At 42.4% G+C, this 274,674-nt stretch overlaps 12 protein-coding genes and 1 non-coding gene across 25 annotated transcripts; 8 read left to right on the forward strand and 5 right to left on the reverse strand.

Annotated features, from left to right (window-relative positions):
• Positions 1-17,970: 17,970 nt before the first annotated feature.
• On the forward strand, positions 17,971-33,417 carry LOC112220158 (urea transporter 2). Of its 4 annotated transcripts, XM_024381834.1 has the most exons (11): positions 17,971-18,142; positions 19,058-19,111; positions 20,077-20,226; positions 20,536-20,725; positions 21,207-21,335; positions 27,199-27,328; positions 29,779-29,844; positions 30,246-30,393; positions 30,943-31,077; positions 31,183-31,232; positions 31,731-33,417. In XM_024381834.1, exons 3-11 carry the CDS (start codon positions 20,103-20,105, stop codon positions 31,977-31,979), a joined length of 1,221 nt encoding a protein of 406 aa, XP_024237602.1. In that variant the 5' UTR covers positions 17,971-18,142; positions 19,058-19,111; positions 20,077-20,102; the 3' UTR covers positions 31,980-33,417. The 4 variants fall into 4 exon arrangements, with proteins under 4 accessions (XP_024237602.1, XP_024237601.1, XP_024237604.1 ...); XM_024381833.1 differs by lacking the exon at positions 17,971-18,142 and having other exon boundaries at positions 19,012-19,111; XM_024381836.1 differs by lacking the exon at positions 17,971-18,142 and having other exon boundaries at positions 19,012-19,111; positions 21,207-21,290.
• Positions 33,418-38,819: 5,402 nt separating this feature from the next.
• LOC112220157 (dnaJ homolog subfamily B member 5) lies at positions 38,820-43,045 on the forward strand. Its single transcript, XM_024381832.2, has 4 exons — positions 38,820-39,062; positions 40,024-40,279; positions 40,728-41,296; positions 42,153-43,045. The coding sequence occupies exons 1-4, from the start codon at positions 38,964-38,966 to the stop codon at positions 42,384-42,386; spliced, it is 1,158 nt and encodes a 385-aa protein (XP_024237600.1). The 5' UTR covers positions 38,820-38,963; the 3' UTR covers positions 42,387-43,045.
• Positions 43,046-47,232: 4,187 nt separating this feature from the next.
• hwa (huluwa) lies at positions 47,233-49,668 on the forward strand. The gene is made up of 3 exons (XM_024381830.2): positions 47,233-48,134; positions 48,226-48,421; positions 48,844-49,668. Exons 1-3 carry the CDS (start codon positions 47,529-47,531, stop codon positions 49,008-49,010), a joined length of 969 nt encoding a protein of 322 aa, XP_024237598.1. The 5' UTR covers positions 47,233-47,528; the 3' UTR covers positions 49,011-49,668.
• On the reverse strand, positions 49,433-68,047 carry LOC112220152 (transitional endoplasmic reticulum ATPase). The gene is made up of 18 exons (XM_024381823.2): positions 67,884-68,047; positions 64,428-64,539; positions 64,050-64,222; positions 63,787-63,929; positions 63,122-63,252; positions 62,729-62,860; positions 62,435-62,537; positions 62,037-62,170; positions 55,377-55,512; positions 55,024-55,136; positions 54,053-54,217; positions 53,697-53,819; positions 51,951-52,163; positions 51,539-51,717; positions 51,171-51,300; positions 50,736-50,891; positions 50,208-50,362; positions 49,433-49,945 (listed from the first exon to the last, which is right to left on the reverse strand). Exons 1-18 carry the CDS (start codon positions 67,898-67,900, stop codon positions 49,840-49,842), a joined length of 2,421 nt encoding a protein of 806 aa, XP_024237591.2. The 5' UTR covers positions 67,901-68,047; the 3' UTR covers positions 49,433-49,839.
• Positions 68,048-68,678: 631 nt separating this feature from the next.
• Positions 68,679-74,719, reverse strand: atp5fa1 (ATP synthase subunit alpha, mitochondrial). Of its 3 annotated transcripts, none has more exons than XM_024381825.2 (11): positions 74,576-74,719; positions 73,267-73,345; positions 72,854-73,023; positions 72,372-72,545; positions 71,510-71,676; positions 70,654-70,954; positions 70,212-70,436; positions 69,889-69,996; positions 69,405-69,549; positions 69,029-69,179; positions 68,679-68,897 (listed from the first exon to the last, which is right to left on the reverse strand). In XM_024381825.2, exons 1-11 carry the CDS (start codon positions 74,633-74,635, stop codon positions 68,819-68,821), a joined length of 1,659 nt encoding a protein of 552 aa, XP_024237593.1. In that variant the 5' UTR covers positions 74,636-74,719; the 3' UTR covers positions 68,679-68,818. The 3 variants fall into 3 exon arrangements, with proteins under 3 accessions (XP_024237593.1, XP_024237595.1, XP_024237597.1); XM_024381827.2 differs by lacking the exon at positions 74,576-74,719 and adding an exon at positions 73,489-73,969; XM_024381829.2 differs by lacking the exons at positions 73,267-73,345; positions 74,576-74,719 and adding an exon at positions 73,172-73,191.
• Positions 74,720-74,969: 250 nt separating this feature from the next.
• Positions 74,970-77,290, forward strand: haus1 (HAUS augmin-like complex, subunit 1). The gene is made up of 9 exons (XM_024381831.2): positions 74,970-75,120; positions 75,253-75,427; positions 75,791-75,926; positions 76,057-76,191; positions 76,290-76,413; positions 76,668-76,733; positions 76,819-76,890; positions 76,979-77,026; positions 77,119-77,290. Exons 1-9 carry the CDS (start codon positions 75,100-75,102, stop codon positions 77,194-77,196), a joined length of 855 nt encoding a protein of 284 aa, XP_024237599.1. The 5' UTR covers positions 74,970-75,099; the 3' UTR covers positions 77,197-77,290.
• A 2,230-nt stretch (positions 77,291-79,520) lies between these two features.
• lg20h18orf25 (linkage group 20 C18orf25 homolog) lies at positions 79,521-108,383 on the forward strand. Of its 5 annotated transcripts, none has more exons than XM_042302519.1 (5): positions 79,538-79,628; positions 93,124-93,999; positions 104,541-104,732; positions 105,297-105,408; positions 105,758-108,383. In XM_042302519.1, the coding sequence occupies exons 1-5, from the start codon at positions 79,604-79,606 to the stop codon at positions 105,954-105,956; spliced, it is 1,404 nt and encodes a 467-aa protein (XP_042158453.1). In that variant the 5' UTR covers positions 79,538-79,603; the 3' UTR covers positions 105,957-108,383. The 5 variants fall into 5 exon arrangements, with proteins under 5 accessions (XP_042158454.1, XP_042158455.1, XP_042158453.1 ...); XM_024381816.2 differs by lacking the exon at positions 79,538-79,628 and adding an exon at positions 91,033-91,306; XM_024381817.2 differs by lacking the exon at positions 79,538-79,628 and adding an exon at positions 91,357-92,382.
• A 2,471-nt stretch (positions 108,384-110,854) lies between these two features.
• rnf165a (ring finger protein 165a) lies at positions 110,855-129,349 on the forward strand. Of its 2 annotated transcripts, none has more exons than XM_024381822.2 (8): positions 110,855-111,026; positions 122,102-122,399; positions 122,566-122,691; positions 122,877-123,009; positions 123,231-123,335; positions 124,174-124,266; positions 124,994-125,097; positions 125,258-129,349. In XM_024381822.2, exons 1-8 carry the CDS (start codon positions 110,966-110,968, stop codon positions 125,373-125,375), a joined length of 1,038 nt encoding a protein of 345 aa, XP_024237590.2. In that variant the 5' UTR covers positions 110,855-110,965; the 3' UTR covers positions 125,376-129,349. The 2 variants fall into 2 exon arrangements, with proteins under 2 accessions (XP_024237590.2, XP_024237589.2); XM_024381821.2 differs by having other exon boundaries at positions 110,856-111,026; positions 124,171-124,266.
• Positions 129,350-129,535: 186 nt separating this feature from the next.
• LOC112219906 (lipoxygenase homology domain-containing protein 1-like) lies at positions 129,536-176,049 on the reverse strand. Its single transcript, XM_042302038.1, has 41 exons — positions 175,287-176,049; positions 171,658-171,772; positions 169,319-169,399; positions 163,271-163,458; positions 160,250-160,348; positions 159,957-160,105; positions 159,743-159,866; positions 159,238-159,488; positions 158,550-158,685; positions 157,781-157,941; positions 157,228-157,314; positions 156,491-156,626; positions 156,140-156,294; positions 155,502-155,662; positions 153,929-154,005; positions 153,243-153,439; positions 152,786-152,978; positions 152,215-152,375; positions 150,321-150,660; positions 149,207-149,358; positions 148,829-148,962; positions 148,528-148,691; positions 147,925-148,029; positions 147,685-147,813; positions 147,369-147,533; positions 145,115-145,296; positions 144,857-144,973; positions 144,435-144,597; positions 143,793-143,947; positions 141,405-141,614; positions 141,119-141,245; positions 140,657-140,865; positions 138,147-138,332; positions 137,558-137,685; positions 137,095-137,212; positions 133,864-134,041; positions 132,203-132,388; positions 131,781-131,951; positions 131,222-131,360; positions 130,716-130,871; positions 129,536-130,565 (listed from the first exon to the last, which is right to left on the reverse strand). The coding sequence occupies exons 1-41, from the start codon at positions 176,047-176,049 to the stop codon at positions 130,085-130,087; spliced, it is 7,329 nt and encodes a 2,442-aa protein (XP_042157972.1). The 3' UTR covers positions 129,536-130,084.
• A 7,169-nt stretch (positions 176,050-183,218) lies between these two features.
• Positions 183,219-199,587, reverse strand: st8sia5 (ST8 alpha-N-acetyl-neuraminide alpha-2,8-sialyltransferase 5). 3 transcript variants are annotated; one of them, XM_024381813.2, is made up of 9 exons: positions 198,951-199,587; positions 194,649-194,756; positions 194,203-194,298; positions 190,850-190,942; positions 189,173-189,259; positions 186,511-186,655; positions 186,272-186,384; positions 186,005-186,097; positions 183,219-185,739 (listed from the first exon to the last, which is right to left on the reverse strand). In XM_024381813.2, exons 1-9 carry the CDS (start codon positions 199,094-199,096, stop codon positions 185,277-185,279), a joined length of 1,344 nt encoding a protein of 447 aa, XP_024237581.1. In that variant the 5' UTR covers positions 199,097-199,587; the 3' UTR covers positions 183,219-185,276. The 3 variants fall into 3 exon arrangements, with proteins under 3 accessions (XP_024237581.1, XP_024237582.1, XP_024237583.1); XM_024381814.2 differs by lacking the exon at positions 194,203-194,298 and having other exon boundaries at positions 198,951-199,584; XM_024381815.2 differs by lacking the exons at positions 194,203-194,298; positions 194,649-194,756 and having other exon boundaries at positions 198,951-199,581.
• A 12,141-nt stretch (positions 199,588-211,728) lies between these two features.
• Positions 211,729-214,273, forward strand: LOC112220146 (60S ribosomal protein L37). Its single transcript, XM_024381812.2, is given in 5 exon segments — positions 211,729-211,864; positions 212,546-212,681; positions 213,118-213,202; positions 214,162-214,178; positions 214,181-214,273. Coding segments are annotated over 5 exon segments (291 nt in total). The 5' UTR covers positions 211,729-211,861; the 3' UTR covers positions 214,231-214,273.
• Positions 212,884-212,962, forward strand: LOC112220441. The gene has a single exon (XR_002948875.1). It is a non-coding gene; the product is annotated as a small nucleolar RNA SNORD72 (small nucleolar RNA).
• A 35,346-nt stretch (positions 214,274-249,619) lies between the features above and the next one.
• Positions 249,620-268,743, reverse strand: LOC112220144 (myosin heavy chain, fast skeletal muscle-like). The gene is made up of 40 exons (XM_024381811.2): positions 268,702-268,743; positions 267,913-268,131; positions 267,421-267,564; positions 267,004-267,160; positions 266,738-266,765; positions 266,449-266,563; positions 265,186-265,278; positions 264,892-264,955; positions 264,676-264,774; positions 263,619-263,722; positions 263,287-263,425; positions 263,059-263,177; positions 262,784-262,933; positions 262,518-262,688; positions 262,068-262,371; positions 261,846-261,913; positions 261,628-261,715; positions 261,275-261,392; positions 260,918-261,041; positions 260,536-260,672; positions 260,015-260,270; positions 259,657-259,899; positions 259,372-259,548; positions 259,104-259,249; positions 258,917-259,007; positions 258,276-258,665; positions 257,851-257,977; positions 257,595-257,713; positions 257,273-257,469; positions 256,923-257,106; positions 256,294-256,459; positions 255,980-256,104; positions 254,102-254,410; positions 253,761-253,964; positions 251,792-251,917; positions 251,385-251,555; positions 251,001-251,105; positions 250,822-250,917; positions 250,547-250,678; positions 249,620-249,932 (listed from the first exon to the last, which is right to left on the reverse strand). Exons 2-40 carry the CDS (start codon positions 268,117-268,119, stop codon positions 249,918-249,920), a joined length of 5,808 nt encoding a protein of 1,935 aa, XP_024237579.1. The 5' UTR covers positions 268,120-268,131; positions 268,702-268,743; the 3' UTR covers positions 249,620-249,917.
• Positions 268,744-274,674: the final 5,931 nt, after the last annotated feature.

The following is a 274,674-nucleotide window of genomic DNA, read 5'->3' on the forward strand; positions in this document are numbered from 1 at the left end:
GACAACCCCAAATGAAAATAGTTTAGGTCAGCTTGTGTTATATGCGAGAGAAGAAAAAAAAACATTAAAAAGTGCTGTTTGAATAGAAATAGTGCTACATAACATAGAACCATATTGCTCAAAACTTCTAACTTTTTTTTGTTTTTCCACAACACTCTAGGATTTGTTGTTGTTGTTGCAACCATATGGATAGCAAAGAACCCTCCCCAAGAAAAGGGTTATTTGTTTGAGTAGAACTAATGCTATATACCAGGAATGGGGTCAATTCCATTTACATTCCAGTCAATTCAGGACGTAGGCCTACACTGAAATAAATATCCTAATTTTCTTCAAAGCTTTTCATTTAGGTAGATTTGGAATAGGTATTTGTTTACTTCCTGAATTTAAATGGAATTGACCCCAACCCTGCTATAGAACACAGGTGGTTGGTGGTACCTTAATTGGGGAGGACGGGCTCGTGGTAATGACTGTAGAGGAAGCGGTGGAATGGTATCAAATACATCAAACACATGTGTTTGATGCCATTCCATTTGCTACGTTCCAACCATTATTATGAGCCATCCTCCCCTCAGCAGCCTCCATTGCTATAGAACCATTAATCACTTCAAAGAACCTCTCAAGAACCATTTTTTTTAAGTGTATCCCAATCTCCAAGTCCAACAGCCAAAGTTGCTTCATTACCTTCACAATTTCTATATTTACACTCTTATAGGATAATGTGGAGCACTTTATTGAAATAATATCAGGCTACCTTCATTAATAAAGTGGACAAATGTAGGCCAATAGCGAAACACAAAGGCAATAAATATCACTACCACACAAAAGTTAAAGGCAAAGGTAACTAAATGGCAGCGATTGTAGATTTCAGCACCATGTACAGAGGCAACTTGGATACCGAGATCTGACCTTCCATACCACATGGCAGTGGACAGTGCCGCTGCAGTCACAGGTGAAGCTGGGACTGGGGAAGACGCCTAGGAAGCAAAAATACAGAAGGGTTTTTATTGGATATATCCACAGATTATCCATTATACTGACCAGATACTCTAGTGGCCACTAACAATGAAAATAAATGTCTTCAAAAATGGAAGGCAATCGGGAGGAGGCAACCACCACATTCAAGCAACCACCATGACATCCTCTCCATAGATACTGTATATAATTACGAGATGGTCTTGTCTCTGCCCTAACAATGGGAGACGTTGTCCCAAAGGCTTGAAGGCAGGCGATCCGCTTATTGGTCTGCTTATCTCTGTATTCCCGTGTGGACAGATTTTGACAGGAGTGGACCCTCTTCTTCTCTGCCTTCTCCCTCACTGTCATTACCAATTAATACTTTTTACCCAGACTTATACACATCTTGGACATTTACTTTTGCTTTGTGAACATAAGGAATTGGAATTGCTTTTTGTGTCAGTGTCAAGAGTGAACCTTGTATTTGCATTCTCAAAGGGGAGAAAGCTTGCTAGCTAGCTACGTAGCTAGATTCAAAATCGACCTGCTGAAAAGGTGAAATAGCTATGTCTTGCTAGATATGAAGTGATATGTTGTGTTTGCTATTTAGTTGTAAATATGTATGCAAGTGTTATAGCTACTACTGTATGTAATACTTGTTTTGATTAATTTGTTTTTAAGCCACGTTAGCATCTAGCTAGCTACTGGTAGTGTAGCTGGCTGACTGCGCCATGCTTTGGTTTGTTTCATTTGAATATAAATAAAATGTTTCTTAAAAATGTATAGCTAACTATATGTATCCTTGACGTTGTTATATTGTGTTATATTTCTGATGTCTGATCTGAAAGCCACGTATCCGAATTATTCAGATGAAATGTGTCCATATATTGGTCTTTTAGTGCCACCTAGTATCAGTTGAAACTGTGAATGCTGCATCAGCCTATGGCTGAGCTCAGTTGAGAAGTGTGTCATTTTGTCGGATGATAGCTCTGAAGTATGCCGCCATCAGAGGCTATCGCTTGTGTATCTTGGCTACATTGGGATTTACATTTGGTGAAAATTGTTAGTCAATTTCGGTTAATAACCTATGTCACTGGTTGTTGGAGTTATCTCTGTTGTATGTTGAACTTGGGCTTCATCAAGGTTTATTTGTGAGTAAATCTGGCTTTGATAATAGCCGGTGCTTACCCAGCCACCAACCTCATTGTACCTGAATGTCTCAGAGGGATTCTGTGCAGGTTTGTGGAGAGGATGTATCCCGTCACCACAGCAGACATCCAGTTCCTCCCTCGCCCTGGCCGACCAGCTCAAGATCTTGGTCAAGAGCTGGAGATCTTGTCTGCGCCCACGTAGGAGGCCACTAACGGTTGGGATACATGCTCTGTGGGGAGTATGAGGTCACTGACCGGTTGGGATACATGCTCTGTAGGGAGTATGAGGTCACTGACCGGTTGGGATACATGCTCTGTAGGGAGTATGAGGTCACTGACCGGTTGGGATACATGCTCTTTAGGGAGTATGAGGTCACTGACCAGTTGGGATACATGCTCTGTAGGGAGTATGAGGTCACTGACCGGTTGGGATACATGCTCTGTAGGGAGTATGAGGCCTCTGACCGGTTGGGATACATGCTCTGTAGGGAGTATGAGGTCACTGACCGGTTGGGATACATGCTCTGTAGGGAGTATGAGGTCACTGACCGGTTGGGATACATGCTCTGTAGGGAGTATGAGGTCACTGACCGGTTGGGATACATGCTCTTTAGGGAGTATGAGGTCACTGACCGGTTGGGATACATGCTCTGTAGGGAGTATGAGGTCACTGACCGGTTGGGATACATGCTCTGTAGGGAGTATGAGGTCACTGGCCGGTTGGGATACATGCTCTGTAGGGAGTATGAGGCCTCTGACTGGTTGGGATACATGCTCTGTAGGGAGTATGAGGCCTCTGACTGGTTGGGATACATGCTCTGTAGGGAGTATGAGGCCTCTGACTGGTTGAGATACATGCTCTGTAGGGAGTATGAGGCCTCTGACCGGTTGGGATACATGCTCTGTTGGGAGTATGAGGCCAATGACCGGTTGGGATACATTTTCTGTGGGGAGTATCAGCGGATGTTCTCTTTGGACCGTAGCTTGCCCCTCCAATTCTTCACTGAGAACCGGGAGAGGTATCTCCGTGTGGCAGACATGATCCTCGGGATGTTGCTGGGTCAGTTTAACCTTGGGCTAACCTGCCCCGCCAAACACCAACGTCAAGCTCCATAACGTCACCCTGGGCACTGAGTCTGATGAGTAACTCTGACATAGAGCACTCTGACAGATGCCTTCATCTGTTATATCTTGGTACCTTGTAGTAGAGGCATTCAACTGGCCAGTGTTTAGAACCTAAGCTTTGCATTTGTTTACCTTCTGTGAGACTGTGTCCCTCTCCATAGTCTTTCCAGAGACTGTTGCTGTGGTTGCTGTCGCCACCCACCTAAAGTATCAGGAAGTCACCTCAGTGGTTACCCAGCAGGTCACCGCAGACTTCACCTCCCCAACATCCTTCCGGATGCAGAGGCTGGTGCTGTAATTGTGGTGCCCGTCATCTCTGTTGACAAGGGCTGCTGAGTTATACTGCCATGTCTTTTGTCAGGATATATTGGTGTCTTTCAACTGGCTTGTGTTTAGAACCTAACTTTAGAATTTCTTTACATTCTGTGAGACTGTCTCTCTCCTTGGTCTTTCCGGAAGATCCTCCAAGCCAAGCAAAGAAAGGGGCAGTCCGACGATTTTTAAGCAGACTTTGGAGGGCTGTTTGCTCCTGCGCCCGGCAGGAAGAGAATGAGTAGCTTAAATGCCTACTCATCACACTCACCTGCTCCACCCATTCAGTATTCAATTTAACGTTTGGACAACAATTTAATTAAATTCATTCTTTGCATATGGTTGCCTTCAATCTTCTTTTTTTCTGCTCACTTTGCCAAAGTGCCATACAATACCAGAAATAGTCCAGAACATCCACGGCATAGGCTATTGAAATTTAAAGCCAGTTTTCCCGTGTTTGTGGAGACTGCATTCACGGTAAGCACTGCATATTTTGACTCCTGGTGTCCATGTATCTGATACCATTCCAGCCATTACAATGAGTAGTCCTCCCATCACGAGCCTCATGTGGCCAGGTGCTACCATACAGTTTGAGATGAATACATGTAACAGTAACCACATTTCCTTTCCACAGTTTTATGTGAGTAAAGTCATACCGTATTTTTAAAAAACATGCTGTGATGGAAACGGGGTTTTGTTGCAATTTTATAAATGCCGACAGATAATTTGTTCGTTAGACATGGTTGTAGTGTTTGAGAGATAAGCAGAATGTTATTATGCACACCAGAGCTGTGTTCGAATACTCGTACTAACCATACTATTTGTGACGTGAATTGAGTACATAGTATGCTTATTGGTCATAGTATGGATATAAACTCAGCAAAAAAAAGAAATGTCCCTTTTTCAGGACCCTGTCTTTCAAAGATAATTTGTAAAAATCCAAATAACTTCGCAGATCTTCATTGTAAAGGGTTTAAACACTGTTTTCCATGTTTGTTCAATGAACCATAAACAATTAATGAACATGCACCTGTGGAACGGTCTCTAAAACACTAACAGCTTACAGACAGTAGGCAATTAAGGTCAGTTATGAAAACTTATGAAAACCGTTATGGACACTAAAGAGGGCTTTCTACTGACTCTGAATAACACCAAAAGAAAGATGCCCAGGGTCCCTGCTCATCTGCGTGAACGTGCCTTAGGCATGCTGCAAAGAGGCATGAGGACTGGAGATGTGGCCAGGGCAATAAATTGCAATGTCCGTACTGTGAGACGCCTAAGACGGCACTACAGGGAGACAGGACGGACAGCTGATCGTTCTCCCAGTGGACGACCACGTGTAACAACACCTGCACAGGATCGGTACATCCGAATATCACACCTGCGGGACAGGTACAGGATGGCAACAACAACTACCTGAGTTACACCAGGAACACACAATCAAACAGTGCTCAGACTGTCCACAATAGGCTGAGAGAAGCTGGACTGAGGGCTTGTAGGCCTGTTGTAAGGCAGGTCTTCACCTGGGGCGGCAGGGTAGCCTAGTGGTTAGAGCGTTGGACTAGTAACCGGAGGGTTGCAAGTTCAAACCCCCGAGCTGATAAGGTACAAATCTGTCGTTCTGCCCTGAACAGGCAGTTAACCCACTGTTCCTAGGCCGTCATTGAAAATAAGAATTTGTTCTTAACTGACTTGCCTAGTTAAATAAAGATTAAAAAATTAAAAATAAAATATCACCGGCCTATGGCTACAAGCCCACCGTTGCTGGACCAGACAGGACTCTGACGAGTTGCGGTTTTGTCTCACCAGGGGTGATGGTCAGATTCACGTTTATCCTTCAAGGAATGAGCGTTACACCGAGGCCTGTACTCTGGAGCGGGATCGATTTGGAGGTGGAGGGTCTGGGGCGGTGTGTTACAGCATCATCGGGAAGACATCCTCCTCCCTCATGTGGTACCCTTCTTGCAGGCTCATCCTGACATGACACTCAAATCAAATCAAATTTTATGACAATGCCACCAGCCATACTGCTCGTTCTGTGCGTGATTTCCTGCAAGACAGGAATCGGACTGAGCTTGTTGTCATTGCAGGCAATCTCAACGCTGTACGTTTCAGGGAAGACATCCTCCTCCCTCATGTGGTACCCTTCGTGCAGGCTCATCCTGACATGACACTCCAGCATAACAATGTCACCAGCCATACTGCTCGTTCTGTGCGATATTTCCTACAAGACAGGAATGTCAGTGTTCTGCCATGGCCAGAAAAGAGCCCGGATCTCAATCTCATTGAGCACGTGTGGGATCTGTTGGATCGGAGGGTGAGGGCTAGGGCCATTCCCCTCAGAAATGTCTGGGAATTGCAGGTGCCTTGGTGGAAGAGTGGGGTAACATCTCACAGCAAGAACTGGCAAATCTGGTGCGGTCCATGAGGACGAGATGCACTGCAGTACTTAATGCAGCTGGTGGCCACACCAGATACTGACTGTTACTTTTGATTTTGACCCCCCTTTGTTCAGGGATACATATTCCATTTATATTAGTCACATGTCTGTGGAACTTGTTCAGTTTATGTCTCAGTTGTTGAATCTTGTTATGTTCATACAAACATTTGCACATGGTTGCCATCCTGTACCTGTCCCGCAGGTGTGATATTCGGATGTACCGATCCTGTGCAGGTGTTGTTACACGTGGTCGTCCACTGGGAGAACGATCAGCTGTCTGTCCTGTCTCCCTGTAGTGCCGTCTTAGGCGTCTCACAGCAAACATAAGTTTGCTGAAAATAAACGCAGTTGACATTGAGAGAATGTTTTATTTTTTTACTTTAGCTAGTATGCCAAAGGTTCCTGGATGTCATACTAAATTTGCCAAAATACGAAATATACATGCAGTGGACACTATTTCCGTGCTTTTATGGCCCATAATGCCTTTCTTCAGAAAATGGGCGTGCCTTCACAACATTTTCAGATTTGAAGAAAATGGCGGAAAGTAGGCAGCCAAAGTCTGACGAAAGCGGATATAAATTCTTTGCTTTAACGAATTATGAAAAATGATGAAGAAAATGTTGAGCAATGTAATAAAGGGTTAGGGTTTCAAGTAAGATACGTTACACGTTATGTTGGCTGACAATTTGTTAGCTACGCTATCCTTACGAATCGCATAGCATTACAGCAGTAGCTTTCTACCTAACGTTAGTTGGCTACTAATACATTGAATTTGCCAGGCAGTATTATTAACTATCTGCTATCTAACTAACTACCCAAAGTTTATTGACTTGATTATTCACATAATTCTTAGCTAAGTGGTGTAGTTGTTGTGCATTTCAATGGACATTGTTCATTCTGGCTATCTACTCCAATTTCAGAGCGCTCTCGCGCAGAACAACTGATGAATTTACGAATGCTCAACACCTGTTGAATATGGCCTGTGTAAGTAAATGTAAAATGTAATTCAATTGTTGCAAGCAGCACATTTACAGTCACCAACGCTCTGGATAACATGAAAACAGCCTAACAAGCTCTGCTAGGGCGAGTAAAATGGTGAGGTATCTGTCATTTGTGTCTGGAAGTAGCTAGCCAATGTTAGCCAGTTAGTTCTTCAGTTGAAGGCTCCGATCAACCCTACTCCTCAGGCAAGTGTCCAGTGTGCTCTCTGAATGCTCCGAATTTATGAATGGACAATCTGACAATGCTCTAGATTTGCGATTGCCCAGAGCGCATTCTGGCACTCCAGATTGAATTTACGAACACAACCGAAATCCTAAAATGTTTAGCTAGTAATTTGTTATGCTAACAAAATAGCAAAAGGTTGCATAGCAACATCATCAACTTCCGGTAGACAGGCTAAGCTCTAGTACGATACAGTTTGTTTACAGTATACTAAAATGAACTAATAGTATGTAGTATACAGTATGTTAGTATGGGTATTCGAACACAGCGGTGGTTAAAATGGTATGCACATGTTTAGTGCGTGATATTGGAAGTATGTATCTGATTGGATACGCATAGCTTTATTGGTAGGCCCTCATTGGTTGTTGGCAAGGGTATTGAAGTGTGCTACCTTTGAGCGTGTGCAGATGGAGTTAGCTTGGAACCAGCGAGGTTGTATCCGCTGTCATGTTGGAAATAAACCGTCTTCATGATGTTAATGCTTTATTCTGTCGAGTTTCTCTTTGCAATAACTAAAAAGAACCCGCTTCCTTTAACCCTTGATACAACAATGGTGGGATCTTTTTGTGTCTGTAAAATGTATTATGCGAGAAAAGGCGCTGGAAATACATTTATGTGCAAATATATTGATATAATAACCATCATATTAAAGTAAACTTGGAGTCATGAGAAGATATGGTGTTGGTGTGTGGTCGTCCCACTACAACTCGGGAAACCATGCAGTTTATTAGGCTACAGATGAAATAAATTATGATCAATATCACATGGTGGTGAAAGTGCACAGTGATGAGCTTGATGCTCCTTTCCAGTAAGTATTGTGGGTCATGGTGACATGACGATTGACACTTGACTGCCATTTGACATATACAAATATTCTTGCTCTTATCCTAAATAATCTCATAATGTAGATTAGCCTACCCGCACTGTATTTGGGCTCCGGAGTGACGCAGCGGTCTAAGGCACTGCATCTCAGTGCTAGAGGCATCACTACAGACCCTGGTTCAATTCCAGGCTGTGTCACATCCTGCCGTGATTGGGAGTCCCATAGGGCGGCACACAATTGGCCCAGTGTCGTTAGGGTTTGGCCGGGGTAGGCTGTCATTGTAATTAATAATTTGTCCTTAACTGACTTGCCTACTTAAATAAAGGTTAAAAAATATATATGTAACTGTGAACTGTTGGCTAGAGTGCATGTGACAAGACCAGAGTAGGCACATTTAATGAAATAGTTTTTGTAACAAATCTATCCATATGCTTTAAAATGCAATGGAAACACATTGGACTTTATATTTATAGTACATGTGCACTGTAATCATGCAATGATTTCTGAGAGAACCAATCAAAGCTCAAGACAATTGTTGCTGGATTATAGCACCAACATTAGTGTGTCACAACTCTCCCTCAAGGTGTACCACGTGAGTTGCATCAGCCCGGCTACCAGTCTTGGCCTAGGGACCTCAGTCCTCACCTGAGGCCAATGGAGATGCTTGACTTCATAAATTATTCCCAAATAAACTCTACTCCTCTGCCTAGTTTCAGTCTTAGACATACAGTAGGTGTTTACAGTGAATTCAGAAACTATTCAGACCCCTTTACTTTTTCCAAATTTTGTTACATTAGTCTTATTCTAAAATGTATTTTAAAAATAAAAATGCTCATCAATGTACGCACATTTTTGCAAATGTATTAAAAATAAAATAAACTGAAATGTAAAAAAAAAAATGCCTTTATTTAACCAGGTAGGCCAGTTGAGAACAAGTTCTCATTTACAACTGCGACCTGGCCAAGATAAAGCAAAGCAGTGCGACAAAAACAACAACACAGAGTTGCAGATAAATAAACGTACAGTCATTAACACAAAATAAAAAATCTATGTACCGTGTGTGCAAATCTAAAAGAATATGGAGGTAGGCAATAAATAGACCCTAGAGGTGAAAATAATTACAATTTAGCATTAATACTGGAGTGATAGATGTGCAGATGATGATGATGTGCAAGTAGAGATACTGTGACGCAATAGTGTAAGTAGTAATATGGGGATGAGGTAGTCAGGTGTGCTATTTACAGATTGGCTGTGTACAGGTACAGTAATCGGTAAGCTGCTCAGACAGCTGATACTTAAAGTTAGAGAGGGAGATATAAGACTTCAGCTTCAGAGATTTTTGCAATTCGTTCCAGTCATTGGCAGCCAAGAACTGGAAGGAAAGGCGGACAAAGGAAGTGTTGGCTTTGGGGATGACCCGTGCAATATACCTGCTGGAGCGCGTGCTATGGGTGGGTGTTGCTATGGTGACCAGTGAGCTGAGATAAGGTGGGGCTTTACCTAGCAAAGACTTATAGATGACCTGGAGCCAGTGGGTTTGGCGACGGATATGTAGTGAGGGCCAGCCAACGAGAGCATACAGGTCGCAGTGGAGGGTAGTATATGGGGCTTTGGTGACTAAACGGATGGCACTGTGATAAACTACATCCAGTTTTCTGAGTAGAGTGTTGGGGGCTATTTTTTAAATGACATCGCCTAAGTCAAGGATCGGTAGGATAGTCAGTTTTACGAGGGTATGTTTGGTGGCATGAGTGAAGGAGACTTTGTTGCAAAATAGGAAGCCGATTCTAGATGTAATTTTGGATTGGAGATGCTTAATGTGAGTCTGGAAGGAGAGTTTAGTCTAACCAGACACCTAGGTATTTGTAGTTGATCACATATTCTAGGTCAAAACCGTCCAGTGTAGTGATGCTAGTCGGGCAGGAGGGTGCGGGCAGCAATCGGTTGAAGAGCATGCACTTAGTTTTACTAGAATTTATAAGCAGTTGGAGGCCACGAAAGGAGTGTTTTGTATGTTGTTGAAGCTCGTTTAGAGGTTTGTTAGCACGGTGTCCAAAGAAGGGCCAGATGTATACAGAATGGTGTCGTCTGCGTAGAGGTGGATCTGAGAATCACCAGCAGCAAGAGCGACATCATTGATATCTACAGAGAAAAGAGTCGGCCCGAGAATTTAACCCTGTGGTACCCCCATAGAGACTGCCAGAGGTCCGGACAACAGGCTCTCCGATTTGACACACTGAACTCTATCTGAGAAGTAGTTGGTGAACCAGGCGAGGCAGTCATTTGAGAAACCAAGGCTATTGAGTCTGCCAATAAGAATGCAGTGATTGATAGAGTTGAAATCCTTGGCCAGGTCGGTGAAGACTGCTGCACAGTACTCTCTTTTATCGATGGCGGTTATGATATCTTTTATGACCTTGAGCGTGGCTGAGGTGCACCCATGACCAGCTCTGAAACCAGATTGCATAGTGGAGAAGGTACGGTGGGATTCAAAATGGTCGGTGATCTGTTAATAACTTAGCTTTCGAATATTTTAGAAAGACAGGGCAGGATGGATATAGGTCTATAACAGTTTGGGTCTAGAGTGTCTCCCCCTTTGAAGAGGGGGATGACCACACCAGCCTTCCAATCTTTGGGGATCTCAGACGATATGAAAAAGAGGTTGAATAGGCTAGTAATAGGGGTTGCAACAATTTTGGTGGATAATTTGAAAAAGAGTGGGTCCAGATTGTCTAGTCCAGCTGATTTGTAGGGATCCAGATTTTGCAGCTCTTTCAGAACATCAGCTGTCTGGATTTGGGTAAAGGAGAAGCGGGGGGGTTTGGACAAGTTGCTGCAGTGGGTGCTGAGATGTTGACCGGAGTAGGGGTAGCCAGGTGGAAAGCATGGCCAGCTGTGGAAGAATGCTTATTGAAATGATTGATTATCGTATATTTATTGGTGGTGACAGTGTTTCCTATCCTCAGTGCAGCTGGGAGGAGGTGTTCTTATCCTCCATTGACTTTACAGTGTAATTTATTAAGTATTCAGACCCTTTACTCTACTTTGAAGAAACACCTTTGGCAGCGATTACAGCCTTGAGTCTTCTTGGGTATGAAGCTGGGTTCTAGCTGGGCCACTCAAGGACATTCATAAGCCACTGCGTTGTCTTGGCTCTGTGCTTAGGCTAGTTTTCCTGTTGGAATGAGAACCTTCGCCCCAGTCTGAGGTCCTGAGCACTCTGGAGCAGGTTTTCATCAAGGATCTCTCTGTACTTTGCTCCGATCATCTTTCCCTCAATCCTGACTAGACTCCCTGCAGCAGAAAAATATCCCCACAGTATGATGCTGCCACCACTATGCTTCACCGTATGGTGGTGCCAGGTTTCCTCCAGACATGACGCTTGGAATTCAGGCCAAAGAGTTCAATCTTGGTTTCATCAGACCAGAGAATCTTGTTTCTCATGGCTTAAGCCTGATGAATTTACTGTGTTAAATGAGGCCTCCCCTCCTGGTTACACTGTTCACCACGCAAAGGTGGAGGTGTTGCTAACATTTACGATAGCAAATTTCAATTTACCAAAGAAAAACAATGTTTTCGTCTTTTGAGCTTCTAGCCATGAAATCTATGCAGCCTACTCAATCACTACTCAATCACTTTTTATAGCTACTGTTTACAGGCCTCCTGGGCCATATACAGCATTCCTCACTGAGTTCCCTGAATATTTATCAGACCTAGCAGATAAGATTCAAATATTTGGTCACTTTAATATTCACATGGAAAATGTCCACAGACCCACTCCAAAAGGCTTTCGGAGCCATCATCGACTCAGTGGGTTTTGTCCAACATGTCTCCGGACCTACTCACTGCCACAGTCATACTCTGGATCTAGTTTTGTCCTATGGAATAAATGTTGTGGATCTTAATGTTTTCCCTCATAATCCTGGACTATCGGACCACCATTTTATTATGTTTGCAATCGCAACAAATAATCTGCTCAGACGCCAACCAAGGATCATCCAAAGTCGTGCTATAGATTTTCAGACAACCCAAAGATTCCTTGATGCCCTTCCAGACTCCTTCTGCCTACCCAAGGATGTCAGAGGACAAAATCAGTTAACCACCTAACTGAGGAACTCAATTTAACCTTGCGCAATACCCTAGATGCAGTCGCACCCCTAAAAACTAAAAACATTTGTCATTGGAACGGAAATGGCGCCACACCAAACTGGAAGTCTTCCAACTAGCTTGGAAAGACAGTTACGTGCAGTATCGAAGAACCCTCACTGCTGCTCGATCATCCTATTTTTCCAACTTAATTGAGGAAAATAAGAACAATGCTGTCGCAAAGCTAACTAAAAAGCAGCATTCCCCAAGAGAGGATGGCTTTCACTTCAGCAATGATAAATTCATGAACTTCTTTGAGGAAAAGATCATGATCATTAGAAAGCAAATTACGGACTCCTTAAATCTGCGTATTCCTTCATAGCTCAGTTGTCCTGAGTCTGCACAACTCTACCAGGACCTAGGATCAAGAGAGACACTCAAGTGTTTAAGTACTATATCTCTTGACACAATGATGAAAATAATCATGGCCTCCAAACCTTCAAGCTGCATACTGGACCCTATTCCAACTAAACTACTGAAAGAGCTGCTTCCTGTGCTTGGCCCTCCTATGTTGAACATAATAAACGACTCTCTATCCACCGGATGTGTACTAAACTCACTAAAAGTGGCAGTAATAAAGCCTCTCCTGAAAAAGCCAAACCTTGACCCAGGAAATACAAAAAAACTATTGGCCTATATCGAATCTCCCATTCCTCTCAAAAAAAAAAAAAAAAAAAAGCTGTTGCTCAGCAACTCACCGCCTTCCTGAAGACAAACAATGTATACGAAATTCTTTAGTCTGGTTTTAGACCCCATCATAACATTGAGACTGCACTTGTGAAGGTGGTAAATTACCTTTTAATGGCGTCAGACCGAGGCTCTTTATCTGTCCTTATGCTCCTAGACCTTAGTGCTGCTTTTGATACCATCAATCACCACATTCTTTTGGAGAGATTGTAAACCCAAATTGGTCTACACAGACCAGTTCTGGCCTGGTTTAGATTCTATCTGTCGGAAAGATATCAGTTTGTCTCTGTCTCAGTTTGTCTCTTGTCCTCTGACAAATCAACTGTAAATTTCGGTGTTCCTCAAGGTTCCGTTTTAGGACCACTATTGTTTTCACTATATATTTTACCTCTTGGGGATGTCATTTGAAAACATAATGTTAACTTTCACTGCTATGCGGATGAAACACATCTGTACATTTCAATGAAACATGGTGAAGCCCCAAAATTGCCCTCGCTCGATACCTGTGTACAGACATAAGGAAGTGGATGGCAGCAAATGTTCTACTTTTAAACTCGGACAAAACAGAGATGCTAGTTCTAGGTCCCATGCAACAAAGAGATCTTCTGTTGAATCTGACAATTAATCTTGATGGTTGTACAGTCGTCTCGAATAAAACTGTTAAGGACCTCGGCGTTACTCTGGACCCTGATCTTGCTTTTGACGAACATCTCAAGAATGTTTCAAGGACAGATTTTTTTCCATCTACGTAACATTGCAAAAATCAGAAATTTTCTGTCCAAAAATGATGCAGAAAAATTAATCCATGCTTTTGTCACTTCTAGGTTAGACTACTGCAATGCTCTACTTTCCGGCTACCCGGATAAAGCACTAAATACATGTCAGTTAGTACTAAATACGCCTGCTAGAATCCTGACTAGAACCAAAAAAATGTATCATATTACTCCAGTGCTAGCCTCCCTCCACTGGCTTCCTGTTAAGGCATGGGCTGATTTCAAGGTTTTACTGCTAACCTACAAAGCATTACATGGGCTTGCTCCTACCTATCTTTCCGATTTGGTCCTGCCGTACAAACCTACACGTATGCTACAGTCACAAGACGCAGGCCTCCTAATTGTCCCTAGAATTTCTAAGCAAACAGCTGGAGGCAGGGCTTTCTCCTATAGAGCTCCATTTTTATGGAATGGTCTGCTTACCCATGTGAGAGACGCAGCCTCGGTCTCAACCTTTAAGTCTCTATTGAAGGCTCATCTCTTCGGTAGGTCCTATGATTGAGTGTAGTCTGGTCCAGGAGTTTGAAGGTGAACGGAAAGGCACTGGAGCAACGGACCGCCCTTGCTGTCTCTGCCTGGCCGGTTCCCCTCTCTCCACTGGGATTCTCTGCCTCTAACCCTATTACAGGGGCTGAGTCACTGGTTTACTGGTGCTCTTCCATGCCGTCCCTAGGAGCCCCCTGTTTCTTGGGTTGTGCCGTGGCGGAGATCTTTGTGGACTATACTCGGCCTTGTCTCAGGATGGTAAATTGGTGGTTGAAGATATCTCTCTACTGGTGTGGGGGCTGTGCTTTGGCAAAGTGGGTGGGGTTATATCCTGCCTGTTTGGCCCTGTCCAGGGTATCATCGGATGGGGCCACAGTGTCTCCTGACCCCTCCTGTCTCAGCCTCCAGTATTTATGCTGCAGTAGTTTATGTGTCGGGGGCTAGGGTCAGTCTGTTATATCTAGAGTACTTATCCGGTGTCCTGTGTTAATTTAAGTATGCTCTAATTCCCTTTTTCTTTCTCTCTCTCTCTCTCTTCTCTCTCTTCTCTCTCTTCTCTCTCTCTCTCAGGACCTGAGCCCTAGGACCATGCCTCAGGACAACCTGGCATGATGACTCCTTGCTGTCCACCTGGCTGGACTGCTGCTCCAGTTTCAACTGTTCTTCCTGCGGCTATGGAACCCTGACCTGTTCACCAGACTTGCTGTTTTCAACTCTCTAGAGACAGCAGGAGCGGTAGAGATACTCACAATGATCGGCTATGAAAAGCCAACTGACATTTACTCCTGAGATGCTGACCTGTTGCACCCCCGACAACCACTGTGATTATTATTATTTGACCATGCTGGTCATTTATGAACATCTTGGCCATGTTCTATTATAATCTCCACCCGGCACAGACAGAAGAGGGCTAGCCACCCCTCATAGCCTGGTTCCTCTCTAGGTTTCTTCCTAGGTTCTGGCCTTTCTAGGGAGTTTTTCCTAGCCACCATGCTTCTACTCCTGCATTGCTTGCTGTTTGGGGTTTTAGGCTGGGTTTCTGTACAGCACTTTGAGATATCAGCTGATGTCAGAAGGGCTATATAAATATTTTTGATTTGAGAATTTTTAGGTGCCTTTTGGCAAACTCCAAGCGGGCTGGTATGTGCATTTTACTGAGAAGTGGCTTCCGTCTAGCCACTCTACCATAAAGGCCTGATTGGTTGTGTGCTGCAGAGATGGTTGTCCATGTGGATGACCCTCACATCTCCACAGAGGAACTCTAGAGCTATGTCAGAATGACCATTGGGTTGTTGGTCACCTCCCTGACCAAGGCCCTTCTCCCCTGATTGCCCAGTGTGGCCGGGTAGCCAGCTCTAGGAAGAGTCTTGGTGGTTCCAGACTTCTTCCATTTAAGAATGATTGAGGCCACCGTCACCTTCAATGCTGAAGAAGTGTTTAGGTACCCTTCCCCAGATCTGTGCCTCAACACAATCCTCTCGGAACTGTACGGACAATTCCTTCAACCTTATGGCTTAGTTTTTGCTCTGAAATGCACTGTCAACTGTGGGACCTTATATAGACAGGTGTGTGCCTTTCCAAATCATGTACAATCAATTGAATTTACCACAGGTGGACTCCAATCAATTTGTAGAAGCAAGGATGATCAATGAAAACAGGATACATCTGATCTCAATTTCGAGTCTCATAGCATAGGGTCTGAATACTTATGTAAATAAGCTATTTCTGTTTTAGTTTTTTTTAAATTTGCTAAAAAAATCTAAAAACATGTTTTCACTTTGTTATTATGGGTTATTGTGTGTAGATTAGTGAAGATTTTGTTTTATTTAATCCATTTTAGATTAATGGAAAAAAAATGGAAAAAGTCAAGGGGTCTGAATACTTTCCGAATACACTGTATATATTTGAAATTCATGTTGATTCTTTAATGTTATCGACTAGAGAATTTGATATTACAAATGTAACAAGTTTTTTATTGCTTATCAGCCTTACTGTAAGAACAGAGGCCATGTGTTTCTCAAGAATTTCATCGACCAGTCTCTCAGTTCATGTGGCCAAATGTGTTTTTATTTGACCACGTTGTTGTATATTTAGAGAAGTAAGGAAACAAGGATTTTGACCTGTTAACCTAGTATTATTGACCATGTGGCACAAGCATGCGGTAGCCACACTACAGCATGGCAAGCGGTACCGGAGTGCCAAGTCTAGGACAAAAAGGCTTCTCAACAGTTTTTACCCCCAAGCCATAAGACTCCTGAACAGGTAACCAAATGGCTACCCGGACTATTTGCATTGTGTGGCCCACCCCAACCCCTCTTTTTATGCTGCTGCTACTCTCTGTTTATCATATATGCATCGTCACTTTAACTATACATTCATGTACATGCTACCTCAATTGGGCCGACCAACCAGTGCTCCCGCACATTGGCTAACCGGGATATCTGCATTGTGTCGCACCACCCGCCAACCCCTCTTTTACGCTACTGCTACTCTCTGCTCATCATATGCATAGTCACTTTACCATATCTACATGTACATACTTCCTCAATCAGCCTGACTAACCGGTGTCTGTATGTAGCCTCACTATTTTATAGCCTCGCAACTGTATATAGCCTGTCTTTTTACTGTTGTTTTATTTCTTTACTTACCTATTGTTCACCTAATACCTTTTTTGCACTATCGGTTAGAGCCTGTAAGTCAGCATTTCACTGTAAGGTCTACTACACCTGTTGTATTCAGCGCACGTGACAAATAAACTTTGATTTGATTTATAAAGTCTGCTAATACATAAAATAAACAACAAATGTTTAAAGGTCTAATGCAGCTGTTTTTATCACAATATCAAATCATTTATGGGTAATAATTAAGTACCTTACTGTGATTGTTTTCAATTAAAATGGTCAAAAATAAACATAAATCAATTCTTCGCAAAGAAAAATTTCTCCAGCAAAAATGTTGCTAGGACTGTCTGGGAGTGGTCTGAATGGGGAGGGGAAACTGAAAACTAGGATGTAATTGGCAGACTATTTCTTATTGGTCTGTTAACACACTACCTAACAGGTCTAGACGTCACAAGGCAGACCAAAACTCCATCCTACCAAAACAGGCTGAAATTCCAGGCAGTGTTTTCAAACAGTTCCTACACTAAAACGGCATTATCATCATTTTCACAATTTCACAGTATTTTTCCAACCTCATAGTGTGGAAATATATATAATAATAAATAAAAATCACATTTTTGACTGCAGAAAGCAAAAACATCATAGTATTAGGAATTTCATAGTAAGTCATGTCAATGAGTCAGCGAAATTTGTTTTGTTTAATAAGTCAATCAGAAATTATAATCACGACCTAAAAAAATCCATTCACCGTTCTGTTTATACCGGAGTCCAGAGATGTTATTGTTCAGGTCACATGTACAGGAAAAAACCTGACCGGCCTTAACCAAAGATGGTGGTAAATTCCTCATCTCTATACTGTAATTATGTTAAACTCTTTGGGAATCTGCTATTGAAAGTGTTAAGAAGGAAAGCCCACCACACTGGGGTAGTAATAAACCGGAGGTGATTTAGAATAATTCTGGATTCTGATCCCTGATTAGCTGCTTGGAAGGAAAGTCTCCCAAATGCAGGGTAAAGGTAAGGAGAGAAGGTGGTGAGAGACAGGGGAGAGAATGTAGCCAAACAAGGGACAGGGAGAGGGGAGAGGACAGGGAGAGGGGAAAGGGGAGAGGACAGGGAGAGGGGAGAGGACAGCGTGAGGGGAGAGGACAGCGAGAGGGGAGAGGACAGTGAGAGGGGAGAGGACAGGGAGAGGGGAGTGGACAGCGAGAGGGGGAAAGAGAATGGCATGAGAGTGGAGAGAGAGGGAAAGCAGGGCATATAATTAAATAAGATTCCTAGATGATCTGAACGGGAGAGTAGGCTACTAGTCCCTGAGCTGCTGATTTAAACAGGACACTCAGAAGAGTAGTGGGACTCTGAGTTAAAATGGATCTTTCTTGAGGCGTTGAATACTTACGGTAATTGGATTTATTTTGTTCAAAGAGTCTCTGAGTTGATTGTAAGAATAATTAGATTGCATGTTATTTTCCTATATGCAGGGTATCGCAAATAAAAACAAATCCAACCAAATTGCTGGATTTCTAGGTTTTCTGTATTCACTCATGGATTGGCTTTAAAGATGATTTTTGTCAGATCCTTGACTAACTCAGAGTTGGTGAGAATGCATGTTACAGTATGAACCGATAATATAATAATTATATCATAATTGGGCTGTTTTATGTGTTTTACCTCTAGATTATCGTGCAGGGTGTGAGTTGGGGAGAACTATTTCCATTTCCTATTGTTGTGTAATGAATTAATAAGTTAGTTAAACTATGTCTGTTTATGTGCTGAATAAACTTACTGTACCTTACATACTGGAACAGGAGGGGTTGGTTTCCTTGAGGAGGGGTTAACATAAAGATTCTTTCAATTTGGCTTTGAGTTCAGTAATACTGGCTAAGTAATAATTGCTAAGTCATGCCCCCCTTTTAAAACTTTGCCACACTAGGATATATTTCTTGTGGAAAGTGTTTTTCACTGTACATGTGTTTTTATGTGCAAAGCATTTGATAATGCAACTTATAGTAAATTGGGCAGTATTAGTTATGGGCACCAGACGGAGTGGGAACGGGGTCAAACCTCTGATTTAACCTAAAAATAATTATGCTAATTTAAGATCCAGCAGGAATAAAACTGACCTCGACATGGAATAACAGGACATAGCTGTGTGTGTGTGTGTGTGTGTGTGTGCGTGTGTGTGTGTGTGTGTGTGTGTGTGTTAGGTGGTGTGTTTTTTTATTTTTAAATTGTGAATAGCACGTGTGAGGGAGGGTAGAGGGGAGGAGTTGTTGACACACGACTGTCTCTAAAGTAAACTACGGGTATTACAGGCATCGCTTTTCATGGAGATCTGGACACTTCTATTCCTGGCTCATATATCACAGGTAACAACTGATTTATAATTAAAAACAACATACCCATAACTATTATGTATGTCAGAGTTTTCCAAACTCAATCCTGGGAACCCCAAGTGGTGCACATTTTTGTTTTTGCCCTAGAACTACACAGCTGATGCAAATGGTCAACTCATCATTAAGCTTTGATTTGTTTGAATCACCTGTGTCGTGCTAGGACAAAAACATTAGAGAGTTTGGGAAACGCTGCTGTATGTGTTTACTATTTTCTGTCTAACTAGCTAATCTAGTTTATGGAGTTCATGGAACTTTTCAAAACGTAATTTGCTTTTACGTATATGGAATGCTGATTCTAAGTCTTTTGACGGTAATAGAGTTGAGAGAGATATTTTGTGTAACTTGTGTCATGAACAATGCATCTGGTAAATGCTATGTTAAAAGGTTTGCCCATCTAGATCAAAGACTCCTCATCTTATGGAAACATAGAACACGGTTGGCCAACTCTTGACTAGATTGTACCATGATTCGTTGCTTATTTGACTTGGGTGTGTTAGTTCAGGGTTTCACATTCCTGACCCTGAATGTAGTTTATGGACCCACAGAGCCAATGACCCAAACTGTGGATTTGAAGTATCTATTGAATAGCATTCGCTAGCATTGTTGAAGTCAGGCAGTGGGAGTGGTAGGTAGGACCCCTGTTAGCATGCTCCAGATATCCAGCCAAATCCAAATAATTTACTGCAAACCAGATGGCATAGCAGCACAGTATCTTAAAAACATTTCTGTCCAAAGGTATCACATTGCAATTGTTTGGAGCTTAGCTTTTATCACTCCACTGTGGAGATAGTAAATCAACAATATGGTAATGACAGCATATCCAGAGAACTTCAAACATTGTTTTGGAACATTCTGAACCTCAGTCTGGGCCTAGGCCAGATACTGTAATGATATGATACATTTAATTATTGAATGTTATCTACTGTGTATTATTATAGCTGCCCTGCAGGAATTGAAGCCACTAATGATGACCCCAGCGATGGAGGAGGCGAGGTCTGTGGAGAAAGGGGCTACTCTTACATCCCATCTCTCCAGAGCACTCAATCTGCTTACTGGGGACATGCGTGTGTATGGAGAATGGATCAAAGGTAAGACATGTTCAATATATGATAAAGTAAATATATAAAAATCCGGGCCTTAAAGTCCCCTGCACTGCTGGGTCATGTTAAGTAAGGCACACTGTAGCAAAAACTTTTTCTGGGGGAAATGTAAATCTGTGTTCTTATTAGACACGTTTAGGTAGTCCCTCCCTGTTTTACGCTGTTTCCAACATTTACTCCTCACTGAACGTGAGCCAGGTTTTCATCCTTACCCTCTAATCTGAGACTGATTCAGAGAGTGGATATAATGGTCAATCAATGACTGCCTGTCTGTTTTTCTCTGTTGCTCTGCTGCAGGGCAGATTGTGGTGGTCCAGGTGGTGGACTGGGTCCTACGTGGGGTGGCCCAGGTCATGTTTGTCAACAACCCCCTCAGTGGGCTGCTCATCACGTTTGGCCTGGTGCTGCAGAACCCCTGGTGGGGCCTGAATGGACTGCTAGGATCCCTCGCTTCCACACTGTCTGCACTCCTGATTAGACAAAACATGTAAGTCTATGGCAAGACCAGTAATCTACTTCCAATTAGGCCAAATATAAATATCCCTGGTAAAAGTCTCACACAGCCAGAGGGGTATGCTGCAAAGCAGGATCAATTAGTTAGTATTTTGCTTTTTTTAGAAGCATAAGCTTGAAATGGGCATGGTCTAATTAACACAACAACCAAAAAAATATCTAAGTATAGATTTCTTAATGAACCAGATGTTTATCAAAGTTAGCTTGCTAACTCAGAGATCCTGGTTTGTAGTATACCCCTCAGGAGTTGTAATCTTGAATATGCTCTGCAAACTGAGGTTGGCGTGGGGAAGTCTGCTTGTCTCAGTCTGAAACTCACACCAGATGTATCATTTCTCGCAATACCTTGCTTTCCCTCCCACTCACTTGGTCTTTTTTGCACATAACATTTCTCAATATCATTGTATTTCTTTGTAGCTGTGTCTTTTCTGATTTGTTTGTTGTCTGTGCTTCAGGGGTGCCATATCTGCTGGTTTATATGGCTACAATGGGACCCTGGTTGGAATGCTGATGTGTGTATTCTCGGCCAAAGGGGACTGGTACTGGTGGCTTCTGCTCCCTAATATGTTCATGTCCATGTTATGGTATGTTACAGTAAGAATGTTCTCAGTATTTTGAGCAATGTAGGGGAGAGTGGGGTAAGTTGAGACATTTAAAAATATATATTAAAAAAATATTCAGCATCACTCCGTCAAGGGAAATATAGTATTCAAACAAAGATATCTACATATATTTCCGGTGTTGTTTATCCCTGGAAATAATCCGAATTCATGTAAACATTCCAGTTTTGAAAATGCAGCTTGTGCCAGGAGCCCACTTTTTTTTGGACAACTTACCCTGGGTATGGGACAGGGTACTGTAAGTCAAGCCGCCTACACATACCTGTACTGAATTAAATATTACCACTACTTTTTTTTTTTAACCATGTCTATCTTTATTTACCAAACACAATATAGAAATATATAGATAGATAAAACATCACAAATCACCTCCACAAATAAATATGGAATCAATACTTTAAATTTCCTGAATGACACCAGAAAATCAAGATGAAATGTATGTAGAATTTTGTTCCAGCAATATGGTGCATTTTAAAATTACATGCAGGGCCTCCCAAGTGGCACAGTGGTCTAAGATACTGCATCACAGTGCTAGCTGTGCCACTAGAGATCCTGGTTCGAGTCCAGGCTCTGTCAGGTTAGGGGAGGGTATGGCCCTGCCGGGATGTCCTTGTCCCATCACGCTCTAGCGACTCCTGTGGCTGGCCGGGCGCATGCATGCATGCTGACATGGTTGCCAGGTGTACGGTGTTTCCTCCGACACGTGCAGCTGGCTTCCGGGTTAAGCGGGCATTGTGTCAAGAAGCAGTGCAGCTTCGCTGGGTTGTGTTTTGGAGGATGCACGGCTCCCGACCTTCGCCTCTCCCGAGTCCGTATGGGAGTTGCAGCGTTGGGACAAGACTAACTACCAACTGAGGAGGAGAAAGGGGTAAAAATAAATAACAAAAAAACGAAATGCAGATTTACTTAGCTCGGTGGAGACCCTAGAGTTAACCAATCCTGTGAACGGGTTAGGCAACTCGGGTGTCTACACTTCAACAGCAAAGTTAGATAAGACGGAAGTTAATGAAGTAGTGCCAAAAAGGGAGTAAGGTCTTGAGCAAAGTTTTGATACAGTGATGAGTATAAAAACTGTCACCTGTAACAAAATGAAGGGAACTATGTTTAGATGGCATCCAAAGGTTTAAGAGTAGTAGCAGCATAAATAATATCAAAATAATCAAGAACAAAGGTTGGCTGAATCATTTACTTCCCACTGTTTAGAGAAAGGCACAATCTGTGCCTGTAGATTTTTTTTTTTTAAATCTTAGCTTCTTAACCAGTTCATCTGTGTTTTTTAAAAGTCACATTTTTAACAGATTGACCAATTGACTAAATTGATCCCTGTGGTACACCTTCATGTACTTAAAAAAATTCAGACAACCCCATCGATCACCATGGCCTGAGTTCTGGCACTAATATAATCATGAAACCATGAACAGTCAGAGTTCAGGCCTTTCGTAGACGACTTATTCAATACAATAACATGAGCAACAGTATCAAACGCTTTAGACAGGTCCACAAACAAAGCTGCACATTTAATTTGAGTGTCTAAAGCATTGACAAGATCATTAACAACTAAAGTTGTAGCTCTTAATAGCACTATGCCCAGGCCTAAACCCAGATTGGTTAACATTCTAAATATATTTCTCAGATAAATAAAGAGTAAATGTATACATTTACCAAGGATTCAGAAATCTTAGCTAGAAAAGGAAGCCTTGAAATGGTGTGAAAATGATTAAGATCATGTTTAATAAATGTGGGTTATTGAGCCAACAATGATGGGCGCTGCACAGTTAAGTAGGCAGGATCCAATTGGTCAGCCCCTGTTGATTTCTTGTCTATTGCTAGCAAAGCATCCATGACTTATTTTTCTGTAAATAGCCTAAAAGAAAAGCTTTGACTGTCATTTCTCTGATCATTCAGCAAGTTTCCCCAATCAGCATCCTGACCAATAGCATTGTGAATAGGCTTATAGAAGTTATTTCAAAGAGCCTGCTGAAATAAAATGGTGATTAAATGCATCAATGATGTAATTTGTTTCCTGTAATGAGGCCAGTGTCTGAAGTAATTTGTTGTGGCAGAGAGGAGGAAGTAGTGGCGCAGTGGTCTAAGACACTGCATCTCAGGCAAGATGCTGGTACAAGACACTGAAAGCCTGTGTTCCTGGCCTTGACCCAAGCATCATCTCTTTCATGAATGACTTCTGATAATTCCGGAGTGTACCAGGCATTCAATCTACCTTTAACCCTTAATGTTTTGAAGGGAGCATGGTTATTGAAGACATCTGCTAAATGTCTCATAGCTAATTCAGGTTCAAAGATAGCTGAAATACAAATCAAGGTCACTAAAATAGAGATGTAAAAAAAATATTTTTAAAAAGAGCCTGTTCACTAAAGTTTTTCAAGTTCCTCTTTGTGATGAAATGAGGTTTGAGATTTTTGTATTCTCACATCTTTAACACAAACAACTGGGCAATGGTCACTAATGTCTTGGGCAAAGACACCCAGGATAATAACTTCTGATTTAATCAAATAAGACTAAAGACGGTAGACCCCTATAACAGTTACATGTTTCCCCACTCAAAGCCTTAAAGATGGTAGCTAACATTTTTGGGCAAGGAAAATGGTTCAGTTAGGAGACAAAGAAATCATTTTTAATGAGAATGGCCACTCCACCGACTCTACCCTGTCTGTCATCTCTGAACACAAACTCCCCATAGATCAAAGTTTCAGCCAATACCAGAATGTCTGGATTTGTCTGCATAGCCCAGATCATGATGTTGTCCAGTTTATGAAGTAAGCTGCTAAAAAAATGTGTCTCTCTATCAGGTCGTAGGCAGCTATGCTATCGTAAATACAGAATCTTATGCATTCTAAATAAACGGCCATTTTAAAAAGGAAAATGCAATAAATATTTACTCTGAGCTGCGCTTTGGTAGATTGGTCATAGATAGAAGTTGTCCAGCATGGATCTCTTGTCCTCTGACGAATGTCTAGTAGTTAACTGGAGCGTGGTAGAATGGATACTCTGTCTGTCCTCTCCTAGCCCACGTTTAGAGCTGCGGTTGCTAACGCATTGGCTTGGAGGTATCACTTCTTTTGTGAATAAGAGTTCAAAGTTCATACCAAGTTGCCATACTTTAAGCTCATGCTATATTCTGGCTGGTATAATTGAAATTCATCCTTTCAGTGTGTTGATCGTCATCTTCACGTTGAAATTCAATGCTAATTTTGTTAGGTTCTTGTCGTTCAACCAGAGCTCACGCTGAGGTTGGCTTGGTTCTGTTGGTGATCTTGTCCTCACTTCCTTCGAACAGAAAGTTACATTTTTGTAAAGGGGCTTATATAGGGTTGGGAGAGAGGGCCGTGTTTCATAGTTTACAACCAATGTCTGTTCACATGGGCGGGGCCACTGAATTGAGCATAGTTCACTCATGAAAACCAATTCTCTCATTTAGAAGCTAAAATTACATTTCATCTTTTCACTTTTCAACAATTCCATGTGAATATGATGATAACTAGAATGTGTAGACGTTCCAAGATACAGTTTGTCGTCCTATCATCAGTAATAATGTCTCAGACACCAACTGATCTGACATCATATTCATTAAGTACCAACACATATTTTCAACTGGTTGGATTACCGAAATACGGTTCCGTTTCCCACCTTTTGATGTTCCCAGACTCTCTATGTTAACAAAGCGATTTTCAATAGTCACATCGGTAGAGTAGAGAGAGGAAAAAGGGGAAAGGTATTACCTTCAGAAGTCACATAATTAGTTAAATAAAGTCCACCTGTGTGCAATCTAAATGCCACATGATCTCAGTATATATACACACCTGTTCTGAAAGGTCCCAGAGTCTACAACACCACTAGGCAAGGGGCCCCACCAAGACCAAGGAACTCTCCAAACAGGTCAGGGACAAAGTTGTGGAGAAGAACAGATCAAGGTTGGGTTATAAAAAAAATATCTGAAACTTTGAACATCGCACGGAGCACCATTAAATACATCAATTAAAAAATGGAAAGAATATGGCACCACAACAAACCTGCCAAGAGAGGGCCGTCCACAAACTCATAGACCAGGCAAGGAAGGCTTTAATCAGAGAGGCAACAAAGAGACCAAAGATAACCCTGAAGGCGCTGCAAAGCTCCACAGCGGAGATTGGAGTATCTGTCCATAGGACCACTTTAAGCTGTACACTCCACAGAGCTGGGCTTTATGAAAGAGTGGCCAGAAAAAAGCCATTGCTTAAAGAAAAAAATAAGCAAACACGTTTGGTGTTCGCCAAAAGGCATGTGAGAGACTCCCCAAACATATGGAAGAATGTACACTGGTCAGACGAAACAAAAATGTTGCTTTTTGGCAATCAAGGAAAATGCTATGTCTGGGGCAAACCCAACACCTCTCCTCACCCGAGAACACCATATCCACAGTGAAGCATGGTGGTGGCAGCATCATGCTGTGGGGATGTTTTTCATTGGCAGGGACTGAGAAACTGTTCAGAATTGAAGGAATGATGGATGGCGCTAAATACAGGGACATTTCTGAGGGAAACCTGTTTCAGGCTTCCAGAGATTTTAGACTGGGACGGAGGTTCACCTTCCAGCAGGACAAGGACCCTAAGCATACTGCTAAAGCAGGATTGACCACAAGTTCTCAATGGGATTAAGGTCTGGGGAGTTTCCTGGCCATGGAACCAAAATATCAATGTTTTGTTCCTCGAGCCACTTAGTTATCACTTTTGCCTTATGGCAAGGTGCTCCATCATGCTGGAAAAGGCATTGTTCATCAGCAAACTGTTCCTGGATGGTTGGGAGAAGTTGCTCTCGGAGGATGTGTTTATACCATTCTTTATTCATGGCTGTGTTCTTAGGCAAAATTGTGAGTGAGCCCACTCTCTTAGCTGAGAAGCAACCCCACACATGAATGGTCTCAGGATGCTTTACTGTTGGCATGACACAGGACTGATGGTAGCGCTCACCTTGTCTTCTCCGGACAAGCTTTTTTCCGGATGCCCCAAACAATCGGAAAGGGGATTCATCAGGGAAAATGACTTGACCCCAGTCCTCAGCAGTCCAATCCCTGTACCTTTTGCAGAATATCAGTCTGTCCCTGATGTTTTTCCTGGAGTGAAGGGGCTTATTTGCTGCCCTTCTTGACACCAGGCCATCCTCCAAAAGTCTTCGCCTCACTGTGCGTGCAGATGCACTCACTCCTGCCTGCTGCCATTCCTGAGCAAGCTCTGTATTGGTGGTGCCCCGTTCCCGCAGCTGAATCATTTTTAGGAGACGTCCTGGCGCTTGCTGGACTTTCTAATACTTTCTAAAATGTATATTTGTGTCATTCTCAACTTTTGGCCACGACTGTAGTTTCCAGTACAGGCCGGTGGAAGATGGGAGGGAGGCAAGCGCTTACACCGGGCCACTGGAGAGTCAAAGAGAGTTAATCCAAGTAGGCTAAACCAAGTGGAGTTAAAGTTTGGCAGTAGTCTAAAAACATCCAAGACACAATGTCAAGTGGAAGTATGAAAACTGCACTAGGCAGGTGTCTGCTCAGATAATGCCCCAGTGCAGGCTCCAGTGCAGAGTATGGTAGCCAGGTATATCCATGTAGGCCTCAAGTGTTTCAGCAGACCTGTTTTGGATGTCTCCTTAAAAACACTGTATGCACTATTGTCCAATGTGTTCACAGCCAGCTGAAACAATGCTAAAATTGAATTAAACTAAAACACCCTAACTTCTAAATAATGATCCAACCCTCCATTTCCTTTTTTCCTCTACCTGATTATGATCATATTTGAAGCTTCTTGTTGTGTGTTCTTCACTTCCTGTTCCTGTGCAGTCCCATAGTCTCCAGTGCCCTGGGCTCAGTGTTCAGCAAATGGGACCTCCCTGTGTTCACTCTACCATTCAACATCCTTGTGTGTTTGCACATGGCTGCCATGGGGTCTAACCACCCCTACTTTCCAGAGGTAGGCCCAAAATATACTCACGTACACACAGTGGTACACTACCGTTCAAAAGTTTGGGGTCACTTACAAATGTCCTTGCTTTGAAAGAAAATCAAAAAAGAATTGTCCATTACAATAACATAAAATTGATCAGAAATACAGTGTAGACATTTTCATGTTGTAAATTACTATTGTAGCTGAAAACGGCAGATTTATAAAATAAAAAAATTGAATATCTACATGGGCGTTAGCTAATCCAAGTTTATCATTTAAAAAGGCTAATTGATCATCTGAAACTCGTCAGTCTATTCTTGTTCTGAGAAATGAAGGCTATTCCATGCGAGAAATTGCCAAGAAACTGAAGATCTCGTACGTACACATCACAGACAAACTGAATTGGTCCACCCACACAGACAGCATCGTGAAGAAGGCGCAGCAGCGCCTCTTCAACCTCAGGAGGCTGAAGAAATTCGGCTTGTCACCAAAAGCACTCACAAACTTCTACAGATGCACAATCGAGAGCATCCTGTCGGGCTGTATCACCGCCTGGTACGGCAACTGCTCCGCCCACAACCGTAAGGCTCTCCAGAGGGTAGTGAGGTCTGCACAACGCATCACCGGGGGCAAACTACCTGCCCTCCAGGACACCTACACCACCCGATGTCACAGGAAGGCCATAAAGATCATCAAGGACAACAACCACCCGAGCCACAGCCTGTTCACCCCGCTATCATCCAGAAGGCGAGGTCAGTACAGGTGCATCAAAGCTGGGACCGAGAGACTGAAAAACAGCTTCTATCTCAAGGCCATCAGACTGTTAAACAGCCACCACTAACATTGAGTGGCTGCTGCCAACACACTGACTCAACTCCAGCCACTTTAATAATGGGAATTGATGGGAAATGATGTAAAATATATCAGTAGCCACTTTAAACAATGCTACCTAATATAATGTTTACATACCCTACATTATTCGTCTCATGTATATGTATATACTGTACTCTATATCATCTACTGCATCTTTATGTAATACATGTATCACTAGCCACTTTAACTATGCCACTTTGTTTACATACTCATCTCATATGTATATACTGCACTCAATACCATATACTGTATCTTGCCTATGCCGCTCTGTACCATCACTCATTCATATATCTTTATGTACATATTCTTTATCCCCTTACAGTTGTGTTTATAAGGTAGTAGTTTTGGAATTGTTAGCTAGATTACTTGTTGGTTATTACTGCATTGTCGGAACTAGAAGCACAAGCATTTCGCTACACTCGCATTAACATCTGCTAACCATGCGTATGTGACAAATAAAATTTGATTTGATTTGAAAAGCACAAACTGTCTCTAACCAGAATAGAAAGAGTGGGAGGCCCCGGTGCACCACTGAGCAAGAGGACAAGTACATTAGAGCGTCTAGTTTGAGAAACAGATGCCTCACATCCTCAACTGGCACTTTTATTAAATAGTATCCGCAAAACACCAGTCTCAACGTCAACAGTGAAGAGGCGACTCCAGGATGTTGGCTTTCTAGGCAGAGTTGCAAAAAAGCCATATCTCAGACTGGCCAATAAAAAGAAAAGATTAAGATGGGCAGAAGAACACAGACACTGGACAGAGGAACTCTGCCTTGAAGGCCAGCATCCTGGAGTCGCCTCTTCACTGTTGACGTTGAATCGGGTGTTTTGCGGGTACTATTTAATGAAGCTGCCAGTTGAGGACTTGTGAGGCGTCTGTTTCTCAAACTAGACACTCCAATGTACTCTTGCTCAGTTCTGTACCGGGGCCTCCCACTCTTTCTATTCTGGTTAGAGACAGTTTGCGCAGTTCTGTGAAGGGAGTAGTACACAGCGTTGTACAAGATCTTCAGTTTCTTGACAATTTCTCGCATGGAATAGCCTTCATTTCTCAGAACAAGAATAGACTGACGAGTTTCAGAAGAAAGGACTTTGTTTCTAGCCATTTTGAGTCTGTAATCGAACCCACAAATGCTGATGTTCCAGATATTCAAGTCTAAAGAAGGCCAGTTTTATTGCTTCTTTAATCAGGACAACAGTTTTCAGCTGTGCTAACATAATTGCAAAAGGATTTTCTATGATCAATTAGCCTTTATAAATTTATAAACTTGGATTAGCTAACACAATGTGCCATTGGAACACAGGAGTGATGGTTGCTGATAATGGGCCTCTGTACGCCTGTGTAGATATTCCATTTAAACAAAAAAATATCTGCCGTTTCCAGCTACAATAGTCATTTACAACATTTCTGATCAATTTTGTTATTTTAATGGACAATTCTTTTTGATTTTCTTTCAAAAACAAGGACATTTGTAAATGAGCCCACACTTTTGAACGGTAGTGTACATATGCACTCACACACTCTTACACACACACACACACACACACACACACACACACACCTCCCAATATCCTAATACCCTCAGTTTCTGCTTTCCCCAGGTGCTAGTGCAGCCAAAGTCCTCCCTCCATCTGAACACCACCTTGGCAGAACGAAGCATACCTCAGGTAGGACAGTACCCTGTACGGTGTCCATATTAGGACAGCCTCCGAGTCACAACACTGTAACCTTGTGTGTTTCTAAACAACCTCTCCAACATATTCTGGATGATTCTGTCACTTCAACAACTAAGAAACAAAAATAGGTCAAACACATAATCCTATATATAGTCCAAAGAAACAATTTCACTGAACTTTCCAAGAGCAGGAAATTAGATTTCTAACAAAAGTGTATTGAGTGGATGTAGGATTATGGTAGCTTGTGGTGTTAGCTACCATGAGGTAGAAGTGACAGATCTAGGATCAGATTACCTTACTCCCAATCCTAACCCAAAGTGAGGAAGGGAAATAGATCTTACCCAGGATCAGTGGTTGGTGATAGCCTGCTTGTTGGTTACTTCCTGGTGCAGCTCTTGATGGCGGTGCCAGTTGGCGTGGGTCAGGTGTACGGCTGTGACTGCCCCTGGACAGGAGGAATCTTCATCATAGCCCTGCTGCTTTCCTCCCCAACCATCTGCATGCACGCTGTACTGGGCTCTATTGTTGGTGTAGTGTCCGGTAAGAGACTTCCTCTCAGAGAATTGTGTACACCTGACCTCTAATCCCAGCACATACTGTGGAAATACTGATTGTCATACAAAACACGTTTGGTTTTAATGGCTATACTCATTAACAATACCAATGGACATGCTCTTTAGAGATATAACCGAGAGTGGTATAAATTGCATCACAGAACACAACAGGAGCTGTACTTCTCTAAAAAAACTGTCTTAAGAGTGCGTCTCAAAAAATAACTGGGGAGCATAACAGTTGTGAACATGACTTTTCTTTATGTACACCGAATTAGAAACATCGGAAGTATGCTATTGTTTTCGTGTTCATTAGTCAATTTTGAAGTTAAATTCAACATATCCCAAGCTGATTTGTTGTGCATCATCGTGAAGCAAAATAATGTAGATGTAAGCCATATATTGGCAATTCTTTATTCACAGGCTATAATTGGGGCCAGGAGTTGAACTAGGTACTAGGGCCCAGAGCTTTTCATGGTCAAATCACATGGGCAGGGAAATCTGGACCTAGCTCTATTGTATGTCCTGTTCGATGTAGGTCTTGTTCTGGCTGCTCCTCATGAGGACATCTACTCAGGACTGTGGGGCTACAACAGTTGTCTGTCCTGCATCGCTATTGGAGGGGTGTTCTATGCACTGACATGGCAGAGTCATCTACTGGCTATTACCTGTGGTAGGTTCAGAAACAACACCTTCACCTTACTCAATGCTGTCAGACAAGCAGTCTACTTCATGAACACCCATTCAATGAAGCCAGTTGTTGTTTTTCTACTTTCAGCCTTTTTCTGTGCGTACATGGGTTTGGCCATTTCTAATCTGATGTCCATAGTAAGTACTTACATTTTTATTTCATTCTTGGTCAACATCTAATGTACTGCTGCCACTAATTTGAATGCGCTGTACTTGTCCAATAAGTCAAACAAAAATTAATTTCAGCCTATAAAGAGTGAATGTTTTTGATTGGTTAGTCTTCCGGTTCCTGTTATGTTGAGAGCTTTTGGTTACATAATGCAGTACAAGCAGCCGACCCTATACCATAATTAGCTGCAGTACTTCTGAATTCATGTATGAAACATTCTTACCTAACCAGGGCAATTTTCTGAAGTGTCAGTGAGTCTGTGAGTCTGAAGTGTCAGTGAGTCTGTTACATCACCCAGTAGACAACAATACCTAGGGTCGTACGTACCTAGGGTCGTACGTATCAAGCATCTCAGAGTAGGAGTGCCAGGTAAAAAACAGAAATGATAGGTAAATAATAATTATTATTCTGAGATGCTTGATATAATCTCTTAACTCTACTTCTACCATATCACCTGTTGTTTTCAGTTTGGGCTACCAGCATGCACCTGGCCTTTCTGCCTGTCTGCCCTCACCTTCCTCCTCATCACCACTGAATCCAGAGCCATACACAGACTGCCTCTGTCGGCCGTGACGTACCCTGAGGAGAACAGGCGCTACAACAAAGAGGGGTCACCAGAAAATCACCAGGAGGTTCAGCAGAACATCAGTAAAGAGGTGAAACTGCTGGAGAAAAGAGAAGAGATAAAGCCTCATATCAGCCTGTCAGTAGAGTAGTGTGTGTTCTGAGGACACGAAGTGAATAGCCCATCTCTCCATGAATGCTGGTAGCCCATGGGAAAATTATAGGAAAATGTTAGCAAATTATAGTATAGTCAACGCTGGAGTTCGAGACATTGAAAACATATTGGCCTGGATATCAATAGCTATTGTCTTACAGTCAAAGAAACCTCTGACTTAATTTCATCTTCCTCTACTGTTTTGAAAAGCACAGTTTTTCTATCCTGGAATCCACACTGAATATGATTCCGGATTGGAGTTTCACTATATTCTACAAATACTTTTGCAATGAGCCTAATAGTCTCTGGACTACAACAAGTTTAGCATCCTTACATTGGACTCAATATTTTATTGTAGAATTTATAGTTGTGTTTTGCTAGTAAACCTTTTTACGTATGGGCTTTGATTCAGGCTGTACCACTAATGTGTAATAACTTTATTGCTCAGTAGAGGGCAGCACTCACCAAAGGAAGCCGATGCTACTGCTGTGTCTGAAGGAGTCATTTTTGGAATCTCAAAATAACCACTGTTTATATGAAACACTTTCTCTTACAAGTTTACTTATTCTATTTATTAGATTAGTAGAGAGGTGAGGGGGGATACAACCGAACAGAAATACATTTATTTTCTTTGGATATAGAGAGGAATTTACAGTGCAGTAGATCATCACAGCAGTTCAGCCAGTGAGTTGTTAAAGGGCGCTCTAAGTTCTCTTCCAGAAAAAACAGGCTATTTTCAGACCGGTACTGTACATCACGACCTCGCCTCGTCTGCACTCGGAGGTAGAATCATATTATTGGAGAGGACAGTCATGGATGTGAAGAAGACACATTTGTGAGAGATATTCTCTGAAACGTGTCCACGATCCTCTTTGTTTCACCAGTCCCCTCCCAACATCAGGTGGGAAGTAACTACATAAATTATACTGTGTGTGTGTTTGCGTGGGTACGTATGTATATCTGTATATATTTTCTCGTGTGTCTGTGTTAAACCGTGACACACGTTCAGTGACAGTCACACTCCCAGACACGTGAGAGTAAAAGCAGACAGGAGAGAGGGAGGGGAATAGAGCAGAAACAAGATGAGGGGTTGGGCGAGGAGATTGAAAAAATAGGATTACTCAACTAAAAATGAACTGAATCACGTTCTTGATAGTCCACTTCCTCACATCCTCCACTCTCATTAAAACAGCTCTGGGAACTGGTCGTCACTAGTTACCACAGCCACATAGTCATAATCATGGCTAAACTCGCCTATTTCTACAATTTCTCTTCTTAAAATCTGATTTTAAATCTAACCTTAACCACACTGCTAACCTTATGCCTAACCTTAAATTAAGACCAAAAAACTAGGCCATTTTTTCTCATGAATTTCTACTACAGTGCCTTTGGAAAGTATTCAGACCCCATGACTGTTTCCACATTTTGTTAAGTTACAGACATTCTAAAATGGATAAAATATCTATTTTTTCCTCAGCAATCTACACACAATACCCCATAATGACAAAGCCAAAAAGGTTTTTAGAAAAAAACAGAAATACATTATTTACATAAGTATTCAGACCCTTTGTGATGAGACTTGATATTGAGCTCAGGTGCATCCTGGTTCCATTGATCATCCTTGTGATGTTTCTACAACTTGATTGGAGTCCAACAATTTAGAATTTGAGGCTGTGGTAACTAGTGACAACCCTGGGGACTATTCCAAACACACCATCACTCTAGCGATGGGTGGTTCTGATCGAATTCCTCAGGGATTCCTGCTTTAACTTCTCACACGTGTGCCAACCTCAGCGACTGATTTAGACTCAGAAAACCAGACAAACTCTCTGCACTCAATCTACAAATCAAATGTATTTTAAAAAGCCCTTTTATTTATATGTTTTACAGGAGCAGTTGTCACAAAGTGCTTTACATATTTCAGGCTAGGATAAATAAACCCAGTGACATTAACTGATGCACAGGTACTTCAGGATTAGAGTTGTCTAACTCTGCTCTATTCAGATCAACACACTACTGATCTACACTAAATTACACTGGGCTCTGTAACCTTTCAGTGACTGAATAGACTGTGACAGACAGTGTGTGAGTGGGACGAAGAGGGATGAGGTGGGTTAGTGTCACTTACTTTGGGAATGCACTGTCCTTTGTGAATGCTGAGAGCACAATGTGACTCAGCAGCACCTACTACTCCCACATAGGGGAAGGTGGTGGACTGGACTGTGAAGGATCGCACTTACCTCACACACTGCCACACACCATAATCTGTTCATCTGTCATAGGTCAAACACTTTGATCAGAGGAAGAAAGATTAACTCATGGGATATTGTCATTCATATTCATGCTTTCAGTTTCTCATTAGCCATGGGCCATGATATACAGTGCCTTCAGAAAGTATTCAGACCCCTTGACTTTTTCCACATTGTTACATTACAGCCATATTCTAAAATGTATTTTAAAAATGTTATCCTCAGCTATCTATACCACATAATGACAAAGCGAAAACAGTTTATTTTTTATTTTTAGAAAATGTATTTAAAATTTAAAAAACAGGTGGTTAAAAATAAACACCTGTGGTGAATTCAAATGATTGGACATGATTTGGAAAGGCACACACCTGTCTATATAATGTCCCACAGTTGACAGGAATTGAGCGCTACAGGAGTTGTCCATAGCGCTCCGAGACAGGATTGTGTCGAGGCACAGGTCTGGGGAAGGGTACCAAAAAATGTGTGCAGCATTGAAGATGCTGAGCAATCAGGTGAGAAGGGCCTTGGTCAGGGAGGTGACCAAGAACCTGATGGTCACTCTGACAGAGCTCTAGAGTTCCTCTGTGGAGATGGGAGAAGCTTCCAGAAGAACAAGCAACTCTGCAGCACTCCACCAATCAGGCCTTTATGGTAGAGTGGTCTGCAAAATTGTAATTATTCGCCTACCTCCTCATGCCTTTTGCACACAATGTATATAGACTCTTTTTTTTTTACTGTGTTATTGACTTGTTAATTGTTTACTCCATGTGTAACTCTGTGTTGTTGTCTGTTCACACTACTATGCTTTATCTTGGCCAGGTCGCAGTTGCAAATGAGAACTTGTTCTCAACTAGCCTACCTGGTTAAATAAAGGTGGGGGAAAAAAAAAAAAACAGAAGCCACTCCTCAGTAAAAGACACATGACAGCCCGCTTGGAGTTTGCCAAAGGAACCTAAACACTCTCAGACAATGAGAAACAAGATTCTCTGGTCTGATGAAACCAAGATTGAACACTTTTGCCTGAATGCCAAGCCTCACGTCTGGAGGAAACCTGGCACCATCCCTGCGGTGAAGCATGATGGTGGCAGCATCATACTGTGGGGATGTTTTTCAGCGGGAGGGACTGGGAGACTAGTCAGGATCAGGGCAAATATGAACAGAGCAAAGTACAGAGAGATACTTGATGAAAGCCTGCTCCAGAGCGCTCATGGCCTCAGACTGGGGCGAAGGTTCACCTTCCGGCAGGACAACATCCCTAAGCACACAGCCAAGTTTTAACACTTATGTAAATGTAATAAATCAGTTGTTTTTATATATATACATTTTTTATTTAAATTTTCAAAATGTTTAAAAATAAAACTGTTTTTGCTTTATCATTATGGGGTATTTTGTGTAGATTGATGAGAAAAAATCGATTTAATCAATTTTAGAATAAGGCTGTAATGTAACAAAATGTGGAAAAGGTGAAGGGGTCTGAGTACTTTCTGAAGGCACTGTATAAGTTAGACATTTTAGAAAAATGTAATAGGAGTGATACATATAATTTTGGGGGCCACAGCAAAGAGTGCTGTAGTGACTCAGTCCACAACAACTCTGATGTAAACAACAGGCAAATAGCAGCAATCTGAGATTTTAGCACCACAGTGGTCATGTCAAGTGAAGCTGAAATCACTGGGAAAAAACATTTATGCAAGAGGAGGCCTGCACAGGAAGCAAAAACCCTGAAGAGCATCAACCCAATGCTTGACTATTTAGTCATATTGATTACAATTGTTAAACATTTTGAACTGTAAATATAAGACTAAATCTGAAAATAGTGATTCTTTGAAACTGCTCACAGGTGCCTTGCCTCAGTAGTATTTGAACACAATCAAATACTACTGAGGCAAGGCAGTAGTAAAGTATGTGGACAGCTGCTTGTCGAACATCTCATTCCAAACTCATTGGCATTAATAGGGAGTTGGTCCCCACTTTCCTGCTATAACAGCCTCCACTCTTCTGGGAAGGCTTTCCACTAGATGTTGGAACATTGCTGCCGGGGACTTACTTCCATTCAAACAAGAACATTAGTGAGGTCGGGCACTGATGTTGGGAGATTAGGCCAGGCTCACAGTCTGTGTTCCAATTCATCCCAAATGTTTCGATGGGATTGAGGTGGGGGCTCTGTGCAGGCCACTCAAGTTCTTCCACACCGATCTCAACAAACCATTTCTTTATGGACCTCGCTTTGTGCACAGGGGCATTGTCATGCTGAAACAGGAAAGGGCCTTCCCCAAACTGTTGCCACAAAGTTGGAAGCACAGAATTGTCTAGAATGTCATTGTATGCTGTAGCGTTAAGATTTCCCTTCACTGGAACTAAGGGGCCCAAACCATGAAAAACAGCCCCAGACTATTATTCCTCCTCCACTAAACTTTACAGTTGGCGCATTGGGGCAGGTAGCGTTCTCCTGGCATCCTCCAAACTCAGATTCGTCTGTCTGACTGCCAGAGAACGCGTTTCCACTGCTCCAGAGTCCAAAGGAGAGCTTTACACCACTCCAGCCAATGCTTGGCATTGCGCTTGGTGATCTTAGGCTTGTGTACGACTACTCGGCCATGAAAACCCATTTCATGAAGCTTCCAACAAACAGTTATTGTGCTGATGTTGCTTCCAGAGGCAGTTTGGAACTCGATAGTGTTGCAACTGAGGAGAGACAATTTTTAGGATCTTCAGCACTCAGCGGTCCCATTCTCTGAGCTTGTGTGGCCTACCACTTCGCGACTGAGCCGTTGTTGCTCCTAGACGTTTACACTTGACAATAACAGCACTTACAGTTGACCGTGGCAACTCTAGCATGGCAGAAATGTGACTAACTGACTTGTTGGAAAGGTAGCATTCCTATGTCTGTGCCAAGTTGAAAGTCACTGAGCTCTTCAGTAAGGCTATTCTACAGCCAAAGTTTGTTTATGGAGATTGTATAGCTGTGTGCTCAATTTTCTACTGCTGTCAGCAACGGGTGTGGCTGAAATAGCAGAATCCACTAATTTGAATGGTTGTCCACATACTTTTGGACATGTAGTGTATCAGCCCTCAGGCAAATCACATAGACAAGAATAAAGGTGTACAACAATTCTGTATTGTACAACAATGTATTTTTGTGTGTGATAGCTTTTGTAGTCGGCTCCATAGTCCATAAATAGACCAGTGACAATACAGCCCCTAGCATGTGACAATGACAATGCTTAATTAGATTCAAATAAAGTACTGAAGTGTGACCGACCGCATGCGACTGCGCCCATTCTGCATGCTTGTCTGTGTATTATTGGTACACTTTGGCACGTGAGCCGTCCCCCCTGCCGCCCCCTCCAGCCATAGTCTCAGTGTGACACGACACATTAATAACTGTGATTTTCTATTCGAGGAGAGAAAAAAAGGCGAGAGAGACAGTGAGCTCTGATTTCCACCAGTCCCAATGTTCCCGTGGGCGGATGGGAGAGTGAGAATACTGTGAATAGAACAGAATGTCCTAATTCGTTGCATTCTAGAACCATCCCTCTCTCTGCTGTAGAAGAGCCCCACTCCAGCCAGAGCCAGTGACGCTCCTGACTCCCCATGTTCAGACCAAATTTGTCTCCATTTCCTGTTGGAGTGAATGGGAGACTCCACTGAAAGATGGAGAATCCATCTCTCCCATTGGCTGTGGTGAGCATCATAGAAGAGGAAACATGGCCATGTATGTCCACTTTTTGTTCCATAACCATAAACTGCTGTACACAACAACACAGGTCCTTACTTCAACTGTACTGGATGTCCACTTATACAATTCATACTGCTAGACAAAACAACACCAAATAAGTCTTGCAGGATACTCAAATGGTTTCTTTGAATCTATCATCAGTCCATTTCTATTCTATACTTTGTTCATATGAAGCACATCTAATCTAACCAGATATCTAACAACCAGATGAGCATCCTACAGAACCTAAAATAAACACTTTGTTGTTATGAAGTAGATTGAGAATGCATGATGTCACCATACTGGGATCGTATGTCCTTATCTGTTCCCCTATTAAATATGATAATATAAACCAGTAAGCAGACACTTTTATCTTAATGGATTTACAGTCATGCATGCACACATTTTAAATAAGGGGGGTCCTGGGAATCGAACCCACTATCCTGGCGTTGCAAGCGCAATCCTCTACCAACTGAGCTTCAGAGTATATATAGTCATATAAATTAGTACTTGACTAGAAAACAATAACGATTAATTTCTCTGATCACATAGCTTCAAGGGATTGTTCAATCCAATGGTCCATGTCAGGGGGATTAAATAGCCTCTAGGGATGTCTATCTGTCAGTCAGTCTTCAGTCGACAACCCTCGACAGCTCTGAGGATTCACCTCACTGGTCGTGACTGTTCCATGAGCTTCTGCTCAGAATTCCGGAAACGAGCCTCAAGAAGGAGAAGGAGGCTGTTACATCCGCGTGATAATGCTGCGAACACCAATGGTCTCTAGGAGAAATCGGTAGGCACGGTATTCCCTCTTGTGCGTATAAAAATGGGCGGGTTTTGGGAAAGCTCAGTCACGCTGCGTGGGTGGTGAGTGTATAGTAAAGGGCTGCGGCGGCGGTATATAGCACAGTCTGCAGTCAGCGGTTCAGTCAACCAACAGCTCAAGCACAGCTAAAACAGCTAAGAAACGTTCAGCACCACAGAACAGCGGACAGCTCCTCAATAAGAGAACACTATGGTTCTGATCTGGACACAGTTTGGAGTGAAAACCAAAAATGTCAAGTGCAAGGTCCGCGTTATGAACAGGAATGACAGCTCGGGCTCTTCGTCAGGGGTAAGTTATATTTTTACAATTGTATTAATTTCAGTAATTTACTGATTGTAATGAATTATATCAATGCTCATTTTACGCATATAGTCATTAATTGTGCCTTATGGTTGTGTCGTTAAAAAGACTGAGTTCAAAGATGTTGCTAATTGCTGAGAATAGTCTTTGAGATTAAGCATAGTGATTTATGTCAAATATTGAATGTTCTTTTCGAACTATAGCCTGTTCAACTTGTATGGGAGCAATGGGTTCCCCAGTATTCTGCAGACAGTGTAGCCTAGTTGAGACAATCAGGGTGCATCCAGGATCTGTGGTAGGAGCTGCAGTCTGCTTCACCATGCTCATACACACGAGCTCCCCCCATATTCACATTGTCTGTATTATAGGTGAGCAGATAAATATCTGAATTTTAGTTGGTAAGACTGAAATGGACATAATTGCATTTGCCATGGGCTAGTTTTAACATAACACTGTTTTCATTGGCTGAATGCAATATTTAATAATAAATTGATATTGTGGTCATTTGTATTCACAACACTGACATTTCCAAGTATGTATCTTCTGATATTGGTACAAACTAGCACAGTAGGCTTTCCTGATAATCATTGGTGACTCTGTGCTATTTGTCTTGGTCATTCTCAATCAACTGTTGAATGTCACACCTGCTGGGTGTCATAAAGGTGACAGATGCTTAGCAATGCATTATCATGGGCATGGCAACAAGAGCACTATCAGGACGGTTTAGAACCCACAGGCCAGGGAATTAGTTATCTTTCTACCACATCTTATCCAACTCTGGGTTCATATCTTTTCATTGAGGCACAGTTCGAATCTGACTTTTAGACAAAGGACAAAATGAATCTATTGGTGGGCGTAATTCAGTCAGGCATTTGTCCTTTTATAAGGGGGTTGACATCTGTAGGCTATAGAGATCTAACGTGTTTCTTCTCTCATCCTGTTTCTCCAGGAGAACCAAAAGGACCAAGAGGTGCCTGTTATGTCCATCAAGCCTATGGGGAAGGATTTCTACAAGGTCCTGGGCGTGGAGACAGACTCCAACGAAGATGAGATCAAGAAGGGATACAGGAAGATGGCCCTAAAGTTTCACCCCGACAAGAATAGCGCCGCTGACGCCGCAGACAAGTTCAAGGAGATCGCAGAAGCTTACGAGATTCTGACCGACCCCAAGAAGAGAGTCATCTATGATCAGTTTGGAGAAGAAGGTGAGAGCCTTTCCTTCCTTCCTTGTAATTTCACCAGCAGTAGCCTAGTAGGGCTCTTTGCCTTTGTCAGTTGAGTAGAAGTAGTTACTATAGCACAGGCAGATGCATTGTTGAATGGTTGATGGTAAGCAGCAGTACCTTTGCCAATTGCTGTTGCATCTAGCAAAAAATCTGCAGAACCTTGTCCACCAGAGAGCCAGCCCAACATGTGTGGTGGAGACAACCGCAGGCTGATAAATTATTCAGCCATCCACCAAGAAAATGTTTCTGCAAACTTAAAAAATTGCCAAATGTAAATTTTGTAAGCCCTCCAGAAGTGTTAAACCAAATATACATGAGTAAGAACTTTGTCTCCGAGTGAAGAATAGAAGATTGGACCAGATGGAAGATCACACATCTTCTGCCTGAGTAAACTGTACTAACTGTCTTTTTTCCTTTTGTGTCTCAGGTCTTAAGAACGGAGGCGGAGTGTCCATGGCAGGCAAGGAGAACAACACCCATCAGTACAGTTACCACGGTGACGCCCATGCCACTTTCTCCTCCTTCTTCCAAGGCTCCGACCACTTCGACATCTTCTTCGGGCCCGACGGCGAGGAGGAGCTCTTCAACCCCTTCAGCCGCTTCACCTTCAGCCACGTCGGTGGTTACCACAGTAACTATGGCCCCACTGGCGAGAAGCTTCGGCGCGGACGTCGGCGTCTGCAAGGCATGGTGGTGGTGCACGACCTCCTGGTGACCCTGGAAGAGGTGTTCCATGGCTGCACCAAGCACATGAAGATCACTCGGCGCCGTCTCAACCCGGACGGCCGCAGCCTGCGCACCGAGGACAAGGTCCTGAACGTGGTGGTAAAGAAGGGGTGGAAGGAAGGTACCAAGATCACCTTCCCCAGAGAGGGCGACGAGACGCCCAACAACATACCCGCCGACGTGGCCTTCGTTCTCAAGGACAAGAAACACCCCCACTACAAGAGGGATGGGTCCCACATTGTGTATACAGCCAAGATCACCCTCAAAGAAGTAAGTTTGTGTTTGTGTGTCAACCCTACATTTATTTGGGTGTATAACACAGTAAGTCTTAGCAGAATTACAGCACTGCCATACTTTTAGTTTAGGTAGGATTACATGAAGATTTAAGGCACGGCTGAAGTGTGCCACTTCCATACTTTGGACAATGGCTCAAATTGGTGGCTGTAGAATAGATAAAACACTGTTCTATTCAGAGCCCCCCCTCAGCTAACCCACCACTGCTCCAACCTTGTCCTTAGCTCAGCTCACAGACCCCCACGAACACACAGTGCAGTGCACCCTGCAGAGAGCAGCAGCTGTAGCTAAATATAGCCTCTGTCAGCCGCCCCCTCACACTTCTTTCACTTCGCTCCCTCACTGACTCCTCTGCCAGCCTTTAGCTTCCTCTCGCCCTCTCTCTCTGGCTTGCAGTCACTCACTCCCACGTCCTACGCTCCTCAGATTAGTATGAGAGTGTTCACAGACATGGCAGCCTCTTCAAAGAGCTCCTCTCCATCTTCCCATGGCCCCACTCAGTCACTCTGTTGAGTACCGACACCCACACGCACAGCCAGAATACAGAGAAGATTACCGGTATGATATTTGTAACACTTATCATTGCATAACAGAGCAAAGCATTGTCTTTAGGGGGTAAATGCTCTACATTCAATTCTGTGATATAACACATTCACTTGGAAAATTGCCATGGTTAGGTAAGAGTTTCATACATTCATTCAGAAGTTCCAACTGCAGCTAATTTTGGCATGGCGTCTGCTGCATGTACTGTATTATGTAACCAAAGGCTCTCAACATAAAACAAGGAACCGGAAAACTAACAAATTCGATCTTCCTCTCTGTTTCCTTCCAGGCTCTATGTGGATGCACAGTCAACGTCCCCACCCTGGACAACAGGACGATGCCGCTGCCGTGCAGTGATGTCATCAAGCCCGGCGGCATCCGGCGGCTGAGGGGCGAGGGCCTGCCCCACGCCAAGACCCCCTCCACACGTGGCGACCTGGTGGTGGAATTCCAGGTGGCCTTCCCTGACAGGATCCCTCCCCAGTCCAAAGAGATCATCAAACATAGCCTCGCTGGGTGCTAATGGGCTAACGTCCTAGCATGCTATTGTGCTAACGACCTACTGTTTGAGCCAATAAAATCACAGCCTTGCCAGGTGCTGTGACAATCCAGCACAGCTTCTCCCTGTGCTCGGTTTAGAGACAATGGCAGAGGGCACCGGAGGTCAGATGGAAGCTTTTTTGATTATAGGCACTTTTCATAAGCATATTTAACAGATACAATGCCACAAGTAGAAAGGTTTACAGTTACATGTACTGACTTTCTCTTGAATGAAAAGGGAATAGGTACTGTTACTGTGTATACTGCTTGCCTATATCAGGAACTTGGTATTCCAATCGAGTCATTTGACTTATTACAGAAACCTGAGGTAGTTGATAGTCACGTGACAAAATGATTCTACCACTTGTAGGCTATGGTTGTATGGTTTTCATATGACTGCACCTTTACATTGATTTATTACAATAACAAATATGTACTTGTGTACAAGAGTGTACTTGTGTACAAAAATATTTATAACTTTGTCTCTAAAAGAGATTCCTCTGTCAAATGTTCAACTGAATCATTTGAAATGTTTGTGTATATATGTGCTTTAACTTATACCAGATGTTAATGTATTATTCGAAATTGACAAATGGACACAAAGAAAAGCATGTTAAATAAATGAAAATAGCAGAATTTTAACTCATGGTGTTGGTGTTTGATTATCGTATAAAATGTGCAGCAGCGGTCATGAATGACAATTCATGCAGAGCATGTCCATATTGCCACAGGCAATGCTGAACACAAACAATCTGAATATGGATGCAGAAGTTGGAGCAAGACAAAGTCTCCTCCCACAAAATCATGGAAGACCAATGAGGCCTGAGAGCTATCTGACTACATCCAAGTGCAGATCAAGCGGTTGACCCAAAAATAAAAAGTGAATGAATTAATGAAATTTCATTTTCGTGTTAAATCACCAATTGGCAATCCATCCCTTATGGGATTAACTGACACAAACAAACATTACAATAATTCACTGTGGTGATTAAATGACAATTCTTCATCCAGTGTTCTCTGCATTGCGCATTGCATAAAGAGTGAAGAAATGTAAGTTAAAAATCTATACATAATAGTAAATAAAGGTTATCCAAACAATAATTATATCCCTAGAGCAGTAAAAGGAAATACATACATACAGATAAAAACAGAAAAAAAGAAACAGAAGGCATTTGAACCCAGTCTGGAACAAAGAGAAGATTCATATGGGAGACAAGCCTCTACACCATCTATATACACACGTGCCATTTACCACATAGAAGATTCATATGGGAGACAAGCCTCTACACCATCTATATACACACGTGCCATTTACCACATAGAAGATTCATATGGGAGACAAGCCTCTACACCATCTATATACACACGTGCCATTTACCACATAGAAGATTCATATGGGAGACAAGCCTCTACACCATCTATATACACACGTGCCATTTACCACATAGAAGATTCATATGGGAGACAAGCCTCTACACCATCTATATACACACGTGCCATTTACCACATAGAAGATTCATATGGGAGACAAGCCTCTACACCATCTATATACACACGTGCCATTTACCACATAGAAGATTCATATGGGAGACAAGCCTCTACACCATCTATATACACACGTGCCATTTACCACATAGAAGATTCATATGGGAGACAAGCCTCTACACCATCTATATACACACGTGCCATTTACCACATAGAAGATTCATATGGGAGACAAGCCTCTACACCATCTATATACACACGTGCCATTTACCACATAGAAGATTCATATGGGAGACAAGCCTCTACACCATCTATATACACACGTGCCATTTACCACATAGAAGATTCATATGGGAGACAAGCCTCTACACCATCTATATACACACGTGCCATTTACCACATAGAAGATTCATATGGGAGACAAGCCTCTACACCATCTATATACACACGTGCCATTTACCACATAGAAGATTCATATGGGAGACAAGCCTCTACACCATCTATATACACACGTGCCATTTACCACATAGAAGATTCATATGGGAGACAAGCCTCTACACCATCTATATACACACGTGCCATTTACCACATAGAAGATTCATATGGGAGACAAGCCTCTACACCATCTATATACACACGTGCCATTTACCACATAGAAGATTCATATGGGAGACAAGCCTCTACACCATCTATATACACACGTGCCATTTACCACATAGAAGCTAAATATTTGTACAATTTAATTATAGGTAGCCCTTTTTCTTTTATTCCAGGCTTTATCTAAATATTCTGCAAAAAACATTTGTTTCTCCTCATCGCTCAGCCACATAATGCCAGGGTATATCTGGTGTGCTTTCTGGAATAAGTGTATATCGTGCTAGAAAGGATTACTGTGGTAAACTGTTGCAGATCCTCAGTGGTTGCAGTAGGTTTTGAGCAGTACTGTACTGCAAAACATCACAATGTTTATCGATAAAATTGAATCAAATGTATTTTTTAGGAACTCAGTCGGGGTCTCAACTTACTGAGAGTAAGAATAGTCAAATACAACCGGTGTGATTTTAGAAATGTGGATGTGCATCAGCAGTTCCTCTCTTGTCAGGGAGGTCACTCAATTAGCTAACAATTAACCATATATATATATTTTAATGGTAGTTAGTCTAGCCAGCTATCATGGCTGAATTACCGACCAGTTGGCCCAGCATCGTCAGGGTTAGGCCGGCAGGAATGCCTTTGTCCCATTAAAAATGTGAAATAAACTATTGTACACACCTAGTAAGTCAAGGGTTTTTATTTATTTTTAGTATTTTCTACATTGTAGAATAGTGAAGACATGAAAACGAATAAATAACACGTGGAATCATGTAATAACCAAAAGTGTTAAACAAATCAAAATATATTTTAGATTCTTCAAAGTAGCCACCCTTTGCCTTGATGGCAGCTTTGCACACACTTGGCATTCACTCAACCAGCTTCACCTGGAATCAATCAATTTATTTATAAAGCCCTTTTTACATCAGCCAATGTCATAAAGTGCTGTACGGAAATCAGGCCTAAAACCCCAAACAGCACAGTGGCTAGGAAAAACTCCCTAGAAAGTCTGGAACCTAGGAAGAAACCTAGAGAGGAACCAGGCTCTGAGGGGTGGCCAGTCCTCTTCTGGCTGTGCCAGGTGGAGATAATAACAGTACATGGCCAAGATGTTCAAACGTTCATAGACGACCAGCAGGGTCAGATAATAATAAGTTGAAACTGGAGCAGCAGCACGACCAGGTGGACTTGAGGACAGCAATGGGACTGAGGACAGCAATGAGTCATCAGGCCAGGTAGTTTTGAGGCATGGTCCTAGGGCTTAGGTCCTCCGAGAGAAAGAGAAAAAAATTGAAAATTAGAGGGAGCATACTTAAAATTCACACAGGACACTGGATAAGACAGGATAAATACTCCATATAACAGACTGACCCTAGCCCCCCAACACAAACTATTGCAGCATAAATACTGGAGGCTGAGACATGATGGGTTGGGAGACACTGTGGCCCCATCCGACGATACCCCCGGACAGGGCCAAACAGGCAGGATATAACCCCACCCACTTTGCCAAAGCACATCCCCCACACCACTAGAGGGATATCTTCAACTACCAACTTACTACCCTGAGACAAGGCTGAGTATAGCCCATGAAGATCTCCCCCATGGCATGAACCATAGGTGGGCGCCAACCCGGACAGGAAGATCACATCAGTGACTCAACCCACTCATGTGACACCCCCCTCCTAGGGATGGCATGGAAGAGCACCAGTAAGCCAGCGACTCAGCCCCCGTAATAGGGTTTCCAAAAGTCTTGGAGGAGTTCTCACATATGCTGAGCACTTGTTGGCTGCTTTTCCTTCACTCTAATGTCCAACTCATCCCAACTCATCTCAAATGGGTTGAGGTCAGGTGATTGTGGAGGCCAGGTCATCTGATGCAGCACCATCACTCTCCTTGGTCAAATAGCCCCTACACAGCCTGGAGGTGTGATGGGTCATTGTCCTGTTGAAAAACAAATGATAGTCTCACTAAGCGCAAACCAGATGGGATGGCGTATTGCTGCAGAATGCTGTGGCAGTCATGCTGGTTAAGTATGCCTTGAATTTTAAATAAATCACTGACAGTGTTACCACACCTCCTCCCCCATGCTTCACAGTGCAAACCACACGTGAATATCACTCTACATCTCAGAAAGACACGTCGGTTGGAACCAAAAATCTCAAATTTGGACTCATCAGGCCAAAGGACAGATTTCCACTGGTCTAATGTCCATTGTTCATATTTCTTGGCCCAAGCAAGTCCCTTCTTATTGGTGTCCTTAAGTAGTGGTTTCTTTGCAGCAATTCAACCATGAAGGACTGATTTGCACAGTCTCCTCTGAACAGTTGATGGTGAGATGTGTCTGTTACTTGAACTCTGAAGCATTTATTTGGGCTGTAATTTCTCAGGCTGGTAACTAATGAATTTATCCTCTGCAGCAGAGTTAACTCTGGGTCTTCTTTTCCTGTGGCGGTCCTCATGAGAGCCAGTTTCATCATAGTGCTTGGTTTCTGAAACTGCACTTGAAGAAACTTTAAAAGTTCTTTCAATTTTCAAAAGACTGACCTTCATGTCTTAAAGTAATGATGGACTGTTGTTTCTCTTTGCTTATTTGAGCTGTTCTTTCCATAATATGAACTTGGTCTTTTGCCAAATGGGCTATCTTCTGTATAACACCTTGTCACTACACAACTGATTGTCTCAAACATTTTCGAGTAGGCCCCCCGTTTGGTTGTCTATATATTGTCTATATGTCTATATATTCGACTGTGGGCAAATGGTTAATTTTGGGAGTAAAATATGCTCATTTAAATGCAGAGATGTATTGTGGTGACACAAACAAATTGGATAGATCTTGAAGCAGAAAATCTAAGAGACCATGGACACAGGGTTCGCCAAGCACAAAATCCAAGCACTCATTGTGCAGCGTTCAAACGCAGGATAGTGAAATTGATTGGTGCCACAAAACACCTGCGTGCTCACAGAAAATAACCAATTAGGATAAGTAATTTTGAACAAACTCACAAATCTTGTGTTCTGGAATTGGATCCTATAAACTATTTGTTATGAAATGTCGCAAATAGGCCCATCAACACCACCCTCAAATCGGAGTGATGGTTTGCCAATTACCAGTTTAACGCTACTTATTATTCTACTCTTACCGTGTGTGGTTCTTCTGTTGTTGTTGAACTGTTTGTTTCTGGGTTACAAGTTACACATTTGTTCAAAGAAGAACAGAAAAAGACAACGAGAGGACTACGAGAGTATGTTACAGTCTACTCTGTCGATGCGCCAGAGAATGACCAGAATATCCGAGACGCCATTGTTGCCAAATCAAGATGGGAAAGGGGCTTACATCTCGGTTGCAGAGACAATTCGGGCACAGCCCTCGAACGCTTCAAGAACTTCGTCAAAGGAGAGGGCAGCAGTGGACCAGAGAATCCGATTCATCCGGCCGGACGGGGCCACAGGCGGTGGCTTGGAGTCTCTGAGGACGCAGAGCACCATATTGGCCACCTCCAGGGTCGACCAGACGCGTAGGTCACGAATGTACAGCAGGAACAAAATGAACTGGCGCAGAAGCGCCCCTGTCCTACCGCAGTCAAGTGATTCAGAGGTAGAACGGCCTAACCTTGTACCACCCAACTCGCCTGCGCTAAATAATCCACACTCAACGGTTAGTTCGTGGTTTCTAGCCTAAAATGAGTTTGTAACCCTTGAAGTCTGTCTTGGATACATGTGATGAATGACTGTTTTTACGCACGCAGGTAACATCTGCCCAGAGGCCCATGCGTCGGTGCAGCACCATGGAGCTATTGAACAACATAGAACACCAGTTTGATATGGTTGACTTCGAATGTGAATATACCAGTAACATACCTCCAGAGATGTCATGCTTTGTTGTATCTGACAACTATTCCACCATGGGCCCTGGATTGGACAGCGACTTTGGAGCAAGCGCCGGTGAGCTATCATTAGGCCTACTAGAACATAGCATTTTACATTTATATGAAGTATGAATATCAAATGTTCTCCATTAGAAAGCGATGGCCTATCACAGCCTACCTACAGTGGTGTACAAATACTTTAAAGTGCTACTTAAGTCGTTTTTTGGGCTATTTGACTTTTACTTCACTACATTTCTAAATAAGTGTACTTTTTACTCCATACATTTTCCGGTTTGCATAATTTTAAAGCATTTTAAATTATTTATACTTTTACTTTTAACGCTTAAGTATATTTAAAACCAAATACTTTTACTAAAGTATTTTACTTGGTGTCTTTTACTAGTCATTTTCTATTAAGGTATCATTACTTTTACTCATGTATGACAATTGGATACTTTTTCCATCACTGCCAAGCTAATTACGCAAACGCTTCTCCAGGTGTCTCGCTCCGGATTTTATCCGCGGACAGCGACGGTCTCAACAACGGTGTGTGGGACTCCGGAATGGAATGGGACTATTACGACCCGTGCTATGTGAGGGAGAAAAACATACCCAAACAGAAACATCACATGCCTGCATTGCATACCAAGCATTATTGGGTATGATGCCAGAGAACATGAACTATTTTAATATTTATTCATTATTAGGCTACATTTTTCTCCAAATATTTAATTCTAAAAAGCGCACTCACACAGATTATCACTTTTTCCATTTAGCCAAAAGTAACTGCCCCCCCCCCCCACACACCAGTTTTGTAAAGAACTGCACTCACTTTTGTAAATCACACATTTATTCTCATTAAACTATGTATATTCATTGTCCAAGACACTTCTACTATTCACATTGATTGTTGCACATTTATTATATGCACTAAAATTGCTTGAACATTTGATTTCATCCACTACTAAAGTTGTCAATAAAGATTGTATTGCAAGCAATACACATTTCCCAAAAATAATTGCTTGGTTTCATGGTTGAAGTTTATTCCCTTTTCAAAGATCTTTACAAATTGCAAACTGACACCTACTATTCACCAGTTAATTTATTGTTTTAATTTCGTACAATTCAATTTAAATGTTTTAAACCCTATATATTCATACATTACAAGTCATAAGCAATTATCCTCCCTTTCCTCTATAACAGGCTAGTTTTATATCCTTCATTAGTTGCACATATGAAGTCAGAAGTACTCACACAGGCTTCTGCCCCCCCCCTCCTTAAATCCATACAAGGTTTGAAAAAGTCCTGCAGTGCCAGAACACAGACAAGCTGCAACATGCTGTCTAACTATTAAAGAGGGATGAAAGGTTTGTAAATAATGGGATTTTTTTTGTGTATATTGTGCGGCATTGTACAGATTTGCCAGAATGTATATGAGGAAACTTTGGTCCACAGAGTGGTTGTGTTTTGGTCCACTGTGGGTCATGGTGTGGTTTAACCATAGAGGTCGTCGTCATTGTCCTCGTTGAAGACTGTGCCACCGCTGCCACCAGCAGAGCCCTGGCTGGGCCCGGCCCCTGGCGCAGAGTTAGTGGGGAACCTGAGACGAGGACAGGAATTGTTTTGCTCATTACAGTAAATATCAGGGGGAGCCAGCTTGCCATTGTCAGTACATTCCTTATGTAAAACACATGGCTTGTTAGCTGTACATGGAATAGATGTATTTTGTAAGAAAAGTTTAATGAAAATCACCAGTGGTGGTGTATATAGGCTATAAATTATCTAGGATATATGGGAGCGGAGATAGGTAACAGTATTATTCAACACCACCATCCGCTATGTATTATGTGCGTTTTGCTTACCGGAAACTTCCGAAGCCTCTGCTCTGCTGTAACGTCTGGGCGAACATCTCGTATTTGCGGATGTCGTTGTCGCTGACGGAGCGGCGGGCGAAACGCATGGCCTCCTCAAAGTGGTCCTTACGGATCTCTGGGACAGGGTCGTCCTCCTCCACCTCCTGTGGGGGGGGGGGCAAGAGGGATAGAAAGAGGTGAAGGGGGGGGGTTAAAGAACATATCTATAAAATACAATCACGCCTTCTCTTCCTCCGGTATGTGTGTAAATCAGTTTAAGGTTAAATGCATCATCCTTTCTCCCTTGTAAAATAAATACTTTCTGTGTATACATAATGAATAGAAATCAAAGAAATGTGCCAGTTGATTTACTCAGTCATTTAATATTGAATACAGAAATGTTTTGTGTCTTCCTGAAATTAAATCTGCTGGTGATTTGCCCAGATCCTACATTATCCAGGCTTCACATGCACAAAGTTAGCTATAGTCTAGACTGTGTCATTGAACAAATACAGATTCATTAGTGACTAAACTCACCATGGCTGAGGGGTTGGTCTGCCTCTCCCTTTCCCTCCTGATCTCGTTCTCGATGGACTCCCTGATGGCCATCTTACAGGCCCTCTGGCAGATCTCTGTCAGGTCAGCTCCAGAGAAACCATTGGTCATCTTGGCCAAGAAATCCAGGTCCACATCCTTTAATCATACAGGGGTAGAGGGAGTACTTCCAGACAAAGATCAAACAGTAAATGGGATTATAAAATACATTTGTTTCACAAACACAGCAATTTCCATATGAACAACTTTTCCCACAAATCCATTTTCTACCCATTACATGTAGCCCAGCAGGAATGAAGACATTTAATGAGCCCCAACCCCTCAAATCAGAACATGCTGACCGAGGTGGGAAAAACAGTTCAGTCAGCACAATGTCAGCGCATGGTCAGATACACATATAAATAGATAGAGGCTTGCCTTGGCGATGGGTGACTTCCTGAGGTTGGCTCCGAGGATGTTGATGCGGGACTTCTCATCTGGCAGGGGGATGTAGATGAGCTGGTCCAGTCTGCCGGGCCTCAGGATGGCCGGGTCGATGATATCAGGCCTAGTACGGCACACAGTTTAGTCATTTAGCTTAACCTACATTTCTATCTCATTGTACAGTACCTTATTGTCCACCTAAGAACAAAGTGCAATCAACTGAGGTCGGGAAGACTACCACATATCATCATTGCAAGTAAAACCATAAAATACTGCGTAGAGCAGCAAGCCTAGTGCTAGAAATGTTAAACTCAAATTAACAGTGAAGCAGAGTGCTCTTCTTTGGGGTGATGATGGCCAACCTGTTGGTGGCGCCGATGATGAAGACGTTCTTCTTGCTGGACATGCCGTCCATCTCCGTCAGGATCTGGTTGATGACACGGTCGGCTGCTCCGCCACCATCACCCGCGTTGCCGCCACGCGCCTTGGCGATAGAGTCCAGCTCGTCAAAGAAGAGCACGCAGGGGGCGGCCTGGCGAGCCTGGAAGATCGAGGGTTTAGGAGGGTACGATATAGGTTCATTGGGCACACAACAGAAAATGTTTTGCAATGGAAAAGGAGAATAAGTGTCTCACATTTATTAACCATCTTTTGTGCATGTGTAACACACAAATTAGATGTCATACAATTGATTTAAAAAAAAAATACAACTACAACATAAAATACAGGTAAATATGAAGTTAGAGGGATCTCGATAAATCGGTTTAGCCTTACCTTGTCGAAGATCTCTCGGACATTGGCCTCAGACTCGCCGAACCACATGGTGAGCAACTCGGGCCCTTTGATGGAGATGAAGTTGGCCTGGCACTCGTTGGCGATGGCCTTGGCCAGCAGGGTCTTACCGCAACCTGGGGGTCCGTAGAACAGCACGCCCTTGGATGGGGTCATGCCGAACTTCAAGAACTTGTCTGGGTGCTCCACTGGGTACTGAAGAGAAGAAGATCGTGAAGGTTAGACAAACCATTAATTAAACTTTTCACGTGAGTTCCAAATATCTCTAACAGTCTCCTCGGCAGCAGTTGTTTTATGCACGTGATGTCAGAATGCACTCACTGTTCCAAAATGGGATTGTTTGGTAACAGGACAGTTAACACGCGCTGCCTGCTAATTATCTGTAGGCTATTTTTCCACTTGACAATTTAAAATTATTTCTAACAAGTAATATTTTTTTAATAACAGTTTGAATTGAGGTCTGTTCCACCTCCTCATTAATTCACATAGAAGTAACACATTTCAGTGTTGAGGACAATTTATGTCTGAGGCTTTACTGACCAAGACAAACTTCTCTCTTCGAGGAGAGCCCAAGCACTTCACCAATGTTTCTGCAGATCAAGTATGCAGACATTTGTGCAGACTTGCACAAATTGGGAAATTCTGTTTGGTGCTTGCAATGCCTTGCTTGTTGTTTTCCTTACAAATAATAACTTTAGACATGTGTGCGTTCCTATCAAAGTTAGTGCCTTATATCCTGTATATCGTGTTGTCGTTTCTACTGTAGCATACAGTAGGTATGTATGGAGCATAATGTATTTTCAGTTTTATTCACGTTTTCAAGTACTGGTGATAAATAATGCATTCTGATTATTGCATAGATTGCAATGGATACCTATGATGTGTGTAAAATACTTTTTGAATGTTCTACTGATTATAATGAGCTAATGCTAAGCTATTTGCCAGCTATGTGTGGAGCCATGTTTGTTAACATCATACAATGCATTCTGGGTGTCAAGTAAATGTTTGTCAGACAAAAGATGTTATGAAGTGAAGGGTAAACTTCCAGAAGTGAATGAAGGGAAGTGAATTATCGTAGACGACACACCCTCTTCATGATGCATACTTGCAAACAGACCAAACTCCTCGTATCTTTGGTTGACGAGAAAAAACAAAACATGGCAGCGCACACAAACTACCCATGGTCTGATTACTTACGATTTCTAGAAAGTGATTTACTCAATTATTTAGATCAATCGTGAGCTCACCCATGATGTGATGAATTATGAATAGTAATTGCTATTAGCTAATTCATATTGTGGTTTCCTCAGTCTTTCCTCAGTTAACACTAGGACTAATGTAGGCTACATTTTCCAGTTTGGATTATTGTGTATGCTATCGCTACTTCTGTGAATGTCTGAAAATTACAATAAACTGGTCACGTTCAGGACATAACTTTTTAAGGACTCTTTGTGAGAAATGTTTCTGTGAGGGAAAAAAAGTGTGGCTAGCTCAAATGCTGACTGTTGCGTCATCAAAACTGGACGTTCTAAATAAGCGTTCTAATCACAGGTTTGAACGTACGCTGCAGGGGACCACTGTAGAATGAATACACCTGTAAAGGGATTCATCATTCAGACTCCTCACTCTTTCAATGAATGATACAAAATCAACAAATTACATTAGATTTTGTGGTATATAAATCTGCATCTCATCAGTAACATACCCCACGACTAGAACATGGCCTACCTGTACAAGCTCCTGGAGTTCCCTCTTGACATCCTCCAGACCACCGATGTCCTCCCAGCTGATGTTGGGCACCTCCACCACAGTCTCTCTCAGAGCAGATGGGTTGCTCTGGCTCAGAGCCCACTGAAACACAACCCACATACAACTGGTTAGTGCAGCTGGCTTAACGATTCTGTGCTACGACTGGTTCTAATGCTCAATAGTTACGGCTGTCCTCAGATCATTAGCAAAAAGACAAATACTGGATGCTGCAGATTTGCATAGTGATGAAAAACCGAAGGGTGAATAAAGTTCTCAGTGCAGTAGAAGCTACTTTGAGTGCTGTGTGTGTTGGAGAAAATAATCCAGTTCATTACTCTGAAGTCGTCCATGGTGACGGCAAGGGAGTTCATGACCTCTGCGTCGATGGTCTCGTCCTCAAGGTCGATGAGATCCATCTTCTTCCTGATGGCCTGCAGAGCGGCTTCAGAGCACAGAGCAGCCAGGTCAGCACCCACGTGGCCGTGAGTCTGATTGGCAACCTGGAGGACACAGACAGACATGGTCACACATACAGTATCAACACGGCGGGGACTTCACTTAAACCCACTCTCAACTTTTCATTCTACCTTACATACACAAAATGTTTAATTGACAACTGATATAATAGAAATTCATGTGATTTATATGTTTAAGGTAATGGTAAGATAATAACTAAATGATGTATATGTTTAAGGTAATGTTAAGATAATGACTAAAAGTATTCTACCCTGTCACTGTATAATGGAGTGAAATGTATTTGAATCATAAGACTATAATTATTTAATGTGTGTGTATAGGACAAGTTAAGACATTACCATTTAGAAGTATAGGCGAGACAGTGTGTGCCTAAGAAATTACCGAGAACAATTCAGCTGTGTTTGACCCGACCTGGCTAGAACTCTGAGAAACTTATGATAGGACAGGGAGTCCTTCTCAAGGTTCCTCGAATCTCGGGGGAATGGAACTGTCGGCTGGGTAGTGATAAACAGTGGTGAGAGAAGGATACAACTCACCTACTGTTCGTGTGTATGTATGTGCGTAGGATATCTACTGTTTGTGTGGAAGTATGTGCGTAAGTTATAAAATGGATGTCTTTGTGTATAATGGACTTCAGAGCGCTCTCGTGAGTAAACATTCTGACTATTGCAAGCTGGGACTGTCTATTTCATTCAACCAGAATCTTACAAACTCTGGGTTGCAGACTGAGTAGTTTAATTGAAGTTCAGTTGAAGAACATTGAGAACAAAATTCTCATAACAACAACCTCACTCTGTAAATTACAGTAGTGTTATATACACACACACACCTGCTCGAGGTCGACATCGTCGGACAGTTTCATGTTCTTGGTATGGATCTGGAGGATCTCCAGTCTGCCTGTTGCGTCAGGAATGCCAATGTCCACCTCCCTGTCAAAACGCCCTGAGGAGAAACATCACACAGTTAAGGTCAGCCTCACTAACCAGCATATAAATAGATTCAATTCCAATTTATTTCTATGTTACCACCAACCCTGCTGATTCACAAGCAGTAATGACAAATAATTTTTTTAAAGGATGAAGATATTAGTCAAATACAAGAGACCTCTGGCAAAACTAAGAACTTGATTTAAGAAGTGAACCTGTTACATTCTAGGTCTACAAGTGCACTGAGGGATCTTACCAAATCGCCTGAGGGCGGCGTCAATGCTGTTGGGTCTGTTGGTGGCTGCCATGACGATGACGTGAGCACGCTGCTTAAGGCCGTCCATGAGTGTGAGGAGCTGGGACACGATACGCCTCTCCACCTCACCGTGTGTCTACACAGGACAATATAGAGGGTTAATTACTTTTTCTGTTGACCCCAAGGAGGTCAAGTTTATGGTAGAGGGTATAAGAGTTTCATCTTATAGATAATTTACTGTAGTGTCATTCAACCCTGGTCGTAGAGACCCACGTTTTAAGTTGTATTAGTTGCATGTACAGGACACACATGATGTACACCGTCCAACAAAATACTTACTTGCAGGTAGGGCTGGGAATTGATAGGGACCTTATGATACAATATCACGATACTTAGGTGCCGATACAATATGTACTGCGATTCCCATGATTCTATATGTAGTACAATTCGATGTTAAAAAACAACCAATGCATTCAGAAAGTATTCAGACCCCTTCGTTACGTTACAGCCATATTCCAAAATAGATTAAACAGTTTTCCCTTCAATCGACACACAATACCCCATAATGACAAAGCAAAAACAGGTTCATTTAAATGTTTTACTAAAAAATGAAGTAAACTGATCACATTTACCTAAGTATTACAACCTAAAGTCTTCTTGGGTATGATGCTACCAGCTTGGCACACCTGTATTTGGGGGATTTCCTCCCATTCTTCTCTGCAGATCCTCTCAAGCTCTGTCAGACTGGCTGGGGAGTGTCGCTGCACAGCTATTTTCAGGTCTCCTCAGAGATGTTCAAGTCCGGGCTTTGGCTGGGCCACTCAAGGACATTCAGACTCCTGCGTTGTCTTGGCTGTGTGCTTAGGGTCGTTATCCTGTTGGAAGGTGAACCTTCATCCCAGTCTGAGGACTTGAGCACCCTGGAGCAGGTTTTCATCAAGGATCTCTGTACTTTACTCCGTTCATCTTTGCCTCGATCCTGACTAGTCTCCCAATCCCTGTCGCTGAAAAACATCCTCACAACATGATGCTGCCACCACCATGCTTCAACCGTAGGGATGGTGTCAGGTTTCCTCTAGACGTGACGTTTGGCATTCAGGCCAAATAGTTCAATCTTGGTTTCATCAGATGAGAGAATCTTGTTTCTCATGGTCAGAGTCCTTTAGGTGCTTTTTGGAAAACTCCAAGCGGGCTCTCATGTGCCTTTTGCTGAGGAGTGTCTTCCCGTCTGGCCACTCTACCATAAAGGCCTGATGGTTGTCTTTCTGGAAGGTTCTCCCATCCCCATAGAGGAACTCTGGCGCTCTGTCAGAGTGCCCATCGTGTTCCTGACCAAGGGCCTTCTCCCCCAATTGCTAAGTTTTGCCAGGTGGCCAGCTCTTGGAAGTCTTGGTGGTTCCTAACTTCTTCCATGTAAGAATTATGGAGGCCACTGTGTTCTTGGGGACCTTGCTGCTGTAGACATTTTTTTGCTACCCTTCCCCAGATCTGTACCTCGACACAATCCTGTCTCGGAGCGATACGGACAACTCTTTCGATCTCATGGCTTGGTTTTTGCTCTGACATACACTGTCAACTGTGGGACCTTATTTAGACAGGTGTGCGCCGTTCCAAATCATGTCCAATCAATTGAATTTACCACAGGTGGATTCCAATCCAGTTGTAGAAACATCAAGGATGACCAATGGAAACAGGATGCACCGGAGTTCAATTTCGAGTCTCATAGCAAAGAGTCTCAATATTAGAATGTGTTGAAACTTAAGCATCCTACGTTTAATATTTTTTTGTGGTCCACCAGTTATTTTTCCTATTGCCTTTTCCATTTTTTTCCCACGTAAATTTTATATCCTGAGATCTTAGAATATTCATGGAATATTTTTAACAAGGAGGCATTGAGTTTAATATTATTCAGGTCTAACAGGAGATTGTCATCAAATAAGTTTAGTTTATGCTCATGTTTACTAATACCTGTTATGTTTAGGTCCTGTTTATTTTTGCAAGCGGTTCCATTGCCAGTCCAAAACAGGAGGGTGGAGACAGTACTGTCTCGTACCCCTTTCTAAAGCAATTTCATCAGATAATGTATCATTTGTATATATTTTTGCGAAATGTACTATCAGCTGGAAAGTTGAATGCTTCAAAAAGTTAATAGAAAAGGCCATTCGAGACAGTCGAAAGCCTTTTCGGCATCAATAGTCATTATTGATGAATCGACATCTTGTTTCTTAGCACATTGTATTATACTAAAACATGTTTTTGTATTTGTTTGTAAGTGTCTATTTTTAACAAACCCTGTTTGTGTGTCAAGTCTGCTAATACTTCTGCCATACCGTTGTTTAAGAATTTTGTTATTTTACAGACTCAATATTTTCCTGGTTTTAATATAACTGAAATAACAGTTTGATACATGGAACTCAGAAGCACTGAATTTAGTGATGAATGTTGTCATTTGAATAAACAGGTGTGCTACTTTGTCCCAGAATATCAAATAAAATGTTATAGGAAAGCCATCCATCCCTGGTGCTTTTCTCCGTGAATGTTTTAATTGTCTAATATATTTATTGCTGGGTGATTTTTTTAGTCATTTTTTCTGCTGATAGTTGTGTGAAGGTTGTTGAGTCTAAGGCGGCTATAGGATCAGTCCAAAGGTTATTTTAATAAAGCTTTTAAAATTATTAATAGCATTGTTTCTGATTTTAAAACGTTTGTATCCTTATCCTTTTTTAAACTAACTGGTTTTGCGTATTCATTTTGTGAGGGCTGCGAGGTGTTTACCAGGTTTGTTTCCCATTAAATAGTATGCTTTGAGTTTAACCTGTAGTTTTTGGCTCTCTTCAAGGAGTAAATTCCTGCTTAAAATTCTGAAATTGTATTTCCTTCTTTACCTTGTAAAAAAAAAAAAAAGGGCTTTTTCAAAGATTTATTTCTTTCATTTACATTTCTAACTCAAGATTTTACTTTTGCAGAGTATGAGATTAGGAGATTGATAATGTACGCCTTAAAAACATCCCAAATGATGTTGGGGGTGGTTAAGGGAATTTTTATCAATGATGACTAATTATGTATACATTACAATCAGGACTGACTAATCAGAATACTATTATGTTACTGTATATGTATGACTTTTCTTTCTTGATCTCAGTACTGAATATAATGTGTGTGAATGAATCAAGGATTAGAACAATGACTGTTGGAACCTTGGTACAAATGAATGAACGATATCTTCAGACTGGCTAGAATGCTTATCTACACGAGAAAACCTTGGCTCGTAAATTATATTAAATTGGTAGGGAGACGGATGTGGGAAGGCTTGAGATACAGCCTTTGTACTGGGCCGGAGATGGCACGGGTTGGTGTTGAAACTAATGACGTCATTTTCAGTTTATAACCTGTGGTAAACTGTATCGTATTCAGTACTCTCGTGAATAAACTCTGCTGTTTGACTTTAAGACTGGGCTCTGTCCATTATTATAGAATAAGGATCTTACAAATCCTTATGAATTGACAGAGTTTAATTTTAATTGGGTATTAAAACATAGAGCAATTTAATTCCTTTAACAGGGGTCTGCTTTTCTTTGTCCACATTTGTAAAGGTCTTTATTTTTTGTTCACATATATAATAAAATGTAGGGTCTTGAAGATGCGCTGTTCATTCTCCATATTCTGTCACTAAGTGTATTTTCTGTTGGTGTAAAAGCATGATACAGGAGAATGATCCGATATCGCTATATTATCGATTTTAGCTCCCAGTATAATGTTGAGTGCATTTCTAGAAAAAGCTATTCGAGCTTTTGTTATTTTTTTAGTCTTTCGTAGTTGGGAATAATAACCTCCAGGTGTCCTGTAGAGATTGTTTTTCAGCCTCTTTGGAGGTTCCTTGAATCCCTTTTTATTTATTTTATTTACATGTCTGTCTCACTTGCTGAATGCATGATTTAGGTTACCTGCTAAAATAGTTCCTGTGAGTTTGATTATTACTGAACAAAAAATAAATGCAACATGCAATAATTTCAAAGATTTTACTGAGTTACAGTTCATGTTAAGGAAATCAGTCAACTGAAATTCATTGGGCCCCAATCTATGGATTTCACATGACTGGTAATATAGACATGCATCTGTTGGTCACAGATACCTCAAAAAACAGGTAGGGGCGTGGACCAGAAAACCAGTCCGTATCTGGTGTGAGCACCATTTGCTTCATGCAGCGTGACGCATCTCCTTCGCATAGAGTTGATCAGGCTTTTGATTGTGACCTGTGGAATGTTGTCCCACTCCTCTTCAATGGCTGTGCAAAGTTGCTGGATATTGGCGGGTTCTGGAACACGCTGTCGTGCACATCGATCCAGAGCATCCCACGCGTGCTTAATGGGTGACATGTCTGGTGAGTATGCAGGCCATGGGAGAACTGGGACAATTTCAGCTTCCAGGAATTGTGTACAGATCCTTGTGACATGGGTGTGTATTATCATGCTGAAGCGGGTGAATGGCACAACAGTGGGCCTCAGAATCTCATCCTTGTATCTCTGGGCATTCAAATTACCATCGATAAAAGACAATTCTGTTCGTTGCTTGTAGCTTATGCCTGCCCATACCATAACACCACGCAGTGCACTCTTCACAACATTGACATCAGCAAACCGCTTCCCCACACGACACCATACTGCGGTTGTGAAGCCGGTTGGACATACTGCCAAATTCTCTAAATTAATGTTTGGAGACGGCTTATGGTAAAGAAATGAACATTAAATTCTCTGGCAACCGCTCTGGAGGTCATACCTGCAGTCAGCATGCCAATTGCACGCTCCCTCAAAACTTGAGGTATCTGTGGCATTGTGTTGTGTGAAAACTTCACATTTTAGTGGGATTTTATTGTCCCCATTACAAGGTGCACCTGTGTAAAAATCATGGTTTAACTTGGCAAAGAAGAAATGCTCACTAACATGGATGTAAAACAAATTTGTGGACCAAATTTGAGAAGCTTTTTGTGCGTATGGAACATGAGACCAACACTTTACATGTTGCGTTGATGTTTTAGTTTATATGCACAGGCAAACATCCACCCACCTACAGAATAGTTATTGACATACATGCTATATTTCTTTTTTTGTATTTTCTTTTCAGTGTCCATGTAACCCATTGGCATCAGCTATCGTTACTTCCTAGAGAACAGCAGTTACTTGAGCAAAGTATAATATGGTATTGGGGGAGGGGGAAAGAATATTGTATGTGACGCCCAAGACCAGGTTATTGTATGTAGCCTAGTGTGCTTATCACTTTCTCCCGATCCTTCTTCTCCTCAGGGCAGGTGGCTCTCCTTCAACGGGAAAGGTTTCTTGTAGCTTGTTTAGGACTTAATCAGTGCTTGCGAATTCCATCCTTTGCGTTCTCTTCCATACCCATAGCACTGCCGGGAAGCTAAATTGAGATTTGATTCCAATTTCTTCCAGTGATTGATGGGAATGTAATCCGTGCGGGTTTTTTCTCAGCCTAGCAGACAGGTCCTGGATGAATCGAATGGACTGGCCATGGATTTTGATCTCCTTTCACCCCTGTGCAGTCAGCATGTTGACTTTGGTCTGATAGTTCCACAGCTTGACGATTATCATGCGAGGGTATTTAGCGTTCTTCTGTTTCACGCCATCCTATGCTATCGTTCCAGATCCTCTGGTGATATATTCACGTCAAGTTCCTTTTATCAATTTGACCAGGTAGCTGGAAACGTCTCCCTTTTCCTCGTCTTCCGGCAGGACAATATTCTCCTGTTGTTTGGTCTCATTCTGATTTCTTGCTGATCCAATTAATCTAAAGTTTGTTACCAGAAGGCTAATTTTGTGGTCTTGTTCATTCATGCACACGCCTTGTATGTGCATGTATGACACGATACACTACTTTTTTAACAACAGCTTGTAGCAGTTTGTTTGGGCATTTTGATGGGCATTGAGAGCATTTTAGCTATGTTTTCCTGGATATCCTTTAGCTTTTTATTACCATTGTTTGCATCTCCAAGTTGCTCCTTGTCTTTTCCTCTGGGGGAAGCCATGGCTTGTTTAATTAGTGCCGTCGCGTTCGCTTAACCAACTGATTGGGTCGCTGTTGTACATAACTGACCTCTCACTCTCTCCCAGTTGCTTGGGGATATATTGATCTATCGATTTTTAGAGGCTTGATTTAAAAACTTTGTTGTCTGGCTTCTACATATAACCAGTTTTATCGGTACAAAACGGAGCTACTCACACCCCATGCATCCTATCGGTACGCACATGCTACTCTCCACTACTACTTGCAGGTTGCAACATGCAACATTACGAAATAATAAAAGATACGAATACAGTAAATAGCTCAGGAGAATAAACATTTTTAGCATAACTATCACAAACGTTCAACTGGGCGTGCAGGCTTTTGTTCTAGCCCTGTGCTACCACACCTGATTCAACTAAAAAAAAAGTGTTTGAGCTGGGCTTGAAAAAAAGCCTGCACACCCTGTGAGCCTCCAGGGTTGTGTTCAGTTGGACACATTGTAGCAAAACTTGAGTTCAGGTAGTACCTTCCCATTTCACTCAGTTTCAAAACTTTCTCCCTAACGAACATGACTTGGGACAGGATTGAAGAACATTGGTCTATTGGATGAGAAGGAATCTGTATCAGAAGATGTGAACCCACCTTTTCTCTTTTTGGTGCAATGGCATCCAGCTCATCAATGAAGATGATGGCAGGGGCATTCTTCTCAGCCTCCTCGAAGGCCTTCCTCAGGTTACTCTCAGACTCTCCGGCCAGTTTACTCATGATCTCAGGCCCTGAAACATTTAGCAGGCACAAGTTCAACTACTAGGAAACGTCCTGACAACAAACACACTGAATGTGTAATTCTGACCATCAATGAACAACAGATTTAGGGTCAATCAATTAAAAATTCAGTCAGTTGCATTGAAATTCCAACTAAAAACATTTAAGTATTTTTAATGGAATTTCAATCCACTTCATGCATTGACTGAATTGAAATGGAATTTAACGAAATGCTGATGAAAAATAACAAAAGCTTTTGTCCTTCAGTCTCTCACCATTGATAAGGAAAAAGAAGGCTCCAGTCTCATTCGCCACAGCACGGGCGATCAGAGTCTTTCCTGTTCCAGGGGGTCCGTACAGCAGGATTCCCCTTGGAGGCTGAATGAAAATTAGAAGTGATAAAAAATGTTTTACATGAAAATGTAATTCAACAGCAATTCATTCACCTGCATAAACAAACCAAATCAAAATGTATGGTTAAAACAAGAAACCAGTTTTAGGCATGTATCTAATAATTGTACACAAGGTTTGACGTGAAGGATGAGAGGTGAGAGGTGTATTTAGCTCACCTTGACGCCAATGGCCTTGAACAGTGCTGGGTGTCTCAGGGGCAGCTCCACCATCTCCTTAATCTGGGCCAGCTGCTTCCTCACACCACCAATGTCATCATAGCCAACCTCATTCAGAGACTCCTCTTCATCCTGAACACAGAAATAGATGTGGTTAGTAAAGCATAAGAAACTAGGGCAAAAGGCTACAGATAGCATACAAATGTAAGAAATTGTTTTTTACGATCAGAAAAATCAGGAATTCCTGAATAAATCAAGAAAAATGCCATCTCTGAAAACTCCAGCTTTGATGTTAACTTGCTCTCATGCACAAGATCCAACTGAAGATGTAGTAATAGAGACTTGCTGCTCTATAGAAAACTGCAGCAGTGCTGGTACTGAATATAGCCGTACCTCTCGTTTGATGGGCTCCCCCTCACAGTGGATGACTGTGTCTGGGGCCACAATGCAGTAGGGGTTGGGGTCCGTCTCCACTACCTTGAACTCCACAGCTCGCATGCCTCCCCTCACCAGGAAGATGTCCCCTACAAACAGAGATTAAGCATTGACCCACATGCCTAATCCTCTGGCCTTGGCGTTTTTCATAATCATATTGTGAGACACACTGGCTGTGCCAGCAAACAAGGGTTGTTTGTACACACAAATCGAAAGAACACTCTGAATCGAAGTGAAACAGGGAGGGACCATCTGTACTTATCAAATAAAAAAATACTTGTTTTCCATTAAGAAATCATGCCTTAATGAACATGACCCTGAACATATTCTGGAGTACAGGGTCATGTTCGAGTGGAGGAAGTACCTCCTCAGTTTCAAAACGTTTAATCCCATATGGTGCCTGCCTTAACATACCCCAGGTTGTCCTTTGGATCACAGTTTCCCAAACTCGGTCCTGGGCCCATCCTGGTTGTATGTTTTGGTTTTTGCCCTAGCACTACATAGCTGATTAAAATACCCAACTGATCATCAAGCTTTGATTATTTCAATTAGCTGTGTGGTGCTAGGACAAAAACCAAAACATGCAGGGGGGGGCCACAGGACCGAGTTTGGATCACTGTTACCTTTCCTGATGGGCCTGTAGGCCTCCAGGAAGTAGGGCTTGAGGTAGACCTCAAACAGGTTCCCTGTGATCCCCTCCACAGTGTCATCAATGGGCAGAACGTGGATCCGCTTCCCGTACTTCACGTCTGGGCATGGCTGAATACTGTGGGACCACCAAAATAATGAATTATGTCAGGGCTTTACTGTACATTGAAGGAGGAGCAGAGGTCTGGTTTTACACATGATGCTGCATTGATGCCAAAGTTATCCAGTTCCATCTCACCTGATAACATCTCCCAGGCGGACTCTTAGGTTGTTGCGGACCACTCTGTTCATGCGGACCTTCTCGTCGGAGCAGGTGTCATCAGAGAGCACGATGCAGACCGTCTCCCGTCTCTTCTTTCCTTTCATCAGCACTGTGTCTCCCCTGAACAGCTGTAACTCGTCCATCTTGGCCTAGGGCGGGACGGAGGAATCAGTCAGACACTAAATCCTATTGATTTAACATAGAACCTCCCACAGTGAAGATGTAACAGTCTAACACAGCCCGCAAAACTGGAATGAGTGAGTTACTGGTGAAACAAATATGTATCACTCAAGTGCAGACTGGGGGTTCACTAAAATGTCCCAGCCCCATTCATTCACCCCACCAATGCCTCACCTGAGACAGCGAGACCACACTGTTGTCCTCATTGAGAGATTCATCCACAACCAACCGGTTAGGCCTGGTCTTTTGCTTTAAAATCGCTGTGGATAGATCATCATTTTTCGATCTGAGGGAAAATCAAAGAGATGCTAAATATATCAGCTGGCAAGATGTAACATACTTGAACATTAAACCTGGGAGTACATACTGACAAGCTAGTTGACTGTAGGAAAGTTTTGCTAAGCGATAAAAGGGTTTCCTTTAACCCTTAGTGTGATGTAATGAGCTTATTATATCAAATCAACTGTAGTCTCTTTGGGTGAAAAGTAAAGTGTCCCTACTGACTAGAGATAGAAACTTAGAATAACTATTGGCCAGTTGCTTTCAGTTTCTAATTATACAGTAGTGAAACTAACTACTAGAATGGGCATTCTATTTTGATGGGTTTTGAAATGTAATCTGCCACACTGTTAGCTAAATCAAATCAAATCAAATTTTATTTGTCACATACACATGGTTAGCAGATGTTAATGCGAGTGTAACGAAATGCTTGTGCTTCTAGTTCCGACAATGCAGTAATAAAAAGCAAGTAATCTAACTAACAATTCCAAAAAAAAACGACTGTCTTATACACAGTGTAAGGGGATAAAGAATATGTACATAAGGATATATGAATGAGTGATGGTACAGAGCAGCATAGGCAAGATACAGTAGATGATATCGAGTACAGTATATACATATGAGATAAGTATGTAAACCAAGTGGCATAGTTAAAGTGGCTAGTGATACATGTATTACATAAGGATGCAGTCGATGATATAGAGTACAGTATCAACGTATGCATATGAGATGAACAATGTAGGGTAAGTAACATTATATAAGGTAGCATTGTTTAAAGTGGCTAGTGATATATTTACATCATAGTTAGCAGAATTAACAGGAAAGTAGAGTATTATTATTTTTATGAACAATAAAACAAATAGAAAAACATAAATATACAAACAGTAAACAAACAGACAGGGGTATTAAATGTCGAGATACATTTTCAATTTGTCAAAAAGTATTATGGTAGGTATTGCTTTTTTGATTTTAAACTTACTGATCATTTCAAACTAATGTTTCAATTCTATCTTAAACAATGTGAAGATGGGTTTATTGTCCACCCACTTCATTTTATGGATAAAGAATCTTCCATGAAAAATAAACATTAATAATGAAAGTTCAAATCGGGGTCCATATAATTTGGATCAAAATAAAAGTCTTTCAAATTTACATTAATAGTAGTTTATTTTTAAATTATGAATTCTGGATAATCATATGGTTGTCCATCATTATTTGATAACTGTTTAACCCAGGATAATACGGTTGTCAAACTAGTTCTGGAAAAAGAAAGACTTGCTTTTGTATGTCTTTATTATCACAGCTTGTATATCTACTATGTGGGGAAAAGTTGTTTGTACATAAGGTTTCAAGTTAGAAGTACTTATTTATGAAAGTTAGCAAGCTTAATAGGGATCTTAGCCACATCAAAGCTGCATTTGAGTAAGAACTCTAGACCACCAATCTGTTGGAATATTAAATTAGGGATTATATTCCAAATGCAATCCTTATTTCTTAAATTGTTTTGTATGCATTTGATCTTAAAGATTATATTTGAGGTTTTAAAATCCTGAGCAGTCAACCCTCCCTCACTTTGGGTACTACATATTACAGCTTTTCTTAATAAGGTTAATTCCTCCATATGAAGTTGAAGAATTTATGATCAACCATTTTAGTTACTGACAGATGAACATCCAAGGCAAGGGAGGTATAAACTAATCTGGACAGACCTTCAGATTTTGACGAAAGTAAACATCTAGATAAAGATCACTTAACCAGAAGTTAAATATTTTTCCAATTTTCTCTACAATAGGAGAGACATTTAAATTGGCCATTTCTGATCTTTGCAAACTTTAATACCAAGATATGTGATCACATCTTTTACATGGATATTACAGAGTTTAAGTCACATGTTTTCAACGCAAATAATTCACATTTCCTAATATTCAGAGATAAACCAGATACGTGTGAGAAGGCATTAATACACTCAATCGCTGTCCTGACTTCATTATGATCTTATCTGAGATAAAAAGTGGTGTCCTGAAACAATTGTTAACATTTTCTCTTTATCTTGTATCTGAATACCCCTAAAACTATCCTTATTGATATTAAGTGCAATAACTTGTGACCAATACAAATCAGGAGAAAATGGGCATCCTTATTTAATTCTGCTTCTAATATCAAATCGCAGAGGTTCCATGGGATAATTTAATTAAGAGCTGTTACTATTACTATAAAGTGTCACATTGAAAATATTGACCAAAACCCCCAAAAATAGTCTCAAAAATAAGTGTTCAACTGTATCAAAAGCCTTGTAAATTCTACAAATAAAATAAAGCCATAAGGTGCTCATTGTAATCTATCAAGTCCAAAACTAGTCAGATATTATTACATATGTCTGCCCTTCATAAAACCAGACTGAGTATCATCAATGATTTGATCAATACCATTTTTAAGTCTTTCTGCAAAGATGGATGCAAGTAGTTTTCCATCATTGTTCATTAATGTGATTGGTCTCCAATTTTCTATAATCATAGGATCTTTGTTTGGTTTGTGGATTACAGAAATTAGGCCTGGTCATAGAAATGGGCAGGACCCCTAAATCAATTGCCTCCTTAAAGACATTCCATATAAATTCAGCAATATCCTACAGGAGAGGAGTAGTAGCTATTAGGTACCATATAACTAACTACATAAGATGTATATTTACTCTTGAACGGAGAAAAAAAAGGGAGCATCACTGATGTTTACTGTACAAAATGCTAATGTTTTGCTAAACGTTTACATCATTCAGCTGTGCATCTAGCTAGCTAACAGTGTTGTGTAGGCCCCACATGACACAGCAAGAAAAACTGCGAGAGCTAGTGGACAGTCATTAGCACGAGTTTGCTCATTTAGGTAGCTAGTTGACTACCCAATTGTAGCAAATTCACTGTCAAAGTAGCTAGATACATACACATCACTTAGCAAATGTTGGCACAACATGACAAACACAAATTCATGTCGCTGTCAGTTAGCTACGTAGCTAGCTAACGTTATCTACCTAAGCTGCTAGCTAACGGTTTGGTAGATGGCTGGCTTTTATCTTTGACATGGCTAGCTAAGGTTAGCTTGCTAACCGGCCCTGGTATAATCTTGCGGCCATATAACTCTGTGGAAAAATATTATTTGCATGTATTCTCTGTTCTCTTCTATTAGTTATATGCCTAGCTACATCCATAGAAAACACATACCGATATTAGCTAAAAGGTAGCTAGCTAGCCAGTTATTTGTACTAGAACCCGAGAGCTAGCTAACAAAGCGAACATTACTGGTTACCGGATTCTATCGAGGTAAAGTTAAAACCAACATTAGTTAGCAACGCCAACTTACTCTCCTCCTGAAGCCATGGTGCTCCGCTTGGTATGTCCAACAAATAAAACCTGATTTCTTGTGTGTTTCTCTTCAGTGAGTGCAACACCAACAGCTAACTCTAGGTGCGTTCGTAAATTCACTCTGGAGAGCCAGCGAGCGCTAAGTGTGTTCGTAAATTCATCAGTTATTCTGCGCTCTGGCACACAGACGAGAGCGCTCTGAAATCGGAGTAGATAGCCAGAGTGAATTTACGAACGCACGCTCCGATCGGCGCTGCGGTTGACATTATGCCATAGGTGACATAGTTCCAAATTCAGATGAGACTTCAAAGTTATTGTTGATAATGCTTTGTGATTGTGAAGCATAACCTAGATAGAGATTCTTATTAAAAACACTAGTATATGACTATCCATCATTGATGTCTGGGAAACAAACATTTGCTTTTTCTGGCCAAAGGTTGTTTTTTTAAATAATGCTTTTGAGGGCCTTTCAGTGAGTAGGCCAACTTGGGAAAAAGTGAGTCAGTGCGATATCCAGCATTTTGCAGTAAAAAGTGAAAGTTAACACTTAATTTGTGCTCAACTCATTTGAAGAAGTGTTTACTGGATTATCTTGGTACATGACCCTCATCTCGTCTGGCTAACACCAGCTCTGTGTAGTCACGTGGGCCACATCAGCCAGGCTACTCTTCATCACCTTTCCAGGTTGAATGCACTGATTGTAAGTCACTTTGGACACGGTAAGTCTGCTAAATGGCCAAAATGTACTTTTGGAAGAGAGAGGACGAGAACCAGTCAAAAAAAGATCCATGGGTCCTGGAGTAGAAAGACTTTATTCTCTGTTAGGAGACATCTGTACAGTAATATCAAATGCCACTTTATTTTCAGATTTGTTTTTAAAGTTTGACATCCGCACTATGCAAACATTGACAAAATAGTTGACCAAAAATAAGACTACTCAAAGCTTGCCAGGAAGGTCAAGACGATCTGCTTAAGCTGGGCATCTGCGGTTTCTGAGATTTTGCCATCAGCTCTGCAAGCAGAAACAAAAGGTGTTAAAATATGTTCACGCCATGGTACGATAACGTACAAAAGGAGTCCAATAACAATACTGAACATAAAGCTAAAGCTGGCAAAAACGTGGTGGTAGTGGATTTGATTTACCTAATTTGTGCTAGGAGGTCCTGGTGCTGGCTGAGAACATGTTGAAGAAAAGCCTTCTCAAACTTTGTGATCTTGGTTGGGTCCATTTTGTCCAAGTGTCCCCTCACACCAGCATAGATGACTGTAACCTGCTCCTCAATGGCCATGGGGCCTGCAGGTCAAAAAGAATGCAGTCAGTCATATAGGCAAGGGACTAAATGACGCACAGCAGTAAACAGGGCAAACTTTACCAAGGACGACCAGCTGGAAATACAGAGCTCAGTTTCATCTACACAAGCAATTTATTTAACAGGGACCGTGCACACATGAATCAACATTTCAGTTGAGTAAAATCATACAAATGTGACTAGAACATCACATCCTAGGAGATACTCACAGTACTGCCCCTGCTTGAGGAGCTCAGTAAGGCGAACACCACGGTTCAGAAGCTGCTGGGTGGCAGCGTCCAAGTCGGAACCAAACTGTGCGAAGGCAGCCACCTCACGGTACTGGGCCAGCTCCAGCTTCATGGTACCAGCCACCTTACCAGGGAGGAAACAGGATCAGTCATTTTTTTATTTAACTCGGCAATTCAGTAAAGAACAAGTTCTTATTTACAATGATGGCCTACCCCGGCCAAACCTGGACGACACTGGGCCAATTGTGCACCGCACTATGGGACTCCCAATCACAGCCGGATATGATACAGCCTGGATTCGAACCAATGACTGTATTGAAGCCTCTTGCACTGAGATGCAGTGCCTTAGACTGCTGCGGCACTCGGAAGTCAAAAGTGGGACGCTTTCCCCTTCGTGTGAGTTTCTAAGGCAGGTGCCTAAAGCCAAATGACAAATACTGGGGAAAGAAATGAGTGGCCCCACCTGCTTCATGGCTTTGGTCTGGGCGGCAGAGCCGACACGTGACACAGACAGACCTACGTTGATAGCTGGTCGAATACCTTTGTAGAACAACTCAGTCTCCAAGAATATCTGAGAGAGGAAAGAAGCATGAGTCATGGGTTCAGTGTTTCAATAGAGTAAACACCGAAACAGTCAATCAATCCTAAAATGACAAAGTTCCATTACCAAAAATGGCAAATCAGGAATAAATGCGAGGATAGGTTTGAGGTAGCTCCATTTAAATCAGATCGTTAGAGTTATATTTTCAGCTCCTGATTAATTATGAAATCCATCTTTTAACACACCTGTCCATCTGTGATGGAGATGACATTGGTTGGAATGTAGGCGGAAACATCACCGGCCTGGGTCTCAATGACGGGCAGGGCGGTGAGGGAGCCGCCTCCGAAGTTTTCGTTCATCTTGGCTGCTCTCTCTAGCAAACGAGAATGGAGGTAGAACACATCCCCAGGGTAGGCCTCACGACCGGGGGGACGACGTAGCAGCAGGGACATCTGACGGTAAGCCACAGCCTGTGACAGGTGGGAAGCAAGGTTTGCGTCACATGAAGGTTGAGCATAGAATAAGTGCCAAATCAAATTTTATTTGCCACCCTATACCCCATCGTGTTTTACTGCATTGTCAGAGCCACATAGGGCTGCTGGAAGTAGTGTATTAACTGAGGAATAGAGTTATTTAAGATCAACCTTAATCACATTTCGACCTCCGAGCCCCATCGCTTGAACTGACCTGCTTGGACAAATCGTCGTAGATGATGAGCGCGTGCTTGCCATTGTCTCTGAAGAACTCTCCCATGGAGCAGCCAGAGTAAGGGGCCAGGTACTGCAGGGGAGCGGCATCGGAGGCTGTGGCGGACACCACAATGGTGTACCTCATGGCGTCGGCGTCAGTCAGCCTCTTCACTAGCTGGGCCACGGTGGATCTCTTCTGACCAATGGCGACGTAGATGCAGTACAGCTTCTTCTTCTCATCAGTGCCATCGTTGAAGCGCTTCTGGTTGATAATTGTGTCGATGGCAATGGCGGTTTTGCTACGAAGGAAAGACACTGGAATGAAGATTGTATAATTTATAAAAACTCAAGTGAATGACAAAACATGCATGTGTAACAGTGCATTCTGTTCTGCTCCAAGTGGGGAACGAACAAGCAACCTTCTGCACAACACACACAACTCAAAGCCAACCGTCTTAGCCAACACACCAAGTGACAAGTCTGTCACTCTGAGCGACACTTGCCTTTAGATCTTAGGGAAGGTGTGAGGTCACCGATGTACTCCAGCCAATTTGCTACAGGTGATTTCCGCATCCACTACACATGTATGACCATAAGTCGACATAAGACATGTCTACCATGAAAAACACAAGGAGCTGATTAACAGGTCTTTACTTGACCATTGTTCTCAATAACAAGATGAACTGCTGGTTTTAGGAATAAGATATAAGTGGATAAGACAGACATTCCTTAATTTTCCCCCTCCAATTTTTTCCATTAGCAAATACTACAACTCAAGTTCACATGGTCTAGGAATTGAATACCGAGCCTAGCCAGTCACTAAACTATTCACACCTGTAGGGCTATAGACTTACCCAGTCTGCCGGTCACCGATGATCAGCTCACGCTGACCTCGGCCAATGGGCACCAGGCTGTCCACGGCCTTGATGCCAGTCTGCATGGGCTCTCTCACAGAAATACGGGGGATAATGCCAGGGGCCTTAAGACCCACACGCCTACGGATGCTGGACCCAAGGGGACCCTACAAAGAAGCAGTAGTCAAGAAAATATTACTTTACACCCATCACTATCAGTTATCTAGGCCAGCGGTACCGTTTCCTTTCCGGGTACCACCAAATCACTGTAAAAAGTTTGAGGACCACCATTCGCGGAGTTGCAGATATCTTTTTTTACTTAAAATATCTTAGCGGTCAGATTTGGAATACATTTAATCAGCAACTAACAGATTAAAGGCCTATTATTACATATGGATTTTTGCTAAACATATGCATTGTGATAAGTAATATAAACATTTTAACATTATAGTCCCAACTTATTTATAAAAATAAATAAAACATTTGAACTGCAGTACCCCCGCGGGCCACCAGATGTCAGCAGACAATAGGTTGAAAAACACTGATCTAGGCCCAGAATATTCTCAAAAGTAGATGCAGTAATTCACAACAAACTGCAGTATAGTGCTGACATCAACAAAGAGCAAGAGAAGCGAGAGGCTAATCTTCTCTGCAGTCATCACACAGCATAGCAGGAGTGAGAAGCATACGCGTGCACATGTGCTGATCCTATGCGAGTGCATCATCATGCATTGCACTCATCTGCAATGCCTTTGGTTCACCCTGCTGGTCATGGCAACCTCATAACACTGAGGCTCAGTTTAACACTGTAAATCCTATTGCTTATCATAACCTACGAGTAAACCTCAGGGCAAATCCTGACCTTGCCGTCGATGGCATTTCCCAGAGCGTCCACCACACGACCCAGCAGCTGTTCACCGACGGGCACGTCCACGATGGCTCCGGTTCTCTTGACGATATCGCCCTCCTTGATGAGCTTGTCATTACCGAACACCACAACACCGACATTGTCAGGCTCCAAGTTCAGAGACATGCCCTGGATGAGATTAGAAAACACTGTTACTCAAGAGTTCAGAGTTTCGGTAGAATAGACCAGCAGACAACAACACGTTGCTGGATAGCGTTATGCGAGAATAGTAGAAATAAATAAACAGAATGGCAAACTCTCAGCTGTCCACCTCAGGGATTTACTTTTCATTCAATAATCTACTAGGCATGTTGACAGACATCACCGTTGAGCATGGCACTTGCTCAATGGTACAACTGCAGTATATAGCACCCCCCGCAAAGACTTGTTATGTCATCATCAGCTTACAAGTCATCACACCCCACTGACGGCCTCACCTTAAGCCCAGAGGAGAACTCCACCATCTCCTCAGCCTGCACGTTCCTGAGACCATACACTCTGGCAATACCATCACCGATGGACAGCACGCGACCAGTCTCCTCCAGGTCAGCGCTAGTGTCAGCCCCCAGGATCTTCTCCTCCAGAATGGATGAGACCTCTGCTGTTCCTGCAGTACACATGCATGACATTTGAGAGTTAACCAAGTAATCAGACTTCGGGGAAACTGAGAAGATGCCATGAAGATAAAGATGCTACTTTTACCGAGAATACATTTTGAATGGCAACATGGGCTGCTCAATAACGGTTGTTCCTACCCCCAAGCTATAAGAAATGTCTTAGTACAATCCACTTTCTCAAGGGACTTTGCTACTACAAAGTTTGGCAACATGTATCAGTCAAGAACGCTGACCCGTCTTGGCCATCCATGGCTTTGTGGTGTGCAGGTGCCTGGCTCCTACACATGCAGCAGCATAAACATTTTTGGAAACCTGCAAGGACAGTGGTTGAGATCATGTTACAATTGAAATCCTTTAAATGCAAAATAGTGACCCTCAAATCTGCATCATATATTCATATTTTGAATAGAGTAATGAGACAGTGTTACTAGTTTACCATACATGTTTAAAATTACCCTGCCATTAAACTGTGCCTCCTATTTCTCTTGCTTCTTCTCACTGTCAACTGTCAGTGGATGAGTTGCGATGTTGATAGGCATCATTAATTTGCAAACGATCAACAAAATGCACTGAGCATGTATAACAAACAATTAAGTTGTGCCACTTGGCTGACAAGATACATAACATTACAACATTAACTATAGTGTAACGCCTTTGGGTGAACTACTGTCATTTTGATCTGGTCATCGGAGGTAAAAAAAAATGTTTTAAAAAAAATACAATTGGTGCTTTAAAGAAAAGTGGGGACTCCGGAAAAGGGTGAAAACATGACATCAGTGATCTTAAGGCCAGGGCTCTAGAAAGATTCCGACTTGGAATTCCGAGTTGGATGACTGTTCAAAAATATTTGTCACAGTTAGAGCTCGTTTACTAACCCCACCTCCCCTCCCTCGTCATAAGGAATGACGTGTGTAACCTTTATTTAATTTGGCAAGTCAGTTAAAAACAAATGATTATTTACAATTAACGTTACGGCCAAACGCGGACGACGCTGGGACAAATGTGCGCAGCCCTATGAGACATTCATACATCCATACAGTCACTTGACTGGTTGATTGATCACACAGCTATATCAATGTGTCAAAACTACAAATACCACTACCGGTACTTTTACAATTATATTTATCTAACGTTAGGTGGAGATAGCTTGTGTAAACAGTCCAAGATGGCCGTCTGCATGCACGGACTCGTAATTTCCCAATATTTGAACACATATATGACGTGTTCACTTGCTAATCGGAACTAGGAAACTCGGAAATGTCTGACTTGTTCATTTGTCCATGCAATTCAGGGTCCTTGGGACGTCCATACCCCATTGAAGTTACCATTTAAAAAAAGGGTAAGGTTTACGATTAGGGTTAAGGTAGGACCCGGGATAGCACTAACCCTTGCTGATTCGTTGAACGCCGCATGTGTATAACTACATCCGGTTATTTCGTCTGACATTTCAGAGTTTCCCAGTTTCCGAATAGAACATGAACGCGGGAATAACTGTTTCAAAAAGTATAAAAACACAACTCAGACGACACAAAAAAATCTTACAAATCCAGCCCGTCGGGGAAGGGTGCGGACAAGGGCCGCGGCAACGCGAACTGACAGCATAGCTATTAATGTTTCTACGCGGATTTGTCAAACTACACCTACTGGTTAAATCACGTAAAGAAGATGGGAGGACAGGGTAAAAAATGATACTGTGAACCGGAAATATTTGCAAAATCATATGAAATAATTGTTTAATTAATGCTATCAACTGCATTTATTATTATATTAGATTATTGGATATGAATATTGTCATTATAAACTCGGATACAATCTTGTTTATGTAAATATATTTGAACACTCATGGGCAGACCAAACCCTACTTCCGTTTTAAATCAAGAGTTTTTTTTTCTCATTGGCTGGTCTATTTCAAACATCCAATCAAATACATCTCAAACCGGAAGCTGTTGAATGAACGGTGCGCGGGAAACGTTTCGGTTCAGTCAGGATTCCCATTACTTTCAGAAAGCTACTCTCAGCCGGCAGTCAGTCTTTTACTGTATTGTTTGTCTGGGCTGCCCGTTGATATGTGTGAAAAGAACAAGAAGGTAGTGTTAATAGCAGAGATGTTGATTGTGCTCTTATTTTGATAAATTTCTGTTTTTTTAAACCATCTCTCAGGGCTGTAAATCTATGCTAGTGAGTTAGCTGTAAACTTGGTGTTTGTTTACACTTTTCAGGTAAGCAAGTGGCTCAGCACAGTCTTTGGAGATCAAACTATTCCAGAATATGAAGTTAACACACGGACTGTCGACATACTGTACCAGCTTGCAGAAGCAAGTGAAGTTCGATGCAATGAGACTTCCCTGCTCATTGAGGATCAGAAACAGAAAACTTCTGAGTATCAGGCTGATGGTAAAGTGAACATTGCATGTACTGTTAAATGAATCTTAAGTGGTAACCTGAATGATTGAGACACTTGGGGAATATTATGTGTCACTGTTTCAACTTCAAGCCCCACTCTGGCTGACACTGTGTATAAGACAGTAGTTTTGGAATTGTTAGTTAGATTACTTGTTGGTTATTACTGCATTGTCGGAACTAGAAGCACAAGCATTTCGCTACACTCGCATTAACATCTGCTAACCATGTGTATGTGACAAATAAAATTTGATTTGATGTCAATACAGTAATGTTGTCTAGACACACCGCTGTGCACAGGGTCTTTCTTTTTCGCACTGTAATGTTGTTCCTTTGATTTTAAATCAATCTTTCTAGGTGTTCATCTCCAGAATGTTGTTTTACAAGGAGTGGGCTTATCCTCTGGAAGCTTGTCAAAACCTGCATCAGACTACCTGTCAGCATTGGTGGCAAACGCTAAGGTACTTGGTGTCCGAGACACCTCTCTGAGCAGGTAATGCACTGATGTACAATGCTGCCTATTGAAAGAAGTACACACAACGGCACTCACAGAAAGCCATACAAGATGGATTCTCATGATGAACTTGCAAGAACATAATCTTACATCCATGCTGTTTGTTTAGCTTTGTGCCAGCGGTGAATAACTTGACCAATGAGCTTCTGGAATCTGAAAAGACGGACAGGAGACTTGATAGGGAGCTTAATGCCCTCAGAAATAAACTTGGGTCCGTTCTTGTTCTACGGAAAACCTTCCAAGAGTAAGAGGATCACACAGTCATGAAATGTTAAATTATTTTAAATGCTCACATCTGTAAAGCTCTAGAGTTCATTAATCTACGTAATCATCTGATTACAGGGACATCAAGAAAACAATGAAAGCTCAAGAGGTGGAGAGTGCCAAAGCAGAAGAAAGACTGCTGAATATGGACTTTGTCAAAGCAAAATCCAAAGACCTCTCATACCGAAACAAGAAGGCAGAGGTCAGTGCCTTTGACTTCTGTCATCTTATGTGCTGTTAATGTTTACTCTCTTTATCTTCACAGGTCAAGATATCCTTTCTGGTTTGCTTCTGGTTTTGAGATGTTGGATTGGGGTAGCTTTTGATTTATTGAGCTGGGAAGTCAAAAGTCAACCTTGGAAACATTGTCAGGTGGTTAGGGCTTTTTGACTGGTAGAAATGCATTTATGTTAATCTTTTGTCATAAGCAATGCATTTTCATTCTCTCATCCTCAGGACCAGCTAACATCCAGACACATGGAGAATCGAATCTCCCACCAAGCTCTGATGGAGCTATGTGAGGTATCCACATGTTATGATGGAAGTGTTGGCTGTTCTGCTTTGCTATGAAATGTATTGCAATGAGTTTCTGATCTTCCCTTTGCAGCAAGTCTACACGTTGAAACAAGAAATTCTACCTTTGTCAAAGAAACTCGAACCCTACAGAGATTTGAGCCCAGTTAAGAAATGTTTTATTTTTTAACTGACATTTAATTTTCCTTTTATTTTGGTGATATGCTCTGCTTAATGATATCGTTGTTCCCTAGAGTCCATCTCTTGCTCAAGTGAAAATTGAAGAGGCAAAGCGAGAATTGGTGAGTTTTGCCATTCTACAATACAACAGGAATATTGTGATGTTACTGTACATTGTCAATTATATTTGAATTGAACTGTTTTCTCCTTTAAGGCTGCAGTTGATGCTGAACTGGAGATGAAGGTGGACTTCATGAATTCCTCCTTGCCTAAAGGGCGGCCTTTAAAATGACATGAATTTGGGGGATTGTAATTGTAGAAAGTATATGTAATGATAATAAATGTCAATGAAAATCGTAATGTTTTTCATCCAACTTGTCATGGGCTGCTTGGGCTATATATATTTTTTAAATGTGTTAACTAAACAGGGAACTTATTTGTCTTACGAGATCAAAAATGTGGTTGGAGGCTCCGTTTTGGAGGGTGTGATGCACAGAACTTCCGGAGGCATGCAGGGTCCACATTGTGCTCTGTATCACTGCGCATCCCAAATGTTGTAACAATGCGGAGAGCTCCATATATCTCTGCATTTACATGCTTGTTTGACAGTAGGTGGGGGCAGGAGGTCCTGTATAAATGCAAACTCAATTCTTTGACAACAGCTCTACACCACTGCTCTGTGAAGTGCAAGTTGTATGAATGCCATGACGTCTGCAAAGGCCGTATCACCGTAAATGCTGCACGGCAAATGCAGATGACGGATTGACCATACTGTGCCTTTTCCACTGTACAAAACATTAGGTGCACAGTGCCTTTTTACATTGAGTTTGCTAAACATTAGGAGCACCCATTTTTGCCTTCAGTTAGTCAGGGCATGGACTCTACAAAGTGTCAAAAGTGTTCCACAGGGATGCTGACCCATGTTGACTCCATTGCTTCCCACAGTTGTTTCAAGTTGGCTGGATGACCTTTGGGCGATGGACCATTCCTGATACACACAGGAAACTAATAAGTGTGAAAAACTCAGCAGTGTTGCAGTTCGTGACACCTAAACAGGTGCGCCTGGCACCTACTACCATACCCAGCTGTTTATTTAACCTTTAACTGCAAGTCATTTAGGAACACATTCTTATTTACAATGCCCATTCACCCTCTGAATGGCATACACATTTCGCAAGCATTACATTTTTTTATTTACCCTTTCATCTACACCGAATGACGTGGATTTAACAGAGTTACCTTAAGGGATCATAGCTTTCACCTGCATTTACCTGGTCAGTTTGTTATGGAAAGAGCAGGTATTCTTAATGTTTTGTACACTCAGTGTAGTTTTCTTAAATTAGTGATATGTTTAAACCAAAATACAGTGTGCTTCATAGATGGTGTTAGCTATACGCTAAAACGGAAATAGTGAATTCTTCCATTGTAGCCGTTATACCTTCAGTTGCAGATTGTTCTCCAAAAAAAACAAAATATTCATAGTGAGAAATGCCTCTTGGATGTGTGTAAATCTTTGTTTTGGTCGCACTGTGTGACGCGCTGGCCTGGTAGCACATCACACAGTCCGACCAAAACAAAGACCTACCACAGGAGGTTGTTGGCACCTTAATTGGGGATGATGGGGTTCGTCGTAATGGCTGGAGCAGAGTTGGTGGAATGGTATCAAATACACACACATGGTGTTTAATGCAATGCCATTTGCTCACTTCTAGCCATTATGTGCTGTCCTCACCTCAGCAGCTTTCTGTGAGATCGACCCGCAATGCAAAAGGCATATTCTCTGGTTTTTGGAGAACCATATGAAACTGAACACAGACATAAGATACTTTTTTGCCCCTCCATTCGGAAGAAAACGTGTATTTGCAAGAACAGCTTAGTTTAACAATTACTTTAGACCCTTTCTACTAACCAAGGTATAACGGCTACTATGGTAGAATTCACATATCGCCGTTTTAATGTAAAGTCACGATTGTGTGCACCTACAAGTAGTACTGATTATGTTACGTTTCACTATATTGGATCACTCCAATATTTCCGGTCACAACTTGCAGACTTGTTTACGTGTTGCTGTGCGTTTTGTTGCCAACCTTACTTTGCTACCTGACAACTTTACGGTTTTTACTTTTTAATTACCGTTTATATTTTTAGTTTTTCCCTCACTCAACTTTTTTTCATTCAACTTTTTCACTCCGGACGCTTTATCTGGACGTGGTTCGTCAGGACCTCCAACAGCCGAAGCTAAGTAGTAACATTAACATGATGCCTTCTAATTGCAGTCGCTGTACTCATAATATACAGGAGAACGATCGCCTGCTGCAAGCCCAGCTTCAGACGCAATCATTAGGCGACGGTCATTTCAGTGTAGGAAAGGATGAAACAGCGTCTGTGCCACCAGTAAGTACAGATGGTAACGTTAGTAGAAATCCCCTCGCACGGTCCCCGCAGCTGGACAACTTTCTCATGGTTTCTGGAGGGAAATGCTGTAGGAATGCTCATTCAGCCGACAAACTTTCAACTAGTTTTCCCCATTAAGCAGCGAGTCGGAGACGCCAAAGCTTCCCACCATTAGCTCTGACAAATTGAAAACCCTAATCATTGGCAACTCCATTACCCGCAGTATTAGACTTAAAACTAATCATCCAGCGTTCATACACTGTTTATCTGGGGGCAGGGCTACCGACGTTAAGGCTAATCTGAAGATGGTGCTGGCTAAAGCTAAAACTGGTGAGTATAGAGATATTGTTATCCACGTCGGCACCAACGATGTTAGGACGAAACAGTCAGAAGTCACCAAGAGCAACATAGCTTCAGCGTGTAAATCAGCTAGAAAGATGTGTCGGCATCAAGTAATTGTCACTGGCCCCCTCCCAGTTAGGGGGAGTTATGAGCTCTACAACAGTCTCACAACTCAATCGCTGGTTCAACTGTTTTCTGCCCCTCCCCAAAGATAGAATTTGTCAATAATTAGTGGCAGACTCCACTAAGCTGGCAGGCTGGCTAACAGCCTGCTGCCTGGCCTGCACCTTATTTCATTGTGGAACTAGAGGAGTTAGAGCCCTGTCTATGTTGGTAGATAAGATGAGAGCACCCCTCCAGCTAGGATGGAGTACGTCACTCCTCAGCAGGCCAGGCTTGGTCCTGTTTGTGGGTGAGGAGTGACGTACTCCATCCTAGCTGGAGGGGTGCTCTCATCTTATCTACCAACATAGACAGGGCTCTAACTCCTCTAGTTCCACAATGAAATAAGGTGCAGGCCAGGCAGCAGGCTGTTAGCCAGCCTGCCAGCTTAGTGGAGTCTGCCACTAGCACAGTCAGTGTAGTCAGCTCAGCTATCCCCATTGAGACCGTGTCTGTGCCTCGACCTAGGTTGGGCAAAACTAAACATGGCGGTGTTCGCCTTAGCAATCTCCTTAGGATAAAGACCTCCATTCCTGCCATTATTGAAAGAGATCGTGATACCTCACATCTCAAAATAGGGCTACGTAATGTTAGATCCCTTACTTCAAAGGCAGTTATAGTCAATGATCTAATCACTGATCATAATCACCATTTTATTATGTTTGCAATTGCAACAAATAATCTGCTCAGACCCCAACCAAGGAGCATCAAAAGCCGTGCTATAAATTCACAGACAACACAAAGATTCCTTGATGCCCTTCCAGACTCCCTCTGCCTACCCAAGGATGTCAGAGGACAAAAATCAGTTAACCACCTAACTGAGGAACTCAATTTAACCTTGCGCAATACCCTAGGGATGCAGTTGCACCCCTAAAAACTAAAAACATTTCTCATAAGAAACTAGCTCCCTGGTATACAGAAAATACCCGAGCTCTGAAGCAAGCTTCCAGAAAATTGGAACGGAAATGGCGCCACACCAAACTGGAAGTCTTCCGACTAGCTTAGAAAGACAGTACTGTGCAGTATCGAAGAGCCCTTACTGCTGCTCGATCATCCTATTTTTTCCAACTTAATTGAGGAAAATAAGAACAATCTGAAATTTATTTTTGATACTGTCGCAAAGCTAACTAAAAAGCAGCATTCCCCAAGTGAGGAGGGCTTTCAGCTCAGCAGTAATAAATTCATGAACTTCTTTGAGGAAAAGATCATGATTATTAGAAAGCAAATTACGGACTCCTTAAATCTGCGTATTCCTTCAAAGCTCAGTTGTCCTGAGTCTGCACAACTCTGCCAGGACCTAGGATCAAGAGAGATACTCAAGTGTTTTAGTACTATATCTCTTGACATATTGATGAAAATAATCATGGCCTCTAAACCTTCAAGCTGCATACTGGACCCTATTCCAACTAAACCACTGAAAGAGCTGCTTCCTGTGCTTGACCCTCCTATGTTGAACATAATAAACGGCTCTCTATCCACCGGATGTGTACCAAATTCACCAGAAGTGGCAGTAATATAGCCTCTCTTGAAAAAGCCAAACCTTGATCCAGAAAATATAAAAAACTATCGGCCTATATTGAATCTCCCATTCCTCTCAAAAATGTTAGAAAAGGCTGTTGCGCAGCAACTCTCTGCCTTCCTGAAGACAAACAATGTATACAAAATGCTTCAGTCTGGTTTTAGATCCCATCATAGCACTGAGACTGCACTTGTGAAGGTGGTAAGTGACCTTTTAATGGCATCAGACCGAGGCTCTGCATCTGTCCTCGTGCTCCTAGACCTTAGTGCTGCTTTTGATACCATCCGTCACAACATTCTTTTGGAGAGATTGGAAACCCAAATTGGTCTACACAGACATGTTCTGGCCTGTTTTAGATCTTATCTGTCGGAAAGATATCAGTTTGTCTCTGTGAATGGTTTGCCCTCTGAGAAATCAACTGTAAATGTTGGTGTTCCTTAAGGTTCTGTTTTAGGACCACTATTGTTTTCACTATATATTTTACCTCTTGGGGATGTCATTTGAAAACATGTTAACTTTCACTGCTATGCGGATGACACACAGCTGTACATTTCAATGAAACATGGTGAAGCCCCAAAATTGCCCTCGCTAGAAGCATGTGTTCCAGGCATAAGGAAGTGGATGGCTGCAAACTTTCTACTTTTAAACTCGGACAAAACAGAGATGCTTGTTCTTGGTCCCAAGAAACAGAGATCTTCTGTTAAATCTGACAATTAATCTTAATGGTTGCACAGTCGTCTCAAATAAAACTGCGAAGGACCTCTGCGTTACTCCAGGCCCTGATCTCTCTTTTGACGAACATATCAAGACTGTTTCAAGGACAGCTTTTTTCCATCTACGTAACATTGCAAAAATCAGAAACTTTCTGTCCAAAAATGATGCAGAAAAATTTATCCATGCGTTTGTTACTTCTAGGTTCGACTACTGCAATGCTCTACTTTCTGGCTACCCGAATAAAGCACTAAATAAACTTCAGTTAGTGCTAAATACGGCTGCTAGAACCAAAAAAATGGATCATATTACTCCAGTGCTAGCCTTCCTACACTGGCTTCCTGTTAAGGCAAGGGCTGATTTCAAGGTTTTACTGCTAACCAACAAAGCATTACATGGGCTTGCTCCTACCTATCTCTCTGATTTGGTCCTGCCGTACATACCTACACATACGCTACGGTCACAAGACGAAGGCCTCCTAATTGTCCCTAGAATTTCTAAGCAAACAGCTGGAGGCAGGGCTTTCTCCTATAGAGCTCCATTTTTATGGAATGGTCTGCCTACCCATGTGAGAAACGCAGACTCGGTCTCAACCTTTAAGTCTTTACTGAAGACTCATCTCTTCAGTGGGTCATATGATTGAGTGTAGTCTGGCCCAGGAGTGTGAAGGTGAGCGGAAAGGCTCTGAAGCAACGAACCGCCCTTGCTGTCTCTGCCTGGCCGTTTCCCCTCTTTCCACTGGGATTCTCTGCCTCTAACCCTATTACAGGGTCTGAGTCACTTACTGGTGCTCTTTCATGCCGTCCCTAGGAGGGGTGCGTCACTTGAGTCACTGATGTGATCTTCCTGTCTGGGTTCCTGTCTGGGTTCACCTCCCCCCCTTGGGTTGTGCCGTGGCGGAGATCTTTGTGGGCTATACTCGGCCTTGTTTCAGGATGGCAAGTTGGTGGTTGAAGATATCCCTCTAGTGGTGTGGGGGCTGTGCTTTGGCAAAGTGGGTGGGGTTATATCCTTCCTGTGGCCTTGTCCAGGGGTATCATTGGATGGGGCCACAGTGTCTCCTGACCCCTCCTGTCTCAGCCTCCAGTATTTATGCTGCAGTAGTTTGTGTCGGGGGGTCAGTTTGTTATATCGGGAGTACTTCTCCTGTCTTATCCGGTGTCCTGTGTGAATTTAAGTATGCTCTTTCTAGTTTTCTCTTTCTCTCTTTCTTTCTTTCTCTCTCTCGGAGGACCTGAGCCCTAGGACCATGCCCCAGGACTACCTGGCATGAGGACTCCTTGCTGTCCCCAGTCCACCTGGCTGTGCTGCTGCTACAGTTTCAACTGTTCAGCACCTGAGGTGCTGACTTTCTGCACCCTCGACAACTACTGTGATTATTATTATTTGACCACGATGGTCATTTATGAACATTTGAACATCCTGGCCATGTTCTGTTATAATCTCCACCCAGCACAGCCAGAAGAGGACTGGCCACCCCTCATAGCCTGGTTCCTCTCTAGGTTTCTTCCTGGGTTTTTGCCTTTCTAGGGAGTTTTTCCTAGCCACCGTGCTTCTACACCTGCATTGCTTGCTGTTTAGGGTTTCTGCTGGGTTTCTGTACAGCACTTTGAGATATCAGCTGATGTACGAAGGGCTATATAAATAAATTTGATTTGATCAGGTACAGACTTTCTGAAGTTCGCTTGGTAAGTGTTGGAGGAATTTCTAAATTCCTATATGTTTTATAGCCAAAATCAAATTTGCACTCTCTATTCATTAATGAGTTGTAAATTCATTAATTATGCATGAAGTAGATCGAGACCAGTCTTAAAAGCCAGGTAACAGCGTTTATTGCAAGAGAGTACTGAAGCAAAATACAAAGAACCTTACATTTTAAAGAGAGGACATGAAATGACATCATCAGTTTCTCACACTCTCTCCGATCCACACAATGGCACAGTGTTTTCAGGTCTGGAGATGTCTGCTACTCCCCTCATAAACCAGACATTCCAATCTGTCTAAAAGATATCTTCTCCTCCACTAATTAAATATCAAGGACCATTCTTATCTGTCAGAAAATATATATCATCCCTCTCCCTTAAACTTCCCGCAAGGTACAGACAATTAATTCGTTTTACTTACATTTTCAGTAACAGCTTAACCAAGAACCCATACATTTCATACCATAACATAATTGTATTAGAATAAATGGTTCTTAAATAAATGTATACATAATTAATCATTTCAACTATAATTTCCTCCAACAGTAAGTCACTGGCTGTTTGCAGCCTGGAGCAGTTGGCCACATGGCCAGCCCCTCTTGAGTGCTCCACCTGCTGCGAGTGGTTGATCTGTATCTTCCGCCGTGGTTTGTCATACTTGTGTTTCGTTAGCTTTACACTACAACTCCGTGTGCATCCATTACTATGGCTCTTGCTGCCACAAACTGTAATTTACCTTACACAACTTGCCGACTGGCTTGTTCTATATGTGTGTTGTGAATTGCTTTAACATGCTGCCCTGTGGGGTTTTTTTCTTGTTCTTTCCCCTGCAGAGTGTAAGAGTATCGTGGTGGGCTTTCCACTACGTTGAGACAATAACTTTGGAGTTCCTTAACGGAGTTAGTCCATCATATGGTGCTGTTTTTACTGCTTGGATATTAAACCGGTTATGTAATATTGCAGTTGGTGTAAAACAAATAAATCATATCCATTAGCTGGTTGCTGTTTTTTTGTCTGCCTGCTTTTCCCACACGGGTCTTCCCCATATTTTTGCAGAGGTGTTGGGTAATTCTTCCCTCACCAGGATCCTATTCCTCCAATCGGGTCACAACATAAGCTCCCCCAGGGCTTCGGCACCTGCTCCGTGGCATTGTTGGCTTGGCTGAGCTTATGGCTTCCCTTTGTGACAGGTGTGAGGGAGGCTTCCCCCCCTGGGGATCCGCATACCTTGTGTATGCACTGCCTGGGTTTGAGCCACCATAGAGGGCGGTGGAGCGCCCTACTGGATGCCTGTTTGTGTGGTGTTCTCAGAACACCTGCGCCTGACTCGATTGGAGGCCATGTGCGAGTGGGTCGGCCAGGCTCGGGCTCAGGCTGGGGACGAGCTCCACTCACACAGGAGTGGTGCGCCAGCAAGCTGCTAGTCCCTCTACTGGGCCCAGTACCCCTCCCAAGCCACATATAGTTCCCTCTGCTCTCTTGGCCGCCTTACCAACGCGACCATGCTGCTGCAGGCCTACCTGCAGACTCTGTTGCCCCGGCTGCAGGAGGGCACAGAGGAGCTCCTCCAGGAAGCGATGGAGGTGTCTCGCCTGCTTTCACTGCTCCAGAGGGATGTGACCCGCGCCAACGGACGGGCCATGGCACAGGTGGTTACCTCCCAGCACCATCTCTGTCTGGCCCAATCCCGTCTGCCAGCTGCTGTCCAGAGCACATTTGCCACTCTCCCCATCATCCCAGGGCTGATGTTTGGCCCAGGGGTTGATGACTTTCTGCAGCAGACCGATAAGGTTCGTAGGGACAGTTAGACCCTGAGACCGTTCATGCCCTCTCCTCAGGCCCCGGGTCCGAGGCAGACGGACCGTTGCCACCCACCTGCACCCGAATAACAGTGGGGTCCCTCTCCTGCCCCATCGCCTTGTGCTGAGGGACGACAGCGGGGAGGTGCACAGTGTGTGCGGTGGAGCAACAACCTGTCAACCGTCACCGCCTTAGGGACGCGCTTGGGGCACCAGAGGAGAGGAGGGCCCCGGCAGGATCCCTGACACACTCTTCACTGGCCTCAGCCGCTTCTCAAAGGGCAAAGTGGGAGGAGGGTGTGGAGTCCCCCTGGGTGTTGTCCACAATGCTCGAGTGGTACCGACTCCAATTCCGGTGCCGGCCCCCATCCTTCAGGGGTTTTACGGTCACCACGGTGCCCTTCCCCCCCCTGAAGAAAACCCTGCGGGTGGAGATCTCCTCACTCCTGGACAAGGGTGCCCTCTGCAGGATCGAGACATCAGAAAGGCTAGATGGGTTCTACTCTACTTATTTTGTGGTCCCAAAAAGAGACAGAGGGTTTTGACCAATTCTGGACCTCAGCAACCTCAATGGGTACTAGAAGGTACTGAGGTTCCACGTGCTGTCCCCAGCCCACGTATTGCAAGCCATGTCCAGGAACCAGTGGTTTGTGACGCTGGACCTGAGGGATGCGTACTTCCATGTTCCTGTTCACCCAGCTCATTGCCAGTACCTTCGATTCGCTTCCCTTTGGCCTCTCCTTGGCACCCCACACTTTCACAAAGTGCATGGACGCTGTCCTGGCACCTCTCACACCTCGAGGATTGTTGATCCTCAATTACCTGGACAATTGGCTGATTTGTGCCCCGACCAGGACCCAGGTCCTGTCAGACAGAGACATGTTCCTGACCCACATTGGCGGACTGGGCATTACTGTAATGACAAGAAAGTCATCTGACACCCACCCAGAGGGTGGCCTTTATTGGCATGGAACTGGACTTAGTCCTCATGTGAGCTCACCAGAAGGGTTTAGGTGATCTTATCTTGCCTCGACCACTTTCGGCAGGGGTGGGTTGTATCTGCCCTGACCTGCCAACGCCTGTTGGGTTTGCTGACGGCGGCCTCGTTGCTGATTCCCCTGGGCCTGCTCCATCTCCAGCCTCTTCAACGGTGGTTCAACTCCCTCCGGTTGCACCCGAAGCACCACCGTCATCCTGCCACATTCACATACCTGGCATCCTGAATGTGGCAGCGGATATGCTCTCGAGGGACGGCCCGCCACCTTGGAACTGGAGCTTACATACCCAGGTGGTGCAGCACCTGTGGGACAAGTTCGGGAGGGCGCAGCTGGACCTGTTTGCTTGGACAATGCACACTGCCCACTGTGGTACTCCATGTCGGAGACACTAGGGCCTCTGGGCTTGGATGTTCTGGCTCATGATTGGCCAGGGATGGAGCTTTACGCATTCCCCCTTTTCTACTGATCCAGACTGTGCTGGACAGGACGAGGATGGCGGAACATCGTCTGCTGCTGGTGGCCCCATACTAGCCCAGGCGACCCTGGTTCAGCCTTCTCTTGTCTCTGTTGTTTGGGACACCTTGGCAACTGCCCCTGAGACCTGACCTGCTGTGTCAGGCCAGGGAAACTCTGTGGCATCTGAGACTGTACCGCCTCAGCCTATGGGCTTGGCTGCTGAACTGCACCAATGGTCCATGTTAGGACTACAGGAGGGCGTAATGTACACCATGCAGAGCGCAAGAGCACTGGTTACAACTGTGGCATACCAGTTGCACTGGTGGTTGTTCTGCTCTTGTTGCACTGTTATTGAGGTTGTGCCCGAGTCATGCGGGGTGCAGTATGTCCTCCAATACCTGCAGTCTCGCTTGGGTGAGGGCTTGGCAGCAACTACTCTGAGAGGGTTTTTGGCCACTATATCTGCCTGCCATGTGTGGTGGATGAACAGGCCAGTGGGGTGACATCCCTTGGTTTCCAGGTTTATGAAGGGGGTTTGTCCCCTGCGTCCACCTAGGACTCGCTCAATGGTGATCTGGATGTGGTCTTGGCAGCTTTGGCAAAGCCGCTTTTCAAACCGTTGGGAGTCTGCCTCCCTGAAACACCTCTCTATGAAGGTGGCTTTCTTGGTAGCAATTACTTCCATGAAGAGGATGGGTGAGCTCCATACTCTTTCGGGTATGTTCTGGGTGCCGCCCCAACCCCATCTCGCCACCCCAACCCTTCATTCCTCCCGAAGGTTCTGTCAGACAGGCATGTGAACATTCCTTTTATCCTGTCTGCTTACGACCCCCCCCCAGCAGTGTTGGGGGAGTCTGGGCCTTCCTCCGGCATGCTGTGCCCTGTGCGGGCACTGGCTGCCTATGTGGAGCGGACACGGTCAGTGAGAACAACAGACCAGCTCTTTGTCTGCTATGGTGAGAGAGTCCTGGTGGCTAGGATATCAAAGCAGAGGCTCTCTCACTGGACCATGGACACAATTACGACAGCACACTGCCTGGCTGGCAGGTCACTGCTGGGCTCTCCGGTGGCACATTCAACATGAGGTGTGGCTGCATCCCGGGCTCTACTGAGAGGAGTGCCCCTCGCTGATATCTGTACTGCGGCCAGCTGGGCATCCTCTTGCTCCTTTGCTAGGTACTATCTGGTAAATGTGGCACCTCCCTCTGCGGTTGGTCACCTCCTCTTCCGGGAATTGTGCCGGGACCCCCCTTTCCACATTGACGGCCCCTGCGTCTCTGTCCCGCACTGGGATTTTGCCGCTGGCTGGCCAGGTCCCTCTAGCACCAACTAAATCTGGTATGGGTATACCAATAGGTTACGTACTGTAACCACGGTTATGTGCGCTATGTGGATCACTCCAATCCTCTACGGTGCTAGAGGCGCCTCAAAAATGATGTAGAGAACATTTGTAGCGGACATGGATTCTATATATAGAGGCAGACTCCAGCCGTGACACAGGTCTACACTGGAGTAAATCTGTAAATCCTCACCTCGGATGTATCCCTCCCCGCGAAGTGATACCAATATATTGGAGCGATCCATATAGCTCACATAACCATGGTTACATACTTAACCTTCGTTTATTTATTTCACCTTTTATTTAATCAGGTAGGCCAGTTGAGAACAAGTTCTCATTTACAATTGCGACTTGGCCAAGATAAAGCAAAGCAGTGCGACAAAAACAACATTACAGAGTTACACAAACAAATGTACAGTCAATAACACAGTAGAAAAATCTATGTACAGTGTGTGATAATGTAGAAGAGTAGGTCGGTAAGGCAATAAATAGGCCATAGAGGCAAAATAATTACAATTTAGCATTAACACTGGAGTGATAAATGTGCAGATAATGATGTGCAAGTAGAGATACTGGGGTGCAAAAGAGCAAGAGGATAAATAACGATATGGGGATGAGGTAGTTGGGTGTGCTATTTACAGATTGGCTGTGTACAGGTACAGTAAGCTGCTCTGACAGCTGATGCTTAAAGTTAGAGAGGGAGATATAAGACTCCAGCTTCAGTGATTTGTGCAATTCGTTCCAGTCATTGGCAGCAGAGAACTGGAAGGAAAGTGGCCAAAGGAAGTGTTGACTTTGGGGATGACCAGTGAAATATACCTGCTGGAGCGTGTGCTACGGGTGGGTGTTGCTATGGTGACCGATGAACTGAGATAAGGTGGGGCTTACCCAGCAAAGACTTATATATATATGACCTGGGGCCTGTGGGTTTGGCAACGAATATGTAGTGAGGGCCAGCCAACAAGAGCATACAGGTCACAGTGGTGGGTAGTATATGGGGCTTTGGTGACAAAACGGATGGCACTGTGAGACTACATCCAGTTTGCTGAGTGGAGTGTTGGGGGCTATTTTGTAAATGACATCACCAAAGTCAAGGATCGGTAGGATAGTCAGTTTTACGAGGGTATGTTTGGAAGCATGAGTGAAGGAGGCTTTGTTGCGAAATAGGAAGCTGATTCTAGATTTAATTTTGGATTGGAGATGCTTAATGTGAGTCTGGAAGGAGGGTTTACAGTCTAACCAGACACCTAGGTATTTGTAGTCCATATATTCCAGAGTCCAGAGTAGTGATGCTAGTCGGCGGGCAGATGCGGGCAGCAATCGGTTGAAGAGCATGCACTTAGTTTTACTAGCATTTAAAATAAGTTGGAGTCCATGGAAGGAGTGTTGTAGGGCATTGAAGCTCATTTTGGCGGTTTGTTAGCACAGTGTCCAAAGAAGGGCCATATGTATACAGAATGGTGTCGTCTGCCTAGAGGTGGATCAGAGAATCACCAGCAGCAAGAGCAACATCATTGATATATATACAGAGAAAGTCGCTGCAAGGGGTCGCTGCAAGGGGTGCTGAGATGTTGGCCGGGGTAGGGGTAGTCAGGTGGAAAGCATGGCCAGCCGTAGAAAAATGCTTCTTGAAATTATCGACTATTGTAGATTTATCGGTGGTGACAATGTTTCCTATCCTCAGTGCAGTGGGCAGCTGGGAGGAGGGGCACTTATTCTCTTTTTGAAATTAGTGCCACAGGATGCAAATTTCTGTTTGAAAAAGCTAGCCTTAGCTTTCCTAACTGACTTGAGTGTATTGGTTCCTAACTTCCCTGAAAAGTTGCATATCGCGGGGGCTATTCGATGCTATTGCAGAACGCCACAAGATGTTTTTGTGCTGGTCAAGGGCAGTCAAGTTTGGGGTGAACCAAGGGCTATATCTGTTCTTAGCTCTCCATTTTTTGAATGGGGCATGCTTATTTAAGATGGTGAGGAAAGCACTTTTAAAGCGCAACCAGGCATCCTCTACTGACGAGATGAGGTCAATATCCTCCAGGATACCTGGACCAGGTCGATTAGAAAGGCCTGCTCGCTGAAGTGTTTTAGGGAGCGTTTAACAGTGATGAGGGGTGGTCGTTTGACCGCGAACCCATTAAGCACACAGGCAATGAGGCAGTGATCGCTGAGATCCTGGTTGAAGACAGCAGAGGTGTATTTAGAGGTTACAGATTTAGGGTTGTACCTGGTAAATTCCTTGATAATTTGTGTTAGATTGAGGGCATGTAGCTTAGATTGTAGGATGGCCGGGGTGTTAAGCATGTCCCAGTTTAGGTCACCTAACAGTACGAACTCTGAAGATAGATGGGGGCAATCAATTCACATATTGTGTCCAGGGCACAGCTGGGGGCTGAAGGGGGTCTATAAACAAGCTGCAACTGTAAGAGACTTGTTTCTGGAAAGGTGGATTTTTAAAAGTAGAACTATAATTTTGGGTCACAGACCTGGATAGTATGACTACACGCTATCTCTGCAGTAGATTGCAACTGCATCCCCTTTGGCAGTTCTATCTTGTCGGAAAATGTTATAAAAACTAGTTCTAATAATGTCACACGTGATTTTCAAGTTGGCGCTTTAGAAAGATGCCTGAGTTTGAATTCGGAGTGACCGTTAAACGATTTTTACCAGTGAAGTACGTTTATTTTCCGAGTTCCCAGTTGTCCTAAACGCGGCATACCTCTCCCAAGACTCACGGAGGCGCTAATTATATTTTTATGTCACTCACGCATGGAAGTGACGCACACATTTGTATGTGAACAACGGCTGATGGGGACATTTTGAAATAAGTAGCTAGCTGGTATCCGTTAGTGGACCAAGGTTCACTTTACAAGCCACATTTACTTTATTAGTTGTATGTCTCGCTTGCGTGATACGTTCAAATTAATGAGGATGTCACAGAAGTCGGACACTGAAGAAACAAGCGTATAACGTAATACACAAGTAAGTTGCTAGTTTAGCTAGCAAATTAGCTACGCCGTCAGTGCGAACTGGCTGGCTAGCTGCTGGGCTGGGTTAAAATGGAATCGTCGTTAGCATATGTCGCTTCCATTTTAGGTAGCTAACTAGCTGCCTATCGAGTTCGTGCTAGCGGTATCACAAATGCATGCATGGGTGGTGGACTATGTTTAGAAATCCCTCTAGCAACGTTTTATGGGAAACTTGCTTAGGAAACTAGCTAACGTCGTTAGTCAGCTCGATAGCCAACGAAGCCCTCACCATAGATTGCCTAAATAATTTCCCTGTTAGCTAGCTACCTAGCCAGACGGGTAAGCTACCATCAAGCTAGATAGCTAACACTAGTAAAGGATGAAGGAAGCCAGCTTCCGCGATACTGGTTTATGTTTAGCGTAGTTGACGTTAGCTTCATATGTTTTGCTTGCTAGCCAGCCAGTTGATAGTGGCGTTTAATTGTTTGTTAGTTATGTTGTCGAGCTAGCAATCCAGGTAGCTACGTAGGTCAACGTTTCGTTTTTTTGTATTAAATCGGTCAGTGATGTTATTCATACTTGATAGATGAGGCTCTGTCTGAGCTTGCTCTTTTCCTGGGCTACTGGAAGGTGTGGCGCAAAGAACCCCGGACTTGAGTTTCGTTGTTGCCCACACAGTGGTGTTATGACACCATTATATATAGCCACATAACTACTGTTATAATGCTGCGTTCATAACAACTTGGGTACTCTGAAATATCCTACGTCAGTGCATTGAAATGAACTGGGAATTTTTTGAACGGTCATCCAACTCGGAATTCCAAGTCGTAAACTCTGGCATCTTTCTAGAGCTCCGACCTGAATATCTCTGACGTCATGATAAGACTGTTTCCCCCCAAGTTCCCAGTTTTCTTGAAAGCACCATAGCACAACTTTGGGTAATATATTAAACGACAGTCTACCAGCTGGGCCACTTCTATCTTAAGTTTAGGTGTATTTTGGTGGAATGCTGTGAATATGAGCAATGAAGAGTTCATTATACAGTTTGAAAGAAGAGGCTCACTATTTGTAGGTGTCTTCTCCCTACAGGTATGTGACCAACATTCCACACAATGGTAACATGTGTTTGGTACCAGCTGATATTTGTAAGCTGACCACATGTGGGGGTTCAAAGCTAAACCAGTAGAATAGATGTTGCCAGCATCTAGGTGATAACCTTCCTTATGTGAGAATGCTACCAAAAACTCATGTTACCCTTTTGATTCATTATTGGTTTTTGAGCGGCAGATAACCTGGCGGTTAAGAGCTTTGGTCCAGTAAGTCACTCTGCACAAGAATGTATGCCAAATGACTCAAATGTAAACACATCCCACTACAGCTGTAAATGCAGCCAGATTAATTAGTGCTAAATTTCCTTTTGCTACTGTTGTAGGCTACTGGTACTTCATTGAAATGTTTTCAGTGGTTCCCATCTCCTGTCCTCATCTACCTCCAAAAGGTACACATTTTTATTGTTGACCCTGTCAAACATACCTGATTCAACTTGTCAACTAATCATCAGGCCCTCAATAAGTTGAATCAGGTATGTTTGTTTAGGGCTACAAGACAATGTGTGTTGTTGGAGGTACTTGAGGTCCAGAGTTGGGAAACACTGAGTTACACCTTTCATAAATCGGTCTGTTGTGCTGCGTCATTTTAAACATCCTGCAAGAGGATGATTAATTTCTAATGTGTTTAGTCTTAAACATATATCAATATTACAGTGGGTGCAAGAGTAGGTCTTTTTGAACCAAAGTTAAATCTCTGTGATATTGTATATTGTTGTTCCAGGTGAGTTCCTGTCCTGGCCCACCTGTTTAAAACAGTCAGACCACGGGGCCCTACGCTCAACTAGCAGGAAGATGGCAGACACTGAGAAGACAGAGGAGTTTGTCAATGCTGAGATCTTTCCAGAGCATCCCGTGCAGGGGGGGTCAGCTGCTGCTGTCAGGGGGGAGCAGGAGGAGCCCCTTAAAACAGAGACCACCAGCTCTCCTCCAGGAGAAAAGGAGGGGGACAGCCCCCTGCAGACTGAGGGTGAGCCTAGCCTTCTCTCCATGCCCTGCCTCATGATGGAGCTGAGAAGGAACTCCCCTGAGTCTCCGCACGCCTCCACCGGCAGCGACAAGCCCACCTCGGGCCGTGCCTACGAGAGTGACTCCTCCAACCCCTGCATGCTCTCGCCCTCCTCCAGCGGCCACCTGGCCGACTCGGACACACTCTCCTCTGGTGAGGAGGGATCCGCCTCACGTGTGACAGTGGAGGGGGGCTCCACAGAGCCCGGGGCCGACACCAGACTTGCAGCAGGGGGTCAAACATCTGCATCAAGTGGGCGAAAGTCCCGTCGTTCACGTTCTGAAAGCGAGATGTCAACCAACACAATGGCAGCCAAGAAAAACCGCTGCCAGCCCGCTGTGGTGGGAGGAGCAGGCGTCGAGAAGCAGACCAACGGCCGGCTGGCTAAAGTCAAAGGTCACCGGAGCCAAAAGCACAAGGAGCGTATTCGGCTACTTAGGCAGAAGCGTGAGGCGGCGGCAAGGAAGAAATACAACCTGCTGCAGGACAGTAGTACGAGCGACAGCGACCTCACCTGTGACTCCAGCACCAGCTCCTCTGAAGATGACGACGAGACATCAGGCGGCAAGACAATCACCACAGACATCCCAGGTAACAATCACCACAGACATCCCAGGTAACAATCACCACAGACATCCCAGGTAACAATCACCACAGACATCCCAGGTAACAATCACCACAGACATCCCAGGTAACAATCACCACAGACATCCCAGGTAACAATCACCACAGACATCCCAGGTAACAATCACCACAGACATCCCAGGTAACAATCACCACAGACATCCCAGGTAACAATCACCACAGACATCCCAGGTAACAATCACCACAGACATCCCAGGTAACAATCACCACAGACATCCCAAGGTAACAATCACCACAGGCATCCCAAGGTAACAATCGCCACAGGCATCCCAGGTAACAATCACCACAGGCATCCCAGGTAACAATCACCACAGGCATCCCAGGTAACAATCACCACAGACATCCCAGGTAACAATCACCACAGACATCCCATGTAACAATCACCACCAGACATATTTAACCAAACCCAACCCCCCCACGGGGTAATATTCACCACACATACGGTGCATTCAGAATGTATTCAGACCCCTTCCCTTTTTCCACATTTTGTTACGTTACAGCCTTGTTCTAAAATGGATTAAAACCATGTATATATCCTCATCTATCTACACACAGTACCCCATAATGACAAAGCAAAAGCAGGTTTTTTGAAGTGTTTGCAAATGTATTAAAAAATAATCAACGACGTTATGTGCATAAGTATTCAGACCATTTGCTGTGAGACTCGAGATTGCGCTCAGGTGCATCCTGTTTCCATTGATCATCCTTAAGATGTTTCTGCAACTTGATTGGAGTCCACCTGTGGTCAATTCAATTGATTGGACATGATTTGAAAAGGCACACACCTGTCTATATAAGGTCCCACAGTTGACAGTGCATGTCAGAGCAAAAACCAAGCCTAAAGGTCAAAGGAATTGTTTGTTAAGCTCGAAGACAGGATTGTGTCGAGGCACAGATTTGGGGAAGTGTACCAAAAAATGTCTGCAGCATTGAAGGTCTTCAACAACACAGTGGCCTCCGTCATTCTTAAATGTAAGAAGTTTGAAACCACTAAAACCTCAAAGATCAGGCCAAGCTGAACAATCGGGGGAGAAGGGCTTTGGTCAGGGAGGTGACGAAGAACCCAATGGTCACTGACAGAGCTCGAGTCCCTGTGTGGGTGAACCTTCCAGAAGGACAACCACCTCTGCAGCACTCCACCAATTAGGCCTTTATGGTAGAGTGGCCAGACGGAAGCCATGAACAACAAGATTATCTGGTCTGATGAAACCAATATTGAACTCTTTGGTCTCAATGCCAAGCGTTACGTCTGGAGGAAACCTAGCACCATCCCTATGGTGAAGCGTGGTGGCAGCATCATGCTGTGGGAATGTTTGTTTTTTTCAGCGGCAGAGACTTGGAGACTAGTCAGGATCGAGGGAAAGATGAACGGCTCAAAGTACAGAGAGATCCTTGAAGAAAACCTGTTCCAGAGTGCTCAGGACCCCAGACTGGGGCAAAGGTTTACCACCTTCCAACAGGACAACAACCCTACACACACAGCCAAGACAACACAGGAGTGGCTTCGGGACAAGTCTCTGAATGTCCTTGAGTGGCCCAACCAGGGCCCGGACTTGAACCAGATCGAACATCTCTAGAGAGACCTGAAAATAGCTGTGCAACAACTTTCCCCATCCAACTTCAGAGCTTGAGAGGATCTGCAGAGAAGAATTGGAGAAATTCCCAAAATACAGGTGTGCCAAGCTTGGTAGCATCATACCCAAGAACACTCAATGCTATAATCACTGCCAAAGGTGCTTCAACAAAGCACTGAGTAAAGGGTCTGAATACTTGTGAGATTTCACTTTTTATTCTTAATGCATTTTCAATCATAAAAAAATGTACTCTTTGCTTTGTCATTATGGGATATTGTGTGTAGATTGAGGGGGGGTGGCAAGTTTAACCAATTTTCTAATAAGGCTTTAACATAAGAAAATGTCAAAAGTAAAGGGGTCCAACTACTTTCCGGAGACACTGTATCCCATGTTTAATGCATTTGGGTCTTTCTATAAATAATGGGGCCAATGTGTGACGTTGGGATAAACACTTCAAGATGGGTTGAAATAAAAATACGTTTTATGCAGTTCCACGTGTACTTGGATGAATATGCCAATTGCCCCATAACCCTACATATATACTACAACAGGACTATACATTCTTAAAGCAGGGTTTATACAGACATTGGCAAGTCATATTCAAGGTCTTTCAGAGATGTTTTCGAGCCCTTTTTTGTACTTTTCAAGGATCTCAGTGTTACACAATTGTTTAATTTATATAATTGAACATATAGGGCATTATATAGAACTGTCAAACTAGGCCATTACCACTAAGAATTTGGCATTGATATTAAAATGACATTCTAAAATGTGAGAATACTGTGGACTTGTCTGACTTATTTAAAAAAAAAAAAAAAAAATAGTGAAGTAAATAAAATAAATTAACCTTGATTTAACTAGGCAAATGAAGTGGATGAATGTATGGTTTTTCTCTGTCCTATGTGGCCCAATGCAGACACACATCATTTTTTAAAATTATTTTTTTTACCTTTATTTAACTAGGCAAGTCAAATTCTTATTTTCAATGACGGCCAAGGAACAGTGGGTTAACTGCCTGTTCAGGGGCAGAACGACAGATTTGTACCTTGTCAGCTCGGATTTAAACTTGCAACCCTCCGGTTACGAGTCCAACGCTCTAACCACTGGGCTCTATAGCCAGGCTGATTTTGTCATGAGTGGCTAAAACCCCAGTTCCTTTTATAATGGAAGGATTTGTATGGAAAGCCAAGTTGATGCCAGCATTCGATCTTGTTGTCTTCATAATCACTTTACGTGGTTTTACCGCAACAGAGTAGCGCAACACCCATCAATTGAAGTGGTTGGAAAGAAATGGAAGTGGCCACATCTCTCACAAAATGGATCCAAAAGGAAATCGCACATTATCAGGGAGCAGGAGAACTTATAAACTGGCTACAATCATTTACAAGGACTTTTCAAGCACCAAATTCTAGGAGATTTTTCAAGGTAGGCATATTCTAGTACTTGAATATCTGTTCTTTAAGTTTAGGTAGGCTGCTTCAAGTGCATTGTATTGCTTAAAATTGCAGGTGTATCATGGAAACTAACATGTATTTGTCATGTTATTTCATTACCAGATCATATTGTGAAGATGCCTATTAGGCCTTATCATTTGTCATTATATCCAGAATAATGAACAGAGTTGGGTGTTGCACAATTGTCTATCCTACACAATTGCAAACAGTAGACTCGTCCAATCCAAGGCACAAAAACATACTCATTACTCTGACGCTTTCTGTTAAATCTAATGAGACCCTTCTCTAACTCTAGCAGACAGATTATCAACATCAATTCTCCATGGATATTAGATCCAATGTAGATCCAGGCACAACGGTCTTCACCAGCATAAGGAATGAGAGACCCTAAATATTTTGGGAATTTCTTTTGCGGACACCTTTTTCCAGCACCTGCGCTGTTTCATCACGTGCTTTCACAACAGCTGTTCGTCATTCAGAAAATTCCTTCCTGAATCAGATGTGTGAAAATATCACAGTATAATTAAACAGCTGGACACCAAATACGCATCCAACATGTATTATGCATAATTATTGAAGAACCACGTTAAATGACTCAAGCTTTAGATTTTCAGTATCACGGTACGGTGACTCTTTCTGTTAGAAGCATTCAATTCTGCAATCACATACATTTTTGGGAGATTTGTGTGCCCATAAACTTTTCACCCCATTACATAAGGAGAGACAACATTTTTAAGTAGTTACATTGCAGTTCTGGAATCTCGAAATGGAACAACTACAGGGTTCAATGTCTAATTGAACTAATTCATGAAAAATGTATGATATCAGGACAACTTACACTGCCACAAATGCAAGGACAGAAAAGTAATGTTTTGTCACATGATTTTTGGACATCCGTCAAGATGCCAATCATGAGAAAGGGATAAACAGGTTTTAAATCAACTCGTGAATTTTATGTTAAATGGCTACTGTATTTTCCCCCCTTAATGTAATGACATGAAAAAAATGGCTTATCAATTACTTAACAGCTGGAACAAGTTTTCCAGCATAGGAAAGCCTGGTACCCTAGTCTATAGAAAGACCCATGTACTACAGGGATTCCAAGTAACCCGCATTTAGTGCACCGTAAGGTAATAATCACAATTTACTACAGACATCACAGGTCATTTTGACCATTTCTCATAAACAGTTGCAACAGACATCTCACATGAATCATTTCACATACGTTTACCAGAGATGTCGAGTAACAATAGCATCCCCGGCCAATGCAAACACACTGACGCTTCTGTTTATGAATGTTTGCTAATCTTCAATGGCTTCTAGCACAGGCATCACTGAATGTTAATTGTTTTAATAACTGTTTATTTGTTTGTCTCCATTCACCATGCATTTTGAAGGTTACAACCCATCACGTCTTCACGTAATCCACCCGTAGGAAGTGTTCTTTTTAAACTCTGTCATTGTTTGCATGTTGTGTGGAATGTAGATACCATTTACTGAGTGCTACAATTGGGTCATTGTTTTATTTCTACTTTTCCAGTCTGTGCTGCCATAGCGAGCTGTTTTTTACAACAGTATATGACCTCACTGTGTGGTAGTAACCTTGTGATAAACATACAGGAGTATCTCAAAGCTGTGACATAAACATAGTAGTAAATCTGTGATTCACATCGAAGGCTCCACTGTCCATTGTAATGTGATTGACTTCTTCCTGTCCTTGGTCAAAATAGAGGTTGAGGATTAATGGAATGAGATGTCTCCATCCCCAGAGCCTTCCATTAATTCACCATACCTTTGCCACGTAGCACCTTATCGTGCTGGTTCGGTTGAGAACTTCTGTTGAATTATTTGAATGTGGCCCTTTGAGATTCCCCTAGGCTCCAGTGCCTGTTTTCAGCGCAGTAGGTCTTGATGTAGTTGTTAGTCAAGGCTCTGGATTACTGTTAAACAGATGCTTCAAGTGTAATAGGCACCTGATTCACCTGCTGTGTTTGGGAATGCGGTGTCCATTTTAGGATGTCCTCATTTTAAAATGCATTAGTTAACCACAGCATCTTGTCGAAGTTAGCAAAAAATCAATCATAGGCTAGGATATATTTGACAACTCTTAAGATGAATTATCTTGTGGTTTTTGTGTTAATTGTACATTGTTTTATTGATGGCCCTTGTTTTTGACTTCCTGTGACTTGATTTCCTGATAATTGGAGGAAAAGATTTTTATTCACATTAAGGATGTGTTGCTCAACTTCAATGAGTACAATGGCTCAAATACACTAAGACTAGTACTGTAGATCAAATGAAGATCTATATTGCTTTAAACTCATGACTTTATATTGAGTCATTTCCTCTTTCTAAGACTTGGTATTTCAATGATGTTGCTATCTGGTTTGATAAAGTGAGTTTTGACATTGCATCTTGGCTTTGGGGTGACAACATTGATATTAGTTTGAGGTAGCGTTGTTCTAATTTAGACTGGGTTAAATCACTGCCATAACATGGAGTTGGTGGTGCATTGCTCTGCCTGCACTCAAACAGGGATATTGTAGTTTAAGAGAATTTGTAGCGAACATGGCAATAGTCAGCTGTAACTGACATTTTCCCCCTTCACGCTTTCCTTGATTACCACAACAACATAACTCTTCTAGATCTGCGTCGGTAGACATCTTTTATGTGAATTGCATTTTGAAATTGTTGCTAGTTCAAATAAGTCATGTCTAGCTGTACATTTGATGTCCAAGGAGAAATGTCAAAACCATTGTGCTTGGTTCTGTGTCTGTATGGGTTATTTCTTACGCTGTATTTGCGTACAAAGTTAGACAACCACAAAGTTAATCTTATCACAAACTATGCACGGTAAATCTTCAGTACACTTGCTACAATGAGTTACAGCAACTAAATCTCTTAACACCCATTTCTGTCTATAGTGGATCTATAGGACTCCATTTTATCAACCATTACTGCATTCCGTACACAGACCTGACTGCTACAACTGCATGAACGTAGTCCATCAGCATGAAAAAGTCGATCTGCACGTCAACGAAACTTGTCATTTTTCTATTTTTTTAAAATAACTAAATAAAACAAACAGTCCACCAGCGAACATGAAGTGCTACTGTGTTTCTTATGGCTTGGCCTCAATGTCTTTAAAGCTGCGGAGGGATCCGGAGTGAGCGCTCAGATGCAGGGCCTGCTGGACGGCGGTGGCTCGTGGGACAGGAACAGCATTGGCAGCGTGCTGGAGGAGGCCATGACTCGCTTCGCTGTGATGCAGCGGCAGACAGAAGAGCGCTTCCGCGTCTGGATGGAGAAGCTGACGCGCCTCGACTCGGACGACAGCGTCGACTCGTCCATCCACTCGAGCGACGCCCCCGGGCGGCACCATCGGCACCGCCACAGGGCGCAGCGTCCGTCCAGCTCCTTCCTGCCCTCATCGGAGTCGCAGGAGACAATGGCGGCGTACATGTTGGCCCGGGAGAACGCCAACGTCACCATGAGCAGCATGGCCCCCGACCCCCTCAACAACAACATCCTGCCTGATGTAGTGCCTGTGGCTACCCAAAATGGAAATCTGGACGTTCCAGACCCCGGCCTCTTGAACGTTTAGATTCCCTTGTTGGACTTGTGGAGTGGTTTAGTGCTGTATTTTCCAAATGGATAAAGTTTCACACATACGGTGATGATGGCAAATGTGCTTATCTGATTTCCACTTTTTGGGGGGGGGTTAATCACCAACTCTCCAATTTTACTGGAAGTTCCTAATATGTGTGTTATTACATAATTAACATGGTAAGCATGGCCTTGACTGTGACACTCAAGTCCTCCGTGAGCTTTGTGGCTCATGGCAGCTGTGGGTGCTGAATCACTGTGAGATCTAAGTCTTTTGAATGCATTTTTTAATATCCAATTGGTTCCTGGAGCCAATTTACTTTAACTGCAACTTGTAGAAAAAATTGCATCATTGACACGGACAATGCATATTTTATCGACCGACTGTCAAGTCAGGGCTCTCATTGTATTGCTTTCAGTATGCCTATTCCAAGAGTATACATGTTTACCAGCTAACATACTGTGTCAGTTCATACAATAACGTGCGTTACAGAACCCCAGACAGTCACTTGTGCAGGGGGCTGCTTCATGGCATGTGCCTTGTCATACAGAATGCTAGGAATAAGAACGTTGTCATAGTGCCATTTTACTTAAAGCCACATCCGCTGGGCACTGGGTTAGTAATTGATTTAAATACTTGTCGATGTTTTCACAGCCTTTTATTTTAGTGGCATAGCTTTACTAACAGTAAACATTCTAGAGAGCATTACATTCTTAACACAATATATTCTGCCCCATACGATTCCTTGAAATTGGATGTCCCAAATCAGAACATTGTTGAACTTTTTTATATGTAGGTAGAGAAGTATACTTTTTTAATTTGACCTGAACTTCTGTTGTGGTAGCACTGACTGTGAAAGGTTAGGCCTAATACTATGATGGCAGTGGAGAGACTTTTTTTTTTTTTGTGATATCGTGGGTGTGGGATCTTTTGTGCTGAATAGGAGTTAACACATCAAGAGCTTCATGTCTGTCCATATCCTTAAAATAGTTTCTGCCAATCTGGCCTGTGCTTAAAGCAAATTCTGCCTTTTTTTTTTTTTTTTTTTTTTTTGAATAGTAGTTGTATTTATATGACTTATCAAACTGAAACCAGGTTTCACGCTCCAGAAAAGTATAGCGCATGTTAATGATTACTGGTTTCTACATAGGCCTACATAACATACAGGTGACAATGCAGCCTTTTTGAGTCTGAATAACCTTCTCCAGCTACTTATGAAAACAAGAATGACTTCAAACACTACCTGCACATCCAGGACATAGCTAAAGGAACATAGCTGGAAGCATATTCAATAGGGCTGTGGTCTTTTGGAGGATTGTAATTTGCACATGAAAATGTACTGCATATACAATATAGCTACACCGTTCTCAATTCCACACTTTAATCTGCATAAAATGTTACTGTTTGCATGTGAACTTCCCTTCATGTATATGTCAAAGAATAATTTTGATTAGCCTGTGTGTGCAAGGTAAACCTTTGCTCGTATGCTCATGAATTGTAGTGAGTGACAACTTCCTTTTGGTTTTATGTTAACAGGACTTGGTCCAGCTCTCGTCTCCTGCCTTCAAATTCATGATGCACAGTTCATCTGACATATTTAGTTTGCCGCCTTGTCCTGTTTGGATCCCAGTACTGTAAATGGTCTTCCATTTGTTTACCACAGTATTGTATCATGTCAGCAGCTCGCTGAAAAGAGCCTGATTTTTACAAGTGCATCAAATACCTTCATGGTCATTTTCCATTGGGGACCGGTATTAAAATCATATTGTATTTGTCACATGGGCCGAGTACAACAGGTGTAGTAGCCCTTATAGTGAAATGTTTACTTGCAAGCTCTTTTCCAATGATGCAGAGTTAAATAAAGCTATATAACACACAAGATTGTTTACCAAAGAGAGAATCTTGGTTTACAGTGAGCTCCAAAAGTATTGGGACAGTGACTCTTTTGGGGGGGGGTGCTCTGTATTTGGATTTACAATGATACAATGACTGAGGTTAAACTGCACTGTCAGCTATAATTTGTGTATTTTCATCCGTATTGGCTGAACTGTCTAGAAATTACAGCACTTTTTTGTCATTAATGTAGACATGTTTAGAAACGTCTTATTTCCAATAAAAGTGACTCCAAAATAACACAATACATTATTTACCATTTCTATTGGGCACAAAGTCATTTGAAACCCAAACAATCAGCAAATGCATCCATTTTGTATTGTCACAAGCTTCATGTAATTGTGTGCTAGGAATATGTGACCAAATACTAAACCTTTGACTACTTTAATACAATTGAATTGTCCCAATTCATTTAGTCCCCCAACTTTAGTGGACCATGTACAAGAAGGTAATGTGATTTTGTAAACGGTTCACCCGATTTAAGATATATGCCCTCAAATTAAAGCTGACAGTCTGTACTTTAACATGCATAGGCATCATTTCAAATCCAAAGTGCTGGAGTACAGAAGAAAAAACATGTCACTGTCCCAATACTTTTGGAGCTCCTTTTATCTTCACTAGTTATGAGGAACAGGAGTTGTTCCTAATCCTGACCAGCCTGGAAAAGGTTAGCAGTGTGGTTAAAGTTGGGGTTAAGGTTAGGTTTAAAATCAGATTTTTAAGATCAATTTTAAAAATGGGTGTTTGGTCATGACTTTGTGGCTGTATTAGACTTGAGTGCCTGGCATCCACTGTAACACTGGTGCCCATTTTGCTCTTGACTTGACTCCCATACTGCACTGTCTGCGCTCTCAAAGTATGCTGTCTAGATCAGAGTTTCCCCAACCTGGTCCTGGGGCTCCCTCTGGGTGCAGGTTTTTGCACTTAGCACTACACAGCAAGGTGCCCAGGACCGAGGTTGGGAAACCCTGGTCTAGATGACCCTCGGTCATGTGGCTTAGGCTATGTGTAACTGACTTGTCTTACAGGGTAGAACAGAGCAGACACTCAACCAACGCATGTCCCCCAATACTCTACCAGGGTTTTTCTACAACATAACTAAGTTAACCCTTTGTTACATTTTGTCATATTTTTTTGGAGCAGCTTTTTTGTTTTTGATAACTGGTCAAACTGCTGCTAAATTGTTTACTTGCGTTATTGCATACACATGATAATTAATCCTTTTGAACTGTATAAAGAACATTTCAGTTTTTTAGTTGTTTGTAATGATTGCATCCGTTGGTAGTTTTTTTTTTGTTTTTTTTTTTGTGAATGGCTGTTATTTGAAAAGCATTAAAAATGATACCCAAAATAAATTATGTAATCTGTTTATGAGTTAATTGCAGACTATATATCAGTAGGTCATGCATAGAACACACAGAATAGGCTATAGTTGTACATCAGATGTGCCAATTACACATTCAACTCTGTGCACAGATTATACACATTCTATGAATTATGAACATCTTCAGTCATCTTGACATTTTGAATAAGGCTCATAGCCTAGATGTTGTATTCAAACATTTACAGTTGAGCAAAACAAAGCAGTTATATAGGCATATTTGCTATATGCTAATGCTTTATGGGGCAATTAGTTAAATGATTACTATTCAACCTAACTTGTTAATTGTCTGGCAACAAATATATTTACAGCTGAAATGTTTTTTTTTTCATTCATCATAAATGGCAGGTGGCATTTAGCAGTCGGGAATATCAATTAAGATATTGGAAGTTGTAGGGTGAGGGTATGTATGTCTCCGATCCACTCAGATACCAAGGCTGAAATCCTATCATGAGCTGCTATACTAGCAATGCAATTATTGTGCTAATGGAGGTAGCTACTTTCTACTGTGAGCACTGAAGTTCGCTAACCTGAGAGACGACGTGGTTTGAATAATGAAGTGTTTTCTGTTTCTACAGACGGGACTCCCGTAGTGTGCCACTATGATATTTCAGACACTGATTCTAACCAGGAGAACTTAAGTGTGACTGCAGAGCGAGTGCGCCGGACCACCGTGATAACACATGAAAGGCTAAAAACACACAGGGACCAGGCTATGGCAGCAAACTCTGGGGCAGTAAGAGTACAGCATCTGTGCTCTCTCTCAGCAGGTCAGTTACAAACCCGGTGTATCACACTGAAAATGTCTACTCTCTGGGAAGACTTACTGTATAATCCGCTAACAGTTTGACAGGCGCAAGGAGATTGTTTAACAGGGATAATGTTAGTGCAACCAGTAGCCTAGGTACTAGGAACCAACATCTGAGATGAAAACATGGTGGAAGATCAGTTGAATAAAACATACGTTTTGTACTGTGCTCCACGGTTGAAAAGGGGGATCTTAGGAGTTTGAAGCAGAAATTATACAGGCCGTCTACAGTACAGGTGTTTTCCTTTCAGGTGCTGCAAATGTGTTTTTTCTGTTTGCCTTTTATTTTTTGTCTTGCCGTACACGTATTTCATAGAAATTCATTTGGTCAATTGACATAGATGTAAATTTACATAGATATCTGCTGCAATGAAGAGTAAACCAGATATTTGTGTCCATCAAACTTCCAGAAAAGGTGTGGATTGCATCATTTTTCAATTACTTTTGTTTTTGTTAATGTCTGTGTCCGTGAGGTGTACTGCTATTCTACATGTCCCTGTACGTTCTAAAATGTCTTGTGTTGCAGGTCACATGGAGGCAGAGCTTGCCCACAGAGAACCCCCCCAGCACAAGGGCCACATCAACATCCCCTCCTCAGACAGTGAGGTAGAAATAGTAGGAGTGCAAGAAAACACAAGGTGAGTTCAGAAAGCATAACTTGGAACACACGTCGAGGGCAGATTTACCTGCACTACAAAACTGTAATCCTTATATGGTGTTGTTCTACAACATGTTACTTTAAGAGTTATAGTCTTGCAGTCATGTTTTATTGCTGCAACAAAACGGTCAATATAGTTTTACTGTGTAACACCAACACGGTCAACAGCTCATAAAGGCAATGGCTGCTTGGGACTGTCATGGAACTGGTGCACTGCAATGAACAAACTGTTTTCGTTACTAAGTCGTCAGTATAATGTTGTTACCCTAATGTTTCTCTAACATTGCTCTAATGTCCTTGTTGTGTTATTGTGCCCTTTCTCTTAACAGATGTGCCCATCCTCGGGGCGGGGTAATTCAGAGCCTGTCCTCTGCCTGGAAGCCCAACTCACTGGAGCAGCTCAACAACAGCACGAGGCAATCATCCCAGCTCTGGACTACCGTGTCCCCCCAGCCCAACTGGGTGTCCCCTCCGGAGGTAGTGGACCTCACTTTAGACGAGGACACCAGACACAGATACCTACTCTGAGCAACTCGTGCACTGAAGACTTCCTTACTCCCCTCTCCTCCCCCTCCAGCCTCTCCCTACCACGGCATAGGCCCTTCCTGAGTGGTACAGCCACCACCTGTGACTCATGGGTTGCGTCTCAAATGACACCCTATTCCCTATAAAGCGCACTATTCTCTATACCTCATAGGGCTCTGGTCAAATGGAGTGAGCTATATAGGGAGTATAGGAGTATAGTGTAATTAGAGACGCAGCCTCATGGACTTCCTCTGATGTTATTAACCTACTGTAGAACCTTATATCAAAGCCATTTTAACAAAGATGATTCCCTGATCATGGATTTAAAATACATAATCAAGAGGGCAAGACACTAGTGCAGATTGAACCATACAGAGGTGTTACAGTAAAACACATAGCAATATTCTCCCTGTCCTGGACCTCATTGATCCTGAGGACTGTTGTCCGTACGTAGGTAGGCACTGTGTTCTGTCTGTCCGCTAGCTGTAACATAAGACTTGAAGCTGCTGCATGAGGGTAGGGCAGTATCAGTAGCTCAAATCTGCTGCACTACAAACTGGTGTCCTATTCTCCAACTGACTGGATTGGGCTTACAGTCGATACTTAACGGCAGCTGGTACACTGTCTGCAGCATGATACGCCGGCATGTGACAGAGCTTTGGTGGCTTGACCTGACCTGCTCCGTACTCCAATAGAGATGTCACTTAGGTATATGTTAAGATTTTAACACTGGCTCTACCCTCACTGGTCAAACTACATTGATTATGTTGTTTACCCTATTGTGCTTAAAGAAGGTGATTAGTATAAAAATATATATATAATATATATAATTTGACTATTGATAATTTTCCTTTCAATGATTGGAGCATATGTGTTTAAGATAGTAACTGAATCAAGTTCTAAGCTAGCTAGATCAACTATTTATTTTTGTCTTATTCAAGGAAACAAACCACAACACTGGTCTGTTCAGTTCTCTTCTTTCTCCTCTCTGGGTAGCAAGTGGTCAGACACACAGTACTCAGGCAGTTGCTGCAGTCCTCTGGCAGTGCAGGCTATGTACGGTACTATTACTGTAAGACAGGTCCACTGTCTGTTGAGCCAAGCTGTTGCTATAGAGAACAGTCTGATAGTGTCCCAGTTGTCGTTCTGGTAGTCAGTGAATGTATGACCATGCAGGGCTGACTGGTTGCATTTATATGGATTGTGTGTATATCAGTGTGAATGAGATATCTCTCCTCCTAACCTCTCGGGACCCCCTTTTTACAACTGAGGAAATGTATCTTCCATTGAACATTGCAAAGCAAAGGTGGCCTGAATGCCTTGGAATGTGCACTATTTTCTTTCAGATTCATGTATATTCTTTTATCTTAAAGCATGGCAGATTTTTGCTGTCTCTACAAAAAATGATATTTTAATAATAGATGTGAATTTACTACATAGATATTAAGAAGCAAAGTGCAGGTGACTTTGTGTCCATTTGGGGGCTTTATAGAGAGACCTATTTAATGTATGAATGGTTTTAACCCTGATTCCTCAGGACTCCCTGTGGTTCTTGTGTTTATTGTACTCATGCAGTACTGCAGGCCTGGTTAGTTTTTACCAATGGTCCAATATGACACATCAGATCCATTTGAACTGCATGAACCTCCCTGGTCTCCCTCATGAGAGGGTTATATTGAAGCATTTAATTCACTCCTGCTGGTCACAGAAAGGGGAAAAGTCCTACTCGACACCAGGAACTGAACCAAAGTCTAATGGAACGTTTGTCAACGAAATACTTAACCTTAGAGACTTGTGATATTTAAGCTTTTGGCAACTTATTTTCCTTAGCACCTATAAAATTATTTTGAGCTCTGAATTTATTCTTGATGAGTTGAGTTCAACTTGAATACATCACTCTCCTCCCAGAGCAAAACGCCGTAGAAATTAGATGAAGATGTCATAATTATATCAACATTTCAGTATCACCTTGAATCTTAACTGGCCAGTTTTCTCCACTGTATGCAGATAGCACTGAAAAATACGCTTTTATTCCAAACCTCTTGCATGCAGCACTTCTAAGCCCATTCTTGTCGTGTAGCTAGCTCTTCGTTATGATTTCTGTTAAATGTCAGTAAAGTAAGACATTGCTCATGCCTTTAGGCTTAGTGGATTGCTTTCTGTATGAAACTAGGGCAGCGATGCTCAAGTAGGGTTGCACATACCATTTATTTTTTTGTCAAGTAAAACATTGTTTCAACCCGTTCTCAGTAATTTAACTATTTTATTCTGTTTATTTTTGTTTATTTTACTGTCAGTATTTTAAATTAACAAGAAATTTGTGTTCATATTTTCTTTCGTCTGCAAGTCCCTGACTTCCTTGAAATGATATGTCTGTAGAACTAAAAGGAAACAATTTTAAAACTAAATAAATGGAGTATTATTTAAATACTTTGATTGATTTTTTTTACCCAATTGGTTTGCTCCCTTATCACGTTCTCTTAACCCAGTTTGACTAGATGATTTGTTTGTTGGGGGAAAATTGATTGTCTTATTAGTGACTACCGATATTCATCCTAAAATGCTTGTGTGCTGACCAATCTCTCTCTTTGACACTCATTTGTGCCGTACATGACCGGTGCCTGTGCCTGTGAGGACATTGGCATGGGCTTGTGTGCATGTCAATACCAACTTTGTGCAAATGGAAAAGGTGTTAATCTATCAATGTGCAACACGTGTGTAGAAGGGTATGCATGATAATGTGTGTGCGTGTCTGTTACCACGAGAAGTTATGGGGGTTGAGGTTCCGCTGATCACTCATTGTTCCTTTCTGGCCTTCGGCCAGGCTGTCTAGACAAATCCCTCTCTCCATGAACAATACGACCCCTCACCCACAAAGGGACAGGGTCAAAGGTAAGACAAAGAGGCACCGGCTGCTAGGAGGACATGTGGAGAGACCGGAGCTGTGCAATCTGCGTGTCGTAACCTCAACCCTGGAGCCCTTCTGCTCATCCTTAGGGCACCACCACAACTGTATGCTAATTTCCACGGCTAGTCCTCTTGTCATTGGTGAGCAGAAGAAGAATTGATAATATTTTACTAGCCTACAAAATAAATTAAATTGTTCTGTGCTGGTATTTTATGCGGCTCTGAAGGAGGTGTTTGCATATTTGAGTAGCCTTTAGTTTGTGCAGTTGAAATCATATCTGTGATTGTAGAGTACACACCTGACCACCAGAGGGCCCTCTCCCAGCAGAAATCACAAAGGAATGTGCATGGAAGTAAGGACCAATAAGTAAGTCCTTGAAATGAATGGTAAAATACTAGGTTATTCCATGTTGTTTACTGTTGGTAAAATACTAGGTTATTCAATGTTGTTTACTGTCCACAAGTCTATAAGGTTCTGTCACATCTTTTCTATGCCATTCAGGAACATGTAAGTTTTCACTTTGTTAGACTATTGAAAGGGACGTGTGTGTGTGTGTGTGTGTGTGTGTGTACCGCAATCAATGTAAAGCCATACAGTATATAACATAGGTATGGAAATAGTGTTGAGTTCACTTCTGGTAGCTGCTGCCTGCTGGAGGACTACTGAGATGTCACTTTGCATAACATCGTAGCCTACACACAGTATTCTACGAATATGTCATGGCTTGACTCAGAAAATTCTGTGTGCAGGTCTACCTTTTTATATATAGATGATAGCTATGTGATGGGGATTTTATTCCAATTAAAATTTGGAGATCAGTGTAGTGCTATTTGTGTGTCTGAATATTCATATTTTGTACCAAGAATACACAATCAACCAAACCTCTCATTGGGGAACAATACATAGGAAGGGTTATCAATTTTTTTGCCGATTTGATCCATATGACCTGTGTGACTACTGGTGTCACACTAAATGAAGGGTCAGTTTGATAGCGGGGATGTGAAAATGTTGTTCAGTCAAAATGATATGAATTTTACGTGTAAATGGGATCCAACGGCTGGAGCATGACCTCCATAAAGGCCTAGAGAGAATGTACAGCTGGGGGTGCAGTAGCAGAGCTTAGGGTCCTTTGTGTAAGACCAGAGGTGATTATATAGGGATCGTGGTAGGCTAGGCACCCTAAGGGTTACCACTGGGTAGAAAGTGACATATGGGGCTGAGTTTAATAACCCCTCCACCTCCCTTCTCCATCTGTTCCCATGTCAGACCTGAGGGGTATACTACAAAGCAGGATCATGCCTAAGTATTCTGATATAGGTTACCTGGTTAAATAAAGGTGAAATAAAGTGTATTAAAAAAATACATATCTAAATGTAAATGTAGCTCTTTTTTTTATGTACAATAAAATATATTGTTATTTCTGGTTGCTTAATCAAAGTTAGCTCGCTAAATTTGATTTAACTAGGCAAGTCCGTTAAGAACAAATTCTTATTTTCAATGACGGCCTAGGAACAGTGGGTTAAACTGCCTGTTCAGGGGTAGAACGACAGATTCGTACCTTGTCAGCTCGGGGGTTTGAACTTGAAACCTTCCGGTTACTAGTCCAACACTCTAACCACTAGGCTACCCTACCGCCCACTGATCCTCGCTGATCCTGCATTGTAGTATGCACCTCTGCTCAGCCTTGCCAGGATGCCATGGCATGACAATTTATCATTCTGTCATAGCCTTGCTTACAATATACCTACAACAAACAAGTTCTGGGGTATAGGAACATAGCAAAATCGGTACATTTTTCACAGTAATGTGTATTGGTATGAAATAAATGCAATGATATTCAACACTGGATCTGAGCTTGATAGACTAGACTGGGCGTCGATAAGACGTTCCGTTTATTTGCGAAAGACTGGTCGCTAATCTGATTGGCTGTCCCGGGTGCCACATGAAAAGGCTTCCGAACAGAGGTGTTCATTGATTGGTTCATTCGGTCTTTGTCTGAGATGCAGCTGAGAAGGCTGTCCCGTTTGAATGTGCAGGGATTGGAAGGGACCATTTCCATGGACCATCTGTCTCACAGGCTAGTGATACAACAAAGGGAGCCAGGATGGTGTTAGTACATGTCGGATATTTGGTTCTTCCCGTATTTGGCTCTGTGAGAAATAGAGGTAAAGTTATTTCTTTATTCTATCCATTTTTGTCTTTTCTCGTTCCTATATATGTATTATTAAAGCTAACTAGTTGTCATCTGCAATGGCCAAGCTAATAATGCTAGCTGTCCAGAAAGCTAGCTGCTGAGCTAACCAGGCAGCCAGTCAGCTGCGCTCGAGCGAATAAAATCCGGGTTTGCAGTAAAGGTTGTAATCGAACCATGTCAAACGACATGCAAAATAGTTAGCTATGTAGCTAATACAGCTATAACGAATTAGTAACGTTAATGTTTTGTCATCCGTTCTACCTTGCACGTATTATTGTCAAACGTTATCCTCTCAAGGCAACTAAACAAAATGGTAACTAGCTGAACAAGACAGCTAGCTAGTTTATCTGGACAGGCTAATATTTTGGTTATAGACGCGCGCGTAGTCCGTAGAATACCGTCATTTTGGATGTAACGTTAGCTAACTAGCTAGTGGCTTCGTTTGTCCCACTAACGGTTAATTATATGTTTCACCCTCTACTAATACCGTAACAACTGTGTGTTTTTAATCTGACCAAACAGCTGGTTAGCGAACATGACATCAGTGATATCAATTGTTTATCCATTTTGGTGTTGGCGAGCCTCGAGTCTTGACAACATGGTGTGTGGGGTGGGTTAGTTGTTGCCTTCAGCGAATCTGTTGTGTAGCTAGATGTGTTATTGGTTGAGGCTGTACTTTTTTTTAAATATCGGCTAAATCCATCATTTATATTTATATACATTTTTAATTATGCGATGAACGCCCTAAAATTACTAATTGAACGTGGCAATAGGAGCTGGTCAGGTTGGTTAAAATGTGATGCAGCCTACGACGCGTTTTCTTATTAGGAACATATAGTACGGTCAAGAACACTATCCCGTAGGTTTGGAAAATTGTTTTTCTTGTCTCAAACCCGAAACCAAACCCCATCTCTATTTTGAGACTATCTAGCAATATGTTCAAGGGAAAACATGAGCACAACTGACCGCCTTTTGTTTTGCTCGATTGCAAACACAATACTACCCAAATTGACCAAAATAACATCCTCCATATGCAGCAAAAGGCTATATGTGCTGATTATATAATTCTACTAATATGAACGTGCATTTTAAAATACATGCAGTAGCACCAATGATTTCATTGTGCTTTTATTTGTGTTCTTTTTTCCTGTTCCATAGTATCGAGGCTGGCGCTACATTCCGCATTTCTCAGACCTTTGTCCCCTTCATTGTGTAGCTAACGATCATCTGCTGCTGTCTGCCGTAGCCTCTGCCTGTTCTCTGCATCTAGCTGTATTGTGAACCCCTTCCTCATTTCCTCTTTCCATCTGAAGACGACATTGGCATTAAAACCCGAGTTCTCCCACTCATACCGTATCCTTCTGTGTAACAGACTAAAGAATAACACCTTCTCTAGAAAACAGTTTGTCTTTATTTAAACTGTCATGTTGCTCTTTAGTACATAATCCATTGTAGCATTAGGCCTATTACTATAAAATGTCGTTGTGATTTTCCCATTCAGTGTGGATAGACTACATTCTGCTGTAAATTTCTGTAAAGTGGATACATTTTGACCCCTTGGCCCCCGATTCGATTATAGCCAGGCTTGATAGAACTTGTGGATTGCTGTCTCCAGTCATCCCCCTTCAATCAAAGGTGCATTGTACCACTTCCATATCTGATGGCCTGTTTGAAACATAAATCACATTCATTCCCCCTCCCAAATGCTATCATCCTAATCACATTTAAACCAATTGGACAGTAACTGGCTGCAATATATCTGCATTCTAATTTGCGTGTCTTTATTTCTCAAACGATCTGAAATTGCCACCTTTGATGGTCCATTGCACCTGTTCTAGTGGCTAAACGGCCAGTCGTAATCCTAACCATGTGTACGAGCCATTGTTTCTTCTAATTTAATTAACCCATTTAGTTTGTCACTGCGAATCTACGAGTCTTAACTCAACTCGCCGTTTAAAATTCGTTTTGTGATCCACTATCATGCCAAACTCCCCAGTATCTTACACACCTCCACATAATGGTATCCATTTTACAGGGATGTGTATATCACGCACTGCTGTAGAACTCCTTTTAGAATCAAAGTGTCTTTATTCTTTGGTTGTGCTTTCTCTCTACCTTATGTTCTTGTATTAGAACCTAATGCATGATCATTTTTAAAATTCTGTTTATGTTTTCACATTGAACAGCAGATTACAATGTAATCTTTGTGTAGAGATGTCCCTGCTGTACTGAAATGTGCTGTAGCATACACATCTACTCATTGGATGCTGCTTCTGTTCTGTTAATCCTACAGAGCATGGTCAGGCCTTGCCTTTGGTCATTATTTGCATGTAGTTGCATTATTACTATTATCACACAGTGCCACACATACTAATATTTTCCAATAAAGACTTCTAGTATTTTTCCTAACCTTCAGTGTGCTTTTTGCTGATTTCCATGTGTGTTTCCACCCCACTGTGCTGTCACTGAGGCAGTCCCCCCTCTACCTCTCAGTGCACTCATCTCTCTTTGCAGAGGCACTTTAAGGTGCTTCTCTCTCCCGAGTCCCAATCATAGGATTAGGGACAGCCAAATCTATTGTCCTGCTGTGAAAATTAATTTTGACTGAGACATGGGAGGCAGTGATTAATGTAGGAACCATACAGTCACCCCCAATCAATACACATTCCATCTGTATTTAATGGTCTCTTGTCAACATTGCTTCTATACTATAGCAGTAGTGACCAAAACTTGCTCCTCTTTTCATCCTTTCCGCCTGTCTTGGTTTTAGTAAAGTTAACATTGTCGCTGTCGGGTTACGAAAGTATTATTCCGTATTATGCACAGTGTCACACGCAACTGACGAATTTGGCTTTACGTTTTTTTGTGAAATATTATTCTTGAATTGGCGTCTTTCAGATACTGACCAGGATTGGAGATCTGGGGTTTTGTTGTGAGGCTGAATGCGCACCTTGAAGTCCCTCGACATAACACACAACATTAAACACTGATATAAATGCTATGTCGGTTCTGTTTACTATGTTGTTCTTGAAGTGTCTTGACAGAAGTGGCACCAGCCATTCAATAGCTATACAGAGTGGGTAAACACAGGGCATTTGAATGTTACATATAAAACAAACTTATAGGCTAGCCTATATCTCAAAACTAGCAAGTAAAAGGTTTATATTGACAGCAATACTTCGCCACTTCTTTACCTTGACATATACAGTGGGGCAAAAAAGTAGTTAGTCAGCCACCAATTGTGGAAAATAAGTATTTGGTCAATAACAAAAGTTTATCTTAATACTTTGTCATTGCCAACAAAGGGTATATAACAGAGGTCAAATGTTTTCTGTAAGTCATCACAATGTTTTCACACACTATTGCTGGTATTTTGGCCCATTCCTCCATGCAGATCTCCTCTAGAGCAGTGATGTTTTGGGACTGTTGCTGGGCAACACGGACTTTCAACTCCTTCCATAAATGTTCTATGGGGTTGAGATCTGGAGACTGGCTAGGCCACTCCAGGACCTTGAAATGCTTCTTACGAAGCCACTCCTTCGTTCCCCGGCCAGTGTGTTTGGGATCATTGTCATGCTGAAAGACCCAGCCACGTTTCATCTTCAATGCCCTTGCTGATGGAAGGAGGTTTTCACTCAAAATCTCACAATACATGGCCCCATTCAGTCGTCCTGGTCCCTTTGCAGAAAAACAGCCCCAGAGCATGACGTTTCCACCCCCATGCTTCACAGTAGGTATGGTGTTCTTTGGATGCAACTCAGCATTCTTTGTCCTCCAAACACGACGAGTTGAGTTTTTACCAAAAAGTTATATTTTGGTTTCATCTGACCATATGACATTCTCCCAATCTTCTTCTGGATCATCCAAATGCTCTCTAGCAAACTTCAGACGGGCCTGGACATGTACTGGCTTAAGCAGGGGGACACGTCTGGCACTGCAGGATTTGAGTCCCTGTCGGCGTAGTGTGTTACTGATGGTAGGCTTTGTTACTTTGGTCCCAGCTCTCTGCAGGTCATTCACTAGGTCCCACCGTGTGGTTCTGGGATTTTTGCTCACCGTTCTTGTGATCATTTTGACCCCACTGGGTGAGATCTTGCGTGGAGCCCCAGATCGAGGGAGGTTATCAGTGGTCTTGTATGTCTTCCATTTCCTAATAATTGCTGCCACAGTTGATTTCTTCAAACCAAGCTGCTTACCTATCAATCACCTTCAATCTTCCCAGCCTGGTGCATGTCTACACTTTTGTTTCTGGTGTCCTTTGACAGCTCTTTGGTCTTGGCCATAGTGGAGTTTGGAGTGTGACTGTTTGAGGTTGTGGACAGGTGTATTTTATACTGATAACAAGTTCAAACGGGTGCCATTAATACAGGTAACGAGTGGAGGACAGAGGAGTCTCTTAAAGAAGATTTGTGAGAGCCAGAAATCTTGCTTGTTTGTAGGTGACCAAATACTTATTTTCCACCATCATTTGCAAATAAATTCATTAAAAATCCTACAATGTCATTTTCTGGATTTTTCTTCTCATTTTGTCTGTCATAGTTGAAGTGTACCTATGATGAAAATTACAGGCCTCTCATCTTTTTATGTGGAAGAACTTGCACAATTGGTGGCTGACTAAATACTTTTTTGCCCCACTGTATGCACTTAGATGCATATTCTCCTTTGGTTCATTATGGAATGGCACTTAGCTGTTTAGATGACCTAGATCAATCAGCAGCAAACAGAACTCAATTAGCAAAACAACTTTCTCTGCCTGTATTTTGAATCAAACTGTATTCCAAGTGGATTTGAACATATCAATACAATTTACAGTAAAATACATTGCATAAACCCTACTAAGGTAGATTAAGTCTGTGACCAGCATTACACCTTAGTGAGTGTCGTTGGTACCTCTTTTCTATGTCTTTGGCAGACTTCTTTGTGGGTGTATCACTTTAACACACTGATGTAATTAGCCTAAATAAGTGTGATTTAGAATATGGCAAAACATTTGTACGGGGAGAAAGTTTGTGGGCTAGGCCTATTTGTTTATTGATAATAGAAAAGTATGCTAGATTGTGTTCAATTTGGTCTTCACGTGACCAATTCAATAAGACTCCATTTATTGTACAGAGCATGCATACTCAAGACTGCCTTCATTACATTTACATTTTAGTCACTCAGCTGATGATCTTATCCAGAGCAGCTTACAATTAGTGCATTCATCTTAAGATAGTTGTGATGTGTAGTCCCAACTAGCGATCTCATGTTCTTGTGAGGAGAGACTTTCTATGACAGTTGCTTGTACTAAGAGGTCCGGCTAAGGTTCATAGCCTTCCTACCTAGAGCACGCAGGTAAAGGCTATTGTCAGCGCCTTATTCTTCAAATATTTACAAGGTCATATTAGGCAGTCAATGGCATACATTATTCAACACTGCTGTAGTGTTCCATGCAAGCAGCTGCTTTATATTTCGTTTTACATTTGCGTTCTAATCATGAGATGAAATGGTACACATACCATTAATACGAGTGCCTTATTTTACTATATTAAGCACGGGACACCTATCCATAATGACCTATGCATATAAATAACCCAAAAGATTCATAAGGTTTTTTCTTAGCTACCCCCTCAAACCAATTTCATACTGCCGGGGTAGGCCGACCATATTAAATCCTTCAGGATTGGTTGATAGCTACTGCACTGCTTAGCCTACACATTACCTCGTCCCCTCCCCTATTCGTGCATTGTAAAGTAATGGGATGCTCATGCTTCCGATGGAATGGGGTGTGTAGTGTAGATGAGGATTATGTTGGGGAGAATAGTAGCAGTGATTATAAAACTGCAGAGACAGCCGGGTCAGACTGCTGCAGTCATGGGTGGGCAGGGCTACATGCCTGTCAGTCAAACGGGGGAGACATGCCGCACTGTGGGGAGGGGCTGGCTGTATGTGTGCACATGCTTCTCTGGAGGGGCTGAAAGCTCAGATATGCACCAGTCAGGAGATTTTACAGCCCAAGCTCAGCGCTGAGAGAGTTATGTGCAGAGAGAGACTATGCTGCAGATGCTGTGAGAGGTACAATGTGTGCAAAATAAGGCCTATTTGATATGCTATTTTATATTCCTTCTATGGTCCATTTATGATTATAATCATCATAGCACTGATAGTTTCCACCTTGTTATTATTTTTATTTTATTTAACTAGGTAAGTCAGTTAAGAACAATTTTTATTTTATTTACAATGATGGCCTTCTGAGGCACAGTGGGATAACTGCCTATATGAATGGGGAAAAAATATATAATTGATTCTTCTTTTTTAGTAGGGTCTGTTTAACCCATTTGTTATTGGGGTCCCTGTATCTTTGCACAACAGTGACGTAAAACATTGCGACAGAACGGAGTGAAACGGCATCCTGTGGTCCACCAAAACCAGAAGCCAATGATTTTTTTTTTCAGCCAGCAAACACAATTTCTCCTCTTATGGATCTGAGGTCCACTAGGGTTCTTATGTCTCAAGGCAATATCTACTGTAGCAAAAGGATAACCAAGCAGAATCTGTCTCCTCGGGTTTGTGACTTGAACAGTCGCACTGCTTTGAATTACGTAGGCTATGATGTACAAAGGGGGAAAAAAGGAATGATGACCAAATTTAGAGTTGATCTGAAGTACCCTCCGGATTGTAATTGAATAACCACTATCAAAGAAATGTATTTAAATGTGTAATTTCTTACAAAATATCTAATCATCAGCTAAAAATGAACCCATAGAGCGTTTAGAACCTCTGCTTATCGTAATCATTACGTAGACATGTAATGCAGGTAGCCTAGTGGTTAGTGGTGGGCCAGTAACCAAAAGGTTGCTGGATCGAATCCCTGAGCTGACATAAAAATCTGTCGTTCTGCCCCTGAACAAGGCAGTCAACCCATTGTAGCCGTCATTGTAAATAAGAATTTGTTCTTAACTGACTTGCCTAGTTAAATAAAGGTTACATAATATTTTTTAAACATTACAAAGGCAGTGTTACTGGAAATTCCCTTCCAAACAGTAAAGATGATGACTACGCTCTTGTCTCTGCATCAAATTGGAACAACATTGCATAGCTGTTTTACAAGCCACTTATCATTATGGATTTTAGTAGTAGCATTTTATCCCAGTGATACAGTTAAAAAAAACACAGTTTACTTTAACTAGGATGGCACTAAAGATGTCTATACATGGAGCCTGGCCATTCATAGTCACTGTCTGTGGGGTTGTGCTTTTCACATGAGGCCTGCCTGCATGTCTTAAAGATGAGAGCCATCCCAGCCCCCCCAGACCTTGGTGTCTGTCCCCCCGCGCGGACAGCTGGTAGACTATAACTGGAGTTAAAGGAGCAGCTGCAGTGCCTCCCCCTCCCCACACTTCCCTCCTCTGGGCGTAATGGATATTGATTGTTTGGCTGCGACCCAGCACCATGCTGATTCAGCAGGTTGGCCAGAGCTTCACTCACTACTCCTCCTTCCATAGACCGAGAGGCAGCCCTATAACCCAGGGTTGGTACTTGAGGAATATACAGTGCCTTTAGAAAGTTCATACACCTTGACTTATTCCATCTTTTGTTACAGCCTGAATTCTAAATGGATTAAATAGATTTTTCTTTGCAACCATCTACACACAATACACCATAATGACAAAGTGAAAACATGTTTTTGAAAAATGTTAGCAAATTTATTGAAAATGAAATACAGAAACATTTAATTTACCAAACTATTCACACCACTGAGTCAATATTTGTAGAAGCACCTTGTGTGGCGGTTACAGCTTTGAGTCGTCTTGGGTATGTCAGCTTTACACATCTGGATTTGGGGATTTTCTCTTCCTAGCAGAATTTCTCAATCTCTGTAAAGTTAGATGGGGTGTGGTAGTGAACAGCAATCTTCAAGTCTTTCCACAGATTTTCAATAGGATTCAAGTCTGGGATTTTCCTGGGCCACTCAAGGACTTTCACGTTCTTGTTCTGAATCCATTACAGCGTTGCTTTGACTGTATGCTTGAATTCATTGTCCTGTTGGAACGTAAATCTTCGCCCCAGTCTGTTTGCCCTCTGATAACAGAACTCAGCAGATTTGGCTCCATTCATTGTTCCCTCTAACTTTACTAGTCTCCCAGTCCCTGCCACTGAAAAGCATCCCCATAGCATGATGCTGCCATCACCATGCTTCACAGTAGGGATGGTGTTAGAAGGATGAAGAGCTGTGCTTGGTTTTCTCCAGACATAGTAGGGCTGGACGACATGACCAAAATATCATATCACTGTATTGTAATTTTTTTTTAAATAATATTGACTATTTGAAATGTTTATTTATTTACCTTTTGCTTTATGAGTGGTGCGTGACCCTAGGTTGGCAACACATACATTGTAAGTGATTTCAATAGGTTTTTCTCTATTCTGATTTGTTTTATACTGATCAATTAAACTTAAACCTAAAATAATTTTCAGCATTTTCATACATTTCTGAATTCCCTGCAATCATTTGAGATCATTTCCACACTGCCACGTAGGGCTGCACGATGTTGCAATTGTGATTTGACTTGCGATTTAGAGCACAACACTTGGGTGAACTTTTAGAATCATGGAAATATAATGAATATTCTATAGTTAGAATTTAATAGTATGTATTTTGAATACAGTGTTTGACATGCCAACTAATTCAAATGCCAGGGAGGAGTTATTGTCACAGGTTAGGAACCAAAGTGTTTGTTTCCTAGGGGACCCTATAATCTTTGGCTATGTTTTGTTTTCTCTTAGCTACTTCATGTTGCTAACATTTTAATGCTTTGTTATTTTCCTCTTTAATTTAGTAGATACTGTTGCACAAACGACATGCTTATTTAGGTCTACACCATCACTGGTATTATCAGGCTGTATAGCTTATTACGTTTGCGCTGACACACAGCTGGCTAGCGAGCTAATAAATGTAGTAACTTCGATTAGCATTAGCGGCTAAAAAGATTTAGGTCCAACTTGCTAGGAAAAGACAAACTAGCTGTTTGCAGATGTAATAAATACAAACTAATAGTGTAAATATAGAACTCTAGTGGATTTAAATTAAGAAGCTAAGTGAAGCGGCATCCTTGTCGCATGTGCTGCATTGACCATGCAGTCAACGCAAGTGTGCTCCTCAAGTGACGGGACGGGGCTTGGTCTGTGTGGAAGCGGCATGGAGAAAGAGTGCTGAGAGAGAACTCAAGTAGTTAAGTAATCTATAGAAATGGATTTACCCACGGCATATCACATTTAAAAAATATATATATACATTCAAAAAGTTGTACGGTAAAGTAAAAATCCAAAACGGTCCATACATCAATACCGGTATATTGTAAAATACGGTATACCGCCCAGCACTAAGACATGGTGCGTTGCATTCAGGCCAAAGAGTTAGGTTTTTGTCTCAACAGACCACAGAATCTTTTGCCTTGTGATCTGTCTTTCATGTGCCTTTTTGCAAACTTCAGGTGTGCTGTCATGTGCCTTTCTCAGGAGTGTCTTCCGTCTGGCCACATGACCAACTACAGCGCAAATGAAGGAAAGGAGACAAGGAGAGGAAACCACTTTAGATTATTGAACCGCACCCCACAGACTTTAAACGGCTGGTGGTTTTAGCAGTTGATTCTATAATGCCAGGCTCCATAATGAGAGGCCTGTAGGACTAGTGCACGTAGGTCTAATGATAGTGCAACAGTTACATCGCTCAGCAGGAAGCCTAGCGGTTAGAGAGTTCGGCGAGTAAACGAAACGTCAATGTTTTGAATACCTGAGCCGACAAGGTGAAAAATCTGCCTGTGCCCCTGAGCAAGGCATTTAACCCTAATTTGCTCCAGGGGTGCTGTACTACTATAGATGACCCTGCAAAACAAAGCCTTTCACTGCACCTATCCAGTTTGTGACAATAAAATATATTATTTTAACATGGAGGCAGGTAGTTTTAATGATGTTCAACAGTGGCTCTGAATAAGTAGCATGCTAAAGAATATTTTAAAATATGTGCTGCCACAATTCACGGGAACTCGGCACGAGAATCTTCAGGTACAATTTAAAAACCAGGGTACTTATTCATAATTCATTATACAAACCCACTTAAAACAAAGACCGCATCAAACCTTGAAATCTAACCTAGCATATATTATCAGAAGCAGAGATTCAATCCACAAAACAAAACGGCAGTCATCGTGCCCAGTGTACCCCTTCGCTCCCAGCTGACCCTGTAGAACAACAGGAAATGAGCAGGACAGTTGGGCTCTCTCTGGAGCTTAGAGGTCGCTCTATGGTCTTTCATCTCTTTTGTGTTCCGTCTTCCTGGGTGAGGTCGCTTTCTGTTTTCTCGCTGTGTGTGTTTGATATGTATGACGGTGTGTGAGCTGTATTTTTATTTATTTTATTTAACCAGGTAGGCCAGAACAAGTTCTCATTTACAACTGCGGCCTGGCCAAGATAAAGCAAAGCAGTGCGACAAAATCAAACAACACAGAGTTATACATGATTACGGTGTGTGAGTGATCTGTATGACGGTGTGTGAGTGATCTGTATGACGGTGTGTCGGTGATCTATATGGCGGTGGGTGATTTGATCTGCATGACAGAGATCTCTGTTGTGTGTCTGTTTCTGACTGCGTTTCCGATTTTGATGTCTGTCTCTGTTCTGACTGTTTGATGTCTGTCTGTGTGGTGGCTTCTGTCTGAATATGATCTGTCTGCCTGTCTCTTTGTCTGACTGTAATTGCTCTCTGTTATTCTATTTTGTTATTTTACCTTGTGTGATTGTGCTGCCTGTTAGAGCTGTCTGTGTAACGTTTGATTGAGTGTGACGGATGACTCCCTCTACTATCTGACTGATTTGGTGTGATCACTCTGTCTACTCTCTCTGGTGTCTTGTCTGATTGGGTGAGTGTGTTCTCTTGGCTGATTGGTTGTTCTCTCTGTGGATATGATTGGTGTCTCTGTATCGTCTGATGGCAGAGTGTCTTCTCTGTCTTCATTGGTTGTGGTCAACTTCCTCTGAATCCTGATTGGGTGTACTTATCTCCTGCAGGGGCACAATTCACCAGGCATCAGCACAGCCATGCTACCTCATGCCGACACTTCCACCTAGGGGCCCCTCAGGCGCCCATCTCAGCTGAGTTCCCCTTGGGTCACACCAGCCAACCCCCCCAGACTGGCCTGGCCCCTCACCAGCCCCCGGCCCCCCACCACCCACCGCCCCTGCCGGCCCCCCCTCAGTTCCAGGACGTTACTGGGCCTCCGTTCCTACCTCAGGCCTTACACCAGCAATACCTCATCCAGCAGCAGCTTCTAGAGGCGCAGCACCGCAGGATCCTCCCACACTCCAGGTACTACCACACACACTTGCATGTTCTGTTTCACTCACATTTACAGACATGTTTTGTCTGTTTCTTTCACTCACCCCCTCTAAGGCACTGAGTTGGCCAGACACTAGAACACTACACCCCCTCCAATTTCCATATGCTAATATATGGAAATGCCTCCTCTGTGCAGACGAACTCTGGAGCGTGCTCCTCTGAACCCTCACAGACTCCGCTCAGGGTACGACTACTCCCCTCCCCTCCATATCCCCCAGCCAATCAGCCAGCAGCCACGCTACCTGGCCGAGGGCACAGACTGGTGAGTCAAAAAAATAAAAATAAACGGGGAGCCTTGGAGACGATAAGTCATTGTTTCATCCTTCCATCTGTCTGGCATTAGTGGTGTTGGTTTATGTCTCTCCCCCTGCCTGTAGGGGTGATCATTTTACTCTGTGTTGATGTTAATATAGGTTTTTGTCCTCTCTCCTCTGTGTCTGTTCGTAGGGACCTTAGTGTGGACGCTGGCCTCTCTCACCAACAGTACCAGCTCCAGCAGCTTCCACAGCACTATCAGCATTACCTGGCGGCATCCCCCAGAATGCACCACTTTCCCAGGAACACCTCGTCTGCACAAGTGGTACTTTCATGACTGTTGGCTGTTGTGGTTGGTCTCTGCTTTGTTCTTTTGTTGTTCTGCTTCTCTATGTTGACTGTTTAGTTGCTGTGTTGTTCACATTCTCTGTGTGATGTATGCCTTTGTCTGTTCATCCATCAATGATTCGGTGCTTGGTCCTGTGTTGTCCAACAGAGTTCTGTTAACTGTTGATGACCGCGTGTCTTCTTTTTTATGTTTGACAGGTTGTGCATGAGATTAGAAACTACCCGTACCCCCAGCTTCACCTGTTGGCTCTGCAGGGCCTCAACCCCTCACGTCACGCTTCCGCTGTACGAGAGAGCTATGAGGTAAATGTCCATTTCTATATCAATTTGACCAATATCTACAGTATACTGAACAAAAATATAAATGCAACCATTTCAAAGATTTTACAGAGTTACAGTTCATATAAGGAAATCAATCAATTTAAATAATTATAATTCATGTAGGCCCTAATCTATGGATTTCACATGACTGGGCAGCCATGGGTGGGCCTGGCACGGCATAGGCTCACCGACTTGGGAGCCAAGCCCACTGCCCAGTCATGTGAGGCCAGTTGGGCCTAATGCCATATTCACTAAAACAACATTGGAGGCAGCTTATGGTAGAGAAATGAATGTTCAATTATCTACCATCAGCTCTGGTGGACATTCATGCAGTCAGCATGACAATTGCGTGCTCCTTCAACATGAGATGTCTGTGGCATTGTTGTGTGACAAAACTGCACATTTTAGAGTGGCCTTTTATTGTCCCCAGCACTAGGGGCTCCTGTGTAATGTTCATGCTGTTTAATCAGATGTTTGATATGCCACACCTGTCAGGTGGTTGGATTATCTTAGCGAGGGAGAAATGCTCACTAACAGGTTTGTAAACAAATTTTGTCCATATGGAACATTTCTGGGATCTTTTATTTCAGCTCATGAAACATGGGACCAACACTTTTTACATGTTGTGTTTATATTTTTGTTCAGTATATATTAATGCTATTGCTTGTGTTACACATGGATACTATACTTGTTTTTATGGTTAAGCTTTAATGGCATGATTTAATTCTGTTACCCTAGTCATACCAGTGCTGACCGGTTGCTTTTGCAGAGGTGAAGTGACGTTATCTGTCTAAAGCCTTGCTCTCCTGTGCCCTAGGAGCTGTTGCAGCTTGAAGACAGGTTGGGAAGTGTCAGTAGGGGAGCGGTTCAGACCACCATAGAGAGATTCACCTTCCCACACAAATACAAGAAGGTGAGAAGGCAGCTCTCTGAGTTAGAAATATACACGCACAAGTGGAGCTACAGGAAACTGCCAAAATAACAGAAACACTTGAGTAAATGAGTGATACAAAGTATATTGAAAGCAGGTACTTCCACACAGGTGTGGTTCCCGAGTTAATTAAGCAATTAACATTCCATCATGCTTAGGGTCTTGTATAAAAATGCTGGGCAGGTCACGGAATGGTTTGATGAGCATGAAAACGAAGTAAACCATATGCCATGGCCATCTGTCACCCGATCTCAACCCTGAGACGGTGTTTTCCACCACCATCAACAAAACATGATGGAATTGATGGAATTTCTCATCAACGAATGGTGTCGCATCCCCCAGACACTTATAGAATCTATACCAAGGTGCATTGAAGCTGTTGTGGCTCGTGTGACCCAACTTCCTATTAAGACACTTTATGTTGGCGTTTCCTTTATTTTTACAGCTACCTGTATATTGTAAATGTAACCAGTGGGAATTGAATATATTAACCATTAGACCGAGAGGACATCTTCAAGGTCTGAGGACTTACAAGTCTCACAGTGCTACTGCTGCATGAGTGCATGATTCCAAATCACCTCCGGTACTGTATACAAACTCAAAAGTTTTAAAAAGCAAAGTCGCTTACTTCTGAAGCCTTAGTGGTCTCTTTAAAAACTCTTGACCCTGTCTGATTCTAATCTGGATATGTAATTTGATTGGTCCACAGAGGAAGCCTCTGGATATGAAGATTGGCGAGGAGGGCGAGGAGACTGATGTGGATGAGAAATGTACCATCTGCCTGTCGATGCTGGAGGAGGCAGAGGACGTCAGGTAATGAATGTTTGCAACACTTAACCTATTGGAGCCTATGGAATTCAAAGAACCCACTGAACAAGTGTGATGTGCATACTGTATATTTTCTCTTTCAGTGTGTGAGTTGACGACCAGACGATTGACCTTCTTCCTTTTCTCTCCCGTCTCACCTGTCCAGGCGTTTACCCTGCATGCACCTCTTCCACCAGGGCTGTGTGGATCAGTGGCTGGCGACAAGCAGGAAGTGTCCAATCTGCCGCGTGGACATCGAGACGCAGCTCCACCCAGACAGCTGATGTCACAGGGGTGGAGCCTGACGGTCTGGCTGCTGTCAATCACCCTGGCGTGGATCCTGCTCCCTTCCACCCGGCCCTGCCTCTCCCAACATGGGTGCTTTGCCAAATGTCTCCAGTCGTCACGTGACATCATAGCCCTCTCTGACTCACGCTTTACTGAGCCAATCCAGGATTACTTACTGCACGAGAGACCGGAGACTGACTCTCTCTCTCTCTCTCTCTCTCTCTCTCTCTCTCAATAAAAGCACATCCCCAGCAAAAAGACATGCAAACACTCACTCACACATACATTACATACTATATACACATGTGCACACAGGGTTTACTAGTTGCTTGCTGGTGGTTGGGTGTCGTTGCTGTTGTGTTGTAGTTAGGGGAGGCAGGTGTGTTTCCTGTGTCTTTGTAGCATGTTCTTAAAGCCATGACATTAATGTACAGAGTGAAAAGCACACAACCCCACTTGCCAGCCAGCCTGCCACATACACACACACACACACACACACACACACACACTGCTTATTCTGCCACAACAGGAAGCTAATCAACCACTTAAAAGCCCTGTCGCCATGTTTGCCTACAGATCATTTGTGGTAGTACAGTAGCAGCATCAGACACAGTGGTATTTTGATCCCTCACTTTGTTATAAGAGGGGGACTGAGTGTTCAGATCTCACCCAGCTTCTAATTTTTGCAATACAGTAGTTGTACATTTGCTTGGGACTGATGCTGCCATCAGTGTTCGGACAAAATACAACTATTTCACTGCTGTCATGTCGGCCTGCCCCAATGCATGGGGTGGCGTGTGTTTTTGAGTAAATACAGAGGTTAGTGAGTGTTTTTAACCAAATGTGTTATGGTATTGCTTGACCTGCCGCAATGTGTGTGTTCTGCCCCAGTGTGTGGGTTTCAGTGTATGTTTAACCAATGCTTGCGCGTGAGTGACAAACTTAAAGTGCAGGTTCAAGTGTGTGTTAAGGGTAATATAGAAGTTAGCTTAACAGTGATTTGATTGGAGTGCTTGTAGAATACAAAGCCAAATAAGGAATACAATTATTATTATTTTTAAATGTAGTAGGACTTATCATGCACTGCAGTGACTGAGTGAGATGTGGGGCCTTCTGGTTAAGCAGAAGTGTTAGCTGCCCTGAAAACAGTGACTCTGTGCCATCCACTCCTGTCGCAGGTGTTAAGGCTGAGCAGTGTAGTGAAATGCATGTTTCAATGTTGGCTTGGGCTGTCGTTAGCGTTCAACAAAAAAAAATGGAGGGCAGAGGAGGGTGTTGTCTGTGCATGACTTAGTTAATCTGAGCTGTGATTATCAACTCAACACAAACAAACAAATGAAGAAAAAGGGAGCACGATGTCAGTGGTTTTCCCTGACCTGTAGCGTGTGTTCATACTGTCCCTTTTTGGTGGCAAACAAAATGGAATCCTATTGTTTACCTTATTGCCTAAAGAACAAGCACATGTGATAGATATAGCAACAACCTCTTTTTGTTATTGCATTTGTGTTGGTTTCCGTATATTTAGGTATAAACGCGCACTGTTTTGGACCGAGTGAGGAGCTTGTGTGTTGAACTTGTTTTTATGTGTCAGATCTCCCCTCGTGGTTGCTATGCTGGTTGCTATGCTGTATTGCTAGAACAACTATGTAGAATGTTGTGTGATGGGGGCAGTATCCTCCCCACAGTGCATATGGACAGGACTGGGCTGGGGTCAAAATGAGGACCAAAATAACGGTCATAGAACACTTTTTGTTGTCAAAAAAACAACTCTTTAAATGTTGATATTGTGTGTGCTTTCCTTTTGTTTTGTTGCTATGTTATGTCTGAGTCAATGTGCATGAACACTACATAGGTTTTTAAGGATTGGCACAGGTCCTGTACTATGCATTGAGGACTCGATGTGAAGTATTAGGACAGACCCTAAATGCCCTGTAGACTGAAGGATGAGTTGTGACGGATTGGGACTGACCCTAACTGTCCTGTGCACTGCCAGTGTTGATACTGACTCCTCCTTTAGTCTAGTTTTTTATGGGAAGTTTTGATAGTTTACACAGGGTGTTGTCAGTTGAGATGCCTTAAGTATTTAACAATCATTATTTATTACTAACTGTAGATATCGGGTGTACGTATTTAATTTTATATAGTTTTTTCTGCAATTGAATCATTTATTTATTTAGATATAACACAATGGTTTTAAAAAAAAATGAACGATTACCTCTTTTTTGCATTTTTGCATTGTTTTAATTCAATGGGAATGCTTCGCATGCAGTTGTATTTTTCCTGAAGAAACTAAACTAAAAAGACCTGCTGTTTGATCTCTCTCCCCGAGCCGGCTGTGTTATGTTTACTGTCCCGGGCTGAGCTGTCGAGCCTGCTCTTCTCATGTGGTGCTGTGGATAGTGGTGCTGTGGATATCTTGGTTACATTCCATTCAATGCAATTTTCTCTGATCCCTATGCTGTGATGTAGTGGACAAACTGCAATGGAGTGAAATGTTTTTAAGTTTGTAATTTGTCTTGTTTTGCACTCATAGTTTTAACATGGGAACCCTCTCACTGGCATAAAGCAGTTACGATCGTAGATGTATTGTTATTATTACTGTATACTTTGTCATTTCCAGTTCTCTGCCTCCATCCCTCTCTCCTTTCTTTAAAAAAAAAGCATGTTCCTTTTCTGTGTTGGGATATTTCTCCTTCCCTCTTTTCCAAATATCTTGTAGTTTTGAGCCCAACAAGTGCCTCGCTTCTAGTGTTGAGATATTCCCTTATGATTGTAGCTATTTTTGTTACCAAGCCACACAAACTCCTACGCTCAGTTACTCGAAAGCCATCATGCCTGAACTAGGTACATATTTATCTGGAGGTCTTACTCCTGCATTACACGGGCACCATGATGAACTGTAGGCTATGTTCAAATGCTGTATAATGTTGTCCTTCCTTTCTTATTCCCTCCTCTCTCACTTCTCTCATTGTCACCACTGACCAACCTGCAAGGTGAAGGAAATATGACGTTAGCCTCCATAAGTGGAGTGTGGGAACTTTAAGGTGGTGTGGTCAGCGTCGTATTGCTTTCACTAACCAAATAGATCTGTGGATACCTTTATGAGAATAAAGAAAGCAGCATTTTAGGAGTACTCGGAAATTGACATTTCTCTCCATCTTTTTAGTTTAACCTTGACCTAATCTAATAATACCTTTGAAATATTTTACTTTATCGATTATACAAATTAAGGAAATATTTGACAAATCTTTGTGAAAATGTTTCACTGTGTTCATCTGCGCTACACTAATTCTTATTATTCCCTCTTTTCCTGCCTTTCCGTTCCCTCTTTTCTTTTCCTTTCCTTTATTATTTTGTCTTACCGTCCATCCTTCCCTCCACTCAGAACCCATCCAGTGTTTCCTATCACAATCCTCTCTATGTAAAACAAGAACAGACAGAGGATCTCTTAAAGCACAACCTTACTAAAAATGCATGTTTTTCTCAGGTTTGAATATATTCTTAATGGTATGTAAGTATATGGTGAAAATATTTGTAGATATACAAAGAATATTACAGAATTAATTTTGCTGCTGCTTGCATCTGAAAAACTGAAGGAAAGAGAAAATATCTCAGTGCCAGTGATAGGGCTGCCGCCATCTTTGTATAAGGTCTGCTGTTTAGCCGTGACTGCGCAATGTTTTTCAATATAGGAGATTTTATCGGAGAATATAACTATTTATCATTAATATTAAAGCAATAGCTCATTAATGATGAGTGTGTTGATGAACTGGATGAGCATATTGTGTAAATGTTAGATTCACATTTGGTGGAATTTTGTACTTTATTTATTACTACTACTAATAATGATTTTAAAAGTTGCATCGCTAAACCCAAACTGTTCTGTTTTTTTATTTACATTTTATTTCAAGGCTGGTATATTATCCTTTTTTGTATGTGCTCTTTTTGTAATAAATTGGATCAAATGGAAGGTGTATAAATCTGGTGTTTGTGGAATGAGTAGAAGTTACCTTGTGTCCCTAAAATTAAGGCCAGTTATGACTCTTTGAAGTTAGAGGAGAAGGATGAAAAAAAAAAAGAATCCCTACAAAATGCTTTCATTGAGAATGAGACACATGATCTCCATCCTGATGAGGTTGACAATCCTCTTTTTTGATTTGTTTTCTGAGTCTGTCTTCACAAGGTAATCGAAATCTCACCGGGAGATGAACACATCAGTCAAACCACAATCTTAAAAAGCAGTTTAGAAAAACAAAAAGTGTTTTGGAATAAGCAGTACAAAATAGTATACTCTCTTATAAAACCTAATTTACAACCAAGCAGCTGAGCAACATGCCATTCCTGATAATGGGTACTTTTAAAATGGTGGCACAATCATGTTACCTGGCCTTATGACCCTATTGTGTTTTAGCCATAAACGCCAGGCCACTTGCCTTCAGTAGTAATGCAATAAAGCTCAACTATAAGATATTCTAGAAATGTAGTAATAAATATATAAACATTTTCCTTTCCTGAGATCATGACCATATAGAGGCAATAACATTTTTAAAATGAAACCTTTGCCCACATCCAAACTCCATTCAGAGTTTGTATCTCTTCATTACGGAGTTGCTTGGGTAGAGTCCAACACACGGCGAGGCCTCTATCCTCTGCTGTGCAAAGGACATACGTTTTCATATAGCGGAGAAGTCTCAATATGAGGTCTTTAGTACTTTGGGTAGAGGACCCTGAAGATCTGTCCGTCCGCCTTCTTGGTGTTCAGCCACTTTCCACACAGGAAGATGGTGGTGACACCATTGGCTGTGTTGGTGACCTCCACGCGGTCCAGCAGCCAGCCGGGGCTGAGGCGGGTATTGTCATGCTCCACACACACTCTCAGCAGCTCACCCATGTCCAACATCTCTAGCAGGAAGCGGTCCGTCTGGCCACGCTCAAACAGGTTGCGGAACTTCTGACGTAGCGACCGGCGGCCCGAGTCGCCGTTGGAACCGTAGATGGTGATGAAGACATTGGCATCGGTGCCTGCCCCCTTCTCGTCGCCCGTGATGAGGATGATCTCGTACTTGACAGGCACCAGGCTGCGGGCTTTGCTGGCGAAGCTCTCGATGGCCTTGGTGCACTCGATGGTCACAAACTCGTCCCTCTTCGGGGAGAGGGGGATCAGGGCATTGCAGATGAATATGAACCTGGGATAGAGAAGGAGAATGATTGTCTCTTCCACAAGACACACAACTCCTGGGTTTCCACACAGTATATTGTGAGCTGCAGGGCTTTGCACCCTACCGAATAAGCCCCAGGTGGTTTATATACCTGGGGTCAGGCTAGGGGTCACTCACCTGTTGCCCAGCACTTTCTCTATGACAACGACCTCCTTCACGTGCCAGAACGCCTCACCTTTCACCTTCTTCCCATCCTTGGGGGTGTGGCCCAGGCAGATGCCAGCAATGTCCCCAAGCTGTTTGGAGGAGAACTCAAACTTGTCCTTGTTTCCCCTGAATGAAAATAACAAAGCCACATAACCTTAAACCATTAAAGAATATGACAACTGACTAGAATTGAATCATTTAGCAAAAATGTTATTCTAGAAAAATAGATTGTCGGATTAGATTTCATGAGCTCTTCTTTACATTCCTGGAAACGTATAATGAGTTTATTACTAGTGATTGAATTCCTTGAGAGTAGAGTATACTGTTGAGTCTGTAAAAACGTTCCTTGTGCCAAGGGAGATCATTCCAATGAGCCTGGCTGTCGTAATAAAAAAGGGAGAAAACCCCAATCATTTCTGCTCATTCTTTACACAAACAAAACTCCCGTTTTTAAACTAATCTGAAGAGCAGCGTACCGCAGGAACCTCTTTTTCTTTGATGAGTTCTCCATCATAAATTCTTTTGAACGCCCCTTCTTCCCCTCCAGTGCGATCCAGACGTTCTCTTTGGTCTCTGCGTCGTCTGTGTCCGCCGTGGTGGTAATAATTTCATATTCTTTCAATCAAAAGTAGACAGTGTGTTAGCTTGGCCCTGGGAAGACTGTATTCTCTTCATATGAACAGTCCATTAGGCAAACATTGACATTAGTATGGTCAGTGTCCAGTCCTGGCGTAACCCCAATGTTGAAAATGTTTGTTCTTGCCCATTACAAGCAGACCTGATTCAGCTAATAAAGAGCTTAGCAGGCTAGGACAAACATTTGCAACCTTGGGGTTACGTGATGACTGCATTTGAGAAACACTGCAATAGAATAGGACTCAAAGTAGATTACGTAATACAGTACACTGTAGTGATTTCATTATGATCTGATTGGAGTAATCTAAAGCTAGGAGATTTTCCTGACTGGATGACCAGACCAGGAGAAACACTGGACCCTACTAAAGAGAGATAAGGCTTGTGTGCGGCTGATCTTACTGGTCTTCTCGTTGAGGTCTAAAATGTCGTTGTTGGCGCAGGACAACTCCCTCATGATCTGACCATCGTCCTCGTTCTGAGCCAACCAGCGGTCGCAGGGGAAGCGAAATGTCCTGTCCAAGGCCTCATCCTTCACATCGATGTATTCTATGTGCCATCCTGGAGCAGGCCCTGATCATGACATAACAATAGAGTATGAAACAAGTGACGGGAAAGACAAGCGTGAAACATATATTGTTGTGTTTTGAGTCAAAGTATTGCTGAGAAACCTGAAGAATTGATCTAGTAGTTCACCATCAGTTGGTGCATACACACAGTGCAAGGTTAGTTACAGTCAATAGGCGTGCAGGTTTCATATTTTGACTGGTTCACTGTGATCGTAATTGTCATGTCATCATATTCCTGATGACTGATTGGCTCACCTGAGTTGTCGTGCCACACCCGAACCTTAGAGAGCTCCCCGAGGCTGAGCACATCAGGGAAACGGAACACATCTGTCTGCTTGCGCTCAAACTTGTTGGATTTCTGGCACTCTTTCAGCGCCAGGGTCCCAGTGTCACCGCACTCTCCAAACACAATGATCCACACGTTAGCGTCAGTGCCTGCCCCTGTGCAGAGAGGGAGGAGAGTTACCAACTTTAATGAAAAACTGCGGTGAGCTAAAGGCCATGAAAACATGGTTCACTGAACCACATTTGTTACACCTTCATGAATCTTAACTCATCCTTAGCAGGTATAGCCTACAGCCTTAAGAATTAACCACTAATTGCCTGCCTTTTCATTGCTCAACTCGCCACCAGTCGACACTACAGCCTTCATAAAAATCCATTCACCAATAACCGTACAGTCACCAGACTGCCTTTTCAGACAGTCCTGACATTCCTGAAAAATAATCAAATCACCAATACAATTTACTTTCGTAGACTGATTTTACAAACAGGTCCCTGCAAACATTCCCCATCAGTTACTAACCTTTTGCCTTTTCAAACATCACTTCACCATCAGCAGTCCGACATTCTTGAAAAATAATCACATCACCAATACAATTTACTTCCATAGACTACCTTTCCAATAGTCCCCCATTAACCACTAACCAACTACCTTATCAAACCTCAATTGAGAAACCAGAGAAGTGTGTGTGTGTGTGTAATGTTCACAGAGCAGTCAGTGCTTCACTGATGTCTTGTGTGTGACAGCTCTGCTCATTATCATTATTACCCTCACACACACACACACACAGGTTTGGTGAGAAGACATGTCTTCAGTAACACAGGCAGCCAAGGGCAGAATGACGAGCTCTTTGAAGTTAGCTTAGACACCTAGCCCCTCTATCGTGTCAAACAGCAGTCTTCCTCTCTCTCCTCTGCGGTGGAAAACTGCACGGCTAAAGAACCAAAGCCGAGTGAGAGGTTTCAGAGAAGTTTCTCTTTCATTAGCCTCTATGAAATGGATTGTCGTATTCCACCTCTGCTGCTGCTTCGCGTCTCTCCGAGCAGCAAAGACTTCGCTGCACCACAGAGATAAAGTAAAACAGGAGAATATAGTGTAACAGGCACATCCCAGCTAGTTAGGAACAGGACTGAAGCTGAATCTGGTGCAGTGTAGGATAAATAGCATGGATTTGGAAGAAAGGGAGGAATAGTGTGATTACAAGCAAATGTAGTAAATGTGGTTCAGGAACTACAGTAATTACTCAGCTTTAATTCAGTGGGATAATATAGTCGAGTTTGATACATGGGCCTGTATTCATAAAGCGTCTCAGAGTAGTAATTCTGATCTAGGATCAGGTTCTCCTATCCATTTATTATAATCTAAAAGACAAAACAGATCCTAGCACTTTTTACTCAGACGCTTTATGAATAGGGAACCCTGGTCAGTCACACAAACATGATGGACAAACATGAAGACTGTAGAATGTGGTTTGTCTTTGCATTGCCACTGACTGACTGACTGGCTGGCTGACTGACCGGCTGACCGACTGACTGACCGGCTGGCTGGCTGACTGAATTACTGACTGGCTACCTGGCTAACCGACTAACTGACTGACTGACTGACTGACTGGCAGGCTGACTGACTGACCCACCTCCAATGTCGCTGGTCTTGACCTGGATAATGTAGGTGGTGATCTCCACCATCTCCTCCTCATCCACCACAGCAGCCATCTCACAGATCATGGTCCTCTTGGGTCCTTTGGTCTTAGACAGCCACTCCTCATAGGTGAACACTGACACCTCCTCTGTGGTCAGGTTACGCATGATGATCTGAGGGAAATCATCATTAATTATCATTTTTTAATTTGTATTAATTAACCATTATTTTACGAGGTAAGGTGACTGACACAATGACAAATTCTTACCTACAGTAGCAACCTTTTTACACATTTAGACTGTATTGCGCATATTAAAGGGTGAGGATGGGAGTCCATGCCTTTACATAACTGCTGTAATTCTATTGGGAGAAACCATCAATCAACACTATGCATGTACAGTATGTAGGACAATCTGAAGGACAATGCCATTATCTGTAAGACAAAGCATTATCTTTAGGATAATGCCATTATCTGTAGGACAACTTCATTATCTTTAGGACAATGTCATTATCTGCAGGACAATGCCATTATCTGTATACCTTTGTCATTATCTTTAGGGCAATGACATTATCTGTATGACAATGCCATTATCTTTAGGACAATGCCATTATCTGTATGACAATGCCATTATCTGTAAGACAATGCATTATCTTTAGGACAATGACATTATCTGTAGGACAACTTCATTATCTTTAGGACAATGTCATTATCTGTAGGACAATGCCATTATCTGTATACCTTTGTCATTATCTTTAGGACAATGCCATTATCTGTATGACAATGCCATTATCTGTATACCTTTGTCATTATCTGTAGGTCAATGCCATTAGCTGTATACCTTTGTCATTATCTGTAGGACAATGCCATTATCTGTATACCTTTGTCATTATCTTTAGGACAATGCCATTATCTGTATACCTTTGTCATTATCTTTAGGACAATGCCATTATCTGTATACCTTTGTCATTATCTTTAGGACAATGCCATTATCTGTATGACAATGCCATTATCTGTAGGACAATCAAATCAAATGTATTTATATAGCCCTTTGTACATCAGCTGATATCTCAAAGTGCTGTACAGAAATTATCCGTAGGACAATGGCATTATCCGTAGGACAGGGCCAGACAAATACCAACAAAGATGAGCCACAATCCATAGTGATAAAATGCAGAAGTATACATATACTGTATATATAAATACTGTAACATGATGAGCATATCTCTATTCCACTTTAATCTCCCAGTGTATTTGATCCTTTGTCATGGACAGGGTGTAAACTGAAGAAATTAGCCCATTATAAAAACCCAAGGATTTGGCTCAGGCAGCCCAACCTGCATTAACTTCCATCAATATATTAATTTGAGTGGGATTAGCAAACTGGCAGTGCGCCCAGTTCACTGCAGTGGCCATTTGAAATAAACATGCTCTGTGTGTGTAATCCATAACGTTGGCAGTACACATCTGTTTTGGGATGCTGTACAGCTACTGGGTCATTTCAAGGACACGGCCCAGCCACTGACAGACACGGCTGGGTATGAGCCCTGACTGCATAGCTACTGTTCGGCTAGTCTAGAGGCAGACTGGGTGATTTGGAGAGACATGGAGGGGTTGTTCCTGCATAGGAAATGCCTTTTTTCCCATCTGAGTGGTAAGGTCTTGGCATCGTAGTGAATCTTGTACTGAAAGGAAAAGCCAGCTGCCAATTCAATGTTGACCATCAAACAGAACTGGAACAGAGTTATTGAAATTCGTACAATGTGTTACAAATTTGCAAAATGTATGATATGTTACAAATTCCGATTTGTTGTGGCTAACGTTAGCTAAGTGGGTAGGTGGCTAAAGCTAAGGTTAGCTAGGCTAGGGGTTAAGGTTAGGAGTTAGGTTAAAGGTTAGCTAACATACTTCATTGTTGCAAAGTTGCTAAAATGCTCAAGTTGTCTGTGATGAGATTCAAACACGCAACCTTTGGGTTGCTAGATGTTCCCGTTCTATGCACACTCATCCACTCTGACCAAACAATCCCCACCCTACTTTCATTTTTTTAACTTTCATTTTCAGCTGTTAGCTAGGAAAGTTGTATTTTGAGGCTCAAAATGAAAGCTAAGACATTTTTGCTCACAACGTGAGATAGCACTCTAAAGGTGAGAGTTGCAATATTTGCATAACCTTTGTGGTTGGAGGATAACTGTGAGGGTTATCAAATCAGGATCAATTCATCTGATCTCCTCGAGCTCATTAATGATAGAATGTTCATATTTTTAGAGTGAAGAAAGACCAGTCTCTATGGCAAATGTACACGGAGTGGAATGTAATAACTGAACAGACAAGGCAACCAGGCTAGCTCCAACCCCACACTGACTGAAATGGGTCAATACAATTACATGCCATTCACTGAAGCTCACCCCAGATGCACTCTGACTCCTACTGTGCAGCATTGCATGAGTTTGTCTGTGGCTGAATTATCCAGTGACCTATCGCCTGCAGGCAAGGATCAGCGTGTGTGTGTGTGTGTGAGTTTTATCGAACGTATGCATCCGACTCTTTGAGTAGACAGCTTGACAGAAATGGTAGCAGAAGGTGAATGTTGAACTTTTGTTACACACATATCCAGATGATGCTGCGTACCATTTTGCTCAATGATGCTGTCGGTGTGACCGAGGCAAGAGAGGGAAGTTGTGAATTGAGCAACACTGTGACCTAAGACTTACAGACAGCAAAGCCTCACCCATGTCTGTCTCACACACACACACACACACACACACACACACACACACACACACACACACACACACACACACACACACACACACACACACACACACACACACACACTTAGTTAATGTAGCAATCCCTGCAGAAATCCCTACACCTGTTATCATTGTATTTTATTGTACTGTTACAGTAAACATGAAGTAATCTACATCTGCATTGCTTGCTGTTTGGGGTTTTAGGCTGGGTTTCTGTATAGCACTTTGTGACATCGGATAATTTTAAAAGGGCTTTATAAATATATTTGATTGATTGACTAATCAAAGACCCTACAACTGTGGTGTGTGGACTCATTGTTGAATTAAGTCGGTACACTCTTAGAAGAAAAGGTGTTATCTAGAACCTAAAAGGGTTCTACCCAGAATCAAAATGGTTCTCCTATGGGGACAGGTGAAGAACCCTTTTGGTACCTTTTTCTAAGAGTGTAGACTGTGACATCTTTCCAGTACTGACCTTAGCCAGGAACCAGTCAGGTCGGCTACCAGAGCCGTCAACACGGACCCTCATCTTCCTCAGGGGAGCAATATCATCGACCTCCAGGCTGAACGTGTCCTCCTGACCCCGCTCAAACCTAAAGACAGCCAGAGTGTGTGTGAGCATAATGCATGGAGGGAGAGTATTTTATACTGTAAACTCCACTAGTTCACATCACATACACAGTAGATAAGACAATTCTATGCTATTTGGAGATTGTTTTTATGTGGTTTTTATTTACAATGACGGCCTACCCCGGCCAAACCTGGACGACGCTGGGCCAATTGTGTGCCGAATGTTGAATAAAATTGTAGTTTGGTAATTTCAATACCACTTGATGTCTTTGGGCTGTGTTTATTTGAGTGTGTTCAATCTTTGCATTTGTTCAAGTGTGAACATTTGGTCAGGTGAGTGAACTTTGGGCCAGGTGTGTGTTTGTTACCTGTCCTCGTTCTTCTGCAGTAGGACTTCCTCTGTGGTGCCGTTGGTCCCAAACACGGACACGTAGATCTGGGTGTCTGTCCCAGCGTTCTGAACATCTCCCGTCACCACCGTCACCTCATAGATGATCTGACAATAACACGCAATCAATCAATTCATTAATCATTCAACTAATAAATTAACCAATCAAATAAATCAATGAACACATTAAATGAACATACTTTGCCAGTTAAACTGATCAGTGTGACAAAAAGGCTGTGTTTAACAGTATATTTGTATCACAGGAGGTTGGTGGCACCTTAATTGTGGAGGACAGGCACGTGGTAATGGCTGGAGCAGAGTAAGTGAAAAGTTATCAACATTTACCACATGGTTTCCATGTGTTTGATTCTACTCCATTCGCTCCGTTACAGACATTATTATGAGCTGTCCTCCCCTCAGCAACCTCCCTGCTTTATACATAAAACAGACATGGCAATGTACTGTAGGTGTTCAGTATTGTATTAGCAGGTAATGGATGTTTAACTAGGAGGTAGTGTAAGTACAGCTGAATACTGTACCAGTAAGGGAACTAATGTAATGATACTTGCCTTTTGGGAGATGGTGATGCTATCTGCATCCAACACGTTGAACACCCTGGCAGTCAGTCCATCGCCCCGATCTTTGGCCAACCAGCACTTACACTGGAAAATGTATTTAACCCCTTTGGTTGGCACGGCAACAGCTAGCTCATCAACCAACCAGCAGCTCTCCGGAGTGGCGCCGTCATGTCCGAGCTACAAGGAGGGCATAGAGCAATCATATCAAACAGTGTGTGTGTGTCTGTGTGTGTGTGTAGTGTGTGTCTGTGTGTGTGTGTGTGTGTGTGTGTGTGTGTAGTGTGTGTGTGTGTATGTAATGTGACCGGTGCTCGAGTTGGGCCGGTGCTCAACTCAATGTTCTACAGCTTGAGTACCAGCACCCCTTATAAAATATTGGCACTAAAATATGATAAGTACTGGCATCTACATTTTAAGCCTATCGGCACCCAAAATTAGTTTTGGCACCCAGAGCCATATATTTAGGCCAACTTTTAGAATGTAGGTCTAATTCCAGACATTCAGTTACATAGCACTGTTTAAATATTCCCCATGTATTAGTTAATGGCTGGCAAAGAATGTTGCAGCGTCATGTAAATCAAATCAAATCAAATCCAATTGTATTTATCACATGCGCTGAATACAACAGGTGTAGCATAACACTGAATACCTTACCGTGAAATGCCTACTTACAAGCCCTTAACCAACAATGCAGTTTTAAGAAAAATAAGACTTAAGAAAATATTTACTAAATAAAATAAAGTAAAAAATAAAAGAGCAACAATAAAATAACAATAACAAGGCTATATACAGGGGGTACCGGTACCGAGTCAATGTGGTTAGTCGAGGTAATTGAAGTAATATGTACATAGCGTAGCCATTTGATTAGCTGTTGAGCAGTCTTATGGCTTGGGGGTAGAAGCTCTTAAGAAGCTTCTTGGACCTAGACTTGGTGCTCCGGTACCGCTTGATGTCCGGTAGCAGAGAGAACAGTCTATGACTAGGGTAGCTGGAGTCTTTGGCAATAATAATAATCACAGTGGTTGTAGAGGGTGCAACAGGTCAGCACCTCAGGAGTAAATGTCAGTTGGCTTTTCATAGCCGATCATTCAGAGTATCTCTACCGCTCTTGCTGTCTCTAGAGAGTTGAAAACAGTGATGAGCTTTGAGGGCACTATGGTGTTGAACGCTGAGCTGTAGTCAATGAACAGCATTCTCACATAGGTGTTCCTTTTGTCCAGGTGGGAAAGGGCAGTGTGGAGTGCAATAGAGATTGTGTGATCTGTGGATCTGTTGGGGCGGTGTGCAAATTGGAGTGAGTCTAAGGTTTCTGGGATGATAGTGTTGATGTGAGCCATGACCAGCTTTTCAAAGCACTTCATGGCTACAGACGTGAGTGCTATGGGTAGTCATTTAGGCAGGTTACCTTGGTGTTTTTCGGCACAGAGACTATGGGGGTCTGCTTGAAACATGTAGGTATTACAGACTCGGCCAGGGACGGGTTGAAAATGTCAGTGAAGACATCTGCCAGTTGGTCAATGCCTGCTCGGAGTACACGTCCTGGTAATCTGTCTGCGGCCTTGTGAATGTTGTCCTGTTTAAAGGTCTTACTCACATCGGCTACGGAGAGCGTGATCACACAGTCGTCTGGAACAGCTGGTGCGCTCATGCATGCTTCAGTGTTGCTTGCCTCGAAGCGTGCACAGAAGTAATTTAGCTCGTCTGGTAGGCTCGTGTCACAGGCAGCTCGCGGCTGGGCTTCCCTTTGTAGTCCGTAATAGTTTGCAAGCCATGCCATATCTGACGAGCGTTGGAGCCAGTGTAGTACGATTCAATCATAGTCCTGTATTTACGCTTTGCATGTTTGATGGTTCGTCGGAGGGCATAGCGGGATTCCAGGGTTAGAGTCCCGCTCCTTGAAAGCGGCAGCTCTACCCTTTAGCTCAGTACGGATGTTGCCTGTAATCCATGGCTACTGGTTGGGGTATGTACGTACGGTCACTGTGGGGACAATGTCATCGATGCATTTATTGACGAAGCCGGTGACTGATGTGGTATACTTCTAAATGCCATCGGATGAGTCCCGGAACATACTCCAGTGCGTGCTAGCAAAACAGTCCTGTAGTTTAGCATCTGCGTCATTTGACCACTTCCGTATTGAGCGAGTCAGTGGTACCCCCTTTTTTTCGTTTTTGCTTGTAAGCAGGAATCAGGAGGATAGAATTACAGTCAGATTTACCAAATTGAGGGCGAGGGAGATCTTTGTACACGTTTCTGTGTGTGGAGTAAAGGTGGTCTAAAGTTTTTTTCCTCTGGTTGCACATTTAACATGCTGATAGAAATGAGGTAAAACCGATTTAAGTTGCCCTGCATTAAAGTCCTCAGCCACTAAGAGCGCCACCTCTGGATGGCGTTCCTAGAATGTGTCATGTAAATGCATCATAATGCAGAAACTGCATTGGCCCAACTCTTTAAATACATGGCTCTGCTGGCGTCTATTTCAGTCCATTTTAACTACTTACCTCCACTTTTTTAATCTCACCAACGTCAGCTCCATGAGCCTCGAAGGACTCCAGAGACCCAGACTCAAAGCACTTCTTCCCCCCAGGCAGGTCCAGCCACAGCCTCTGTGTCTGGGTGTGGTTTGGCCCCATGATGATCACATAGACCCTGCTGCAGGTACTGGCATCGTTTTCTTCCCCCGTGGAAATGGTGAAGTGGTATGGAATGACTGCAGAGACACAAGGTAATGTGTTTGATTGTATGTGTAAGGGTGAGCAGCTGTTTCTCCAAACTCTGCCTCTACAAAGCAGAATGCAAATAAAGACTTTTGTCTGGAGTTATCAATCAGCTCATTGCAATGTATGAAAATGGTGAAATTCAGTCTTTTTTCATAACTCTTTTTTGTCAATGTGTGTGTGCTGGAGGAGGGGGTTGTGAATGGAAGTGTGTGTTTATATTGACAGCAGTGTGTGTTTACTGACTGGTGCTCTCCTTTTGGACGTCCTCCCCCTTCTTCTTCTTCTTGTTCACGTTGCTGTCCACACTCTTCATGATCAGGGCTGAGCTCTTCTTACTGCCCTGGATAGTCTCCCTCTCCCCTTCGTAACCCTGAGAGAATACTCACAGATTTACACACACAAACATGTGTATACACTCATACATGCACACACAAACTGACTGCAGAAGTATAGTTCACATATAAATTGGTGTACACACTGTGGCACACACACACACACACACACACACAAAAGGCCTCTATAACAGTACCTTGACATAGAACATCCTTTCGATGCGTCTGTCCTCTCTCTTTCTGGACAGCCAGCGCTCACACAGGAACAGGAAGACCTCCTCCGTATCCTCGTCAACCACCTCCACCTGGTCCAGGTACCAATCAGCACTCATCATGCTGTTGTCATGGCGAATCTTCATTCTAAACACCTGACCCAGGTCCACCGCCTCAATGGTGAACTTATCCACCTGGAATAGAAGGCAGGGGCTCATACACTGAGTATACAAAATGTTATGGAGACCTGCTCTTTCCATGACAGTCTGAATCAAGGTGAAAGCTATGATCCCTTATTGATGTCACCTGTTAAATCCACTTCAATCAGTGTAGATGAAGGGGAGGTTAAAGAAGGATTTTTAAGCATTGAGACAATTTTGACATGGATTGTATGTGTGTTCCATTCAGAGGGTGAACAGGCAAGTCAAAATATTTAAGTGCCTTTGAACAGGGTAAGGTTGTAGGTGCCAGGTGCACCGGTTTGTGTCAAGAACTGCAACACTGCTGGGTTTTTCACCCTCAACAGATTCCTGTATGTATCAAGAATGGTCCACCACCCAAAAGACATCCATCCAACTTGGCACAACTGTGGAAAGCATAGGAGTCAAGGGCAAAAGGAGGGGGGTGTTCTTAATGTTTTATACACAGTGTATACTGCCTCAATTATTGTCCAATTTTATGCTGTGATGCAAAAGCCAATAAACATTCACATGAATGACAGAAAGGCCTAGTCAGGGATATGTAGTCAGGGATATGTAGTCAGGGATACGTAGTCGGATACATAGTCAGGGATATGTAGTCAGGGATACGTAGTCGGATACATAGTCAGGGATACGTAGTCAGGGATATGTAGTCAGGGATACCTAGTCAGGGATACGTAGTCAGGGATATGTAGTCAGGGATACCTAGTCAGGGATATGTAGTCAGGGATACCTAGTCAGGGATATGTAGTCAGGGATACCTAGTCAGGGATACCTAGTCAGGGATATGTAGTCAGGGATACCTAGTCAGGGATATGTAGTCAGGGATACGTAGTCAGGGATACCTAGTCAGGGATACATAGTCAGGGATACCTAGTCAGGGATATGTAGTCAGGGATATGTAGTCAGGGATACCTAGTCAGGGATATGTAGTCAGGGATACCTAGTCAGGGATATGTAGTCAGGGATACCTAGTCAGGGATACCTAGTCAGGGATACATAGTCAGGGATACCTAGTCAGGGATATGTAGTCAGGGATACGTAGTCAGGGATACGTAGTCGGATACATAGTCAGGGATACCTAGTCAGGGATACCAAAGCCCCATATACTACCCACCATTGCGACCTGTACGCTCTCGTTGGCTGGCCCTCGCTTCATACTCGTCGCCAAACCCACTGGCTCCATGTCATCTACAAGACCCTGCTAGGTAAAGTCCCCCCTTATCTCAGCTCGCTGGTCACCATAGCATCTCCCACCTGTAGCACACGCTCCAGCAGGTATATCTCTCTAGTCACCCCCAAAACCAATTCTTTCTTTGGCCGCCTCTCCTTCCAGTTCTCTGCTGCCAATGACTGGAACGAACTACAAAAATCTCTGAAACTGGAAACACTTATCTCCCTCACTAGCTTTAAGCACCAACTGTCAGAGCAGCTCACAGATTACTGCACCTGTACATAGCCCACCTATAATTTAGCCCAAACAACTACCTCTTTCCCAACTGTATTTAATTTTTATTTATTTATTTATTTTGCTCCTTTGCACCCCATTATTTTTATTTCTACTTTGCACATTCTTCCATTGCAAAACTACAATTCCAGTGTTTTACTTGCTATATTGTATTTACTTTGCCACCATGGCCTTTTTTGCCTTTACCTCCCTTCTCACCTCATTTGCTCACATTGTATATAGACTTGTTTATACTGTATTATTGACTGTATGTTTGTTTTACTCCATGTGTAACTCTGTGTCGTTGTATCTGTCGAACTGCTTTGCTTTATCTTTATCAATTTATCAATTGCCAGGTCGCAATTGTAAATGAGAACTTGTTCTCAACTTGCCTACCTGGTTAAATAAAGGAGAAATAAATAAATAAATAAAAAAAGTCAGGGATACCTAGTCAGGGATATGTAGTCAGGGATACGTAGTCAGGGATACCTAGTCAGGGACACGTAGTCAGGGACACGTAGTCAGGGATATGTAGTCAGGGATACGTAGTCTGGGATACCTAGTCAGGGATACCTAGTCAGGGATACGTAGTCTGGGATACCTAGTCAGGGATACCTAGTCAGGGATACGTAGTCAGGGATACCTAGTCAGGGATACGTAGTCAGGGATACCTAGTCAGGGATACCTAGTTAGGGATACGGTAAGGTCTGTATTCTGTCACTTACCGCTCCTCTCTCAAACTTGTTGCCGTTGGTCTCAGACTTGCTGAGTTTGCGCTCGCCAGTGTCTCCCAGGTCTCCGTAGATGGTCAGGAAGACGTTGGCATCGGTGCCTGCGTCGTAAACATCGCCCGTCATCACAGACACTTTGTAAGTGTGAGCTACGGGCAGAGATGGGCACAGATAATAGATAAGAAAACACAGATAGACAACCCACAGACGGAAGGCATAACAATGTACTGAAGTGTTCAAATGGGAACAAATTGCCGACACTCTGCGTGACTGCAAAGGAGAAAGAGACCAATTTAAGCAGAAAACTGCCTCATTATTTACTTGGCAGACAAAGAGTCTGACAAACAAAGAGGTGCATTCTGCTGTAATGGCCAGCCTCCAGTGTGTGTGTGTGTGTGTGTACTCGCCACTGAATCTTCCATCTCAGTGTGAGTGTGAGTGTGTGTGTGTGTGTGTGTGTGTGTGTGTACTCGCCACTGAATCTTCTATCTCAGTGTGTGAGTGTGTGTGTGTATTTGTTGCGTGTTTGCACCAGCTGGTGTGTTTATGTGAGGGCGTGTGTGCTTAGGCCTAAATGTGTGTGTGTGTGTGCGTGCGTGTGTTAGCGTGTGTTTGCATGTGTCTGTGTGTACGTACTCTCCAGTGCATCTTCCACCTCAACCTCGCTGACTTTCAGGGTACCATCTCGTAGTAGTTTCTCCGTTATGATGTCAGAAGGTACTAACTCTCTCACTGTTTCTCCATCATCCTCTGACTTGGCCAGCCAGCGCTCACATGGGAAGATAATAGTCTCCGACCCCTAGAGAAAGACAGAGCAGCAGTGTGTGACTGAATACACTCCAGGTCTCTCCAAGAGGAGAAAAGCACCACCTTGTGACTAAAAATGGTATTATTTTGATATATAATAGTGAAGACCGGTGTAGTTTACCCTGCCCCTAGACACTGGTCTTAGATCAGTTATTTAGAAAATGTACCTAATGGTTGAGGTTAGGATTTGGGGAGGGTAAGCTGATTATAGATCTGTAACTGAGTAACAGAGTAGCCTTTCTCCTGTGTACCTTCCCCTTCCTCAGCAGTCGTCTGATCTCCACTCTGTCCAGGTGCCAGCCTCCGTTTAGCCCTCTGTTGTCATGACCAATACGGATCTTCTCTATGACATCACCCACGTCCTCCAACTCCACAATGTTACAGAAACATCACCCTCATCATCATCCAAATCATCCACATCCTGATCATCCTCATTCCAGAATAATATTTTCCCTACACAGCTGTCTGCTCTTTACATTGTCTTATGGGCGACTACTGTCTGGTCATACCTCAACGATGAACATGTCCTCAGCTCCCCTCTCAAAGTACATGGTCCTCTCCCTCTTGTTGACACAGAGAGACCTCTGCTGGGTGCACACCCCGTCTCGGCCGTAGAGCACGATGAACACATCTGCGTCTGTACCCGCTGCAAACAGGTCACTGGTGAACGTCTTGATCTCATAGGGCACAACTGTGACAGTGGGAAAACAAGACTTAGGGTATGATATACCATTAGTGATTGGGTAAAAATATTGATACAGTTACATATCGCAATATCAATTTGTAAAAGAATATATACTGTATATACACAGGGTACCAGCACCAGTCAAAAGTTTGGACACACCTACTCATTTAAGGGTTTTTCTTTATTTTTACTATTTTCTACATTGTGGAATAATTGTGAAGACATCAGAACTATGAAATAACACATATGGAATCATGTAGTAACCAAAAAAGTGTTAAACAAATCCAAATATATTTTACATTTGAGAATTTTCAATGTAACCACCCTTTGCCTTGATAACAGCGTTGCACACTCTTGGCATTCTCTCAACCAGCTTCATGAGGTAGTCATCTGGAATGCATTTCAATTAACAGGTGTGTCTTGTAAAAAGTACATTTGTGGAATTTCTTTCCTTCTTAATGCGTTTGAGCCAATCAGTTGAGTTGTGACAAGATAGGAATGGTAAAAGACCAAGTCCATATTATGTCAAGATCACCTCAAATAAGCAAAGAGAAATGACAGTCCAACATTACTTTAAGACATGAAGGTCAGTCAATTCAGAAAATGTCAAGAACTTTGAAAGTTTCTTAAAGTGCAGTTGCAAAAAAACATCAAACGCTATGATGAAACTGGCTCTCATGAGGACCACCACAGGAAAGGAAGACCCAGAGTTACCTCTGCTGCAGAGGATAAGTTCATTAGAGTTAACTGCACCTTAGATTTCAGCCCAAATAAATGCTTCACAGACACATCTCAACATCAACTGTTCAGAGAAGACTGCATGAATCAGGCCTTCATGGTTGAATTGCTGCAAAGAAACCACTACTAAAGAACACCTATAAGAAAGGACTTGCTTGGGCGAAGAAACACGAGCAATGGACATTAAACCAGTGGAAATCTGTCCTTTGGTCTGATGAATCCAAATTTGAGATTTTTGGTTCCAACCTCTGTGTCTTTGTGAGACACAGAGTAGGTGAACGGATGATCTCCGCATGTGTGGTTCCCACCGTGAAGTATGGAGGAGGAGGTGTGATGGTGTGGGGGTGCTTTGCTGGTGAGACTGCCAGTGATTTATTTAGAATTCAAGGCACACTTAACCAGCATGGCTACCACAGCATTCTGCAGCGATACGCAATCCCATCTGGTTTGCTTAGCTCATTTGTTTTTCAACAGGACAATGACCCAATACATCTCCAGGCTGTGTAAGGGCTATTTGACCAAGAAGGAGAGTGATGGAGTGCGGCATCAGATGACCTGGCCTCCACAATCACCGTACCTAAACCCAATTGAGATGGTTTGGGATGAGTTGGACCGCAGAGTGAAGGGAAAGCAGCCAACAAGTCCTCAGCATATGTGGGAACTCCTTCAAGACTGTTGGAAAAGCATTCCAGGTGAAGCTGGTTGAGAGAATGCCAAGAGTTTCCAAAGCTGTCATCAAGGCAAAGGGTGGATACTTTTGATGTCTTCACTATTGTTGTACAATGTAGAAAATAGTCAAAATAAAGAAAAACCCTTGAATGAGTAGGTGTGTCCAAACTTTTGAACGGTAATGTACATATATTATATTATTTTGAATTGTTTTGGTTTCTGTAGGTAGCTTGTTCTCCATCTTCTTTTTAAATGCTGAGCCAACATGTTTTCAGCACTTTTATTTCCCTGACTGATCAAAACTCATTTTGTCATGCTCTCTCTTGTCTCTCTATAGCAGACAATCACAATAAATCGCAGTATTGAATCACAATACATATAGAATCGTGAGAATGGCATACATATTCTATTGGCATCTAAGTATCGGTATAATATTGTATTGTGAGGTCCCTGGCAATTCCCAGGCCTATATGGCATGGTATGGTAGTATAAGGTCCTGTACGATATGGGTTATCTACAATAAGTACAGGGTGCATTAGGCTGGCTCTTGGTATGCCAGGTATGGCCTTATATGGTTTGATATAGGATAGTAACACTGTGTAGAGTAGTGGTATGCTAGTCGGCTATAACGTGGGTTGTCTAAGTACAGTATGCTGCAGGTTGGTTCTTACATGGTGTGTAGAGCTCAGTCTGGAGGTTTGCAGGGAAGAGGTCCCTGACGATGGCCCCGTCGTCCTCTCCCTTATCCAGCCAGCGACCACAGGGGAACCTCAGCTTCTGGCCCAGGGAGGGGGCATCCACCTCTACCCAGTCCAGGAACCAGCCTGATGCTGCCCCTGTATAGGCATAACACATTATCACTGGAAGTGTGTGTGTGTGTGTGTGTGTGTGTGTGTGTGTGTGTGTGTGTGTGTGTGTGTGTGTGTGTGTGTGTGTGTACATAATATGTGTAATCACATATCATATATATGTATGAGCTTGTTTAACCTGAGTTGTCATGCCCTATGCGTATTTTCTTCAGTGTTCCAATATCCACAGCTTCCACTGTAAACTCATCGATCATGGCCTGCTCAAACTTATTCTTATGTAACTTGGATGCTTTCAGCATTATGATGCCTGTGAAAACACACAGCAGTAAATATCATCGTTAGTAGGATATAGAAATACACACGCTCTAGGACACAAACATGTATATCACCTATCTCAGTGTCTGTAAAGCATCGTTACCTGTATCATCCTTCATGCCGTACAGGATGGCGAACAGGTTGGCATCAGTGCCCGCATACTTCTTGTCTCCAGTCTTTACCCTCATTGTGAAGGTGGTGGACATGGCTGACAGACACATCAACCAAATCAGATGACAATGTATTCATGATAATGCATTGTTATTATTCAGTCAAATCTAATGTTATATTGTATAACTGGTGATCAACAACACCTAGAAGTTAGCATGTGTTGTTTTCCAGAGGGAATAGAACATTAATACTTTGTATTTATTAAGGATCCCCATTAACTGCTGACTTGGTGGCAGCTACTCTTCCTGGGATCCAGCAACATTAAGGCAGTTATATACAATTTAAAATAATACATGAGATTACATTACATAACACTTTTCACAACACATTAAGTGTGTGCTCTCTGGCTACTACTCTACTACCACATATCTACAATACAACATCCATGTATACGTGTGTGTAGAGTACATGTCTTATCATGTGTGTGTAAGCGTACAGCACAACACACAAAAATAACTGTTCTGAAAATAACGGGTGCAAACTCAACACAAGAGCAAACAATTAGCAATTAGCCTCCAGTGTGTCTGTGTCTCACCCTTCTGTTCCAGGCCGAGTGTTGCACTGGAGTTTTCCTCGTCATCATCATCATCATCATCCTCACCCTTCTTCATAAAGGCTTCGTCCACAGGGACCAGCTCCCTGGCAATCTGTCCATCATCTTCATCGATGGCCAGCCACCGTTTACATGGGAAGTAGTACCTAGAACACGACCGGGTCAGGTTTCTAGACTCTGTCTGTCTGTCTGTCTGTCTGGCTGGCTGGCTGGCTGGCTGTCTGTGACATGATAATAACTGATGTATGCTAATATTATTGTGTAATCATATGCCCCCCCTTACGTGGTGTCGTCTTTGTTGTCTACTATCTCCACCCTGTCCAGGAACCAGGCAGCATGAGGCTGGCTGTTGTCGTGACGAATCCTCAGCTTCTTCAGAATGCCCAGATCGATGGCCTGCATGGAGAACACGTCCTCCTGAACCCCGCAGTAAAACCATGGGGAAAGTCAGAGGTCAAAGACATGATTCAAAGGTTAATAAAAGGTTACTGTAGCCTGGAACATCTTTTTCAATGATCAATATTTGTTCAATGCTTTAATTTATTGAATCAGGCACAAAGGTCAGAGGTCCAACAGCTAGGTCAATGGGAGAGAGGTCGTAGTTCAAGAGCCACCCGGATATTATTGACATCATCATCATATTGGTAGATTGCTTCCTAACCTGCCCCTTCTCAAATTTGTTGAGGTTGTTGGACTTTCTTAGTTTCCGCTCGCCCGTGTCACCGATCTCTCCGTAGATGTTGATGTAAACGTTGGCATCGGTTCCGGCTCCCCACATGGGGCCAGTAAACACATGGACCTCATAGGAGTTCTCTGTGGATCATCCAGATTCACAGAGTCACTCATTACATAATCCATGACCATACAATAACTACAACTATTCACTCCCCTCCAGCCTCCTATCAATGATGGGCTTCGTCCTTAACACACCAGATATAACTGATCTTGGTTAATATTGAAGTCAACGATTACTTGATGAATCAGGTGTGTTAAGTGCTGTGCGGAACAAAATCATGAACACACTGCGACACCTGCGACCCCCCTTCCCCAATACAGGAATTGTGCATTCCTGTAATATAATATTTTTAACGTTTTTTAAATTTAATTTTACCCCTTTTTCTCCCCAATTTCGTGGTGTCCAATTGTTTTAGTAGCTACAATCGTGTCTCATCGCTACAACTCCCGTACGGCCTCGGGAGAGACGAAGGTTGAAAGTCATGCATCCTCCGATACACAACCCAACCAAGCCGCACTGCTTCTTAACACAGCGCCATCCAACCCAGAAGCCAGCTGCACCAATGTGTCAGAGGAAACACCGTGCACCTGGCAACCTTGGTTAGCGCGCACTGCGCCCGGCCCGCGACAGGAGTCGCTGGTGGCGATGAGACAAGGATTTCCCTACCGGCCAAACCCTACCGGCCAAACCCTACCGGCCAAACCCTCCCTAACCCTAGACTAGGCCAATTGTGCGTCGCCCCACAGACCTCCCAGTTGCAGACGGTTACGACAGAGCCTGGGCGCGAACCCAGAGTCACTGGTGGCGCAGCTGACGCTGCAGTACAGTGCCCTTAACCACTGCACCACCAGGGAGGCCTCCTGTATTATAATTATGCTCAAATGTTTATTCTATTCCACTGAGCCATTTACTATGTGTTCATATTCATATATTTCATTCATTATTGTTGTTGCATTTTTGAGAAGGAACCTGAAAGTAAGAATTTGGTTGGACAATGTAGACCATGTGTATCCCGTACATAGGACTAATAAAAGCCTACCCTCCAGGTCTCCGGGGTCCTCGGGTAGGAGCTCCACCACGATCTCCCCGTCCTCCTCGTCGCGGGCCAGCCAGCGATGACAGGGGAACGTCACGCTCTCTGTCACCTCCTGGAGCTCCGTCACGTACTCCTCCTCCTCATCCTCTTCTTTCTTCTTCTTTTTATTCTTCTTCTTGTCCTTCTTGTCATCCTTTGGTTTCTCCTTCACCACTTCCCTCTGTACCATGGCCATAGTGAGCCGCTTGATGTCCACCGTCTCAAGGAACCACCCATCGCCCACGCCCGAACCATCGTGCCCGATGCGGATTTTGAATAATTTGCCCACGTTCAGCGCCTCGATCTGGGGGTTGAGAGACAGGAAGATAGGTGGTTATTTTTTTTATTTATTAGGATCCCCATTAGCCAACACCAATGGCGACAGCTAGTCTTACTGGGGTCTGATATATAACGAAAAAGACATTAGAGACAAAATCATTTACAATTTCAACACATTTAAAAATATTAACATGTAGTGTGTGTGTACATCTATCAGCACTTTGCAGGACTTAACCATATGACTGGACAATAATCAAGATAAGATCAAACTAGAGCCTGCAGGACTTGATCATATGACAGGACAATAATCAAGATAAGATCAAACTAGAGCCTGCAGGACTTGATCATATGACAGGACAATAATCAAGATAAGATTAAACTAGAGCCTGCAGGACTTGATCATATGACAGGACAATAATCAAGATAAGATCAAACTAGAGCCTGCAGGACTTGATCATATGACTGGACAATAATCAAGATAAGATCAAACTAGAGCCTGCAGGACTTAACCATATGACTGGACAATAATCAAGATAAGATCAAACTAGAGCCTGCAGGACTTGATCATATGACTGGACAATAATCAAGATAAGATCAAACTAGAGCCTGCAGGACTTGATCATATGACTGGACAATAATCAAGATAAGATCAAACTAGAGCCTGCAGGACTTGATCATATGACAGGACAATAATCAAGATAAGATTAAACTAGAGCCTGCAGGACTTGATCATATGACAGGACAATAATCAAGATAAGATCAAACTAGAGCCTGCAGGACTTGATCATATGACAGGACAATAATCAAGATAAGATCAAACTAGAGCCTGCAGGACTTGATCATATGACAGGACAATAATCAAGATAAGATCAAACTAGAGCCTGCAGGACTGGCTTTGTGAAGTGTGATGTAAAACAACAACACCTAGAAGTTAGCATGTGTTGTTTTCCAGAGGGAATAGAACATTAATACTTTGTATTTATTAAGGATCCCCATTAACTGCTGACTTGGTGGCAGCTACTCTTCCTGGGGTCCAGCAACATTAAGGCAGTTATATACAATTTAAAATAATACATGAGATTACATTACATAACACTTTTCACAACACATTAAGTGTGTGCTCTCTGGCTACTACTCTACTACCACATATCTACAATACAACATCCATGTATACGTGTGTGTAGAGTACATGTCTTATCATGTGTGTGTAAGCGTACAGCACAACACACAAAAATAACTGTTCTGAAAATAACGGGCGCAAACTCAACACAAGAGCAAACAATTAGCAATTAGCCTCCAGTGTGTCTGTGTCTCACCCTTCTGAGAGCCTGCAGAGCAGAGCATCTCCCCATCTTTACAATTTTGAGATTTGTCATCATCAACTCCACTCCACAACATGGCAGAATTACTGATTTCATGCTAAGTCTTCTCAAAACCAATGACAGCTGTACTCTTCAAGAATCCATCCAATTCACAAAGGGAAAATCATTTCCTTCCCACAATTTGAACCCAATCAATGTGTAGTCAGTAGACTACTATTACTGGTTCACTGACTGTGTCTGAACAAGGTGATCCAGACCTTATAGATCTCTGTGGTCCCGCGCTCAAAGTTGTTGGAGCGGCTCTTGAGGCTGATGAGCTCGGTCTTGCCCTCCTCTCCGTAGATCTGGCAGAACACATTGGCGTTGGTGCCGCCATTGCGCATGTTCCCCGTGACCACTGTGACCTCGTAGTTAATCACTGCAAACCAAAGGGCAGAGCAACATGTCACTAACCAATTAAACCATGGCAGGATGATGGAGAGTGGGGACTAATGCACCACAATCCATCATAATCCCTAAGTAGGCCATCAGCGCTTATTACTGGACAGAACTGTATTAATCTAGTCACGTCATCTGATTACAGGTTGTTTCAGTGATAATATACGTATTCTACCATTTTGACTGTTCCTGTACTTTTCATTGGGTTTTCTTGTGACAACTCTGTTGTCAATTGTGTGTACAAATGCCCCAGAGTGTATTTGAAATCTCTGGTATATTGCACAGTGTGTATAAATATTACACTGTAAATATATGTATTCTCTGGCACAGTATGTACTGTATAATACATGCATTGTCTCAGAGTATCCAATCTAGTAAATTGTCTGTTACGTTTCTCGATGTCCAGGGTCTCGCTGGGATAGATCTCCACCTCCACCTTGCCGTCAGCCTCATCCTTACACAGCCAGCGATGGCTGGGGAACTGGTACTGCTTCCCATGGACCGGAACAATGATCCGGACACTGTCCAGGAACCAACCAGCACGCAGACCCTCGTTAGTGTGGCCTATCAGAAGACGGTGGATCTACAGAGATAGAAACCAGGAAGTAAGAATTAGGATGGATGGTCATTTAGCAGATGTTTTTATCCAGTTAACATGGTCCGTATGAGACCCATGTAGGAATCAAAACCACAACTGATGTTTAATAAAGCACCATACAACTCCAAGAAACTGAGACATACACTATAATGACCTACTGTTGGGATGAGTTGGTTTAAATTAGACAACTATAATCTATGTTTCTAGGTTTCTGATCATGTATTCTATAAAACATAAAAAATGACACACTTGTCCGATGTCATAGGTCTCGACGGTGAAGATATCAGTTTGGCCCGTCTCATAGTAGTTACTCAGGTCGTTGTCCGAGACCACCAGGAGTATCCTTGTGGTGTCGCCCTTCTCTCCGTACAACTTAACAAACACCTTGGAGTCCGAGCTGGCCCCGTTGATGTTGCCTGTCTTCACCGAGATATGGTAGTTGACATCTTAAAAGACATATGAGGCATGGGTTTTTCCTCTTGTAGACACACACACAACTTTAAATGGGGCCTTGAGTTTTTCATGTTTATGTTCAGATTTAATTTTTTCATTGTACTGTATATTCACACTAGCTACAGTATGTGAACATCTGTAGTATAATGTTTCTCCTACAGATACGCTATCTTAATTTGACCAGTTTCTCACAGCAAGAAATTCATGCAGGAAATGTGAATTATTAGGTGATTTATAATTAATGGACATTTATATAAGGGTTGATCTTTTTTTTGTTAGGATAAATTAAGTCTTAAAGTGGAAATGACAAACTTGACAAGCCTTTTTAAACCTCGGTACACTACAATTTGCATTTGCTGCTGCGCAGGACAATTCACTGTGACAGAGTGATCAAATTAGGATAGAACACCTGTACTGGACAAACTGTCTTTTATATTTGTGCAAATAAACTAAAGTGTTTGTCTGTTTCATGGTTGACTCACTGTGGAGACGCAGACCATCTCCTGCTGGCACTAACTCACGAACGATCTGTCCATCGTCCTCATTCCGGTCCAACCACCTGGCATAAAATACACCCAAAAGGAGATACTCCATTTGAATCAACCGCACCTCTACAAGGCACAGGTATACAACCTAAAACACTTTCACTCAACATTGCTTAATGTATAGCCTAGAGGTTGAAAGAGGAAAGTGTTACGGTGTAACAGGGCACCCCAGACTTGGTTTAGCTTCAGTTACTGGAGGGAGAGAGACCTGGCTGGCCACAGTGTGTTTAGTCCCTATTTGTAATAGGATGCTGGTCCATCAGCTGGCTAACTGGTTAAGCGAGGCAATTGGAGAACTGCCAATAGAGACAGACTGGGCGTGGCCAGGCCAGATGACTGTCTTCCCTGAGGCTGTATGGCTGGTAGTGAAACGCTGTATGATTGGCTCTTTGGTGCTTTAGTTGTTACTTGTGATGGGAGTGAGTGATTGGATTAATTTCATTATTAAGTAAAAAGGTCACTGGGCACAGCACAAGTCCATGAAGGTTCTTCCCTGTGCACTACAAGTCCATGAAGATGCTTCCCTGTGCACTACAAGTCCATGAAGGTGCTTCCCTGTGCACTACAAGTCCATGAAGGTGCTTCCCTGTGCACTACAAGTCCATGAAGGTGCTTCCCTGTGCACTACAAGTCCCTGAAGGTGCTTCCCTGTGCACTACAAGTCCATGAAGGTGCTTCTCTGTGCACTACAAGTCCATGAAGATGCTTCCCTGTGCACTACAAGTCCATGAAGGTGCTTCCCTGTGCACTACAAGTCCATGAAGGTGCTTCCCTGTGCACTACAAGTCCATGAAGGTGCTTCCCTGTGCACTACAAGTCCATGAAGGTGCTTCCCTGTGCACTACAAGTCCCTGAAGGTGCTTCCCTGTGCACTACAAGTCCATGAAGGTGCTTCCCTGTGCACTACAAGTCCATGAAGGTGCTTCCCTGTGCACTACAAGTCCATGAAGATGCTTCACTGTGCACAGCACAAGTCTTTGAAGGTTCTTCCCTGTGCACTACAAGTCCATGAAGGTTCTTCCCTGTGCACTACAAGTCCATGAAGGTTATTCCCTGTGCACTACAAGTCCATGAAGGTTCTTCCCTGTGCACTACAAGTCCATGTAGGTGCTTCCCTGTACACAGCACAAGTCCATGAAGGTTCATCCCATGAAAGTAATTTCCCAAACTCTCAGTAAACTGATGGAATGTTAATTTCAGTAAATTGGTTACATTCTCGTTTTACATTATAGTCACCAAGGGCTGGATTTAATGCATAGTGCTGAAGATCAGCACTGTAGCGTGATTGAAATGGAAAGATAATTTCCGATTGACCTGACATATGCAGCATTTACCGGGAATGCAGTCTCCGCGAACGTAGGAACATTGCTTTTACATTTCTATCCGCTGTAGTGCAGGTCTTCAGCGCAATGCATTGAATCAAGCACTAAGTTAGTTAGTTGGCATGCTCCCATTATCTTATGAAATATATAATGTGATTGGTTGCCACGTGATTGGCTGGTTGACTTGCCTGTTACAGGGGAACTCTATGGCCGCAGACTCTGGTTGGCCCTCCTCCCTGACCAACACCTTATCCAGGAACCAACCACAGCCTCCACCCCTCCCATCATGGCCAATACGCACCCTGCGCACCTGCCCCAATGACACCGCCTCGGTCAGAAACTCATCGGCCTGTGGAGAAATGAGGGAGATAAACCGCTCAAAACCAAGTTAACCCACTGAGCTAAAGCCTAGATATTAGATCTGGGAGCTAACACAAGTCTTCAGGTCTCAGGAAGGTTTACTGATTGCATGAGCATCATTCACTGAACCACCTACACTACATATACACCCAGGTACTCCTGAACCACCTACACTACATATACACCCAGGTACTCCTGAACCACCTACACAACATATACACCCAGGTACTCCTGAACCACCTACACTACATATACACCCAGGTACTCCTGAACCACCTACACTACATATACACCCAGGTACTCCTGAACCACCTACACTACATATACACCCAGGTACTCCTGAACCACCTACACTACATATACACCCAGGTACTCCTGAACCACCTACACAACATATACACCCAGGTACTCCTAAACCACCTACACTACATATACACCCAGGTACTCCTAAACCACCCCTACTCACGTTGCCCTTTTCAAACTTGTTGACGTTGTTTTTGCTGAGGAACATGAGTCGATCCCCTGTGTCTCCCAGGTCCCCGATCACATTAAGGAATACGCTGGCATCAGTGCCACCTCCACTCACTTTCCCAGTACAGATGGTGATGCGATACTTCAGCACTGAGAAGTATATAATGTTAACATTCTCTGTGATGATTCTAAACATTCTTAATTGGACAAGAGTATTAATAATTATTCATGCAATGTTTGAAGGTATGCGGTTGTCATACCAATATGTGGTTTTAGTGTGTGTGTGTGTGTGTGTGTGTGTGTGTGTGTGTACATGCATGCGTATGAGAGTATGTGTGGGTCCTACGTAGTAACGGCTCTGGGATGAGAGCTCCGGTGGCGGGCAGCTCTCTGATGATCTCATTATCGTCCTCGTTGATGTCCAGCCAGCGGCCACAGTTAAACGAGTATTTCTCCCTTGTCAGAGTCTTCATCACCGTGGCCTGGGGTAAGACACCGACATAACACTTAAATAGGGGACTTCAAAAAACATATAAATAGTTCTTCCTGACTCTGTGACCTGACCTATTATAGCCTGGTTTATTGCCTATAACTAGGGCCCAGAGTTCCAGGTCAGGTCACATGGTAAGATAAAACTCAGACTAGTGTATAATATATCTCAACCACTGCTCTATCAGATACTAGTCTGTACAGATGTAGGATCTTAATTTGATCACCCTGTTGCAGGAGATATAGGAAATACAGGAAATATAAAACTTGCTGTGTATTTGAGGTTTGAAAAGGCTTCTGAAGTTTGACATTTCAGGCTCCCTTATGAAACATTTACCAACCCCAACAAAAATGTCCATTCATTATAATGCACATAATAATTCACATGTCCTGTTGCTGCAGGATTATTTTCCTGCTGTAACAAACTGACTCAAATTAAGATCCTACATCTGTATGCTTTAAGTATGCTGTAACTTGGGTTTATTTCAATGATCAGATAACAGATTGTGCTTTCACTTTCATGATAAGTTTGATTATGTAACTAACAGTATAAAAGGCTAATGTTAACAGACCAAACAACCCAGTAGATCTCACCCTAGCGAAATGCCAGCCTGCGAAAGGATGTCTCTTTTCGTGCCAGATACGGGCCTTCGTCAGTTTTCCAATGTCTGGCATTTCAATCTACAGTGGTCCGACAATTTAAAACTGTTAGTATTGAAGAAAGAATAAATACACACAAAAGACTAAATATATACATTCAAACAACTAAAACACGCATATCACAAAAGTTATAAAATGAATATTAATGAGTCCATACCAAATCTCTGGGCAAAAATGTCCACCCACACCAACACCCAGTTTACAGCGGGCTAACACTGGGGCGGCTACGGCGGGCAGCAGGTAGCCTAGTGGTTAGAGCGTTGGGCTAGAAACCGAAAGGTTGCTAGATCGAATCCCCAAGCTGACAAAGTAAAAATCTGTAGTTCTGTCCCTGAACAAGGCAGTTAACCCATTGTTCCTAGGGTGTCATCATAAATGAGAATTTTTTCTTAACTGAATTGCCTATTTCAATAAAGCTTAAATAAATAATTTTAAACCACTGTCGTGTGCAAAAAATGTATAGTTCAATGGCTGATCCAGGTCTTACCATGAACTTATCCAGCTGAGCCTGCTCAAAGCTGTCTGAGTTGCTCTCCAGTCTCATCTCATCTGACTTGCCCTTCTCACCGTAGATCTGTAGGAAGACCTGGGCGTCCGTCCCTGCCCCCTTCACGTCCGATGTCCAGATCCACAGTGACCACGGGTACTCTGGGAAGGGATGATGGGTACGCAGGAAAATGAATCCTATTGTCTATTGCATATCTGTCTGTGTGTTGATGTCAGTGTGGTTTGTAAATGTTGACTGTCAAATTCCTAAATACGGCTAATAAAGTAAAGTGAACTGAACTCGATTGGTTTCTATAGGCCTGATCAAAATATATTACATCCTACCTCCAGCTGAAGAGTTTCTTTAAAAGGATGTAAACTCATCTGGAATCATATTTGTGTGTTGCTGTACAATGTCTGAACTGGCCCCTTACAACGACAGATGTAGGATCTTCGTTTGATCACCCTGTTGCAGAAGAACTTGCAGGAAATGTACACTTTTGTAGTGTATTTGAGGTTTAAAAGGCTTCTGAAGTTTGTAATTTCCACTTTGAAATTTCAGACCTGATTTATCCACACAAAATGTTTTATCAGCCCCTACAAAAATGTCCATTAATTATATTCCACATAATAATTCACATTTCCTGTTGCTGTGGATTATTTTCCTGCTGTAGCAAACTGGTTCAAATTAAGATCCTACATCTGTTTAACCAACTGTAAGCCTATGTGTGTTACAGTAGACGTGTATGTAGAATGGATAAGTCACCCACTCTTAAGTTTCTTCTGCCTGAGGGACACCATCTCGTACAGCTCCCTCTCAATCAATCCGTCCCCCTCGTCCTCATCCAGCCACTTGCAACAGGGAAACGTCTGCTCAATCCCTGTGAATGGGCAGTACACTGTCACCTGGGCGGAGACATAGAGAGAGAGAAAGACATTAGAACATAGAAACACACACCAGTAGATAAGAGGTACATGTAGATGATGAAATGTGCAATACTGCAACAACAACAACCTCAACAACAACATCATCAACATCAACAACAACCTCAACAACAATAACAACATCAACAATAACCTCAACAACATCAACAACAATAACAACAACATCAACAACATCAACATAAACAACATCAGCAACAAAAAATAACAACAACATCAACAACAATAACACCATCAATAACAACATCAACAACAACGTCAACAACATCAACAACATCAACATCAACAACATCAACAACCTCAACAACAACAACATCAACAACAACAACACCATCAACAACAACATTAACAACAACGTCAACAACATCAACATCAACAACATCAACAACCTCAACAACAACGTCAACAACATCAACATCAACAACATCAACAACAACAACAACATCAACATCAACAACAACAACAACATCAACAACAACCTCAACATCAACATCAACAACACAGATAAGACGGAACCTTTTCGCAGTACCAGCCGGCCCCAACAGCTCCGTTGTCATGTCCGATGGTGACCCTGCTGAGTGGGCTGAGCAGTGCAGCAATCTCCACGTTGAAGATATCGATGAGCCCCCGCTCAAATGCTCCACCCTCCAGGAACACCTTGCCACTGTTCTTCAGGCCCTTGGTGCCATGCATGATGATGTGGATCTTAGAGTTGGTGCCACCACCTCTCACGTTGCCCGTCATCACCTGGACGTTGTACACCACCGCTTTGGCGATCCAGTAACACAGAGTGGTTAGGTTATAGGTCATTCAATGGATTCTATTATAAAAGCCATCATACCTAAGACCATGTGACCTGACCATAAAAAACTCAGGTCACTAAAGTGAACATACAATCTGATTTATGTATCTGATACAGAATACAATATTGGAACTCAATGTGCTGTCATTATGATGGTGGGCTCATAGAAATCCTATAATTTATTCATAATTCTATATGTAATTCTATGGGTGGGCTCACCCATGGGCTGTGTTGCTCCCACCAACACATCTCTCTGTATCTTTCCATCTTCTTCGTCCATGGCGAACCAGCGATTCACTGGAAACTCATACACCTCCTTGTTCCCCATGTCATCAATGATCACCTGGAGATAGATAACATGTTGTATGTGTGTGTGTGTGTGTGTGTGTGTGTGTGTGTGTGTGTGTGTGTGTGTGTGTGTGTGTGTGTGTACCTTATCCAGACACCATCCAGCTGATGAGCCCCTGTTGTTATGGCCAATGGTGATTTTCTTTAGCCTTCCCAGGTTTGGTGATTCAATAGTAAACTTGTCCTCCGTGCCTCGCTCAAAATTATCTTTGTCACTGTCCAGCCGTCTCTCCCCTTTAATTATATAGAAACCGTATTGTGATATAGAATTAAATCAAAGCGCTAATGACAGAGCTGGTTTTCTCACTGCTAATAACTCAGGAAAGAGCTATATCTTCAGTTTGACCAGTTAAGCTACACGAAGAGTCTAAATCTCACCTGTATCGCCATGCTCTCCAAAGATATTCAGGAAGACGTCAGCATCAGTCCCGCTGCCCTTCTCAGCAGAAGTGAACACACTCACTATGTACTTATTCACTGTAAAATGATCAAATATCAAAAGCATAGCATATTTATGAACTCAGTGATATTGTACTGTATGTATGTGTTCTCATTCATATCTGACAGTGAACCGGTTGTGTCATGATATTTCACATAGACAATGCCATCATGGTACCTTTCAAGTTATGCGACCATTGTCACTGAAACTGTAAATTTCACTGTAACCTCTCAGTTCTAACTGTAACCTCTCAGTTCTAACTGTAACCTCTCAGTTCTAACCGTAACCTCTCAGTTCTAACTGTAACCTCTCAGTTCTAACCGTAACCTCTCAGTTCTAACCGTAACCTCTCAGTTCTAACTGTAACCTCTAAGTTCTAACTGTAACCTCTCAGTTCTAACTGTAACCTCTCAGTTCTAACTGTAACCTCTCAGTTCTAACTGTAACCTCTCAGTTCTAACCGTAACCTCTCAGTTCTAACCGTAACCTCTCAGTTCTAACCGTAACCTCTCAGTTCTAACCGTAACCTCTCAGTTCTAACCGTAACCTCTCAGTTCTAACCGTAACCTCTCAGTTCTAACCGTAACCTCTCAGTTCTAACTGTAACCTCTCAGTTCTAACCGTAACCTCTCAGTTCTAACCGTAACCTCTCAGTTCTAACCGTAACCTCTCAGTTCTAACCGTAACCTCTCAGTTCTAACCGTAACCTCTCAGTTCTAACCGTAACCTCTCAGTTCTAACCGTAACCTCTCAGTTCTAACCGTAACCTCTCAGTTCTAACCGTAACCTCTCAGTTCTAACCGTAACCTCTCAGTTCTAACCGTAACCTCTCAGTTCTAACCGTAACCTCTCAGTTCTAACCGTAACCTCTTAGTTCTAACCGTAACCTCTCAGTTCTAACCGTAACCTCTCAGTTCTAACCGTAACCTCTCAGTTCTAACCGTAACCTCTCAGTTCTAACTGTAACCTCTCAGTTCTAACTGTAACCTCTCAGTTCTAACTGTAACCTCTCAGTTCTAACTGTAACCTCTCAGTTCTAACCGTAACCTCTCAGTTCTAACTGTAACCTCTCAGTTCTAACTGTAACCTCTCAGTTCTAACTGTAACCTCTCAGTTCTAACTGTAACCTCTCAGTTCTAACCGTAACCTCTCAGTTCTAACCGTAACCTCTCAGTTCTAACCGTAACCTCTCAGTTCTAACTGTAACCTCTCAGTTCTAACTGTAACCTCTCAGTTCAACTGTAACCTCTCAGTTCTAACCGTAACCTCTCAGTTCTAACCGTAACCTCTCAGTTCTAACCGTAACCTCTCAGTTCCAACCGTAACCTCTCAGTTCCAACCGTAACCTCTCAGTTCTAACTGTAACCTCTCAGTTCTAACCGTAACCTCTCAGTTCTAACTGTAACCTCTCAGTTCTAACTGTAACCTCTCAGTTCTAACTGTAACCTCTCAGTTCTAACTGTAACCTCTCAGTTCTAACTGTAACCTCTCAGTTCTAACTGTAACCTCTCAGTTCTAACTGTAACCTCTCAGTTCTAACCGTAACCTCTCAGTTCTAACCGTAACCTCTCAGTTCTAACTGTAACCTCTCAGTTCTAACTGTAACCTCTCAGTTCCAACCGTAACCTCTCAGTTCTAACCGTAACCTCTCAGTTCTAACCGTAACCTCTCAGTTCTAACTGTAACCTCTCAGTTCTAACCGTAACCTCTCAGTTCTAACTGTAACCTCTCAGTTCTAACCGTAACTTCTCTCTGTTCACATGTCTAGTTTCTGTTTGTCTCCTCCTTCTTTCTCACAACAGACCACAGACAGACAGCCCATAGTTCCTCAAATCCTCAATGAGCCAGTTTCCAAGTTAAATATTCATATACTGTGTGTGTGCGCACTTGTGTATGTGTGTGTGTGTGTGTGTGTGTGTGTGTGTGTGTGTGTGTGTGTGTGTGTGTGTGTGTGTGTGTGTGTGAGAGCCTACAGTAAGGGTGTTCCCATGCCAGCTGTCTGGTTTGGAATAACAGGTCTCCTTGAATAGACTTGAAAAGTAGGCACGAGCAGAGGCATGATCTGTGTCCCCTACCATGGTGACATTTTTCCCCAAGAGACATGCACCCTGCATCCTACTCTCTCTCCATCTCTGTCTAATAAGGAGTTGTAAGGTGAAGGTCACATGGTAACAAGAGGACTACGATGCTTACCAGCCGATTAGGCTCCATGGGGCACCTTACACACAAGTAACAGTAGGCAGAGTAACTTACGTAACTTTGGTTTACGCTTAAGTACATGAAGTGTGGGTTAATTAAGCAAAAAGGCACGAGGGGGTATGGGATATGGTCAATATACCATGGCTAAGGGCTGTTCTTAAGCACGAAGCAACGCAGAGTGCCTGGATACAACACATAGCCGTGGTATATTGGCCATAAGTCACAAACCCCCAAGGTGCCTTATTGCTATTATAAACTGTTCACCAACTTCATTTGAGCAGGAAAAATAACTGTTTTGTCATACCTGTGTTATACGGTCTGAAATACCACGACTGTCAGCCAATCAGCATTCAGGGCTCGAACCACCCAGTTTAGAACTACAATAATAAACTGGGTAGTTCGAGCCCTGAATGCTGATTGGCTGACAGCCATGGTATATTAGACGGTAAATGGCTAAGGGCTGTGTCCAGGCACTCTGCGTTGTGTTATTCATAAGAACAGCCCTTAGCCGTGGTATATTGGCCATATACCACAAGATACCACAAGATACAGCATGCTGCTCCTAAATTATATTAAATGAAAGGGTTTTCCTTTGCGTCATATACTGCATGCACTGTAGAGTGTATTCACTGCAATAGGTATGCAGTGGACAGTATGAACTGTAGAGTACAGTCTTGTGCAATGTAGCCTACACATCTTCTATGTGGATTTAACCTGTATAGCATACTGTGTGTAAAGGTATGCACTCCAGAGTAACCTACGTTTGGGGACATCCATGGGGTTGAGGCTGCCCAGCAGGTCTCTGACATACAGGCCATCCCCCTCCTCACGGCTCAGCCAGTTGTTGCAGGCGAAGTAGAACCGCAGGTGTGGACGGTTCATGTCGGTCACCACGACCCGGTCCAGGAACCAGCTGGCGTTCAAGCCACCTGTGTTGTCATGTTCAATCCTGGGGACACAATGACAGTCAGGTACTGGAGGAAACGTCTCCTCATTTGACAATTACTCAAATTTCCACCCACTCTGACCATAGTGGGTGAAAACGCACTTTGGTGATGAAATTTCACTTCCTTATGTTATAAAATACATTTTACCAAGACACACATGATTATTCATGTTCTGAATCGTTCAAGAAATGTATTTCTCTAACATTTAATTAACAGTATATCCAAAAAGTCAGATTTCGTGACATAATACATCCAATAACAAGCATCAACAGAGCAGTGCAGCTTTCTCACAGCAACTTAGAGGATTTTACATGTTTTGGTGGCCATCTACAAAGTTGTTTCCGCGGGTCTCAAAAAGATAAATGAACATGACATGAACTGAATTAAATGTAAAAGGCTTTGAAAATAAAAAGCTTGCAGTATTCTCAGTGCTCTGTTTACATTTCAAAGAGATACACGTGTTTTTTTGCTCTAAATCTTCAAAAAGATTACAGGAATTTCGCATTACAATGAAAAGCGTATACTAAAATATGAAAATAGTACTACATGTCACGTCTCAAAATGTATATCTTACCTCTATGTTGTTTTATGTCCTGTGGATTCGAGAAGAAAGATGACGAGTTCAAAGTGAGCCTGTCAAGTAACGTTAGTTCATTCTAGCACAGCATCCTTCCTAGATGACAAGATGCTGTGCATTTTTCTAGATTTAGTCACCCTGTGCATAGACGTCAGTTCAACATCTAGTTCTGATTTACGTATGGTTGAGTTGTCAAATAATGTGAATTCAACATGAAATCAATAAAATATTTCACCATGATGCCATTGGATTTAGGTTAAAAGTTGTATGAATAAATAGGAAATTCCCTTAAATTGATGACTTTTTGAAATCCAGTCAAGTTTCCACATTGAGTTGATTCAACGTCATCACGTTGATTTATTTTGTTGAAATTATGTGGACATTTTGATTCAACCAGTTTTTGGCCTATTTGGTCATTTTGGCCATCCTCCAAGTGTAAAAACTCCAATACATTTCGAACGGATTATGAAAAAGACATGAGGGTTGGACCATTGGTTTTCTTAGAGGAGTATTGGACACCCAACAATTAGCCTTCTGATATTCTAACTCATTCTATAGGATACACAACACTGTTAAACAAAAACATATAATATTGCAACTACGAGCAACCATGTTTGCAACTAAGCTGCCACCATTTGGAAAGTACTGGGGAAGCACTCCAAAAAAATGTTGGGATGATAGACCTAATGGGTTTTATCAGAGCATATGCAGGGAGATACATTTGCATACCTTTTCAACACCTTCATAATGTTGGCAGCTTATTGGGTGGCTAGTTTTAAAACACTTTATTTTTACAGAGAACAGCACGGAACTTAAAAAAACAAAACAATAACACTCACTCATTTAATATTGTAGCTGAATTCGGGAAGGATAGCCTGCTAGCCTAGACTTGAATGACCTTTTCATTTATTTCCCATTTTCTGATTTTTGTTGTGGCAAAGAAATCCCAGAGAAAATAGGGTGCACTCCGACACTTGTTTCTCACAGAGGTCATATCATGAAAGAACACAAGACGCTGTTGTGTAGTGGAGGCTTTGCAGGTATTCCTATACACACTTTTTTTCAGTGGGCATAGTTTAAACTCACTTCTTAATCCCAAGTCATTAGTATCAACGTAGTGCAGTGGTAGGCGGCTGATTGCATATGATAGTAAAATGTGTAGAATATCAGGAAAATAGCTTATACAGTTGAAGTTGGAAGTTTACATACACCTTAGCCAAATACATTTAAACTCAGTTTTTCACAATTTCTGACATTTAATCCTAGTAAAAAGTCCCTGTCTTAGGTCAATTAGGATCATCACTTTATTTTAAGAATGTGAAATGTCAGAATAATTGTAGAAAGAATAATTTATTTCAGCTTTCATTTCTTTCATCACATTCCCAGTGGGTCAGAAGTTTACATACACTCATTAGTATTTGGTAGCATTGCCTTTAAATTGTTTAACTTGGGTCAAATGTTTCGGGTAGCCTTCCATAAGCTTCCCACGATAAATTGGGTGAATTTTGGCCAATTCCTCCTGACAGCTGGTGTAACTGAGTCAGGTTTGTAGGCTTCCTTGCTCGCACACACTTTTTCAGTTCTGCTCACAAATGTTATATGGGATTGAGGTCAGGGCTTTGTGATGACCACTCCAATAACTTGTCTTTGTTGTCCTTAAGACATTTTGCCACAACTTTAGGAGTATGCTTGGGGTCATTGTCCATTTGGAAGACCCATTTGCGACCAACCTTTAACTTCCTGACTAATGTCTTGGGATGTTGCTTCAATATATCCACATAATTTTCCTCCCTCATGATGCTATCTATTTTGTGAAGTGCACCTGTCCCTCCTGCAGCAAAGCACCCCCACAACATGATGCTGCCACCACCGTGCTTCATGGTTGGGATGGTGTTCTTCGGCTTGAAAGCCTCCCCCTTTTTCCTCCCACGATGGTCATAACGATGGTCATTATGGCCAAAGTTTTATTTTTGTTTCATCAGACCAGAGGACATTTCTCCAAAAAGTATGATCTTTGTCCCCATGTGCAGTTGCAAACTGTAGCCTGGTGTTTTTATGTTGGTTTTGGAGTAGTGGCATCTTCCTTGCTGAGCGGCCTTTCAGGTTATGTCGATATAGGACTTGTTTTACTGTGGATATAGATACTTTTGTACCTGTTTCCTCCAGCATCTTCACAAGGTCTGTTGCTGTTCTTCTGCGATTGATTTGCACTTTTCGCACCAAAGTACGTTCATCTCTAGGAGACAGAACGCGTCTCCTTCCTGAGCGGAGGCATTTTCCAAGCTGTTTAAAGGCACAGTCAACTTAGTGTATGTAAACTTCTGACCCACTGGAATTGTGATACAGTGAACATTCAGTGAAATAATCTGTCTGTAAACAATTGTTGGAAAAATGACTTGTGTCGTGAACAAGGTAGGTGTCCTAACCGACTTGCCACAACTATAGTTTGTTAACAAGAACAAGTGTATGTAAACTTCTGACTTCAAATGTAGATCAACATGAGATGATCTATAAAACAATCCAAAAAATCCCTGCCCCATGGCAAAAAGTTTACAATTTGATTTAAAACAGCATCATTTTCTCTTAGCCTCATGACAGAATGTCTAGGATAGCATTATAAAACTGCAAATGTTTCTCTTTACACCATTGCAGAATGTGTTGAAATGCCGGAAGTTAGCTGACCCCCTCTCCCCAAATGCGGGGACCCCCAAATGTGGTAGTCTCACCCTGAGTTGAGGTGTAGGCTTACACTGTATCAATTACACTGGACACCTGCTTGTTGAACATCTCATTCCAAAATCATGGGCATTGATATGGAATTCATCCCCGCTTTGCTTCTATAACAGCCTCCACTCTTCTGGGAAGGTTTTCCACTAGATGTTGGAACATTTCTGCGGGGACTTGCTTCCATTCAGCCACAAGAGCATTTGTGAGGTTGGGCACTGATGTTGGGTGATTAAGCCCGGCTCACAGTCGCCTTCCAATTCATCCCAAAGGTGTTTGATGGAGTTGAGCTCAGGGCTCCGTGCAGGCCAGTCAAGTTCTTCCATACCGATCTCGACAAACCATTTCTATATGCACATCACTTTGTGCACGGGGGAATTGTCATGATGAAACAGGAAAGGGCCTTTCCCAAAATGTTGCCACAAAGTTGGAAGCACAGAATCGTTGAGAATGTCATTGTATGCTATAGTGTTAAGATTACCCTTCTCTGGAACTAAGGGTCCTAGCCCGAACCATGAAAACAGCCACAGACCATTATTGCTTTTCCACCAAACTTTACAGTTGGCACTATGCATTCGGGTAGGTAGCATTCTCCTAGCATCCGCCAAACCCAGATTTGTCTGTCGGACTGCCAGATGGTGAAGCGTGATTCATCATCCAGAGAACGTGTTTCCACTGCTCCAGAGTCCACTGGCGGTAAGCTTTACACCACTCCAGAGAACGTGTTTCCACTGCTCAAGAGTCCACTGGCGGTAAGCTTTACAGCACTTCAGCCAACGCTTGGCATTACACATGGTGATCTTAGGCTTGTGTGGTGCTGCTCGGTCATGGACCTTGCTTCCATAGTCTGTTTGGAACTCTGTAGTTTTGCAACCGAGGACAGACGATTTTTACATACTTCAGCACTCGGCAGTCCTGTTCTGTGAGCTTGTGTGGCCTACCACTTCGCAGCTGAGCCGTTGTTGCTTCTAGATGTTTCCACTTCACTATAATAGCACTTACAGTTGACCGGTGCAGCTCTAGCAGGGAAATTTGACAAACTGACTTGTTGGAAAGGTTGCATCCTATGACGGTGCCACATTGAAGGTCTTCAGTAAGGCCATTCTACGGCCAATGTTTGTCTATGGAGATTGCTTGGCTGTGTGCTTGATTTTATACACCTGTCATCAATGGGTGTGGCTGAATTAATTTGAAGGGGTGCCCACATACTTTTGTATGTATAGTGTTTGCATGTAGTACAGTAGAGAATAATCATGCACAAAGTAGCATACACAAACGCAAAGTATGTGACATATATTCACATACTCGCCGCACACATAGTCTAGTTTTCGCAAAATATGGAGCAGCTCACAGAAGAAAGACATTGGTAGCTGGTAGGGTAGATATCTGCCAGTAAATTCTATCTAAGGCAACAATGGTTACGCAAACCAGGTATCTAAAAAGTTTGGTCCGAAGTCTTGGTTGAATCTTTGCCATGTGCATTTCAGTCCTCATGTGCTCTTTGAACATTTCTGAATGCTTTCCCAAAAAACCTTCCCAATTAAAAGTAGGCCTACCTGGCAGAACGACATCATGAGGATTTTTCCCAGACTTCAAAAATGGTCTTCTGATGTGGTTTAAGCAGTATTGTGGACTTAAAACATCACATTTTTGTAGTTTTTCTATAAAAAGTGTAATTTTGAGAGTGAAAACCTGACAAATCTATAGAAAACACATTTAAAACTTTAGGAAAACGTAATTTTTCACACAAGGTGCCTTTCCTTCGCCATGCGGGCCATTTGGGAAATACCTGGAGAAGTATACTCACGTCTCCAGGCACCACTACACCACTGACCAGTCAGTCCTGCTACGACATTGTGAGTAGGCCTTTTTTTGCATAGTTAAGTTCAGTTTTGCAGAGATAAAATGTCGCCCAAGGTGGCATTTTACAGATTAAATATCCTATGTTATGAGAAATTGTAGGCCTATTAATTTAGGTAGTGGTTAATTGACAATTAGCCCTGGAAAGTTTCAGAACACATTGAAATGGATAATGAAGATGGTCTAGAGCAGGGATGGGCAACTAGCGAGGGGACTGGCGAGAGGGCCACTAAAATAGGGGGGGTGGATGTGGATACGCAGACCCACAAGCCACTGCGGCCCCTCGTGATGAGTTCCGTTTTTTATGTGGCCCCCACCCCCATAAAAGTTGCCCATCTCTGGTCGAGATGTAAAACTGCTTGTATTTTGCACTTCAGATTTTCAGATGTTTGAATTTTTTTTTTATTCCTATAAAGATATAGCTTTAGTCTACTACCAACACCCAGGGCATTGCAGTCACTCAGACAATCTATGTCTCCTCACTTTTTAAGACTGGGATGTGACCCAGATCCCATCTCTAGCACCATCATTATCACAACCCCCAGTGAACAGATGGTGCTTCACGCTCAGTGATCATTCTGAGGAAATCCCCCACAGGCATTATCAACTCAGTCGGTGACTACAGGACAGTATGCTGTTAATGTAGTGTACTATAAGTTAAACCAGTCACCATGATGCCATCACCATAAGCCATGCTGTACCTCAGCTTCTTCAAGGGCCCAACATTGTGTGTTTTAATCCGGAACACGTCCGTCTTATTTTTCTCAAATGCCGTTCGGCTTCTGTAATGTGAAAAAAGATAGCATGAGCAAGAGAGAGAGAGAGAGAGACAGCCTACAAGATAAATAGGGATAAAGATAGATCTGGTCAATTGCAGCTGTTGACAGATTAGACCACTTAGTGTGAGGCACAATGAGGATCTCCTGCCAGGCTGGTAAGGGTGGCAGAATCCCAGTATTCTGTTGCCCCCTCTAAAATATTGGTAACACTTTCTTTGACATGAGTGGTCTTGAATGTACATGACACCTCATGATAGGTCTTATGTCATATTCATGTCATATGAACCATCAAATAAAGTGTTACCTGAAAGACAATCCTATTCAGCGTCAGATCCAAAGTGTCATGTGCATAGGCCTGCCTACTATTGTCTCTGTCACAGGGTGGTAGAATCGGACACCTGCCCAGAGACAGTCTGGGGTTTTGGCACTCCTCTACCCACTCCTCTACCTCTGACAGTGACAGATAGCTGGTGTCTCTGCGGCAGGTCCTTCTCTGCCATCCGTGGTGAATCAGATACGATACCCTCCGACAATAGAGAATAGACCTGGCATTGTCATTGACCCACATTTCTCTTAATGCTCCCCTGCCCACAATTATGGTGAATATTCATCTCTATGTGATAATGCCAGGCCTGCACTCCCTAAATAAAGGGCAAAATGCGTGAAAGGACTAAATGACTGTCCAACACTGTGTCTAAAATGTACCTGTAAAAGAAATTCAAACTGACATTGACAAAACAAATCAACCCCAATGCAAACTTTGGAATTCATGTCACTTGAACAGTTATATCTGCACAGTTCCATCGGAATTCCAAAATGTTGCATTTCGCTCTGCCTTGATTGTTCCAATCTTGCAGACCTGTTGAAAACCAGAGCTTCCACTTACCTGTATCATGATGCAAATGTTCATTGATCATTCCATAATACAGGTAGAACATACAGGACATCGGCTATATCTGAGTAAGGTGAAACTGTACTCCTCAGTTGTAATGTTGGTAATAACTATAAAGCTATATGTCACAGCTATTTGTAATGAATTACACATTGACACATGGACCTAGAAAACATGAATATACACAGCAGACTGCATACATACTATATGCACATACATTTGTATATATACAGTATCTTCGTATGTTCATCTGTATATTCTGTGACATATTGAGTCAATGTGTCTAATGTGATGGGGGAGAATGACAGGACTTCCAGGTGTGAGTGACAAGGTGTAGTCAACTGTACTATAGATGAGGCCTAGGTACAGAATACTGTATACGTGTAAATCTATCTGCGTATCCATGGGTGTGTAGTGATAAGGAGAGCCTGTGACTTGCATGATAACAGTCCCTGTACTATGGGTCCTCATATTACGACACAGATTAGTGTGTCGTCTGGAAATGACATCGTGGTCTTCTTTCATTTGCTCTAAATGAAAAGAAGACCGGCCATGTCACGTAGTTCTTCCTTACTCCAGATACTCTGTGTGTCCATTATGTGTACGGAGTGCATCCCGTACTTTAGCCAGGCCTCTATCAAACGCATTACAAGCTTTGCTTCCTCTCATAATGGATCGTATCCATCAGTCACATCATTTCTATGACCATCTGGCAAACGTGATAAGGCCAGTTCTTAAAATGATCAGTAGCTTTTTTTGTGGTTTGATAAATATATTGATTTGATAGTTGAGGTCAGAGCAGCATCACTAAGTCAGCTCATGTGAGGCTCATGTGGTTAAAGTTACAGGACTGCACTCTTATACAGCCTCATACCCACAATGCAACACAACACAGGTAATCATACTGTAATAATCATCCTTAGGTAGACCGATAAAAATACCTCTTTTCTGTGCTGAAGAATCAGAGAGAAATGCAAAGGTTAAAGGTTAAAGAGTAACAGTTGGCATAGAAAATGATTTTTTTTCTGCACAAATAGTAAAATTCCATATTGTACATCCCATTCACAACATCCAAATTGTACATTGATGAATTAGGATGAAAACGTATGCCTTGTCAATGATTCACAGTGTATATAATTCAATGCTAGCAATGAATGAATACTAAAGATTGAAACATATTGACAGAGCATTTTGAGTTCAGGATTACGTTTATAAGATAATATGGAACATGATTGGGATAGTGTCCTTTTATAACCCTGACCCTCTGTGAGTCAGTAGTTCATTATAGTAAGTGATGTATTCCAGCATTTATTTTTAGTAATACCGCAGAGCTGACATATGCATTAGGAGAAAATAACATTGAACTCACTTGCTGGCCAGGTGCACTTTGGGAGTGATGCCAAACTCTCCAAAAAGAGTGACAAACACATTGGCGTCTGTGCCTGCCCCTCTCACATCACCTGTGACAGTCACCACCTCATACACTGAGAGAGAGAGAGAGAGAGAGAGAGAGAGAGAGAGAGAGAGAGAGAGAGAGAGAGAGAGAGAGAGAGAGAGAGAGAGAGAGAGAGAGAGAGAGAGAGAGAGAGAGAGAGAGAGAGAGAGAGAGAGAGAGAGAGAGAGAGAGAGAGAGAGAGGTGAGGCATAATTTCATTAGTTGATTTGATACATTATTTGAGCCCACAACACAACAATCTATTCAGAAGCCCTGTTGAAACGCAGATTAAAAATGGTGTCCTTCTGCTTGTGGGCATGACCTCGCTTTACAGCGTCAGCTGAACATTGGGCCTGAACCCTGTCCAATCTATTTCTCCACAAGTTTGACCAGGCTTCATAAACAAATAGGATAAAAGTAAGATCATAAGAACTGGCAGTGTGTCACCTGAAAACATGTTGATAGCCTTTTACGATGGCGCAATTAGTAGCATTATGTTTCCTTCCATAGAGGGCTGCCAGGGAACTCACTGCAGATAATCTGCCGTTGGAGAATCCATGCCTGGCTGCAAGCCTACTAAGGCTTTCTCTCTCACATTTCAGAGCTGGATTTCTCTCTCTCTCTCTCTCCCTTTCCCTCTCACTCTGTCTGTCTGACTAACTGACAGCCTCCAAACAGACAGGGAGGAAGGTAGATGAACACTCCTCAGTATCGTGTGACTGTTTGTTTGGAACCCACCACACCCGTCTCTCTGTGTTTATGTCTGTGACTAAAGGATGTGTAGATGTATTTGTTTTGCTGCTAAAGCTGTAAGTCAGTGGAAGGGCTTTCTATAATTCCTTGAGTCTGGTGTGATTACATTTCATTGCTCTTTTTATACAAACAATATGAACCTGGATTGTTATAGGTTCCCGAATGATTTCCTTTGTTATATTATGTCTTCTTCCTTCATCAGGCTTCATCATGCTTCATCATGCTTCATCAGGCTTCATCAGGCTTCATCATGCTTCATCAGGCTTCATCAGGCTTCATCAGGCTTCATCATGCTTCATCAGGCTCCATCAGGCTTCATCAGGCTTCATCAGGCTTCATTAGGCGTTTTCTATACCACTGAGAACTGAAGGTAAAGTACACTTACAAAAAGCTTTGGCTTTCCGCCTTGAAGAACCCTTTTTGTCTCCAGGTAGAACCCTTTTTAGTTCCAGATAAAAACCCTTCTCGGTTCCAGGTAGAACCCTCTGTGGAAAGGGTTCTACATGGAACCAAATAGCGTTCTTCAAAGGGTTCTCCTATGAAAACAGCCAAAGAACCCTTTAAGATTCTAGATAGCACCTTTTTGCACATGGTAGTAATAGAATAGAGCTTGGGCTATAGAGTAATGTAACCAGGGCGTTTGGGTAAAAAACCCTGGCCAGTCAATAGCATTAGGTAACATGCAGATCATGGTTACAGTTTTTCTCAATCGCTAAATCACAATTTCTGAAACCTTGCTCCATTTCCTGAAAACATTAAACACAAAACCTCATCTTCAAGCACTATTTACATAACCTCTGACTCCTCTTGCAAAATGAAACATTCACCTCAAAACAGTTTATAAACAAAGTGATCAAAATGATATACACTCTCAAGCAGTCAGTAAACAATAGACCGAAAAATAGAAAACACATTGTTCAAAACATACAATTCTCAGGGAGAAGTACATTTTTAATCTAAAAAAATATTCATATTTTTCCGTCATTGTCTTTTGATGAACGAAAACATGTTCTATCATAGTAGCTCAAAATTGATCAGAAATTACTACTCTGCTTTGCTCTTTGCAATGTTGTTTTTTGTTCTTCCTCCTCCTTGTACCCCTATTTTTACAGTACTGTACCCTGCATCTCACAAACTTGTCCTTTGTCTCTGTGATACTGTATTTCTTGTTCTTTGTTGATATGAACCTGCAACCAGTCAACATCTACTGAGCAGTCAGTACTGTTAATAAATGGAAAGCACAATGTTCAGGGCCATACAATTTGTCCATTGTACAGTATACAGCCTACAATTCACTGTACTACAGTATCCATTCTCAGACCTTCTCCTTCCCACCTTCAACAACCTGTTTGCTTTCTGAACTGGCTTATATTGGTTGTGTCACATCATTTGAAACAGGTTAAATCAATTTTGAGTGGTTGTGTTCAATCAATGACATATGTTCTCTATTTGTATTTGATTGTTGCCACTTGTGTTTACCAGTATGGATGACATGTGCATTAGAGTGCAGAATGAGAGAGAGAGAGGGAGGGAGAAATAGAGAGAGAGAGAGAGATTGAGAGAGAGACAGAGAGAGAGAGAGAGAGAGAGAGAGAGAGAGAGAGAGAGAGAGAGAGAGATGATAAAACCTGATCACAGAGAGAGACCTGATAAAGAGAGATGATTAAACCTGATCTCAGAGAGAGACCTGATAAAGAGAGATGATAAAACCTGATCTCAGAGAGAGACCTGATAAAGAGAGATGATAAAACCTGATCTCGGAGAGACCTGATAAAGAGAGATGATAAAACCTGATCTCAGAGAGAGACCTGATAAAGAGAGATGATAAAACCTGATCTCAGAGAGAGACCTGATAAAGAGAGATGATTAAACCTGATCTCAGAGAGACCTGATAAAGAGAGATGATAAAACCCAATCTCAGAGAGACCTGATAAAGAGAGATGAAAAAACCTGATCTCAGAGAGAGACCTGATAAAGAGAGATGATAAAACCTGATCTCAGAGAAAGATCTGATAAAGAGAGATGATTAAACCTGATCTCAGAGAAAGACCTGATCAATTATTATAACAAGAGATGTGATAATGGTATGACCTGATGAACCTGAGCTGATATGTGTAGAAGATAGAGAGTTCTCCTTCTGGAGCCTAGGTTAGCAGGCCAAGCCTTCAGCCAAGCCTCACTTTATCAAAGCCAGGTAACTGAGAAGACAGACACCTATCCTCCTTAGGCCTTAAATGATGAGACACCACTAACCCAAACTGCATCTCCATCACAGTCACAGAGCAGACTAAATATAGATCTGCTTTTGTGTCAACTGCTTTTACTAGCAGTGCAATGTAAAGATGAAACCTACCATTAACAGTATTACTTTAAATGGAAAATGGTCTTTAGTGAGCTATTGAAAGGCTTGCTATAGCTCTTTCAGTAAGGCCCAGCTTAGTGTGTGTGTGTGTGTGTGTGTCTGGTCTCAGTCCTTGCTCCTGGCCCCAGCGTTGCTCTCAGCTCTACCCCAACCTTTCCTCCCAACCCTGGCCCTGGCCCCAGCCTGACTCCAAGCAGCTGTCGGCCTTTCAGTCTCTGTGGGGCTTCATTCATGTGGAACACACTGAGCTTTCATCAAGGGACAATCACAGAGGGGTCCCCAGACAGGCTCTACAACAACACAGTAGAGTCCAGCTTGGCTGTAGAAATAGAACTCAGTGCCACTTCAGAATACAGCACTGCTTAGAACTGGAGTACAACCCAGACTTACAGCTGAACTATGTAGATGTACTGTCATGCCCTAGCTGGGAGCCGTCCCATGGTCCTACCTTTCTTTTTGTGGTACTCTTCCTCATAGCCATCGGAGGAGTCCGTTTGGTAGGTCATCAGCTCATTGTAGTAGATCTCAGCGTAATCCACCTGCTTGGCCTTGGGCTTCTTCCCTTTCTTCCCTTTCTTGTCTTTCTTGTCCTCATCACTGTCGGCCGATCCCTTCTTCGGCTTCTTCTTCTTTTTCTTCTTGGAGTCTTCTTCTTCTCCCTCCTGATCTTCCAAGAGGGGCTCCTCATCCTGAGCTTTCTTCTTCTTCTTCCCTCCATCTGTGGACTTCCTGCCTTTGGACCCCATCTCCTCCTCTCCCTGTTGGTCTCCCTCAGAAGACGACTTCTTTTTCTTCTTCTTTTCCTCCTTAACGTCTCCCTCAGTCATGTCCTCTTCTTCGGATTTCTTCTTCTTGGGTTTGGTTTCGATGGTGTCATTGTTGTTCTGCTCGTCATCTCCCTCTTCCTCATTTTCAATCACTTCATCCCCCTCCCTCTTCTCTGCATCATCTTCTGCTTTCTTTTTCTTCTTTTCTTTTTTCTCTTTCACCTTATCGTGGCGTTCCCCTTTATTCTTCCTCTCTTTCTCTGGTTCCTCGTCAGACTCCTCTGGGCTCTTGTGTTTCTTCCTCTTCTTCGCTCCGTCTGGCTTGGTGTCTCCGCTGGCGTCAGACTTGCTCTTCCCTTTCGGTTTTGGCTCCTTTTCCTCCACGTCGCAATCCACCTCTTCAGTTTCCTCCGTTCCTGCAGTTTTTTTCTCTTTTGAGGGCATATTTTATTCATCCGCTTCCCTGGCCTTCAGTTTCGTAAGAGCTTCCTTGAGTTTCTGGAGGTGTAAGACAATTCATTTGACCCGTGGCGGCAGGCCACGCAGTGGCCCCTGGGTACACTGGACTGGACTGGCTGGTGTGTGGGTTTGTGGGAGGAGGATGCTGGGGCCGCAGGGAGCTCTGTCTGGCTAGGAGCGCTCCTCCTGGGGCAGGGCCGCTAACACGCTCTGCTCATGAAAAATTACTGGCTTCACGTGACCCACAGGAGAAAGCCCTGTGAAAAAGGAGCCTTGCCGAGAGAACTTATCCTCTCTGCCCTGCGCTGTGTTCTCCATTATTCATAGTGTCAGGATCGCTTTACGGGCCGGGGGCGTCTCGCTTTTACCTATGTGCACACTCAAGCACACGTACACTCACACACCTACAAGCACAAACACAACACACACCCCTCTCCACCACCTAACACGCCTGGACACACATAATGCATTATCATGAACAACTGCAGGACATGACTGAACATACAAGGCCTAAGTGTATTGAACTCATATTAGTCCTATGCATGGAGCGCTTACCTGCAGCTAGTCTATAGTCAAACTAAAAGTCCAGCTGTAAGACGAATGTCCAAACAATGATTATCTTATGGCTGGTGCTGTGGATCCACTTTGCACCTCAGAGAGCTGGTTAGAGAATTTAGTTGGAGCAAATATTTAATATCTGACAACCATTAACCATAAAGTAAAACAAAAAAATAAGTTCAGATTTTTTTTGACCAAAGAAAACAGCATTTCATGCTAATCAACACCATTTAGTGTTTTCCATAACACTTTATTATAAGCTCATTAGTAAGGCTTTATGAGTTGTTCATAAACATCTATAACTACATTCATAAAGTATTATGACCAAGCTGTATGATGCATTATGATGAAAAGTTCTATAAATGAGCAATAAGGGGCGGCAGGGTAGCCTAGTGGTTAGAGAGTTGGACTAGTAACCGAAAGGTTGCAAGTTCATATCCCCGAGCTGACAAGGTACAAATCTGTCGTTCTGCCCCTGAACAGGCAGTTAACCCACTGTTCCTAGGCCGTCATTGAAAATAAGCATTTGTTCTTAACTGACTTGCCTAGTTAAAAAAATAAAGCCTGAGGGGGTGTGGTATATGGCCAATATATGCTGTTCGTATGTACAACACAACATACAACACAAACCCCCGACGTGCCTTATTTATATTATAAACTGGTTACCAATGTAATTAGAGCAGTAAAAAAATATACCTGTGGTATACGGTCTGATGTAACACGGCTGTCAGCCAATTAGCATTCAGGGCTCGAACCACCCAGTTTATAACGCCTAATACAAATCATGTATAGTATATAGCTACTTCAGTCACACCTTCAGTAAAGCTCCATCCATAATGACCTCTGCTGTTTAGAAGGAGTCAGGTCAACCCAGCCTCACCTCTGACCACTTTCTGCAAGAACAAGGTATTTAGCTTGTGATATACAAACTATCATCTACTGTGGCCTACTTCCTAGAGTTTGGTGTAGGTTAAATACTGTGCATTGTTGTGGTTTCAGTTTGCTTGTTTAATCAGGAAATGCAGGACATCTCTTAAGCCGTTTCTCCTACTCTTTTAAATGGAGTTGAATAAAACATGTTTTAATCACACAGACCCATGTTTAATTCACATGGACAAACGATTCAAATAGACGACAGACGATAACACAGGTTAACCACTTACACAAAGCTACAGGCAAAGTAACACTTGATCTAATCCTGGATAAAAATCCAATCTCAAGTAGTACTGCATTGTACTTTGATATCCTGCATTCTATGAATGCTAAAACAAATGAAAAGGTCAGCACAACTTCCTGTTGAGGGTTGAGAAGTTTTTAAGAAAACAGTAACCTCAGACGATGTATTATTTCGGAATCAAGTTCATGTGCACATGTGGCACACTCCATAACCTTTCGTATACATATCTGCACCTGTGCATGAGCCAAACCGCTCCATTAGGCTTATTGCTGCTACCAGATACCGGATCATCTAGACAGGAGGCGGTCAGGGGGGAAGGAGATTAAGGAAGGGGATTGGAGAGGAGGGAAAGAGATCGGGCATAATAATCTTCATATCTCTATAATCAACTGTCTGATGATACCCAATCCACAAATGACTGCAGATAGTCAGGTCTCGTCTCAGCAGTTAACCGCAGAGCATATCTAAAAATAGCTACATGATTGACTGATTGATTTGTTTTATTATTATAGTGTTGGTCATCATCAGGATGCCCAGCCCACATGGACTTATAAAACACTGCATTTGCTGTAGCTAAATAAAGAAATAATGTATATATATGTTCACCACAGGAGGTTGGTGTCACCTTAATTGGGGAGGAGAAGCTCGTGGTAATGGCTGGAGCTGAATAGGTGGAATAGTATCAAAAAGATTATTTCCATGTGTTTGATGCCATTCCATTTGCTCAGTTCCAGCCATTATTGTGAGCGGACCTCCCCTCAGCAGCCTCCATTGATGTTCACATACAGTATACAGTATATACGGCAGTGACATACAATTGAGAAAACAAAACAAAAACCTTTTAAGTATAGAACTTCTCTTGTCGCGTCTTCCAAGATTTGGAGATCAAATTTGCAACCAGGAACACTTCTTCTGAATTGTCATTCAAGGTTTTCTTCAGCCCTACTACAGAATAGTTCTGTTTTTGTTGTTACCAGTTTTTTCAAACAAGGTTTCTCTTAAATCATCATATAATTTACAGTAAAATAAAAAGTGCAGTTCATCGCAGACTGTACTGTACATAGCCACTCTTCTTTGTTTATGGCATTGAACCTACCTACTTCCATTTCCAGAGGAGGTATCCCGGTTCTCAACTGGGCACACAAGGACCTTTGGTTTCTGGTTAGGTGAGAGGTGACATGAGGTTCTGGATCCTAGCTGTCAGTTGACCATTTCTCTTTGTAGTTTAGGGTTCATTTGTGTTTGATCACTTTGATATTGCATCATAACTTATTTCTAAATACAGTATGTATGCCTATTTCCCCACATTTCGAAAACAATTCTTACACATTTTCAAACTTGAGTAAAACCCCATACACAGTATCGTAACACAACTACATGTGCTAACAAAGCACCATACACACCTGGAGCGGCAGGTAGCCTAGTGGTTAGAGTGGTGGGCCAGTAAGCCAAAGGTTGATAGATAAAATCCCCGAGCTGACAAGGTAAAAATCTGTTGTTCTACCCCTGAACAAGGCAGTTAATCCACTGTTCCTTGGCCGTCATTGTAAGTAAGAATTTGTTCTTAACTGACTTGCCTAGTTAAATATTTAAAAACACCATACAAAAAAGGTGCTATCCAGAATCTGAAAGGGTTCTTTGGCTGTCCCCATAGGAGAACCCTTTTTGATTCTGTAGAAAGGGTTCTACATGGAATCCAAAAGGGTTCTATTTGGAACCAAAAAGGGTTTTCCTATGAGGACAGCCAAAGAACACTTTTGGAACCCATCATAAACAAATAATGAATTTCTTACCTTCTTAAGGACTTACCTCTTCATCCATATCCTATCAACTGCTGATCATCACAATCAATGTGACGACCTGCATCTACACAACTGGATAACTGCTCACCTGTATCCCTACCCGACCTCTTCATTTTCTTTATAACCGTGCTGACTTCTCTGAATCTTCTCCTCCGTACCTGCTAGTGAGGTGACCTGAAGATCACGAGGTCAATCCCTTGTACTCTGCTCCCTTTATACCCCATGTCACCTCTTTAAATAAGCATGAGAACACCATTCAGTGGAAAGTGAACTTGGATTTAATTAGAACAGGTGAAAACAGAGAAAGCTTTGTGATTATACTGTAAGAGGAGAGACACAGTGATTGAAGTTTACTTGGTTAGGATTCAGACAGGTTGGTTATGTTGAAAGGTCTATGTTTAAAGGGGAATATTGTGATTCTTGTGGCTTCTCGGTCAGTGTCAAATGTTTTGGGCAGATATTGACTGTGTTTTATTCTTCTAAAAGCTACACGGAGCTTGATACATAGTGTATGTTGGATCTGGAAAACTTAATTACACACATTCTCAATTCAAATACGCTTTTTTGCTGCACGGGAAATGGTTTTGACTTGTTTCAGGGGCCTACCCTGTAAATACCTAGTGGTTCTGACAGCTCAACGGTTTCAGTGTTATGCTAGGCCTGTGAAATGCATTAGGCCTATACAGTGCATTCTGGAAAGTATTCAGACCTCTTGACTTTTTTCACATTTCGTGACTTTACAGCCTTATTCTAAAATTGATTCAATTGTTGTTTTTCCTCATCAATCTACACACAATGCCACATGATGCCAAACCAAAAACAGGTTTTTCGACATTTTTGCAAATGTATAAAACCTATTAACCTGAAATATCACATTTACATAAGAATTCAGACCCTTTACTCAGTACTTGAAGCATCTTTGGCGAGCGATTACAGACTCAAGTTTTCTTGGGTATGACGCTACAAACTTGACACACCTGTATTTTTGGAGTTTTTCTCATTCTTCTCTGTCAGGTTGGATGGGAGAGTTGCTGCACAGCTATTTTCAGGTCTCTCCAGAGATGTTCGATCTGGTTCAAGTGGCTGGGCCACTCAAGGACATATGAAGACTTGTCCTGAAGCCACCCCTGCATTGTCTTGGCTGTGTGCTTAGGGTCGTTGTCCTGTTGGAAGGTGAACCTTCTTCCCAGTCTGAGGTCCTGAGCAGGCTTTCATCAAGCATCTCTCTGTACTTTTCTCCATTCATATTTTCCTTGATTCTAACTAGTCTCTCAGTCCCTGCCGCTGAAAAACATTCCCACAGCATGATTCTGCCACCACCATGTTGTACAGTAGGGATGCTGCCAGGTTTCCTCCAGACGTGACACTTGGCATTCAGGTCAGAGTTCAATCTTGGTTTCATCAGACCAGAGAATTTTGTTTCTCATGGTCTGAGAATCCTTTAGGTGCCTTTTGGCAAACTCCAAACGGGCTGTCATGTGCCTTTCACTGAGGAGTGGCTTCTGTCTGGCAACTCTACCATAAAGGCCTGATTGGTGGAGTGCTACAAAGATGGTTGTCATTATGGAAGGTTCTCCCATCTCCACAGAGGAACTCTGGAGCTCTGTCAGAATGACCATCGGGTTCTTGGTCACCTCCCTGACCAAGGCCCTTCTCCCCTGATTGCTCAGTTTGGACGGGCGGCCAGCTCTCGGGAATCTTGATGGTTCCAAACTTCTTCCAATTAAGAATGATGGAGGCCATTGTGTTCTTGGGGACCTTCAATGCTGCAGAAATGTTTTGGTACCCTTCCCCAGACCTGTGCCTCAACACGAGCCTGTCTCGGAGCTCTACGGACAATTCCTTCGACCTCGTTTTTGCTCTGACGTGCATTATCAACTGTGGGACCTTATATAGACAGATGTGTGCCTTTCCAAATCATGCCCAATTAATTAAATTCACCACAGGTGGACTCCAATCCAGTTGTAGAAACATCTAAAGGATGATCAATGGAAACAGGATGCACCTGAGTCTCATTGCAAAGGGTCTGTTTTTTATTTCTAAAAACCTGTTTCGCTTTGTCATTATGGGGTATTTGAATAAGGCTGTAATGTAACAAAATGTGGAAAAAGTAAAAGGGTCGGAATACTTTCCGAATGCACAGTATATGGTGCACATGGTGGTGGATACTATACTGTAGGCCAGGTCTGCCTTGATACCTCATTCATGGTGTGTAGATATGAAGTGTATCACATCACCTACAGATGTAGGATCTTAATTTGATCACCTTGTTGCAGGAGAACTTTCCTGCAATGCATTTGTATTTGAGGTCAAAAAGGTTTCTTAAGCTTGTAATTTCTGGTTTGACATTTCAGAGTTGATTTTCCCTTATGAAAAGTATATGAATTATAATCCACATAATAATTCACATTTCCTGTTACTACAGGATTATTTTCCTGCTGTAGCAAACTGGCTCAAATTAAGATCCTACATCTGTAAGAGTTTCATTGATTTATCCATGTCATGTGTGTCCAACATTACTTGATAGATGATACGTGTGGGGTCCCAACATCTCGTATACAATAGCATGGTCTTTCTCAGATTTCACTGCCATGGCAGGTGTATTCCTATTGCACCTAATAGTTATGGTATATGGTGACTCAGTGGGACTTGATCATGATATACAGATGCCATATCTTAATTTGAGCCAGTTTCAGACAGCAGGAAAATAATCCTGCAGCAACTGGAAATTTGCATTTTTATGTGGATTATAATTTATGATTTTTTTTGCAGAGCAAATCAAGTATAAAATGTTAAAGTGGAAATTACAAACTTTAGACCCTTTTTAAACCTTGATTACACTACAAGTTTTGCATTTCCTTCAACAACAGGATGATCAAATTATGATCCTACATCTGTAAATGCAGCAGTAGCTGCCTTCCGTTAGTGATTCAGTGAGCGGACAGGACATAGACACCACGTCTGCTTAATTATTGAGGCACTGACAGTAGCTTTGCTTAAGGAGCTAATTGGAGCAGACAAACCAGAGGTCAACTGACCCGAAACGAGACGGTAAATTGGTCAATTCTACACCATGTGGTTGCGGACCATCCATTTGGAGCACATACAGGTTTATTTTCATTATGCACTAAACGGAAGAAAACTGACTGAAACACGGAGGAACTACTTGGACTTGTCATAAGAGACGTTCATTTTCTGTTGCATGCCCTAATGATCATGGCCCGGATGTGCCCATCAACTGGAGACAGAAGATGAAAAGATAGCATTAGCTGTCCTTCATTGGGAGAAACTTCATTTTCCTGTCATGTTTAATTTCACTCCCTCAAACAGATTATAGTTTGATAAATAGTCCAAATGCTACGCACAGGGCACACACTGGTTGGATTACATTGAACCAATGTGGAATACAAGCTGAATTGACATCTGTGCCCACTGGGTGTATTCAATTGCCTATAATGCTATGCTGCATTTCCCATTTGCGGTGTTAGTACAGTAGATTTTGGCTGTGTGGTGATTGGAGGGTTAAAATGATTGGTTGAGAAAAATGCCTGACCAAAATCCATATTTCTGTGTAGATCAGATGTTTATATATAGAAACAAAATGAGCAAGACAAGCAGAAAAGCCAAACAAGTTTATTTACAGACACAATATAAAGATGATCCAGAATATAGGTTTTGTATCACTGTTCAAGCTGTATTCATTCTATCCATTCATTTTCAGACCAATTCTTCTACTTAGTTCTTTTTTTACTCTATAAAATGTATGATATTTTGTGATTCTGAGTCAAACTGAAAAGGTTTAATGTGCTCATACAGATTGAATAGATGTACCTTGTGCATTTGATCTTTTACATACAATCTGTGTGACTGAGTTACAGGTGAAAGAATCGTCCATATTTTTTAGGAGTAATGTCTTTTAAATATCATGGTAATTTGGGGCATTGCATGTACAGAAGAACAGTCCTATGTTTTCAGTTCAGTCAGCAACGTTCCTCTTCTCTGTCACAGTTAAACACAATAAATATTCATAGAAACATACAGCATTCCAAGGCCGAGATCCACAATGCTTTCAAGGGTACATTGTCACAAAGGGAAAATGACACGATGCAGTGACAATAATTATCTTATTTCAAAACGGGCCGATAATAGTCATTCCTTTCCATCATCTGTGAAAAAGTGCATCCATCACTCAATTCTCTTTTAAAATCTATTCAAGGTTCGGTGATGTAAAAGGTTCCATCTCTCGCCATGCACTGGGAGCTTTAGCAGAAGCTGATCATTGTAAACATATTTCAGTGGTGGTTGCAGGCACACACAAAGCAAATAATACAGTATCATCATGCACAGCATCACGAGTATGCAAATGGAATTCTATTTTACAGTAATTATAGAATATTAAGTCATTTCAACAGCAGAAGTGAGCCTTTTCTTAATGAGGTTACACTGTCAGCAGACAGTAAGACCAAGAGTTTGTTTGATACGATCATCCGTTAGATAAGTGATGCAGGGGTGAATTGCATATCTGAGAGAGGATTTGTACAGTAAGGCAGCGTGGTTTTAAGACATGAATGACAGCGACAAATCAGATTGCTCAACAGTACCCAATAACTAGGGCCAGGGTATCTTTTTTTGACTATGTGACCTGACCAGGAAAACCTCAAAGCCCTAGTTACAGGCTATAACATAATATAGGCTACAACTAGGACCTAGAGTGTTCCCAGTCAGGTCCCAAGGTGAGGAAACACTCCTGGCCATGCAGAGTGACTAGGACTGTCTGTTCTGGAGGTCAGAGATTTTACTATGGTGGTGGAGATTATAAAATATTAATCATCTGGCCTTTGTCCAAAAACAGCGAGCATTTAAAACACCACCATTTCACATCAATAATATCCAAGGATATATTCCAGCGTTTGGCAAGTTAGTTATACAGAAGAAAGTGGACCTGTGAAAAAGGTAATCTCTGGTCAGGAGTGTTAACAGTGTTTTATATGAAATATTTACCCATGTAAAACAGGTTAATGTAGCTGGACAACAGAAAGTTGAACTGTTGGATCTTTGAAGATATATTTTGGATTTGCTACAACATCAATAGTGTTCAGGCTTTTTACACAGACATACATAAAAGCTGCCTCACCCACAGTGTCTGAGAAAGATAGCACATAGGTGGGTGGGAATCATAACACAGGAAGTGGCAAAGACAAGGTACAGGAGGAGGTGAGGGACACACAGAGTGGCCCTATATCAGTGTAAATACTTGTGCAACGTTGAGTTCAAATCTGTACAGCAGTAGTACCACCGAGCCACTAAGATTTCACAAAAACGACATCACTAGGAAAGACCACTTTACATTAAAACAAGCAACCTACATTAACAGAATCAGAAATACCGGCGGTCATTGGAGTTGCTTATTCAGCAAGAGAGTAAGAAACACATTAAGTAGACCGTGTTTGCATTAAAGCAAGCAACCTCCAATTCATGGAGCTACTGTAGAGAGCCCAGATATACGGTGTGAGTTTAAAAGGCTCTTGTCAACTGTAAGAAAAAAAACTTTGTACCTTTCAATTAAGATATGAAAAATGTACAACAGACAAAAACAGATGGTGACAGACAACAGACATAAACAAATGGTGACTCCCCACGATACATTGCGGTTTGGGTGTGACTCTGGTTCACAATCACGTGCAGGCTCCCGAGTGTACATGGAGGATGCCTCGCGTGTGCATGTGCAGGAAGTTAAAGATCTCGTGGGGCATAGCGTGGAACCCGGGGCGGGGCTTGACGTTGTCGTAGTAATGGTGCGTGATGAAGATGCCTGAGGGGTTCATGGGAAATGCCCAGAAGCCGTATAGGTGGACCTCCTCGCACAGTTCCATGGCAGCGGTGACCAGCATCAGGCCGCTGCTGAGGCGTTTGGCGCGGACACCCTGGACACCCCAGAAGCGCTGGACGTTGAGCAGGTACTGAGGATGGAAGAAGAACACACCCCTCTGGGAGTCAAAGTCGTCTAGCATGTACTTTACTCGGAAGGAGACATCAGTGTTACGCGTGTTGTAGAAGGCGGGTAGGACCACCGACGAGTTCTCATAGTTCTGAAGAACCTCATAAAATGGCCGCCGCCACTTCTCTAGCTTCTGGAACCTGGTGGAGGAGGAGAGTCGAGGTAAGTGATTCGTGTTTAAAAGGAGGGATGGAAAGGGGGTGTGTGTTTGAGAGGAGCAGATGTGAGTGCTGCAGCTCTGTGCCCCAACATTACATTTCACTAAGTGCACACCCATTGTAACTGCCTCCGTTAATACATTTCAAGTCTAGATGTTCTGTCTGTCTGTGTGTGCGTATGTGTGTGGCACAATGACAATGCAATGTTAATGGCAATATACTTTTTTGGTGACATAGCCTACAGTACCTCTCTGTTATAATACTTGGATTAATCGTCACCAGATCTGTTTTGGAGCCAACATCAGCAGAATACTTCTCGCTGATGGGTGGTATGTTGCATCTTTGAAGGAAGGAGAATTATTCACATTATTCAATGCAGATTCTGAGAAGACCTGAGCAGATTGAAAGTAGTTCAATACTAGATCTTGCCATGTGAAATCTGCAGACCAAAATAAATCAGCTCAAGTGATGCTGGTAAATATTTTTAGCACTACGGGATGAAGATGCTGTGTACCTAAACACAAAATCTGCTGAGTCAATTTCCTTCCCACATTTGCTGTTCTTGATGATTCCTCCGTTTCCAACAACAGCACATTTCTTGAACTGGGACTTGGAGTACGGCATGTCCTTTAAATGAAACGGAACCAGTGTCAGTTCCATCACTTTAGGGTGGAAGGTATAGCATTGGATGCATGGATGACAGGTAGTCTTACAGGATGCTATACTATATATTGTTATAGTTGGAACACTCACGTCGGGGAACATCTTGAAGACCTCAGTAGTGATGGGCAGGATGCCACTGGTGTCCACCTCATACCTCAGCTTGGTGCCTGCTGGGGTGTTCCTCTTGGTGGTGAACAAGAAGGAGGGTGCATTACAGCAACGCGACAGAGACATCCTAGTGGAGAGAACAAAAGAAGGATGGAGTTCCTGTCGGATCCAAACAAACTGTAGTCGAACAAGGCTGCTGGAGAAACGAGCAACACAGCAGGCCTGGTCCTTGAGGAACAGAACGTTGCACCCCTGCAATAGAAAGTATCTGTAGAAGTTGGGTTACAGTCACACAATAAAGATTGCTCAGATGTCTCTCTCTATATATCAGGCTATGCGATTGGTACTATAGGTCGATCTCAAATAAAACGTCACAATAAGGTGCAGAGCGTTGGATTTTCCTGCTGGGGGGCAAGCTGACCCCTAACTTTACTTAAACCATTGACAACTGTGTGCCGTTTTCAAGGGATTGCTAAATAAAAGTTAACTATTAGGTTGTAATGTTTATATTTTAATATACTTGAATTACCATGTAAAACAATTGTGCACATTTAGCTCCGTCAGACTTATAGAGCTAGTAGCTGCATGCTTTTCACTGAACATCAATTGATCATGTAATTTCAGATATGTGAGGGACGATAGGCTATCATTAATTGGATATTTGAGTGATATAAAATAAAAAGTGAACTATACCTGACAAGTATGAGTGGTTTAGGTTTTTCCCATCCTTTGTGGGCTCTGAAATTTTGTACAGTTGGCTAAACATAGTAATAATTTGATATTTTGTTGTAGGCAGAACACATCGGAGTAGGATTCTATTGCATTGAAATGCATGTCTCAGCCCGTACTCTACACAGACCGGCATAGCATAACCAATCAGAGCTTCAGTATCCCTATATGCAAAAATACTATTGCCATATATGGATCTGTGCCATTCACTTTGAATTGGACTGTGTTTACAGAATAAGCTGTCGTGAGTAAGCCGTTTTGAGATCAGAGCGAGAGCTGTATATAGCTGTGTGTGCACATTTGATCATATCCTTTGCTAGTTAGTGAGTTATTAACCCAGTTATAGCTAGTAGTCAGCAATGGGGGAGTGATTGCTTCCTAAAAGAGCACAAAACATTACATTCCTAGACCTCTTTGAAAAGCAAGTCAGGTAAAGGGCTTGCTTCTCTTAAAGGTGCCGTATTGAATAAGCGAAGTAGCCAATAAGCAGAGGGTAGCATCATTTGTCTGATTTTCTACAATAATGGTATCGAATAATAATGCATTTTATTGTGTAAAGTGGTTTCTTACATCAAACAACATTTTCAATCACCTCCTTGTCTGAAGGACAAGTGGAAAAACAGGTTAATGTGAATCCCTACAATCCCTTTTTAAAAAGTCTCATGGAATGTAGGCCTACATTGAACACCACACATTTGCTGCTACTGTAGACTGAATGATAGAACAGCTATTGCCGTGTTAAAATGTTATGGGATGCATGTTCTCTGTTGTTTTTGATGGTAGGCCACTCTGGTAGGCCTACATTATGATCAAATAGCCACAGTAGTCTACTTGATCAGTGTCTGAAACTGTAACTTAAAGCAGGTACAGCCTCAGTGTTCACAGTAAATGTGCACTGAAAGTTGCACAGAATTTTCACAACGTTCAAGTTGTGCTCAGCAGACCTGAAATTTGCTCAGTGCCAAAAAAATGTGGGGGAACATTGGACTAAATTAACTTTTTGTCCAACCAGCGTAGGCTTACTAATCATGAAAAGCATTCAGCTACTTGAGGTGTAGCTCTGATGATATAAATAAATGTGAAATAATAGGACATGTGTCGCTCTGATGATAGAACTAAATGTGGAATAATAGGACATGTGTAGCTCTGATGATATAAATAAATGTGGAATAATAGGACATGTGTCGCTCTGATGATATAAATAAATGTGGAATAATAGGACATGTGTAGCTCTGATGATATAAATAAATGTGGAATAATAGGACATGTGTCGCTCTGATGATATAAATAAATGTGAAATAATAGGACATGTGTAGCTCTGATGATAGAACTAAATGTGGAATAATAGGACATGTGTAGCTCTGATGATAGAACTAAATGTGGAATAATAGGACATGTGTCATGTGTAGCTCTGATGATATAAATAAATGGAAATAAATGCTCTGATGATAGAAATAAATGTGGAATAATAGGAATAATAAATAAATGTGTAATAATAGGACATGTGTCGCTCTTGATGATATAAATAAATGTGGAATAATGTGTAGCTCTGATGATATAAATAAATGTGGAATAATAGAAATAATGATGAAATAAATGTGGAATAATAGGACATGTGTAGCTCTGATGATAGAACTAAATGTGGAATAATAGGACATGTCTAGCTCTGATGATAGAACTAAATGTGGAATAATAGGACATGGAGGATTCCGGATTTCCTGCATATTACCTACTGATTCCTTTTTATTGAAAACTAGTTCCTGGAATTTTGCAACGCTAGTCAAACTAGATGGAGATTGATCGGGTTGATAATGAGTAGAAATACAACAAAGGAGGAGGCTAATGTGTGTGATGTACAGTAGAAGACCATTAATAACGCGATCTCTGTGATGCCTTGAGGGTCAATTGTGCTTACTTGAAGTTGTTAGTCTCCACCATGTTCTGCTGCCACTTGCACACCTGCAGGTTCCTCCATCTCTCAAACAGCTCTGACGTCTTCACCCTGGCAGACAGCCAGGGAAACCCCACATAAACACCAGACAAAGAGAAGAGTCAAGTGATCCATGTATGTTTAAGAATAAGGAAATGGTCCTATACCAGACACTGAGTGTATAAAACACTAAGGACACCTTCCTAATATTGAGTTGCACCCACTTTTGCTCTCATAACAGCATCAATTTATTGGGGCATGGAATCTACAAAGTGTTGAAAGCCTTCCACAGAGATGCTGGCCCATGTTGACTCCAATGCTTCCCACAGTTGTGTTAAGTTGGCTGGATGTCCTTTGGGTGGTGGACCATTCTTGATACGCATGGGAAACTGTTGAGCGTGAAAAACCCAGCAGCGCTGCAGTTCTTGACACAAGCCAGTGCATCTGGCACCTACTACCATTCCCCGTTTAAAGACACAAATCTTTGTCTTGCCCATTCACCCTCTGAATGTCACACACACAATCTATGTCTCAGTTGTCTCAAGGCTTAAAAATCCAGCTTTAACCTGTCTACTCCCCTTCATCTACATCATAGCTTTCACCTGAAGTCACCTAGTCAGTCTATGTCATGGAAAAAGCAGGTGTTCTTAAATGTTTTGTACACTCAGTGTAGGTTCAGTATATGGTCACAATGAGGGGGTGGAAACTGCACAGGTATATAAAACTGACCAACAGGGGGACGGGGCTGCATGGATCTACACTGCAGCATGCTACGTGGCTCTGCTCTATAATATGAATATTAAACACACGCTGAGGTGTAACATGAGAATGACACTGGATTCTGTGGCTCTGGGATTAGCATTGCGCCCAGGCACTCCCTCTGACTGACGCCTTGAGTCCACCGTCTTGAGGAGAAAATGGTGATAGCCAGAAATAGGTCTCTGAATAGCTCCCCTTGAACTGACATTCCCCCTTGATGATTGTGGCATTTGACTTGCTCAGGGAGGTAAAGCACCAGAGGGCTTGATGTAGTGTAATGAAAGCCAGTCACTGTACTGTCACTGCTGACAGAGCCATGGGCGGTTGTCTGTCTGCTTCCTGGCACACTGCCCCTCAGCAAGCTCCTCTTACAGGTGTGATAACTAGCTGGAACAGACTCAAGAACACGTAGGACGGTGTGGAACAGCCTCAAGAACACGTAGGACGGTGTGGAACAGTCTTAAGAACACGTAGGCCTGTGTGGAACAGTCTTAAGAACACGTAGGCCTGTGTGGAACAGTCTTAAGAACACGTAGACCTGTGTGGAACAGTCTTAAGAACACGTAGACCTGTGCCGGAGTCTGTTCTAGAGGTAGAGCTGCTGCTGATTGTACATCTCCATGGCGACAGCAGCTCAAAGCCAGTCTGGACCACTTTCCCATCTATCTTATTTGTCCGTATCTACCACACTATCATCAAATCATTCTTTACAACAACAACAACAACAAATAAAAGAACAAGGGATGGGCCTGAATGTTGGAACTGAGTGCACAGGCTTTGTTGTTTCATCTAAGATCTGAATTAGAAACTAATTTCAGAAAGAACACAAACCAGCAAGACACACAGCCCCTGGAGGACCATATCTGCCCATCACTGTATTCCTAACACAGGCGATACACTCACATGGTCAGGACTTTGACATCCATAATCTCCTGTCTGAGCTCTTTACATGCAGTGGAGTTGTAGTCATAGGATCCATCGTATGAATCCAGATACCTGGAGGGATTATCACAGTCAACATAACGATTACACAATAATCAACAATAATATGGAACAGACTGGGCCACAAAACACATAGCAGAGTGGGTTCGGGAAAATATTTTATAAATTGTGATACACTTAACTGTATTCCATTACAATTGGCTATACTTTAAAATGTTTTATTATTATTATTAATCTTTAATGTAAAGACATTGTTGTGAGATGAGTGGCAGGTGTGATATCTTCCTATGGGTAGGGGACCCACAATATGTATCCTGGACACTTTTTTGTCACCAACTACCAAAGTTGGTGACAAAACAGAAAGTGATACAATTTCTCGGTTTTGTTTTCAGATTTTAAACATTCATTATTGTATTTTGACATGGGAATTTGGACTTGACATGGGGTACAACAATTAACACTGACATTCTCTTAACAAAAACAAGAGTCATTGTAAACAACAAAAAGTGTGAAATACATAGTGAGAAAGGGGGGGAGGGGTAGAAAAACCTTGTGGTAAATTGTGAGAAAATATGATCAGATCCTGATGGCAGGAGCACCTAGAACGCACAACCTTTATCATGGAGGTGTGTCTGTGTCTTATGACATGTACAGTATGTTGGTTAGAGTGAACTGCACAACTGTACAGTATGAAAAATGACTATTGTATGATGCCAATGGCGAATAATGGGCAGGCTGTTTCACTGCATAGGGCAGACACAGAAAACTTACCCACATGGCACAACTGGTTACAACGACGTCATTAGGACGTCGCTTATGCCGCTATAGTCAAGTTGCACACAGCTTTTATTTTCCATGTCTTTTGAACAACCAAGAAGGCCTCTTTGTCTGGTTGTATTAGATCTGATTGTCTGACCAGATAACAACCAAAATATGACATCTTTCCCATGATGGCTTGGTCTTGTCACGAAAGGGCGTCTTTATCCAGTTGTAACAAAGACCAATTTGTTGTACTCTGGTTATAAGATGTGTTCTCCACCAGTTTACAACAAGAACATTACATCTTTAAGACTTCATGTGCCACATGTTGCTTGCTGGGTAGCCTGAGTTCATCAGTCCCTGTGTGGACTAACCATAGCGTGGTCTCGTTTTTCTACAGATCTCTATGCATGTAGAAATAAAACTGAGGAAGATCACATGAAAATCGGTTGGTCCTACATTTGTACTTATTACCTATCTGGTATGAAAAGCACACCCACATACATACACATATACATGCACATGCATACACAATTATCATGTACATACTGTACACAGTCATCATTCTCACTCAGATTCAAACCATTTCAGAAGATTTTACACCTCATTGAACTATACAAATACTTATCATAGATATATTAAGAAATCTTGATTGGACAGATACAACCTTTTACATGCTTGAGAGGCTTGAAAACCTCTTAACAAGAGGTTTCGGACAAGGAAATAAAGAAACATTATACAGGAAATGGTATAAAACAAAACAAAAATATAAAAACATCTGATTAATATGGTGGTAGTGATTGTGTGACATTTGAGACAAACACAATGACATATAAAGAGAAGTAAACTAAAGAAAAGTGAAGACATGGTCGTCATTTTAGATGACAGAAAGGATTCGACCAACATTTCGCACCTTCTCCTCCCTTTTGAGATCATCATCACCAGCTGCAGAAACAAACCCTCACGAGAGAGTCAAATCTCCCTCTAGGTGTATTTAAATAGGTTTGTAATGGATAATGCTATTGATCCATGTATAAGCTTTGGAAAGGGCTGCCCTCTCTGGCGCCTGGGCTGGTGGAGTCAGCCTCAGGGGCACCAGGAAAGGTGGAACGCTTAGGGCTCCTAATACATATTGAGAAGGTGCTTTCTATTCGGAGCATCTTTGAAAGTAGATAGCAAATAGGTGATGTTGAGTATCTCACTACAGTCACTCCCAACAAATGGAATTCTGTCTACTGGAGGGACAGAGGGAGTGGCTGCCCAGCGGGCAAAACTGGTTGCAATGACATTTTGTACTGTCGTTTTTTTTACCAACCATCAAAATATGTCCATCTGGTTGTAATTTGGCTATACGACCAGATAACAACCAAAAAATGTCTTTCCAATCACATCTTCATGTCATCTTTACCTGGTTGTAATCTCTACCATACCAGAAAAACTATTTACAGCCAAAAAAATGATGTCACGTATCAAACTTTGTCCGCTGGGTGAGGGGTAAATAAGTTGAATCCAAGATGGCAGTGATCACAAATGTACAACACCAGTGGATGAATTTGTAGAGCAAATACTATCTCTGTGAGATAGGATGAGGTGGAGAATGCTTGTGAAAAATATGACTGGTGTGGTAAAGCATGATTGATGTGGCTGTTGAAATACATTTCATTGAGGTAAAACACAAAAGGACAACATGGGTGACATGACAGAAAAATGCATTTGAACAAGATGCTGGGACAAAATCAAAATGAGAAAGGAAAAATGAAGCTGATGATGCAGTGTATTTTGGATTGGCTTGTTATTGAGTAGATACTGAAGTGACCTAGAGCAGCATGTCTCTATTGAAAAAAACCTTATGTATAACATACCTATCATATTTCCTATTTAGACTGAGATCTCCAGCATCTTAGCTTCATTTGGTTAAGCTCTAATGATGAAACCAGAATAAGTATTGTAGCCTAGAAGAGAAGACTGATTGTTATTTTAGATCATCCATGACACACAGGCTTTCTGCCATCCGTGAGGGATGGTCAGATGGAAAAGGGCCTATTAATAACCCGCGTGTTATCACGCCTAGTGACATTAGGTCCTCGAAGCACTGAAGCCAGAGACCTGCTGGGAAAGTGTCATATTTTTGTCTTCTCATAAGAGGAAAACAAAAGGAAAGGTAATCCAGGTAGGTAGCAGAGAGAGACGATGCAGATGTGAGAAGAGGAGATAGGGGAACAGAGAGACGTGTCCACTATGTATATGACAGACACACAGAGCTGTGCAGAACGCATGAACACACAGTTTGAGGAGGAAAGGCGTTTGAGAGATGGATGCTGAATGGGACACAGAGGTACAAGGAGCAGCCGTGGTCCAACCAGCTTCTCAGGGGGATGGGCGTTAGGGTTTGAGGGTCACGGAGGGAAGGGGGGTCAGACAACATGCAAGAGCAAATCTGGAGTGCAACCACCACTGAAAATATATGACAGTTTAATCCTTTCAGACCAATGAAAAAGAAAGAGGCATTCTTGGGTTTCTGTAAAAGTACTTAAAATGCCTTCAGACCGGCCTACCTTTGAGAGCGTTTTTTTTTCTTCTTAATATCGGCTAGGCAGGGTGTGACTATTACGGAGATCTGTGAATCTGGCTGAAAATTCTGACGGAAACATCTGTCAACATGCAGACAGGTAAGTTAGTTAAACGTCAGTGTGAATGGGTCCTGTGTCATCATCACCCTTGCAAACATCTCTACCAGGATTCCTCAGAAATGCAAAACAAGCAGAAGCAAAAAAATAGTTAAGTATGTGTTGCTGACTTCGTCTCTCTACTGGTTAGTTAGTACAGCAGATTGGTTGGTTATACTGGTTATGCATTACGAGTGGAGGCTTCTAAGGCCCAGGCCACACATGCAGGGGGCTGGGACATCAGCAGGAAATGGCATGTTCTCTCCCTCTCTCTTTTTTCCTTTCTTTTTCTCACAGGGGTGTTGTAATGTCAGTCAATTACGTTGGAAATGTACCTTTTCTTCCCATTTCTGGCAGGCTTCAGAGATCCATCATCCGAGAAATTAACAGGGCCGGTCCAATTTCCTGTCTCGTCTCCTTTGAGTCGGCTAAACTGTTGCGCACTATTAAGAAAATTAGTCAGTTTATTTGGGGTTTATTGTGCGTTAAGTACCTGAGAACTAACAGTCAGCCAAACATAGACACGCACACAGACCGATACACAAACACTTCCATGTGTGCATGTATGTACACAAACGCACACACACTCCTATACACAATGCACATTTGTGCAAGCAAGCACACACAGACACCATACAGAGGGATCAGCATTTGGCTTAGTGTACCAAATCAAACATGGTTAGAATGAACCTAGATAATGTGTGCATGGTTGAAGTGATGACGCATCTAGAGTGTAAAAGGGGAAAGTGGCACTCAGTAATACATTTGTAATAAATTAATAAAACACCCGGTCACCACATATTGATTACAGAATATTAAAATGAAGAGGGGCAAATAAATAAATGTACAAACGTGCCTTGTATGTCAAATCTTACCAAAGAATAATGATAGGCTACATAGCGATTATTATTTGATTTTTTTACACAACCAAAAATTTGTTTAAAAAAATCAGAAGGGGATAAATAACTCCAAGCTCAGACTGAATAACAACGTGCATACGAGTCTGGCCATCTGGTGTGGTTCTTGGCGCCGATTCCTCACATCTGAGAATGGCATGCGATGCAGACGCACTAATTGCTCAGCTATCTCTGCTGCAGAGCAGTGGAACAGAAAACACACTTGGGTTTAAAACAGTGTGTATCATTTGTTTCTTTATGACATGAAATAAAGATGCTTCACTTGGTCCATTCATTGTGGTTAAACAGGTCAAACTTAGGTTAGTTGACAAAACTCCGTCGTCTCACACAGGTCTAAAACCCCTAATCAGTCACCATTTCAGGGTGGTTTGTCCAATCTGCAGAATATCTTAGTTCTGTAGGTTAACCTATAGAGTACTTTTCCCATTAGGCTCATGCACAATCTGAAAAAGCACAACGCATTATATAAATCTGAACCACATGTTTATGGTTAAGGGGTTACATAGAGAACAGACAAACTGAAAGATACTTAACGGTTTACAGACAAAAGCGGCATTTAGACCAACATTGAAAGGTGCATAGCACCTGTACCCTCCCAGGCCACAACGCTGACCCCTACTAGACTAGACAAATTCCATATCCTCCCTGAGTAACATGGGTGGATTGAACAGATTTTGTCAAAGTCGCATAAGGCAAATCCAAATATCCAAACCCGTAAGAAATCAAAATGATTTAATTCAAAGACTAACTGTTTTGCGTAAAAGGGACATGTTTGATTTAATTCATCATATGTGTAGAGTAAAGGCATGACCTAACTCACAAAAAAAAAAAAAACATTTGAGCATTCATGCCATTGTGCATTTAATCCTTTGTTTCTGGTCCATTAAGGCCTGGTGGACAGCACAGTGTAGCACTACAGTGTACTGGCAAATAATCTTACACATAAAGCCTATCTGTAAGCACATTATGTGATCAAATTAACACTGCTTTTTGGGCCGCATGTCATTATTGCAGGAGCCACTTAAAAACATCAATGACACCCCCCCATGGCTGTTGCAGTCAGGGTGGAGTGCAATTAATGGCTCTGGATCGTCTATGTGATGCTCCTAAATTAAAGAAACCATGCAGCGGGTGCAGCCACTGCACACCTGCAGACCATCAATTATCTACAGTAGAGCAGTAGAGGCTGGTGGGAGGAGCTATAGGAGGACGGGTCATTGTAATAGCTGGAATGGAATAAATGGAACGGTATACAACCACGTTTGATGCCGTTCCATTAATTCCATGCCAGCCATTACAATGAGCCCATCCTCCTATAGCTCCTCCCACCAGCCACTGCTTCAGAGGGATTTCTTTCCCAACAAAATAACTGCTGACTTGGTTCCTAAAAATACTGAACCTGACCTATCCGATCCACCATTTCATCCTAATTCAAATCACTGATGTCACACGGCAGTGTTGATATTGGTTAAGTCGCCTCCCGGGTGGCACAGTGGTTAAGGGCGCTGTACTGCAGCACCAGCTGTGCAACCAGAGACTCTGGGTTTGTGCCCAGGCTCTGTCGTAACCGGCCGTGACCGGGAGGTCTGTGGGGCGACGCACAATTGGCCTAGTGTCGTCCACGTTAGGTAGTGGTTGGCCGGTAGGGATATCCTTGTCTTATCACGCACCAGCAACTCCTGTGGTGGGCTGGGCACAGTGCGCGCTAACCAAGGTTGCCAGGTGCACAGTGTTTCCTCCGACACATTAGTGCGGCTGGCTTCCGGGTTGGATGCGCACTGTGTTAAGAAGCAGTGCGGCTTGGTTGGGTTGTGTATCGGAGGACGTATGACTTTCAACCTTTGTCTCTCCCGAGCCCGTACGGGAGTTGTAGTGATGAGACAAGATAGTAAATAATTGGATACCACCAAATTGGGGAGAAAAACGGGCTAAAAACAAAAACAAACAAAAATATATTGGTGAAGTCATTCTATAGACATTGAGCTATTGCTCCCATCCTGTTGAGTCTATCAATTTTAATATTATATTAGGCGTACCCAAATCATTGAAAAGTCTGCAAAATTAAAAATATCAAAATGGCTTAATTCTGTCTACAGCTGCAAAAATATTAAATAGTCTTTGAGTAATGGAGGACTTTGCTGCTGGTTATTCTCACATAGTGCTCTCTGCAACTGTCATTATTGCATTGAAGCTTAAGTGTCTCTAGTATTATCTTTTCCAGACCCACAGAATTTGGCCAATTGCAAAAATGGTTTACTGAGATCATGGGGCATGAGAGAATCTCATGAGATTGAGACCCATGTACTCAGGCATCGTTTGGCTGGGCTACGTGTTGGGAGGGGTTGGACCTGTTGCAACGACTTTAGCTTGTTGTCATCGTTTCAGCATGGGGGGACGAGAATATCTCACAGTGACATAATTTTCAAGACTTTCCCTCTCTCTCTGTGTTACTGTGTAGCAAAATGGCTGCCGTTGTTGCCCACTGGCTGGGTCCGTTGTGACTGTAGCCCATTCCCCTCTGTTCCAGTCGGTGTGCTAGGAGTGCGGTGCAGGAAGGCAGATAGATAGGTAGATAGAGATATTGCTGGGGCTGGATTCATGCCATCTCAGCCATAGTGTCGGGATGCCATGAATCCATAGGATGTCATCAGAGTAGTCCGCGCAGGACACACACACACAGGTGAGGGGGCTTTGGGCAGGGGGGGCACAGTTAGAATGCAGCACATGTATGTTTGTTGTAAGGCAAAGTCATAATGCACTGTCTGAGGGGGTGGGGGGGGTTAGTGTGACAATTGTTCTTATTTTCTTATTTTGGGAGGGGGGGGTAATTATCTGAAGATGAAAATATCTCTGCTTCTCAGCATCTGCTCGTCTCACAATGAAAAACATCCCAGAGGATAATGCAGAAGTCAATGCCTTCCAGTGATTAATAATAACATCTCTCACTATGGGTGCTACTAGCTAAAATAGATTGCATGAGAAAAGGTCTAATCCCTATTAGAAAAGATATTGCTGTTGCAAAGGTGTTACAAAACATCTTAGGAATGCATTGCAGCAACAGTGCATGGCTATGTGTGCATTGAAGCCCACAGGGTAGTAACTAATATTAAATATGACAATAACCCTGTGACATAACATGTAGAAATGATCAACATTTAGTGAAAATACTGATCAATAAACTGCATCAAGAGATAATTTTTGGTTTTTACTGTGATATCAGCAGATATCCAAGCCTTATGTAAGAAGATGCATGACCAGTACAGCTGAAAATCAAAGACAAAATCAAATAAAAGGGAGTACACTGTCATAAACAGCTGGAGCACTGTGTATGGCATGAATGTGATGCTTCATTTTCAGAAAAATATCAAACAGAAATATCATGAGAATAGTGTCAATATGCTACTGGAAAATGGAAGGCTGATTGCTATTGTTCTTTTCAGCCATTTAGCTTATTTTCCCCTTCATGCAGCAAATACTACAACCACTAGGCTACTCCCACATTTACACTGAATTACAATAATGACAGTATTAATGGGCCTACAATTATAACAATAACAGAGACATTTGCTTCACAAAATTGAAAAATATCAGGCTGTCCCTTACATTTCAACATTATGCAATTGTTAACAATTGAGTCTTGCAACCTCCTCTTCAGATGAATGGCAAATTATTTTACTTGGGCCTATAGGCTACATCTAGAATATATTTCACAGCGCTTACCTTTTAATGTAGTTTTTGCCATAAAGAATCTGTTGTAAAAGTGTAACCAGTCCAAATGCGCAAATGAATATAAAACAAAGCGACCTATTGCCGAGTAAATCTCTACCCGACGTAGGGTCGGAGTATCCCATTCTTCGGCGCAGCATCCACTGTTGCCCAAAACTCCAGAATGAGCCTTCTCTCGGCGCAGCATTCAGAATCAATCACACAGGTTTATCGTGAAAGCATTCGTGAGGACATTGTCCAAATGTCTTTATGATATGTTTACTAACCTATCCTTCGCTGCGGTCACAGCATTGATCTCATTGGCCTATATAAATCATAGAAATATAGGCTACGATTCCGGAAGGAAAGTGATTTGGTTAGAAATTGTAGAATACAAATATTCTGGTATTTTGCAAGGCTGATGGTACACAAAACATGAAATGTTTCGTCAAAAATGCCTGACATTTCTTTGAGATCAGGGCGATAACCTCTCGAGTGGGAGGTGCGCTCGATCGAGATGCTGGACAGACAATGGCAGGCAATGCAGATGGATGGAATTCTTTCTTTTGCCCAACGCAGTTAAGCAAAAACCACGCCCGGTTATTCAGAGGGGCGTTCTACAACGCTGTGAGCTCTCTCCAGGTTCGGAAGTGAATATCACGTACCGCAAATTCAGTCACTGATTAATATCAATAACATGGACCGAGCTAGCCATTACCGTCCCTCAACGCTCAAAGACATATTCAATGGCTGTAACATAGCGTATTCAACTGAATGAGTTGTATTTGATTTAACCAGGCAAGTCAGTTAAGAACAAATTCTTATTTACAACGCTGGATCAATTGTGCGCAGCCCTATGGGACTTCCAATCACGGCCAGATATGATGCAGCCTTAGTCCACTGCACCACTCGGGAGCCCATGATTAACGAATAAATATTTGAGAATTTATGAATAATAAGCATATGCTATTACCTGATAATAGAATACTAATGATAATATAACAACTTCCAATAACGTTAAGTAGCCTAGGTTAATTTAGCGGACCTTCAATTGAAGGAATTCAGCAGAGTTCTCAGACATTTTTACAACTTGAAACTCTGAAAATAAATACATGGGCAAATGTTACCAAATGTAACAGTATAGCTTCCGTCCCTCTCCTGGCCTCGAACCAGGGACCCTCTGCACACATCGACAACTGCCTCCCACGAAGCATCGTTACCCATCACTTCACAAAAGCCGAGGCCCTTGCAGAGCAAGAGGAACAACTACTTCAAGGTCTCAGCGAATGACGTCACCGATTGAAACGCTATTAGCGCGCACCCGCTAACTAGCTAGCCATTTCACATCGGTTACACAAGCATGGTAATAACAGGCCTGCTAATTGTTAAATAACTTTCCATCCTTACCTTGGAAGGTCACTGTCTCTGCGCTGAACGCCTGGGATTGAGACAACGCTAGCTAGCCAATGGGAGCATAGTAGAACGTCCCTCTGAATAATGGGGTTTGGTTTTGGCTTAACTGTATTGGGAAAAAGACGCAGATATTCCAGTCTCATTTACCAGTGTTCCTTCCACCGTGAGGATGGGCTAGGTCAGTTAAATACTTAAGACAACATGATCAAAAATAATGAACTAGCCTAGCCTATATACGAAAGAGCTCAAGAATGGCGTGAAGTGAAGCACAGTTTGGTGTTGCTGATAATTGCAGCTTCTTTCCATTACAGCAGACTGGTCCAGGGATGCTGATGCTGATACTCTCTCTCTCTGTCTGTCTCGCTTGCTCTCTCTTTATTTCCAAACAGACAATCATTAGCTACTCCTAGACCTTTGACCTTTCACTCACTTCCGGTTGAACGCGGAACGAGGAAGAGCTTGGTTTTGTTGTTTAAAAAAAAAAAGTTTGTTGTTTTGAAAGTGTATTGGAAAGTTCTTAGTAGCTAGCTAACTTTTTAGTTTGGATCTCACGACGCAGTTGGCATCAGTTGCTGGGACTGCTAGTCTCTGTCCAGTGATCCTGCCAACCAAGGAAAGGGTCCGAGGAGCTATTTGGGCTTGCTAGCTGCATATCAAGCAAGCAGGTTTTCTTGAGGGCTTGAACGCAGCCCGTGACGCGGTTAGCCATTGTGACTGGGACCATGGATTGTCTCTGGTTTATGGCTGTCTAGATCCCTGCAGTTTGTTGTTTTCAATCTTCCCTGTAACCTGCCCTGTCATGTACTAAACTGACACATATTTCTGATGATTGGTTGAAATAATTGTAAAATAGGAAGATTGTGAGAGCTGTACTGTTAGATTTCAGTCCAGCCTTTGACATTATTGTAACCTGTTGTTGAAAAAACATATGTGTTATGGCTTTTCAACCTCAGCTCTGAATCCACAAAAAGGCAATCTATCTAATAGAAAAGAATGGTTTTACTTTAATGGAAGCTTCTCTAATGTCAAACATTTAAAGTGTGGTGTACCGCAGGGCAGCTCTCTAGGCCCTTTACTCTTTTCTATTTTTACCAATGACCTGCCACTGGCATTAAACAAAGCATGTGTGTCCATGTGTGCTTATAATTCAACCATATATGCATCAGCAACCACAGCTAATGAAGTCACTGAAACCCTTACCAAAGAGTGGCAGTCTGTTTTGGAATGAGTGGCCAGTAATAAACTGGTCCTGAAAATCTCTAAAACTAAGAGCATTGTATTTAGTACAAATCATTCCCTTAGTTCTAGACCTCAGCTGAATCTGGTAATGAATGGTGTGGCTTTAAGGAAGTGGATGGCTGCAAATGTTCTACTTTTAAACTCGGACAAAACAGAGATGCTTGTTCTAGGGCCCAAGAAACAAAGAGGTCTTCTGTTGAATCTGACAATTAATCTTGATGGTTGTACAGTCGTCTCAAATAAAACTGTGAAGGACCTCGGCGTTACTCTGGACACTGATCTCTCTTTTGATGAACATATCAAGAATGTTTCAAGGACAGCTTTTTTCCATCTACGTAACATTGCAAAAATCAGAAACTTTCTGTCCAAAAATGATGCAGAAAAATGTATCCATGCTTTTGTCACTTCTAGGTTAGACTACTGCAATGCTCTACTTTCTGTCTACCCGGATAAAGCACTAAATACATTTCAGTTAGTACTAAACACGGCTGCTAGAATCTTGACTAGAACCAACAAAATTGGTCATATTACTCCAGTGTTAGCCTCTCTACAATGGCTTCCTGTTAAGGCAAGGGCTGATTTCAAGGTTTTACTGCTAACCTACAAAGCATTACATGGGCTTGCTCCTACTTATCTTTCTGATTTGGTCCTGCCGTACATACCTACACGTACGCTACGGTCACAAGACGTAGGCCTCCTAACTGTCCCTAGAATTTATAAGCAAACAGCTGGAGGCAGGGCTTTCTCCTATAGAGCTCCATTTTTATGGAATGGTCTGCGTACCCATGTGAGAGACGCAGACTCGGTCTCAAGGTGAATGGAAAGGCACTGGAGCAACGAACCGCCCTTGCTGTCTCTGCCTGGCCGGTTCCCCTCTCTCCACTGGGATTCTCTGCCTCTAACCCTATTACAGGGGCTGAGTTACTGGTGCTCTTCCATGCCGTCCCTAGGAGGGGTGTGTCACTTGAGTGGGTTGAGTCACTGACGTGATCTTCCTGTCTGGGTTGGCGCCCCCCTTTGGGTTGTGCCGTGGTGGAGATCTTTGTGGGCTATACTCGGCCTTGTCTCAGGATGGTAAGTTGGTGGTTGAAGATATCCCTCTAGTGGTGTGGGGCTGTGCTTTGGCAAAGTGGTTGGGGTTATATCCTGCCTGTTTGGCCCTGTCCGGGGGTATCGTCGGATGGGGCCACAGTGTCTCCCGACCCATCCTGTCTCAGCCTCCAGTATTTATGCTGCAGTAGTTTATGTGTCGGGGGGCTAGGGTCAGTCTGTTATATCTGGAGTATTTCTCCTGTCTTATCCGGTGTCCTGTGTGAATTTAAGTATGCTCTCTCTCTTTCTTTCTTTCTTTCTTTCTTTCTTTCTTTCTTTCTTTCTTTCTTTCTTTCTTTCTTTCTTTCTTTCTTTCTTTCTTTCTTTCTTTCTTTCTTCGCTTGGAGGACCTGTTCCCTAGGTCCATTCCTCAGGACTACCTGGTCTGATGACTCCTTGCTATCCCCAGTCCACCTGGCCGTGCTGCTACTCCAGTTTCAACTGTTCTGCCTGCGGCTGTGGAACCCTGACCTGTTCACCGGACGCGCTACCTGTCCCAGACCTGCTGTTTTCAACTCTCTAGAGACAGCAGGAGCGGTAGAGCTACTCTAAATGATCGGCTATGAAAAGCCAACTGACATTTACTCCTGAGGTGCTGACCTGTTGCACCCTCGACAACCACTGTGATTATTATTATTGCCTGCTATTCCCTGCTGGTCATCTATGAACATATAAACATCTTGGCCATGTTCTGTTATAATCTCCACCCGGCACAGCCAGAAGAGGACTGGCCACCCCTCATAGTCTGGTTCCTCTCTAGGTTTCTTCCTAGATTCTGGCCTTTCTAGGGAGTTTTTCCTAGCCACCGTGCTTCTACACCTGCATTGCTTGCTGTTTGGGGTTTTAGGCTGGGTTTCTGTACAGCACTTTGAGATATCAGCTGATGTAAGAAGGGCTTTATAAATACATTTGATTTGAAATTTGATTTGATTTGAACAAGTTGAGGAGACTAAATTACTTGGCCTTACCTTAGATTGTAAACTGTCATGGTCAAAACATGTAGATTCAATGGTTGTAAAGATGGGGACAGGTCTGTCCGTAATAAAGAGATGACACCACACTCCAAAAGACAAGTTCTGCAGGCTCTAGTTTTGTCTAATTTTGATTATTGTCTATCCATGTGGTCCAGTGCTGCAAGGAAAGACCTAGTTAAGCCCAGAACAGAGCAGCACGTCTTGCTCTTCATTGTAATCAGCCTCTCTTGGCAAAGAGTTGAGGAGAGACTGATTGCTTCACTTCTTTTTCTAAGAAACATTAATGTGTTAAATTCAAAATTGTTTGCATAGTCAACTTACACACAGCTCTGACATACACTTTCCCCACCAGACATTCCACCAAGGGTCTTTTCACTGTCTCCAAATCCAAATCAAATTGAAGAAAGCGTACGGTATAATGTGTGGAACTCCGTTCCATCTCATATTGCTCAAATAAATGTAGTTCTGTCCTTGAGCTGTTCTTGTCTCCTAATGTTCTGTATTATGCCATGCTTCCTGCTTTGTGTGGACCCCAGGAAGAGTAGCTGCTGCTTTTGCAACAGTTAATGGGGATCGGTATAGGTGAAGACGGGTGTTTACTGGGAACTATGGGCACACAAGTAAATCAGTGCCCAGTAAAAACCCGTCTTCACCTATATGTCTAATAGGTCCTATTAACCTTACAAAGAGAAAATCTGGCTTTTGACAAGGAATGACATTCTAATTTCCAAATGTCTATATTTTATAAAAACAACAATTGCAACAAATAATCTGCTCAGACCCCAACCAAGGAGCATCAAAAGTCGTGCTATAAATTCAGACAACACAAAGATTCCTTGATGTCCTTCCAGATTCCCTCTGTATACCCAAGGACGCCAGAGGACAAAAATCAGTTAACCACCTAACTGAGGAACTCAATTTAACCTTGTGCAATACCCTAGATGCAGTTGCACCCCTAAAAACTAAAAACATTTCTCAGAAGAAACTAGCTCCCTGGTACACAGAAAATTACCCGAGCTCTGAAGCAAGCTTCCAGAAAATTGGAACGGAAATGGCGCCACACCAAACTGGAAGTCTTCCGACTAGCTTGGAAAGACAGTACCGAAGAGCCCTTACTGCTGCTCCATCATCCTATTTTTCTAACTTAATTGAGGAAAATAAGAACAATCATTTTTATTTAGAAAGAACAAGTACACATTATTATTTATTTTCTTTTTAACTAGTAAACCTACACATTCTGAACAAAGATAGTTTTAAGCAGTGTTTTGGTTTAACGGCTGTTGGAAGGAGAGGACCAAGGTGCAGCGTGGTACGTTGTACACCAGAGTGGTGGGATGGCGTACCGCAAATCAGTGAATTCCAACAAGAGAGGTAAAGGAATGCGTACAGGATTGCGTTCTCAGCAACAGCATCAACTGTCAGAAAAGGTACCTGAAGTTGAACCGGGGTGGAATACCATGGAATCGTATGGTGAAGAAGAGGTCAAGTATGAGAAACTAGGAGCCCGACCGCGGGGTACACCAGAATGCCCACCCCAACTCACACCCTGACCAAACCAAAAGAGAGACATAAAGGGATTTAAGGTCAGGGCGTAAACAGTAAACCCCCCCCCCCCAAAAGGTGGGGACTCCGGCCGCAAAACCTAAACCTATAGGGGAGGGTCTGGGTGGGCATCTATCTGCGGTGGCGGCTCTGGTGCGGGACATGGACCCCGCTCCACCTTAGGCTTGGCCCACTTGGAGGGCGCCTCTGGCAGCGGGCCCCGGGACAGGAGGGCGACTCTGGCAGCGGGCCCCGGGACAGGACTCACCAGGCTGGGGAGACGTACAGGCGGCCTCCTCCTTGGCCGAGTCACCGGACACACTGGGCCGTGGAGGCGCACTCGAGCACAGAGCTTGCCTCACCTGTTTTGGATGGATGCCAGCTTCCACCCGGCAAATGCGGAACGCTGGCACCGAGCACACCAGCCTATGAATGCTCGGCCAAGACACAGTGCGCATCGCCCCATAGCACAGGGCCCGACCTGTCACATGCTCGCCCCAGTAAGCACGGGGGAGTGGGCTCAGGTCTCCAACCTGACTCTGCCACACTCCCCGTGTGCCCCCTCGGGCTTCCTTGCCAGCCGTGTTCCCTCATACCACTGGTTCTCTTCTCCTGCTGCCTCTGCTCTCCTGACTGCCTCCACCTGTTCCCATGGGAGGCGATCCCTTCCAGCCAGGATCTCCTCCCATGTGTAGGATCCCTTGCCGTCCAGAATGTCCTCCCATGTCCAGTTCTCTCTTCCACACTGCTTGGTCCTTTGGTGGTGGGTAGTTCTGTAACGGCTGTTGAAAGGAGAGGACCAAGGTGCAGCGTGGTACGTGTTCATACTTTTATTTGAACTGACATAATGAGAACGAACCAGTTCTGTCTGGTGCAGACACAAAAACAGAAAACAACTACCCACAAAACACAGGTGGGAAAAGGTTACCTAAGTATGGTTCTCAATCAGAGACAACGATAGACAGCTGCCTCTGATTGAGAACCACACCCGGCCAAACACACAGAAATAGAAAACATAGAATACAACATAGAATGCCCACCCCAACTCACGCCCTGACCAAACCAAAATAGAGACATAAAAGGATCTCTAAGGTCAGGGAGTGACAATTGGTAGTTAGTTAACATGCTACCTAACTGATCAACAATTATAGGTACAAGGTATATATGCTATCTTATTGAACATGCAACTTAACTCAAATAATGATGTGTGCTAGGCATCTCTCTCCAGGTTGCTGTGCTGCTTGGCTGGATAGCTGCTTAATGGTTTCCTCCAGATATTGCCACTGTTCTCACACACACTGCAGTGCACACTGCCACCATCAGCTGTGTGTCTCCACCAGTTCCAGAAAGTCCACTCCTTGTGTACCTACTGTAAATTGATGAATCATAGATTGGCAAGGAAATTCTCCTTATCTTCACTGTCCAACTGCATTGTCACGGAGCTGGAACCAGCAGAAGAGGATGGAGTGGCTTTAAAGTTGTACGCTGCTGTGGTGCCAAACTGCTGCTGAACTTCACCTTGTAGTTTATGCTGGTAACAGGTATCACCAGGCAGCTTCAGTCCATACCGCACCAGGAGTATGGAGTTGAGAGTGTGCAGTGACATTCTATTTCTTAACTTTGACTTGACCACACTTATTTGGCTGAACAGCCGTTCAACCTCCGCCTTTGAGTGTGGCAAGGAGAGGGCAGCGAGTGTAGCTTTGCACAGTTCTTCAAATGGATTTGACCCAGAAGAGTCTGTGTAGTTATTGACTTCACTCCAAAACTAGACTGTATTTTCAGTTGAGTCCCACCAAAACAGATGGATGTTTCTCCATTGGGAAACAATTTTATAAATTGTTTGGGGCCGGTACCCCAGTAGCTCAGCTACTTGAATAATTTCAGTGGTGTCTTTATTGTGCTTTAGCGTTTCCTTAACACTGAACAAGGCCATGTGTCACAAGGCTTCAAGGTTGTCTGGGAGCCTTGCTTGCGGCTCCTTGCTTAAAGCAACAATGTAGTTGATGCACCGTCTCTGAATTACCTTTTTGTCCTCTGGCGCAAGACTGAGTTGGCACACCATGCTCTTGAAAAGGTACCGAAGATATGGTGATGGACTGAGATGTCCATCAATGGAATCCTTCAGGACATCAATTTTTTTGCCATAGAGTTGACTACTCTGCTGCAAATTGATGTTAAGAGGTGTACCAGATTCTCCAAAAGCTTGACAGGATCTGTTTGCTTTCCCTCAAATGACTTCACTGCAACTTGTACGTCAGACAGGATTGATTCCAAGAATGTCAGGTAGACACATAGTTGGTCTTGTCCATGTACATGGTGAGGAGCACATCCACCATGTAGCAATGCTCACTGGCCTTGGTCACCTCAAAGTGGAGTTTCAGTTCTTCCCACCGGCTCAATATATGAGTTACCGCAGGCTCAATCGATAGCCAACGTGTGGCACACACTTTGGTGATATACAGGGGTTTCTGGCCACAATTAATGGTGGCATACACTGCTTTGTACGCCTCGAGCCATTTTGGGGAAATGGAAAACCAGTTGTAGGTTTCCCTGATTAAGTACTCAACACTCCTAGGGATGGTTTCTTTGGATGCTGCACTGACAGCCAATTGTAAAGAATGGCCCACCCAGCGGATGAGTACCAAATTGGGCAATGCACATTCTTCCTTTAAAATCTTGTGCATCCCGTTGTGCACCCCAGTCATCACGGACGCATTATCAGTGCCAATACCCTGAAGATTCTCTTTTTTAAGGTTACACTTCTCAAGAAACTCAACTGCCGCCTTTGCTATTGATCTGGCATCGCCTCCCTCCAATTCATTCAGACCAAGAAAGGTGGACACAACGGTTATTTTTTTAGCACTGAAATACCGAATCACCACACCCAGGTATTTCGAGACACTGACATCAGTGGACTCATCCAAAAGGAGACTGAACTTCTCATTCCCCACATCTGATGTTACTCTTTTGAGAAAATAAGGAGCCAATACTCCCCTAATCATTTCTGTGCACTTGGTGCAGTGCATTTGGAAGTTTGTTGCTGTCACGGAATCTGAAAAGGCAGCTTCGCAAGCCATACCTAAATGTTTGCATGCTAGCAGCGAACAATGCTCCGCAATGGCCATTGGCATAGTAGCTTCTGCTCTTTTGCAGTTATCCACTTTCTTAACCAACTGTGGTAATGTAGACTGCGTTGTGGGGTTGTACAGTTTTGATTGATTTATATGCTTTGCTGTAAAAACAATGGTTTTTTGATGTCATACATTTTTGCAAGCATATCTGATTTGCAGTATTCACAGCCCAACAATCATCCCCAATTACTGGCTTCAGCCACCCTTTAAATTCAGCTCCAGACTCCTAATCTTTTCTGTACTTCTGGCTGTACAGTTTTGGTTGAGACATGTTGATTGATGTTGTAAGTTCTGTTCAAGATCAAACATTTGTGACCAAATATATTCATTGGGTTTGTCTCCTCGAACGCACACTACTGCTGCTACAGTCAGCCAACAATGACAATTTGCTGAAATTGCTGAAATTGCTGTTGGCCTGCTGCTGCCTGTGCACGAGCTGAGCGCCTGCTGCTGACGTCACTCACAATGCACTTTTGCAGCCAGGCACGTGTGTTGTGACTGAGTGTGTGACAGAGAAAAATCGTTTTTGTGTCATTTAGAGGGAAAATGCATTTTAGCGTTTGAGCAACTTTTCAAAAGTTGCTAAAAGTTCCAAATGCATTTTTAAAAGTAGCTAAATGTGTTGCTAGGTGCTGTTTGAAAAAAAGTTGCCAGGGTACTCTGAAAAGTTGCTAAATCTAGCAACAAAATTGCTAAATTGGCATCACTGGTCTCATCCCCGACTCTCGATACGTTCATTACTATGGGACAGCTGGAGATCGAATTTGAATATTTAAGCATTGTTTTTAATGTCAGAGAGACAGACAGCAATGTTTATACAATTCTCGGGAGCATAATGTCACAATATACACGTTAGAAATATACATAATTCTGTTTGTGCCATTGAAAAACTAAATGCACAACATAAACTCAACTTAAAGTCAGTCCACATCACGTGCTCATTCAGTGAGTCCATGTCCATTTATCCAGAATGGATCCCTGTCATTTCCCTCTCCTTCGGCTTTACAAATCTGTGAATAGCAATGTGGCGGATACCCAGCAGGAACGCACTTAAACTTTACAGTTAAATTGGTTTCAGATGAGGGAAAGGGGGCCACCATTGTTCCCGTTCCCAAGAAAGCTAAGGTAACTGAGCTAAACGACTACCGCCCCGTAGCACTCACTTCCGTCATCATGAAGTGCTTTGAGAGACTAGTCAAGGACCATATCACCTCCACCCTACCTGACACCCTAGACCCACTCCAATTTGCTTACCGCCCAAATAGGTCCACAGACGATGCAATCTCAACCACACTGCACACTGCCCTAACCCATCTGGACAAGAGGAATACCTATGTGAGAATGCTGTTCATCGACTACAGCTCGGCATTTAACACCATAGTGCCCTCCAAGCTCGTCATCAAGCTCGAGACCCTGGGTCTCGACCCCGCCCTGTGCAACTGGGTACTGGACTTCCTGACGGGCCGCCCCCAGGTGGTGAGGGTAGGCAACAACATCTCCACCCCGCTGATCCTCAACACTGGGGCCCCACAAGGGTGCGTTCTGAGCCCTCTCCTGTACTCCCTGTTCACCCACGACTGCGTGGCCACGCACGCCTCCAACTCAATCATCAAGTTTGCGGACGACACAACAGTGGTAGGCTTGATTACCAACAACGACGAGACGGCCTACAGGATGGAGGTGAGGGCCCTCGGAGTGTGGTGTCAGGAAAATAACCTCACACTCAACGTCAACAAAACTAAGGAGATGATTGTGGACTTCAGGAAACAGCAGAGGGAACACCCCCCTATCCACATCGATGGAACAGTAGTGGAGAGGGTAGTAAGTTTTAAGTTCCTCGGTGTACACATCACAGACAAACTGAATTGGTCCACCCACACAGACAGCATCGTGAAGAAGGCGCAGCAGTGCCTCTTCAACCTCAGGAGGCTGAAGAAATTCGGCTTGTCACCAAAAGCACTCACAAACTTCTACAGATGCACAATCGAGAGCATCCTGTCGGGCTGTATCACCGCCTGGTACGGCAACTGCTCCGCCCACAACCGTAAGGCTCTCCAGAGGGTAGTGAGGTCTGCACAACGCATCACCGGGGGCAAACTACCTGCCCTCCAGGACACCTACACCACCCGATGTCACAGGAAGGCCATAAAGATCATCAAGGACAACAACCACCCGAGCCACTGCCTGTTCACCCCGCTATCATCCAGAAGGCGAGGTCAGTACAGGTGCATCAAAGCTGGGACCGAGAGACTGAAAAACAGCTTCTATCTCAAGGCCATCAGACTGTTAAACAGCCACCACTAACATTGAGTGGCTGCTGCCAACACACTGACTCAACTCCAGCCACTTTAATATTGGGAATTGATGGGAATTGATGTAAAATATATCACTAGCCACTTTAAACAATGCTACCTAATATAATGTTTACATACCCTACATTATCCATCTCATATGTATACGTATATACTGTACTCTATATCATCTACTGCATCCTTATGTAATACATGTATCACTAGCCACTTTAACTATGCCACTTTGTTTACATACTCATCTCATATGTATATACTGCACTCAATACCATCTACTGTATCTTGCCTATGCCGCTCTGTACCATCACTCATTCATATATCTTTATGTACATATTCTTTATCCCCTTACACTTGTGTCTATAAGGTAGTGGTTTTGGAATTGTTAGCTAGATTACTTGTTGGTTATTACTGCATTGTCGGAGCTAGAAGCACAAGCATTTCGCTACACTCGCACTAACATCTGCTAACCATGTGTATGTGACAAATCAAATTTGATTTGATTTGATTTGCATACAGGAGATGAAGCTGCTTAAGATCATTGTCCCTCCTAGCCACCAGCAGCTGAATGGCAACATCTGGTGGCAAAAATATATATTACACTCAAAAGCATTTGACGTTGCAAACACATCAGTTATTAATATTTATTTAAATTTTTTTAATTTAACTTTTATATAACCTATGATGATCACAATATGACATTGATTGACAGATTGAAATGTATTATTTGCGTTGTATGCTACTGCACTTTTGTAGTCTTTCAAAGCAGGACTTCTGTATTGACGAACATTGTGGACTCCTTATCTTGATAGGCTAAGGAAGAAATCTGTGAATTCATATCCATTTCAGAAGCAAACTATAGAAGTGGCCCAGATAGAATACTTTAAAAATTCTATCCTTCCCTCTTCCTCTTCCCTTCCTTGGAGTAATCACTGATTCAACATGATTGGATGTGTGTAACAGTGAAGAAGGAAGTATGCATTTTAAAGTATTTAAACATGGCCCGTACCTGACATGAACAACAAAACAAATTGATCTGATTTGCCATGAGTAGTGTATTAAAATCAATGTTTACATCCTTGGTACTCTGTCGGCTATTTGTTGAAATAAACGCTTATCCTAATTAAGGGGGCTTATTTTACTGTTACACCGGAACAACCTCGATTGGGATTTAATGCAACACCAAACTCTTTTCCGGTCTCTTTTCACCCACCCATAAGAAGAAAATGGTGAGTGGAAAAATAGTCAGAGCTGTATCGTACAACATCTATTTCTGTATCTGTTTATTTTACCATACATTGTTGCGATTTGCGACTTGTGATCACAAATAATGGTTTCTCATCGATATTGTTTTTGATGCAACGTTAGATGGTGTATAAAAACCTTGAATGTTTGCTTGCCTAAAAGCTTGCTGGCTATCTTGCCTATTCAGCTAGTTAGCTTGCTACCGGAAAAGTAATGTGCTCTTTCAACTAAAGCACACTTTATTTCGGGTGTGAAGAATTTACTATGCGTTATTCACGAGACTTAAATAAATGTGAACATAGCTAGATATATACATCTCAATGCCTATCTACCGGTAGTTAACATGGCTAACGTCAACTTTCTAGCAAAGGAAGCATTGCTAACGTTAGCTGCCTTGCCTCAAGCAAACACTGAATTAAGTTGCCAGGAATTTGACTAGAAACGTGCGTAGTCCATCTTGATTATCTTAGCATACAGTCGGCAGTGCGGCAATTGACACTGCAAATAATTACCAGTCTTGTCAATTATGTCTTCAATACAAATGTCTTTACACATGAATTTCAGTGATTTATTTCTTGTTGGCTGAGACATGATCCGGACTTCTCCGTTCATGCTCACTGGATGACAAAGATCTTTGGCTAAGTTATGGACCTTATGTGTTTCAGACGAAGGGTACATCGTCCTTCGGAAAGCGGCGTAATAAGACGCACGCTCTGTGCCGTCGCTGTGGCTCCAAGGCTTACCACCTGCAGAAGTCGTCCTGCGGGAAGTGTGGGTATCCCGAGAAACGCAAGAGACGGTGTAAGTGCCATTCCTTGAACAATCAATTGATTCATTGTAAAAACAGCTATATTGTAAACAAGATGTCAGACCTGTGGGCACTCTGTCTTAACTTGTTGAATAATGAGGGTTGTTACTGCGTTGTCTTTTACTGATCTTGTTGACTTGTTAGAATATTTGTCACGTGCATGCAGCATCACACAATTAATGTTTACTGCCCAGTGTCTTGTCAATGATGTTTTCAATACAAATGTCTGAACATATGAATTTCAGTGATTATTTCTTTGTGACTGAGACGAGACCCCAACCTCTTCAAGTATGCACATTGGTTGACAGCTCTTTCCATAATGTGTGCCCCCACATCTGACAGGGGTGAGGATATTTGGGAATGTTTGCCTTAAACCTTTGATCCTGCTTTGTGACATTTTTTGTGTACTTTTTTTGTGTTTTTCTGTAGACAACTGGAGCGCTAAGGCCAAGAGGAGGAACACCACTGGGTCTGGCCGCCTGAGACACCTGCGAGTCGTCTACCGCAGATTCAGGTGAGCACTCCTATAAAGCCAGCGGTACACAGTACTGCTGAGATTATTTTCCTTTTAATTTCCTGGAAAACCAAGGTCATTCAGTAGGGCACATGGTAAAATGTTTGGATCTGAAAATTGCATTCTTACTGGAAAAGTTCAAGTTGGCCGCTATTCCCCTTTCAAAGCGTTTACTCCTGTTTCCTGTCTACTCTCACTGCGACCCTGGTTTGTGTGGACTCCAGCCAATCGTTAACATTAGTGCAGGGGTGTCAAACTCATTCCATAGAGGGCAGTGTCTGCAAGTTTTTTTTTTTTTAGTTTCTTTACTAATTGGTAACCTTGAATGATTAATTAGTTAGGGTGGGGAGAGAACCAGCAGACACAACCCTCTGTGGAGAAATGAAAACCTGCAGGACTGGCTCTCAAGGGCCTTAGTTGATCACATGCTAAAGACATGCAGGTCATTCTACAATGTGAGTTAAATTGTGGTTGTTGATGCTCTGTTATATGTGAATCGATCTGAGTCTGGTTGTGGCCAATAAGCCACTGCTGTTACAACTGTTGCTTTGAAATAATGCTAGCGGAAATGAGCTTGCCAATTATGTCACAAAATAAATGTCTGAACTGATGACGCCGGATTATTAAAAATAAAAATTTAAGGTCTTTACTAAAGCAAGCTTCACTGCCCCATCAGTTGTGACATAGGGGTCCCTGAGAAGAGTTCTGAAAACCACTGACCCTAGGAGCCATGTAGAACTATGTATTCTGCCACATCTGTTTATGGCCATCTGTTACGTAGTTGGATCAGCACTAGCATATGCATCCAACAGACTTCCACAAATAACACCACAAACTGTGAAGACCACCTTAGTGACTGTCAGAAATATTGCTCATTACCTTAGGTGATCCATAAAGTTACAATTAAAGTCTTCTACATAATGTACAGATGTCATGTTTTCTTTCTCCATCCTTTTCAGGAATGGGTTCCGGGAAGGACCACCCCAAAGCCTAAGCGTGCTGCAGTGGCTGCCTCCAGCTCGTCCTAGACACACTTTGAATTTACTTGTTTAAATAAATGTGCTGTTGATAGTTTTGAGTCGTCTGGGTTTTTTCTCAGTATAACATGAATCATCCATTAATAAGCGTGAACTGTGCAGTGCACTGGGGTTCACCAATCCCAATTGAAAAAATATTTTCTTATCCTACCTTTTTTTTAACAGGTTTTTCTGTCTACTTGCACCTTTGCTCCAATTTAGTGCAAGCAGTCATTACCATGCCACTGCTTTAATCATTGGTTGACAGCCTCTAACGGCCATGGAAATGGTATGGATAAGAACTTTTTTTATAGTTCTGTGGTGAGATTATAAAATATGCCCTTTAGCAGACTTCTTTTCAAATTGACTTAGTCATGCATACATGTACGTATGGGTGGTCCTGGTAATCAAACCCACAATCCTGGCATTTCCAGTGCAAAAGCGTTAGGTTCCAAGTCAAATCCAATTTTATTGGTTATGTGTTCAGATATGTGATTATCAAATCAAGCTGTATTTATACAGCACATTTCAGACATGGACTGCAACAGGATATGCTTTACTGGGAAAAACAAATACTCCCCAGTGGTGCAGTGGCCTAAGGCACTGCATCTCGGTGCAAGAGGTGTCACTACAGTCCCTGGTTCAAATCCAGGCTGTGGTTGGGAGGCCCATAGGGTGGTGCACAATTGGCCCGGGGTAGGCTGTCATTGTAAATAACAATTTGTTCTTAAATGACTTGTCTAATTAAAAATGACACTGAATGACTAAACAGCTGAAATTACGTTAGATTTCATGTCTACCGTTTTGGCCCCCCTCGGGTACTCTGATAGGCTGTTCCAGAGCCTGGGGGCATAACTGAAGGCTGCCTATTGGTCCTAGGCTTTGGGATAGTTAAAAGGCCCGTGCCTGAGGGAACTACTGGGTACATATGCTTTTAAATTGTCTTGACATGTTTTGGGGTGCAAAATTGTGGCTTGGTTTTAAGAATCTTAATATATTCTAGAACTCACAGGCAGCCAGTGCAGAGACCTTGGAACCGGTGTAATGTGTGCTCTCCGTATGGCCTTGATCAGTACCTGTGCTCCATATTCTCTGTTTTGCACTTGACCAATAGCTTTCGTGGGTAGACCAAACAGGAGAGCATTGCAGTCAAGCCTGCTTGTAATAAAAGCATGGATGAGACTATCTGCCTGAGAGAAATTGCCGCAATGTTCCTCACGTGGTAAAAAGCTGTTTTGGTCACGTTCCTAATGTGTGATTTGAAATTAAGTTCAGAATCTAAAATAACACCTAGATTTTGTTTACCTGGTATCTTCATTGCCCGTGAATGAAAATATGCAGCTAGATTCTCAGCGGTTTGACTCTCACAATAAGTACCTAGGTCTTGTCTTGATTTATCTGGAGGAAGTTGTGAGCCATCCAAGTATTTAAATCACAAGAACAGGCATTTATTTGTGATGCTAAAATCCTAACACTTCCAAAGGGTTAACATGTAAACTGAACCGTACCAGACCCAAAATCAAACCTTGTGGAACGCCACGTGTTTTCTTGTGAGTTGTGTTCAACAGGGTTAAATAAGTCCTAAACACAAAGTCGCCAAAAAGAATGTCATTACAGCTGAGAGCATTAGTAAAAATACAGGCTGTCCCACCCCTTTTCTGATAGCGTATGAAAAGCTGTAGTGGGGGGGCTTCAGTAAGAGCGGGAATAGGGTCTGATGACAGCCATGTTTCAGTGAGAAACATGCAGTCAACTTTGCACTCAGCAATAAGGTAATTCACGGGAAAGGTTTTACTAGTGATTGTGCTAACATTTAAAAGTGCCATATTCAATGAGTGTGATGCCTGGGGCATCTGCCTCGAGGTAACCAATGAAATAACAACCACATTTATTAAGGTTACAACCATGTTTTCTGACAGTCTCCAGTCTATCAGAATGGTAGGAGATGACCGTTTGTATAAACTTACTAGAAAGCGGAGTTAAAGGAACAAATTAGGCTATTCACAATAACCATAGTGCTATTTCTACAGGAGTTGATATGTTTTCCAAGTCCTCTGTTGCTTATTCTGACGGAGAACTGGAGCAGTACCAGACCCTGTCCCTCAGTCTCTAAACTATTTGCAATGTTGCTGGAAATAATCCTGGAAACCCTGTCACTGTACTGAGTGCCACTTTCCCCTTTTACACTCTAGATGCGTCATCACTTCAACCATGCACACATTATCTAGGTTCATTCTAACCATGTTTGATTTGGTACACTAAGCCAAATGCTGATCCCTCTGTATGGTGTCTGTGTGTGCTTGCTTGCACAAATGTGCATTGTGTATAGGAGTGTGTGTGCATTTGTGTACATACATGCACACGTGGAAGTGTTTGTGTATCGGTCTGTGTGCGTGTCTATGTTTGGCTGACTGTTAGTTCTCAGGTACTTAACGCACAATAAACCCCAAATAAACTGACTAATTTTCTTAATAGTGCGCAACAGTTTAGCCGACTCAAAGGAGACGAGACAGGAAATTGGACCGGCCCTGTTAATTTCTCGGATGATGGATCTCTGAAGCCTGCCAGAAATGGGAAGAAAAGGTACATTTCCAACGTAATTGACTGACTGTACAACACCCCTGTGAGAAAAAGAAAGGAAAAAAGAGAGAGGGAGAGAACATGCCATTTCCTGCTGATGTCCCAGCCCCTGCATGTGTGGCCTGGGCCTTAGAAGCCTCCACTCGTAATGCATAACCAGTATAACCAACCAATCTGCTGTACTAACTAACCAGTAGAGAGACGAAGTCAGCAACACATACTTAACTATTTTTTTGCTTCTGCTTGTTTTGCATTTCTGAGGAATCCTGGTAGAGATGTTTGCAAGGGTGATGATGACACAGGACCCATTCACACTGACGTTTAACTAACTTACCTGTCTGCATGTTGACAGATGTTTCCGTCAGAATTTTCAGCCAGATTCACAGATCTCCGTAATAGTCACACCCTGCCTAGCCGATATTAAGAAGAAAAAGCTCTCAAAGGTAGGCCGGTCTGAAGGCATTTTAAGTACTTTTACAGAAACCCAAGAATGCCTCTTTCTTTTTCATTGGTCTGAAAGGATTAAACTGTCATATATTTTCAGTGGTGGTTGCACTCCAGATTTGCTCTTGCATGTTGTCTGACCCCCCTTCCCTCCGTGACCCTCAAACCCTAACGCCCATCCCCCTGAGAAGCTGGTTGGACCACGGCTGCTCCTTGTACCTCTGTGTCCCATTCAGCATCCATCTCTCAAACGCCTTTCCTCCTCAAACTGTGTGTTCATGCGTTCTGCACAGCTCTGTGTGTCTGTCATATACATAGTGGACACGTCTCTCTGTTCCCCTATCTCCTCTTCTCACATCTGCATCGTCTCTCTCTGCTACCTACCTGGATTACCTTTCCTTTTGTTTTCCTCTTATGAGAAGACAAAAATATGACACTTTCCCAGCAGGTCTCTGGCTTCAGTGCTTCGAGGACCTAATGTCACTAGGCGTGATAACACGCGGGTTATTAATAGGCCCTTTTCCATCTGACCATCCCTCACGGATGGCAGAAAGCCTGTGTGTCATGGATGATCTAAAATAACAATCAGTCTTCTCTTCTAGGCTACAATACTTATTCTGGTTTCATCATTAGAGCTTAACCAAATGAAGCTAAGATGCTGGAGATCTCAGTCTAAATAAGAAATATGATAGGTATGTTATACATAAGGTTTTTTTCAATAGAGACATGCTGCTCTAGGTCACTTCAGTATCTACTCAATAACAAGCCAATCCAAAATACACTGCATCATCAGCTTCATTTTTCCTTTGTCATTTTGATTTTGTCCCAGCATCTTGTTCAAATGCATTTTTCTGTCATGTCACCCATGTTGTCCTTTTGTGTTTTACCTCAATGAAATGTATTTCAACAGCCACATCAATCATGCTTTACCACACCAGTCATATTTTTCACAAGCATTCTCCACCTCATCCTATCTCACAGAGATAGTATTTGCTCTACAAATTCATCCACTGGTGTTGTACATTTGTGATCACTGCCATCTTGGATTCAACTGATTTACCCCTCACCCAGCGGACAAAGTTTGATACGTGACATCATTTTTTTGGCTGTAAATAGTTTTTCTGGTATGGTAGAGATTACAACCAGGTAAAGACGACATGAAGATGTGATTGGAAAGACATTTTTTGGTTGTTATCTGGTCGTATAGCCAAATTACAACCAGATGGACATATTTTGATGGTTGGTAAAAAAAACGACAGTACAAAATGTCATTGCAACCAGTTTTGCCCGCTGGGCAGCCACTCCCTCTGTCCCTCCAGTAGACCGAATTCCATTTGTTGGGAGTGACTGTAGTGAGATACTCAACATCACCTATTTGCTATCTACTTTCAAAGGTGCTCCGAATAGAAAGCACCTTCTCAATATGTATTAGGAGCCCTAAGCGTTCCACCTTTCCTGGTGCCCCTGAGGCTGACTCCACCAGCCCAGGCGCCAGAGAGGGCAGCCCTTTCCAAAGCTTATACATGGATCAATAGCATTATCCATTACAAACCTATTTAAATACACCTAGAGGGAGATTTGACTCTCTCGTGTGGGTTTGTTTCTGCAGCTGGTGATGATGATCTCAAAAGGGAGGAGAAGGTGCGAAATGTTGGTCGAATCCTTTCTGTCATCTAAAATGACGACCATGTCTTCACTTTTCTTTAGTTTACTTCTCTTTATATGTCATTGTGTTTGTCTCAAATGTCACACAATCACTACCACCATATTAATCAGATGTTTTTATATTTTTGTTTTGTTTTATACCATTTCCTGTATAATGTTTCTTTATTTCCTTGTCCGAAACCTCTTGTTAAGAGGTTTTCAAGCCTCTCAAGCATGTAAAAGGTTGTATCTGTCCAATCAAGATTTCTTAATATATCTATGATAAGTATTTGTATAGTTCAATGAGGTGTAAAATCTTCTGAAATGGTTTGAATCTGAGTGAGAATGATGACTGTGTACAGTATGTACATGATAATTGTGTATGCATGTGCATGTATATGTGTATGTATGTGGGTGTGCTTTTCATACCAGATAGGTAATAAGTACAAATGTAGGACCAACCGATTTTCATGTGATCTTCCTCAGTTTTATTTCTACATGCATAGAGATCTGTAGAAAAACGAGACCACGCTATGGTTAGTCCACACAGGGACTGATGAACTCAGGCTACCCAGCAAGCAACATGTGGCACATGAAGTCTTAAAGATGTAATGTTCTTGTTGTAAACTGGTGGAGAACACATCTTATAACCAGAGTACAACAAATTGGTCTTTGTTACAACTGGATAAAGACGCCCTTTCGTGACAAGACCAAGCCATCATGGGAAAGATGTCATATTTTGGTTGTTATCTGGTCAGACAATCAGATCTAATACAACCAGACAAAGAGGCCTTCTTGGTTGTTCAAAAGACATGGAAAATAAAAGCTGTGTGCAACTTGACTATAGCGGCATAAGCAACGTCCTAATGACGTCGTTGTAACCAGTTGTGCCATGTGGGTAAGTTTTCTGTGTCTGCCCTATGCAGTGAAACAGCCTGCCCATTATTCGCCATTGGCATCATACAATAGTCATTTTTCATACTGTACAGTTGTGCAGTTCACTCTAACCAACATACTGTACATGTCATAAGACACAGACACACCTCCATGATAAAGGTTGTGCGTTCTAGGTGCTCCTGCCATCAGGATCTGATCATATTTTCTCACAATTTACCACAAGGTTTTTCTACCCCCCCCCTTTCTCACTATGTATTTCACACTTTTTGTTGTTTACAATGACTCTTGTTTTTGTTAAGAGAATGTCAGTGTTAATTGTTGTACCCCATGTCAAGTCCAAATTCCCATGTCAAAATACAATAATGAATGTTTAAAATCTGAAAACAAAACCGAGAAATTGTATCACTTTCTGTTTTGTCACCAACTTTGGTAGTTGGTGACAAAAAAGTGTCCAGGATACATATTGTGGGTCCCCTACCCATAGGAATGATATCACACCTGCCACATCTCACAACAATGTCTTTACATTAAAGATGAATAATAATAATAATACATTTTAAAGTATAGCCAATTGTAATGGAATACAGTTAAGTGTATCACAATTTATAAAATATTTTCCCGAACCCACTCTGCTATGTGTTTTGTGGCCCAGTCTGTTCCATATTATTGTTGATTATTGTGTAATCGTTATGTTGACTGTGATAATCCCTCCAGGTATCTGGATTCATACGATGGATCCTATGACTACAACTCCACTGCATGTAAAGAGCTCAGACAGGAGATTATGGATGTCAAAGTCCTGACCATGTGAGTGTATCGCCTGTGTTAGGAATACAGTGATGGGCAGATATGGTCCTCCAGGGGCTGTGTGTCTTGCTGGTTTGTGTTCTTTCTGAAATTAGTTTCTAATTCAGATCTTAGATGAAACAACAAAGCCTGTGCACTCAGTTCCAACATTCAGGCCCATCCCTTGTTCTTTTATTTGTTGTTGTTGTAAAGAATGATTTGATGATAGTGTGGTAGATACGGACAAATAAGATAGATGGGAAAGTGGTCCAGACTGGCTTTGAGCTGCTGTCGCCATGGAGATGTACAATCAGCAGCAGCTCTACCTCTAGAACAGACTCCGGCACAGGTCTACGTGTTCCTAAGACTGTTCCACACAGGCCTATGTGTTCTTAAGACTGTTCCACACAGCCTACGTGTTCTTAAGACTGTTCCACACAGGCCTACGTGTTCTTGAGGCTATTCCACACAGGTCTACGTGTTCTTGAGGCTGTTCCACACCGTCCTGCGTGTTCTTGAGGCTGTTCCACACCGTCCTACGTGTTCTTGAGGCTGTTCCACACCGTCCTATGTGTTCTTGAGGCTGTTCCACACCGTCCTACGTGTTCTTGAGGCTGTTCCACACCGTCCTACGTGTTCTTGAGGCTGTTCCACACCGTCCTGCGTGTTCTTGAGGCTGTTCCACACCGTCCTGCGTGTTCTTGAGGCTGTTCCACACCGTCCTGCGTGTTCTTGAGGCTGTTCCACACCGTCCTACGTGTTCTTGAGGCTGTTCCAGCTAGTTATCACACCTGTAAGAGGAGCTTACTTTTAAAAAGTGCTGGTTGCTCTCACAGCAAATCAAAGTTGTCACAAAAAGAGACATTCCTGTCTTTGCAACATTTCTTCAGGTACTCGATCAGGGCAAAGAGTCGGCTGAAACATTCCTAACCCCTTCGGTAGCACGGGAGTGGGCCAGAGATAATTATTTCCCTCCCTGTACTTGTTTACAGTTCCTCAGATCGCCTAAAATGAAGGTTGTTTAAACCTACGTGAGTGACGGTGTCAATATTGGAGTAGTTGGCCAGAACGGTGGGCAGGAGGGAGTTGATGTCATGGACACATGCCCCTGGATGACAACAACCAATTTGGCAGAGCTTGAAGGTTTTTCCAAATAATACTGGGCAAATGTTGCACAATCTAGGTGTGGAAAGCTTGTAGAGACTTACCCAGAAAGACTCACAACTGTAAGGTGAATCTTACATGTATTGACTCTGGAGTATGAATACTTATGTCAATTAGATATTTCTATATTTCATTTCCCAAAATGTCCCAAAGTGTTTTCACTTTGTCATTATTGGATAATGTGTGTAGATTGGCGAGAGAAACAAATATATTTAATCTATTTTGAATTCAGGCTGTAACACAACAACAAAAAATAGTTAAAGGTTATGAATACTTTCTGAAGGTGTTGTATTATGACAAGAGACAATGGCAAAACCTGCATAGGCCTATGACATTTGAACTTTGTGCACATGTAGAAATACCTGTCATTAGATGTAGGTCTTTACTACTAATGAATAGCAACTTCATTATAATATCTGGCCATCAAATTGTCTTTATGTACTAATGTACCACAGAGAGGGGAACAGAGAGGGGACGCCTTCTGCAGGTTTTTTGTTGGACCTGGCGACTATCTGCCTGTACAATAATTGTCTGAAATGTACTTGAAAGAGAGTATACACAGTTTCAAAGTCCCAAGCTGTGATCTTGTCAACCAATCACATGATCAAGCAAGAAAACAGCAGAACATGAATCAGTACCTAGGACAATAGAATTCATGATATACAAAATATACAAAAGCAGACAGAGATATGTAATCAATAATTGCTTTTACATATACCATGTGAACATTTCCTCAGAATAAACAAGATAGGACTGTAAGACTAGGGACCTAGAGAAACCACTAGATGTGGCTCTCGATTGTGCATCTGTAGAAGTTTGTGAGTGCTTTTGGTGACAAGCCAAATTTCTTCAGCCTCCTGAGGTTGAAGAGGCGCTGCTGCGCCATGTTCTTATCTGTCTACTGGTTTTTCCCACGTTTTGATTTTTGCATGGAGAAGAGACAAGGTATATGATGTTAGAAGAGCTGCGCGTGAGATCCTGTTTGATAGTGTATTGTTTGTCAGTGGCAGAGCTGCTGAATACTTTCACTTTTTTACAGGAATCCCTACATCTCGCATAAGGATGGCAGTGGTAGATGCCAGTCACCTTGTCCAGTCTTCCCTCATTTCTGTTACGGGGAGGGGGGACCCTGACATACCTGGCCCTGTAGTGTGAAAAGATAGGAGGGTCAGAGAAAATATTTTGGCAAGCAGGATCAGTTATGAGCACATTCCAGTGTTGCTTTATGGCTCCCTTGATGTGACGTCATCACTCAGAGGACAATATGTTGTGATTCTGACACATTACTGTATACACATTTATTTTTTACTGTTATCCCTTCTGTTTGAGATCTCATCAATGGTACGTGCGTTACTGAGAGCATCATCAAGCCATTCTTTAAGGTATGAGCGGCTGTAACGGTTCTCTTGTGGTGAAGGAGAGGAGGACCAAAACGCAGCGTGGTGGTTATTCATGTTTCTTTAATGAAGACGCTATACATGAATAAACTAACGAAAACAATAAACGTGAGAACTCAAAACAGCCCTATCTGGTGCAAAACACAAAGACAGGAACAATCACCCACCAACACACAGTGAAACCCAGGCTACCTAAATATGGTTCCCAATCAGAGACAATGACTAACACCTGCCTCTGATTGAGAACCATATCAGGCCAAACACAGAAACAGACAAACTAGACACACAACATAGAATGCCCACTCAGATCACACCCTGACCAAACAAACATAGAAACATACAAAGCAAACTATGGTCAGGGTGTGACAGCGGCCCTCAAACTGTATACATTTTCATAGCCTAATTTTCAACGTCTGTTTTACTAGTACCAGTGTGCTTCAGTCTCATAAATTGTGTGTATGGTAATCCCTTCTTAAGAAATGTGGGATGCACACTAGAGGCATGTAAGATACTGTTCTTGTCTGTATGCTTTGTATACATTGTGGACAAGGACCCTTAGTCAAGGCGCGCAAAGGTATCAAGGAAGGATATCTCATTATGACTAATCGCGGCTGTGAACTTGATAAGTAAGGTAAGCGAGCAAATCATAAAACACATTGAGGGGACCCTTCCAAAGAGAAACACATCAACAATATATCTTTTCCACATAAGTATATGTTGGGAGAACGGGTTATTGTGCCGAATGAACTTGTCTCCCAGATAACCCACAAATAGACATGCATAGTAAGGAAAGAAAATGGAGCCCCATAGCTGCTCCCTGTTTTTGTAAATAGTAACTGTCTTCAAACAAAGACAAGTTATTGTACAGGCAGATAGTCGCCAGGTCTAACAAAAAACCTGCAGAAGGCGCCCCCTCTCTGTTCCCCACTAAGCGCAAACCAGATGGGATTGCGTATCGCTGTAGAATGCTGTGGTAGCCATGCTGGTTAAGTGTGCCTTGAATTCTAAATAAATCACTGACAGTCTCACCAGAAAAGCACACCCAAACCATCACACCCCCTCCTCCATGCTTCAGCATGGGAATCACACATGCGGAGATCATCCGTTCACCTACTCTGCATCTCACAAAGACACAGCAATTGGAACCATATTGTCACGACTTCCGCCGAAGTTGGCTCTCCTGCCTGTTCGGGTCGTCGTCACCGTCCTACTAGCCACCACCGATCCCTTTTTCGTTTGTCTGTTGGTTTTGTCTTATTAGTTTCACCTGTGTGTATTTTAGTTTAATTAACGTCCTTATATGTATTAGGTTGTCCCGCCCTTGTTTTGTGCGGGATTGTTTGTATTTCATGTATTTTGGTGGAGTACGTGTGTGTTATTTCTCCGGTCTATTTTTGATCCTGTGTTGGATTATTCACCCTGTATGTTGGGTTGACCGTGTTGTTTTGATTGCCGGAGAATTAAACTGTCGAATCACTTAACCTGCTCTCTGCGCCTGATTCCACCCACCTTGAGACTACGTGACACAAATTCATCAAATTTAGACTCATCAGACCAAAGGACAGATTTTCATTGCTCGTGTTTCTTGTCCCAAGCAATTCTCTTATTATTATTGGTGTCCTTTAGTAGTGGTTTCTTTGCAGCAATTCGACCATGAAGGCCTGATTCACTCTCCTCTGAAAAGTTGAGATTTCTGTTACTTGAACTCTGTGAAATATTTATTTGGGCTGCAATCTGAGGTGCATTATTCTAATGAACTTATCCTTTGCAGCAGAGGTAACTCTGGGTCTTCATTTCCTGTGGTTGTCCTCATGAGAGCAAGTTTCATCATAGGAGATGATAGTGCACTATAGGAAAAGGAGGGCCGAACAGGCCTGTAAGGATCGACACTGGTAGACGAGAAACAAGTACAAGGAGTGAACATTTAATTAACAACGAACATGAAACAGGACAGGACAGTGTCAGGACATGAAAACATAACAACATTAATGCTGACACGGGGAACCAATGGAGGAACAGACAGATATAGATGGGGTAATCAACAAGGTGAAGAAGTCCAGGTGAGTCCAATGAGCACTGATACGCGTAATGATGGTGACAGATGCACAGGGCGAGACCCAGATGCCGACATGGGAGGCAGATGGTTCAAGTCTCTGATATTTATTATAATCCAAGGGGCAGGCAAGAGAATGGTCGTGGACAGGCAAAAGATCATAAATAAAGTCAGAGACCGTTAGGTACAGACTGGCCGGCAGGCTCGAGGTCAGGGCAGGCAGTATGGTCAGGCAGGCAGGTTCAGAGTCAAGGCAGGCAAGGGTCAAAACCGGGAGGACTAGCAAAAGAGAGATAAGAAAAAGCAGGAGCACAGAAAAGTAACCGTAGCCAGTAACCGAGCAAGGAAGAGTGTTCCTAGCATATTTCACCCAGACCAGTTGGTGGCTCCAGGTGGTGGGGTTACTAGCAACGAGACACGGAAGTGTCGTCTCCATGTCTTGATTGGCTCGCTCCAACTGGCCGTTGGATTGGGGATGAAACCCGGAGGACAGACTGGCCGACGACCCGATAAGGATGCAGAATGCCTTCCAGAATCGGGACGAGAACTGAGGACCCCGATCAGAGACCATGTCGACCGAGAGTCCATGGATTTGGAAGACGTGCTGCACCATGAGTGTGCCTTGCGGAGCCTCAATACCCCCAAACAACCGAAGCCGCCAAACATGAAGCGGAGGATGGTCTCAGGATGGTCTCAGATTCAGAGGGAGTGGCAGTGGAACTGTACAGACAGGAGAGAGAGTCCGGCTTAACGTTTTTGGACCCTGGGCGATAGGAGATGGTGAAATTGAACCTGGTAAATAACAGGGTCCAACGAGCTTGCCTTGGGTTGAGGCGCTTAGCAGTGCGGAGGTATTCTAAATTCTTATGGTTCGTCCATACCAAAAATGAATGTTCCGCTCCTTCCAGCCAGTGCCTCCACTCCTCCAGAGCCATCTTAACCACTAGGAGTTCCCGGTTCCCAACATCATAGTTCCTCTCTGCAGGGTTGAGACAATGGGACAAGAAGGCACAGGGATGAAGCTTTTGGTCCTGGACGGATCGCTGGGAAAGGATGGCCCCTACTCCCACGTCGGAAGCATCAACCTCAACCACAAACTGACGAGTTGGGTCCGCATGGATGAGGATGGGGGCAGTAGTGAATCACTGCTTTAGATCCCCAAAAGCATTGTCCACCTTTCTCCTTCGCGTATCTGCACAAGGTGGTAGGCATTCCAAAGGTCCAGTTTGGAAAAGATGGTAGCCCCCTGGAGATGTTTGAAAGCCGAGGAGAGGGGTGGTGGAGGGTAACATTTTTGATCGTAAGAGTCCTTGATGTACTCCTCCATGGCCTTGGTCTCAGGACCAGACAGGGAATATAGCTGGCCTCGAGGCGGAGTGGTGCCTGGGAGGAGGTCAATAGCACAATAGTGAGGACGATGTGGAGGACGGGAGGTAGCACGAGCCTTGCTGAAACCCTCCAGGAGGTCATGGTACTCTGCGGGAACGGCAGAGAGATCCGAGGCCATACTCAAACCTGGAGGCAGACATTCATTCTGGGGAAGACATTCTGGGAATGCCGCCTTCAGGCAATGTGGATGGCAGAACAGGCTCCAACCCAGGATTGAACCCGTGGTCCAGTCAATATCGGGGTTGTGCTTCTGGAGCCAAGAAAATCCCAAAACAACAGGGATGTGAGGAGACTCAGTGAGGAGAAGCTGTATTGACTCACTGTGGTTTCCAGATACCCACATATTAATGGAAACTGTGCTGTGTCTGACTCTTCCAATAGAGTGGCCGTCCAGTGTCCTAGCGTCCTTGGAAACGGAGAGGAGTTGAGTAGGGATACTTAGTTCCGGTAACAGGGTAGCGTCGATGAAACTCTCATCAGCCCCAGAGTCAATGAGCACCCGGCGAGACTTAGACTGGTCTCCCCACAGCAAGATCACATAAAAAAAGAGTTTGGGTAATGGGAATTAGAGGTTTCCCAGTCAGGCTCACCAGTTTACTAAGGATTCAGGTCTCTTCACTGGGCAGGTGGCTATGTAATGCCCTACAGCAACACAATACAGACAACTGTTGGAGCTTAGCCTGCGTGAACATTCCCTAGGCAATAATCTAGCTCTTTCCAGTTGCATAGGTTCCGGTGTATCCGACTCACCCGTCGTCGATGATTCTCGAGGGAGCTCGGATGGCCTCGGATCCTCGAGGAGCGAGGAATTCAGCTCAAGGTCAAGTCAACAGATGAAGTGAGAAGAAAACTCTGTGAAGGGGCCCACCACAACGACCCTCCTACTACAGTCCTATCTCACACACATACATTTTCACACCCACGAAGGTTCTAGCATCTGGCAGGGTCATGACTACACCAGTGAGGGGAACCAATTAAGTTCCTGCCTAGCAACAGAGATATATTGGCTGTCTAGATGTGTAAGGAGTTGACCCCACCTAGTAGGAGGTTATAAATATATGTGCTTGTCTTGGTTTGAGCTTTTTCTAGTAAGTCTGTTTGAGTTTTTATTCTTTGTTCAGAACCTAACAGTGTGTTCAGTGACAAGAACCATAAGGTCCAAGGAGGCTTTATTGAGGATCTCACACCACTTGTTTCAGAAATCCTCCTCTTTGCGACCCAGAGTAGGTACTTTCTGAATACGGAGGCCTCTTGAGATACATAAAAGACTGTAATTTCTTAACTAATATTGTTACAGCCATTAAAACAGAAACAAAACTGTGTCAGTGTTCTGATGATGATATTGTAATCATATCCATCTGTTTCTGTGTTGTTTTTGTCACACCCTGATCTGTTTCACCTGTCCTCGTTATTGACTTCCCCCCTCCAGGTGTCGCTTGTTTTCCCCAGTGTATTTATCCCTGTGTTTCCTGTCTCTCTGTGCCAGTTCGTCTTGTATGTTCCAAGTCAACCAGTGGTTTTTCCGTACTCCTGCCTTTGCTATTGTCTTTTTTTTTAACCGGTTTTGACCATTGCCTGTTCTGGACTCTGTAACCGCCTGCCTGACCATTCTGCCTGCCTTCACCACGGAACTTTCTGCTACTCTGTACCTCCTGAACTCTGATCTGGTTTTGCCTGTCCACGACTATTCTCTTGCCTAGTCCTTTTGGATTATTAAACATTGTAGGACTCCAACCATCTGCCTCCTGTGTCTGCATCTGGGTCTCGCCTTGTGTCATGATAGTTTACATTCTGTTGTCTTTCATTTTCAGGAGAGCTCATTGGTGTGTGGATTACCTGCTCAGGCAGACTGGGAAGGTCATGGAGGTCATAAACCCTGACTCAGAGAAGACTGATTTTGAGGATTATGCAATGGACCCCACAGTTGGTTGTCTTCTGGATGACTTCACCACCACTACTGCTGACTTCTCTGCTGCCAGCCCACCCAGGCTGCTCCCACTACAGTCCAACCTGCTTCCTCCAGTGCCCAGTCTGCTGCCACCAGTACCTGGTGTGCTTCACTCACAGCCCAGTCTGCTGCCACCAGTAAATGGTGTGCTTCACTCACAGCCCAGTCTGCTGCCACCAGTACCTGGTGTGCTTCACTCACAGCCCAGTCTGCTGCCACCAGTAAATGGTGTGCTTCACTCACAGCCCAGTCTGCTGCCACCAGTACCTGGTGTGCTTCACTCACAGCCCAGTCTGCTGCCACCAGTACCTGGTGTGCTTCACTCACAGCCCAGTCTGCTGCCACCAGTACCTGGTGTGCTTCACTCACAGCCCAGTCTGCTGCCACCAGTACCTGGTGTGCTTCACTCACAGCCTTGTCTGCTGCCACCAGTACCTGGTGTGCTTCACTCACAGCCTAGTCTGTTGCCACCAGTACCTGGTCTGCTTCACTCACAGCCCAGTCTGTTGCCATCCATGCAACAAACTTGATTTGATAAGTGGCAACATCACTAGTTTTCATACAGACTCTGCTGTACTCCAGCCCTTTTAATCTTCTTTCTAAAATTAGGGGCTCGATTCAATCAGATCAAGCATTAACACATGGTTGCTCCCACTGAGCACACACTGGTTGAATCAACGTTTTTTCCACACTAACTGTGACCAGTGGATTATCCCTACCGCGTTAGAAGTTCAAAACGGCGATAGAAAGTGTTGGCTATTGCATAATTTCATTTTAATTTGGATGGGGGAATTTAAAGCCTATCAATCCAATAGGGAGTAGGGCCTACAGTCTACAATAAAACATCATGCATTCAAGTGTTTGACTTTGCAGGAACTTCTAACGTGGCTACATGGGATTTGTCAGATAAAGTTGGGTGGTTTTGTTGCATCCAATGGCAGTGTAGGATATAAGGTAACACAAGGCGCCGCTTGTAGATATGACAGCTCTAACACACCTCCAACACCACTAAAACAAGCGCTATCCAGGTGTCAGCCAACGCTTATCTTATTGAATAAAGCCCCACTCCAACACCACTAAAACAAGCACTATCCAGGTGTAAGATCTGGTGCAACCAATTACCTTCAGAAGTCACATAATTAGTTAAATAAAGTCCAGCTGTGTGCAATCTAAGTGTCACTTGATCTGTCACACGATCTCAGTATATATACACCTGTTCTGAAAGGCCCCAGAGTCTGCAACACCACTAAGCAAGGGGCACCAACAAGCAAGCGGCACCATGAAGACCAGACAGATCAGGGACAACATTGTGGAGAAGTAGAGACAGGGTTGGGTTATAAAAAAATATCCGAAACTTTGAACATCCCACGGAGCACCATTAAATCCATTATTAGAAAATGGAAAGAATATGACACCACAACAAACCTGCCAAGAGAGGGCCCCCCACAAACTCATAGACCAAGCAAGGAGGGCATTAATCAGAGCGTCAACAAAAATACCAAAGATAACCTGAAGGAGCTGCAAAGCTCCACAGCGGAGAATAGAGTATCTGTCCATAGGATCACTTTAAGCCGTACACTCCACAGAGCTGGGCTTCACGGAAGAGTGGCCAGAAAAAAAACATTGCTTAAAGAAAAGAATAAGAAAACACATTTGGTGTTCGCCAAAAGGCAATGTGGGAGACTCTCCAAACATATGGAAGAAGGTGCTCTGGTCAGATGAGACTAAAATGTAGCTTTTTGGCCATCAAGGAAAACGTTATGTCTGGCGCAAACCCAACACCTCTCATCACCCCGAGAACCTCATCCATCACCCCGAGAACAGTGAAGCAAGGTAGTGGCAGCATCATGCTGTGGGGATGTTTTTCACCGGCAGGGACTGGGAAACAGTTCAGAATTGAAGGAATGATGAATGAAAGGAGTGGACCAAAATGCAGCGTGGAAAGTGTTCATGATTTATTTATTTTTTTAAACACTCAAGCAAAATAACCAATGTGAAAATGAAAGCGAACAGTTCTGTCAGGTACAGACACTAAACAGAAAACAAGATCCCACAAAACCCAAAAGGAAAATGACAACTTATATGTGATCCCCAATCAGAGACAACGATAGACAGCTGCCTCTGACTGGGAACCACACACGGTCAAAACAAAGAAATAGAAAACATAGACTTTCCCACCCGAGTCACACCCTGACCTAACCAAACATAGAGAATAAAAAGGATCTCTAAGGTCAGGGCGTGACAAGTGGCTAGATGTGTCAAGCTTATAGAGAAATAACCCAAGAGACTTGCAGCTGTAATTGCTGCAGAAGGTGGCTCCACAAAGACTTTGGGGGGTGAATAGTTATGCACGCTCAAGTTTTCAGTTTTTTTTTGTCTTATTTCTTGTTTGTTTCATAATAAAAAATATTTTGCATCTTCAAAGTGGTAGGCATGTTGTGTAAATCAAATGATACAAACACCCCAAAAAAATCTATTTTAATTCCAGGTTGTAAGGCAACAAAATTTTTAAAAATGCCAAGGGGGGTGAATACTTTCGCAAGCCACTGTATGTTTGGATCCTGATGAGTCATTCACTCAGAATCAATCAGTTGCCATACCCACTGTGTGTGTGTGCGTGTGCGCTCGCATATGTGTGCATGTGCGTTTGTTCTTTGAAATTCTTTGAATAACTTTTGATTGTAGGTCAATCATTCTTCACTTTTAATGACTAAAATATGTATCTCTCAGAGTAAATTGTCATGCATCCCACTGGGGGTTACTAGTCCAACGCTCTAACCACTAGGCTACCTGCCGCCAAACATTAGGCTGTCAATCATGTCCAATCACCATGTCCATGTTTCAAAAGAATAACTTATTATTCTTTGGAAGAAGGACACAGGGGTGCGACGCTATTTAGTTGACTCAGCCAACCACCTGGGAAAAAAGAGCCACGTCCAGACAGTCTGCGATCAAGACAGAAGCTGGGGAACAATATTATGTTCCTAAACCACCACTATAGTCTCCAATAGTGTTATTTTTCACATTGGTGAATTTAAGATCCATTAACTGAGGTGAACGATTATGGTAGCATAATTATAACAGATAGAAGAGTTGTTAAATTGAGGTTGGTTTATTACTGTACTATACTCCGTTAACTTGTTTATGCAATTAGCATCTTAAATGATCTGTTATCTGTTGCGGTTTCTTGTGGACTGCATATTACCTGATATAATTCTAAATATATCACATCCCACTAGGCACAGACATCTATTCCACATTGATTCAACATCATTTAATTGAAACGAGATGGAAACAACGTTGATTCTACCAGTGTGTGCCCAGAACCGAAAGGTTGTTCTGCCCCTGAACAAGGCAGTTAACCCACTGTTCCTAGGCCGTCATTGAAAATAAGAATTTGTTCTTAACTGACCTGCCTAGTTAAGTAAAGGTAAAAACTTTTTTTTTTAAATGAGAGTAAAAGAGTGCCATCCTCTACCAATTGAGTCATACAGGACCACAATGTACAGATATTTCAGTTTCAGGTGAGTGCAGCATATAATCAAGATTGAGATGGCAATAATTGAAAGATATTTACTACAGAGCAGGTGCTCTGCGGTCTATATAGCCATGTTGTTCAGCATTGTGTCGAACAGGTTTAGTTTTGTTGCTGTCTTAAGCTGCTCTACCTCTTCTTTCTGACTGCCTTAATCAGTGGAATTGAACTGGACAGCCACAGATGTGGGTGGCATCATTGTTTAAGGGAAACCTGTTGGTTTTGCTGCTAATTTTCCTGCAGGATTGAGAAGAAAATAGAAATATGTATGTACGTTGAGTTTGAAATGGAAAGTGAAACCATGACACACACATATAAAAGCAACTGACCTACTCTCATCAGTAGCACACACTGCAAATAAACATGAGGACAGCAACTTTGATCCTGTTTTGTGCCACAGTCTTTGGAGCTGGACTTGCTCATTCCCCTGGCAAGTAGGCTATTTCACCTGTAAACGGACATTTGTATATTTCCCATTGTAACTTTATTTCATGTGTTTGATAAAGAAATGATCTTCCTATTATTTTATTACATATGTACAAAAGGCACATTTTGCCTTATTCATATAGATAATGTAAAACCTGATAAATGAATAGCAGATTCAGATGTTGAAAAGCTGGTAATAACAATAACCTTCAGTTTTGGTTGTTGTTTTAATGATAGCGCTGTATCTCTTATCCTCTGTTCAATAGGAGGAGGATCTGAGAAATGTCAATGCAGGGGAAACCTAATGCAGTCTGTGAGGATAAAACACATCCAGAAGTTACAGGGGTACCCAAAGACTGTATTTTGTGGAAAGACAGAACTTATGTGAGTATTACAAATGTATAAAATATGTATAATTATATTTAACACATTGGGTGTGGAAAGAAAATACTCAGAAGTGAGACTAAACATCTTGTTTTTCTTTGTAGTGTCACAATGAGGAATGGTAAGACAAAATGTCTGAACCCAGACGGCAAGCAAGGAAAAAAACTGCTGTCGAAAAAAGGTTCAATATTTTCCCATTAACCTTTTCCTCAAATGAAACTTGCAATAAAAAATAGTTTTCCTAAAGTAAAACGTTCCTAACTTGCATTTCAGAGCAGAGAAGCAACAGAAGAAGCCAAAAGGAGGTCAGGGAAGAAGAAACAAAATAATTAACATCCTTGAGTTTCACTGAGTTGGTACAAAAATAGAAAATAGACTAGTCTGTTTTACTTTATATTCACCTGTTTCTATGTTGTGTTTAGCCTCACATATCACAACATCTGCTGTGTACTTGCATTAATTATGTAGATAGAAAAAGTCGTAAAATCTATTATTTTAAATCCCAAAAATGATTTTGTAAGTATTTTTTAACTTTCTTGTGTATATGCACAGAGGGCGTTTCTTTGTTATCAGTTGTTGAGAAGTTTTTTATACATTTGTTTTCTGAATAAAATAATTGAAGTCAAATTCAGCTATTTCTCTTTTCCGTTTGTTTCATTGCTCATGGTATAGCAGTAAGAAGAGGAGCTCAAAGCATTACAATCACCTGATAATTACTTTGATCAAACAAGTGGCTATTTTTTAAATTTAATTTAATTATAATTTTTTTATTTCACCTTTATTTAACCAGGTAGGCAAGTTGAGAACAAGTTCTCATTTACAATTGCGACCTGGCCAAGATAAAGCAAAGCAGTTCGACACATACAACAACACAGAGTTACACATGGAGTAAAACAAACACACAGTCAATAATACAGTAGAAAAATAAGTCTATATAAACGATGTGAGCAAATGAGGTGAGATAAGGGAGGTAAAGGCAAAAAAGGCCATGGTGGCGAAGTAAATACAATATAGCAAGTAAAACACTGGAATGGTAGATTTGCAGTGGAAGAATGTGTAAAGTAGAGATAGAAATAATGGGGTGCAAAGGAGCAAAATAAATAAATAAATGCAGTAGGGGAACAGGTGCAGTAATCTGTGAGCTGCTCTGACAGCTGGTGCTTAAAGATAGTAAGGGGAATAAGTGTTTCCAGTTTCAGAGATTTTTGTAGTTCGTTCCAGTCATTGGCAGCAGAGAACTGGAAGGAAAGGCGGCCAAAGGAAGAATTGGTTTTGGGGGTGTTCAGAGAGACATACCTGCTGGAGCGCGTGCTACAGGTGGGTGCTGCTATGGTGACAAGCGGGCTGAGATAAGGGGGACTTTACCAAGCAGGGTCTTGTAGATGACCTAGAGCTAGTGGGTTTGGCAACGAGTATGAAGCGAGGGCCAGCCAACGAGAGCTTACAGGTCGCAGTGGTGGGTAGTATATGGGCCACCTATGGACAAATTCTAAAATCATGAACCTTCAAGGATAGTCTCAGAGTTATTGACCCCACTTTGGGAAATGCCCCAACATCCCGATTGGCGATATGGGGGCTGAACATCACCCCCAAGTCTACTGAGAGGGCCCTTAGAGCAGTGGTTCCTAAATGTGTATGGTAGACAGGTGAGAGGGGTATAGCACAGAAAATGAGTGGCAAGACCAGGGATCAAACCGATGCCATATGATATCCGGGGCGGCAGCACTAGTAGACTAGCCAACTGCACAGGCATGGATCATGTTGGAAAGAAAACAGTAGTAACCTTCTCCAGCCCACTCACACATGCTTGCTCTCTGACATTAGAGTTCTATGAAACTGGAAACGAGTCTTTAACAAAAGCAGAACCAGCAGGGCAGGCTCACTGGTAATCCCCATAGTTGCTCAATAGGCTATTGAGTTGACTGTTGATCACACACATATCACATATAGTCACCTCTGAAATTATTGCCACCTTTGATAAACATGAGCAAAAAAGACTGGCAGGGAGAAAGGTTGTATCCACTAAGCCAACTTGTTTAAAGAGGTAAGGTCCTCAAATAAATAAGCAACTAAACATGAACAAAACAGGTGCGTTCACATTGGGGGCTGAGCATGGAAATGAGAGATTGCAATGAAACGTTCTTTAAAGAGATAGTTCACCCAAATTACAAAGTGACATATTGGTTTCCTTAGTCTGTAATCAGTCTATGGACTTGCCTGGAAACCCGAGGTTGAATTGCATTGAATTCTACGTTGGGCAATATTATCGTTTGAATCAGGAACATTTTCTCTGCCCGTGCTTCAGGGGAAAAACTGATGGCACGACCAGACAAAACTATGAGAATACAGAATACACCCCCAAGTCCAGGAACGTTTACAAGCCAAACAAGCCCAATTGGAATGATGAGTTAACCCTGGTGCTTTGCGGGGAAAAAAATAAGTCCATTGTTATATGGGTCAGATTGACCCGCACAGTTTAATAAACACATTCAAGACAGTCAAAGAATCAAGTAAAAACAGCCAAAACTTTTTTGTCAGACCTTTCAGAAAGAAGAAATACAATAACATTTGATTTCAAAAACTCTATATTTAAGAACTATTTGTTAAACATATTTCCTTTCTCACAAACAAGCGTTTCATGTTTGAGCTCAGTTCGGTATTGTGATGAAATGGAAGTGGAAAGACTATGTAACTATTGTGACCTTGAAGAAATAGAGAATTAAAATAATTTTATCCTCTATTGCCCTTTCTACCACGATATACACTTGCTCTTATTCCAGAAAGCCCACCAGATATACTCTGACTTGACTAGTTAAATAAAGGTTCAAATAAATGTTTTAAAATGTGGCGAATTATGACATATTTTTTTGTCCATTGTGTATTGCCGTTTGCAGAATATTTAGATAAAGCCTGGAATAAAAGAAAAAGGGCTACCTATAATTAAATTGTACAAATATTTAGCTTCTATGTGGTAAATGGCACGTGTGTATATAGATGGTGTAGAGGCTTGTCTCCCATATGAATCTTCTATGTGGTAAATGGCACGTGTGTATATAGATGGTGTAGAGGCTTGTCTCCCTATGTGGTAAATATGAATCTTGTCTCCCATATGAATCTTCTATGTGGTAAATGGCACGTGTGTATATAGATGGTGTAGAGGCTTGTCTCCCATATGAATCTTCTATGTGGTAAATGGCACATGTGTATATAGATGGTGTAGAGGCTTGTCTCCCATATGAATCTTCTATGTGGTAAATGGCACGTGTGTTATAGATGGTGTAGAGGCTTGTCTCCCATATGAATCTTCTATGTGGTAAATGGCACGTGTGTATATAGATGGTGTAGAGGCTTGTCTCCCATATGAATCTTCTATGTGGTAAATGGCACGTGTGTATATAGATGGTGTAGAGGCTTGTCTCCCATATGAATCTTCTATGTAAATGGTAAATGGCAGAGGCTTGTCTCCCATATGAATCTTGTATAAATAGATAGTGTAGAGGCTTGTCTCCCATATGAATCTTCTATGTGGTAAATGGCACGTGTGTATATAGATGGTGTAGAGGCTTGTCTCCCATATGAATCTTCTATGTGGTAAATGGCACGTGTGTATATAGATGGTGTAGAGGCTTGTCTCCCATATGAATCTTCTATGTGGTAAATGGCACGTGTGTATATAGATGGTGTAGAGGCTTGTCTCCCATATGAATCTTCTATGTGGTAAATGGCACGTGTGTATATAGATGGTGTAGAGGCTTGTCTCCCATATGAATCTTCTATGTGGTAAATGGCACGTGTGTATATAGATGGTGTAGAGGCTTGTCTCCCATATGAATCTTCTATGTGGTAAATGGCACGTGTGTATATAGATGGTGTAGAGGCTTGTCTCCCATATGAATCTTCTATGTGGTAAATGGCACGTGTGTATATAGATGGTGTAGAGGCTTGTCTCCCATATGAATCTTCTATGTGGTAAATGGCACGTGTGTATATAGATGGTGTAGAGGCTTGTCTCCCATATGAATCTTCTATGTGGTAAATGGCACGTGTGTATATAGATGGTGTAGAGGCTTGTCTCCCATATGAATCTTCTATGTGGTAAATGGCACGTGTGTATATAGATGGTGTAGAGGCTTGTCTCCCATATGAATCTTCTAAATGTGGTATAAATGGCACGTGTGTATATAGATGGTGTAGAGGCTTGTCTCCCATATGAATCTTCTATGTGGTAAATGGCACGTGTGTATATAGATGGTGTAGAGGCTTGTCTCCCATATGAATCTTCTATGTGGTAAATGGCACGTGTGTATATAGATGGTGTAGAGGCTTGTCTCCCATATGAATCTTCTATGTGGTAAATGGCACGTGTGTATATAGATGGTGTAGAGGCTTGTCTCCCATATGAATCTTCTATGTGGTAAATGGCACGTGTGTATATAGATGGTGTAGAGGCTTGTCTCCCATATGAATCTTCTATGTGGTAAATGGCACGTGTGTATATAGATGGTGTAAGGCTTGTCTCCCATATGAATCTTCTATGTGGTAAATGGCACGTGTGTATATAGATGGTGTAGAGGCTTGTCTCCCATATGAATCTTCTATGTGGTAAATGGCACGTGTGTATATAGATGGTGTAGAGGCTTGTCTCCCATATGAATCTTCTATGTGGTAAATGGCACGTGTGTATATAGATGGTGTAGAGGCTTGTCTCCCATATGAATCTTCTATGTGGTAAATGGCACGTGTGTATATAGATGGTGTAGAGGCTTGTCTCCCATATGAATCTTCTATGTGGTAAATGGCACGTGTGTATATAGATGGTGTAGAGGCTTGTCTCCCATATGAATCTTCTATGTGGTAAATGGCACGTGTGTATATAGATGGTGTAGAGGCTTGTCTCCCATATGAATCTTCTATGTGGTAAATGGCACGTGTGTATATAGATGGTGTAGAGGCTTGTCTCCCATATGAATCTTCTATGTGGTAAATGGCACGTGTGTATATAGATGGTGTAGAGGCTTGTCTCCCATATGAATCTTCTATGTGGTAAATGGCACGTGTGTATATAGATGGTGTAGAGGCTTGTCTCCCATATGAATCTTCTATGTGGTAAATGGCACGTGTGTATATAGATGGTGTAGAGGCTTGTCTCCCATATGAATCTTCTATGTGGTAAATGGCACGTGTGTATATAGATGGTGTAGAGGCTTGTCTCCCATATGAATCTTCTATGTGGTAAATGGCACGTGTGTATATAGATGGTGTAGAGGCTTGTCTCCCATATGAATCTTCTATGTGGTAAATGGCGTGTGTATATAGATGGTGTAGAGGCTTGTCTCCCATATGAATCTTCTATGTGGTAAATGGCACGTGTGTATATAGATGGTGTAGAGGCTTGTCTCCCATATGAATCTTCTATGTGGTAAATGGCACGTGTGTATATAGATGGTGTAGAGGCTTGTCTCCCATATGAATCTTCTATGTGGTAAATGGCACGTGTGTATATAGATGGTGTAGAGGCTTGTCTCCCATATGAATCTTCTATGTGGTAAATGGCACGTGTGTATATAGATGGTGTAGAGGCTTGTCTCCCATATGAATCTTCTATGTGGTAAATGGCACGTGTGTATATAGATGCTTGCATATGAATCTTCTATGTGGTAAATGTGTATATAGATGGTGTAGAGGCTTGTCTCCCATATGAATCTTCTATGTGGTAAATGGCACGTGTGTATATAGATGGTGTAGAGGCTTGTCTCCCATATGAATCTTCTATGTGGTAAATGGCACGTGTGTATATAGATGGTGTAGAGGCTTGTCTCCCATATGAATCTTCTATGTGGTAAATGGCACGTGTGTATATAGATGGTGTAGAGGCTTGTCTCCCATATGAATCTTCTATGTGGTAAATGGCACGTGTGTATATAGATGGTGTAGAGGCTTGTCTCCCATATGAATCTTCTATGTGGTAAATGGCACGTGTGTAGGCTTGTCTATATAGGTGTGTATATAGATGGGCTTGTCTCCCATATGAATCTTCTATGTGGTAAATGGCACGTGTGTATATAGATGGTGTAGAGGCTTGTCTCCCATATGAATCTTCTATGTGGTAAATGGCACGTGTGTATATAGATGGTGTAGAGGCTTGTCTCCATATGAATATGTGGTGAATCTTGTTCCCATATGAATCTTCTATGTGGTAAATGGCACGTGTGTATATAGATGGTGTAGAGGCTTGTCTCCCATATGAATCTTCTATGTGGTAAATGGCACGTGTGTATATAGATGGTGTAGAGGCTTGTCTCCCATATGAATCTTCTATGTGGTAAATGGCACGTGTGTATATAGATGGTGTAGAGGCTTGTCTCCCATATGAATCTTCTATGTGGTAAATGGCACGTGTGTATATAGATGGTGTAGAGGCTTGTCTCCCATATGAATCTTCTATGTGGTAAATGGCACGTGTGTATATAGATGGTGTAGAGGCTTGTCTCCATATGAATCTTCTATGTGGTAAATGGCACGTGTGTATATAGATGGTGCACGTGTGTATATAGATGGTGTAGAGGCTTGTCTTCATATGAATCTTCTATGTGGTAAATGGCACGTGTGTATATAGATGGTGTAGAGGCTTGTCTCCCATATGAATCTTCTATGTGGTAAATGGCACGTGTGTATATAGATGGTGTAGAGGCTTGTCTCCCATATGAATCTTCTATGTGGTAAATGGCACGTGTGTATATAGATGGTGTATGTGGTAAATGGCTTGTCTCCCATATGAATCTTCTATGTGGTAAATGGCACGTGTGTATATAGATGGTGTAGAGGCTTGTCTCCCATATGAATCTTCTATGTGGTAAATGGCACGTGTGTATATAGATGGTGTAGAGGCTTGTCTCCCATATGAATCTTTGGCACGTGTGTATATAGATGGTGTAGAGGCTTGTCTCCCATATGAATCTTCTATGTGGTAAATGGCACGTGTGTATATAGATGGTGTAGAGGCTTGTCTCCCATATGAATCTTCTATGTGGTAAATGGCACGTGTGTATATAGATGGTGTAGAGGCTTGTCTCCCATATGAATCTTCTCTTTGTTCCAGACTGGGTTCAAATGCCTTCTGTTTATTTTTTAATTTTTTTTAATGTATTTATTTATCTGTATATGTTATATATGCATGTTCAGTATGTGTATATGTATGTGTAAAAACAGTTGAAGTCAGAAGTTTACATACACTTAGGTTGGAGCCATTAAAACTTGTTTTTCAACCACTCCACAAATTTCTTGTTAACAAACTATAGTTTTGTCAGGTTAGGACATCTACTTTGTGCATGACACAAGTCATTTTTCCAACAACTGTTTACAGACACAATTCACTGGAAGTGAAATAATCTATCACAATTCCAGTGGGTCAGAAGTTTACATACACTATGTTGACTGTGCCTTCAAACAGCTTGGAAAATTCCAGAAAATTATGTCATGGCTTTAGAAGCTTCTGATAGGCTAATTGACATAATTTGAGTCAATTGTAGGTGTACCTGTGGATGTATTTCAAGGCCTACCTTCAAACTCAGTGCCTCTTTGCTTGACATCATGGGAAAATCAAAAGAAATCAGCCACAAATTGTAGACCTCCACAAGTCTGGTTCATCCTTGGGAGCAATTTCCAAATGCCTGAAGGTACCACGTTCATCTGTACAAACAATAGTGTGCAAGTATAAACACCATGGGACCACGCAGCCGTCAGGAGATGCGTTCTGTCTCCAAGTGATGAACGTACTTTGGTGTGAAAAGTGCAAGTCAATCCAAGAACAACAGCAAAGGACCTTGTGAAGATGTTGGAGGAAACAGGTACAAAAGTATCTATATCCACAGTAAAACGAGTCCTATATCGACATAACCTGAAAGGTCGCTCAACAAGAAAGAAGCCACTGCTCCAAAACCAACATAAAAAAGCCAGACCACGGTTTGCAACTGCACATGGGGACAAAGATCGTACTTTTTGAGAAGTGTGCTCTGGTCTGATGAAACAAAAATAGAACTGTTTGGCCATTATGACCATCGTTATGTTTGGAGGAAAAAAGAGGAGGCTTGCAAGCCGAAGAACACCATCCCAACCGAGAAGCATGGGGGTGGCAGTATCATGTTGTGGGGGTGCTTTGCTGCAGGAGGGACTGGTGCACTTCACATAATAGATGGCATCATGAGGGAAGAAAATTATGTGGATATATTGAAGCAACATCTCAAGACATCAGTCAGGAAGTTAAAGCTTGGTCGCAAATGGGTCTTCCAAATGGACAATGACACCAAGCATACATCCAAAGTTATGGCAAAATGGCTTAAGGACAACAGGTCTCTGAGTGAGTGACGTCACCGACTGAAACACTATTAGCGCGCACCACCGCTAACTAGCAAGCCATTTCACATCGGCCACACTAGGACAGGGAATTTTACTAAGATCAAATGTCAGGAATTTTGAAAAACTGAGTTGAAATGTATTTGGCTAAGGTCTATGTAAACTTCCGACTTCAACTGAATACAGTGTGTAGGTATGTATGTATATTATTTTACTGCTCTATGGATATAATTATTGTTTGGATAACTTTATTTACTGTTATGTATAGATTTTTTTTTTAACTCTTTATGCGATGCGCAATGCAGAGAACACCGGAAGAAGAATTATTATTGAATTACCATAGTGAATTATTGTAATGTTTGTTTATGTGTCAATTCATCCCATAAGGGATGGGTTGCCAATTGGTGATTTGACACAAATTCATTCATTCATACCTGCGCTTCTAAAAGTTGATGTAACTATACTTTCCTGTGGATCTATTGTCTCACATTCCTACCGCCAAAAGGACCAACTGCACAGACAACCAGTAAAGTACATTAAAATATCATTTTATTCAACATTCTGGCTTGTAGAGGTCAAATGTCAAGGTGTTAGGGATCATTGCTAGACAGCAATTTTCCAGTCTTGCCATAGACACAGCGGCATCTCTCTGATCTCTCCCTCCTCTCACACTTTATTAAAGTCGCTTAAAAAATCCCTTTTCTGCTGGCTCCATCACTCGGATCGGGTTTGGATCGACCAGGCCTATATGGAACGGGTCTATTTGTCCTTGGGTCCGTTCGGAACGGCTCTCTATATTAAAATGTTTTACTTAAGGGGCCTCCCGGGTGGCGCAGTGGTTAAGGGTGCTGTACTGCAGCGCCAGCTGTGCCACCAGAGACTCTGGAGGTCCGTGAAGACCTCTCGTCCATATAACTCATTATGTGATATGTTAAGCCGAGAGGTATTAATTTGTATAAATGTGTATAATTATCTTTTCACTTTGAAATTATGGAATATTTTGTGTAGATCCATTACAAATATTACAACTACAACTATTTCAATCCCACTTTGTAACGCAACAAAATGTGAAAAAGTTAAAGGGGGTGTAGACTGTCTATAGGCCCTGTACCCAGAGAGGTGTCCCTCAGCTTTCCACACCACAGCCTAAATCAGCCTAATTCAAATGACAGCTTACTAAGTATAGTTTGAATTCTAATCATATCAAAACGTTATAGAGCGTTGTGTTCTTTACACCACCTTCACCTTTTATGCCTCTGCATTAATTATGGTCTTTAGGGTGAACAGTGACACTTAAACAGGCAACTTCACTGACTTGGTATTGCAAAGTAGACATGATGGCATGAAACAGATTGCACAATGTGGGTACCAAACACTTTTATTTGTTAACAGAATATTGAACACATGGTGTACAAAACAACGACTGTTCTGTTTGGATTTTGAATTATGGCAGTGGTTAACATTATTTATACTTTTTGTGGGGGATGAATAAACATGAATGTGTAGATCCTTCGATAGTATAACCAAGTTAGTGCTGTATCTGCTGACTATTAAGCTAAGCCCTGTGAATCAAAGGATGTGCATCCCACAATGCAAACATTCAGATAGATGAGAGGGTATGTCCTAAGTAGCATGAAGATATACATAATTTTCACTCATCTCCATGCATGAGGCCTCAACAAAAATGTGTAAATCGGGAACAGCTCAGGGATAACACAAAATCTGTTTCAAAGATCTGTACATTCATTTAACAATTATATTGATACCCCATCATGTATTACCATTTTATGATATGAAAAAGACATATTCTCTATGTAATAACTCACAAAGTCACCAAGGGAATGTTCAACCTTTTTGAATCAATGCTCAGAATTCTACCGTGAAAATCACATTTTATTAAACAAGGTGTAGGATTATTTCCTGAGTAATTCTTTAATTTATATGGCAGTTATACACATTGCTGAAATATGGAAAATCTGTGTTACAGGAAATAACTGCGTGTTATCTATTTCTTTGCCTGGTAACTAATGATCTGTTTTCCGATTGGCCAATGCTTTAATTGTGTGGGGTTAAGCTTTATTGATACAGGAAGTGACAGACAGTTCTAGTGTGGTTGCTGATGGTGTTCAATGTGGTTTGACCATGAAAGCTACTAAATAATTATCCGTTTCCATGCAGTCTTTGTTCCTAAAGAAATTCATCCTTCCACCTGCACTCGGATCCTCAACTTACAATGGGAAAGTGTTGATCTGGGTGTGTTTATTATTTTCCCTGTAAGAGGAGAGAGGAGAGAGAAAATGTTATCAGGCTTGGGGACAATTCAATTTAAATTCCAGTCAATTCAGAAAGTAAACCAAATTCCAATTCCAAATGTTTCTCATTGAAAAGCATAGAAGGTGATTGGAATTTTAGTGTACTTCCTGAATTGATTGGAATGAAATGGAATTGACCCCAACCTTGAGTGTAACACGCAGCTTGCAACACAAATCCCCTAACTCTTGGTAGAATATATTGGATCTTTTAGGGCCAGCATTTAAATGGCTCTGTGGTGTTTAACTATAATTTCACTTTTCACTGCTGTGTATTGCAAATTGTATATACAGTGCCTTTGGAAAGTCTTCAGACCCCTTGACTTTGTTCACATTTTGTTACGTTACAGCCTTATTCTAAAATGGATTAAATAAAAACAACTCAGCAATCTACACACAATACCCCATAATGACAAAGTGAATACAGGTTTTTTTGAAATTCTGCAAATGTATATACAATGCTCAAAAAATAAAGGGAACACTAAAATAACACTTCCTAGATCTGAATGAATGAAATATTCTTATTAAATACTTTTTTCTTTACATAGTTGAATGTGCTGACAACAAAATCACACAAAAATTATCAATGGAAATCAAATGTATCAACCCATGGAGGTCTGGATTTAGAGTCACACTCAAAATTAAAGTGGAAAACCACACTACAGGCTGATCCAACTTTGATGTAATGTCCTTAAAACAAGTCAAAATGAGGCTCAGTAGTGTGTGTGTGGCCTCCACGTGCCTGTATGACCTCCCTACAACGCATGGGCATGCTCCTGATGAGGTGGCGGATGGTCTCCTGAGGGATCTCCTCCCAGACCTGGACTAAAGCATCCGCCAACTCCTGGACAGTCTGTGGTGCAACGTGGCGTTGGTGGATGGAGCGAGACATGATGTCCCAGATGTGCTCAATTGGATTCAGGTCTGGGGAACGGGCGGGCCAGTCCATAGCATCAATGCCTTCCTCTTGCAGGAACTGCTGACACACTCCAGCCACATGAGGTCTAGCATTGTCTTGCATTAGGAGGAACCCAGGGCCAACCGCACCAGCATATGGTCTCACAAGGGGTCTGAGGATCTCATCTCGGTACCTAATGGCAGTCAGGCTACCTCTGGCGAGCACATGGAGGGCTGTGCGGCCCCCCCAAAGAAATGCCACCCCACACCATGACTGACCCACCGCCAAACCAGTCATGCTGGAGGATGTTGCAGGCAGCAGAACATTCTCCACGGCGTCTCCAGACTCTGTCACGTCTGTCACATGTGCTCAGTGTGAACCTGCTTTCATCTATGAAGAGCACAGGGCGCCAGTGGCGAATTTGCCAATCTTGGTGTTCTCTGGAAAATGCCAAACGTCCTGCACGGTGTTGGGCTGTAAGCACAACCCCCTACTGTGGACGTCGGGCCCTCATACCACCCTCATGGAGTCTGTTTCTGACCGTTTGAGCAGACACATGCACATTTGTGGCCTGCTGGAGGTAATTTTGCAGGGCTCTGGCAGTGCTCCTCCTGCTCCTCCTTGCACAAAGGCAGAGGTAGCATCCTGTTTCCATTGATCATCTTTGAGATGTTTCTACAACTTTATCGGAGTCCACCAGTAACATGATTTGGCACACACCTGTCTATATAAGGTCCTACAGTTGACAGAGCAAAAACCAAGCCATGAGGTCAAAGGAATTTTCTGTAGAGCTCTGAGACAGGATTGTGTCGAGGCACAGATCTGGGAAAGGGTACCAAAACATTTCTGCGGCATTGAAGGTCCCCAAGAACACAGTGGCCTCCATGATTTTTAAATGAAAGAAGGTTGGAACCACCAAGACTCTTCCTAGAGATGGCCACACAGCCAAACTGAGAAATTGGGGGAAAAGGGTCTTGGTCAGGGAGGTGACCTAGAACCCGAAGGGAACTCTGACAGAGCTCTAGAGTTCCTCTGTGGAGATGGGAGAACATTCCAGAAGAACAACCATCTCTGTAGCACTCAACCAATCAGGCCTTTATGGAAGAATGGCCAGATGGAAGCCACTCCTCAGTGAAAGGCACATGATAGCCTGCTTGTAGTTTGCCAAAATGCACCTAAAGACTCTCAGACCATGAGAAACAAGATTCTCTGGTCTGATGAAACCAAGATTTAATTATTTAGCCTGAATGCCAAGTGTCACGTCTGGAGGAAACCTGGCACCATCCTTACGGTGTAGCATGGTGGTGGCAGCATCATGTTGTGGGGATGTTTTTCAGTGGCTGGGACTGGGAGGCTAGTCAGGATCGAGGGAAAGATGAACGGAGCGAAGTACAGAGAGATCCTTGATGAAAACCTGCTCAGGACCTCAGACTGGGGCGATGCTTCACCTTCCAACAGGACAACGACCCTAAGCTCACAGCCAAGACAACGCAGGAGTGACTTCGGGGCAAGTCTCTGAATGTCCTTGATCTCTGGCGAGACCTGAAAATAGCTGTGCATTAACACTCCCCACCCAACCTGATAGAGCTTGAGAGGATCTCCAGAGAAGAATGGGATAAACTCCCCAAATACAGCTGTGCCAATCTTGTAGCGTCATACCCAAGAAGACTTGAGACTATAATCACTGCCAAAGGTGCTTCAACAAAGTACTTAGTAAAGGGTCTGAATACTTATATAAATGTAATATTTCAGTTTTTTATTTTTAATAAATTAGCACAAAAAAAGAGCTTTGTCATTACAGGGTATTATGAGAAATTGTTTTTGAATCAATTTTAGAATAAGGCTGTAACCTAACAAAATGTGGAAAAAGTCAAGAGGTCTGAATACTTTCAGAAGGCACTGTTTCCAACTTGAGTGACACCACTTAAAGTAAACAGCACTTAAAGTAACTGTCCAGTGAAAATACTTTTAAAAGTTCATATTCTGTGAACTCATACCCAAATAATGTTGTTCCAAGGATAATTTAGCTATTGGATTTTGAATTTTAAGACCCCTTAAGATATACAAAAAATAACATGTATTGGATGAAACATTGAATTTGGCATTACTGCTATTAGCCAATAGAAACACAATGAATAACATATTCACTACATAGAACAGATAGTTCCCCCCCCAAAAAAAAATCTAAAGGAAGTTTGTTCTTAAGTGTCTCTTCTATGTGAGAAATATAAGAAAGATCAGGAAACTATTTTTATTTACATTTACATGAATTTATCCCTTATTTTAGTTTTAAATACAGTGCCTTCAGAAAGTACCCATGCCCCTTGACTTATTCCACATTTTGTAGTGTTACAGCCTGAATAAAATAAAATGAATCATCCATCTACACACAATACCCAATAATGACAAAGTGAAAACATGTTTTTAGAAATGTTTTCAAATGTATTTAAAATGAAATACAGAAATATCTCATTTACATAAGTATTCACACCCCTGAGTCAATACATGTTAGAATCACCTTGGCAGCGATTACAGCTGTGAGTCTTTCTGGCTAAGTCTCTAAGAGCTGTGCACTTCTGGATTGTACAATATCTGCACATTATTCTTTTTCTATTCTTCAAGATCTGTAAAGTTGGTTGTTGATCATTGCTGGACAGCCATTTTCAAGACTTGCCATAGATTTTCAAGACGATTGAAGTCAAAACTGTAACTAGGCAACATTTAATGACGTCTTGGTAACCAACTCCAGTGTATATTTGGCCTTGTGTTTAAGGTTATTGTCCTACTGAAAGGTGAATTTGTCTCCCAGTGTCTGTTGGAAAGCAGACTGATCAAGGTTTTCCTCTAGGATTTTGCCTGTTGTAAGGACCGACGCTGGAGATGAGAAGCAGGCACTGGAGATGAGGAACAGAGAAGAACAGGCACTGGCAAACAAGGTTGACAACATTTAATGAGGTAAACAGAGGTGATTGACAGGTGAGTCCAATAATCGCTGATGAGCAACGGGGGGGTAATGATGATGGCAGGAGTGTGGAATGCTGCAGGCTTGAGATGGCTCTATTCCATTTATTTAAACAAGGACATATGACAATCAATGCAGAAGCAGTGATGTGTTGTGTTGGGAATTCAGGATATAAAAGTTAATTTCTTTGCCAAATTTGTGTTATTTTAACTTGTTGCAAATAGATGCAAATTGGAATATTTTTGGTTCTGTACAGGTTATAACATCCTCAACAGTAATGACAGAGGTGATTGAGTCCAGTCCAGTGATAATCATCAAATTTGTAATGCAATGATGTTTTTTAACTATTTTTTTAGCATAGGGACGAGGCATTGAAAAACCTCCCTGGGGGTAATGATAATGATGGCAGGAGATGTGGAAAAATGCTGCACACAGGGAAGAGCTTGTGACTTGTTAAGCAAAGGAACTTATTTTTGAGACCTGTGCATTTAGGCCAGCTCTATTCCATTTATTTAAACAATAAAATCCCTTATCCTTGCCTTCACGTCCTACTTCATGCTGAAATTCCAACGGGTAGAGTGTGTGCTCACCACGCAGGCAATGGAATAAGGATTATGGCATTGGATCACTGAAGTTAAAATATTTTAATGGTCAATTATTTATCTTACACTTCACACAACCTGTCATCCACTCTTTAAATGTTTCACTAAGCTCTCCTTGAGTACACATAGTGTGAATCTAGCCATAGTGTTAAGTGCTTTCTGTCATTGAGTAGCTAAATCATCATGGACTGTCATCGAGTATATGATTGTATGCAGAATATTGGCAGTGGCATTTTGGCAGAGCCGGACTCAATCCAGAAAGAATGATTGATGTTGCAAAGTAGTTCTACCACAACTGTCATCATGAGTGTGCTCTATGGACCTTATGTAAACAGCTTTTAATTGCATTTGGTGGTGGCATGATTCAAACCATTAACATGAAAGTTTGATTTGGAATGTGAGATGTCATGTAGTCAGAGTAGTATGAATGTTAACTAAATACATTAATAGGCCATATTTGATTTACAAGTAAAACACATTACTTTAAATCAAAGTACAGTGGATTTTTTAAATATATATTTTTTTCATTTAACTAGGCAGGTCAGTTAAGAACAATTCTTATTTACAATGACGGCCTAGGAACAGTGGGTTAACTGCCTTGTTCAGGGGCAGAACAGATTTTTACCTTGTCAGCTTGGGGATTTTATCAACCAACCTTTAGTTTACTGGCCCAACACTAACCACTAGGCTACTGGCCGCCCCAATGTTACATGGATAACGTGTAACATTGCTTGAATAATGTAAAGTGCTCCTGTACGACCATGAATTAGCCTAGTTGTTAAGCAGCAGGGTTGGGCACTTAGTTTGGAAGCTGCTGTATTGGCTTGATCACTGGGGAGCCGCTGGTGCCTGTGAGACTCTGTGGATACCAAGGCTTTCCCTAAAGGAGTGAAGGTAACAGCCTCTAACAGGCTATTTAGATCTGCAATCCATCACAACAGACCCATAGAACTATACCCTGAGGGGCTTTAACATCTGTCATAATAACACTCTGAACAACAGTGTCCTGTCGAGTCCGCAAATGTTCTATGCCAGGCGAAATCGCGCCTCATTAGCTCATTGTTACGGATTGATCCAAATAAATGTCACTAGAAAACAGCTTAAACAAATGCAAATGTGGCTACTTTGCTGTTATTCTGGCTGTATGTTTTGACATGACTATAAGTTAGCAGTAGTTGGATAGCTATCAAGCAAGGGATAATGACGTTACCAGCCAGTATGGAACATTTAGAACGAACGACTGGGTCGCGTCTATAGCAACTGAACCCATAGAACGAACGATTTGTGCAACCCTAGATTTGTGTCGGAACTATATCTTGTGGAAGGATGTAATAGAATGAATAAATTCATCAAAATAACTTTGTCTGGGGCCCAACAACACCCTTGCCAATATATCCTCCAAACTCCGGCTTCTCTGGCATTACCTCTTAAATATTATACGTATAATGTGCCTTCGGAACAGTGTGGAGTCAGTGGTTGAATCTAATCTAATTGTTACATCACAGCTTTCGGATAATATTGAATTTCTTTATAGGCCTACATTTATAAGATGTTTCCTAGTTGTGTAAAATGTTAATTTAACAGTTTTTTTATAATGTAAAGTGAATTCACAAAGTCAAAGGTACAGTACATATGTTTTTACATTTCAAATATGTTTTATTAAGGAGCATACAACAGTCTAAACAAGTTCCCAAAACAATTTGTGGTCTACCCCTTTTTCACACAAGACAACCACAACAACACGCATCAAAACAAAATGGACAACAAAACACAAAAACCAAATGACAAAGAGAAAAAATAATGAAAAACCAGTACCTCCACTGACCACCCAGCCTCTGGCCTGGTTTCTCTGCCTTGTAGTAGCTAGAATAATGTAAGGCTGTCTTAAGAATTGTTCAGTCCAAGTTCTCTATTTAAAATAAAATAGGTTTACTCTTCTTTGGCCTGTAAGAGAAAGTAATAGATATGAGTATATCCAGTTCTGGGCTCAAGATCAACAATAACTAAAATTGTGGTTACATGAAAATTTACTTGGAATGAAATGCCTCTGATCTTTTTAAAATTAAGATTAAAGGAACATTAACCTTAAATTCAATTTCTTCATGTTTTTTTAAGAACATTGCTTAGAAACGCCTAGAACAGCTTAGTACTTCTTCTCCATGGTCATAATCCTAAAAACGTCAGTTGCAGAGCCGTTAGGAAGTTTGTACTGCTAATGTTTTTGCTGTTGTGAACGTCTCAAACGATAACCAATCAGAATTCGGGAGGTTGTACACATCAAAAGCCAGACCAGCTAGTCACAGTAAAAATGCTAATTAGCTGTAAAAGTGATATGCGGCCTTCTAAAAAGGTATGTTTTGCTCTTGTGGATTTATATTGTAGTTGTTGCATATAGCTCCTTTGTGTCCAATAATGATTTTGGCCATGTTAATGCAGTCAAACTATTATTTGTTTTGAATTAGAATTAGGTTTAATCTGAGTCTGTGACAGCCTTTATTGATGGTGATGAAGTCTTAATGGAACATTATTCAGGTGTAGGTTTAAAAGCAGATCTTTACCTTTCCGGAGTCACGGCTCTTGATTCTGAGCTTGTTGACCTGGGACTCTGCAATGTCAGCGCGTTCCTCAGCCTCCTCCAGCTCATGCTGAACCTTACGGAACTTAGACATGTGCTGGTTGGCTTGTTCCTCCTGGGAGGAGGGACAAAGAACATCAGTGGTTTATTCAGGATGGCATATTTGTTTCATGCTTTGCTTACTATGGCCAAGTTCACTACACAACTTAATACAGGCTAAAACCATTATACTTGCTATACATTTTTGGCCTAACTCACCACTTCCTCAGCCTGCCTCTTGTAGGCCTTCACCTTAAGCTGCAGCTTTTCTACTAGATCCTGAAGTCTGATAATATTCTTATTGTCCTCCTCAGTCTGTGGGCGGAAGTAGATGTATCAGTGTCCATCCTTTCATACACATCTGTCTGTATTACTGTGTGTTATGGTGCTTTTCTTACTTGGTATGTGAGCTCCTTGACTCTGCGCTCGTACTTGCGGACTCCCTTAACTGCGTCTACACCTCTTCTCTGCTCGGACTCCACCTCAGCCTCCAGCTCACGTACCTTCACAGATGAAATGGTCATGTTATTTTACGAGGAGGAATCAGTTTCAAACCACTGCAAATAAATAGAGGTAGTTCCTCCAGGCTAACGTCAAGAAATGGTGTTGACGAAAGTTAGACTTTGTTCAGATACTCAACTATCACATAGTCTTTGTCTCTTCCTATGTCCTTTTTGTAAATTTAATGGGAGAGTTTCTAATGATAATGACAGTATCATTATCCACATGGGTTATTGAAAGCAAATTGTTTACCCCATCTTCTAAATGCCTGAATAACTCACCCTGGTCTCCAGTTTCTGGAGCTGCTTCTTGCCTCCCTTCATGGCCAGATTCTCAGCCTCATCCAGACGGTGCTGCAGGTCTTTGACTGTGACCTCCAGGTTCTTCTTCATCCTCTCCAGGTGAGAACTGGTGTCCTGCTCCTTCTTCAGCTCCTCAGCCATCATGGCCGCCTGAAATATCATTAAATAGGTTTAATGAAGGTGAGACCTTATGGCAACACAGACAGGTTTTCCTGTAATGATCTGATAACCGCATGTCTTGACTTAGTTATTCTGCTGTTATTAACTGTTGCACTCATAAAATCTTATGAAAAAAACTGATAGTTAGAATTTGGTACAGATCAAACACTTTCATGTGGTTAGCCTGGAGACCTTGTACTGTGTTTTGGCCAAACATATGGACTCACATCAGTGATGGCCTTCTTGGCCTTCTCTTCTGCGTTTCTGGCCTCGTGGATGATGTCATCCACCTCTCCTTGCACCTGCACCAGGTCAGACTCCAGCTTCTTCTTAGTGTTCAGAAGGTTGATGTTCTGTAGGAGGAAATATAGATCAATCAATGACTGGCTGAAACGCCTTATCTCAAGACAATATATAAGTCACACCATGGAAACTATGGAAATCAATCTCTATAAATCAATCTCTTCAATGCTAAGATTGTTAAAAGAAAAAATATTTAAAAAGGGGCTTTTAATCAAGTATTTAGGTCAAAGTATTCAGACCCCTTGATGTTTTCCACATTTTGTTACAATTACAACCATGTTCTAAAATTGCCCCCCCCCTCAAACTACACACAATTCTCCATAATGATAAAGTAAAAACTGTTAAGAATTTTTTGCTAATTTATTTAAAAACTGAAATATCACATTTACACAAGTATTCAGACCCTTTACTAAGTCCTTTGTTGAAGCACCTTTGGCAGCGATTACAGTCTCGAGTCTTCTTGGGTATAACGCTACAAGCTTGGCACACCTGTATCTGGGGAGTTTCTCCACTCAAGTACATTCAAGGACTTGTCCTGAAGCCACTCCTGCAATCTCTTGGCTGTGTGCTCAGGGTTGTTGTCCTGTTAGAATGTGAACCTTTGACCTGGTCCTGAGTGCTCTGGAGCATATTTTTATCAAGGATCTCTCCTTGATTCTGACTAGTCTCCCAGTCCCTGCAGCCACCACCATTCACCGTAGGGAGGGAGCCAGGTTTCCTCCAGACGTGATGCTTGGCATTCAGGCCAAAGAGTTCAATCTTGGTTTCATCAGACCAGATAGACCATGAGAAACAAGACTGAGAGTCTTTAGGTGCCTTTTGGCAAACTCCAAGTGGGCTGTCATGTGCCTTTCACTGAGGAGAGGCTTCCGTCTGCAGCACTCCACCAATCAGGCCTTCGTGGTGGAGTGCTACAGAGATGGTTGTCTTTCTGGAATGTTTTCCCATCTCCACAGAGGAACTCTAGAGCTCTGTCAGAGTTCCCTTCGGGTTCTAGGTCACCTCACTTACCTAGGCCCTTCTCCCCCGATTGCTCAGTTAGGCTGGGTGGCCAGCTCTAGGAAGAGTCTTGGTGGTTTCAAACTTCTTCCATTTAAGAATGATGAAGGCCACTGTGTTCTTGGGGGTCTTCAATGCTGCAAAAATGTTTTGGTACCCTTCCCTAGATCTGTGCCTTGACACAATCCTGTTTCGGAGCTCTACAGACAATTCCTTTGACCTCATGGCTTGGTTTTTTCTCTGACATGCACTGTCAACTGTGGGACCTTATATAGACAGGTGTGCCTTTTCAAATCATGCCCAATCAATTGAATTTACCACAGGTGGACTCCAATCAAGTCGTAAAAACATCAAGGATGATCAATGGAAACAGGATGTACCTGAGCTCAATTTCAAGTCTCATAGCAAAGGGTCTGAATACTTATGTAAATAAGGTATTTATGTTTTCTATTATTATACATTTCTAAAAACCTTTTTTCGCTTTGTCATTATGGGGTATTGTTAATTATTCTCAAATCCATTTGAGAATAATGTAACAAAATGTGGAGAAGGTCAAGGGGTCTGAATACTTTCCGAATGCACTGTGTGTCTAGAATGAGCTAAAATAGGACATGAAAGATTGTCATGAAAGGCACGTTGGAGACAACTGTTTAATTTGGTTCCATTAAGTGGAAGTTCCATTTGTCTCCCCATGTGAAGATATACTCCCTGAAAAATCTTTAGATTTATGAAATCACTGTCTAGTCCCTTTTTACCTTATCCCCAAATAATGTTGTCACATACACTGGATAGGTCCTGTGAAATGTATTGTTTTACAGGGTCAGCCATAGTAGTACGGCTTTCTAGGCATATTCCTCATATCATCACACTGCCAATGAGTGACCAGAGCCGTACCTGAGAGTGGAGCAGTCCCACACGCTCACTGGCGTCCACCAGCTCTTGCTCAGCCACTTTGCGGCCTCTCTCAGTCTGCTCCAGAGCAGCCCTCAGCTCCTCAATCTCTGTCATCATCAGACCGTTCCTGCGTTCCACCATGGCGGCCTGCTCCTTCATGTCTTCTGACTCACGGACAGCGTCATCAAGGAGAATTTGGGCATCCTGGAATTCAAAACGACAGAGTATTAGGACGTGTGAATGTTGTCTTTATGAAAAATGTGACTGCTTTTCTACTTTATTACATTGCTGGATTAATCTGAGACCAAAACAAATCAGTCACAAGTTTTAACATTCTTTACCTTAAGTTGTCCCTGGACATTTCTCAGCTGTTTCGTGGCCTCAGTGGCCTGTCTATTGGCGTGGCTCAGCTGCATCTCCATCTCATTCAGGTCTCCATCCATCTTCTTCTTCACCCTCAGGGCATCGCTCCTGCTGCGGACCTCAGAGTCCAGTGTGTTCTGCATGGATTCTATAATCCGCTGGCTGTTCTTCTTGATCTGCTCCATCTCCTCGTCCTTCTCTGCCAGCTTCCTGTCCACCTCACCCTTGATCTGGTTCAGCTCCAGCTGCACACGCAGAATCTTGGATTCCTCGTGCTCCAGTGTTCCCTGGACAAATAAAAGTGATTTGTTACAGAATTCTTGACATTGGAGGTTTTCCCAGCGATTAAAACATTATAAGACTTGGAGACAGCTAAAAGTAACAATTGTCTCTCACTTGTGAGTTTATAAGACCTAAAGCAGCAAATCAAAAAGTGCCCACTCTTCACAATGTGCATAAAGATGGCAGAACACAGATATGACGTCATTGTTCTAACACTACAATCCTAGTTTTTAAAACTATGGCGCACAACATGGTTCAATGTGCCAATAAATCAACACAATCTACTATTTTTTTATTATATATATGCCGATGTCTGGGAGCTAGAATCAGGATCATGTATGCTGTGCTAATGTTTCAAGTTTTAAAGTCACATGCACAAGTACAGTGAAATGCCTTTCTTGCAAACTCAAAACACAACAATGCAATAATCAGTAGCAATGTATTACTAGAAAAAAACACATGAGAAAAAAAGAATACACAATAAAGTAAGTAAACATACTATATACAGGAAATATAAATTCAAAACCATATTTTCATGTGCAGGGATCCTGTGGTGATGGAGGTAGATATGTATAGGGGTAAGGTGACAGGGATACTGGGGTGATGGAGCTAGATATGTATAGGGGTAAGGTGACAGGGATACTGGGGTGATGGAGCTAGATATGTATAGGGGTAAGGTGACAGGGATACTGGGGTGATGGAGGTAGATATGTATAGGGGTAAGGTGACAGGGATACTGGGGTGATGGAGGTAGATATGTATAGGGGTAAGGGGACAGGGATACTGGGGTGATGGAGGTAGATATGTATAGGGGTAAGGTGATTAGGCAACAGGATATAAGATAAAGAGTATCAGCAGCTTGTATGCTCCCGAGTGGTGCAGTGGTCTGAGGCACTGCATCTCAGTGCTTGATGCCTCACTACAGACACCCTGGTTTGAGTCCAGGCTGTATCCCAACCGGGCGTGATTAGTAGTCCCATAGGGCGGCGCACAATTGGACCAGCGCCGCAGGGTTTTGGCCGGTTTCGCCCGTAATTGTAAATAAGAATTTGTTCTTCACTGACTTGCCTAGTTAAATAAAAATATATATAATAAAGTATGTGAGTGGGTGTGTAGAGTCAGTATAATGTTATGTGTGAGTGAGCAGATGATGGAGTGAGTGTGTGTGAGTGAGCAGATGATGGAGTGAGTGTGTGTGAGAGTGGGTAGGGTCCTGTGAGTGTGCAAAGACTGAAATAAAAGGTCAATAAAGATAAATGGTAAACTCAGATCGTCTGTGTAGCTATTTATCAGTCGTATTGCTTGGGGATAGAAGCTGTTCAAGAGCCTGTTGGTGTCAGACTTGATGCACCGGTAATGCAGATACAAAAAAGAGTGACGGAGGGTAATTTGTGGTAACTACATGGAGGCCGCCATCTTTATGCACGTCTGCTATTCCCGAGGAGCGCACCACCTAGTGAAGAACTGGAAGTTATATTACTACAAGAAGTACCAATACAGGAGTACTGAACAGCACTGTAGCTCTTATTCTGTTTCATTATTCGACTACATAAGGATGTATCATATGTGCTCACTTCAGCCTCCTCCAGAGCGGTCTGGATCTCAGAATTCTCCATCTCCACAGTCTTCTTGGCCTTTTCCAGCTCATGGATGCTCTTGCTTGTCTCTCCGATCTGTTCAGTCAGGTCAGAGATCTCTTCTGCACAAACACAGAGAAATGGTTTAGAACAGGCAGATTTTCGTGAATGTTGCCAAATATCATACAGCTTTTCAAAAGTATTTTGGTACCATAGATGTTTCAAAAAAATACAACTGATAACAATAAAAAAGTGATTGTAAACTGTACACTCCAAATGGGCCAAATAAACAACTCCTGTTGTTTACTCACGTTGGAGGTTCTTGTTCTCTCTCTTCAGAGTCTCCAGCTGATCCAGAGCCTCCTCATAGGAGTTCTTCATCTTGAAGAGCTCTGTGCTCATAGAACGAGCCTCCTTCTGAGCGCCTTCCAGTTCAGCCTGGCCCACCTCATACTTCTGCTTCCACTCAGCCAGAACCTATTGGATTTTATGGGATTTAACAGTTTATTCTTGATGCAGCTTTCCTTCTAGTCAGAAATAAGCCATGATACCTTATGATCACTGGAGACACATCAATCAAATGTATTTATATAGCCCTTCTTACATCAGCGGATGTCACAAAGTGCTGTACAGAAACCCAGGCTAAAACCCCAAACAACAAGCAATGCAGGTGTAGAAGCACGGTGGCTAGGAAAAACTCCTAGAAAGGCCAGAATCTAGGAAGAAACCTAGAGAGGAACCAGGCTATGAGGGGTGGCCAGTCCACTTCTGGCTGTGCCGAGTGGAGATTATAACAGAACATGGCCAGGATGTTCATAGATGACCAGCAGGGTCATACTGATAATGCCTATCAGATTTGTTGTTGTTGCTATTTATTTTTCCAGTCCATTTAATAGCACATTTCAAAAGTCGGTATAGTGTGTGAAGTGTACTTTTTCACCTTGTCAAAGTTCCTCTGCTTCTTATCAAGGTTGCCAGCCATAGCGTTGGCCCTCTCTACATCAATCATGATGTCCTCCACCTCTCCCAGCAGCCTTTGCTTGGTCTTCTCCAGTGAAGCACACTTTGAGTTGGTTGCCTCAATCATTTCCTCAGCGTCCTGCAGACGCTGCGCCAGCTTCTTCCTGTTAGACAGGAAAGAGTTAATCTTTTAATGCTTCAACAGGTAATCAGATAAATGTATCATATAAACATGATGCCTCATAACTAAGTGAAATTAGGAAGGTGGGAAGACGCGCACATTTAGGATCATAGTTATAATAAAAGGTTGTTTTAAGTGTAACTGCTTACTTGGCCTCCTCAAGCTCCTCTGTGCGCTGGATGGCATCCGTCTCATACTTGGTCCTCCACTGAGCCACCTCGCTGTTGGCCTTAGACATGCAGCGTTGCAGTTCTGCCTTGGCCTCTTGCTCCAACTCAAACTGCTCCCTCAGAAGGTTACAGTCATGGCGGGCAGACTGGACACCATGGGCCAGGGAATTCTTAGCCTGAGTGAGAGATAGCAAAACAGGTTACAGTAATACATTGCTGAGAATGGTTTAGTTATTATAAACATGACAAGAGGCATTTGACTCTATACTCTGTGCTTGGTAGAGCATTTTGACTCCCTTACTTTGACCTCCTCCTCAATCTGCCTCTTTAGCTCCTCCACCTGCTGTGTGAAGGCCTGCTTGCCTCTGGTCAGCTGAAACACCAGAGCTCCCTTCTCTTCCAGCTGGCGTCCAAACTCACCTGCAAGGGATGAGACTACACATTGTAAATTCTTGTTCTTAAAAATACTGTAGCCTTGTACAATAGCCCCTAACACATGTTGTTGGGTACTGATTTAGATTATGTATGGAAAATGTGTTGGTCATTGTTGTGGGTACCGTTCTCAGTCAGGAGTCTGGCCCTATGTCCACTGATGTCATTGATCTGGCGAAGGTTCTCATCGTTCCCAGTCTTGAGCTCACTCAGCTGATCCTCAATAGTACGGCACATCTTCTCCAGATTGCCCTGTTAGTGAAATATAGATATGTCATTTTTATTTTACAGTCTTATGGTGTACAGCTTGTGTACATTTCTGTCCTGCAGTAGGGTTTTGTAGATAGTAATTTGGGAGCGATGCTACTCCAGCCCTGCACCTTCCAGGTCATTGCACTACCCTATGTGCCTATAGGATTAACTCACTAAGTTGAAGCTGTGGTGTGCTTATAAATGTGTCCAACTTTAGAGCTGGATGCAATTCTGCTGTCTGGCAGCATTCCATTCATCCATTCATGTTGAGTATTTGGGGTTTGATTCAAATACTCACCTTAGTCTTGGTGACAGCCTCCATGTTGCTGGAGAGGTCATCTATCTCCATCTTGTACTCGCTCTTCTCCTTCTCCAGTTTCTGCTTAACGCGCTGCAGGTTGTCGATCTGCTCTCCGAGCTCCGCCACACTGTCAGCTTGCTTCTTCCTCAGGACTGCGGCTGTGGCCTCGTGCTGCAGGGTCGACTCCTCGAGGTCGCGTCTCAGTTTCTGGAACTCAGCCTCGCGCTTCTTGTTCATCTCAATCTGAGCAGCAGTGGCTCCTCCAGCTTCCTCCAGCCTATCACTGATCTCCTCAAGTTCCCTGGAGAGATCGGCCCTCTGCTTCTCAACCTTTGCCCTGGCAGAATGCTCAGCCTCAATATCCTCCTCCATCTCCTCAATACGAGCCTAAAACAAGGGAGGGGGTTTAGGATGAGGAAATTTAAACTGACTTTGCAAAAAAAAAATATATATATAGGCTGGATAGTTGTGTATTTATACTGTGTTATATTGCAACAGAAAGTTGCTAAATACGTAAGACTGACATCTAGTATCTATAATATGTAGTCTCTAGAACATGTAGTATTTTGAACATCTAGTATCTAGAACATATAGTAATATATGGAATACTATACTAAAGCCGGGGTTAGATACTCTACCTGGAGTTCCTTGATTTTCTTCTGCAGCTGACCACCCAGAGACTGCTCATCCTCAATCATGCTGAGGAGCTGGCTGGTCTCAAAGTCCTTCCTATGGTAAGATAAATGCATCACTACTCAGCAGTCATTTTTTCATTTAAAAGAGTCTTTCAAACTCCTAACTACAGAAAACTATTTTTTTATGTACTTTTTGATCTTTTCTTCAGACTGCTGCTTATCATTCTCCAGGTCCATTATGGATTCCTGGGCTAGTTTCAGGTCTCCCTCCAGCTTTCTCTTGGCTCTCTCAAAGTCCATACGGAGCCTCTTCTCTTGCTCCAGAGAAGCCTCAAGCTACATGTTAAGATACTTGTGTCAGTTCATTTTAAACAATCAATGATTATGCCACTGCCTAGCTAAATGTATAATCTAACAATATATAAATCCATGGCTCGATAAAGTGTGACTACACTCACGTCATCAACTTGCTGTTCCAGCTTGGCCTTGGCCTTGGTCAGAGTGTTGACTTTGTCCTCCTCTGCCTGCAGGTCGTCCAGTGTCTGCTGTTGGGCCTCTTGGAGGGCTTTCTTCTCCTTGGTCAGCTTGGCAATGCTCTCATCTTGAGAGGCCATCTCCTCAGTCAGATTTTTGACCTGAACACAGCCACAACAACATTTGTATGTAAGTTGTGTGGTTAGTTTCAATCATTGTTTAGCTTTGGTTTGATTCTACTATTGTTCAGCTATGTCAAAATTTTAGACCTTGTTTTCAGTGGCGTGTTTCTCCTTCTCCACTTTGGCCAGGGTGAGCTCCAGGTCATCAATGTCCTTCTTCAACTCCAAACACTCATCCTCCAGCTTCCTCTTCTTGGAGGTCAGCTCAGCATTCATCTCCTCCTCATCCTCCAGCCTTTCGGTCATCTCTTTGAGTTTGGCCTCCAGCTGGATCTTGCTCTTGATCAGCCCCTCGCACCTCTCCTCAGCATCAGTCAGATTCTCTGATTCCTGGTTACACAATGATAGAAAAATAGGCAGACATGAATTTAATCAGTGCACACCTCCTGTCCATCGTCTTCTATAAAATATGGGCAATCAAGGTGGGCACTTGACAGATGCTCACAGATGCAACTTGGAGCGTCAGGTCATTTCTCTCCTGCAGAACGGTCACCATCTTCTCCTCAAGCTCTGTCTTGCGGGCCTCAGCCTTGGTCAGGGCGATTTTGCACTTCTCAATGTCCTCCTTCATGTTGGCTAGCTCCTTCTCAGTCTCAGCACTCTTCAGCAGTGGCTTGATCTTGTAATACACCTTCATCCATGGCCAGTGTTTAACATTCATGAATGAGCGAATGTTGTATTTGATGGTGAAGACAGCCTCTCTGAACAACAGGAAACAGGGGTCTTGGTGAGTGTTATGGCTAAAGAATAGTAATATGTTATTTACAGGACAACGTTCCAGCTCCTCAGAAAATAAAGTGAAATTCAATTAATGAATTTTTAAAAAGTATAGGATTTGTAAATTTAAGGTGAATATAACATGTTCAATTTGATCCCTGGAATCATTGGAGATTAAATGGAAACCACTGCAACCCTGTTAGATGAATTTGGATGAGCCTTTATCTTGAGATATCTTCTATCCCTCACCTCCGCTCCATCATCTTCACAAACTCCTTCCTCATGGCGAACCCACGACACAGAGACTGTATCATGCAGACCAGAGAGGCCAGTCTCTCGTCTCGCATCTCCTCCAGGACACCCAGCAGACCAGCTTTGAAGAACACCTGAGAGCATGTAACAGGAAGGTAACAGGAAGGTAAATGCCAGAGACACCGGTAAGAACTAAGAACACCTGAGAATAAGTCAACATTATCAATGGATGTCATCGGAAGTCAGAAAGCAGGGTTGAATTTAAATGAGGGATCAACACGGCAAGATTTATTGTAAAAAGGCATTGAGTGGTTAGCATTTACATTGTTGTTTTACTTATGTTTTGTGTTTGCTTTCCTGAGTGTATTTGAACCCTGACCTTGGTGTGTCCAAACTTGTACTGCTCGTGCGCCACATTCATTGACCCAAGCAGATTCTCAGAAGCCTTCTTGTTGTCCATAAATGTTCCTTCTGGGATAACACTGGGATTCAGTACTTTGTACCTGGATTAGGAGAGACTGGCAACTGTCTAGCCATTCTTCTTTTACATTTTTTTATGAACTCTAGCATAGGCCAATTGATGCCAAACATTGTTTTGGTCTGAATTTATTAAATCTCAGAATGTAATATTTTAAGCTCTCAGAATGAAAGAGTTTCTGAGTTTCTTATTATTTTGTCAAATTCGGTTATATTCTAAAGTTAACATGGAGCCATGTTAGACATTTCTAAAGGGTACCTCTGCTTGAAGTCACCGTAGGGGATTCTGCTGGGGAACCCCTTTCTACAGATCCTGATACCTTCCAGTACACCGTTACACCTTAGCTGGTGGATAACCAGGAAGTTCTCCATCAGACCTGAAAAACACAAAATATCATTAAAGCTAAGAAACACTGAAACATTGTAAGGGCTACTAATAGATTGTGGTGATGTAAGTGCCATTATTTCTGGGAATAACTTATAAACAGCTATCTTGTACCACATGTAAGTACAGGTAGTTACTTAGTACTTATTTTGTTTTAAGGTACTGAATCTCACTAGCTGCTAAACCATTGGGTTACAATTTTGTATTTCACTCGATGTTTCTTGTACCTGGAGTCTTTGACTCATTGGGGATCAGACAGCGCACAAAGTGAGGGTGAGTGCTCCTCAAGTTGGTCATCAGCTTGCCCAAGTTCTCCTGCAGGGCGGGGACACACCAAACAGCCGTCACAGAAATCGTTCATACAAATGAACTTATCTGGTCAATAAGGTGCGTTAAAAATGTTGACCAGATAAGTTAACTTTGAATGCAGGTTTGAAAAGCTCACCCTGAACTGGGAAGACACTGTCTGCATGGAGCCTCCCTTTTTCTTGCCTCCCTTCTTGGATGCTCTATCTGTAAAAAAATAGTTCAAATCATGAGTGTTTTGGTAAACACCATATTTTAATTCGGAGATAATCTATTTGAAACTGCTACCAAATAGTTTGTGTAATGTAATGTTGATATCGGGAATATTGGCAAAAACGATTATTTAACAATGTTAAATGACCTTCAGCTGGAGAATCAACGTAGATAAGAACCAGCAGTTTGACTGAAGACTTCTGGTAGAGCTGCACCACTGAGTCATTCAGGGGGTCCTTATTCTTGTCCAGCCAGCCACAGATGTTATAGTCCACAATACCAGCGTAGTGCACCAAGGAGAAGTGGGCCTCAGCCTTTCCCTTGGCAGGCTTGGGCTTCTGGAAAGTCTTTTTCTTGCCCATATGCTGGTCATACAGCTTGTTCTTGAAGGAAGTGTCTGAAGCCTTGGGGAACATGCACTCCTCTTCAAGGATGGAGAAGATGCCCATTGGCTGATGAAAAATGTAACATTAATAGCAGCCATCTTGTATCAAAGGGATAATAATTCACTCTCAACTCCAACATCCGTCCCTGTCAACTCTGTTGTAGGCCATTCTAATGTACATGATTTTTTAAGTAGAATTCTCAGTCTGCGTACCTTCTCAATAAGCTCAATGCAGGCAGCCAAGTCCATGCCGAAATCAATGAACTCCCAGATGATTCCCTCCTTCTTGTACTCCTCTTGCTCCAGGACAAACATGTGGTGGTTGAAGAACTGTTGCAGTTTCTCATTGGTGAAGTTGATACACAGCTGCTCCATGGTGTTGAACTGTTAGTGAAGTTCAAAGAAGATTAGTTCAATCACCTTCTGTCATAAGACCTTAAAGCCATAAACTGTTTATTCTGTAATATTCACATACTTACATCAAAGATCTCAAACCCAGCAATGTCGAGCACACCGATGTAGAAGTTCCTTTGTTGCTTGGTGTCCAACATCTGGTTGATACGGATCACCATCCACAAGAACATCCGCTCATAGATGGACTTGGCCAGAGCGCTCACAGAGTTATACACCTGTGCAAAAACAGGTGAGACATTGCTCATGTCTTGCTGGTTTGGAGCTTGATTTAAAAAAAATCTAACACAAAATTAATTGTGGTGTTGTAGCAATTATGTCATCTTGGATGTAAAGACCTCACCTGAGGCACGGTCTGTCCCTTGGTCACAAACTCATTGCCAACCTTCACTCTGGGGTAGCACAGAAGTTTTAGCATGTCAGCTGAGTTCAGACCCAAGAGGTAACCGATTTTATCAGCTACTGTAGAGAGAAAGAGCATCAGACTCATATACAGGGACAAATGTAGTGTTACTCTGACAGAGAAACCAGTTTCATTCTGTCTATTCCGGTGTTTGGAGAAAGGACTCACCCTCTGTGCCGTCTGGCTCGGCCTGCTCCTCACGCTGCTTCTGCTTGAAACGTAAGTTGCCGTGGTGCATGACAGCGCCGGTCAGCTTGTAGATGCCTATCTTCTCATCATTGGTGAAGCCCAGGATGTCAATGGCGGCCTGAGTGACATGAACTTCATAGTTAAACTTAGTTTACGCACATACAGGAGATATCACAAGTGCAGGGAGTTTCAAACTGGACAAAAGTGTCATGGGGCTGCACTGCTTGGAGTTAAGTAACAACATAATTGTGCATTGCATTCAGAGGAGATAGAGACGTTATTCATTCTTGTATATAGTTTGAGAGACTCACATCTGTGGCATCCAGCTCCTCTTTGTCATCGATAGAGGCCACTTTTATCTGCCCCTGGCTGATCATGGGGAAGTCGTAGGGGTTGGTGGTGATGAGCGTCATTTCTTTGGGGACAGAGAACCGGACAGAGTTAGTTAAACCAGATGGAATTTGCTTTCCCCTCCCTTTTCCTCTTTTGCATGAGATGAAGATTAAGGTTAGAAAGTGCGGACATAAAGGACGTACTGGATCTGCATTGGGAGCAAAATGCAACTCAAAATACAAATGTAATGCAATGCAAAATAGAGCGGTCAAATGAAACCGTATGAATTTGATCATTTCCCCTCCCTATTCCTCCTAGGAGTCTATACCACAGGAATACGAAGCTGACTTTATGACTCACAGACACATTAAACTACAGGAAGAACCTTTATTGGTTTGCGCGACTCCAACTCACTGAGGCTGGAAATGTCATCTTTTACAATACCATTTAACTTTTCATCAAATGAGGGCAACATTTGAGTGGTGAATTGTCACTTTGTCGTGGATTGTTTGATTGATTTTACCCCATCATTTCCACTGGAGTACAGTCGTTCTCCATGCAGTCGTTCTCCATGCAGTAGTTCGCCATGCAGTAGCCTAGTGGTTAAGAGCCAGTAACCGAAAGGTCGCAGGTACAAATCCCTGAGCCAGCAAGGTGGATAAATCTGCCACTCTGTCCTTGAGCAAAGCAGTTAACCCCCCAACAACAACTGCTCCCCGGGCGCTGATGACGTGGACGCCGATTAAGGCATCCCCCCCACATACCTCTCTGATTCAGAGGGGTAGGGCTAAATTCGAAAGACACTTCGGTTGAATGCATTCAGTTTTGCAACTGACTAGGTATCCCTTTTCCCTGTTTATTGAACTTTATCTCAATTAGAAATATTACAATAATCATGAATAATACAACCCTGAACTTTATAACTTACTGTAGCACTTACACATTGATATGAGAAAACTGATATGTTGATTCCGGTGCAAATTCCCTGTCAACTAAACGAGAAAAATAGTCAAACAGCTTTCTACTTTGTCGTACCAATCAGCTCAGGCTTGTGGTTGGTCATCATCTGGTAGAATATGTGGTAGCTTCTCTCATCGGGCAGCTGGAAGGTCACTCTGGACTTCTCCAGCAGGTCTGAAAGAGAAGAAGTGATCAAGTTCAGTGCTTGTTCTCCTTAAAACATAATCTCTGTGAATTTAGGACATTGTGCATTCATGACAAACAATCCAACAAACAATCCACCCAACTTACAGGTCTCAATGTCAGCACTAGACAGCTTGCCATTACTGTGGAAGTGAATCCTGATGAATTTACCCTAAAGTAGAGCATGGGGGTTAGAAATGAGGGAATGAGTCAACAAAAGGAAACTGCCATGGTGTCCATCTCAGTACTCTGAAAATAGGGCTTTCCTTTATTTCTAAACCGTTGTTTAACACAGACATTTGGAAATACTGGATATGTCTCAATCGTACAGCCTTTCATTGTCATGTCATTCTAGATCAATAAGGAATATTTAAGTATGGCAAGTGTGTCCCTCATACTTACAAAACGAGAAGAGTTGTCATTCCGAACTGTCTTGGCATTACCGTAAGCCTCCAGCAGAGGGTTGGCAGCAATAATCTGATCTTCAAGAGACCCCTGAAGTAGACGAACACAAATTGGTCAGAAACAGCATGACATACAGTACTATAGAACACCCTTTTCAACAATGGTGGAACTGTCTTAAAATAAGCAGTGATATATATATATATATATATATATAGCTGGCCTACAGATGTAGGATCTTAATTTGAGCCAGTTTGACACTGCAGCAAAATAATGCTGCAGCAACAGGAAATGTGAATTATTATGTGGATTATACACTGAACAAAAATATACACACAACATGTAAAGTGTTGGTCCCATGTTTCATGAGCTGAAATAAAAAATCCCAGAAATGTTCCATATACACAAAAAACGTACTCCTCTCAAATGCTGTGCACAAATTTGTTTACATCCCTGTTAGTTTTTCTCCTTTGCAAAGATAATCCATCCACCTGACAGGTTTGGCATATCAAGAAGATAATTAAACAGTATGATCATTACACAAGTGCACCTTGTGCTGGGGACAATAAAAGGCCACTCTAAAATGTGCAGTCTTGTCACACAACACAATGCTACAGGTGTCTCATGTTTAAATAGAATATAATTTTAGCGATGGAAATTTGAATGCACAGAGATTCCGTGATGAGATCCTTTGGCCCATTGTCATGCCATGTTTGGGATGCTCTGGATCGACATGTACGACAGCTTGTTCCAGTTCACACCAATATCCAGCAACTTCGCACAACCATTGAAGAGGAGTGGAACATTCCACAGGCCACAATAAACAGCCTGATCAGCTCTATGCAAGGAGATGTGTTGCACTGCATAAGGTGAATGGTGGTCACACCAGATACTGACTGGTTTACTTTTTTTTAAAGGTACAGGATCTGTAACCAACAGATGCATATCTGTATTCCCAGTAATGTGAAATAGATTAGGGACTAATGAATTTATTTCAATTGACTGATTTCCTTATATGAAATGTAACTCAGTAAGATATTTGAAATGGTTTCATATTGCGTTTATATTTTTGTTTAGTACAATTAATGGACATTTTGTAGGGGTTGATACATTTTTCTTAAGGCGAAATCAAGTCTGAAATGTCAAAGTGGAAACTTCAAAAGGCTTTTTAAACCTAAAACACACTACAAGTTTTACATTTCCTGCATTGCATTGGAAGTTGTCCTGCAACAGGGTCATCAAATTAAGATCCTACACCTGTACCTGCATTTTGCCGGGTTCTGCCGCCCTCTTTCTTTCTCCTCCAGACACAGCAATGGTGGCAAAGTATTGGATGACACGCTTGGTGTTGACAGTCTTTCCTGCACCAGATTCTCCACTGGTTTATATGACAGAGAATAAGAGGTTCATGTTTCAGTGTCAGACATTCAAAACCTAATCACTAAAAAGTACACTTTGAGATGTTTCCTCATTTACTATAGTTCACGTATACACTTAATAATTGTTATGATATCCAACTAACTATAATGTTAGATGTTAGTTGAGAACTTACGTAATCAGGATAGACTGGTTCTCCCTATCTGCAGGCAAAAAAACAACAAACAATATGAATATAAACCGTTTTGATACATTATGGCATTTGCCAATTATCTTAAAGTAGTAGATAGTGTTGCACACGCTTTTCACTAGATGTAAATAAAAAAGATATTATTGCATTGATGTTTCCAGCTAGTACCTTGGCTGCCCATATCTGCTTGTGTGAGCTTCTATCTATTTATCCATCAATCTATCCGTTCATCCACATGTATAAGATCATACCCGTCAACATGAACTGATAGGCCCTGTCAGAGACAGAGAAGATATGGGGTGGAGCCTCCATGCGCTTCTTTCCTCTGTAAGCGTTAACAACCTCTTCGTCATACACAGGGAGCCACTTGTAGGGATTCACCGTGGCACAGAAGAGCCCAGAGTAGGTCTGGATGAAGGGAAGGAAGTTAGGGGATTAACAAAATCAGCTTTTCTGTTAAACTATATAGAGCTTCTATTGAACACTTACAAGTGTTTCTTGTATTCAGTTACATTATTTTTGCAAAGGTGTTTTTAATTTACAAACAGCATGTGTATTTTGGAGTTTGGGCATTTTAGATTTCCCTTATATGGTGGTGTCCTATGTTCACTTATGAGTGTGTATATATACCTATATACAGTAATTTATATGTAGAATAGGTTTCTTACGTAGATCATCCATGCTGCATAACGCTCTTTGAGGTTATACAGGACAGTGGCTTCATTGAGGTAGGTCATCATGGCCATGTCCTCAATCATGTCAAACTTTGGAGGGTTCATTTCGAAGACATCAGCTTCTTTGAAGTCATTAGTCTGAAAATCAGTCGGTAATCTACATTACACTTGGATCAATTGGAAGAACTGTTACTGAATCTGTCGACACTGCTTTAATTTAGTAATTATCAAGTCAGTCATATATTTTACTGTACAGATGTAGGATCTCAATTTGAGCCAGTTTACTACAGCAGTAAAATAATCCTGCAGCAACAGGAAATGTTCATTTTTATGTGTGAAATTACAATATTCAGAAGCCTTTTTAAACCTCAAATACACAAGTTTTAAGTTCTCCTGCAACATCTGAAGTTATTTTGCTTTGAGATATAATTGTGAATAAACAAAATTCAACTTGAAACTGAATTCTGTCCTATGTTGTAGGCTTACCTCCCCAGTGTCAAGGACTTTCACTTGGACCTTTCCCCCTTCTCTGCCAACAATGGTACCCTTGAGGTACAGCTCCTTAACATCGGTCACATAGCAGGCATTCTTTGCATCGAAGGGCTGGCTTTGGGCCTCAATCCTCTCCTTCTCAGGCTTACGGAGGTATACACTGGCTTTGCCATAAGAAGCCATCTCTGCGTCGGTACTCATGGTGGCAACTCACTGAGAAACAGAAACAAAGCAAACACATTATTGAGTTTATTTTGAATTAAACAGTTTTTTTTTTTTTAATTCACTGTAATTTATTCAGGATAACCCAATTGAGACCAAGGTCTCATTCCCAATGTTGCCCTGAGTACAAACATTTTCTCACAACAGGAAGAATAATTTACATTACAATTAAAATAATAAGAATAAATATAACCATAAGGCACAACCTCAACACCACAATTTCAACAAATAAATTCTACAATCAATTGAAACAACTGCAATCCTCAATGAATTGATTCAACACCACAGTCCTAAACTGCCGTGACGGCACCAGGGAATTCATGTTTTCATGTTATTCCAACAACGGGCAATAAAATGATAAGAGGATTTACCTAAATTGGTCGAGACCAGACAGACGTCAAGAGTTAACGAATCCTGTGAGCGGGTTTGGTAGCTCATTCTTTTATACATTAGCAACAAAGTTAGGTAAGTAGTTAGCTTGTGTAGTTAATTAAACACTGTCTCTCATAGAATACTCTCCAATAGAAAAAATGTGAGTGAAAAACTCTAACAATGTCTCACCTTGTCTTCCTCTCCCAGATTAAATTGTGTGTTAGAGGGTTCTGTAAGACATTGAGGTGTCATGATTAAACACACATTACCAGTACTTAGTCTCATCCCACCTGAAGAGTTGTAAGAAAAGTTGAATGGCATCCCAGATCAATCCACTTAAAAACACATTCCATGCACAAAACACATTTCATACCCTGTCACAACAGACAAATGGCATTTAGAACAGATTGCAACTTTACAATACAACTACATTATCAGGTGCCGAGACATTAGAATAAACAGAGTTAAAGGAGTTAGTCTTACCACAGAGGTAGAAGCTGTCTGTCATTGATGCTGCTCTGAGGCTCTATTTATCTGGTTGAGAGTTTGGAGTGCTAACCAAGCAGAAGTTAATTATGGCTCCCCTAATCAAGGATGTGGATTGGAGGAGAGAATTGGGGGCTGACTCCTCTTGCCACTATGTATTTCTGTGATATTTGTCTTTGAATTGGATTTTGCTAACTTCATATAAAGGTAATGTGTTATAATAAGGTATCTTATTAAATCATTGCTTATAGTTGTTTGTCATTTACAAATCATTATCCATACATTTGTAGATGTTACTGTAGTAAGCTAATTACTACCAAACACAACCACAAACAGACAAATATAAGAATGAGTTAAATATATGTATATTTGTTTATCAACATTACGCCAAAGCCTTACGAACATCTGTTTGCTGTCATTGAGTAAGAAGGTAAACCATCCCTTGCGGTAAGGATTATTGAAATTATATTGGGGTAGAACATTTTTGAGATCATAACTGCCAGCATGAGTTTATTGCCTCTCAGCATTTTATAATAACAAGATTTACATCATTCATGTCCCTGCAGTGAAAGTCAAACTTGGGATTGGGATTTGGGATTTGCAACTCATCACACGGGGACCTGGGAGAGGCCCGAGTATGTTCCTGACAACATATCTGAGTGGCAAGTTTATTGCAGTACTGATTTCAGTATTGTGAAGGTTGGGATGACTAATATGGACAATTTACTGTGCTTCCCAGCACCGGATCTCTGTGTTACATAGTAGATCATGGGGCTTCAATAGTGTGTAGTCTACAGAAGACCAGTGTCGGATGTTCACTTTAAAGGGGAAATCTGCAGTTCAAACAATAACAAATGGACACCAGTAAACTGCTGAAGTATGGGCCTGGAGAAATGCAACAATTTTGTATATGTTGTCTTAACCAACAAATTCATAGACAGGGCTATGGATGCAAGGACTGACGATCTATGATATTAAAATGATAGTTTTAATCATGTATTGAGCCTATACAGTGTTTGTTTGCAATTGCATTGTTTACAAACAAAGCCATAAAACAAGCTTATATTTTGGGTTCTGATGGGTTAGACAGTTGAACAAAGCTCATGAGGCATTTATACAGTGTGTTCTTCCAGAATCAATGGCTATATATTATGAACTTAAGTGTCCAACTAATAAATATACCCCTTTTGGTTTAGAAGAATATACAGTTGATGTAGGAAGTTGACATACACCTTAGCCAAATACGTTTTTCACCATTTCTGACATATAATCCTAGTAAATATTCCCTGTTTTAGGTCAGTTAGGATTACCACTTCATTTTAAGAATGTGAAATGTCAGAATAATAGTAGAGAGAATTATTTATTTCAGCTGTTATTTCTTTCATCACATTCACAGTGGGTCAGAAGTTAACATACACTCAATTAGTATTTGGTAGCATTGCCTTTACATTGTTTAACTTGGGTCAAACGTTTCAGGTAGCCTTCCACAAGCTTCCCACAATAAATTGGGTGAATTTTGGCTCATTCCTCCTGACGGAGCTGGTGCAACTGAGTCAGGTTTGTAGGCCTCCTTGCTTGCACATGCTTTTTCAGTTCTGGCCACAAATTGTCTATGGGGTTGAGGTCAGGGCTTTGTGATGTCCACTCCAATACCTTGACCTTGTTGTCCTTAAGACATTTCGCCACAACTTTGGAAGTATGCTTGGGGTCATTGTCCATTTGGAAGACCCATTTGTGACCAAGCTTTAACTTCTTGACTGATGTCTTGAGATGTTGCTTCCATATATCCACAAAATGTTCCCCCCTCATGATGCCATCTATTTTGTGAAGTGCACCAGAGCACCCCCACAACATGATGCTGCCACCCCCGTGCTTCACGGTTGGGATGGTGTTCTCCGGCTTGCAAGCCTCTCCCTTTTTCCTCAAAACATAACAATGGTCATTATGGCCAAACAGTTATATTTGTGTTTCATCAGACCAGAGGACATTTCTCCAAAAAGTATGATCTTTGTCCCCATGTGCAGTTGCAAACCGTTGTCTGGATTTTTATGGTGGTTTTGGAGCAGTGGCTTCTTCCTTGCTGAGCGGCCTTTCAGGTTAGATAGATATCGGACTCATTTTACTGTGGATATAAATACTTTTGTACCTGTTTCCTCCCGCATCTTCACAGGGTCCTTTGCTGTTGTTCTGAGATTGATTTGCACTTTTTGCACCAAAGTACATTCATCTCTAGGAGACAGAATGCATCTCCTTCCTGAGCGGTATGACGCTGCGTGGTCCCATGGTGTTTATACTTGCGAACTATTTTTTTGTACAGATGAATGTGGTATCTTCAGATGTTTGGAAATTGCTCCCAAGGATGAACCAGACTTGTGGAGGTCTACAATTTTTTTCTGAGGTCTTGGCTGATTTCTTTTAATTTTCCCATGTCAAGCAAAGAGGCACTGAGTTTGAAGGTAGGCCTTGAAATACATCCACAGGTACACCTACAATTGACTCGAATTATGTCAATTAGCCAATCAGAAGCTTCTAAAGCCATGACATCATTTTCTGGAATTTTCCAAGCTGTTTAATGGCACAGGCAAGTTAGTGTATGTAAACTTCTGACCCAATGGAATTGTGATACAGTGAATTATAAGTTAAATAATCTGTCTGTAAACAATTATTAGAAAAATGACTTGTGTCATGCACAAAGTAGATGTCCTAACCTGACAAAACTATAGTTTGTTAACAAGAAATTTGTGGAGTGGTTGAAAAACAAGTTTTAATGACTCCAACCTAAGTGTATGTAAACTTCTGACTTCAACAGTAACTTACTTGTACCTTCATGTACCACTCTCTTACCTTATCACAATTGAAAAACCTAATACGCCATGTTTTTGTTGTCATAGGTCACTTTAGACAACAATTATGTATATTTTAAAATCATCTTTTAAAATGTAATCTTTCTAATTCATTAGGCACTACAGATATACAGTATAATTGATTGAAAAAGCTATTTGCATGTGAAAATAACCTGAGATGCATTTGTTTCCATGTCATTTCAACCAAAAAATTATACTGTATGTGATGACGTTGAATCAATGTGGAAAACTGATTGGATTTTAAAAAGTAATTAACGTAAGTGAATGTAGTCTTTTTTTCAACCAACTTTGAAACTAAATCGTTGAACTGACGTTTGTGCCCAGTGGGATGCTAGTTGATGAAGTAAAAAGATGTAAACAATAACAACATAATTTACAAGCCCAACAGCAACTTCCTTAATGGTCATGGAAGTACTGGGTGTCAGAAATACATACAGCATCACAGCACAATCTGGAGACTAGGGATTGCTTTAGAACCCACCCTAATAGAGAATATTGAATGTGATCAGCTGCCATTTGAGCTGTATGCAGGGGATATGGCCTTATATAGACACAGGTTACAACAGGTTAACAGGTTTGAAGTTGTTTGAGTAGCAGCTGCCCGGGTAACTGGGGTCACAGAGGAGATTCCTCCAGTTCAGCCCTGAAAGGAAGTGAATGCAAGTGACAGCACAGGAGTCCAAAATACATTGAGAAACACAAAGGAGTCCAAAAGTATTTCTGAATGCGTGTTATGTAGATTATTTGATAGCAGGCCGTTTTGTTTGAGGAATGATGGTCCTGTCTGTCCATGAAAGAGTTAAAAATAAGACTAAGAATAATAGACCTAACTGATTGGATTTATATAGTGCTTTTCCAGAGCTCAAGGATCTTTACATAGTAAAACTTGAGGTAGTCTCCTGAGTTTGGCAGCTGTCGTAGTAATAGCCTTGAATACTGGGCAGCAGCTGTTTTCTCTGTGGGACACTGAATTCAACGGATTTCACACCACGGCTGTTTAGTCCTGCAATCCACCCCACAAACAGGACTATATCTTGAGGGAACATGGCAATGGACATTAGACAGTCATAAAAGTAAACAGAATATTTAATGTCATAAGAAATATGATTGTGAAATGAAAGTGATGCTTCTTTGTTGTTTCCAAACAAGATGTGGCAGCATTAGCTTACTTTGGCCTGGTTTTTCTGTAACATGGCTGTCTCTTAGCTACATTGTATAGCAATTGTAATGTCCCAGACAGAGTAGAGGGTGCCATAAACAGCCACTTGAGCTCCCCATGACCCCAGACACTCCACGCAAAAGCCATCTTAGTCCGACTCTCTGGGGCCCATAAAAGTGACCATCACCTGTCTCACATCAGTATGTAGTGAATTTACAACCAGACACATTCTGGCTGTCACCTCCCACTCTGGGATTAAGGCGGGGATAAGGAGGCCAACGGATGCAGAGATGCAACCTCAAGTCAAAACCTGCAGTGGAGACAGCCTATAGTATAAACACATTTAAAAATAACCCCACATCTCACTCCAATACCATCTGGTCAAACAAACCACGCCAAATGTAACCCAGTGATGCTAATCTGAGATATATTGGCAATAAAGTTAAAATAGCAGTGGCTTGTGAGGTCCAGCAGTTGGTGCCGCTGCTGACCCATGTATACCAGGGGGGTCGATGTGGGTTTGAATCTGACCCACTGCCCTTGTGAGTTGCATTCCTGTCTTTTCTCCACTGTCCTATCTGTTAAATAAAATGACAATTTCCACTCCTTAAAAAAAGGAATAGTACAAGCCAAGTGGTTAACTTTGTGGTTAACATTCCATCTAATAGCAGTTTTCAATTAATCTTCTTTTAGATTATTTAACAATCTTTTCATTCTTCAACTGATTATGATAAACACTGGTAGCTGAATCTAAAACTATGAAACAGTACATTTCAAAAATACATTTAAATAACATTAATAGTACGGGACCAATGTGTCTGCTTAATTAGTCTTCTCATCCCATGTCATTACTTCTGGGTTTAGGATCACTTTAGAGAGAGTGTAATATAATGCTTGTTAGGAAGTCACAATGATTTCACATTCGTTTGGACCACAAACTCCTCCACAGTTAATCCCTTCCCTTCCTGCTTCCACTGGCAAAACAAGGATGGGCGGCCAATGGTTGCGTCCTACGTAATCAACTGTGTGACTGTGTCATCGACTGCAGTGAGTCTTAATGGCATGTTGGTGCGTTCAAGACAACTGGGAACTCAGAAATATACGAGGTCAAATCATGACGTTAGTGATCTTCAGGTCGGGAAGTCGGAGCTCTAGCAAGAGGCCCGAGTTACTGAGTTGGAATTCCAAGTTGGTTGACTGTTCAAAACGATTTTTCCCAGTTGGAGCTATTTTTTCCAGAGTTCCCAGTAGTCTTGAACGCACTGAAGTCAGAGATTTCCGAGTTCCAAGTTGTTTTGAATGAAGGCATATTTCATCAACTGACAGATTGCTATAACGTATGATGTTAGTTGATAGGTAAAGTTCCTATCCAGGCGTTGTAAGATCTGGCAAGGTCTAAGCAGTGGAACATAACCCTTGATTTGATTAATCAGATGAGGTAGTTCAGGGCGACAACAACATTGTGACTGCCTTAACCTCTACCTACAGCCCCTTGATCACGTATCTGACAGGGATAAATAGATGGAAGCAGTAAGTTGGAAACACCACCTCCAACTTAAAGTGAGTTTATGTGTATCAATAGTGCTGGCTTCACGCGCTTGTCGGAATTGGGCAACTGGGAAGTCGTAAATGCGACATGATTGTGTTCATGCG

Source organism: Oncorhynchus tshawytscha, linkage group LG20 (genome assembly GCF_018296145.1).
Source record: "Oncorhynchus tshawytscha isolate Ot180627B linkage group LG20, Otsh_v2.0, whole genome shotgun sequence".
Classification (NCBI taxonomy): domain Eukaryota; kingdom Metazoa; phylum Chordata; class Actinopteri; order Salmoniformes; family Salmonidae; genus Oncorhynchus; species Oncorhynchus tshawytscha.

What these genes read in the sequence shown, in the direction of transcription:
- LOC112220158 (XM_024381834.1), top strand. Translation starts at nt 20,103, where the DNA reads ATGATGACCCCAGCGATGGAGGAGGCGAGGTCTGTGGAGAAAGGGGCT. An exon ending in ATGTTCATGTCCATGTTATG is followed by an intron (nt 21,336 to 27,198) that starts GTATGTTACAGT and finishes GTTCCTGTGCAG; the next exon opens with TCCCATAGTCTCCAGTGCCC. An exon ending in TTTCTAATCTGATGTCCATA is followed by an intron (nt 31,233 to 31,730) that starts GTAAGTACTTAC and finishes TGTTGTTTTCAG; the next exon opens with TTTGGGCTACCAGCATGCAC.
- LOC112220157 (XM_024381832.2), top strand. Translation starts at nt 38,964, where the DNA reads ATGGTTCTGATCTGGACACAGTTTGGAGTGAAAACCAAAAATGTCAAG. An exon ending in GCTCGGGCTCTTCGTCAGGG is followed by an intron (nt 39,063 to 40,023) that starts GTAAGTTATATT and finishes CTGTTTCTCCAG; the next exon opens with GAGAACCAAAAGGACCAAGA. An exon ending in TGATCAGTTTGGAGAAGAAG is followed by an intron (nt 40,280 to 40,727) that starts GTGAGAGCCTTT and finishes TTTGTGTCTCAG; the next exon opens with GTCTTAAGAACGGAGGCGGA.
- hwa (XM_024381830.2), top strand. Translation starts at nt 47,529, where the DNA reads ATGTCGCAAATAGGCCCATCAACACCACCCTCAAATCGGAGTGATGGT. An exon ending in TAAATAATCCACACTCAACG is followed by an intron (nt 48,135 to 48,225) that starts GTTAGTTCGTGG and finishes TTACGCACGCAG; the next exon opens with GTAACATCTGCCCAGAGGCC. An exon ending in CGACTTTGGAGCAAGCGCCG is followed by an intron (nt 48,422 to 48,843) that starts GTGAGCTATCAT and finishes ACGCTTCTCCAG; the next exon opens with GTGTCTCGCTCCGGATTTTA.
- LOC112220152 (XM_024381823.2), bottom strand. An exon ending in GTGTGGTCTCGCTGTCTCAG is followed by an intron (nt 64,223 to 64,427) that starts GTGAGGCATTGG and finishes GTCCCGCCCTAG; the next exon opens with GCCAAGATGGACGAGTTACA. An exon ending in GGGAGCCCATCAAACGAGAG is followed by an intron (nt 62,861 to 63,121) that starts GTACGGCTATAT and finishes TTCTGTGTTCAG; the next exon opens with GATGAAGAGGAGTCTCTGAA.
- atp5fa1 (XM_024381825.2), bottom strand. Translation starts at nt 74,635, where the DNA reads ATGCTGTCAGTTCGCGTTGCCGCGGCCCTTGTCCGCACCCTTCCCCGA. An exon ending in TTCCCCGACGGGCTGGATTT is followed by an intron (nt 73,346 to 74,575) that starts GTAAGATTTTTT and finishes CTGTCCTTGCAG; the next exon opens with GTTTCCAAAAATGTTTATGC. An exon ending in GCCATGGATGGCCAAGACGG is followed by an intron (nt 73,024 to 73,266) that starts GTCAGCGTTCTT and finishes TGTGTACTGCAG; the next exon opens with GAACAGCAGAGGTCTCATCC.
- haus1 (XM_024381831.2), top strand. Translation starts at nt 75,100, where the DNA reads ATGTGTGAAAAGAACAAGAAG. An exon ending in CGAGACACCTCTCTGAGCAG is followed by an intron (nt 75,927 to 76,056) that starts GTAATGCACTGA and finishes CTGTTTGTTTAG; the next exon opens with CTTTGTGCCAGCGGTGAATA. An exon ending in CTCTGATGGAGCTATGTGAG is followed by an intron (nt 76,734 to 76,818) that starts GTATCCACATGT and finishes TTCCCTTTGCAG; the next exon opens with CAAGTCTACACGTTGAAACA.
- lg20h18orf25 (XM_042302519.1), top strand. Translation starts at nt 79,604, where the DNA reads ATGGTGCTGGCTAAAGCTAAAACTG. An exon ending in GCTGGCTAAAGCTAAAACTG is followed by an intron (nt 79,629 to 93,123) that starts GTGAGTATAGAG and finishes TTGTTGTTCCAG; the next exon opens with GTGAGTTCCTGTCCTGGCCC. An exon ending in GGAGTGCAAGAAAACACAAG is followed by an intron (nt 105,409 to 105,757) that starts GTGAGTTCAGAA and finishes TTCTCTTAACAG; the next exon opens with ATGTGCCCATCCTCGGGGCG.
- rnf165a (XM_024381821.2), top strand. Translation starts at nt 110,966, where the DNA reads ATGGTGTTAGTACATGTCGGATATTTGGTTCTTCCCGTATTTGGCTCT. An exon ending in TGGCTCTGTGAGAAATAGAG is followed by an intron (nt 111,027 to 122,101) that starts GTAAAGTTATTT and finishes TATCTCCTGCAG; the next exon opens with GGGCACAATTCACCAGGCAT. An exon ending in TCCCACACAAATACAAGAAG is followed by an intron (nt 124,267 to 124,993) that starts GTGAGAAGGCAG and finishes ATTGGTCCACAG; the next exon opens with AGGAAGCCTCTGGATATGAA.
- LOC112219906 (XM_042302038.1), bottom strand. Translation starts at nt 176,049, where the DNA reads ATGCCCTCAAAAGAGAAAAAAACTGCAGGAACGGAGGAAACTGAAGAG. An exon ending in CTCAGCTGGATAAGTTCATG is followed by an intron (nt 157,315 to 157,780) that starts GTAAGACCTGGA and finishes GGACCACTGTAG; the next exon opens with ATTGAAATGCCAGACATTGG. An exon ending in CATAGGGCATGACAACTCAG is followed by an intron (nt 147,534 to 147,684) that starts GTTAAACAAGCT and finishes ATGCCTATACAG; the next exon opens with GGGCAGCATCAGGCTGGTTC.
- st8sia5 (XM_024381813.2), bottom strand. Translation starts at nt 199,096, where the DNA reads ATGCTGCGCCGAAGAATGGGATACTCCGACCCTACGTCGGGTAGAGAT. An exon ending in GGCAAAAACTACATTAAAAG is followed by an intron (nt 194,757 to 198,950) that starts GTAAGCGCTGTG and finishes TTTTCTTAATAG; the next exon opens with TGCGCAACAGTTTAGCCGAC. An exon ending in GTGGAGACTAACAACTTCAA is followed by an intron (nt 186,656 to 189,172) that starts GTAAGCACAATT and finishes TCTCTCCACTAG; the next exon opens with GATGTCTCTGTCGCGTTGCT.
- LOC112220144 (XM_024381811.2), bottom strand. Translation starts at nt 268,119, where the DNA reads ATGAGTACCGACGCAGAGATGGCTTCTTATGGCAAAGCCAGTGTATAC. An exon ending in TGGAACAGCAAGTTGATGAC is followed by an intron (nt 259,250 to 259,371) that starts GTGAGTGTAGTC and finishes CTTAACATGTAG; the next exon opens with CTTGAGGCTTCTCTGGAGCA. An exon ending in CCGCTCTGGAGGAGGCTGAA is followed by an intron (nt 254,411 to 255,979) that starts GTGAGCACATAT and finishes TTATTTGTCCAG; the next exon opens with GGAACACTGGAGCACGAGGA.